This window comes from Polypterus senegalus, chromosome 14, assembly GCF_016835505.1.
Source record: "Polypterus senegalus isolate Bchr_013 chromosome 14, ASM1683550v1, whole genome shotgun sequence".
In the NCBI taxonomy this organism is placed as follows: domain Eukaryota; kingdom Metazoa; phylum Chordata; class Cladistia; order Polypteriformes; family Polypteridae; genus Polypterus; species Polypterus senegalus.
In genome coordinates, this window is record NC_053167.1 from 63,326,160 (window position 1) to 63,614,517 (window position 288,358).

A 288,358-nucleotide genomic window follows, 5' to 3' on the forward strand; every position below is an offset into this window, starting at 1 on the left:
ACCCACCAAGTCAATACACAACTTTGGGTTGGTGATCAATGACCAGCTGTCCTTCAGGGAATCTGTTGCTACAGTCTCTTAGTCTTGCAGATTCACTCTGTACAATATCTACAAGATCAGATCTTATCTGACGGAGTACGCAGCACAACTCCTGGTCCAGGTTTTGGCGTTATCACATCTGGACTACAACATCACCTTCTGCAATGCTTTGCTGGTAGGTATAACTGCATGTGTCACCAAGTTGGTGCAGAGGATTCAAAACACACTGGCACATCTGGTGTTCAACTCACCGAGACAGACAGGAGTTACTCTCCTCTTCAGATCACTATGCAGACCTCCTGCAGCGGCACGGGTTTCGATCAAATCCTTGGTGCTTGCCTATAAAGCAGTCAATGGGCTAGCGATTGTAGTAACTGAGTTTGTACCCTCGTCCTGTAACCCTTGTTCCCAAGACTGATGTTTACTCAATTATATTGACCACTTTTGTATGTTGCTTTGGATAAATGCATCTGCTAAGCAAATAAATGTAAATGTGACCTACCATGGCGCTTAATCTCATTTGATGGTGAATTGCCCCGGTAAGGTTGTTCTCTTGTTAACATCAGATTAATAGTTTTACAATACCAATTCTTCAAAGATGATGTCCCATGTTGTGTGGAGCTGTTACTTTGTTGCTACTCCGGGTTGAAATGGGGGATTCTCCTTTGGTTGGAGTACACGCTTTCTTTTTGCTGTGTGATCCTCTGCTTGTGGTGTGCAGTGCTGATGCTTCCTCAGCTTGCTTTCTTTTCACAGGAAAAAGCATAACTCTTTCTGGCACAAGAGTTTAGATGATTAAGTTCCCTTCCGGAAGTAATGGTCGTTTCTCTACCTTTTCAGCCCACTGGCCCACAGCTTGGCTTGGCGCAGAGATGGTGAATTTCTCATCCACAAAGAGAAAGAGGTCGTCCGTTTTCTGCTCCCCAAACAGAGAACAGCTAATCAGCTTGCAGTTTTAAAGAGCAGGTATTCAGGGGTTTTCAGTCATTTTGGAGAGCACCCCCCATCCTCCCTACCAGGGAGAATCCCCTGGGAGTTCAGAGAGTGTCCAGAGAATATCCCAGTTGGGATGAGTGCAACTAGTTTTAAGGGACTGTAGAAGTTTTGCTGATTGGATTAAAGTCACTTCCAGGTACAAAATCATTGTGCCCTCATAGGTAAGTTCTTCTGTCCATTTTAGTTATCATCCCTTGAATTATAGATCTATGTCCTTGCCCGAGTCCATTTCACACCCTCTGGCACAAGAAGTCTGCAGAGGGGCCTCTGGAGGTTTTCAGTTGAACTCCGATTTACACCTTAGTTATCAGATGAAGTACAGGTAGGCAGTCACCTGGTATAAGGTGAAGTTCAGTCACTTAGTCTGGAATGCAAGTGGGGCACATCTATTAAATCTGCAGCTTTAATAGGCCTGGTGTGCCACTAAAGCCTAGCAGAATGGGCAATGCCCACTATGCCCTACAACTCCCTTTGAGACAAAACACAACAGATGACAAATTGTGAGCCAAATGCACACAGCGTGAAGTACGAGCCACTTGCATTGTTCTTCTCCAAGGGACCAACTATTCAGGAGCCGACCCCCTCAAGAGTTTCTAACTAGGAGTTTAAGACCGCTAGTGTCACTGTCAGTTGACACTTCTTGCTTTATTTTCTAGCTGGCACTTTACCCTCTCAGCGTTTAGAAATCTTAGACATATTTCTTCTTATATTTCATTTTATAATTTTTTCAATCGTTGCTTCCACTTTTTGAAGGGCTCCATTAATGTTGTAATGATAAGCAGTTCAATTTAAATTGAGTAACACTAAAAGCCTGGGTTATAGCCCCCCAGACGTTCGATCTGGGCTAATTCAATCATTTCTGTGGTGACGCATGTTATCTTCTTGTAGGATGAGGTTGACTGTTGTTCTTTATTATTTGCTGTAACAATCTTGAAATACAGGAGCAAATTACTGTTCAAAATGTGGACCTGTGTGGAGATATAACTAGAGCGTTTTAGCTAAACACCTTAAAAAGAATGTAGGACAATAGGCGATTAATTAAATGTAGTGCCATTTTACAAACTGAAAAGTCATGGAATGAAGTACAAGATAAACTTTAAGGGCATGTGTGGTAGTGGAGACCCCAGCAGAATTCAACTTCACCAAGGTCAGGTGTGCCAATTGTTCTGTCAAAAGGCTAATAACCTGAACCAAAGAACAATGGCCGTGCTATTAGATCAACGATCAAGTGACACAGCAAATAAAGCTGTCCAAGGTTTCAGTAACCAGTAATCCTCATGAGAAAAGCGGACATGAAACTACTGTTTAGCACAGGACTCCAGTAAAACGGTTTTGTGGATAACAAATCACACTTGATCAAAAGGACAAACACTTCATATATTGACAAAATTATCTCCAGAAACTGACACCATCAAGAATGCAAGTCCCACTAAATGAAGACTCCAGACCTGAAGACCAAGATAGCTGCAGCAAAGTGTGATGAAAGCCTCAAATTTAAAGCAATACAAATTCTTGGCAGCATTGCTTGCAAAGATATAGAAACGTATGGAAGAAATGGTGTGAATCTGAACATGCTTTGCAGCACTGCTGCTGACCATTCCTCAAAATAAGAGGGTCCGTTAGGTAAAACCTACTGGGATTCTTCTGAAAAGCTGTGAAAATTAGATACTGAGAGGCAGTAGACTGAAGAATAGATCTCTATATGAACAAAGCCACCTGGGGTTAGTGAAACTGCTGGTGTCTCATCACGTAATGCGACGGACAGACAGGAGAACCAAGACATCCAAATGACGCAGAGTGTGGATAAAAAAAAAAAAACAAGAAAATCTGCTAGGACCCTGCATGCTTTTTATACACATTCACCAGTCTAGGTTTTTAGAATCACCCATCTATCCATCCATTATCACATCAGTTCAGCGGTGCAGAAAAGAGAACTTTCAAGCGGCTTCAGGAACAAGGCAGGAACCAAATCTGGAGAGGCATCAGTCCAACATGGAGCCCAGGTGCCTTCACACCCATAGTTACTAATTCAGAATTGCTGATGGATTGAACACACAAGTATCTGAGACGTGGGAGGGAGAGAGACTCACACAGCAGACATGAAAACCTCATCCAGGCAGTGAGCAAAGATGAGAGACAGAGCAATGACTGCCGGCCCACCATGCCAGTTTAGAAACTGGGATCATGGAATCACTTGCTTTGGTGAATGTGCAGGAATATGCTTCAGCTTGATTGGATGAGGGTTTTCATATTTATTTTATTTCAGCTGTGCCCTGTAATCTGTGGTTCCCCAAAAACAGCTTGTCTGGCTTTTGCTAACTGCCTTGTCCTTCCACAGAGAACAGCAGTAAAGGGCAAAGTACGCCCTTTGATAAGCAGTTCAATTTAAATTGAGTAACACTAAAAGCCTGGGTTATAGCCCCCCAGACATTCGATCTGGGCTAATTCAATCATTTCTGTGGTGACGCATGTTATCTTCTTGTAGGACGAGGTTGACTGTTTTCATATTTATTTTATTTCAGCTGTGCCCTGTAATCTGTGGTTCCCCAAAAACAGCTTGTCTGGCTTTTGCTAACTGCCTTGTCCTTCCACAGAGAACAGCAGTAAAGAGCAAAGTACGCGGGTTTAGCCCGGCACTGGCATGTTTCAGCCAGACTTAGGTTTATTTGCCTTTTTTGTGTCTCCTTTGTTCATTGTAAACTATTATTTTGTTTACATTTATGAATTTTCATTACTACTGATCACAAATTAGCAATACGCAATTTTCTTTGAAAGAAGCATAATCAGAGTCAGAAAACCATAAGGTCAACCTCACGATGTCAAATCACGGGTAAGAGTCGAAACCAAAAAAGAAACAAAGAAGAGAAAATCGCAATCTCAAAATTGAGCATCTACAAGAGTTTTGGAATGCATAAACTCAGATAGGGAAATGATCTTATGGGAGACGTTTTAAACGCGTCGCGTCACTGATGCAGTTCACAACCTCGGAGACCACATGGTAGCTGTCCCAAAAAACGGAAATACAAAATAGTGGCAGAAATGGTACCAAGTAATTCATTACAAAAAATGTAAGTCTTTAACGGAAGATTTAGAATCGAAGAAATAAGAAACCCTCAAAACAAGTGTTCAACCTCATAAATTTGAGCAGAGAAATGCAGAAAATAATTAATAATGAATCCATTCCTAACACTACAATTCTGTTTATTTATTTATTTACTATCCATATATGCCATGCTCTGCTGTGCTTTGTGGGTGGAACCCCAAGGCGCGGGGTCACTCAGACTCACAGATGAAGGACGGTACCATCCTAGACACCTTGGGTCCTCAATCACAGCTCTGGGGGGCCGCAGTGGTTGCAGGTTTTTGTTCTTAATCAGAAAGCAGCTCTTGACAGTAATTTATGCTTTAACTCTGCTATGTCAGGTAATTCTCATATCCTAGATTTTTACCCCCTTTCCAAGGATATCATCCAAATGATTTGAAGGCTATAATGGATGAGTACTTCTCAGTCCTTCACTTTTTTCTTTTCACTTTCCTTCCAAGTATTTAATTTAACCCAATAGTGCACGATAAATACACAGAGGTGTAAATTGTAACAAGCTAAATGGGGAAATGCTGGTTTCTTTTGTCATTTGCATCTTATTACTAATAAGGATCAATTAAAAACCAAGAATACAGCTGTTTAAGACTAAAATAAGCAATAAGGGTTCAAAATCTTAATGAGCGAGACAACTAAAGTGAAGCAGAAGTGCTACTTGAGCAATAATTGGGTTGGAGCAAAAAACCTGCAGCCACTGCGGCCCTCGCGGACCGTGATCGAGGACCCCTGCTATAGATGGCGAGCCTGAGGGACAGGCCTTCAGTAGTGTGTTGTTGTGTATGACTGCAGAATCTTGAAGAGTCGAATCTCTCAATTCTGGATATTTTCCTTCTGTTTCTGCTTGTGGATTGCATTGTTATACATGTACTTTATCGCTTTTAATTATCTTTTCATTTTTTGTTCTCCTTTCTTTATTATAAATAGCTTTCTTTATACAGATCCTGTTTTTAGACTAATCATTCAAGAGTCTGTCTCCCCTAAATTCCTCTCCCTCAAAGGGAATTTTGATACATTTTAGACATGCAAGATATTTTTGAACAATAAAAGTCTGTTTCTCATTTTTGTGGCCTGCCAGTAGATTTTGCAATCATCTCTGCTCTGGGGTGAGGCCTACTCCTGGGCTGGCCAGGGAATGTCCTGGCCTGGTTTAGAAGTCTTTTCAGAGGCCTACCTAACATCACCACCCAGGGGGATTGAGAAGGAGCTCATCTAGATAATGTACAGTATGTACTGTAATTCCACCTATGCAAGGATATTAAGTATGGCCAGACATTCCAGATTATTCTGAACAGCCATCATACATCATCTTCACCGTAGGGGTCTCGACTTGTTCTTAAAAAGTCCTTATTCCCATATTTCAGGTGGAATTGGTATCTTATACCAGTAGCTTATGTTGATACCACACTGTGTATGTTGTTGCTTGCAGCTCTTACTTTCAACATTTAATCATCAATGAAGTCCATTCGATTCAAAACGGACACAATCTGACAATTTAGTTGGCCTGTGAATGTCAACATGCACCCTCTGACATGGCCTGTTTTCGCCATTTACAATATGCCCTATGAGAAAGACTGCTTAGTGTGAAAAACGTGGGACCCAAAGACAAAATCCTGTTTAAAGGACGTTCTAAAAAAATTGGAACTATTAATGACGTGGACTGATTTTGATATGAAACGTTAGTAGTTTGCATCCAGTGAGATGGTCCGTTTCTCCTCATCACTGTCATGGAGTCTGACGTGCGTATCGCCTCGCCTAGAGGGCACCGATGCGTCCTGTATGAGAAGCTGTGTTTCTCTGGAGTTGTTGTACAACACTATAGTGAAAGATCCAGGGGTGTGTGTTTAAGTACCGCTGTTATGGGAATGAATTAGAAAACATTTTACAAGCATGAATCATTATAAGTCATCTAAGTGGGCAAGACTTGCACTGAAGCCCCCCAATTGACCCAACACAACCACAATCTCCAACCTGCCTACTTTTTTCAATCCATTATGTTTCAGCACTGTCCCTGAGCTGCTTTTTCATTGCCTCCTCATGGAGAGACGATGGTCTTGATAAACTAACCTTCTTCAAGTGGGTTATTTGCTACCCGCATTTTGCCCCCAGCTCCTTCTCTCATCATGGCTCAGCACCACTCTCTCTCTGTCACTGCAGATTACAAACTGAAAATTACCTCCTTGAATGAATCAACACTTTTCTTCACTGACCCAAGTCTGGTCACTTCTCTCTTTCCCACACAATCTTTGGACTGGACTACTGCATCTTTCTGCTGGCAGAGCCTTATAATTCATTTGCTCCGGTGCTTGCCCGATGTTCTATTCTGCTTCTTGCACCAAGCTAAGCTGCTATCCTGACATACTGGTCTCCCTGTGGCTCCTCTCTGTACTCGCTCCCGTCCCTTAATATTATTTTCTACTTAAACGTTTTGGCTCTGCTTTGCTCTACCTAATTTTAGCACTTCTCTCCAGATAGATAAGAAATGCTTCTTTCTTCTCAGTTCTTGTTCATAAACTATGAAAAGGAATTCTACTGACCATCCACACGGCTGACATTTTTATGGCATTCTGGTGCCTCTTAGAGAAATTTAAAAACAATGCAAGAGAATATTGAGAAGGGACATCACATACCACAGTGACACTGGCTGGCCCTCCTTAGCAGGCAGCTACACTGCAGCCTTGACCCAAGTAGCTAAGAAAAGCTTTGGCAGAATACAGGCTCCAGCGAGAATTTAAATGTTTTGAACAACACTTTTCATAATGTGAACAAAGCAGAAGAAATAATATCATACAACCCATTATTTCCACACATTACATTTTTAAGCTTCATACAGATTTACATTATTCTTAACTGTACACACTCTGGTCAAGATTAATTTTCAGTATTCGGTGAATAAACGTCACATGACAAATGTGTACCATACTGCCTAATCCTCAGCAGTGAACGGGAAATTGTGGCTTGACAACTGAACAATCTTGCTGTACCAACCTGTTTACTTTGAGGTCTTTAAACAAAATGGACGATGGTGTGAAAAGTGAAAACTAAAACAGTTGCCACGATGGGTGTGTATAATCGTCTGCTCGATATTCACAGAGCTCAAGTCATCTCTCCTTCCAGGTAGTCACCCTTTTATAGCCCAGGGACCGGGAGGGGTACAGTCAGGTGCCCTCACTGGGTGGGTTTCTCAGGGCTGTGGAGGAAGTAAAACACAAGAACATTAGTGGCAGCACCCCCTCTTGGCCTGGGGTGGCATCACATAGCTGGAGGCTGATCCTCAGACGTACATGCGTGACCCACTTCTATCCCCCCCATTTCAAGATGACAGTTTATTATGATATAGTTTGCAGAGGCAGCTCAACCCAGTGCAAAAAAATAAATAAATAAAACTGCAAGTTGATTAAAAACTAGGGGACAGCTTCTAGCATGTAGCATCGTGGTCTGTGACTCCACCTGAAATGTGTTGTATGTTTTTCAGACATGTAAGAATCTCACTGTACCTACCATACATGACAATACTACTGCTACAAATTAAATCTTTTTGTTTCCAAATTAGCATTTTATTAAAATCAAACAACATTCCATACAAGCAAGTCAAGTTTAACAAAACTAAGTTTGAAAACAAATCAAAATCATTTAAATTTTAATATTTTATGGTATTGTCATTGCTTTCTAGATTTCCTCATTTTCATCACGCTTTCCTATTGTAGTAATCCTGTCCTGCATGTGGCCATTGTGAAGCTGCATTTGCGCTCTTATTTAAAGGAGAATTTTATGTAAGTAATTAAATTAAAGGAATGGCTCACATTCAGGGCCTGTAGAATTTCAGGTTGCCCACTTTTGCCCTTTAGTGAGTTCTTGAAGAACATTGACATGAGCGAGTGAGCCCTGCCTGTATTTTGGGTTTCCATTCCTGATTAACCCTCTGCCCCTCATGCATTTTAACTGATGGCGCTCATTGAAGGATGTGCTTGGTGGTCACACTGGTAGGCATAAACAATAAGTGTGCATTAGGGTACTGCCTATCTTTATATGACGGCATGATGGCACAGTGGCAGCCTACTGTGTCACAGTAACACGACCAGGGTTTGCGTCCCGTGTGGAGTTTGCATGTTCTCCCCTTGTCTGCATGGGTTTTCTCTGGGTGCCTTGGTTTCCTCTCACGGTCCAAAAATATGCAACTTAGGTGGATTGGCGCGAGTGTGTGTTTGGCCTGAGATGGACTGCCACCCCGTCCAGGTTTTGATAGATAGATAGATAGATAGATAGATAGATAGATAGATAGATAGATAGATAGATAGATAGATAGATAGATAGATAGATAGATAGATAGATAGATAGATAGATAGATAGATACTTTATTAATCCCAAGGGGAAATTCACAAACTTTTGTTCCTGCCTTGTGCCCTATGCTAGCTGGGATAGGCTCCAGCAGACCCCAGCGACCCCGTTCAGCCCTAAGTGGGTTAGAAACTGACTGACGCAGCTCTATAAGGAAAAAAACAAAAAGCTAACGGTTATTGTAAAGCAGAAAAGGTGATTAGAGGCCTGAGAGTTTAGAGGGCCAGCTTTCATCAGGTTATAACAGACTAGCACCCGTTGGTCTTTAAGCCGCCACAAACACATAAAGGACGACAGGATGATTGTAAGAATGTCTAAAAAATGTTCCTGCTACTGTTTTAAATTCTCTTCTCCCTCTGACTGCCATCATAAATGCTCTTTCTTTATAGGATTGGCAATGCTAGCAGTCCATATCGGTTTATATTTCCATACAGGAAAAAAACAGCCAGGCAGCCTCAGACCTTGGGGGTTTAAGCAAAGTGAGAGACCACTAGTATGCCATACGAGAACAGTGAAAAGAAATTCAAGAAGTGTTTTACAAAAGAGGTAGTGCCTGTGTAAGAGCAGGAAAACCCAGTATTCTTGTGGCTGAACATGAGACACAAAAAGGGAATCTGGCAGCTCTCGTGTTGCGTGCCACTGGGATGTTTGTGTACAATGGGGATGGTTACTTGTGCCGGTTACAGGGGGACCCCGAATGAGGCAGTGAGGTAGGAATAACCGGGCTGAGCACTTAAATCACGGCCTACAGCAGCGTTTAAGGCCAACCACCAGCTCCCTGTGCGACCCTGAGCAAGTTACTTGGCTTTCCAGAGCTGCAATTGTCATTTGAAAATGTATTCTGGAGAGCATGTAGGAAGTTCATTTAAAAAATCCAATTTGTCTGTGCTTCACTGAGCAGAACTGGGAGACGCTCGCCTATCCCGTCTCAGGAGGTCCCTGAGTGAGGCAGCGCTGATTTGATTATTTTTTTTGTGCTTGACCATTAACTACACATCTCCAGGAGGCAAAAGCGCCAAGTGCACTCCTCCTGCTCTTCAGGGTGCTTTGGTGCCGTGAACTTTATCCTGTTTAAATAGTTTATCAGCTCCAGACTAGGAGGGTCTTAAATACACTACATAATATTGTTATGGAGGAGGAGGAGAAACTCGCTAGCATGTGCACAAAAGATAAAGAGAAGGTTTAAGATGATTCCATTCTAATCAGCAACAAGAGCGAGCCCAGCACACAAACATCTCACATTACGGCACAAGGTGCACTAAGAGCAGCAACACAACTCAATCTTGTATACAACTTTATACGTATTTTTAGGGTTACATTAAGAAAGTCCAGGGTTTGCATTCTGGGCCCTTCCTGAGTGGAGTTTGCATGTTCTCCCCGTGTTTGCGTGGATAGACATGCTAATTAGGTGAACTGGCGACGCTAATTAGGCTCTGGTGGGTGTGTGTGTTCAGCCTGCGATGGACTGGCGCCTTGTCCAGGGTTTGTTCCTAAATTAGCTCAGGATTGAAGTGGGTTAGAAAATGTCATTTTAAGAAGGCAAAAGCAGCAACACATTTGTGACTGCTCCTCCAGCCTTCTCAAACTTGGTTTTCGGGTGAAGGTGCTCCAATCGTTATGTACCACAATGAGCAGCTGTCGAGGGTTCAGAATTCTTGGGGTGGGTTTACATTTTTAAATTTTACAGGAAGGAAGAGGACCGGCTGCTACTCCTTCTGATTGAGAGGAACCTTTCTGATTTCCCATGGAAATCTGCTCCGATATTTTCAGGATAAAGGAGATCCTGAATAACAGAAAGGTGACCCTTGTCAACCAGCATAAGAGAATCTGGCAGTCATCACAAATTTCAGGGGATTTGTAACAAATTTGGTATTAAAACATCACAGGATGTTTTTGTTTAATAATAACAACACTTTACATTTATATAGCACTTTTCTCACTACTCAAAGCACTTTTCATAGTGAGTGGGGAGTAACTTCAACCACCTCTAATGTGCAGGATCCACCTGGATGATGATGGCGGCCATTTTGCGCCAGTATGCTCACCACACACATTATTAGGTGAACCACAAGGGTGAGCGCCGGCCACAGACTCCGAAGGTCTCACCAACACCTTCCAATAGCAACCCCAGCTTCTTCTAGATGTTCTCCCATCGAGGTACTGGCCAGGCCCAAATAAGCTTAGCTTTAGGTGGATGACCCCTTTCTGAAGTGCATATGGTATGGCTGCTTTCTCTTGCTGTTTATTATTAGATGCCGCTTATTGTCCATTCACTCAGTCGCCATTTATGGATGTGAATGCTGGCCAATGAATGTGAAACACGAGCAGCTCTTCCATGCCATGGAAATGAAGATGCTCCAATGGTTGCTAGAGTTCACCCAACTAGACCATGTTATGAGAACCTCCAACAGATGATGGGTGTTGCGCCCATTGCTGGGAAGATTCCGTGAAGCCAGGCTCCGATGGTATGGCCATGTCATCCGTAGCAGGAACGACTCAGTAGCTCAAACTGCGCTCCATCTCAGCCCACGCAGTCAGCGACCGAATCGAATTAAGGACGATATGAAGCATATCGACGTACACTGCGAGGACGCTCTTGACTGGGCCAAGTTGAAACGTGCATGGCAGACATCAGACCCTGTGCCAACACAGGATAGGGGCTAAGATGAAGAAGAAAAAGAGGAGGAGGTGCTTCTTATCATTCAGTATATAAAAAAGAGCATCTAGTGTCAATACTTATCTATAATTTTAAAACATTAATTTTAATTAAAATATTCACCTTTTCTCCGTTTTCTTAATTTGCTGATTTCAGGTTGCAGAGGGCACAAATTTCAAAATGTGATGCACATCTGAACCTTCAGCTCACAATACAGCTTTGTTGTTGTAATAAAAAAGAAAACCAAGGCATTGGTGCCGAGGACTTCAGTTGCTCACTCCAATCTCTATTTCTGATCACTTTACCACCAGGCCTTATTTGGTTTCTACCCAGTGCTGCTTGCAGTTATAAGAAGAAAAAAAGGAAGGGATATGGGGGGCGGTGGGTATGGATTAGAGTTTGCTGGATGTTGAGCAAATGTACACAGGAATAAACAAACATGAGATACAAAAGGACACCACTCAGTCCATTAGGCTCATAGGTTTAGCTAACAGCTAATGGCCTTCTTCCTCCCTGAGGTCATGCACATTAAAATTATTCCATCACCTCCACTGAATTATCGGGACAAACTGAGAGGAGGTGAAGCAGGGCAGAAACTCCATCTCATCTCACACACATTATACTTGGGTGCTGTGGCTAAATTTCAGAGGAAAGCAAGGTCCACAGAATAACCGGACACAGACGAGCAGCGTCCTGCCCTCCACACGTACGACTAAAAGCAAGCGCACTAGCAAGTCAAGCCTAGGGGACTGCCTTCTTTCACTCACTCTAGATGTGCTTGTCGTGTAACAGACTCTCTTTACTTGAGCTCTGTGACCTGCGCAATGAAACTCAACACAACACCACCAACTAATGCCGCCTAAGGGTGGGCATCCTCGTGTCTGAAGTAATTTCAGGCAGTTCAGTGAACAGATCAGACAAGTGACTTGCTCATTTGTTTTTATCCCAGTCCAACCACCAACCTTAAAATTAAAGTGGAATCAGCGAAGCTTCTACTTTAAAACGAAAACTGCATGTGACAGATCAGATATTTAAAGTGCAAGATAGCAAAGATAAATATGATTGCACATTGCTATCTCTCTGAACAGCATATACGCATTGTGATAAGAAGCTACTTGAGTCTTCAGTTACAATTTGTTGGGAGCAGCATATTTACCATCTCATTCAGTTCACCATTAATACTACTTCTTGTATTTTGAATAGTCAACCACAGCTGAATAAAAACATTTATTTATGTTGCTAAATTCTTGGTGCAATTAGATTTCCTGCATTTCATAATACATATAATGGACAGGCTAAAATGGTGGCTCTCAAGTTCAGTGCTGGGGGCTTCCAATGGCTGTACATTTTCATTGTTGACATCATATACTTCATTAATCTGTTAAAGGATTTATGCTTTGGTGTCAATCCAAAAATAATAAAACTGGGTTTAATAAGGTTTGGTCAAACTAAGCAGTTGTCATTAATGCATGTTAAGACAGCATGTGCAAAGAAAAGAAAAAGGGTCAAATATCTTATGATTTTGAAAAGAGAATTAGCAAGACGGTCAGCCTTCTTTAGCTGCATCTGTCAATTAATCAACATATGTTGCATGGAGATAATTTAGTGTTTTTACCTTGGGTTTCAAGATTTTAATCATCACTCTTTTTATTCTTCTTTTTCAGGCATTCCGGTCACTTGAGTTACTTAAGCTGCTGTCACACATGACTTCTAGACAGAGGGGATGTTCCCTGGGCAAATAAAATAGCATCTTAGCATTAAATATTCCAGGTCTGGACAGCATATCTTGTTGATTACTGTTGTATTAGTGCAGCAAGCATCACTACTCCCCCCTCCTGTTTTCCTACTGGAATCGGACGTTCTATTGGCACGATAGAGCGTGTGGCCTAATAGATCACTGCAACATACAGTATGCTGGGATTCGGCTACATCTCTGAAAAAAATTAGAAGGCAGCAGTCCTTTGCAATTTTATGTGTGGCAATGTCTAGTGGGAGCTCGTCCATTTTGTTGGTGAGTGATCTAGTACTTGCAATAAGAGCACTAGGGAGAGGGGCTTCATACAGAACAGCTCTTTGCCTGGCTATCGGGCCTGCTCATTTATCCCTGTTCTGCCTCCTGTCCCAGCACTGTCTGCAGCGTCTCCCTCCAGGGGCAGATGTCAACGACAGTCTTGGTGATCTGAGAAGCTGCTGCAGTATTGCTTCCAAGTTATAATAAAGATCTGTGCAGTTCGAACCAATCCATAAAAGCTTCTGGCAATTGTGGTAAATGCTCACACTCATTTGTAACACCATAACTGTATTTAAAAAAAAAAAAAGTTATTCACACGCAAAAGCAAAAAAAAAAAAAAAAAGCACAAAGACACAGCACCTGTGCATGCTGCTATTGTTAGTTTCTTTGCTTGGTTTGACAAAGCCAATAACCAGCCTCCAGTCAGCTTTAAACTGTCAGAAGACTCACAGCCCTCTTGTTCCACTCACACACAAGATACAATGGGCACCCAATAACATTAACATAGGGAAAGCAGCAAGTCCTGAAGTTGTGCAAGGATATGTGCTCCAAGCCTGCGCTGACCAACTAGCGGAGGGATTCACACACATATTCAACCTCACAGTCTCCTTATGTACTGTATAGTCCCCTCATGCCTGAAATTATAGAAGTCAAGTTGGGGAGCATTCACTGGTATAGTGTGTTGCAACTCAGGATCCCGGTTTGCAACCCCTCAGGCAGACACGCGGTCCAGTCCCACTCTCCGGAAATGACCCTCTATCTGCCGCAACCAGGTGTTAAGTGGGCGACCCCTTGGCCTGGTCCAGCCACTCGGGTCCCAACAATGAGGATCTTACGAGCTGGATCACCCTCAGGGAAATGCGCCACATGGCCGTAACTGACGTTCCCTCACAATGCAGGTAATGTGCCTCATTCGGGACTCCATGAGCAACCGCTCATTTGACACAAAGCCAAACCAACGGTACCCAAGGATTTTACGGAGAGACACAGAACCAAAGGAGTCCAGTCTTCATCTCAAGTCACTGGATAGCGTCCATGTCTCGCAACCATATAGCATACAGGAAGCACCAGGATTCTAAAGACTTGGACCTTCGTCCTTTTGCATAGATATCGGGAGCACCACACACCCCTTTTCCAGGGACCTCATGACCCCATACCCCCCACCCCCACCATGCTCTCCCAATCTGTCTACTGACGTCATAGGAAGAGTCACCAGGGACATGAATGTCACTGCCAAGGTAAGTAAACCTCTTAACAAGGTCAACACTTTCTCTGCAGACAGACACACTGCTGATGGCTGTGCCCAAGAGGTCACTAAAGGACTGGATCTTGGGTTTTTATCCAGGACACTCGCAAGCCCAGATACTCAGACTCCTCGCTCAGTCTCTTGAAAGCCCCAATCAGAGCCTCCATTGACTCAGTGAAGATCACAGTATCATCAGCAAAGTCAAGATCAGTGAATCTTCACCAAAAGATGCCCCACAGCCGCTGGACCCCACAACCTTGCCCAACACACAGTCCATACAAGCATTGAACAGAGTAGGAGCAAGAACACACCCCTGATGAACCCCAGAATCAACTGGGAAAAACGCAGAGGTTCTGCCTCCACTCTGCACAGCACTCACAGTACCAGTGTACAAGTCGGCCATGATATCCAGCAACCTCAAGGGGATCCCGCGAACCCTCAGGATGTTTAACAGGGCAGCTTCGATCAACTGAGTCGAACGCTTTACAAAAATTGACAAAGGCTACAAAGAAATTCTGCCATTAGTAGTGTTTGCGCTCCATGAGAACCCTCAGTGCCAGGATGTGGTCGATGGTAGACATTTAGGCGTAAAACCAGACTGTTCTGGTCACTGGTAGGTGAGCAAGTGATCACGGATCCTACTGAGGATGACCCTAGCAAGAACCTTACCCGGCACAGAGAGCAGTGTTATCCCCCTGTAGTTGCTGCAATCCAGGCGATCACCCTTCCTTTCCAGATAGGGACATCAGTCAGTTGGGATGATGCCAGTCTCCCAAATGGAAGCAAAGATTAACTGCAATGCCAGGACGACAGCCTTACCACCAGCCTGGAGAAGTTCACCCCGGATGCCACAGATCCCTGCAGCGTTTCCTCCCCTCAGCTGGTTCACCATCTGTGCAATCTCAGTGAGACTGGGTGGTTAACAGCTAACTGGAGGATCAGCCTCAAGAACCATGGACCCAGAGATAGCCAAAGTCCTAACCGGAGGATCAGCTTTGAACAACTGCTCAAAGTAGCCAGCCCTTACGGATGACACTGAAATCATACCTGTTCCAAGAAAAGCCCATGATAACCTGTCTTAATGACTAATGACCAGTTGCTCCCACCCGTTATCACAAAGTGTTTTGAACGACTGGTAATCAGTCACATTAAAGCTTTTGTCCTAGCTGATCCAGACAAACACCAGTTGGCCTAGTGGGCAAACAGATCGACTGTGGACACCACCTGTGTGGCTCTGCATGCTGCCCACTCACACCCTGAAAAGCCAACACCTACATTAAGATGCTCTTCGTGGACTACAGCTTGGCGTTTAACACCATCATACAAAATCAGCTGATGAACCACCAACAACTTGGTCTTAAATACCAAAAAGACCAAACAAGTCATTGTGGACTTTAGGATCACTAGAAAGCCCCCTTACAGTCCAGTAACTATTAAAGCAGAGGCTGTGGAAAAAGCCACCATCAGAGAGGACCTCTCCTGGGCTCACACCACTTCAGTGGTAGTGGGCAAAGCACAACAACAGCTCTACTTTCTGAAAAGGCTAAGGAGAGCAAACATTCCCCAGAAGCTTTTAGAGATCCACCACAGAGAGCATTCTGACTAACTGCATGACAGCTTGGTACAACAGCTGCACCAAAGCTGCCAAAAAAGCCCTGCAGTGGGTCATAAAAAAACAACACAGGACATCATTGGCACTGAACTGCCACTACTTGAACATCTACACAAGAAGAGCTAAATCATCATCAAGGACATCTCTCATCCTGGACAGAAGTTGCTTATGCACTGTTCTGTCAGGCAGGCATTTAATCCGGATTAATCCGTACATGGAGAAACTGACAAAAAAACAGCTTCTTCCCAACTGCGACAAACTTGTTGAACTCTGATATCTCCTTAGTCTCAAATAATTTTTCATTGAACATGTACAAAAAATAAAGTTACGTAGGTAATGTGTAATATACTGTTTACTAATGTGCAAAAATCTATGGTGCTGTACATTTATGAAATGATAATCCATCCTGGTTACTTGGTGACTTTTAACATTGTATAAGGCATTTTGCTAATATTTTGGACATAATTTATATGATTACTCTGTTTTTAGTTCTTTTTATTGTGTTGTTATCTATTTAAACTCTTTGTCTTTTGGATTTTAAATGCACCTTGGGGTTGTCACAAAAGTAATTTATGCAATGACAATAAAGTGCTTGAACTTGAACGGCTGTCAGACTCGACAGCTTTGCCCAAGGATGTCCGATTACACGAATGCTTATCAAATTAGAAGATTATGTTTCTAGCATAGTGCCACCTTCCAAAGTATTACAAGCTCTCCACTTTTTTGACAGCCAATTAAAGGCTGCATGACGGAGTTAGTGCCCGTGTGAAAGCTTTACAGGTTCGGCGAGATCAGTCTTAATCTTTGACCTTTATTTTTCTATTCTGTTGTGGTACATAAATCATTAGACTGACAAGCTTCTCTTCTATTTGTCAGGTCCAACACGCTAGGGTTGCATATATCTGGCTGAGCACACAAGCACTCACACAGTGCCACCCCATATCACTTGGAACAAACCAAACCTGTCTGACATATTCGGGGCGTGACACAAACTCACTGGACCGAGTTGCTGGAGATCTTGTTAGGATTATGTCAATGAATTGCTGGAAAAGTCACATAATGTGATGAGGCTTTTACTAATAAACATGCTGGTGGGTCAGACACAGAAGTAATTGCAGGCGTTCACCATCCATTGCTTTCCTTGGTATCTACCCTTCTTGTTTTTAATTGTCATTATTAGGATACAATTAAGGGGGCAGAAAAAAGCAAATGGGAAAATGGCAAAAGAGATTTAGGTATTTAAAGCAGAATGCAAATTTCTAAATTTATTATGAATACACTTCTCCCACAACTGCACTTCACTGAAGGTAAAAACCGACAAAATTAAACAATATCAATAAAAGAAAAAGACAAGTTAATGAAAAAATGAGATCATTTAGAGGGTAAACAACTGACTGGTTGTGAGACTAAAAACGAAAAGAGCACACGAGTGGCCACCCAGAAGCGAACTAAAGACAGCCTACGTGAGCAGTGCTTTTAGCCGTAACAAAACACGACTCTAAAGTGCACTGCACACGGTGAAGGTGCCGATTAGCCCAAAGATCGCGAGAGCTGGTAGGACCAGTAAAGCTCTCAATAAAGACACAAAACTGTCAGTTTCACCAAAATGGGAACATTTCAATGTACATCAAAATAAAAAAACCTTTTACAACACAGTCAGTCACCTGTTACTCGTCCAAAAAAAAAAAAAAAGGGCACACAGCAGGAAAAAAGCAATTAGTAACACAATTACAGTAATGAGTTAACTCAACATCATCTTGTTACACAGAAGACTCAGGATATGCACCTCTGGAACAGACCAATAAATGTGTTATGATTAACTGATATGATATTTAGTGCATTTCAAATTCTAAAATGCTTTGACATTTCACATGTGTGGCCTTTAATGTTCCACTTAACAAATCTTTGTCTTTTCTGCTTTAGTTCTTTCAAACACTTACTGACTGCTCTGTAGGCAAGATGGAATGCAACAAATGCAGCCTTCAGCTGACCACATACTCAGTTCCACGTTTCAGACCAGACTTTGAAGTATTTGGCCCATTTCTCTGCTCCCACCAGTTTGCCATATTACAGATTTGGACAACTCTTGAGGAGCATCACACAATTGAACTAAAAACAACACACAGAAGGCTAAAAATATCATGACAATACAAGTTTAGAAGATCCACAATATTCATTCTGCATCATTCTGAATAAAAGCTTGGGTGCCGAGTTCTGCTGAAGAGATTTTGTTCACTGATTTCTTTTGCTAATTTAAGCTGTTACCTACTAACAAGTCCAAAGTGGAACGGCAGTAACATGATGCCCACTCTTTAGTGTGCACTGTCACAATTCTGCTATTGTGCTCGCCAAGTATTACTATTTAGATTAAATCAAGGGAGCAAACACAGTAAAGAAAAAAGTTAACTGAAAAAGAAACTAAAAGAAAACACCCTTGAGTATTACAAGCAATGAGGAAATGCCAATCCTATAAAAGTAAACCACACACTGCATTATATCACAGACTACATAATGAGAGCAGAAAAAGGCTTCTAATCATCAAGCAGTTCCGCTAAAAGCAAAAACAAGACACAGAGGATCAAAACTTGTAATCTGGTTCAGGACTGAGGGTTCCCACATAACTTTAAAAAAATCTGAATTTGTGGAAATTACTAATGTGCAAATTTCCCATACATACAGTATTTGGTAAGCAAACTTTCACAGTTATTGCAGGAAAACTCGAGGTCTTTTTGAAATTACGGTTTCTTACTTAGGCACTAACTGATGTTTATCAGTACTTACGTTTTATTAAGCTTGCTTGCCCAGGATGTCATCTTCGTGCTGCAGTTGCTCTTCACCATGCAGAATACACCACTGTGATTTTCTGCAATTGGCTGCTCAGTGGCGTTGAACAAGTGGCTGCTGCTCAATGCTCTTTGTTTAAACTGTACTGTAAGAAACTAAACTTAAAGTGAAGACTAAAACAAGCTGAAGCATATTCTTGTACTCAAATCAATACAAAACTTAAGGAAACTAAACATGAATTCACTAAACAATACAAGTCATTTTCACTCATTTTTATTTGGTGAACTGACCATTGCCAATCTGTGGCTCTACTGTGATATCTAAAGATGTTCATAATAGTAATTTCTTTAAAATGTTTAATTTAAAGTAAAACCAGACACACACACATATAAAAAAATGCTCAAGGATAATGTACAAGAAAGCTGGCTATAGATATACTCATGACTAAAGCTGCCAGCTGAAATGAGGTAGGACGCCTTCTCCAGAGTGATCACCATGCACCTTTACATTCTGCTCTGGGCTTTTATAAATGCCCATTGGTTCTGGCAACAGTTTGCGGTAATCTTAAAGCAAATATGTTTATTCACAGTCTAGCCATTCTTAAAATGGACTACTTTAATTCAAAGGAGCACACAGCAAGAGTGTGTCTGTGCAAGAAAAGGTGGGCACAGTGCAGGAAAAGGGCCTGGGCAGGGTACCAGTCCACTGCAGGGTCCGCTCAATTACCCACGGAGGCCATTTAACCAAACCTGCACCATCTTGAGAACTCAGGAGAAAAACTGAAGAACCCAGAAAAAACCCACAAGACACTGGGAGAACATGGAAACTCCACACAGATTATTGCATACTGTCACTGTAAAGTTGAATTACTAATCAGTGTGCCCTACTGTGCCAAGTTAACAATATGTTAAATATATTTTAACAGCATTAAGTTCATCAAAATTATTCTCAGTCACACTTACAGACTTGTGCTGACAACTCAATTGTCATTAAGCTGCAAAAAATTACACTCTGGCAAGCAAAACGGTTAAGTATGGATGAAAACGTAAAAAATACTTATTTTACTCAGCATATTTTACATTCTCTGGATATTTTTGTATTACTCTAACAATGCAAGCTTTCTTTGAAAAGTCTGGCTTTGTGGCCTAATATGAGTGCAAATCTTTACATGAAAGAAAACATTTAAAGTTAAATTAGTAGAAAAGTAAAAAAAAAAAAAAAATTTGAAAGAATAGCAGGTAACTTTATTGACTCAAAATTTCATAAACTATTGCAAACATCAGAAAGAATAAGTTGTGACATTAAAACTTATCTGAAATATTAATAACAAACTTGGGGGTTTAACAACCCCACCCAACACACTTTCAGCTTAAATTTCAAAAATTAATTTTAAACCCTGGATAATGAAATTAGCTTGAGAAAAGAAAAAAAGAAAAAAAAAAAAAATCCTGACATTCCCAATGATCCCATAGGACAGAGCAAAACTAGCAATGATGAACAGGGCCTTCAAGGTGAAAGAGCAGCAGCCCAATGCGGAGACCGAGCAGTTGAACACCAAATATCAAGTGTCTTTACTCGCAAGGAAATCGGAGAACGGAGAATTGGACTTTGAGGAGTTTATTGCAGATCCTTTCCTTACACATTTTGACATGTGAATGTACGAGTTGGGTGCTGGCGAGCAAGGCAGATTTCTGCACACTTTAATACTTTAAAGAATGCCAACCTTTATTCACAATGTTTACACATTAGTCTGTGTTAACACACACAGACAATGGAATCTGAAATCACCCATCAGAAAAAATTATATTTGGTACTCTTCTGTATATGACGACCACACTTAATAACAATACAATAAAAATACAAGCTTCATTGTTCACATTTCCTTATGGGTATTGTGATCTCTAACAATAACTGAAAATTGAGAAACACATTAAAGCAAAATATACACTGGCCAGAATGAAGGGTTTATATATACTATACATTTAATGAGAATGCAAACTTGAGCTCTCGATTATAATAGACAATGACTTTGCTGCAGTGTGTTTCAATACTTTACAATAATAATACACAATGATTGAAGAAAGTGAGAAGAGCATGCAAAAAAGTTCACAAAATGGCTCATATACCGTATTATACAAAACATGTACACCTGTAAAATAAAGTTTTACTAAAAAGTGTTAAAGTGAATAATATTCATACACAAAAAAAAAAAAAAAACACGCGCCTTCCCTGCTACTACATTTGATACAGTGCATTTCTAAGAATACCATTAAAAGTTGCAGTGGTTTCCAGTACATGCTTTGTATGTGACATCCACAATAACACTTGCACAGAGGTAATGAGAATGAGCATCATAGTGGCAATGAACTTGTCTGCTAACCACACAGGAGTCCAATGACACATTTCTATTATTATATACACTGAACTGGTCTTCATAAAAGCCTCACTGATTGCCTTGAGGGCACAGCAGACTTAAAATCCATTTTTTTACACAGCAATAAACAATGTATAGACTTAAAGAGCATTGCCTTTTAGCATACTGGATATGATCACGTTTTTAAGCATTAAAATGTTCATCACTTTGGCAGATTTTAAAGCACACTCCATGTGATAAGTCTCTATTATTAGCAGATACCTGTTGGGGGAGGTCTGTCACTTAGCTATGCTTTAAGACCCTCACGGAACGAGGCCTGGCTTTCATCATTGTATCTGCTTCCATTGTCAATGCTGGAACTCAAGGCTCTTAAGTTTGCCCTTGATACCATTGCATCATTTTTCCTACAAAAAATATACCTAAGTATGTTCTTAAAGGTATTCCACATTTCTTCATCCTTGTAAGAGTAGATAATTGGATTCATGGCAGAATTCAGCAAGGCTAGCAACAAAAACCACCGTTTGACACTACACAGCTTGCAGTGGGTACAGTGTAGTCCATCCAGAAGAAGCAGAACAAGTCCAGGGGTCCAACAGATTACAAATGCGCCTAGGAAGACAAAGAAATATGGAGAAGTTAAATCTGTAATAGTTAATCAGCAAGAAATAAAACTGTGTATCACTACTTCTGATCAAAAGCATTCAGCTACTCAAAGGCATAGCTGGAAAAGGCCAACGACTCTGCTTTCATCTCATAAACTTTTACATGTGAGAACATTATACTCAACCAGGATTCCTCATTGCCCCCATAAAGCACTCCACAGCTCCATTACAAGAGTTTCTATGCTCATTTTGGTTGTTTCCACCTTTCTGTCCTAATATTCTCACAATTAGGAAGAAAACTCTTAGTTAAAACCAGTCACCCTTTGTACATATCTCAACCTGCTTTATGCTAAATGCTTGTCTGACATCAAGGAGTCATTTGTTGGCAGGAGGTGGCCCAGCATTTTGTTAGCTCCTCAAAAAACACTCTTGTTGAGAGCGTTTATTACATGCGCACACAAAACTGGGATAAGACAGAAATGTCATTTGTTATAAAGCCAGTTTACATGTGTAACCTCACTAACGTAGTTCTCCTTTCTCGATGTCATAAAAATGCGCAAAAAAAAATTAAACTTCATTAATGCCCATCATGAATCTGAAAAACAGGTATGGTGCCATGTTGTAGAGTTTAGCACTGTATGTTCAGCTTATCAACATCAGTTTAGATTTTTCTTAAATACAGACAGATTACTTGAACTAGGAGATGGAATAATGCGACTGCCTTAGCAATTGCCCCAGGAAATTTAATTTTATGGATGCTTCCATTGTTTTCTACCCGCGATTGTTGGATGTGAGGGCAAAGCAAAGATGCACAGGCTACAAAATCTTTAACTGTAACCTAGATAAGGGTTTACTATGCATGCAGACCTGGGGCCTCATGTATAAAGGTGCATATGCACAAAAATGTTGCGTACGAACGTTTCCACGTTCAAATCACAATGTATAAAACCTAAACTTGCTGTAAAGCCACACACATTTTCACGGTATCTCCAACCTTAGCGTACACAAGTTCTCCACTCGGTTTTGCAAACTGGCAGCACTCAGCGTCAAAGCAGTGCTACTGTTCCTGTGTGTTTACCCTGTCTTTTTTAGATCCACATCCCTGACACGGCTTTATCATATACACTGAAACTAACTGCATATTGTTTATTAGATTAAGGCATCTGATTGTAATTAACCTGTAGCAATATAATGGTCCAGGGAATAGCCGAAGTATTCTAAATACCATAGCTGTTTAGCGTTGTTCCTCTTACTGCACCTTCTTCTACTTTCAGCTGCTCCCGTTAGGGGTTGCAATAGCAGATTATCTTTTTCCATATTACTCTCACTGCACCACTCGGAGTATTTATATCATTATATCCGAGTGGGGAATCACAGCTCAGCAGCTGACTGGAAAGAGAATTATCGATATACAGCATCAAGCACACGCTGCCTCAGCCATGCTGTCTATTGAACTGCTCTCAAACGGCAAACGCTTCAAAGTCTTTTCTGTACGGACCTCGCGGTTCAGAAACAGTTTCATCCCAAGAGCTCTAAATGCACTCAATCAGTCTATCAAGTGCTCCTTGTAGAACGCTTTGTACTTCTAAGTACAATCACCTCACTGCAAACTTGCAATAGTTATAATATTGCACAACCTGAGCCACTTTATAAAGCGTGCATTTACATATGATGACGATATCATTTTTAAGATGAAATGCAGCAAAATATGTTTATATTACATTACACAGATAAAACTAACTTGATTTCAGTAGTCTGTATTGTTAATAATTAAACATGTGAGGACACGGTGCCGCAGCGCTAGCGAGGAGCTGGCGCTCCATTCACAGATTGTTCCTGCCTTGTGCTGTATTCTTGCTGGTGCTGACGTGATACTGGAAGGATAGATGGATAGAATAAACAAACATGTATTACGAAGATATTTCAAAGTTTCTCAAAAGTTTTGAAGAATCTGTGTTCTAAGCTTACAGATGGCTTAACGTCTATTACAGAGCTGATTGTGTGGCAATTGGGTATTTGGAGAAAGAAAAGGAAGGAAAGGAATTGGAGGTTAGTACGTTTGAAACAGACAGTATTGCTGCAATAAATTATTTAATTGAAGGTCGCTCACGGCACAATAAGCATCTTGGGTGAGGCAGGAACAATCACTGCGCCACTGTGTTCCCATATTTAATAACATGCTTTAACTCCTATCATCATGAAAATGATATCAAGTATACATCTCAGTATTTTAATTATTCAAAGAGCTGTAATATTACGAATGTAATGGATTCTGTGTCCTGTCAGAGGAAGAGAAAGCCTGGAAGTACAGTACGTAGTGATTCACACACAGAGCACACAGAAGATCAAATACAAAACAAAGCATTTAACATTCTACTTTAGTTATGATGGGATTTGAGAAACTAGTAAATTAAACGATTTTAAAGATGAAGTTTACAATGTTCTACTTTACTGACAAAATAAACTACGTGATTAAACTGCAAATTTAGAGATTAAAGTTGACATTTCCTGCTTTTTTCCCCACTCTGTGCCTATTTTTTTTCTCTGTACCCTAATAAGCTTTCATATGACACTCAGACGGTGGGCTACGACTCACCTTTTCACGGTGACTTTGATATCTGACAACTTCTTTTTAATTTCGGGCACTGTGCGACTTTGTAAACTTGAGCTTTCGAGTTTCTCCGACACTCTATGTCACTCGATCAACTTCCTTTTGTTGTTTATCCCACTATTTAAACCAACAAATGGTACGTTTTTCTTTGCCTCCACTTGGTATTTGCTGAAATTCTTATATTTTTCCCCCCATGCTTTTGCCATTGCCTTTTCACAGAACGCTGAGCTTAAGGGCTATTTATATTGATTTGCATATTCAAAGAGGCATAATTCTGGGAGGAGTATGGGGAGTGGCAGCAGGCACATGCACGTGAGTTACTTTTCACGCTGGCCAGGATTTTTGGAGTGGAAGTTGGCATTCGCACAAATTTATGCATCTGGATTTTTTTGTGCGTACGAACATTTCCGCTTTGTGCATACGCCATGTTATAGTGTGAATTCTTTGCACGGCGTTATGCATGAGGCCCCTGGTCTTTCAGAGACCAATAACCCAGTTTGTCTAATTGGAATAAAGGTGTACATGGCATTTTACAAACTATGTTTCTGAGAATAAGCAGGTTTTTAAAGCACACGTAAGCACCTGCCATGCAGTCAGATATCTAACAGAGGCTAATTTTGAAAAAAGTCTCATATATAGCTGCCTTCCACAAAAGTTAATTTAATTCATATCAGCAGTGACATTTGTCCATGTATTGGACATGAACACTGGAACATTTTAAAGTTTATCAATATCTCTAAATCAAAATATTTTAACTGTCACAGGAGAATAAATGAATTTTATACTTGTAAATTCTGGAAATATAACGTGGAAATCTACTAAAAGATCAATTAAGAAAAAATAAAAAACAATTTCAAGTTTACAAATTATAGGAATCCATGCTTCTGAAGAAAAACATTTGGTTGGCAAGATGACTAAATTATTCCTTATTACTTTCCTCTTCAATGACTAATGTATCCAGCTTTGGTAAATTTGGAACCTGACACTAGAAAACTCGTGCAAAAAAACTTCTTACTGCAATATTTACCTGCTTGTACACATGAATGCATGCCAAAATCAACATAGTGAACATATTCATACAGCTTCCAATAACTAAGAAATAGGTAAATAGTTGTTGGGATAAATGTGGTGCAATTAAAAATGAGTAATGGGACATGATGGGCAGTATGATTACAGTGCACTGGTCTTTTATTCATTCACAGTGCGAAGATCACCACATACCATCGAGACCAATGTCTAAAAACCTTAGGTAGTTGCCCTGCCACACTGCAAAAATTGTTCAGGAATGGCTTGAGGAACATGACAAACAGTTTAAGGTATTGACTAGGCCTTCAAATTCTCCAGTCTGTTTGATTGAGCATCTGTGGGACGTGCTGGAAAAAACATATCCAATCCATGAAGGCTCCACCTCGCAACTTATGAACTTAAAGGATCTACTTTAAACATCTTGGTGCATGATAGCACAGGACACCTTCAGAGGGCTTACAAAGTCCATGCCTCGATGGGCCAGAGCTATTCTTGCAGCACGATGGGGACCTACACCATATTAGGCAGGTGGTCTTAATGTTGCGGCTGATCAGTGTATATATGCATACACTATATATATATTTATACACACATACATACACACACACACACACAACACATACAGTGCAGGCTTTACGTATAAACTGCACAAGCTATAGCTTAGGGCCCCCGCCTTCTTGGGGGGCCCCAAAACAAATCATATTTGGCACTTACATAGAATATCTGGACTTATAAAGGGCCCCATGTCTCAAATAGCTTAGGGCCTTATCAAGTCTAAATCCGGCCCTGAACATATATACTGTACATATACAGTACACATATAAATATATGATTGATTGTAATGGAAATTATTTTTTTTCTTTATTCAGATAACTATATAAGCTTTTTGAAAAAGCAATAAACAAGAAAGTAACTGTATCAGGGTTTGAACAGCAGACATCTCAAATCCAAAAAATAATTTTGGATTTCATTTTCAGAGCACCTTAAAAGCATGTGGAATTCTGCAGATAATTTAAAAAAATATTTTTCATTTAGGGCGGCACGGTAGTAGCGCTGCTGCCTCGCAGTTAGGAGACCCGGGTTCTCCCTGCGTGGAGTTTGCATGTTCTCCCCGTGTCTGCGTGGGTTTCCTCTGGGCACTCCGGTTTCCTCCCACAGTCCAAAGACATGCAGGCTAGGTGGATGGGCGATTCTAAATTGGCCCTAGTGTGTGCTTGGTGTGTGGGTGTGTTTGTGTGTGTGCTGCGGTGGATTGGCACCCAGGATTGGCTCCTGCCTTGTGCCCTGTGTTGGCTGGGATTGGATCCAGCAGACCCCCGTGACCCTGTATTCGGATTCAGCGGGTTGGAAATTGGATAGATGGATGGATTTTCATTTATTCTACACTGTGCCTTTCTCAAAACACAAACCTTACTTTTCTTATGCAAATCTTTCATGTGAATTTTCCATCCTAAACATAGGCTAAATGTGCCATGTGCCAATAATGGTAATCACAGAATTCTCAATCAGTAAGTTACAAAAAATGCCAAACTTTTTCATTTCAAATAACATCTCATGTTGCTGAACACAGAATGTGATTCTCCATGACCAAAAGACTACCTGGTACTCAAGAATAACACTGTTACATCCCTACAAGGTGGCAAACTCAAAGTCAGCTGGGTGTCTGCTGAATATTTACCACTGAAGCAGCAACTGAGATGCTGCCCTCTCACAATCACATTCCTGATGGATCAGATGCACCCCTCACATTAAACCAGTGTCTTACTGGAGGCTATGTTGGGTGCATGTTTGACGAAAAAAATTGGATCAAAGTGATTTGTGACAAGAGTGAAGTGCAGACATCCTGATATGTTTCATATATCCAAACTATCCTGCACAGTCTTTCCATTGGCCACCAAGTGACGATCTTTGTTGGGTGCCATTACAGTGAGTTATTGTACTGTTTAGTGTACCTACAACAGTCATTGGGTGGCAGTACCATCATGATCTCAAAGACAAAGATACCCTACATTCTACACTTTGATTGAAACAGAAATAAAATAGGTCACATTCCAGCTGATGCAATACCAAGATGTTAACATTTCGTTACAACTAGTGTTGTATTTAATGATACATCAAGTGGCTGTTCTTCATGTGTGGTATTAATGTGCCTTTGGTGGTTTATTTTTTTCATTAATCCTATACCCAAGTTAGTGATGAAGAACATGATGATTATCACTATTGACAAATGGTGAATTTAGCCCATGTTTAGAATGGAAAATAAAACTGAAAGATGCACATAAGTAAGGCTTGTTTTAGAGAAAATAATTTTAAAAATGTCTGAAAATTAGACCCAAAATGAGATTTTCACATTTTAGAGGTCTGCTGGTCAAACCCTGATGCAGTTTCTTGTTTGTTTATAACCTTCTGAAAATCCCTGTGTAGGTATCTAAATTTTGATAAAAAGGCTGCAGTTAGAAGAATGCTTATTGAAGAAACAAAAAAAGACAAAGTATTTTTTCCATTTATGAAGGTCTGCTCCTACCAAGTAGTGTCATCTGGACCAAACATTTTGATCTTGTTATGTATTATACCTCTAAAGGTACCAGTATGCACAAATTGAACTAGGTGGTTTAATTCTAGATGTGGTCCTGTGAAATTGATGAAAAAATAAATGTGTCAAATTTGACACCCCTCTCCCTCACAAAAGTGGCTTTATCGTGTAAAGTACTGATCATACATCAAAATAATTTTACAGAGTATCTCTTGGATAACATGGGTATTCGAGATTATGCACAAGATTTCTGGAAAATTATGCTGATTTGAAATGGAATAACAATGTTTTGATTTTCCATAGTCTTTCACCTATTTTGAATGTTAAATTGATGGTGGTGGAATAAAAAAAATAAACACTGCAAAAGGGAATGAAAGATTAAATATACAGCAAAAGGAAACAGAAAATAAATTCAACAGATAGAAATTTATAATGGAAAAACAAAAACCTATTTAATATATTTTTTGGGGGAAGACCCATTGAGAATCATCTGTTCAACAGATTACCAAGGTGCAACATACTGTACCTGTAGAGTGTAACCACATTTTTAAAATGCTATAGCACAATACATACTGTATGGCTAAGGGTTAGAAGATCAGAATGACTTGAATATCGGTAAATGGAGGTATCAGGTCTATCGAATCAACCATATCCTAGATTCAAGTCTTTTACTATGATCAGACTGTACTTTAATGATAATGCTTGAAAGTATCATATAGATTCTTCCTATAAATAATTAGTGTTTGATAAAAGTTGTAATAATGAATAACACTTTGGGGAGAGACAAATTAAGTCTGCTTAGATTATTTGTTTCAACCAATCAGACCAGTGAAGGTGAAATCACAATAAATATCAGAAAGGAGCACAATTGAAGTTTGCCTCTAAATAAAATGCAATAAAAAGAAGGCCAAAAGCATCAAAGTGAAGCATAAAGAGGATATGAAAGAGAAAACAAAATGAACGGGGGTTGGGGAGTTGAACACTGCAACCATTCTTGTTCTTCTTAGTCAGTTGAGTTGTTTCAATTTTTTTGACAAATTCCAACAAGTTCCATCAAGACATGTCATTCTGCAAGTCTCACACATTCTTTCATCAGCTTCTTTCTTCCACCAGCATCTGCTTCATCTGCTCCCCTTTTCTCATTTCTATCCAAGCCCTGGAACTACTTTGGGCATCCTGATTGCCAAAACAGAAGTCAGACTACCAGCTGTTAGTACAACACTACTGAGCATTCAGTTGTACGTATATGCCCAGCTCTGCAATGCAGTCTTACACCTCACCACTTCAGAACGGAGGTAACACATTCCTCCAGACCAATTAAATGGGAAGCAGCCACCTCCTTCCAGTGCTTCTTAAGTTTACTCTAAATCTAGGTCCAGCTTCTCCAGATAGTGGCCAGCTATTATGCAAGACAGCTTATAATCCTTGATTCAGGACTAGTACCTTGACCTTCTAGAGCATCCAGTTACATATACTGTACAAGTTGGCTTGCCTTTGAGTAGTCCATATGTCCCCACCCTGACAGGAACAAGACCACTCCTACATGTAGTTCACTCTCACTTTGCCTTTCCCATCCCAGTCACGTTCTTGTTGCTGGCACTCTTTGACCCTAGTACTATTGTCTTTCACAATAAAGCTATTTTTTAACCATGAATATATAAGCAAAGTGCACCCTTCCAAGGTCCAATGCAAGAGCAAGTAAATAAAGAATAGACTTAATTACATGCTCAAAGCAGCCGCAGATTATCAGACTGGGCACAATGTAAACTGGCAGCTTGACTAGTGCATATGGTAAATCAGTTTACTGTGTGGGTTGATAAAACTTTCATCAGGTTCAACTCGTATATTTTACTTACAGGCTATAATGTGCAGTATACCGTTACCTCTAAAACTATTCTAGAACACACACCACCACACTGACTGAGAACTACATATCATAAACAGGCAAAATCCACAAAAGCACTTATAATATGCCAATATGTTCAGAACTAAGCAGGTAGTCATTTTCTCTATTCTCCACAATTCATATTGTTATAAAAATGGATCACACCATATGCACCGAGAAGCAGGATTTCCGAACCAGCGTACTGTGTTTTGCAATCCTGGCTCCACACCTGCTCACAGTTTCTATTTGATTGAAGGTTTCCTTAGGATTCATTTAAGTGCTGCCTTGTTCCACTATGAAAGCAAACTTTGATCTGTGAGGTATTTATTAGGTTTACACTTCATCTCACTGGTTAAATTTAACATGTCTGCAAATTAGTCAGCAGTCAGTCAGAGATATCAGAATATTAGCAAGATTTAGAGGAGAACATACCATTCAGCCCAACAAGGCTCACCAGTCCTATCCACTGAATTTCCCCAAAATAACACAGTCAAGTTTTAAATGTCTCTGCTGCCTACCACATTACTTGGCAAGTTATTCCATGTGTCTATGGTTCCCTGTGTGAAGATGGAAACTGAAGGGAGAATTCTGATGAACTCTTTTTGAAGTAACAGTTTCAATCCACTGTACTAATTTCCTATGTAATTTTAAATACTTCAATCATGTCATCACTTAATCTCCTTTTGCTTATACTGAAGGAGATCAGCCTTTTCCTCATAATTCGTCTCCTGTAGTCCTGGAATCAGCCTAGTCACTCTTCTCTAGACTTTTTCTAGCAGTTATACATTTTTTTTGTAGCCGGTAGACCAAAACTGCACACAGTAGACCAGGTTAGGTATCACCAGTACATTATATAGCTTCAACATAATGTCTTTTGACTGTATATGCACAAACACAAAGTATATGTGTATTCCTATAAAAAAAAAAAAAAAATAAACAAAACTAGAATATAGGAGGGGAATCTCTTGAGTCATTTCTGCACATATCAAATAATGCAAAGCAGGCCAAAAACAACAACAATACACATAAGAAAGAATCCAAATTTACAGAGTAAAGAGACGCAGCACTAACTCCTACTGACCTCAACGCTAACCCTAAAGGTGTTAAACATGTGTCTACACGGTGGGATGGCTCGCTCACTCACTCCTTTTACTTTCTCTCTTTTAACTATGGCTTCTTCTTCACACCAGTGAGCCTTGGCAACTATATTCTCCTCCCACCTCTAGAAACAACCCACTATCGGTCATTAAGTGGGGTTATTTCCGCCCAACCCAGGAATGCTTTCCATAGGTTAATGTAAACTACAGTAAAACTTCCTCTATGGACTCTATTGTCACCACACTACTGAATATTTAGTAAAATTTAAAAGTTTGGTTCCCTCAGGCAACTTTACTGTAAACTGCAAGACTGAGAACACTTCTGGCCATATCTCCAACTGTGTGTGTGTAGCTGAGCAAGTCATGTAGCCTGCCTGTGCACCAATTAAAACCAACTTAGAAAATGTATGCAAGGTTTACCATTCAGGTACGTTCAAGGACTGTGCAAACGCTATGGCTCTCAATGGACAGAGTTCATTCAGTAGGTTTATTCTGGAACTTTCTCGATCCATTTCAGGCTTGTGGGGGCCAGAGGCTATCCCACCAGATCAGGGACTGAAAACCGGCTCAGACTGGATTCTAGTTCATCACAGGGACTTCTCTCACACTCACACATAAACACACCCACCCCATATTCACACAACAATCTTCAAGTGCCAATTAACATGACCTAAATAAATACTGTAAAATCCTTTTGTATTTCATTCTGTGAATGCGTACATCTAGCAATAGTAATTTTCATGAAATGGGCCTGGCAAAGCTGTTTTGTTGTGACAAAATTCACTTGGAGGACTGAGGTGCTAATGTATTGATTTTCTTCTGTTTGTGCTCAAACCACTGGAAAGAATTTACAAAGCAGAAACAAACTTTCTGATGTTTAGGTTTCCCCACGAGTGTCCTTCTTGACTTGCGGATGGATGATTTCTGTCCCATGCAAGCAAGCAACCAGTAACAGAGACCTTCTACCAATGCACATTGTCTGCAGCTATTAGAGGTGAAAATGAGGAAAATATATAAGTTGGTGCAACTGCTATCAACATAAAAAACTGGAACATTAAACTAATTCATAGTAAAAAAAAAAAAAACAAACATTCTAAGTGAGTTCCAGATAGACAAGCTCTGAAATTTGGCGTTCAAGATATCTCGACGAAAACTGAACTGTCTTGACTAATATCCTACAAGTGTGCCACATTTCAACAAAGCTGGTGCATGGAGAGCAACACTGTTTCATGCAGACAAACGGGGGAGATCACAACATGTGAAGAAAAAAAAATTGATGAATACAAATGTATTGTAGCATTGCCCTGTAACAAAGGGGTCAGCCATATACACTAAAAGAATCTATATATACTGTATAATTCACTAAGGCAAGACACCCATGGAAAGCACGCTGGAAGGGGCGTGGATTCACTAAGCCGCCGACAAGTAAGACACCTATGGCGTACGCACAAGGAGCCACGCCCACCAACTCCAAGACCATTGGATACGATGACAACTTGCAGAGCCACGGCCACCAACTCGGACGCAACGATACAGAAAAAACGGTGTCATTTATATTCGTCTGTCGTAGAGGCCACATGCACCTCCGAGCCACGTTGACTGTTCATAGAGGCACGTTTCTCGCAAAGGTGAATCGCCATATGCAGCGTGTAAAACGGTTTGCGAGGGGTATCCCATGGGATCCTTAAAACAATCCTTTACAACTGAGGTTAAAACACAATGAAGTAAGCAGTCTTTAAAAACTGAGTTTTCGGTTACGACTCACGACTGCATGCACCATAGCAAACTATTTTACACGCTACATACAGCAATTCACATCCGCGACAAACATGACATCCCTTTTAGACAACGTCTTTCCTTCACTGACGGACAATTATATGTTGCTCTCTCCAGAGTTCCATCTTTTCATTCACTTACTGTTGTATTCTCACACCAACCCGTTTTAGACAACCATGTCTTTCCAGAAGTATTTAGCATTGAATAAATAATTATGCATGAGATTGAGCGTGTCTACCCGGCGCAGAGAGGTGTGGGTAAGCCGTTGAACCCCATTGGGGCTGCAAACCGTGGAATTCCCACTAAGTGCGACTCATATGCTCCCACTGGTTACGTCCCTACCCTTTGTACACACCCCCCTCCCACCTCGCTACTACCGTGGTCGGGTGTCTTGGTGGATTATATATAGAAAAGCAGCCAAAATCGCACAGAGCAATGAAAAGTCTATGCGAGTCACAGGTGCATCTGGACTGTGCAAAGACGACAACAAGTGACGAGTTGGAGGTGGGCACATGAGCAGGCAGTGCATACTGAACGAGAAATCAGCAGACTAGCATGACGGACGGAGCTGAATGGACGTCCTTCTCCTCTCCTCCCGTTCCACCCTCCGTGTCTGAGCACCGTCCACCCCATCCCCCCATCTGGCAGGAGAAGGTGCGATGGCGGTCCGCCAGTTTTCAGTCAAGGACGATTGTGTGTTGGTTCGTTCCGTGCACTGTTACAATGTTGCTTTTCTTGCTGATTTATTACATTCCCGATTTTTCAAATGTTAATTTTCTCCCTGTGCTTAAAAATCATTAAAAAACCGGCCTGATTATGCGGCGTATGGTACGTCGTGGGTTGGCTAGTAATGATAAAAAGTGACAAAATCTAAAGGAACCATCTCTACTGCAACATTGGACAGGGGTGAAATGAAATCAGCCTCTTGAGTTACTTTGAGAAGCGGTGCATCTGCCATAGTAGGCAGTGTGGGACTTCAAATCTTTAAACTTGTTGGGCTGCCGGTCTACACCTCTTAGGGAAAGCCTCAAGTAATTTAACCTACGCCAACTGAGGAGGAGGAAAAAAAAATATGTGAATAATCGCAGTGCATATCTGTGATTGTGATTTACCTTTACATTGTGGTTCACTGAAAAAATGTGTAATTTAAAATAAAGACTGCTGGGAAGAGGAAGAGAACAAACAACGAAACAACTTGCCATAACCCTTCAGCAAATTCTAGGAATCGAATAAGCCAAAAACAGCATTTGCAGAAACGGGCATACAAAATTAGATGAAAACACCCACCCCTACTTAAAAGCTCACTTTGGTCAAGAAAATCTCTCTTCGAAAGTGCGTGTCTCTTCTTCTGCTGTAACTGTGTGTTTGACATTTTTTTTTATTTTGACTTTCAGGTGAGATAGGTATAAACAGCAGCTCTCCCCAAAATGGAGCCCACGCCTTCCTCCTTCCTGTGCCAACAACTCTGCCCTTTGGCACAGAAGTTAGCTATCTACAACACAATAATTTTTAGAAGTTCTTATCAATCCCATATAAATGGCCACATTGGTGTATACTGAAGCTATACTACTAGTGATTTAATAATGGAGAACATTATTCATGTGCATTAAAACCAAATATCCTTTTATAAAAGTGTAAATGGCAGTACTATAGTATTAATGGCGAGGGGGTTGGGGGTCAGCACAGTGGTGTTATGGATAGTGCTGCTACCTCTTGGGTTTGAATTTTAGCCTGGACATGGCCTGCATGGCGCTCACAGAATGTACCCATCTTTGTTCTGCATGGTATTTTCCTCCTGATATTCAAGTTTTCCCTTCATGTCTTTGAAATGAGAGGTTATCATCCACTCAAAATTGAGGTGGTGTTATGTATGAGAATGTGAACGTAGCATTAAATGATGCAGAGATGGGCTTTGGCTCCCTGAAATGCCAAAAACTGGATTACATGCATTCAGTAAATTTGCAGATGCATTGACTTTTTTTGTTTCCATAAATAGCCATAGCAATCTTTTTATGCGTGTTCAGTCATCTAGTGGTGGAATGAGACTTACACACTAAAGGGTGACCACTTAACAAGTGATCTCTCAAATGCAACATGCTATAATCACAGCCTTAATATGTTGGCCATAAGAGCAAATATGATTAGTTTGTTTAAATAGAGAGTGGAGTTATAGCAAACAATGACAACCAATACATGACGGGAAAAAAACGCACCCAAGAAAGTCTGGGAGGCGTGTTATTGTAGCAGAGGTCAGCATTTGTTCAAATGTTTAAGCAAATAAACGGAGATAGTAGCAGTTAGAACCATCCCCTTTGTTTAGTGTTTCTTCAGATTCTTTGGTAAATGCCATGGGCAAGTTACAGCATGAATAAAACCTTCAGGCATCTGTTCCTAAAAAAGCGTGGGCTAAAATCTAAAGCAGTGTTAGCAACATGTCCAGGTTTGGGAACACTCCTTTTATAACATACAGTAAACTGACACTTTTTCATAACAATGTTTAAGGAAACCTGCTTTTTGGACTGTTTAACCCTGAAAAGAATATTGCAACATCAACCAAACAACCTCTAAGGTTAAGTAAAACAAAACAGCACATTTCACTCTTGTTTAAACAGATACAGTGAAAACGATGAAGACGTTCCATATTGTACATACTCTGGTGGTTTATCTGTCGGTTGAAATTTAGGCTTGTTGAGTATTACATGCTCAGTTTGCACCACATGTGCTAACCAACTTTTTACTTTCGTAACCTTACATTTTGTGTCATTTAAAATGTAAAGCAAGCCAGATCACACAGGAATGCATGCCCAAAATAAAACATAAGAGGAGAAACTGCTCCTCTAGAGCTAGGGTTTGTGGCTACGTGCCACACCCAAGCTAGGGCTGCTGCTGTTGTAGATTGCAGCTTGAACAGCTTCCTAAATATAACCCCAGGTCCATCTTGTCAGCCCGTCTGTGACAGAGGTTAAAAGCAACTTTCGCCTTCTCCAAGTCAAGTTATTCCAGTTTTAGTTGAGAGGCTTATCATTTCTCTTTTATAATAGTTCATGTTAAATAGCAATTAGTCTATTGTCAAGGTGATTTTAATTATATATACAATTTATTACATTAATAATTTAATTAAAAACACACCCTGGCAGTTAGTCTACTGAATACTGACCAGACTAAATGTCAAAAACTTTCATATTTATGTTAGAATAATTTTACATCTACAAACCGCCCTTGTTATTTTTTCTTAATTCACTTGCACGTTTAATATTTACACATGTTACAATTAAACATTAGGCAAAAATAAAATTACCATGATTAAACAGTCAATCTTGTGTTTTCTGAAACCACTTATTCCATTTTAGGGAACCTCAGCCAATCCTAGCAGCATAGGGTAAGAACCAATTCTAAGCTAAGAACGTCCACTAAAAACTCAATACCTAAACAAACTAATCTTTTCAAGAAAAATATAAAAAAAAAAATCTTGTCAATAGCAGACTGAATATCTAGCTGTGTTTAATCTTACATGCATAAATGATAAATTATATCTAAACCTTCACAGTCTCCTTTTCTTTTAACTAACTGGCTTCTATAAAAGTCACATATCCTTTACAGGTTTTTACATTACATATAAACCCTCAAAGTCTCCTTTTCTTTTAACTATGCGGTTTCTATAAACGTCACGTATTCTTTACAGGTTTTCTCAGAAGCTGTCAAACCTATGCTTTGTGACACAGCACAACAGTATGTATGACTTCTGATTTTGACCTTAAAGAGGATTAGACTCGAGTCTGGTGACAGTGTAACATCGAATACAGTACATGTTAAATTGTACATTCACAAAGTGGACTGCAGTGAATTAATCATTACTAGGTTTTCATTTTTACTGATGTAATTTCAACGTATCTACGTGTTAGTACACATTCACAGATTAATAGAAGAGAAAAAAAAAAGAATACATCTTTGTGTATATGCTCATTAAATGCCAACATTTCCAAGAAACAGCAGATGAAGTCAAGACAGTAAAGCCATGAATATGTCAAGGTATTATTCTATTGTATCATGTGGTACTGAAGTACTGTAGAATTTGAAAATCATTTAGGAACTTCTTTGTAAAGTTATTGAGTTGTGACCATGTTAAAGTCTATCGAAATACATACAATTCTTTAAACACACAAATGGACAGAATGTAGTTATTTCTGAAGGTTTAAAATACCATTAGTATTTTCAAAACATTTTTCCATCTTTTCAATGCAATGACAATTTAGGTTTCCATTTTCTAGAAACAGCATAAAACAAACTATGGGTAGATAAGCTGAGATTGCCAAGAAGTCAATAGTTTTCATCAAAGCAATCAAAAGTTACCTGGGGCAGTTGAGGATTGGAGTCCTCAAAATCCACACTAACATCTTTGAATATTCACGACTGACCAACAAAAAAGCAAGCCACTATATTGCTGTACTTATCAGTGTAACACTTTAAACACCACAATCTTTCAGAGATTAATCAAATTCAACCTAAACCAATGGTTTGCAGGTTCAATCCCAATTGCTATGTTTTTGTGTCATTCCAAAACTGGGTTTGTTGTATTTTAATTGGTATTTAACAAGCATTAATATAAGCTAGATTGGAATAATTGCTGTTTCTATCTTGGATTCACATAATTTTATTCCACTTTTCCAGATTTCTAGTTATTTAAGCTGTTATTGACTAATTTACTCATAACGTAAGTAACTGTAGCCTTTCAGCAGTCATTAATGTTCATCAGGGTGTCTGCGCTCTTCCTTGTTAATTGTCATTATCAGGATATAATTAAGAAGGTAAACCACACAGAAAAATGTACTGCCAGAACAAGAAAGGCACCAATTGTTTTAGAAAACAACTGGGAGATTAGAAGTGAACCGAGAGACAGACAAGATTTATATCCAGGAAGGCAGCAACACCATCATCAGAATCAAAACAAAGGTCTAAAGCCAATGTCACCTTGTGCAAGCTCTAGTCATAAGGAATTTCAAACTTGCCAGACCCAGCCATTGATCTCACCAGACCATGTCCATTTACATTATGAAAGGACGGCAAGTATGTTACATTTCCACAAAATGGTGGTACTCTTGATAAACAAAATAACATTGCAGAAAAGATGGTAAAATCAACTTTTAAATACCACTTTCTAAATGTAAACTATAGTCACAAATGCCGAGTCCTTGGATTACACAAAAACACTCAAGACTGCATAAATATTTTCAGGAAACACCCAAGAAAAAACAAAAATAAAAAACACTTATGAGAAATACAAATCATAAAAAGAAAATTTAAATTAATAGGAAAACAACAAGAGAGACTGAAGAATTTAAAGTTAAGGCAAAAAAAAAAAAAAAAAAAGCACCCTTAATCCATCATGAATGTAAATCTGACAGTAATCTTTTATTCTCATTCCAACCAACATCCATGTGCAGAAGCAAAATTCATTACAAAAGGTCCCAGTAATTAAATAGCGCCCATGATAATCCCATAAACAAAAAAACAAAACACTGCATATTAAAAAGTATATCCCTTAGCCCCATAGACTTTGTGATAAAGGTATCACAGATAAATGATAAATAGAACAAAATAACATTAAGACATATACAGCAAGATAACTATGGCTAATATCATTGCAGTATGCCTTGTAATTAGCATCAAAAAACATAGTAGCAATGGTTTAGCACATGAGACTACTGAAACAAAAATGCCAAGTGCAGTATACGTCACACAGAGTGTACAGTCCCACTTAGTGATGTTGTATTTGTTAGTCTAATAGCATCCAAAAAGAAGATGTTCCTCAACCTGGTAGAGCCAGCCCATAAGACACACAATCTCCTGCCTGATGGGAGGGGGCCTAACAGTCCAAATGCAGATGAGTGTCATTTTCCATAATGGAAGGGGCGATACTTTTGCAACCACTGGTGTAAATGTCCTTGATACTGGGTAGGCTTCTGTCGATGATCCGTTGTGCAGCCAAGCACCTGCTGTACCACACTGTAATACAGGAGATAAGGATGCTCTGTACCACACACTTGTAAAAATAAATGTGTTTCTTTAAAAAAGTGAAAGAATGAAAAGCCAGCAATAGATTATACACAATACAACGAAAGGATTATAAGCAGACTGCAACTAGCAAACTGGAAAGTTTAGTTTCAAGTTAGACGCAAACCACAAGATGACATTTTATGCAATGCAGGAAACACCACATAGTCAGCTTACTTCAAGGAAAGATCTTGTGCATCGTTTTTAAACAAATGAAATTTCAGATGTTCTGGAATGAACTGTTTGCATATATATGTACGTATGTAGTCTGTTCTTTCTAATCCTGGCTTATCAGCACAAATTTTATGACAGGAAGTGTCTTTATAAGCACAACTGAAAAGATAGATATACAAGGTTTTACATTAATTGGCAATCTTAACTGAAGCCGCAAAGATGGAGTTTGGGGCAGGAATAAATTGACATACTATGTAATCCATGCAGTTTAAACAGCTATTACAGCAAAAGGTCAAATAAACTTTAAAGTAAAAGTTTAAGCAAACCCTACGAAATACTTAATTGTTTTAATCAGCTGAAACATGAATATGCAAAAAGAATTTGTGGCTGTTGATCTCCCAACCTACCCTCTAATCTTTTATATAATGTACCGATTTCATTAGTTCTATGTAATCACAGAAGGGCAGACTGCTCTGAGGCTAGGGATCTGCACTGGTAATCTGAAGGTTGCCGGTTCAAATCCCGTAAACACCATAAGTGACTCTTCTCCATTGGGCCCTTGAGCAAAGCCCTTAACCTGCAATTGCTCCATCCTGGGTATGATGTTAACCTGCAAGTAGGTCCTTCAACTTTAAGGGAAAAATCTGGGGGTTGGTGCCAGGATTAGCACTCTGTTCTAGTGTGCTGCTGAGGTGTTACCCGCTGCACTCGGGTCCCAATCCAGGTAGTTTGTCATGTGGTGGGTGCAGCAATCCACGGTCAAGTGCATACTCCCAACTTATGTCATCATGATTTAAACAGAACAGAAAAATTTTCACAGCACTATCAAAATCAAGTTGTTCATGCAAGGTTGTGTATCTTAAATACCAATAATATATGTAGTTCTATTTTGGTTAATTTCATCAGTAATTATGAAGCGAGCTTCCCAGTTGACAACTTTCTGAACCATAAAGTCCTGGTTACTTTATCATTCCAAACGTGCCATTAACAGGAAATGTGTTTCAGCGCGCAATGGCAGTTATAGATGCAGTATTATATTTGTCAGTGTCTGAAATGTGGCATCAGGAATTACAACCATGAGATGGTAACAAAGCTGTATCACCAGACATACATGCTCTTTAAATATGATCTCCTAGGATAACGACTAATAGTCATTCAAGAAATAAAAATAAATGGATGTACAACCTTTATTTTGTGTGCATATCTCAGACTACATCAAATGTCATCTGCTACTCTATATAGCTTACCAAATGTATAATCTGATACATTGGCACAGATAATCTTTAATAACAAACCATTTACTTAAAGCACGATTTTAAAAAAAAATATTAACTTTGTTTTTCAGTTCTTAAAAATAATGTGTAGATTGACTTTTTTTTTAAACCCAATCTGTTTTAAAATGGACTTATAATGCTATTCATCTGTCCTAAACAGTTACCTCTCACCTATATGACTAAATGTTTCCATGTAATTCAGCAAAAAAAGAAGTGTACCAATCCATACGCACAAGCAACACAGATAGTTTTCACAATACATTTGCGTCTGCAGTTACTGAACAATTGGTACACATGAATTTTTTGGCGAGCATATGACATGCGTCATATTTGCAGAATGGGTTCTCAATGCAAACAAATCCACATGTACACAAAAATTTGTGCACAGACAGTTCTCTACAAAAGGGTGGCTGCTCTAATTGAAGTACAAATGTTTCCATTTTGCATGGTATATGGAGATTTCTTTACCTGTATTATAGGCAATATTTCTTCTTTCTTCAGTGGTTCACTTATATTCTAAAACTAGCAAAATACTCGCGCTTTACAGCGGAGAAGTAGTGTGTTAAAGTTATGAAAAAGAAAAGGAAACATTTTAAAAATAACGTAACATGATTGTCAATGTAATTGTTTTGTGACTGTTATGAGTGCTGCTGTCATCAAGGATTTGATTATCATTATTTGTTTCAATCAGGTTCGTATTTGGAGGATGTGTTGTGTTCAAGTTACATTTCGTGTTTGTCTAGTCTATCCCTGACCATCTCATCTTCGTTGTCAACTGTTGTAAAGATGACAGGCTTCATTCATCGAAGTGATCACTACCGAACTCGGTACTCGTGAATTTAAGAAGTTTAACAGGCATTCCTGGTATTAAGTTCTGGATTTGCCTGCGAATATTTAGCAGCAGCGTGTCTATGAATGTAATTTAAAACTTAAGCTTTACACCTTGCTTTCCTTTTGATATGTCCTCAAAGGCTTGTTCAGCTTCAGAGGGTTGTTCCTCTCTTACTGCATCAATAAACAGCTTGTCTTCCTCTTTATCTGAGGCATCACACACTGCACGCATGGGTTTACCTTTCCCAGTCCTGCAAACTATAGCGAAGTGGTTCAATTTACCACATTTTTTATATTGTCTTCCTTTAGCTGGACATTGACTTTTTCCACCGTGTGCTTTCTTTCCGCAGTAGCTGCACTTATGAATATGCTTGTATCCGTCACTCGCTTCATATTCTTTTGCTGCCGTCTCAATTGCGTAATGCGTTTTTTGTTCAGTGCTCTTTGGAGCTCTTGCCTGTTGTCTGCGTACTGCGTTCACAGTCAGTTCACGTGAGCTGCTCAGAGTACATGCATCAAAGGTTCTCAGCTGTGCTTGTGCTATCTTGTGCAATCTTGCGATGTCCATGGCTTTATTTAATGTTAGCTCAGACCCGGCACTTAAAAGTTTCTCTCGCACTTTTGCTGAGTTTATGCCAAACACTAGTCTATCCCTGACCATCTCATCTTCGTTTGCATATGCAGAGTCCTTCACCAGCAATTTTAACTCCGTTACAAAGTGATCAAAAGTCTCGTTTATACCCTGCGTCTTCTCATTAAACTTGTATCTCGCGAATATCGTATTCGTCGTAGGCATGACAAACGCCAGCGGTAGCGTGTCTATGAACTTAATTTAAACTTAATGTTTACACCGTGCTTCGTTTCCACAGTAGCTGCAGTTATGAATATGCTTGTATGCGTCATTCACTTCATATTCTTTTGCTGCCTTCTCAATTGTGTAATGCATTTTTTGTTCAGCGCTCTTTGGAGCTCTTGCTTGTTCTTTGTGTACTGCGTTCACAGTCAGTTCACGTGAGCCGCTCGGAGTACATGCATTGAAGGTTCTCAGCTGTGCTTGTGCTATGTCGTGCGATCTTGTGATGTCCACGGCTTTATTTAATGTTATCTAAGACCTGGCACTTAAAAGTTTCTCTCACACTTTCGCTGAGTTTGTGCCAAACACTAGTCTATCCCTGACCATCTCATCTTCGTTTGCATTAGCACAGTCCTTCACCCGCGAATATTTAGCGGCAGCGTGTCTATTGGATTGCTGCTGACGGACGGCCTTATATGGGCAGGCACTCAATTACGTGGGAGGCGTGATGATGGGGGACGCAACTCCGCCTCACACGGCAACTGAGCTGCAGGCTATGGCCGTATATATGTACGTAAGTAGGTTCCAGTTATGACCGTTACGCGCACAATTTCAAAATGAAACCTGCTTAACTTTTGTAAGTAAGCTGTAAGGAATGGGCCTGCCAAATTTCAGCCTTCTACCTACACGGGAAGATGGAGAGTGAGTGAGTGAGTCAGTCAGTCAGTGAGGGCTTTGCTTTGCCTTTTATTAGTATAGATTAACAACCTATTTCTGCATTCACAACAGAAGTCCTGCCATTATGATGCTACTGTTATCTCTGACCACAGTCCTCTCATTCTGGAGCTTAACATTTCAAGCAGCACTGTTCCAGCTTGCAAAGGGTAACTCAACCTTTCTCAATAACATATGAATATCAATTATGAAATTTCACTAGATATAAATTAATTTTTTTCTTAAAACTGGTGTTTCTCCATATATATCAACCAAAACACTTTAGAAAACACTTAAATAATATGTTCCATGAGTAACTTAAAGGATAAGTTTAGAATTTATCAGGTCAAACATATTTTTCAATATCGTGGTCTATTTTGACAAAAGAACTTTTTGCTAAATTAAAGGATTTTTCAAATACATTTTCAAAAATACTGCGAGTTTCTGTGTTTGTAGTTTGAGATACTGTCCAAAGGGCAACAGCTGAAAAGTAAAACAAAAGCCTTAACATTTTCCAAATGCATGAACTTTGGGGCAGCAAAAATTGATTTCAGAAAACATGTCTTCTGTTTTACTGAGGGAGGTTTATGGCAACGAAAGGCTACTGGAAATAATATGCAGTTGTGGTCATAAGTTTACGTACCTTGGCAGAATTTGTAAGATGTGTACCACACTTTAAAGAAAAGATGACTGATCAGGCAAAAGACATTTCATTTACTTTTAATGGAATCCAAATTAAACTCTAAGGGCTGATTTATACTTCACGCTTAGAACGTGTACGCACCCACATCATGGCTGCCACGTGTTCCCAGCGTTCATTTCACGCGTCCTCTGAGCAGGTCCTCAGAAATTAACGCGACGCATGTGCGAGTTGCAGTACCAGCAAAAAGTCGGGGGGCACAGTGTGCTAAAAGTCGGAACATGACGTCAGAGTCTCTGTTTACTATCTACATGTGACAGCAAGCCTTTATGGAGATCCTTCGGGGATCAATGTGCACGCTTTGCTGTTTAATGAATGGTTCAAAGTGGTGAAGCAAAATGCCGACATACAGATGCATTCGTGGCGCTTATGTATTCAAGCGTCGCATATTCCCGATCGTAATGACACGATACATTTTAAAAGTCTCACATACCATCTTTTGTGCCGTCTATTTTTTATTTTTTTACTTTACCTGCTGTCAGGTCCAAGAATCTCATAGCGATTAAAAACTGGGATGACGTTTACGATGGTCTGCTTTAATAATAAAGTAAACTACGAGGTTAAAGTGGACATTTCGAGATTAAAGCCGAAATTTTCACTTTAAATCACAAAATACACGTTTTCACAATGTCTTTTATTTTTTTCTCAGTGGCTCAAATACAGCGCTATACATTATGTTGCCGATGTGAAGTTGCAAAAAATAGACGGCACAAAAGATGGTATGTGAGACTTAAGATTTTTGGTGTTATTACGATCGGGAATATGCGACGCTTGAATATAAAAGCACCACGAATGCATCTGTATGTCGGCATTTTGCTTCTCCAATTCGAAGCATTCATCCCGTAGGATTTGCATAGAGGCTTTTTGTCACATGTAGATAGTTCCCGAACGTAATGACACGATACATTTTAAAAGTCTCACATACCATCTTTTGTGTCATCTTTTTTATTTTTGCAACTTAACAACAGCAACATAATGTATAGCGTTATATTTGAGCCACTGAGAAAAAAATAAAGGACATAGTGAAAACGTGTATTTTGTGATTAAAGTGGAAATTTCGGCTTAAATCTCGAAATGTCCACTTTAACCTCGTAGTTTACTTTATCATTAAAGCAGACCGTCGTCATCCCAGTTTTTAATCGCTACGAGCTTCTTGGACCTGACAGCAGCGGAAAACAGCAATAGATCGCCACATAGAACAAATTAAATGTATGATATTCCAACTCTCTGCACATTTAGAATCTTGAGATTTATACTTGATATCACTTTCATGATGAAATGCATTAAAGTGTGTATGTTACATTTTACATATAATTTCGTTTAAATAATGAATACTGTTAATTACACACATGGGGGTGTCACGGTGGTGGAGCGATAGCACTGCTGTCTCGCATGGAGTTATGTTGCTGGTATATCCTGCTTGTATTCCACACTGTGCTCTGGTTTCCTTCCAAAGATATGCAGATTTGGGGATTTGGTGCCGCTAAAATGATGCTAGTGTATGTGTGTGCTTGTATTCACCTTGCGATGAGCTGAGGCCTCGTCAAAGGACTGTTACTCACTTGTGCCCAGTGCTTGCTGGAATGGACACATCCCTGGATTGATGAATTTAACCAATAAACATCCTTTTCAGAGATATTGCGGTAAGGTGTCATCAGAATTTAATAGGTGTTCTAGGCAATTCACAACACAGAGAAGCCGAACATGTTCTCACCGTGATAATATTTCGCACTGCCACCTGGTGGATTCCTCCAGATTTACGTAAAGTATGCGCGCAAGTATGAACACTACAACGCTTGCGTAGCAGGAGCGTCCGCTACAGCATGCGCTGCGTGAAGTATAACTCCAGCCTAAGGCATCAGAGAACAGCACAACCATTAAATAAAACATAGTAATTAGAAGAACATGCCAGGCCACCAAGCGAGGCTCTACATAGGAAAAGGCAGGCTCTGCATTCAGAAATAAACCTCTTGATAACTAAAGAATGAACAACTAATTTATAAATCCAGACTTCATTACTATGTACATGGACAGAAAGCTAATAAGCTTTTTAGCTCAACAAATTCACAAGCAAGAAGCTTGCAACGCAGTCCCAGTAATCACCAACACGAACGGAGACAAAATCATCGACCACAAAAATATAATGCACACATTTAGAGACTACTATAAATCCTTATATTCTACTGACAATCAAACTCTTCCTCAAACTTTTCGCCAAGCATTAATCACCATTTTTCCTAAACAAAATAAAGACTTATTACAATGTGCATCATACAGACCAATTTCGCTTTTGAATAATGATGTTAAAATACTCTCAAAAATCATAGCTAGAAGGATGGAGAAAGTGCTCCTTTCTGTAATATCACAAGATCAAACTGGATTTATCAAGGGTCGACACTTCTCTTCAAATCTTCGACGCCTGTTTAATGTAATATACTCACCAACTAAGTCAAACACCCCAGAAATATCATTATCATTGGATGCAGAAAAAGAATTGAATGAAAACACCTTTTTACTACATTGGAGACATTTGGGTTTGGCCCGAACATTTGTGCATGGATCAAACTACTGTATACCAATCTAGAAGCTTCAATTTGTATCAACAACACTTGTTCAGACTACGTTAAACTAGAACGTGGTACCAGACAAGGATGCCCCTTGTCACCTCTGCTGTTTGCAATCGCCATTGAACCACTGGCAATACACTGTCGAAATGCTGATCAGATAAAGGGGATTATTAGAGAAGGACTGGAACAGAAAATTTCTCTGTATGCAGATGATATGGTACTGTATATATCAGACCCACAAAATTCTGTGACTGCAGTCTTAAGAGCACTCACAGAATTTCAAAAGATCTCTGGTCTCAGAATTAATCTGAATAAAAGTGTACTCTTTCTAGTGAATTCTCTAGCATATAATTTTAGATTAGACACCCTACCTTTAATCATTGCAGAACAGTTTAAAATACCTAGGGGTAAATATCACAAGTAAACAAAGCTCTTTATCAAAAAAATTTTGCCGTCTGCATGGAAGATTTTTGGCAAGACTTGCATAGATGGTCAACCCTTCATCTCACTCTAGCTGGAAGAATTAAACACTGTTAAGATGAATATTCTTCCTAAGCTCCTTTTTTATTTCAAAAAATTCCAATATACATCAATAAATCATTTTTAAGCAATTAGATTCAACAATAACCTCATTTAATTTGGAACTCAAAACATCCATGCATCCAAAGAGCGACCCTACAAAGACAAAAGCCAGAAGGAGGCATGGTTCTACCTAACTTCCAGTTTCATTACTGGGCAGCAAACATACAAGCTATAAAAACCTGGACACAAATAGATGAACATAAACAGGCCTGGTCCGCAATAGAACTAAAATCCTGCAGTATTTCTTTACATTCCCTGCTCTGTGCCCCAATAAATGCAAGTTATCGGCAATATACTATTAACCCAATTGTGCTTCACTCACTCAGAATATGGAACCAATGTAGAAAGCATTTTAAGACGGAGAAGCTTTTATCTGTGGCATCTCTGCAAGAGAACCACCTCTTTCAATCTTTGCAAGCAATATTCAAAAGAAAAATGAATAACATATGTAGAATTCATTTCATTTTCCCCCCAAACTATTATGTGCATAGGATATATCTTATATTGTGTTGCTTTTATTGCAGGATTCTGACACTTGCTGCACAAACAAAATATATACCACGGATAATGACGTGAAAGAGTATGACATACATCTGGGCCAGATCACCTCTGCACACAGTAAAATATTTTATGCTGTGTAAGTTTTCCTTCATGTTCTACCTGCTTGGATGTTATCAACTCTTATTGATCAAGTTATTAAACAGCCCTACTCAAACACACACCCAGTAAGCCGATAAAGAAACTCACCCTTTACAAATTCGGGAAACATTTTGTAATTAAAGGGATCAAAAGTATAAAACTGCTATTTTTCTACATGCAATGCATGTTATGGACCAAATTGAGCTATGTTATAAAAAGCATCCTGTGACATTCACAAAAACAGGATTCACGCATTCACAGTCTTTGAACCTCCCTGCAGATCTTTCTATTATATTTAATAAAAAGGCTTACTAACTTCTCACCTAAATTAAGAGTGAAGCTCATTAAGGGTCTGATCAAATGTTCTAATAGAGTGTTCCACACTGGCTTGATCGAATATCATCACTTTTTCCTCCTGCTTTAATCATGCACTGCAGTTTAACTAACGAGCATATTTCTGAAACCTTAAACAGGTCAAATAAAAGATTTGTAAAATAGTTGAAATGTGGCAGCTAACAGCTATTAATTCAGTCTAGAATAGCCTTTGTTGAAAGTAGTGAACAAATGAGTAAAGAAGCAAACAATGCAACTGAGAAAACACAAATACCACATACAGACAACTGCATGCATAACACACGCACCCCCCTACCTTTTACTCAACTTTCAGGATATTGTCTCACTTGCAGAAACCAGCATTCATGAATGCTAACCCTCAATCTAGTAAGTGTGAAGGTGCAAATCTGACCGAATTACTGGAAATATTTAGTGTTCTCTGTCTGAAATAATCATTAAAATAATCTGTTAAAAACACATACTTTTCAGAGCCTCCCAATCCTTTCCTGTAATTCTAATTTAAAAATTCAACCACTTTTCTGGACTTATAATTTATACGCAGCAGAAGAACAAGAAATAAAATTCTTCAGATTTTTTGGTAGCAATGGTACCTTCTAAATATGAATTTCATTTCTCATGGAGGAAGCAGAAAAGAAAGACTGACATTTCTTAGTTTTGTTCACTATAATATACAAGAAATATGCAGTTCCACTCTACAGTAAATAAAAATTCATACATTTACCTATTCAGTTTAAGTTTATTTTATAAAGATTTTCCTTGAAGGAAACTAACCAATCTGTAAGATGACTCCAATATCATAAATGACTTTGCATTTTATTTTAAAGATTAGTCACTTTGAAAGCAGTCTAGAAAAATGCAAGAGGCTTGTTAGTTTTAAAAAAAATCAACTAACAATTTCAAAGATGTTCATGGAAATATGTAATAGCACATTTGAAAATATTGTCCATTATATTTTTATAATAGTTTGAACAGTATAACTCAGTAGAGTCCATAGTATGACATTACACTGGTACAGTACATTAGATTGCAGAAGACTGATGTTAGAGAGTTGTAACACACTAAATTGCGATGACAATAGCAATCCAACTACTAATGAGACACTACCATAATATCATAAACAGAGATCAAACATGGAACAACCTACACAGCAAGCGTAAATGGCTTAGCACAAAAAAAAAAAAAAATCAACATATTAATAGTTAAAATAAATATTTGATGAGAGAAAGACGGATAAAAGATAATGAACTTCAAACATGACGTGTACTGAGTGATTCATGGATAAACCATTTCAAGTCTTCAACAAACCTTAGAGGGTTAATAATCACAAAACACATAAGACCAGGAATGTTTAAGTGAATGTTACTTCACATTACAGTTATAACTCATAGGATTATTATGGACTCACCTAGAACTGTCATTACTGTCTTCATGAGCTTGATTGGGGTTCGTCTGCGACTTATCGAACCATTGGTGTGCGAGGACAGAACAATTGTTTTCTTCTTCACATACAAGTAAATCCTCAGGTAAATAACCAGCATTATTAGAAACACTACAAGGTTCGACACAGACCAGAAAATTAAATAGCTTCGACTGTACACCGGGGCCAGCACAGAACAGACATCAAGGCTGCAGATGCAATTCCAGCCCAAACTTGGTACTGCCCCCATCAAGATGGACACAGCCCAGACAAGAACAATGAGAAAAATCACACGTCGTTTGGTGAGGTTACTGTGCACCTTCATCCTCATTACTGAGATATAGCGTTCCAAAGCTATGACAAGCAGGTTTGCAAGTGATGCAGACAAGCTGGTGTCCAAAAGGCCTTGGCGCACAAACCACCAATGTACAGTAAGAGTTGCTGAAACGGGCCCGGTGTTAAACATTAGGTAAACATATGCTATACCTGCAAAAAAATCTGCTGCTGCCAAGTTAGCAAGCAAGTAATAAAAAGGAAAATGGAATCGTTTGTTGATAATCACTGCTGCTATTACCATTACATTAGACAGGAAGATGAAGAGACAGAAAAATGATCCAAAACATAAGACAATTATGAGAGGTGTCCCAGACCAGTCAGGTGCAGCAGTGCATTCTTGATTTTGATTATGACTGTTGTTATAAAAAAAATCCATAGTCTTCTCAAAGTAACACCTATTCATCGTGGCTCACTTTTGTGTCTCTCTGCAAGATAAAAAGAAATGTGTAAGTGTGCTTAATTTTCATTCATGTTTTAGATTATAATTTAAATTCAATTAATAACCACTCACACACTTACAGTATACTTGTATACATTCAGTGCCATGAAAAGTATTTGTATTTTTTATTTTGAATTGCTGCATATTTTTCATTATTACATTCTCAACCAAAACTTAACATTAGTTAAATGAACTTAAAGAAGTTTACTTCATGCCCAATACCCAGAGTTTAAAGGTAACTGCACCAAACTAGCTACACCATCTTTAGCAATGACAACTGCAGTAAGAAGTTTCCCTTAGTGCTTGATCAGCGTTTCTCAGTATTGCAGAAGAATGTTGCCCACAATTCCCAGCAGAAATGTTTCAGGTCTCTAACAGTGTAGATTTCTGAACTTCAAATGTTTGCAGCTTCTTTAAATTAATATAAAAAAGCCACAACATTAATCGCTACAAATGTAAACATTTGGGCTTTAACAGGCTAGGGTGCTAAAAAGCAGCCCGATGATGAACACTACTGAATAATGAAAGGCTGCAAATACTAACAAGTAAAAATTGGATTCATAAACCAGAACCCCTAGAAAATCAGAGAGAAAAGCAGGATGAAAATATTGTTAAAAAGTACAAACAAAAAATTACATTACCCCCATATAATTGCTTAGTACATTTCAATTAAAACTTTACTAAACTTTGTTTTGTAATTTCTACATGACTCCAAAACACAAACTGAGAAATAACAGCTCTCTTAATTAAGCTAAGCGTCCAACTTAAAAACAGAAGTTGGTTGAAACAAAAACCACTATCCTACTACCACAGCGGGGTAACAGGAATGAATCTGGGAACCAGTGCACTAGACCAATTTGGGGGGTATGGAGTCAATGTGACGTCTTTAAACCAATTGGAGAAAGAAATCATATGTGCTAGTTGCAAGTAGCAAAATATTCGAATGAACATTTACTGTTTTATATAAGTCAATGTTTTATTTTCAGTTTATTACAAGATTAATTGGAATTACCAGTACTATGGATTTTGATTGCAAATATTTATTGTAAGCCACTCAACATGTATCAGAGCAGGTTGCAGACAGTCTATTCGTTTGAAAATAATTGGGACCATTTCCTGATTGTTGAGGTGTGAAAAGGTGTCAATGTAATGCCTACAGAGAGAGAGAAAAATTCAGAATTATGGGTAGCAGATTTTAAACTAATAACATAAAATGGAATCTTGCATACATCATCTGGTATTATTTCATTGCAGAAAGAAAGAGGATTGTGTTTACAAATATTCCGACCACCTTCATCCTACTATATAATCCACACACCCTCCCCATTTACTACAAAAAAAATTATAACCCGCAGGTTAAATTTGGGAAAAGACAGGTCTTAATATTTGTTAGGTTATAAAATCAGGCTGAACTTAAGTACTAAAATGGCAAACCCTAATTAATTCCTTTAACTGAATAAAGTTCTCTGAAGGAGCAATACTTTCTTCATGCTTGAAAGCAGCATGGTTAATTACTTTGTACAGAAAGCACTCGACTTCGGCTGTCTATTCTATATAGTACTGTAACCGATGAACAACCTGAGTAAATTCATTGAGAAAAATGCAATAATGCAAAACTGTAAATTGAGCAAATTCATGCAAATGCACATATACATTTTTAAAAAATAATTAAAAACAAAAAAAAAAAAACAGCACCTTCATTTAACAATACATAATACCATACATCACAGCGCCAGGCTGTCTACTTGTGTGCATTTAACTGCCAGTTGGCATACCACAAATTGCATTTTAGTGAAGCAGTGTTACTAATTTTTAACTCCAGAGCTCTTCAAATTTAATAATGGTTACAACACTACTGCCAGTCAGTGACTGGACCAACCCTAAGGGTTACAATTGCTTAAATGGCAATACATCATCAGGGCCAATTTAAATTACATCATGCTATAAAACACTTCTACAGCCTGAAGAAATCAGATACCTTCTCATTGTAACAGTTTTTTTCAAAGAGAACTAACATTGTAAGTTACTATAGGAACTTAAAAGTATGGCTTTAAACAAAACATATGTTTACTATGTGTCAATGGACTAAAATTCAGCACTAAAATGCAATTTTAAAAAAATGAATACATTTAAAGAGACATTTTACATCATGAACACTCACTGGAAAATAGCAATTGTATATTTATAGTGTTGCACTTTGAGACAGGCCACCAGGTAATTTGCAAAAACATTATTTTAGTTATGTCAGACTTCTGAGTCTGAGAAAATGCCAGCACAACATGATTATCCTTGTGGTACATCTTGAAAAAACGAAAAAGAAAAGAAAGAGGAGGAAAAAAAGTAAACACATATTGCGTTTTTAAAATGAGGTTCACAAACGGCCAAAGCAAATATTGCTTTACTCTCTATATTACATATTAAGAATTTAGAAATGTTATCCTTTATTTGGAATATAATAAAGAATGGATCTAATTATATTAACTGTCCTACTTCATATATATTGGATTAAGTTTCAAAAGAAGGAAAAATGTAATTTATAGAGTTCTTTCGAGAGAAAAAAAAAAAAACAATTGAACTAGTACATTGACACACAAATACAGTTTTCATTTGAGTTAACTCTATGCTAAGTTAATTAAAGCTACAAAAAATGACTAAAGCATAAAAATGACTTCATCTCCTTGCCCTCCAAAAAAGCACTGTAATTGCATTTGCAGTCAAACTAAAGTGCTAATATTGTTAAATGCAGTGTATGCACTCAAAAATAGAACAGTTTTAAGTAATACTAACATAGCGGAAATCCTAAAATAGGCAAAGAGTAACAAATACAAATGAAAGAAAACAGGCCACGTACGAATAGACTTCGATTTTAAGGAAACAAATTCCATTTTCAAAATATTACATTTAAAAAACAATTTTTTCACCTATCACCCATGGTTTAATACAGGCCATGTGCAACTGTAGTGATAGTATGTGGTAATTATGGCTTTGTCTCACCTTTACATGTGAATTCACAGTTACGTATGTTCTATATAAATCATTTACTCATATAGCCACCTATTGCTTAAACTTTATTCCGCTACAGAGCTACTAAGGATCACAGCACACATTGGCAGTGTCTGACTAGAATAGAACTTAAGTTTTGTTAATTTAAGAAACTGCTCCTCCTAACACCTGTTTTTTGAGTTTAAACTAATTTTCTACTAGCCTGTAAAGCATACTCTGTTTCCACTGTAGTTTGATGACTAGACACCATGAGGCATCTTTGGAAAAGCTTTGAGACGAATAGCAAAAGCATCTTCTATTATAATTAAACATTTACAAGAGAGCTTTGCTGTATTAGTAACTATCCAATCTAAACCATCCACTCTGTCCTTCTCTGTTAGCAAACACTTTCTGGATATTTGTTTCTCTGTATTCTCAAAGCTATCCTGTATAATTGTTTGCATCTTTCATTTTCCAAAACTGATTATTCCATTACTTCCTTCCAACACTTTAGCTGTAATGCACTTTAAGCAGCCTGTCCTATAGATACCAGGTTGGTATGATCCATTGCACAGTACATAATGAGATCATGCCTGCTAGTTTCAGCATTTACTGTTATTTTTTTTTCTTCTTTTCTCCCTGGTATGCAGTGATTTCTCAGAAATACAATCCATAATACAAGTAGCACTTTGCCCTCAATCTCCAAATCAAGTACTACCAATATGCTAGTGACCCTCTTACTGGTGAAAACTGAAGAATAATATGAACAAAGACGATTAGCTTTTTCCTTTATTTGTACATTTTATTTCACCCTTGCTGTTCCTAATGCATTTCACCTCCTCCTTAAGTGTTTTCTTTAATCAATCAATAAAATGTTGAAAGAAGCTCCAAGGGCTATCTTTTGCCTAATTAACAATAGTTTTTCCAACTGTCTTTTGGCACTACTAAGTTCCGTTTTTAAAAAAATCCAGTATACATTTGCCATTGGCCTAAGGTTAACACTGGTCCTATTTTACTTTTTTTTGTGATTTGTCTTCACTCCTTACATACGCTGTAATGTGTCTGAATTGAATTTACTACCAGTTTACAATAAACCAATGAAACATTTTCTCATACATGCAAAAAATATTTTAAATATTTTATTTCACTGTCCAGTTAAAATCAGGGATCTTTACTTTGTACATAAATTACTTTGATTCCCAATGGGACACTTTATAGTTTACAACTGTTTCCATTATGCATGCAAACTAATTTGTGCTTACATATGGGCCTTCTCAAACTGCAGACATTTGGAAACTTTAAACTGATCAGGCAAATTGTTTACCCCTCTTGATATATTTAAAAATAAAGTTAATCACTTGAAGAATTACACAACTAAGTGGTATAAGAGCATTATATTAAAAAGTAATTTAATGTCTTTGCAGACAAGTTGTACAGAGCATGCTTCATTTATGCAAATATATGTAAGAATGGAACAAGAAAATAATTTAGATGACTGTTTTAATAAACAGATGAAATACTGTACTACTTTCAGCATACCAAGTGAATTATAACGAATGATTTCGTTTCAAAATACTATATACAAACATATTTAAAGTTCATAAATAAATATTATTCTCTACAGCTTTGTTTTGGAAAGAAATTCAGCATTATGACTGGTTAGTTACGTACAACACAATGTTAATTCATCTTTTCTGAAAACAGTCAGCTTTGAGTTTAAGGGAGTGAATAACAGCTGCCCAAGACATTACAATCACCTGAAATAGATTTTCCTTCAGTGGTGCCACACAGACCTACACAGTGTACAGGCAGCATACATAATACAGTATATTGTGTACATGAGGTCATATGTATATCGATGTTCTAGCCTTTAATAGAGTCTAGCTGACTCAGCTTCTTTTAAAGTCTACATCGTCCATCAATGGCTTACCATGTCCCTTCTGATATCCATTCCTTTCTTCTGCTTTTCTGTCTATATCCTATCCACTCCTCACTGCTCTTAGTGTACAGTGAGGCCAGACTCTTTCACTTCTAATTAATGCTTTCTTCATTATTCTCACTCTCCATATTTTGTAATGCCTGGTATCTGTTTTTGATTTGAACAATAGCTTTCTTGGCTTCAATGTTCTTTAGCAGGTCCACAATGAAACGTTTCTTTGAGTTGGTCTTCTGCCCTGTGCTCCTTAATTTGAATCTCACAGTGGCTGTTGCTAGATGGTGATCACTTCCAATGTTTGCTCCTCTCCTCACTTTCACATCAGGCAGCGAATGCCTCCAAGTGTCATTGATCAGCAAGAGGTTGATCTGGTTCTTGTCTCTGAGGTTGGGCAGCATGTGAACTTATGTATATCCTGGGGTGAGAACATGATGCCTCCAAGAACTAAGCTGTTCAATAAGGTTTCGTCCATTCTTATTCCTGACTCCACATCCATGATACCTGATGACTCATTATGTGTGTTATCCATTCCACCTATGCATTCATGTCTCCCATGATAATGACAACATCATGATGTGATGTCTTCTCTACTTCCACCTGGAGTTGGTCATAAAATGAGTCTTTCCTCATTTTCATTGGTCGCTGCATAACATTGTATGATGGACATGCAGACCTGTTTCGCTTTCAGCCTTGTGAAGATCAGTCTATTGTTGACTGCTCTCCAGCGTATCAGTATTTTCTCTACCCCTTCCTCAGAACGTTATCATTTCTCCCTGACTAGAGGACTGTTTCTTATTAGACATTTTGTCAAATGAAACCTACTCAGCTTGCCCAATTACCTGTAAATATCCATCATACCCTTCCTGCTCCATCTTCACTGGCTCCCTGTGTCTTACATAATCGAATATAAAATCCTACTAATAACCTCGCTCCAAACTACATCAGTGACCTTCTCCATCACTATGTGCCTGCCCGCCCACTAAGGTCCTCTGATTCAGGCAATCTTGTTGTGCCTTACACTAATCTACACTCCATGGGTGACAGGGCCTTCAGCTGTATAGCGCCCTACCGAAATTAATCAGATCAGCTGACTCCATGAATTCTTTTAAAAAAACAACTCAAAACTCATCTGTTCTGGAAGGCTTTTAGCTCTACCTGACTTTATTACCCTTCTCTCAGTTTACCTCTCTGTCAAGATGCTCATGTAACCTGGATGTGTGTGCTAGACAATAAACTATGTTACCTGTTATGCTTTTTTTCTTTCTCTGAATTCACTGCCGTAATTTTTTTTATTTATTTGGTTTGTACAATCCTATATTCTGTATACCCTGCCATTCTTTATTATATTCTGTAAGTACCTTGAGCATGGGAAAGGTGTTATATAAATAAAAATGTATTATTGTGTTAAACTATACCTACTACTATAGTAATGAACAACACATAGGCTGCTACTATTTTGTGGAGATCCTCCAAAATTATTGTACATTCACAAAAAAGACAGAATTTAGAGATAGCCCAAATTCTAGGGGGGAAAAACGTGATAAGTACAGTGGTTCCCAAACTCTGTCCTTGGGACCCAAAGTGGCTTCAGCTTTTATAAAAGCCTCTCTCTTCATTATATTTTAGAAACTATACGTAAAATCCTTTCTCACTAGTAATGATTAATACATAGGCAGTAGAACTGTAAATAACACATACCGATCTGAAATGAATATATATGAAGTCTATCCAAGACATGCAAAATGACTGAGGACATAAAGCGCATCTCTAACTGGGTTGTTTACTCTGAGAATGCTTCACTCTTGTACTGTTTTGAAAAAATACCTATTTTTCAGGTAGGATGGGATTCCTCCTAATCCTTTAATAAGCACTATCTGGAGAAACATCAGATGCAATAAAAAATAATGTGATATCCTGAAGTATGTTATTTAAATGTCTATTTATGTTACTTAACTAGTAGAATTCGAATCCACATCCACCCCATAACTAAATTATTTGAAACTAGGAGGTAATAGTCACAAATATTCTCTACAAGAAATAATCCAAAGACATTTCAAAATCTGGCAAGAATTCATTAATGATCTTCTAAAATAAAAAAGTTGGGCCTATGTTTAACCTCTCCAGTGTTTTAACAGAAATGATTAACATCATCATATTGGGTACTCTATTTGCTTTATTCTTGGAGTCAGGTAGGGAAGGGGTGTTAATTTTGACTTAATTTAAACATAAATGTTTGGAATGCAGTGTTCACTGTATTTTTGACTGACCTTTTTTTTTTTTTATATAATCACAATATGACTTATAGGCTCAATAAAAAAACAATCCAACTGCAGCACTTTCTGGCTTTCTAAGCACAAAAGGCAAAAGTCACTTTGACCTCTATTATTTAAGAAAACCAAGTTACTCCTGGCATATAAAAGTTTTAACTTTATTATTCAGAAGAGAAGCTTAAAAAAATAAGCTAATTCTACTAGTCCATTTTTAGAACAGAAATATGAAATACTGATATAAAATTCTGTACAGCTTTATGTTAATTAGAATTTAATATAGATAATGCAAATAAAACTCACTATTTAGAAAATCTTTTATTAAATTAAGTTTAATAAAATTATCCTTTTTTTTTACTAAAATATATTTGCTGGCTATTAAGTATATTCCTTAGTGTGGAACTTGCTACAAACAAACCTGGACTTGTTAAAATTAGGGAACTATATAAACATGCTAAATTTAGAAAAAAAAAAATTGTATACAAAAAAAAACATTTCAATTACTTTCATTTTATTACTCAGTAATGAGATAAAACCTATCTGCATTGCATCATCTATATATATATATATCTATATATCTATATATATATCTATTATATATATATCTATATATATATATATAAATAAAGGAGAGTTGGGATCTGAGAGACTGTGTTTGTGGAGGGATGGAGAGTTAAGGTGGGTGGGGGAGTCACGTGATCATCTCCCCTCCCATTCACCTCATTTCATTCACTACAATTCACTCCGAGCTGAGCTCCGCAGCTGACGCGGTCCTGCCATTCTTTTCCTTAGTGTTTAGTCCTTTCCCCTTTACTGATTTACTGTTTAGTGCACGCGGTACTTACACAGTCACTCATAAAAGGGGAGATGACTCGGTGCAGGAAATGGGTATTAAAACTACCTTGGAAGACATGCAACCAACGAGGCGATTAAACGCATCTCAAGAGAGGTCTTCTAGGTTGAAAAAAAAAAATGGTTGGCTGCCAAAATCAGGCGGTTAAACAAATCTAAAGAAGACAGGATTTCTAGATTGGAAAAAGCAAGTACAGCTGCCCAAACCAGGCGGTTAAATGAATCTCAAGAGGAAATAACTTCTAGATTGGGAAAAGGACGATTGGGTGCCGAAACCAGGTGGTTAAAGGAATCTGAAAAAGACAGGACGTCTAGATTAGAAAAAGCACGATTGGCTACAAAAACTAGGCGGTTAAACGAATCTCAAGAACAAAGAACTACTAGGTTGGAAAAAAAATGATTGGCTGCCAAAACCAAGCGATTCAACAAATCCCAAGAACAAAGGACTTCTACGTTGTCAAAACAAGTCCGATGTAGGTACATAATTATTCCAACTACAATGACTGCAGTGAAGCACACGAGGTCTGCTAGTAGGTAATATGGTACATTGTACAATAAAGTGATTGAAAATACATTTAATCAGTTATAAGTCATTACTCATTGTCTATCTTTACTGTCCTTTTTAGGTTTTAACACTTTAACATTAAAACCTTACAATGTTGATGAAATATGCAAACACAAGTTAACAGATAGGCCACAAGAACTCCATTAGAGCAGTGAACACACAACTTTTTGGATCTTGAAGCAGATGGATTTGACAAACTACAGGAATCCATGTATTCATCCTGCCTTGGGTCAATGATACAGGATGGTAGTGACAGAGTAATAATGCATGGAATGTTTTTGGAACACATTAGGCTTCCTAATACTTACTCTGTGTTACTTGAACGCCAAAGCATACCTAAGCATTGTCACAGATCATATGCATCCCTTTATGGTCAAAGTCTAACCTTCTCAAATGGATCATTTTACCAGAATAATGATTTATACAACTCCCTATTGATGGAATCTAGGATCCAGAATATGATTTAGGAGATCATGCAATACCACCAGGAACAGAACAAGAAGCTACCTTTTGATTTGATCATTTATTATTGTATCAAGTATTTCAGCACCTTAAATTCAGACCTGTATATTATTTACCTCAAGCAATAATTCCAATAGCAAAGGTTATATCTAAACCACAACAACAGATGATTCTACATTGCCTCACTAAGATGAACTCTGATCAGGTGTAGCCTACAGTGGGCTTAGAGATCATACAGGGTTCTCTTTTGTCTTGCAACACAAATTGCTCAGAAATGTTCCAGCTCATCACAGCCATTATTCAAACAACTGGATTCTGCACAGGAACAGATAACATTTTAACCATTTTCTTACATTATTGAATATATCTCTCTCTCATTATATATACATATATATCTCACTCTCTCTCTATCAAGCTTAGAGGAAAAGAAAATAATGGTATGTGGTAACAGAAGTTACCAGGAAGCCAGAAGTAAAATCCAGTGTTTGAGGCTCAATGTTGTACTTCAGTTTTCAAACTATAAAGTTTTGCATTCTTTATTGGAAACATAAAATAGATGAGTTACACTGATGAATAATGTATTTTTTCCACCTCCACTTTAATTGTGTTTAGCATATATGCTTGTCACATTACTCTGTTCTAACTTACCATGTGAAATGGCTGGCATCTATATATTGACACCTGAATAGATCACTTGTGGTGGTATTAGAATAGCTGTCACTCTCAGCACTTGAAACTGTAGTTAATAGGCATGTTGATCTATGCCATTGAAATATGCCAAGTACAGTACATTACATAATGTAAAGGTTAATGAGATGCTTAATCTATGCCCATTATGCAAATAGAAAATCTACCAACTAGTTGTTTTTACACAGTAGGTGTATGCATATCAGGTCCCTTAGGCCATTTAGTCTGTCTTCACAAAACCTTTTTGATCCTTACAGAAACAAAAACAGGCCATGCCAGGCCAGTCTAGTGCACTAGCCAGCTACTGCCAATACATTAAGACCATCATTATACAAGTTAACATTTCCCAGAAAACAGATCTTTTAAAAGAAGATCTTTTAAAGGAAGTAATCTAATGTTTTTTCTGTGTTAATATGTAATGCACCTGAAAAGGTATTGGTATGTATTTCTGATTAAAATTATAAATTGAAAAGTCAGTTATTTCATTCTTGTGCATGTTCCAAACAGGATTCTTTTCAGGCCAATAATAAACACAAAATATTAAATGATAAGTATATCAAGTCATGCGCGAGTGTATGAGTTTGTGTTACTGTAATCTATTTTCAATCATTTTCTCAATGAGGTTTTCAATTCAAAGCTGTTCATAGCGTTCTAGTAACACTGGGAATGAAAACATTTTTTTCAGCTTACTAATATTTTTTCATGCCTCCATTACTTCTTAGCTGCTCTGCCACAACTCTTTTTTTTACAGCTGCCTTACAACAATCCTGCATCCATTTCTGCTCAAATGTAAAAACCATATTGCTGACACATACAATTCTGGTATGGAATCTACTTACCAATAACACCTGCACACTATAAACCTGGATGATAGATGAAGTATTCAAAGAATGACATTGCAACTCTCAGTACACAATGGCGTTGCTCATTTAGCATTTTGTGGTTAAGATCATCACTTTGCTCCAATACTCCCCAGACGTAAACTGAACATTATCGAATGCCTAAACTATTAGGGATTGATTTTAAAATGCTTTTACTTGTACAGTACATCAGGCTCTAAACAATCTAAGACCTTCATATGTTTTGGATGGTTTCTGCCCTTCATTTCTAATTGTAATTTTAGATCATCAGATACTGACCTGCTTAGTATTTTTGCACTAAAAATCTTGAATACTTTGCCATTAGACACATATCACACCAATAGAGTTGAATACGTTTGGAAACTACTAAAACCTCACCTTTTTAATATAGATTGCTCTTGATTTCTTAAGAAAATATTAGCATCACTAGGATTCCCTCATACTGAAAGACGACAAAAACAGATTAGAAACATAAAAAGCAATTTTACTGTATTTAATCTTTTATACACTGGATATGAATCGCTACTTTGGTGTGTTTTCTCTTTTTCTAATACCTGGTGGTCCTACTATGTGTAAGTATGAAAACCTGCAGCCACACCAGATGCTAGAAAGATGAATAAGGCCCTACAATAGTATCCTCATGATGGTGTCACATTTATTTACTACATACAATGCATCCGTAAAGTATTAACAGCGCATCACTTTTTCCACATTTTGTTATGTTACAGCCTTATTCCAAAATGGATTAAATTCATTTTTTCCCCAAAATTCTACACACATCCCCCATAATGACAACGTGAAAAAAGTTCGAGGTTTTTGCAAATTTATTAAAAATTTTAAAAAATTGAGAAATCACATGTACATAAGTATTCACAGCCTTTGCTCAATACTTTATCGATGCACCTTTGGCAGCAATTACAGCCTCGAGTCTTTTTGAATATGATGCCACAAGCTTGGCACACCTATCCTTGGCCAGTTTCGCCCATTCCTCTTTGCAGCACCTCTCAGGCTCCATCAGGTTGGATGGGAAGTGTCGGTGCACAGCCATTTTAAGATCTCTTCAGAGATGTTCAATCGGATTCAAGTCTGGGCTCTGGCTGGGCCACTCAAGGACATTCACAGAGTTGTCCTGAAGCCACTCCTTTGATATCTTGGCTGTGTGCTTAGGGTCGTTGTCCTGCTGAAAGATGAACCGTCAGCCCAGTCTGAGGTCAAGAGCGCTCTGGAGCATGTTTTCATCCAGGATGTCTTGGTACATTGCTGCAGTCATCTTACCCTTTATCCTGACTAGTCTTGCAGTTCCTGCCGCTGAAAAAGATCCCCACAGCATGATGATGATCAGGGGAAACAGGATGCACCTGAACTCAATTTTGAGCTTCATGGCAAAGGCTGTGAACACTTATGTACATGTGCCTTCTCAATTTTTTTATTTTTAATAAATTTGCAAAAATCTCAAGTAAACTTTTTTCATGTTGTCATTATGGGGTGTTGTGTGTAGAATTCTGAGGAAAAAAATAATTTAATCCATTTTGGAATAAGGCTGTAACATAACAAAATGTGGAAAAAGTGATGCGTTGTGAATTCTTTCCGGATGCACTGTAAATTCCCAGAGGGGTCTGGGTGGTCTTTTTGCCTCAGAAAACCTGTACGTTTATTTTTCCCAGCATCCTCTTTGGCCAACTAACCAGAGCTTGTTATTAGACATTTTGATTCTTATTGTTACAAGTGCTGTCATTTCCTTTTGTATTTCTGTCAAGCCATTATTAATGTAAAGAATCTTGAGGTGCTTGCATATATGAAAATTTGCTGTTTAAACAATTGGTGTTGTTAAAGCAAACAGCATGTGTATTTCCCTTTTGCACTGAACATGTGTCAATTTAAATTTTTAAATGTAACCAGTTGTATTTACCTAGACTACATCGCCATTCCTAGTTGCTTCATTTTACCATCTCTATATTTATTGTGTTTCAGAGAGTAACATGTCTGTTGACATTTCAGCATGGGCATCTTTGTACTGGGTGGGGGGCCTTGAAGCCTGGAATGAAAGGGATGTGTGACAGACATACATGTATGAAGAGGAAGGAGCCCACAGAGACTACTTATGTATAGAGCCCAAATTTCTGTGCTACACCCCTGATACATTTATTGTGTATGTGATGTTTTCCATGTTTCTGAAAAATATTTGTAGATTATAAAATCCAAAGACTGAAATGTGTAGTAATAAAAGAAACTAGAGCTCTAAAAAGGTATAATTGATCAAGAAGAAAGGTGTGCTACGGTGTATTTTCATTTATTGACAATTTATAATCTGCCACTGGTTTTCTTGAAAACTTGAACAGGGTCAAAATAAAACATACACTAGGCATTGTATGCCATATGTGAACATGCCAAATACGAGCTATGCATAACTACTACTCACTGCTGTGCTCCCACCATACCCAGGAACACCAGTTGTAAATCCACTGATCGTATAATGGGCACGGTCATTACACTGGCCCCTAAGGTCAAGTTTCAAGGGATCACAACGAACTGCTCCTAATCTGGCAGACCACCCACCCACATCTCTCAGAAACTAAAAATAATAAAATTTACATCAAAGTATTTTTCAGTGCAAATGCACCAGTCTGTCACCCTAAAGAAATACATTTTTAGGTAATAAAAAAAGAAGGCATTTATAGATTACACTCGAAAGCATACGCTGCAAAAACAACTCCAACGACATTAGAAGATCTGACATTTCAGAAACAGTGAATAAATTCAATAATTCGAGTCTTTGGGAATGAAGCATGATCAGCATAGCAGACTATAATAAAGGATACTTTTTAAGAGTACTTGGTTCACGGATATGCAGTATGTAAAACAGGACGTATTCTACGCATCTTTAATGTACAGTTCAGCAAAGGCACGACTGCGACCATATAACGAGCATAGTGCAGTGTTAACTTCCACCATTCAAATTAATAGACACCGATATCTGTTGAGTTATACGGGATATATTCGTGGTTTTGGCATCTTGCGATGACCAACCCATTGAATCACAGTGTAAAACATGTCATCTTGTCCCAATCGCCTCCCCCATTTAGAGCCAGGCTATGTCTCTGATTACAGACTGCGCTCCATTCCTTTCATACAATGTAACCCTTAAGAAATAAAAGAATCCCGCATGCTAGGACAGCCGATGGGAGTATGCTGGACGGGTGTAATGCTTGGACTTCTTCGGAAACGACCAACTTCCTTCCCTGAGCCAGTAATTAAAACAGACTCCTTACCCCCCCAATCCCAGCACACACTTCCAATTAAGCCGAAACAGATGTGACAGAAAACCTTAAAAACTTACTGTATTTATAAAGTGCGAGCACAGACTCCAGGCGCCAGACACGGGACGAGGATATAAAGTCGACTGTTTTTAATCAGCAAAAACGTAATTTCTTCACTTCAACCTGAGACGCAACCCCGGCTCATGTGCACAACTCCTCGTCGATTTCCTTCACGAACTTAATTGCCCATCTGCTGTGCGCCGTCCAATAGTGCCCTGTAATTTCATGTCCCCCTGCTTCGAGATCCCAAGAGGAGGACACGCACTCGCCGCCTCACTGCCGACAGACAAGACTAAATGAGAGAAACTTTGGCAGCAGAAACGTCTTGACGCGGAGGCGTGGGTGCAGCCGCACGATTGTCACGCCTTTACATAGTGTTAGCTGCCCTCTCTGTTCGGAGTTACTTGTCTGAACTTTTTTTTTTTTAACATCGTCATTTAAGAGGACCCTGCGATCGGGAAAAATAAAAAAAGGTACAGCCAAGTATCTGTATTAGTAGGAGCTGATATCAAGATTGGTTATGAAATAAACTTTTGGTGGCGGGATTAAACGTAATGAAAACTCGTTAAGCAAGTCTTTTCGCCCTTTGATCCATCTACGCGCGATGTCACGGGGACTGTAAAGGATATATAAAAAAAAAAAAATTACAAATCAAACCCACCCAACAGAAACCGGCATGCCCGCAATTCATATTTCTGCTTACGATTACGTTAAACATTCTCTAATTCACGCTTTCTTCACTTCAGGGAAAATATGGGAGTCAAGATCCACGCACCCAAGTAACCAGGTTGTTTTTAGATTTATCAAAAGGCTCCGTAATGAAGGCTACGCTCCAAAGTGTACGAGATCACTTGAGCCTTCAACAAGGAAGCATTGCAATGAAGTGTCTAAAGTACTAATGCAATTAATTGACCATACACAAGAAAGTTACCTTCTATATATTTGACAGACGCCGAGCAACACACTTCACCTGCTCCTGTTCCAGATGTTAAAAGATATGCAAAAGCAAGTGTAATATTAAAAAAAAAAATCTTTCAAATCACCTAGGATAAGGGCGTCAGCTAAACATTTCCAGTGAACAGGAAAATGTATTACACAGTCGGGAATGACAGGCAGTTCAGTGTTCAAAGGGTACATGTCATGAAGTCCTTGTTTTCGGATTCTTTTATTCGAGGCGTGGTTGCCGATGAACTCTGAGAAGCACCTGGTGCAATTCATAAGCTTCATATTCTTTAATCCACTTGATAGTGGCTTCTTCTGCAGAGTTAAATCAAAGCTGTACCGGTGATATGGGCGGCCCGTAGGCAGTCACCATCAGAGATCCCACGTTTGTTAGTTGACTGCATGCATGTGTGTCCGTGACCGGGCTCTTTTGTTGCGCTTTACTCTCATGTTTGAGAATACTGTATTACATCTGTTAACTTTTGTTACTTCTCTTTCTGTGGTATTTGAGAAAATCTGACGGAGTAAATACAGGTTCAGATAATTAACGACAAAGCGCCTAAATTAACCAGAAATAGGAAACGTAACTGACAACTGCTAAGATATAAACTTGAAAGAACGATAGAGGATCTGTGCAAAACTTTTTCAAAACCTGGCAGGATCTAATCAATAACATTTTAGAATAAGCTTTTAAAGCAGTGAGGAAGCAGATTTTCTCCCCATTTCTTTTTCTTCTCCATTTATCTTTATTCACTTATTAATTAATCTATTTACTTATTTTTACTAGCTTTAAGTTTTACTCTGCTGGCCATGCTCTCTCTCAGGGGTGGGGATTGATTTGTTTTCGATCCTATTTTGTAAAAATTGATCTATTTGTATGGAATGTTGTGTGATTTCAATAAAATCAATAAAATTATATAAAAAAGAAATAGGAAACTTGACAACTGTTAAGATATAAACTTGAAAGAACAACAGGGATAACTGCGTTTTAGTTTCTCCTTAAACTGCATTTATATTAAGACTGTGTGATTGAGCTCCTACTAGTATCAAACTATTTCCAGTACATGGCCATTTATATGTAACCAGTACACTAATATTGTTAGTAGCTTTTCTTCTCTCAATATCCAACACCACCATTTAATCTTGCAAGTGGAGCTTAGAGGGTCCTGCAGCTTGATAACCACATGTTATTGCTAAATTGGGTTACACCTTGTAGTGGCGCCCCCAATTGTACAAGTTATTTTTATGCAACGTTTTCCTAACATTATAAATACTTTGTACAATCATTTACATAAAGCCTGGTCTATATAAACATTTCTGAAAACATGCAGTTAAAAATACACTATTTCTTTATTGTTCAAATTTTCCTCAATGTGGATACAATGAAGATTTCTACTATTTGTGCTACCTGCAATTAACATAGACCATAGCATTAACATTTGCAGTACAGTGTGTCCATCTGGTTGCTAGGTCTCTGTTACATACCATTTGGTACAGGATTCATAAAAGCAGTGCTAATGTTTATGATGTGCCTTCTGGTGGATGGCAGAGACATAGCAACTGGACATACACAGAGAGACAGACAAACACTTGTCCTTCTATGAAGGTTGATGTAAAAATTCTACCTCAGACTCTTTTCCTAGCATTAATTACCGTCTTTCCTAAAAAAAAATAAGGACTTATTACAATATGCATTATACAGACCAATCTCACTTCTGAATGACAATGTTAAGATACTTTCAAGAGATCTAGCCAGAATGACTGAGAAGGTGCTTCCTCTGGTAATGCCAGAAGATGTAATCAGATTTATTAAAGGCAGACACTTAGCTTCTAATCTTCAACACCATTTTAATGTAATATATTCAACCAAAAAGTCTTAACACTCCAGAGATCTTATGTTTGGATGCAGAAAAAGTATTTGATATGGTTGAATAGGATTACCTGTTCACCACATTGTACAAATTTGGGTTTGGCCCAAACATATGTGAATGGATCAAACTATTGTATACCAGTCCAGAAGCTTCATTTTGTTATTTCAGACTACTTCAAACTAGAATGTGGTACTAGACAAGGATGACCCCTGTCACCACTGCTATTGGCAATTACCATTGAGCCATTGGCTGTTCACTTTAGAAATGCATCTGAGATAAAGGGGATTATCAGAGAAGGCCTTGAACAGAAAATACCACTATACTGTATGCAGATCATAAAGTATTGTATATATCAGACCCACAAAATTTTGTGCCTGTGGCCAAAAGCAGACCACTAGCAGAATTTCAAAAGATATCTGGACTCAAAACTTATTTGAATAAAAGTGTGCTTTTACCAGTGTAATTCTCTAGCACACAACATTAGATTGGAAACCTTCCCTGTTATCGCAGATCAGTTTAAATACCTTGAGGTAAACATCAAAAAGAAAAATAAAGCTTATTTTCAACAAAATTTTGTTGTCTGCATGGAGATGCAAATAGATGGTCTACCCTCCATCTCACTTTAGCAGGTTAAATGAATACTGTCAAGATTAATATCCTTCATAAGCTTCTTTTTCAAAACATCCCCATATGCACTGAATCCAATTTCTTAAAAAATTATTTTTTTTTTTAATCACCACCTCATTTATTTGGAATTCGAAATATCCACGCATCGAAAGGGTACTCTACAACAACCTAAAGCAGAAGGTGGCACGGCTCTAGCTAACTTTCAGTTTTATTACTGGGTGTCAAATATACAAGCTATAAAAACCTGGACATTGACACAAAAAGATAAACACACACACAAGCTTGGTCAGCAATAGTAATAAACTCCTTTTTATATTCCTTGCTTTGTACCCCAGTAAATACAAGTTACCATCAATATACAAAGAACTCAACTGTCTTTCATTCACTCAGATTATGGAACCAATGTAGGAAGCCCTTCAAGACAGAGAAGGTTTTATCTGTGGCACCTACACATGATAACCACCTTTTTCCACCCTCTCAAACCTATACTGTTTTTAACTTTTAGAAAACATCTGCGATTAAATCATTTAGAGATTTGTATAAACATCCCACAAACAATTAACACTCCAAATTTAGCTTCCTTTTAACACAATTTTTCCTCTACTTCCAAATTAGAAACTCTGCTAAACAAAATCTGCACAATTTTCCTCACCTCCCACTTATTTCTATTCCAGAAGAAATACTGATCAGTCTTTAAGACTCAGACGGCATTTTCATAATATATCAAAAAAAAAATTTGAAAAAAAATTCTCATATAGAAGATCTGTTCAAAACTTGGCAGGATCTAATCAGTAACATTTTAGAATAAGCATTTTTATTGGGGAAAAGGTTTCTTTTCCTTCTTTTCTACTCTTAAAAGTTTTACTCTGGTTGTTGGCCTTCCTCGGTTTGTCGTTTGGGGTCAAACTGAATTTAGTTTTGCCAAGTTTGACTTTATTGTATGGAATGTTACTTGCTTGTAATAATTTCAATTAAAAAGAGTGCACATTACTGCCTGTAATGCAGATATGAAGCCCAGAGAATAATCACCCAGATTTGCTTAAACAAGCTAAATGTACTCATTTTTTTCCACAGCCAAGTAACTTTTTGCTCCATTTAACCATGTTATATATAAAGCAAGGCACCGTGACTCAACTGAATAAGACGATGCCTGTATTTGTGTCTCCAAAATGAAGTAAATGAATATACTAAAAGTTGCATTATAATGATGTGAACATGGTTAGTCCTAATTATATAAATGTTTATTTGGAAGACTTTTCCAAAGCAACTTAAATTTTGTACTTTTTTATACATTTACATAAAGTTTTACAAACAATATTATACAAAGAAAATTTAAAATTTATAATACAAATACATTAAAGTACAATAAAGTAAAAGAAAAAAAAAAAACTAAAAGACATCAATAATAATACTCTCATAAGGGTAGAAATTTTGCAGTAACAGATCATAAAGCTTTAACCAGCCTAAAAGCTTTGTAGCTCTTAAACTCAAAAGACTTCACATATAACAAACATCCAGCAAGGAAAAGGTTAAATAAGGAACTACATCTCATTCATTTCACTTCTGAATTAACAATTTCACAAATATTAAAAAAAAAATAATAATCAGAAATAAAGTGGCATAATTAATAGAATTATTCTCAGAAAATACACTTAATTAAAAAAATCTAAGCAATCCATGTAGACTTTTCTTTCCATAGATTTATGGAGACCGGCCATTTAGAAAAAGAAAAAAAAAAGGTGTTGAACATCTTATTGTCAATGACAAAATGAACAATATCTATGTCTGCAAACACTTAACAGTACATTTTATGAAAAATTTTACATCGGTTTTCACAACCTTTTGTTAACAGAGGGTAATTCTTAGCAATTAAATCTTTCTGCCATTAATTGTATCTCTAATAATGGCAATAAAATAATAGCAATTAACTCTACAATCTTGGATGAATCTAGTTAAATAAAGACATATGAATCCTAATAGATGTACTTCTACATTTTTGCTCTAAAACATTTAAAGTGCCAAAAAGTAGGTATGGAAGACATGGGACAATAGTATGATAATCATACATAAATATAGCAAGTTCACCAGAATAGTATTTAAAACTAAGTTAAATTCAGGAAAAGGAGTAGAAAAAACGTAAGGTAATCTAAAATACTGTTAACACCACCAAATAAATCCAAAATTTAAAATAACATTGTTATCTATCCAAACATCTAAAAACAGATATAAAGTTGTATAAAAGTAAGTCTATTACTCCATATAGTCAATTTATTTGGTGAAAATAAGTTCTGGTGCCATTAGTGTTTCAGCATAAAAATCTGACAAAGGACCTGGGAGATTCTTAAATTTAAAGCCACACCAAAGAATAAAATAAAACTCACCATATTGTTTAAAGTTTACTCTTGGAATATACAGTGCATCCGGAAAGTATTCACAGCGCATCACTTTTTTTTGTTATGTTACAGCCTTATTCCAAAATGGATTAAATTCATTTTTTTCCTCAGAATTCTACACACAACACCCCATAATGACAACATGAAAAAAGTTTGAGATTTTTGCAAATTTATTAAAAATAAAAAAATTGAGAAAGCACATGTACATAAGTATTCACAGCCTTTGCCATGAAGCTCAAAATTGAGTTCAGGTGCATCCTGTTTCTCCTGATCATCCTTGAGATGTTTCTGCAGCTTAACTGGAGTCCACCTGTGGTAAATTCAGTTGATTGGACATGATTTGGAAAGGCACACACCTGTCTATATAAGGTCCCACAGTTGACAGTTCATGTCAGAGCACAAACCAAGCATGAAGTCAAAGGAATTGTCTGTAGACCTCCGAGACAGGATTGTCTCGAGGCACAAATCTGGGGAAGGTTACAGAAAAATTTCTGTTGCTCTGAAGGTCCCAATGAGCACAGTGGCCTCCGTCATCCGTAAGTGGAAGAAGTTCGAAACCACCAGGACTCTTCCTAGAGTTGGCTGGCCATCTAAACTGAGTGATTGGGGGAGAAGGGCCTTAGTCAGGGAGGTGACCAAGAACCTGATGGTCACTCTGTCAGAGCTCCAGAGGTCCTCTGTAGAGAGAGGAGAACCTTCCAGAAGGACAACCATCTCTGCAGAGATCCACCAATCAGGCCTGTATGGTAGAGTGGCCAGACGGAAGCCACTCCTTAGTAAAAGGCACATGGTAGCCCGCCTGGAGTTTGCCAAAAGGCACCTGAAGGACTCTCAGACCATGAAAAACAAAATTCTCTGGTCTGATAAGACAAAGATTGAACTCTTTGGTGTGAATGACAGGGCGTCAGGTTTGGAGGAAACCAGGCACCGCTCATCACCAGGCCAATACCATCCCTACAGTGAAGCATGGTGGTGGCAGCATCATGTTGTGGGGATGTTTTTCAGCGGCAGGAACTGGGAGACTAGTCAGGATAAAGGGAAAGATGACTGCAGCAATGTATAGAGACATCCTGGATAAAAACCTGCTCCAGAGTGCTCTTGACCTCAGACTGGGGCGACGGTTCATCTTTCAGCAGGACAACGACCCTAAGCACACAGCCAAGATATCAAAGGAGTGGCTTCAGGACAACTCTGTGAATGTCCTTGAGTGGCCCAGCCAGAGCCCAGACTTGAATCCGATTGAACATCTCTGGAGAGATCTTAAAATGGCTGTGCACCGACGTTTCCCATCCAACCTGATGGAGCTTGAGAGGTGCTGCAAAGAGGAATGGGCGAAACTGGCCAAGGATAGGTGTGCCAAGCTTGTGGCATCATATTCGAAAAGACTTGAGGCTGTAATTGCTGCCAAAGGTGTATCGACAAAGTATTGAGCAAAGGCTATAAATACTTATGTACAAGTGATTTCTTAGTTTTTTTATTTTTAATAAATTTGCAAAAACCTCAAACTTTTTTCACGTTGTCATTATGGGGTGTTGTGTGTAGAATTCTGAGGAAAAAAAATAATTCAATCCATTTTGGAATAAGGCTGTAACATAACAAAATGTGGAAAAAGTGATGCGCTGTGAATACTTTCCGGATGCACTGTATGCATGTCCAAATTGACTCATTATGTAAGAAAATCTACTTGATCCATTTAATTTGAAGTTAACTCTCAAAACTACTAAAATATGTAGCTTAAACTCTGCAAAGTGAGTGTTTAGCAGATGTCTAGTATTAAAATCATTAATAACTAACATGTGTTGTTTTCTATTTACTGCGATACAGCACGTTACTTGTGGATTAGTTGATGAGCACATACATGCACAGCTTATTTAATTTGGACGTTTTTGATCTTTTGGTTGTTGGGTTACATTGAACGATCCTGTAACCTGGATCATTAGCACATCGTATGGAGAATGGACCAACATTAAAATGACATTTCCTTAGGAAAAACTGAGTGACCAACTCTCACCCTCACTTTACTCATTCAAGCTTTTCTTGCCTCTCTTTTTTAGAATTTGGCTTCAATGTTTCAATCTGAGCAAAAACAACACCACATGCAACGTTGGCTAACAGCATGTCCACGGATTTTACTACTCTATAATTCAGGAGGACCGGTCTGAACCATTCTGGCTGAAAGAGAGGGTGGAAATGCAACAGAGAGACGTCCTGGATTGCTGCTTTTCTCAAAAAAAGAAAAATCATGACCTTTTAAAATTGTAAAAAAAAAAATTATTTTAAATGCAACTTCAATAACTGGCTAATAGTTTTATCAGTTTACACAATAAGATTTTTTTATCTATGTTCTAGTTTTTTGAAGGCCCCTCCAAAAATTCTGACACCCCAAATTATGGCACCCTGGATGAACATATGAAGAAGTGGCAGTGTTCTGCACGTGACAGGAGACACTAACATGTTTGGCATGTAGAGCGAAATGTGAAATGGAAGGAAAGCTCAAGAAAGACATGAAGCTCAATGGGTAGCAAGCATACTATAAAGCTCCAGTGAGGGAGAAAGGTGTAGAGCAGAAGTGGCGAGACAAGTTTCTACCAATGCAGTGGCATTCAGACAGGTGTTGGAGCTACAAAGTCTCAAGCTCCTTGTCTTTATGTATGCAATACAGCCCCTGATCAACATTACACCTTTTTCTGAACATGCACAAAATTTCAAGCAGACTCCACCACCACCTCTGTTCTAAAATTTTATATACATGTAAGACCATACACAACAGGGGTTAAAAATGCGATACTTGCAAATTCCAGAAACGCTTCTGGACAGATGGCATCAGTTTAAACTTAACAGGTACTCCATGGCCTTATTCATTGTAATATACAGTGTTATATACAGACTTTGAAAGGAGACCCCCACCCTGACCTCTGAAATGGTTTACATTTACATGCGAGTCTGCTTACTTTATCCAGGGCCACCAGCTATACAATATTGTTAACATATACATTTACATCTGCAGACTTTAAAGGGGAACTACATACAATTGATGAAACCCATGAAAAATACTTGAGTGAATGCCACAAAGAAATGAAAAATCAAACATCTAATAATGATAATACTATATATTCAAATTTCACATTATTATTGCTTATTTGACTGACACCTTTATCCATGCCAGCTTACATTTAATTTAAAATTGGTTTCATTTTTGTTTTTCGAGTTGGAACACAGGCAGATGAGGTGACTTGCTTATGGTCAGTGTCAGTAGGCAGGACTTGAACCTGCAACCACGAGTCCTAGGTCCAAATCCATAACCACTACATCACACTGCCTACCAATAAAATTGGCCATTGGTAAAATTCTACAAATACCATATACAGAAAAGTATTAGTTACACAATACCTCCAATACACCCAATTAACTAATGACAGTATAATTGAAACCTACCATCTTAAAAGATTTACCAGGTGAAGCTGGGTAACACAGCTAGTCATAGTATAAGACAGACTAGTTTACTGCTTATGATCTGTTGCTTTGTTGTCTCCTTATGTTTAATATATTTTAAAAACTAATCACACAAAATAATTTCCAAGTACCTTAAAAACACAAATGCATTACTTTTTCCACAGTACAACCCCACTCTTTGTAGTTTCTTGATGCCGTGTTATATGTAGGTATCTGCATTCATTAAATGAGATCTGAAAGCAAGTCTTACTATCTAGAATACAGATATTTAGATAGTAAGTATGTTTGTACATTATCTTTTTCACATTATGTTGTGTGCTGCATGCCTGACTGCTTTTAAAACTATAGGTGTGCTGCAATCACAATGCAGCAGGCCAGCAGGGTCAAGATGTTATGCAGTGAATCCTGCTGCAAAATTAGGACCATTCCCCTCTTTAAAGCAGAGAACAAGGAGGCAGTTAAGAACTGAGGAAAAGCCTATGGACTCCATTTAGTCAAGCACAAAGAAATAGGTCAGAAAAAAAAAAAATAATAATAATAATCCAGCAAATTACATACCCAACCAATCTACCACAAACAGAAGACCTAACCAATGACAAATCCATTACATTTTTATTCCTAAAAGTCACATTAATAAAAGAAATCGAGGAATTCTGATTCTGACCAAAATACCAAAACAGCTTTTACTGCAATCACATTTTTACATATTGTTGTCACTTTTTGTCTGGTACAGTTGTATATTTATATCTGATATGCACTTTTAATTTGAAACAATTCTAGTTTTAACTTGGTTAAAACCAGAAAATTATGATACATAAAATATCTTGGCTTAGGAGTCAGAACTTGTTTAAATCCCACAGCCTAACAAAACTATAATCAAATCTGTAAAAACGTGCGTTATTTTGTCATTGTTATTGTATATTCTTTATTACTATACAATACATACAAAAAAAAATCCTAAAAACTAACTTTTTTTTTTGTGTTTTTTTTTTAAAATCAAAATGCTCAGTGTGCTCACCATGAACATTTTAAAATTATATGAAAATTAATGCAGTACAATCAGTGTAACGTTCTCTAACCTTGTGATAATCAAACCTTTTGAAACAGCCATGCAGTATGCAACACTGTATTGAACCAAGATTTTTTTTGGTCAGGTAACAACTTAATGACTAGAAACTCAGCACTCATTGCAAAACACCAGAATCACAGGTATCTTTTTTTTTTTTTTGAGTATTTGTTTTCCTTCAAGTGATCAATCACTCATTCACAAAACACCAGTTTTCCAAACTTGTGAGTCATTTTCCAACTGTAAAGTTACAGTGGATATATTTTATACTTTTTTTCCCCAGTAGTGTGGTTTTTTATTTACTTATTTCATTGACTGATGGCAGATACATGGCCTAGTCTTTGTTAAATTGTCCCTTAATCACAGCTACTTAAAAACAACTTGAAATATAATAGACATTATATTGTACTTTATTGTGATAAAGCATGGATCTTTCAGTGTTTTTATGTTAATAAATAGTACGTTCAGAGTATTTCACAAACACTTTTTTTTTTTAATAAATCTCTCCGCTCAACACATTTCCCTCCCCTATTATACAGGACAGAATGTTTATTCCTCTATTAGATATCATATAACCATAGTAACTGAAAAGGGTCATTACATTCTGTTAAAAGAAAGAACATAGTTTGAGTACTTAACATAGTTTTACTCATTAACTGATACAGAATATTTATGTGAAAGCAGAATACAGGATGTTACATAAAAGCAACAGAACAGAAGGTCTTGAGTAATGCGAGAACAATGATTTTTCTTAACACATAAAATTAATACTAAAAAAGTGGACTTTCAAACATTTTCAATCCATTTACAGCATTTTTTTCATCAATTTCATTTTTATTTTAAAATGTGCCTTTTAAGGAGGACACTTATGAAAAGCACTCAAGATCACTATTCAAAGCAAGTGGCTTAAAACAAAATGATTTAAATGCATAACAATGTACTTGGCTATAAACTCTAAACAGTCCAGAGGTTTTTAAAAAAAAAAAAAAAAACAGCTGATAATATATAGCCACAGGCTAAAAATATGGATTGTTAAACTACAGTATATACTGGATTTAGTATTGGAAAAGTAGCAAATGTGACAGAGTGAATACCTTCCCATGAAAAAGTACATACACTCTGCTTCAGTTGTATAGTCACACATAATCCTAAAATTAAGGATGTCTAACCTCAGGGGTCAACCAACACATAATAGATTCTACTGTACTTTGTTATTTTTTTATTCAGTGAAATACCGTATAAGCCAACAGGCAGATGCCATTTATAAAAAAAAAACTGTTAAACTGAGCGTCTGTAGTGGGTATTGGTCAACACTTCAAATACCAGGTCTATATGTTTGTTATTTGCTGCTGTAGTTTAGTATGACAGTGTTGTTAAGACAAGAAATAGAAGCAGAAATTAATAAAGCATGACCAAAAAATATTATTGACACTAAACTACCACCACTTTTTTCTAAGGTTGAGTGGGTCATTGTAACACAGATGTCATTTTTTCAGCTACTTTAAGACTTCAACCCAAATGTTACTATTAATTTTAAAAAGACTAATTTCAAATAGATTTTTCCTCACATTTTACAATATTAAAATCTCACAAGTTTTTAAAAGAATAAAAAAAAAGTGTTATTTTAAAGAAATATCCAGGCCTTTATGAAAAATGCCAGTTTGACATTTCATCCCATGGAACAGAAATGTCATTATTTGAGCTTGAAATGATAGTCTTATCCTCTAAACACAGATACATTTATTATAATTTAAAAGTATCATGGCAGTGACATCTTCCAACACTACTGATAATGCCATTCTACTACACCAGGGGTTCTCAACGTCGGTTCTGGGGACCCCCTGTCACTGCAGGTTTTTGTTCCAGCCAGCTTCTGTTTTTAATTTAACTCCTGGGCTAATTAAGTGAACTGATATTTCCCAAGTTGTGTGTCTAGGGAACAATATATTAATTAAAAAACTAAGTTTGCTAAAAAAAAAAAATATATATTAAAATGTACCAAGCAGTTATATAGGAATAATGTATTTTTTTCCCTTTTAACAGTATTTTCATCTTGATTTTCATTCTACTTTTCAAGGTGTTCTAATTGTTTAATGAATCCATTATTTACTAATTAGTGGGTCTGACGCTTAAGTAGTTGATAATTCAGTGTTGTTTCCCTGGGTGTCTGCTCTGCTCGTTTTAAGTTGTTATTATTAAGATACAATGAAGGGGGAAAATTGCACAGAGAAAGGGCAAAGTATAACGAAATCAACAAAAAAGAGTTAAGCATTTAAATCTATAGCAAAAGAAGAAATATTTATAAATGTCTTATAAATGTAAATATCATGCTCCTTTGCTTTTCTGAATGTTGAATAAAAGAAAAAAAAATACCAGCTAATTAAATGAGATCAGTGCTATCAGGTGTTGTCACTGATTAAGAATCTGGTTGGAACAAAAACCTGCAGCCACAGGGGACCACCAGGACCGAGTTTGAGAAACACTGCACTACACAGACTTGATAACGTAGCTGGAATGTCAAACACTGTTCTTAGTTGGTTGACTTGATATTTATTAAATCATTTTTAATATGTACAAACATTTGAAAACTGCACTCCCTTAATCCTGTTATAATAAACAGCTTACACTATAAGAATAGGTTCTGATATTATAAAATATCATGAGTCAAAAAGGGTGGACTTGCCAGAAGAACAAAAGTCTTGCAGCTAGAGCAAGATAATGTGGTTATGCTGAAGAGACTTTAAGTGTCTAGTATGGTAGCCAGGCTTGTGGAGATCCAAACAGCTCAAACCCCTTTAAAACCTCAAAAAAAATTCTAAAACCAGCTGACGCAGCAAAGCCTGGTTAAGCAGCGCATGCTTGGTTTCGATTATCCATCTTCAAATTTGCCATGGTTGTTCAGCCTTCTGAACATTTTACTATTTAAAAAAGAACTGTATAAACAACACTCAAATTGTGTACTAACATGGGTGTGACAAATACAAATATTATTAATTAAACTATTTTAAACCTAAAATATCTAGAGCAACTTATGGCGACATCCTGTAACTGTACATCTAATTGCATATCACTCCCCCAGTCATACATTATCACACCTGCCTAAACTAATTTATTGTTATTAGGGAGCACTGCCGAACAATGGCAATAATAGTTCAAAATCAAGATCCAACTGTGGACAGAGCAGCAGTATACTGCAATATACACTCATGCAAACACCCACATTTACTTATGTACAATTAACTTGTACATATTTGAGATGAAGGAGAAAAAAAAAAACAAACAGTGCAACCAAAGAAATATCTGCGAAGATGCAAGAACATTTGATATTCAAAATGATAATGACCAGGCCAGAATCAGAACTCAGTTTCCTGGAGATGTAAGACAGCATAGGTAACCACTGTTCAACTAGAACTTCAAAATTAAACACTGTCCATACATAACCTTTTCCCCATGATAGGAAAACATACCTTAAAATAAAGCTGTCTCTATTTTGAGAATAAAAAAAATCACCAAGAATTGATAACATATTACTTAAGCTGATTCAAAACATTTATCTTAAAGTATAATACGGATTTCTATTTAAATAAGCTACGCTTTGAGTTTCTGAGTGCATATGATGGGGGTGGGGACTGCCTCTTAAATATATCTGACATAATCTAGTGAAGATTAACACATAGAAAAAAATGATTGTTTGTAAAATATCAGACACATGAAATGTAATTATAAACACTGGTATAGGACTAAAATAATGTATGTCAATGCAATCAAGATATTTAATTCACATTTAAAATGATTTAAACATAACCTTCATTAAGTTTCCCTTTTGTCCCCATGGTGCTTTGCTTCTAATCAAGTACTCTCAAGCTTCACAAAACTCTGGTCTTATTGTGTACTTCTCTAGGAGTGGGAAAAAAAAAAACTTTGCAAACATGCACTTAAAATGTTTAATGTAGTTATGAAAATAAAGTACTGAATCTCCTTTCAACACAAATTACCATTAGCTGCCTTCCTGAATTATTAGCAGAGTGCATATTTTACAAAAGGTTAATGGTAGATACATCATAAAAGGCTGACCCATTTATTCACTTAGTCAGTCTCTGTCCATTTATTGAAGCCAGTTATTTTAAAAGCAACAGAAACAAAAAATAAGTCCAATTATCAAATTCTCTTTTATAAAAACTATGGAAATTAACTTACTGGGATTCATAAACCAGTGCAGTCCTCTGTAATGGAAGAAGGGGTTGGGGACCAGCAAGTATAACATTTGCCTCATTTTACAAAAACAAAAAAATGTATTCTTAAAAAAAAAAAAAACACACACACCTTGAAAGTGTCAAAGAAAAAACAAAAGATATATAAAAAAAAAAACCTAGCTGTCATTTTGGCCAAGCTAATCACAGACTTTGTTTGCTTAACTCCTAAGTACCATCAAAAACACTCATATTCATCTTTTATTACCCAACCTTTTTACTACATCCATCAAATGCCACTAGCATGAAGAGAATTTATACCTCTCAAGCTTACTTTCAGCAATGTCCTAGAATTTATTTTCAGGGTCAGCAGCAACTTTTCAAGCACTTGATCTTGGGTCCTTTTGCTAGAAATCCTTGACCTAACTTTCTCTCCCTAAAGAAACGATCAACCACCTAGAAAGTCTGTTGGGTTGCCTACATTCAATTTTTTTTGGTCTAGGACGGACAACAGAAAATACTTCCAAATATTCTCTTGGTCTGCCCCTGCCTTACTGCACAAGCACATCAACTCGGTAACTGCCACATCAAGACTTCAGATTCAGGCTCTGACTGGGCCATTCCCATTTCTAAATTTCTAATTTTTCTAGCCATTCTGATGTGGACTATGTTGAGTTACAATTTTGTAAAATACATTTTCCCTTTGTAAGATCCATCTTCAGTTTAGTTTTATAGTTTTTGACACATTTCATAATATGATAAAGTAAACTATGGAAAGCATGATTTACTCAAACATGTCAAATTTGCCATTCTCTCAAGTTATGTATTTGCATAAACCATAACACTTCATCAAGAGGTTCTCCTAATAGGAAGTGCCTTCTGGCTTTCCCCAAACAAGACCTATTTCATAGTGGTAAAATGACTCCAACTTTGACACATCTACGAAGTACACATTTTCTTTAAGTCCGAAATAAACCTTATGATGGTTAATTGAGCTGGCAACAACAGTTTTATAACTATTACATTTCTGAAAGGCAAATGGCTTGGATTTTACACATAGAAACTCTGTTTAATTTCCTTATTACTCTTCCCCCCTACTTCTTTATCACATCTTAGAATATATTTCTTCAGTTGCTTAGTCTTCTGTTTATTATTGTGTACCATACTTTACAAGACAAAATGCACTTCATTAATTTACAAATGAATAAAAATAAGTTTAAGAATTTTAAAATAAGTATTAAAGTTCTAATATTGTTAGATTTTTAAGTGTAGATATGTTCAGCTGTGGCAAACAAGCAGTGCAAGAGTGAATACATTTCTAGTCTTTACACAATCCAGGTAAAGATTCTAGGTCTTGGTTATTCTTTTCAGACTTTGTAAAGAACCTACCTAGCCTCTTTCTGTGCCATCTACCAATTTCTGTACTTAAACAGCAAATTTAAGCATCAGAACCTTCCATCTCTATTTTACTAAATCACACAACATAAAAACAATTTGCCACAGGGACTAAATAAAAAAATCAGTTGATAATCTTGACAAAAAGATATAAAAAAAATTATTAAATTATGAATGAGTATTTCTAGACTTGTATACTTAACCTAAAATATAGTGGGTTATGATTAATTTATCATTCACTCTCTGGAAGGATAATTTTAAGGTAATATAGCATTCATCTTAAAGAAATAGCATAAAGGTTTAATAAATGTCGAAAACCAGATAAAGGTCAAGTAAACAACAAAATGTACTGAAAGATGACTAAGAAATCAGCAGATGTCCAATAAACAAAAAGAATGGACAGTTGTTATATGCACAGAAATGTCAAGGGTGGTGGCTCAACTCAAGGGTATAAAGAACCAGAACAGACTTATTTTATATAAGTCATTGGGTGTAAACCAACATGCCAACAAGAGTAAAATGTATGCATTGACTGACACTATGTAAAATTCAACAGTTTATAAAATTAACTTCTATTCTTTGTTTCTCTAATCATTCTGGCCATGCTGTAACAGGTTGCTTTTGAAGAATGCTCCCTCCAAGGTATTTTGCTGAGAAGTAATTAAAAGATGCAATGAACAGCTTTTCACCTGTCGGATTACTGATTTGTCCTGTTACAGGATGTTTCTTTTAATAATAAAAGATGTTAAATTTCCACCACAACTCAAATACAGAATCTTGATTTCGAATTTAATGACCTGTTTATATCTATATGGACTATTCTATGGAAGCCATGGCTTTATTCCACCATCCTAGAGACATTCATACCAGCTTAACCAGGCATGCTCCATTGGTCCCAGTGTATGTGTGTGTGGATGCTGAACAAATACTGCAACTAACAGACTTGTATATTTTGGCTATTATTATTCATAACTTGCACTATGAAAACAGTTAAAATGACTAAACACAAAAAATTACTTTCATACTTTTCAAATTCACATGAGCATTGTTATATATCACCAGGTATTTTAAGCTGCATTTACTACATATAATCACCTTTGTAACTCCTTCATTCAACTTTCTAATAATGCATGCAGTTTATATATATTAATATATATAAATAAAAGAATTTTGATTAAGACAAAAGCACAAACTTTCTACAAAATAAATCATGTATTTACTTTGTGCTGAGGAAATCCCATAAATGCTGAACCTATTTTCTTTATACATTAAAATATACATTATATTCTTCAAGGAAAGAGACATAAATGAGTTATGTAATAAAAGGCACAAAAAGTTAATAAGAAGGCAAACTTTAAGGCAACATACAGTATGTAGAAGAAACACTTGATATACTACCCGCACAAAATTTCATGTAAATATTCAAGACAAACAAAAGCTAACATCTACAGCTAGAAAGATTCAGCTATGTTGTATTTGTTAAGCATGAGTAGAAATGTCTTGGTTTGCAACACACTGCAGTTTACAATATTAACTACAATATTTTAACCAATATTATGACTAAGAAATATATAGCAAATTGCAACACCGTGGCACCTGATATTACAGAGAAACTGCATAATGTACTTCTATAAAATTTAGTAAATAAAGACATCTCAACCTTGCATCACAGATACAGTCCAAAAGAATGCCATTATCTAGGAAAAAAATAAAGATCATAAACCACTTCTCCATCCCAGAACTGGAGGCACAGTCACTCTTTCATTAAATAAAAATCAGTCAGATTTCTACATCACTCTTTATAAAGATCTTCCTTGAATGACATTACATGCATATTACAAAGGACCAAAACCCAATACCATCAGATTCCTTGTTTGAACACCGCTAAACTAGCTTTCTTTTAGCATCTTTTGTCAATTATAGCAGTATTAGCAATTACCTGTCCAATTCCAGCATGAAATACAAAATGCAACAAACTTTGATAAGCTTACATGCTCAAATCATAGGTGCAGCTTGGTTTCAAAATACAGATTGTTTTTATTAGTTAAAATTGAGTAACCATTAAAACCTTCACTTGTAAATTACAAACCACAAGTAGTGCAGCAAGAACTGACAAGAGTTAAAAAATGTTTCATTCAGATTCCTTATACTCGGCTTTCACTGTAATCAGTTCTTTCAAAAATATTCTTTTTGAAATGTGCATTACATAGACACTGGGTAGTTTGTTTCACACACATACAGAATAATGTTACAAATAGTTTGAATAACAGTTTTAGATTATCATGTATCACCTGTGTAAACAACATTACTTGAGCTCTCTTGAACTTGCTTGTATTTTTCCATTAAGTGCTATCCTACTTTAGAACTACTAAAAATACCATAGATTTTCTTAAAAGTCAGTCCTTGTGTTTTGTTCCAAGAAATCACTTGCATGTTTGGTACTTTAAGCATTGAATGACCAGAGTGTAAAGCATTTAATGAGAAACAGTAGGATTATCAATTGTGAATCGACAAGAATGTGAAAGATGCTGTAAAGATGAAGTTACAGATGCTAGCTCTGCCCTGAGTTACAAATAGAAAGCAGTTATGAGGGGGGAAAAATCATTTCATTTAACAAACCTAAACTGTTTGCATAAAAAAGCTTAATTCCATGATCCATTTAGGCCTTTTTTTTAGTTTAAACAATGACTGCATTATGTGTGTCCATGTGCATCTTGTCCTAAGTGAAGATTTTATTTCTACAAATTATTTTTTTTTTTAATACCCTTGGTGCATTTCCTTGAAAGAACAAAACTGTTTTGTTCCTCATGTACCAATTCCAAGATGCAGAGTGAGAAAGGTAGACAACAGATACATATATTTAAAAGACAGTTATAAATCCCAAACCCATAGTATACCCATTATGTTGCCTATTTCATATAAACCTTTAATATAACTCAAGGTAACAAGTTGGCCTTCTCACTATTCTTAAGTTTTGCTACACAGCACTTGGCATGCCATTTCACCTTTGCAGCTTGTACAGTAAGGGACACACTTCCTAGTTTAAATTCATTAGGCACCATTGGTCATAATATTCACATTGTGCCCAAGAACTGCCATCTAAAAATCTGTTTGCTTTCTTTTTTCCATTTTAAATATACCAGAATAATGCTAAATCTTCTAGGTAATTTTAAGATTCAGAAGTTCATTCCGATTTTATGCCTTGAAATTTTAAGACTCAATTCAGAGATTTAATATTCCTTGTAAATTGTATGGGGCGGCATGGTGGCGCAGTGGTCGCACTGCTGCCTCACAGTTAAGAGACCCGGGTTCGCTTCCCAGGTCCTCCCTGCGTGTAGTTTGCATGTTCTCCCAGTGTCTGCAGGGGTTTCCTCCAGGTGCTCTGGTTTCCTCCGACAGTCCAAAGACATGCAGGTAAGGCGAATCCTAAATTGTCCCTAGTGTGTGTGCACTTGATGCGTGGGTGGGGGTGTGTGTGTGTGTGCCCTATGGTGGGCTGGCGCCCTGCCTGGGGTTTATTTCCTGCCTTTCACCCTGTGTTGGCTGGGACTGGCTCCAGCACACCCCTGTGAGCCTGTACTGTAGTTAGGAGGGCAGCACGGTGGCAGCGCTGCTGCCTCTCAGTAAAGAGACCTGGGTTCGCTTCTTGTGTGCTCCCTGTGCGTAAGTTTGCATGTTCTCTCAGTGTCTGCGTGGGTTTCCTCTGGGTGCTCCGGCTTCCTCCCACAGTCCAAAGACATGCAGGTTAGGTGCACTGCCGATCCTAAATTGTCCCTAGTGTGTGCTTGGTGTGTGGGTGTCCTATGGTGGGCTGGCGCCCTCCGCGGGGGTTTGTTTCCTGCCTTGCATCCTGTGTTGGCTGGGATTGGCTCCTGCAGACCCCCCCCCCGTGACCCTGTAGTTCTGATATACCGGGTTGGATAATGGACAGATGCATGCAATTGGTACTACACTTCTATTACTCTGTAATGTATAAACATATGTGATCCACATCTATTGTATTAGGGTAGGGTTTTCAAAATGCCTAGCTGCAACATTCACAATGAGAGGTACTTTGTAAATCTGGTATTATTATTTATTTAATTTTTTTTTTTTTTTTAATTACACATCACATTACTACAAAAACAGAGAATTACTAGGTTTTAAAATTTTGTTTTTAACTTCATGGTAAACAAATCAGTTATTGGTTTTAATTAAGACACTACCATTCTTGCAGAGTTCTTCAGTAAAAGTGAAGCAACATTACAAAGACTTCAGCTGGACAGGCTATAGTTATATACAACTCACAACAGCAGGTAGGGATTTTCTAAAAGGTAGTTTGATAATAAAAGGCCTATATTACGAATGACAAGACTACAAAGCTACTACAAATGTATTTAATTTAATTGCCAGTACTCATTAGCGTTGTCACTTTTGAAGTTAGCAGAAAAATCTGGTAATCCTATTACTTTTCTTCTGGTAAAATATCACATTACTCAAACGAGTGCTTCATTTTAAAAGAAAGTTTTGAAAGACATAATGCACTTGGCTGAAGTGAAAAGTATTAGGTTAACAATACAAAGGTCTTTTTAATTTTCAAACAATCATTAACCCAATCAGGTAGACCATACAGAGTAGAGATTATTCTTTTACAAAGAAGACTCAACTAATCTGTATGGACAATTTTGTTTATGCAATATTTAGAGAACTCCAAACATACAGTGGTGTGAAAAACAATTTGCCCCCTTCATGATTTCTTATTCTGATCATCAAACACATTTAACCATTAGTCAAACATAACACAAGTAAACACAAAATGCAGTTTTTAAATGATGGTTTTCATTATTTAGGGAGAAAAAAAAAATCCAAACCTACATGGCCCTGTGTGAAAAAGTAATTGCCCCCTGAACCTAATAACTGGTTGGGCCACCCTTAGCAGCAATAACTGCAATCAAGCGATTGCGATAACTTGCACTCTGGAGGAATTTTGGCCCACTCATCTTTGCAGAATTGTTGCAATTCAGCTTTATTTGAGGGTTTTCTAGCATGAACCGCCTTTTTAAGGTCATGCCATAGCATCTCAATTGGATTCAGGTCAGGACTTTGACTAGGCCACTCCAAAGTCTTCATTTTGTTTTTCTTCAGCCATTCAGAGGTGGATTTGCTGGTGTGTTTTGGGTCATTGTCCTGTTGCAGCACCCAAGATCGCTTCAGCTTGAGTTGACGAACAGATGGCCGGACATTCTCCTTCAGGATTTTTTGGTAGACAATAGAATTCATGGTTCCATCTATCACAGCAAGCCTTCCAGGTCCTGAAGCAGCAAAACAACCCCAGACCATCACACTACCACCACCATATTTTACTGTTGGTATGATGTTCTTTTTCTGAAATGCTGTGTTCCTTTTACGCCAGATGTAACGGGTCATTTGCCTTCCAAAAAGTTCAACTTTTGTCTCATCAGTCGACAAGGTATTTTCCCAAAAGTCTTGGCAATCATTGAAATGTTTCTTAGAAAAATTGAGACGAGCCCTAATGTTCTTTGTGCTTAACAGTGGTTTGCGTCTTGGAAATCTGCCATGCAGGCCGTTTTTGCCCAGTCTCTTTATGGTGGAGTCGTGAACACTGACCTTAATTGAGGCAAGTGAGGCCTGCAGTTCTTTAGACATTGTCCTGGGGTCTTTTGTGACCTCTCGGATGAGTCGTCTCTGCGCTCTTGAGGTAATTTTGATCGTTTGGCCTCTCCTGGGAAGTTTCACCACTGTTCCATGTTTTTGCCATTTGTGATAATGGCTCTCACTGTGGTTCGCTGGAGTCCCAAAGCTTTAGAAATGGCTTTATAACCTTTGCCAGACTAATAGATCTCAATTACTTCATTTGTTCCTGAATTTCTTTGGATCTTGGCATGATGTCTAGCTTTTGAGGTGCTTTTGGTCTACTTCTCTGTGTCAGGCAGCTCCTATTTAAGTGATTTCTTGATTGAAACAGGTGTGGCAGTAATCAGGCCTGGGGGTGGCTACGGAAATTGAACTTAGGTGTAATACACCACAGTTAGGTTATTTTTTTAACAAGGGGGCAATTACTTTTTCACACAAGGCCATGTAGGTTTGGATTTTTTTTCTCCCTAAATAATAAAAACCATCATTTAAAAACTGCATTTTGTGTTTACTTGTGTTATATTTGACTAATGGTTAAATGTGTTTGATGATCAGAAACATTTTGTGTGACAAACATGCAAAAGAATAAGAAATCAGGAAGGGGGCTAAGTTTTTCACACCACTGTACATAAACAATCATAATTTAAATACATATTATAAACAGGTTATCTAACCCAGATAAATCCAGCAATAGTAGTTGCCAAAAATGAAAAGTAATCTCAAGCATAGGATGTTGATCTGCATCCAGCCCCGCAAGCAGGTCCTCCAACTTAAAATGAAAACTTGGGTGTTGGTGGCAGGATTGGCTCTCCAGCCACTGGAAAAAAAACACCACACCTCACACTATTTCAGGGTGGTGCTGAGGTGTCACCCGTTGCACGGCAGCACACGGGTCCTACGGGTGGGTTCGTTGTGTGGTGGGTGCAGCAGCATGCTGTAAAATCAGTGCATGCGGTCAACATCTCAAGGTGGTTTATTTTGTGGCCTTTCATTAAAAGAAAAGAAAAAAAAAAAGTATACAGCAAATACTTTCACACATGCTAAAATTTTAAAAACCTATTACATCAACCCTCACCTTTTACACAGGTCACCTTACATATCTGACTTTCGCCAAACTTAACATCTTGATGGGCATCTGCACTCTTTGGAGAACATTACACTTTTACCTAGGACATAGCATCATATATCCGATGATCATACCTTCTCCATTGCTGCTTTCTCGTATATTGAGCTTGCTGTACCACATTTGTTTTTTGTTTAATGCTTGTACTACATCTTTTTTACTTTCATTGTTACATGTGTTTTGAATTTTATTTCATATCCTTATCAAGGAGCATACTTCTGTCGGAATAGTGTGTGCCACCTTGGGTTCAAAACTGTACATATAGGTGCTAGATCTACTTTTAAAATGTTCTTTCAGCGACCATGAGTTCTAAATACTACATAAATATATTCGGAATCAAATGAAAAAAAAAATACAGGAAATTGGTCATTTCAAGAAATAAATTCTCAGATGAAAGAAGGTTTTCTAAAATCCCAAATAAACAATGTTGCTGAACTTCAAAAAGGCAAAAATATCCAAATCTCTGGGTATAACATCATTGCACATTTATTGGTCCAGCTCTTCAACAGGTTTGCCTCATTCTGGTCTGTCCTGTCCCTGCACTACTATAGCCTGTGTGTGTAAGTTGTGGAGACTCCAGAATCCCAACTACCATCTGCATAACATTCCCCTTACAAGAACATCACACCTATGGCCTCCAGCCCACTTCAACTTCCTGGACTGTGTCTATGCTGATCCAGGTAGGAGAGAGATGAAGAAACACTGCACAAACAAGGCAACTTGGCCAGAATGCTAAAAACATGCAACAGACTGCTCAGTAGGGTCCTTCATCTTGCCTGAAGGAGCCCTAGTTACCTTGAAAGCTTGCAAACTGTAATCTTTTTAGTTAGCCAATAAAAGGTGTCATTTTGCTCGACTTCTCACTACATCCATAATGGTTAACACAGTACAACACCCTAGTACCATAAAGAGGCAGAAAACACATATTCAAGGGCTTTTTGCAGTATGATGTTATTTAATCCACTACATGGCAGCAAAATACCATCCCAAGAGTTATTCAGGCTTAACACTATACAGTGTATCATTACACATCTCCCAGAACATTAACTTGGGTTTAACTGAACTTGCATAGAATTACTAGCACCAATCGGGTTATCACCAAGGAGGTTAAAATTTACCAAAGACACCTTTATATAAAAAAAAAATACACAAATAAATAAAAAAGCCATTAAGGAAGCAGCATTCAAATTGCAATGCATATTTACTCATATTTATATATGCTTGTGAAAAGCTGCAAGTATCATCTAATTCCAGTCACTGTGGTTCATGCCTATAGTCTGCATGTGTATATACCTTATAACAGGTGCCCAGGGTACCTATACTGCACTTGAAAAGAAGCAATACTTGTGATTTTTTTTTTTTTTAACTCCCATAATTCCCACTCTAGTGTTATTTCTCTGTTTTGTAAAAAAAAAAAAAAAAAAAAAAAAAAAGTACAATATTTCTCTTCAGCATTTTTGAGATCACAGCTATTGACACTGCAACCAGAAATTTACTTCTTTAGCAGTAAATACACACTTGCAGTCCCTACATTGAATCGGCACCTTAATGTGGCAGAGCGGTTTGTGTGGTTCAATGATCCCCTGAGCGATGCCGTCAGGAGTCATGTACTCCTGGTAGGTCACCCATGGTGGCAAGGTCAGAGGTGAGGTCTTGACTTGACTAAGACTCACTCAACCACCCATACCCCATCCCACAAAAGGTACATCCAAATGGTTGCAACTTCCTGCCAGACCTCATCATCGTACACCTGGTTTGCTGCGTGGATTCCCAACATGAAGTGATGTGGTGTGATTGAGAACTGTGCACCCTCATTACCACCGATATCTGCATAAAAGTCCTATGGCAATGGGCAACAGACGAAGAGAACTACCATTGGGTAATGGTGTATGTTCTTAGATGCACACCTGGTACAAGTGCCTCGTCAGTGTCCTGCCGGCGTGACTAGGCAGCCTTTTTCCAAGGACAGCACTAAATACCCCAGATGGGGAGGGGGAAATAAAAGGTGTCCTAAACAAACTTTATCTCATTTGTACTCTGACAGGAAACTGCACCTTGTGAGTTACCCCTCTACACACGATCAAAAAACTACAAAAGCTCTTATCTTAGCTTTTCGGAATGTCCACACATTCATGAATTCAACCACTACAAACGGACCACCTTGGAGAACAGCCCTCATAGCCTCAAAGCCCCAATGCTACATGCCACAAATCTGTGACTTCAGTGAGACTTGTCTTGTTGTTGAAGGATCCATCACTGAAACCACGGCCAGATGTACATTCTTCTGGAAAGGCCAAGTCAGAGATGCAGATCCATGGAATCTGCCTTGCTGTCAAGAAAAAACTCCTCCTGAAAATCCTGTGTTCCCTGTTGGCATCAGCTCAATCTTAAGGACCCTGCACGTTCCACTGACAAAAGGTTCCCATATGACAATCATTAGCAAATGTGCTCCTACGCTGGATCCAACAGAGGAAGAAAAGGACAACTGCTATGTTTCCTTTGACAAAGCAGTGCAGAGTGTTCCTGCTTTAGACAAGATTGTCATACTTGGAGACTTTAATGCACGAGTTGAAAGAAGCTTTGACGTTTGGAATAATATGATCAGGAAACATGTAACTGAACACATGAATGCTAAGTCTCTTAGCCTTCTGTGCGGAGCACCAACTGTCCATTACCAACACAATGTTTCAGCTCCCCAACACACACAAGACAACATGGATGCATCCTCAATCAAAGAACTGGCACCTTCTGGACTATATGATTGCCCATTGGAGTGATTTCCAGGATGTCTTGATCACACAAGTGATGCGAGGAGCAGAATGCTGGACAGACCATAGACTTGTGCGTCCATCCTCCGCACTGTATTTAGACCAACTATCAGAAGACAATCCCCCAAGCCATGCTTCAATGTTGTATCCCTCACAACCATTGATACCAGAAATGTACTGACAAGTCATCGTCACAAGTAGCTTGAACACATCCAAATACCAACCATGGTGGGGACATCATGACTACCAATTCCTGATGTTGATGAACTGTGGACCTCACAGCCCTGCAGTCCACTTCCAAGAAAGCCCTTGGAATCGCCAAGAGGAAAAGTCCAGACTGGTTGGAGGAGTCCGCAGACAAGATTCTCCTCTTCCTGAAATCAAGAATGCACCATACCAAGCTCATCTTGCAAATCTGTTATTCATTTCCCTCTTGCATCAATTACACAATGCAGGTTCTATGAAACTCAGAAGAACTGGTGGGTTAACAAGGCCACTGAAATCAATTGTTACACAGATGAAAACATCACCTACGAGTTTAACAATGCCATCAAAGGATTTTATGGTCCTTCTCAACATAATGTGGCTCCAATCTGGACTGCAGATGGTGCAACGCTCAAAGACAAGCAACAGATCTTGGATCGTTAGGCAAAGCACTTTTGAGAATTGCTGAACCAAATGAGCCAAGCGAATCCTTCAGTCCTCAAGATGATCCCCACACTTCTCCAGGTTCCTGAACTAGATGAGTGTCCAATTCTACACAAAGTCCAAACTGCCATCCAAGCCCTTAAGAACAAGAAAGTTGCTGGTGAAGACACTATACATGCCGATATATGAAAATATGAGGGACTTAATCCTTTTGTCAAATTGACTGATTTCTTCACATTTATGAAAAGGAGTTCAAAGGATTTACTGCACATCAAAGACTATACACATATTACCATATTGAATTTATTTCTAATAATGTAGAACAATTTTTATCTACACATACACTTATCAAAACACAGTATAACAAGCACCCTGGCACTAAATGAAATGCTTCAGTGAGCAATGCTTTTTAAAACCTCAGTAGCTCTTATAAGCTCTGTATCCTCATTGTACAGTAATCCCTCGCTATATTGCACTTCGACTTTCGCGGCTTCACTCTATCGCGGATTTTATATGCAAGCATAACTAAATACTGTATATAACGCGGACTTTTCGCTGCTTCGCAGGTTCTGCGGACAATGTGTCTTTTTACTTCCTGTACATGCTTCCTCGGTTGGTTTGCCCAGTTGGATTTCATACAAGGGATGCTATTGGCAGATGACTGAGAAACTAACAAATTAGAGCACTCAGTTAAATTCTCCTGACTGAGAAACTAACAAATTAGAGCACTCAGTTAAGTTCCTGTGTGCTGAATGCAGTGTTAACCAGGAAGTCTCGTCTCGCTCATTCAGCATCAACTTTTGTGTTTATCTTTGTGCATAGTCAAGCCCTTCATTATGGCTCCAAAACGATCTGCTCCTGCTGCTGCTTCAGGGGCCTTGCCCAAGCGCCAACGGAAGATGTTAACGATTGCCGAAAAGGTAAACGTTTTGGATATGCTGAAGGATGGGAAAAGCTACACCGCTGTAGGACGCCATTACGTCATCAATGAGGCTACGATTCTTTTTATTTAAAAAGTAGGAAAGGAATAGAAGATCTACAGCCGCAGTGTCCTTTTAACCAGGGTGCAAAACGAGTTGTAAGTGGATGTAATAAGGCAGTAGTCTGGATGGAATCTGCTTTAGGGATTTGGATTGAAGACTGCCACAAGAAGAAAACAACGGCAGTGCTACACAATCGCCTGAAGTGGCTCCTTTAGAAGAGCTGTAACGCTCTCCTTTGTTGTGCAGTAAAATTAAACTCATTGTTATCGGACAAGTCATCGTGTCATTGTTGGTGAGTAACCATAATTAATTTTCTACTTACAGTACTTAGTACATGTACGTACGTTTAGTGTCACTGTACACACATTTACTGTATACTATTTTTCTTGCATTGTACGTATTTATTGCTGGTGGCCTGTCTATCGTAATGGCTGTAACATATGATATCAGAGACACTCGATATCTTTAAAATAATATTTAGGTGTTACTGTATATAAACAGTGTGTTTACATATATAATTTAAATGAATCTTACCTAATATCTAAGAGAATACAAAGGGATTATGCTGTACTAGCAGAATACCCGCGCTTCGCAGCGGAGAAGTAGTGTATTAAAGAAGTTATGAAAAAGAAAAGGAAAAATTTAAAAAATAACGTAACATGATTGACAATGTAATTGTTTTGTCATTGATATGAGTGTTGTTGTCATATCTATCTATATATATATATATATATAGCAAAATACCCACACTTGGCAGCAGAGAAGTAAAAAGAAAAGGAAACATTTTAATAATAACGTAACATGATTGACAATGTAATTGTTTTGTCATTGTCATGAGTGTTGCTATATATATATATATATATATATATATATATATATATATATATATATATATATATATATATATATATATATATATATATACACACACACACAACCGGATTCCAAAAAAGTTGGGACACTATACAAATTGTGAATAAAAACTGAATGCAATGATGTGGAGGTGCCAACTTCTAATATTTTATTCAGAATAGAACATAAATCACGGAACAAAAGTTTAAACTGAGAAAATGTATCATTTTAAGGGAAAAATATGTTGATTCAGAATTTCATGGTGTCAACAAATCCCAAAAAGTTGGGACAAGGCCATTTTCACCACTGTGTGGCATCTCCCTTCTTCTTACAACACTCAACAGACGTCTGGGGACCGAGGAGACCAGTTTCTCAAGTTTAGAAATAGGAATGCTCTCCCATTCTTGTCTAATACAGGCCTCTAACTGTTCAATCGTCTTGGGCCTTCTTTGTCGCACCTTCCTCTTTATGATGCGCCAAATGTTCTCTATAGGTGAAAGATCTGGACTGCAGACTGGCCATTTCAGTACCCGGATCCTTCTCCTACGCAGCCATGATGTTGTGATTGATGCAGAATGTGGTCTGGCATTATCTTGTTGAAAAATGCAGGGTCTTCCCTGAAAGAGATGACGTCTGGATGGGAGCATATGTTGTTCTAGAACCTGAATATATTTTTCTGCATTGATGGTGCCTTTCCAGACATGCAAGCTGCCCATGCCACATGCACTCATGCAACCCCATACCATCAGAGATGCAGGCTTCTGAACTGGCGTTGATAACAACTTGGGTTGTCCTTGTCCTCTTTGGTCCGGATGACATGGCGTCCCAGATTTCCAAAAGAACTTGAATCGTGACTGTCTGACCACAGAACAGTCTTCCATTTTGCCACACTCCATTTTAAATGATCCCTGGCCCAGTGACAACGCCTGAGCTTGTGGATCTTGCTTAGAAATGGCTTCTTCTTTGCACTGTAGAGTTTCAGCTGGCAACGGCGGATGGCATGGTGGATTGTGTTCACTGACAATGGTTTCTGGAAGTATTCCTGAGCCCATTCTGTGATTTCCTTTACAGTAGCATTCCTGTTTGTGGTGCAGTACGGGCATCCAGTATGGTTTTTACGGCCTTGACCCTTACGCACAGAGATTGTTCCAGATTCTCTGAATCTTCGGATGATGTTATGCACAGTTGATGATGATAGATGCAAAGTCTTTGCAATTTTCGCTGGGTAACACCTTTCTGATATTGCTCCACTATCTTTCTGCAACATTGTGGGAATTGGTGATCCTCTACCCATCTTGGCTTCTGAGAGACACTGCCACTCTGAGAAGCTCTTTTTATACCCAATCATGTTGCCAATTGACCTAATTAGTGTTTATTGGTCTTCCAGCTCTTCGTTATGCTCAAATTTACTTTTTCCAGCCTCTTATTGCTACTTGTCCCAACTTTTTTGGGATTTGTTGACACCGTGAAATTTTGAATCAACATATTTTTCCTTTAAAATGATACATTTACTCGGATTAAACGTTTGATCTGTCATCTACATTCTATTACAAATAAAATATTGACATTTGCCATCTCCACATCATTGCATTCAGTTTTTATTCACAATTTGTTTAGTGTCCCAACTTTTTTGGAATCTGGTTTGTTTGTGTGTGTATATATATATATATATACACACATATACATACATGTGTACATACAGTATATACACACACACACACACATATACTATGGAGTGCCAAACAGGCAAATACATTGATTTTGTGAATATATAAAGTCAGCGTCAGAATATATAAAGTCATTCCCGAATATATAAAGTCAAAACTTGAATATATAAAGTCAGCGTCGGAATATATAAAGTCAGCGCTGGAATTTATAAAGTCATTCCTGATTATATAAAGTCAACATCGGAGTATATAAACTCACTCCTGAATATATAAAGTGAAAGTCAAAATCTACTGATTGAAACAACTCTGAACTGAACTAAATGAACAAAAATGTATTCAGAAAAATAAATTAAAAAAACACTGTTCGGTTAATGTTTTGAAAATGATGCATGTGCCCTGCCCAGGATTGGTTCCTGCCTTGCGCCCAGTGTTGGCTGGGATTGGCTCCAGCAGACCCCCCCGTGACCCTGTGGTCGGATTCATCGGGTTGGGAAATGGATGGATATTCCAGCGCTGACTTTATATATTCCGAAATATTCCAACGCCGTCTCTTTATATACTCAGGTTTTGACTTTATATATTTGGGAATGACTTTATATATTCAGAAACAAGTTTTGACTTTATATATACCGACGCTGACTTCATAAATTCAAGTTTTGACTTTATTTATTCCGACAGTGACTTTATATAATCAAGTTTTGACTTTATATATTCGGGAATGACTTTATATATACAAGTTTTGACTTTATATAGTTAAATTTAGTCATCATTGCATAACTTTTTCTTTACCATAGAAATTTAAAGACTAAATTCAACTTCCATTCCTAACAAAGATATTTCTGGCGACTAAATAGAACCTACTTATATACAAATTCGAGCTATTGAGCTGTTGCCTGCCTGCCTGAATAAGTCACCCTCGCGTCGCTCTTACTTTTTTACCGTTCATTTAATCATAATTATAAAATGGAAGGAGGATTACGCCGAGTATGGCTTTACCAAAACAATTATTGATGGCGAATCGATTATTCATAAAGCTTCAATTGGTGATCTGTTTTTCTGTGTTAACCTCATATTTTTTCATACTTCTCAAACCAAGGGGGTGCGAGGGTAAAATGAATCAAGAAGTGCTGATCAATGTAATCGGTGTACCAGGAAATCATGCATTGACAGAAGTTCCCCTTTGCTTGTGATTAAATGCGTGATTTTTTAACGCGTTATGGAGCACATGTATCGAAGCTTCTCAGCTGTGCTTGTGCTAAGAAAAGGAAACATTTTAAAAATAACGTAACACGATTGTCAATGTAACCTTTTGTAATTAGTGCCTGGAGGATTCAGTGTGGAGAAACTGTAGAGACAGCGTGTGTATTAACTTGTGGATTTTTCTGTGAGTATTTGGTGGCAGCGTCACAAAGTCGCTTCCATAACACTGCGTTAGCTGCGGAGCTCAGCTCAGAGCGAAATGAGGGGAGATGATGACGTGACTCCCCCACCCGCCTTAACTGTTAATCCCCCACAAACACAGTCTCTCGGAATTTGCATAAGCACAGCCTTTCACCTGCAATTTTAACTTAGTTACAAAGTTATCAAAACTTTCGTTTATATCCTGCGTCCTCTCATTAAACTTGTATCCCGCATTACCCGTGGGCATGACAAACGCCAGCAGCAGCCTGTCTATGAACTTAATTTAAACTTTAGGTTTACACCGTGCTTTGTTTCCGAAGTAGCAGCACTCATGAATATGGTTGTATATGTCACTTATTGTTTCACTGCCTTCTCAATTATACTTCGCGGATTTTCACCTATCACAGGGGGGTCTGGAACGCAACCCCTGCGATTAAGGAGGGATTACTGTACATATAAATGAGCAACACCTTTTACAGAACTTGATATACAGTATACAGACTGAAGAATCAACAACTCCTAAGAGGAGTATGCGGACAGTATAGTAGATGGCTTTACAGGCACTTAGATTCTGTTATGTTGTATAATCCTTTCTGATTAAGAAAAATAACATACTGATAGGACCAGTTCATATTTCATTTTGTTTCCTTTTATATTTAAGTATACATGTTAATGAGGATCTGGTTGCTGTTTAAGGCACACTATGTAAATCTACAGTGTAGATTTCATATAGCTTTATTTCGGACACTCAAAAGGTATCAAGCAGAAACAATATTAATATGTTACAAGAAAAAAGAAATAAAATGTTCATTTACAAGTCTATATACATCTTTGATATAAAGCAATATCTACTTTAAAAAGAGATATGATGTGAAATAGCAAACATTACCTGGGTTAGGTACATAAGTCACAGCAGATTTATTAGCCAGAGTCAGGTATCATCTCTGAAATGCATCAGAATCTTTGTGACATGCCCTAAATGTTGCAATTCATTCAAACAAACTTAATTTTAGTTGCAATTCTAAATGCATACTTTTCAACTGCACAGAGCAGGGCAACCTCCAATACAGCATTAAGGGTGGCTCCACTCACAACAGTGATCTTTACAGTGGCTTTGCACACTGCATATCCCCAATTAGCTTTATTTCCAGGTAATGTAAACTGGATTTTTCATTAGCCACAACAAACAGTCCAACCATAAAATTTCAAAACATGACAGGGATATCCTTGGTTTGAAGATGCACTTCTACAAACAAAATCACCACCACCCCCCTTCCCCCCCCTTCCCAGTGTAACTGTGCTTAACAAACAACCAGGCAATGAGCATAAACACTGAAACTCAGCCAGACTCCTGATTATCTTAGGGAGGGAAGTGACTTTAACAGATATTGATGCATTTCAAAAAAAAGCAGTCAAAACATAGTTTTACGATTTTGTAAAGTTTATTCTACAAAGGCAGTTACTCTTTGTTGGTCATTAATTGAACCAAGGGATCCCCAAATGTATTTACTTGAAAACATCATATTATAAAGGTCTTTTGAAGTAGGAAAAAAAAATCCAAAGTTGGGTTAACTTCACCTTCCTTTTTGTTAATTAGTATATAACTGTGAATATAACAAAAGTAACTGACGAGTCCAACATCACATTTGCAGAGACAGAACTTTGTTCTGAAAGCACAGTTAACGGACATCTAATATTTTCAAAAGAACAATACCACTTTGTGGCAAGATGGTGATATGTAATTGAGCATTTGCACCAAATAAAATAAAGACTGGTTGTGTAGATTTGCCATTGGTGGGAAGGTCTTATCTCCTGCAGTGGCCTTGTTGTCTTCCACAATGGTGTTCACATTATTGTTAAATGCAGGGGATGTTGCAGAATCAGACTGCACTTTACTGTTAGAAGTGGGGATATTAGCCATTTCCTGACCAGACTATCTGTAAGGTCGATCTCATTAGTCTAGACTGTCTTATAGCTTGTTCAAAGTGTTTGTTAAAATCATTTTGATTTACTTTTTGAAAATGTAAGGGATAGTTTTCACCAAAACAGCATTTTGCTGCAGCATTGCTTCAAATTTTCTTTTTTTTTTTATTGCACCACTGGTATCTCATTTTAAACGACCATCTATTTGAACTTGTGGCACAGAAAACAAATACACAACCTATAAAAGTGACTTATTAGACACCTGCTCAAATTATGTCCCATATACTGTAAACCCATCCAGGACTCTACTTTTAAAAGGCTTTTTTTATTTGATTGGTTTATAAACTCAAGGATCAAAGTGGGATAGGGGTGTGCTGAATAGTAGATTGCTGTGAATGCCTATGAAATCAGTAAACACATGATCAATTCTCTAATATAAAATAAGAACTTTTTTAGTTTGGAATAAGTTTATATATTTAAAAAAACCCAAACCACTGGCACAATAAAACCCAAAACACATTATGTGCAAATTAAGGTTTTTATTGAGACTCAACATCATCTTCACAATAATGACAAAAAACCACACCAAGCACAATTCTCCTTCCGACTCCAACAGCATAGCCCACTGCCACCTGACTTTGACTCAAACCGAGACAGCAGGCTTTCTTTTAAAAATTGACCTGGGCACTGCTTCCAGTCTCCTTTCTAAGTCATACAGAGTACTTCCGGGTTATGTGGAAATCAGGGCAGTCCTCCCCTAGTGGTGACCAAAGATCCAGACAGGGCTGCATTTAAGGACACCATTTCCCATGCAACCCTGCAGGTATCCTAATTAGGTTAAGTCCTGCAGAACACTGACACCTGCCGTGTGGGAGAAAGCTCCTGGTAAGCCCATGCTCCCGGTCCTTCCATTATGGCATCCTGGTCAGGTATGAAACTTTACATTATGCCTGTCTTTTCTTCTGGGAACGCACATTTTCATATTCATTTATAAAAAAAGTATTGGGTCACCCCTCCAAATCATTGAATTCAGGTGTTCCAATCACTTCCATGGCCACAGTTGTATAAAATCAAGCACCTAGGCATGCAGACTGCTTCTACAAACATTTGTGAAAGAATGGGTCACTCTCTGGAGCTCAGTGAATTTAAGCATGTTACAGTGATGGGATGCCACTCGTGCAATAAGTCCATTCGTGAAATTTCCTCACTACTAAATATTCCATTGTCAACTGTTAGTGGTATTATAACAATGTGCAAGCAACTTGAAACTACAGCAATGAAGTGTTAAGCCACATACAATCACAGAGTGGGGACAGCGCATGCTGAGACGCACCGTGTGCAGAAGTCACCAACTTTCTGTCAAGTCGATAGCTACAGACCTCCAAAAGCTCAAGAACAGTGCATAGAGAGCTTCATGGAATGGGTTTCCATGGTTGAGCAGCTGCATCCAAGCCTTTACATCACCAAGTGCAATGCAAAGTGTTGGATGCAGTGGTTTAAAAGCGCATTATCACTGGACTCTAAAGCAGTGGAGACATTTCCTCTGGAGTGACTAATCACGCTTTTCTGTCTGGCAATCCAATGGACAAGTCTGGGTTTGGCAGTTGCCAGGAGAACAGTACTTGCCCCGACTGCACTGTGCCAAGTTTAATGTTTTTTCGGAGAGATTATGGTGCGAGTTTGTTTTTCTGAGGTTGGACTTGGCTCATTAGTTCCAGTGAAAGGAACACAATGTTTTAGCATACAAAACCATTTTGGACAATTTGATTCTCCCAACTTTGTGGGAAGTTTGGGGATGGCCCTTTCCTGTTCCAACATAACTGTGCACCAGTGCACAAAGCAAGGTCTACAAAGAAATGGATGAGCGAGTTTGATGTGGAGGAATTTGACTGGGTTGCACAGAGCCCTGACCTTAACCCGACAGAACATCTTTGGGATGAATTAGAGTAGAGACTGCGAGCCAGGGCTTCTCGTCCAACATCAGTGCCTGACCTCACAAATGCTCTCCTAGAAGAATGGTCAAAAATTCCCATAAACACAGTCCTAATCCTTGTGGAAAGCCTTCCCAGAAGGGCTGAAGCTGTTATAGCTGCAAAGAGTGGGCCAACTCCATATTAAAGCCTATGAATTAAGAATGGGATGTCATTAAAGTTTGTGTGTGTTTAAAAGGTAGGTGTCCCAGAACTTCATGTATTTTAGACACACACACACTGAACTAAAATTATTACATTGCCATTACAGTATGTCTAAAAGCTCTTGACTTAATCAATGTATTACATTTAAAGTTTCACAAAAACGTGTATAGTTGGGAATGTAGGACAGAATATAACCATTACGTAGTGGAGTGCATTAGGTCTAAAAGTGACCAAACTAAATAGTCTTAAAAGGATGGAATCAATTTAAAGTGCATGAAGAGATTTTTTTTTAAAATAAGAAATCAATTTGCAAACAATATGGCACTTACTTAATACACAATTATTTCCTGTTAGGATACTTGGCCTTTCTCTAAAATTATGCCCCTTTTCTTTAAAAGCATTCCAGTGGTCAGGCTGCCTTTCTACTACACTGGTGTAACAAGTCATACAGGGTAAGCCTGCAAATATATTGTTTTTAATTCACACACATATACACACAAATTTTCATTTACCTGTAATTAACCAACAATGCTCTTGGCTCCTAAGTGTCAATGCAAGTGGGCCTAGGTTTCTACTATAGACCTTCCTTGGGACTTTTGCAGGCAGAAATAGCACATTTGTGTTTACTGGCCATAAATAAAAGGACGTAAATGTAAGGCCATTCAAGTTGAAGAAAAAAAAATACATTAGGTTTGAGCTTTACTGAATATATATACATAATTAAACTATGCATATATTTAAAAAAAATTATTTGCAGTTTAAATTTAACCTCCGCATAATATTACAATCGCACTCTCAAATTCTCATCACCCCCACTACTACTATTGGAAATGGAATAGTCAATCCAGGTTTACATCACAACTTTCTTCACACTTTTGCATGTACTATTTTTTCCACAGATTCTAATTTTCTGAAACATTCATTCTCATTTTAGTTCATATTTTTCCATTTGTTAGATTTTTTTTCTTTCAAAACAACTTATTATCCTTAACAGACTTTTTTTTACAGTCTGCTTTCACATCAGTTAGTCTAGAAACAGCACTAACCCACAATACTTTAATATCATTTGATGAAGGAAAGTCCACAGTACTGGTAGATTTAAAGCACAGCCTTTGACAAAATTGACCACAGTGTTACACATGCTGGAATATTACATTGGGCTCTCATACACTTTCCTTGCATGGTTTAGTTCATATTTACCTTATTGATTTTACTTTGTACAGAAATATCCTAACCTTTGTCATATAATTCAGAAGTAAATAAGGTGTCCACAGGTTTCAATGCTTGAACCTTTACTGTTTTCACTTTATAGTACATGCTTCCTTTAGGTACTAGTTTTTAGAAAACATAGCATTATTTTTGCTTCCACGCAGATGACACCCAATTATACCTTTTAAGCTAAATGTTTCTCCAATACTGTCCTTTAAACATGGTGTGAGTGTGGATGGGTGATGTCTCCTTGTCTCTTATTACACAAAAAATAGAATCCTGTTGCACTCGACATCATTTGCCCCAACAAAATGCATTTCTGTCACTTTAACTCAACTAGACTAACCATTAGTTTTAATGAATCAGTATTTTAAAAACACACACTATAAAACCTTTTAATTTTTTTTTTAATTTTGGAAAATTAAGACTACAGTATACAGAGAAATGAATTAATGGATTTATTTCTAATAGGACTGACTACTACAGTGGGTTATTTACCAGCCATTTAAACCCTACTATATGAAGTTTTAAGTTAACTCAAGATTCTGCCACAAAAACATTACTAAAACTAGAAAGTACTACCACAACTCCAGTTTAAGTCTTTACACTGGCTTCTAGTTAAGCTTGGGCCGGACTTCAAAATCCTCCTTCTTTCACATAAAACCTTAAACGGCCAAGATCCTACTTACCTATCTATATACATAACTTCAAACTGGAATGTGCTTTAAGATCTCAAGATACAGACTTAAAGATTTCAAGGATTAACAGAAAAGTGGAAAGTCAAGCTTTAAAGTGCAATCCATTTTCTGATACAAGAGATGTATGACCCTTTGCTCTTTGCTTTTAAAAAAAGGCCGAAGACTCACTGCTTTAACCAAGCATACTCTGGTTAGTGCGGTTGATTACATCTCTGTTATTCATGTGTGTAAACAGATAAGTAATACAATAATTATAAGCTATTAACCCTTCTCTATTCAATTTCTTTTCTCAGGATCTTGCTACAGCACTTGGTGCCACTGCTCTACTCCCACGTGGTTTTTCCTGTCTTGGCCAATGCCGCTTGAACGATTTTCAAGCTAAGTAGCGAGTTCAGTCTCCGACATGTACCCACTCCAAACAGTTGATTCCAGTAATGCCACTCCAGCCAAGTCACTCTTAAATTTAAAGTTATAGAGAGAAAAGGTAAGTTATAAGTTTATAAACAAAGAATAAACTAGCAAATTAAACAGTGTAAAGATAATTAATCATGATTATCTTTTTGCAATGCAGGGTAAGTCAGAACATTCATTACTTTGAATCGTCTGATATTAACAGGATACCACCAAGTAACTCCCTCCCACCCCACTGCCCCAAAAATAAACAAAATAAAAGTTTGTTTATAAATTTATACACAATGGCAATAGATAAAAATGTTACTCGAATATAAACAACTGAACTTCAAAGTATTTGGCTATGTACTTAAGAGGATTGCCACTGTAAACAGTAAATGTGGTTACATGTGCTTTAATAACCTGGTTGTTCACAGAAGCCCAGATTGAAAAATGCCATGTATAACCTTATTCCAGTTAGAGAAATTGTAATATTGGTCACTGAGAAACTGGGTTAACACATGCCGATTTCTTTGAGAGTAACCTGACTATTTGGCCATGTAAACACTTAACTGGGTTACAGTTAATTATTTCATAGTCTGCATATGACTGTTGCACTCTGTTAGCCTGCATATGTTCACAAAGATACGTTTCTTGAAGCAACTGCTTGGCCAATAGTATTATTCATTCTCCTAACTGAAATATTTTGTCTTTATTTCTGAAACTGGTAAATTTATGCTGATGGGCTGAATATTCAGTGCTAAGCTCAGCAGCACAATCTCGGGAGCAGTGTTTTTTATGGGGATTGGGAGGGTTGATTGGGAGATGGTTACACGTTAAAATTAACATGCACTTCTTTGAAAAGTAAACCGGACTAAGTAAATAGTAACAAAGCAATACTTAGGCCGAGTTTACACATAACACAAAGAGATGTCTGTAGACGCTACTTCTATGCAAGCATTGTAATTAACTGACACGTGCACTAGTTGCAGTACCAACAAAAAGTCGAGGGGCACAGTGTGATCAAGTTGGAACGTGACGTCATAGTCTCTATTTACTATCTACATGTGAGAGAAAGGTGCTTTGCAGGTCCTACATGATCTATGTGCGTGCTTCGATGTTTGATGAATGGTTCAATCTGGTGAAGCAAAATGCTTATATACAAATGCATTCTACGTGCTTTAATATACAAGCGTCGGATATTCCCCAACGTAATGACATGATACGTTTTAAAAGTCTCATATAACACCTTCTGTGCCATCTTTTTTTGCACCTTCACAACAGTATCAGAATGTTACGGCAGAGTATTTGTGCCACAGAGAAAAAAAAAATTAATCACAAAATAGACCTTTTCACCGTGTCCTTAAAGTGGAAATTTTGGCTTTAATCTCGAAATGTCCACTGTAACCTCGTAGTTTACTTTATGGTTAAAGTAGACCGTCATAAATGTCATCTTAAAACCGACTCAGTTGTTAATCGCTACATGATTCTGGGGCTTCCTCCTGAACTGACAGCAGCAATCGCCACACAGAACACATAAAATTTGTCATTTCAGCTCTCTGCACATTCAGAATCCTGAAATTTATACTTGATATCACTTTCATGATGAAATGCATTAAACTATGTATATTACATTTTACAGATAAGTTGTTAACTTCATTTAAATAATAAATACTAATAATAATTACACATGTGAGGGTGGCATGGTGGCAGAGCAGTAGCACTGCCGCCTTACTGGAAGCCACGTCCCTGGTGTTCCCTGCCTAGAGTTTGCATGTTTTCCTGGTGGGTTTCCATAGTATGGTCCAATTTCCTTCCAAAGACATGAAGGTTTGGGGATTTGGTGACACTAAAATGATGCTAGTGAATGTGTATGCTTGTGTTCACCTTGCAATGGGCTGAGGCCTTGTCCAGGGATTGTTTGTTTCACGTCCAATGCTTGCTGGAATTGGCACATCCCTGGACTGATGGATTTAATCATTAAACACCCTTTTCAGATATATTGTGGCAAGGTGTTCTTGGAATTTTAAGCATGTTTCAGGAAATTCACAATACAGCGAAGCCAAACATTTTATCGCCGTGATGACATCTCGCACTGCCATCTGGTGGAATCTTCCAGATTTACGTAAAGTACATGAGCAAGTATAAATAGTACGCTTGTGTAGCAGTAGCGCCCGCTGGAATATGTGTTGCGCCGTGTAAAGTATAAACCCAGCCTTACTTTCCTGAAGTAAAAATACCTACATTATCCAGGCAGCATTTAATGTAAGGCAGGAAGCAAACAAACCTTCACATCACTCTTCTGTACAGCACAATCACACACCCAACCAGAAAAGAGTGTGCTGTGTGCAGTTCGGTAACAGAAACCTATTAACAAATTGTCAGTTTAGCTTTCATCTAGCCATTTGCTGTAAATTTGTTGAAGTGGTGTGACCTGCTGATACAGAGGCAAGTGTTCATACCAGGAATCGTTCAGGGCTCAGGTCAAGGAAGTTAAAAAGGGATGGAGGGTATTTACTTCAAAGCTTTGTCACATTTGGCTGCATTTCTAATCAGTTTCATGAAGATTTGTATATTGGCATAGGATTTAATAACAAATGCTGACCAGAAGAAAAAGTAAAACACAGTATATTACTTTTGCATAACTATATAAAATTTTAAGTTACTTTCCGTAAGTAATGAGCACTTTGGCATGGAGCTGCACCATAAGTGGACTCTCACAGAGGTTTTTAGTGAAATAATTTTAGTGCAATACAGCAAATATTCTTTAGCGTCTCAGGTATGCTAATACTGTAATTGTAAACGTGCTTTCATTTATCATAATCATTACAGACAACTCAGTTGAACAGACTTAGTCTAAATTTGTTTCAATATACAGTATAGGTACCATTCAATAACAACATGGGAGTTATGAATTTTTTTCCCTTTATTTAGTACATACCTGTTCTTCAGGACGAACAATAAGGCATCAAAATCCAAGTACTGTCGTCTCATAAATGCTTCTAAAATAAAGAGCAAATATAGTTCATTCACACTTTAAAGTATTTTAGCCCTCTTGTTAAATTTTAAATGGAAATGAAAAATAGTTATTCACTGAAAATGAAGTGATGAAATGTGTAAGCTTATTATAAACTGTAATAAGAGCTAAAGGATCATGTTACCATAGACCAAAATATGCAGTTCTTTTAAATTTAAAAGAAAATGTGTGTAGTTATAATTACTATTCCCTTCCGTTTTTATTTGGTGTAAGAGGGCTTCAGCACACTATAGTCTGTTAACACTGGTACATAGCTAATGCCAGGTAAAATAATTTGTCTTGATATTAGAACTATCGTAAGGTTCAGATGTCAAATCCTATTAGCCAGATACATAGTTAACTTTTCACAAATTAAAAAAATTTTTTTTTTGTTCTAAGCATGTATGGATTTCTGCAGGAAAGATCTCAGCAAAATGCCTGAAGACTTACAACCTAATTTTGGAAAATTCAAAGTACAGAAAAATGAATGAAAAGATTTAAACATGACTAGCCAATTTATAACTAAGGGAAAACCATGCACAGTGGCAGAGCACAGCATTTAATTCAACTGTTTTCTTCAATTGGGTTAAATGAGGGAGGAAAAAACGGGAAGATTATATTTGGTGCTCTACAGAATTCTCTTTAATATCTTGGCTATATACAGTTGTATTCATGTGGCTAGGTTAATGTTATTATATTGGTAATAGGGATAAGACACTAAAGGGTGAACAGATGTGGGTTAATACAATGGAGTACAGCAGAAATACAAATCATAACATGCTTCAATGAAGCTTTTGGCTACTAGAACATACTGAAGACATATTATGCAATGTCATGCTCTTGTAAAGTATTTTTCTGACCTTTATGGAAATCCAGTGACTGTTATATAAAGGCTGGCTTGACCAGCAGATCGGAATTTAGAAAGCAGCACTGCATTTTGTAAACAGATAGCAAGCTGTATGTAAATATATGCATACACACAATCGCACGCATACTGTATAAACCCACACAAAACTATACAGACAAAAAGACATGGGACTGATGGAAGAAAAGAATGCAGTGACAGTGGGGGCTTAGCTTTTACAGCATTTCAGGGCTAACATATAGGTGGCTAGATAGTTTTTAATCAATAAAAGTTTATAATACATTTTTTAAACTATAAACATGGGCAACTACAGTACAAAGTAAAAAAAAAAAAAAAAAAGTTTGTAAATTATCTATTACCACAATACAAAATGCACAGTTCTGTATGCTTTATTAAACAAAAATGTTTATATTTTACTTTTTTTTTTAAATAGTGGTCAAGCAGTTAAAAAGCAATATAAAAACAGTTACTGCTGTATAAGGAACACAGCTTCATTCCCACTTGTCAAGTAAACAAAGGTCATTGCAGTCATCACAGAACTGGAAGTTAAGACTTTTCCCAGTGATGTGAGAGACATTTCCCTATAATCAGCAGATTGCAGGGTGTGTCCATTTTCTTATGTCCTCTAATTCTATTTTGTGAACTGCAAGCAGCTTAAGCCACACAAAGGAAAAAATATAATTTGCACTTGATGGCAACAATTATACCTTTTACAGCAAAGAAAGGAAACATTGGACTCCTCTTCCTTCTCCAAATGAGGAAAATCTTCACATTCTTTAAGAAATCTTTCTAGGTCTGTAACTGGAAAACCTTCTGCTTGGTACTTCTTTAAATACAAGAAAGAGCATTCAAATAGACAATAACAGACTGCAAAAATATTTACAAAACTGGAAGGAACTTAGTCTGAAAGTAGCTGGAAAGCAAACCACAACATAGCCTATAATGACATAGCAAAGTCCTCTATAAATACAAGTGCATTATGGAGACCGAAAAAGAAAACAAAAATAAATAAATAAAATAACCCACATGCACACAACATAAAATTAAGACTCATGTTGCACTTTTTCATCCTATATATGAAACTGCAACATGCTGAACTCGTAAGTGGACTTCACAAATTGAAAGCAAGTGAAGAAATGTAAAGCTGTACCTGCACACCTATAGTCACAGATGAGCACCTCAAATCCTGGAAAAAGTTCTGGGAATTTTTCCAAAGAAGGCACCATATGAGGAGTTTATAGCTCTCTCAGGTCTTAGTCTCATGAAGTAGAGTAATAAGCAAAAAAATGGTGAGAGGTGTGGTACTACTGTAGACAAGTGAAGAAAACTGAAATATAAAACAATGTGATCTGTTTTTTGTTTTAAAAAAATTGTTTTATTCCTATGTAGAAGAATTTCTATCCAAATCTCACATGTATAGGTAGTATTTCAGATGAGTAGACACAACCTATATGGCACTCATTAATGCCCAGCAGTAAAGGCATAGTCAAAGATGAGCTTAAGTGTATTCCTATCAAGTATAACTGTAGTAAAATAAAGATTTCAAAAGTCTACACATCCATACTGAGATTGTAGATTTTGCTGATCTGAAGACTAAATCAAGACATAACTGGTCATACGTTTTTCACTTTTATCAATATTTAAGTACAAAGCCTAATTTAAAAAGAGAAAAAAAAAACCACTTAGTTCTTTGGCTTAAACACCTATATCAACAACAAATTTAAAAACATGAGTCTGTCAATATTTGATGTCTGTCGTACAAGAACAGAAATGGCAAGTACACATAATTCATGTTTTTTTCTGATAGGTTTTCTGGAAGAATGCCCAGAGTTGTTATATGTACAAAACTTTTAGTTTCACTTTTCAATAATTCCCATATATGGGGCAAAATGCTCAACCTGAAGATTAGAAAAACCAACAGTATATTACATAAAAAGGTCATCGGCTTGACCCTTTTAAGCACAGTGATCTTAACGTTTATAACAAGCATATTACATAGAAGTCTTCATGAAAGAAAAAGGCCACAATATACAACACCTATCCAGTGCAGTGATATGACAAGACAGCCAAAGGAGGAAATGTGTAAAAAAGCATGATCAATTGATGAGCATAGTTTATTAAGATGTAACTAAAGCAATCAATCACATGCAATATTATTTAGAACGTGCAATATTATATACATTGATTATCAAAGAGCCTGAAAATGTCATGAGAAGCTAGACTTGAAACTAACAATGTACCTTTTCCATTGCTAATCAGGAATCTTCATCAATGTGTTTGTCTGAAGACTCCTAAAATAATCCAAAAGACCGACACGGTTTCTGATCTGTGCTTGCAACCTGTGCCAGCCTGGAAATACTACAATGAGATTGTGGTAACTTTGTAGCTACTTGGTAAACTAATCTGTACCCCAAACACTATTTTTTTCCTTTTCCTCTAATTGTTTGAGTTTGTTTTATTCTCTGCAACACTTGATTTTTATTTAGCAAGAAACAACCAATAGGTTGAAATGCAAATGAAGTGCAACATGTTTTGACACTGTTGAATGTAATTTATAAGCTTCAATCTGCAACATAAGGAATTAAAATAAACCAAACAAGTTGACAAAAGCAGGCATCCCACACGTCAACAAACAGTGTCACCAACAAAAACCCAAGGTTAAAGACTCCAAAAGGGTAGATAGACAGGCCAGGTCAGAACCACTAAATTCAACCAATAATCAAAGTGGATAAGCAGGATTCATGAAGTCTTAACAGACATAATTCACAACCAGAAAACAGAGCCTAAAAAACCCAAACAAAAGTGCTCAAGAACCTTGACTTCTGGCACCAATCTGTCTTTTCCTTTTATAAACAGTGCAGAACACCAGGTAAATGTGTCTTGGTCTGATAGGGCAGACTTAATGTGACATACTGTGAACATCCTCTGAATGAAAACATGCATGCCCAAATGTGCCATAACATGCAGTATTGTAAACCAAACACCTAGGCGGTGCTGACACAGTGTCACAACTGTAAACAATATTACTTTTCCCCTAACAGTGTGTATGCCTCAGTAAACTGTCATCTAGTTTGTGTGTGAATTCAGTTTTAAGCTCAGTGTTCTCAAGAAAGGCAACCTTGGAGCAAATGCTCAGGATATATTACAGAAAACAGAAAGATCAACTTGGGTATCTTTAACCATATTCATAACTGATCTTAATGGTATTTCCAAGGTAATAAAAAGCAATGATTGAAAAAAGAAAAAAAGTTAAATAAGGCATATTTAAATCATCAAGTAATATTTCATTTTTTTAACCCCACCTAAAAAAACAGCCTCTAAGTTTTACTTTGAAATCTAAATATTAAAACTTGAAAACAGAATTGTATACGTTTCATAATACAGCTATACTTAACATTTCTAAAAACAAAAATTTGGAGGCAATTAAAAAAAAAAAAAAAGGCTCAAAACTTACAATCAATTGTAATAAAACTACACTCAATTTGAATATAAAAAAACTAACAAGAAAACATTACCTTAATTGTTTCATAGGAATCTGTGATAAGTGCAATGAAGAGGCTGAGGACCATGTAGATGAAAAGAGCAATGAAGGTGTATAAATACACACGACTGAATAGCCAAACTAAGATGCTCTTCTGTTGGATCTGTGCAAAGGTGGCAAACATGTCGTCTCCATTAACCAGTGAAAAGAGGCATTCTGCCACGGTGCTCAAAGTTTCAAACTTGCAAGAAAAATTAAATGACAGAGTTTGTATTTTAGAGAATACTATTAAATTCAATATACTGTATGCTGTTCACTTTATTACCTCAGGCATAAAATTACTAAAAAGTTTGTTATTGTATATATTTGTGCAATACAAACTATACATTATTTGAGTCACCATATTTTCTTGCAGAACTATAATCCAATAGTCATGGATTAATTAATTTTGTTCAGGTTATTGTAGTAATGAACTATGCACTTTAAAAAGATACCTACCCAAAGAAGAACATGTGCAAAAACAGCAAATGAATAATGATACAATTTACAAGAGAGGCATACTTGAAATTATTACAAATTAGTAGTGTTTATTTCAAACAAATGTTAGCTTTAATAAACACAGTTGTTACAATATTGCCCCCTGGTGGAACTTTGTCAATAAGCAGGAATTATATTTTGATACCTCAAACCATAAAATATCTGCAGCACAGCTGTTTGAAAATTTGCATTTTTCTTTCAAAGGTATCTTTCCAGGTCACTGAAAAGCAGCATTAGGATCTTTTGAATGATGCCCATGAGGTTCATTTTCAGAGCCACAGTGAAAACTGTGTATTTAAAATTCATTACATTCCATATTTTACAAAAGCAACTGATATAAGAACTGTTGCTTGTGCTATAATTAAATTGTGTTTCATAGTACTTTATTAAGGGAAAAAATAGCAATTACCAAAGTAGAAAATTAAAGAAACAACTTTTTGAACAATATATAAATACTGCAAAATAAATACCTTTTTATGATATGGTCCAAGAACAATCCACCCACAAAACATATAGCCAAGATAAAGCATTCCTGCACAACAACAGAAACGAAGGACTTTTGCCAAGGCTGCATTCATGGTTAGAATGAGAACCTGCAAATAGAAACACACTAGAGATTAAAATGAAATAAAAATCACTATATTTCTTTAAATTCACTATTATCTTTAAATACGATCTTTAGTGTACTTACATTATATTTCTGAAAGTAGCCGAGATATCTTATTACCCCAACCCATACCATTAATGTGGAAGTGCCAAGAAGAATGCTGCAACAGTCATAGCTTGCAAGATTCTAAAAATAAATGAATGAAATTCTGAAGATTGCCCGAGGTCAATTGAAAGAAATTCAGACTGATACCATGTACCATATACAGTACTAGTATATACTATGCCATAACTATATGAAAACAGTGAATGTCTTAATTACTAGTAACACTCAACAAGTGCCAAGATTATTTAGAATTACCTTACCTCAAACCCTTTTTCCAGAAAAATCTCAGAACAATTGGCATAACCTTACAGCATAACAAAAAATGTATCTCAAACTCTGATGAAGTTCAAAAAGTTGACCACAATAGTAATTGTTTAATGCAGATGTATAAAAAAAAGCCAAATGGTTACATTCCTAAAATCCTACAATGCCAACTCAACTATAAGCAAACCAGGTTCACATCACTGAAAAGAAATGAGAGTATGTCAAAGTCACAGTTTATATACAGTATGTGGTTACCTGTACAGTGCTTGTCCCATATAATCTTTTAACACAAATGCATTTAGAAGAGAGTAAAATGGTCATTACATTTTCAATTAACAAATGGCCAACACACTTTGGACTCGGAAAATTCTGGAAAAAATTACCTGCTGAGCCCATGTTAGTCAGGAGACACTCTGTGAATTTTGTTTGATGCAGGATCAATACCTTCCAAGATACAGCCAGTTTACCTCAGGGTTTGGGCATTTTATTAATCAAATTTCACAAGTCCATAACTCAAGAACTAAACCACCAAATGGGCTCAGACTTTGGATGCTGGTACATTGTTTGGTGTAGTATGTGATGACATTAAAACATTTGGTCCAGATGACCCTACATGGTCAAAGAAATTGAACAAAATTTAATGAGTTTTTGGCTTGGCTATATTTAGGCCTCAGAAACACATATTTGTAGCCAACACATACTTTTGTTTTTTCCCTTATTCAGATAACTATATATGCTTTCTGAAAAAGCAATAAACAGAAAAGTAACTGTATCAGGGTTTGAACAACACACCTTTCAAATCCAAAAAATCATTTTGGATTTTATTTTCAGAACACCCTAATGGTATGTGGGACTGTGCATATATATATATATTTTTTTAATTTTTCATTTATTCTACGTTGTGACTTGTTTTAAAATAAACGTTATGTTCCTTATGCAAATTTTTCATTTACTTTCCATCCTAAACATAGACAGAATGAGCCATGTGTCAGTAAAGGTAATCCTTGAGTTTTCAATCAGTAATATGTCAAAAAAAGTCAATCTTTTTTACATCTGAAATGACAAAATCCTATGTCATGTTCCTGAACAGAGAATGTGATTCTCCATGGCCAAGAGAGTACCGGTTATTTGAGAAAACCACTGTTAAATCCCTACAAGGTGGCAAACTCAAAGTCAGCCAAGTATCTTGTGAAGACAGTCAACTGACAGTCCGAATACTCACCACTGAAGCAGTGGCCAAGATCCTGCCCTCTCACAATCACATTCATGATGAATCACATGCCCCTCTCACATTAGACAATTATCCTATTTGAGGCTATGTTTTGAGAAAGAAAGGACTATGCATGATACAGGAAAAAATAATTTTAAAAATGTCTGGACATTCCTACAATGCATTAAGCTGGTCTGGAAATTATACCCAAAATGATTTTTTCACATTTGAGAGGTCTGCTGTTCAAGCCCTGATGTAGTTTCTTGTTGGTTTATAACCTTCTGAAAAGCCTTGTGTAGGTATCTAAACATGGAAAAAAATTTCAGCAGGTGGTATTAGTTAGAAGTATGCTTTCTGAAAGCCTAAACAAAATGGCAAAGCCAAAGACAAACTATTTTTCTTTCCATTTTTGAATGTCTGCTCTTACCAAATGGTGTTGTTATCTGGACCAAACATTTTGATTTCTCTACATACTATACCTATAAAAGGTACCAGTAAGCAAAATTTGCTTAACCTGCTAGGTAGTTTAGGTTTTAATATTTTGTCTTGTGAAAGCGATGTCAAAATAAAGCTGTGTCAAATTTGACACCCCTTTCCCCTCATAAAATTGGCTGTATCTTGGAAAGTATTGATCATGAATCAAAAACAAATTTTATAGGGTGCCTCCTGGATAATCTGGGTACACCTGGTTATTTTTTTTTCTGAATTTTTTGAGACAGAAGTGCATGGGATTTCTGGATAAGTTGGTTGATTTGACATGGAATGACCCAAAAGCAAATCAAGCAAATGTGTCTTCTTATAAATATCAGTTTCTGCATCACAAAACAAAGGACTTTATAGAATGTGTATAGTACATGGTATAAATATTGTAATTACACCTTTATTATTGTCACAAGTGTTTGATATATACCTTTGTTTGTATTTCCATCTTCAAAACTAGACCAATTATTGCCATTAGATCACTGATGATGATCAATATGTACCACATATTTATAAACTCATTTTTATCCGATTCACATACTGTGCGTTCATAGTGATCTTGGAAGAACTTGACAAATCTCTGAAAGAAAAAAATGTTCTGCTTAAAAAAAAAAAAGACATATCTTTTATCTTATATATTACACACACACACACACACACACATGCTCAGCACATTAAAACCATCCACACGTTATGCTATTGATAGAAATGTATACTTATTTATCAATGTATCATTAAACGGATTTCAAAATAGAGTCATTAATAATGTTGCAGGTTCCTATTACTTTTTGAAATTACTGATTTATATTATTCACATATGACTGCAAAGCCCCATTTCTGCAGACACTACTCAAGCTTTCTAATGAATTCTCTCAGCTCATCCTTAATTAGTCCTGTTTAAAGACTAACTGATTATTAGAGATACCGCAATCACGGCCAAGAAATTCTCGGCTTTTTGAAGACAACCAAAGGAAAAAACGTTTTCACTATTGGATCAATCTCATGGCCATGAAGACCAAAAAACTTCAAAAGGAAAGAAAAATCAATATCAGGAATGTACTGAACACAAGACGTTGTGCTACTCACTTAGAGATGAGTGGCATCTTGCTCTTCACCAAGCTTTAAGGACCACCACCCGATAGACCTAAATTTAAAAAACTCTCCAATGAAGTTTAATATGTGATCCTTCCACTTCACAGAGGGCAACTCAGTAGTCGGACATAACCGTTCGAAAAAAAGAGCAAAGTCTGCCAACCTCAAGCTGTGCAGCAAACACCTGGCTACATGGTGGTTAGCTCTGCTGCTTGGCAGTTCAAGAGACTGGTGCACTGTTTGCAGTCTGTGCATTGTTTCTGTGTTATTGCAGTTTGTCCTCCAATTCCTGTAGTTAATCCTTTTTCATTTTAAATTTAGGCACTTCATAGCTAATACATTTTCCAGGCCATTGGTTGGTAGAGAGACTCTCAGTTCACAAAGCTTTAAAATCTACATTGATGTATTTTTTTCAGATGCTGACTATGTCAGAGGGCATCGGAATGATCTATAACCAATCAAGACAGACCAGGCAGCAGCTTGCAATCATTTGGTTTTCAATGATGTGAACATAGGCAAGTTAAAAGTAACTTTACTAAAGTCTGCAAACAAAAGAAACTTCGAGCATGCAAAATGAAAGAGAATGTAAATACTCTCCTGATAAGGAAACATTGTACAAGTTACTGTCTAACACATAAGCACAAGGAAAAATGCTCCAACAATTAGTAAAAACAGAAAAAAAATCAGTTAATATTTCTCTTACTAGCCCTGCCTTGCGCATATTATTTAAAGCTGCATATAAAATAAAAAACTTATGCCATTCAGGTCATTTTTAATTCATATTCAGAAGATTCATTTCCTCTTTTTTTGCAACAGAGGTAATTGCTAATGGAGCAAGTCAAATCTGTAAACAAACAAAATTAGCTGATCTTATTTTCACATTAAGTATTTTAGTGAAATCTGTAGTAACAATGTTAAAGCCTTTGTGCCCATTTATTGGATTCATAACTCTAACACCATGAATTTTTCCATGAATTCTCAGAATATACATTTGGGTTATCTTTTGTAAAATGTTCTCAATTTGTATTCTTGAGGAACTTTAAATCTCTTATAGCATTTAAGACGCACCGTAAGCTTAGGTCAAATTCCAGCCCAACACAAAGCTGCATCAGGTTGCTTTCCTTTCTCTTTAGAGTGTTTATGAGGATAAGACAGGATAACACAATGGAGAGAGAGACTCCCATTTTAACCACCAAATGACCACTGGAAGCATATCTTATGTTAAGGAAATGTTAAGTGTTGCAATGTGATGTGCTTGCTTATTATATATGCCAATATTAAACATGCAGTTTGTAAAACTGAATCCTTACCTGTAGGAGTCGCCTTGCAAGAATTATAGATCTGATGCACAACACCGCTGAGATGAAACAGACCAAAATTACAAAGGAATCAAAAACCAGCAGAAAATATTTACTGTTTGGCCCTGAAATATAATTTTGGTTTGAGAGAAAATGTACAGAAATTTGTATCAGAAATAAAATGGAAATATCAACAGCATACCTGCATACATTTAATCAGTGCAACCAAAAATATTAATATCAAATCACTGAACTATGTAATAAAGGCAACAATCATCACTACGATGGCAGTACATACAATGTTAAACATTACCTCTAGTTCTAGAATACAGTCTTCCCCCTCTTTACAAGCATGATGTGCTCCTAAAAACCCTCTCAATTCAAAAAACACGAAAATCGATGGAAAAAAAAAAATCTCAGCTCATATAAATTTTAGACTTACTATCACAAAAAGGACCACTAACTCAGCCACTGTAAGGGGTAACTGTGACTGGATTGAGAGCCTGCTTTATGTGAGAATTTCTCTGGTCTGTCTAATTCAAATATTATGAGCTCCCATCCTCCGTGGTACACACACTGCTACCATTGCTCTTGCTGTTGGTATTACGCTATTACCAATTCATTATTTGCACAGTATTTGTCCTAAAATTTAAATGTTAACAGTAACTGTACAATAAAGGCAAAATAAAAGCCACAAATATCATGCTAATCAAACATGTAAACCGGTATAAGTCCAGACAAGAATGGTGCTGTTTTGCTCCTTAAACAGAATCAAGCAGAGTGAAAATTCATGATCCTCACTGCAAAGAAAGGGGGAATTAAATGTAAACCCTTGTTTTATAAAAAAAAAAAAAAAACTAGAACCCTCATATCTCAGGAATACCGGTAGCATACTGCAGTTGTATAAAATAGTAATAAACAAGTAATTCAATATTGAGTTATTTTACTCAATATATTTATGCGAACACTGAACTTGCTTTAAAGGTTCATTAAATTTACAGAAGGAGCAACTTACAAGAGGCAGATATGTTCCAGTTGTTGCATTCACTAATAACGGCATCATTATTTAAAAATACTTTCAGTAGCCCACTATGACCTTGATTGTCAAATGTTATCTGTAGAGATATTAAAATTGCAGTTCAATGTATTTTTTAATACTATTAAAGATTTAAAAAAAAAATCAGTTTTTAAAACTTCTAAACAAATGTGTATTGAATAAAATATTGCAACATTTAATATGCAATTCTTACCCCCAAAAAAAGAAGCTTAATTAAAATAATGAAAAGTATACTCCACTTACTGTTACATAGAAATCATAGCAGTCTGGAATTTCAAGTGAACGTATTGCTTGCAGGTTGATGCCTTTAAGTTTAAAGGTTATTATTACATCAATAAGTCTGTTGTAAGAAAAGTAAAGATAATTGAATGTTTTCATTACATTCAAAAATAAAAAAACAACAAATGTAATCATTTTTACCTATAAAAGTCCAGGCCGAGTAAAGATTCATTGACAAGTTTCCAGTCATTATTCTTATCTGAAGAATTTACTTTCAAACAGTCTAAAATAAAAGGAACACAGTACTGACATATACTGTATTGATAAAGATCTTAAAAATCAAGATGTAAATACACTTAATTACTAAAAAAAAATTTACATACGTTTATTTTACACTAACCCTTGGCTCCATGTAAAATGAATCTGAAGTATACTACAAAGCATACATTTTATATTCTAGTAATTTGTATATGTGATTATGAATAGATTGAATGCCACAAATATCCTTAAAAATCAACTTGCAGTACTGATTTATTACACTTTTTATATAAATGTACTATTCTTACTTGTTTCCATTTCCGGGTTAATATGAAATATATCAGTAGAGGTAACTTCCTTGTACTGTGTTCTGCACATTTCCAGGCCTTCAAATTCACTTGTATCTTGGCTGTAACTTATAGCACCCACAGATAGATTCTTAAACTGCATGTACTACAAAATAAAAAAATATTCCTTATTTTAACCCAGATCACACAGTAACTGACAGTGATACTGTGGAAGCTTAAATATTATAGTCAACTTCATGAAAATGAGATACTAGCATTGTAGTAGTTACGGCACAAGGAAACCATATATAAAATGACTGGTTTAAATATTAACAAAATGTAAATTCCCACAACTTTTATCTTGGTAATTAAAGTTTAAAGCTTTGAACAGTGTATATTCAAACATTCCTTATTAAAGGCTGAAGCGCTCTGAATATTGCTTAACACTACCATTATGTTAATATTGTGTAAAAATTTTTTTAAATTAAAACCCATGACTATGTTTTTTCTTTCCTAATATATTTCTAAAAGTAGAGGGTGTTAGTACATCCCTGTTGGTCATTTCTTGTCTTTTCCATTATTATACAGTATCCAGAATACAGAGACACTGTCAACTTATAAAGGACAATTTGTGTGTCTAATTAGCTACAGTGGCGTGAAAAACTATTTGCCCCCTTCCTGATTTCTTATTCTTTTGCATGTTTGTCACACAAAATGTTTCTGATCATCAAACACATTTAATCATTAGTCAAATATAACACAAGTAAACACAAAATGCAGTTTTTAAATGATGGTTTTATTATTTAGGGAGAAAAAATCCAAACCTACATGGCCCTGTGTGAAAAAGTAATTGCCCCCTGAACCTAATAACTGGTTGGGCCACCCTTAGCAGCAATAACTGCAATCAAGCGTTTGCGATAACTTGCAATGAGTCTTTTACAGCGCTCTGGAGGAATTTTGGCCCACTCATCTTTTCAGAATTGTTGTAATTCAGCTTTATTTGAGGGTTTTTTAGCATGAACCGCCTTTTTAAGGTCATGCCATAGCATCTCAATTGGATTCAGGTCAGGACTTTGACTAGGCCACTCCAAAGTCTTCATTTTGTTTTTCTTCAGCCATTCAGAGGTGGATTTGCTGGTGTGTTTTGGGTCATTGTCCTGTTGCAGTAACCAAGATCGCTTCAGCTTGAGTTGACGAACAGATGGCCGGACATTCTCCTTCAAGATTTTTGGTAGACAGTAGAATTCATGGTTCCATCTATCACAGCAAGCCTTCCAGGTCCTGAAGCAGCAAAACAACCCCAGACCATCACACTACCACCACCATATTTCACTGCTGGTATGATGTTCTTTTTCTGAAAGGCTGTGTTCCTTTTACGCCAGATGTAACGGGACATTTGCCTTCCAAAAAGTTTAACTTTTGTCTCATCAGTCCACAAGGTATTTTCCCAAAAGTCTTGGCAATCATTGAGATGTTTCTTAGCAAAATTGAGACGAGCCCTAATGTTCTTTTTGCTTAACAGTGGTTTGCATCTTGGAAATCTGCCATGCAGACCGTTTTTGCCCAGTCTCTTTCTTATGGTGGAGTCGTGAACACTGACCTTAATTGAGGCAAGTGAGGCCTGCAGTTCTTTAGACGTTGTCCTGGGGTCTTTTGTGACCTCTCGGATGAGTCGTCTCTGAGCCCTTGGGGTAATTTTGGTCGGCTGGCCACTCCTGGGAAGGTTCACCACTGTTCCATGTTTTTGCCATTTGTGGATAATCAGGCCAGGGGGTGGCTACTGAAATTGAACTCAGGTGTGATACACCACAGTTAGGTTATTTTTTAACAAGGGGGCAATTACTTTTTTCACACAGGTTTGGATTTTCTTTCTCCCTAAATAATAAAAACCATCATTTAAAAACTGCATTTTGTGTTTACTTGTGTTATATTTGACTAATGTTTAAATGTGTTTGATGATCAGAAACATTTTGTGTGACAAACATGCAAAAGAATAAGAAATCAGGAAGGGGGCAAATAGTTTTTCACACCACTGTATGTGTGGTTTTCTGGACAATAAACAACCAGAAGACTCCCTAGCAGTTTAACTATACTGGTAAATTTGCAGAGGCATCAGCTAAGTGGGCCAGGAAGGTAGTATCTTGTCTGAGACAGATGTGTAGTTTAGGGCAGCTGTTGCACAATTTGAGCAGGACAGGCTGGAACCTGCCTCAAGCAAACATATGGTAGCTTGTTGTCTGAACATACAATGAGAATGTACCACAAAGCCGAGTTTCTTTGCTTGTGCTAAATGAGAAGTTAGGTGCATGCAAGCATCATCTCACCAAGTGCAAGTCACACCTGAATAAGCTTGGACATCTTCCATAGAATTCACATCAACTCTTGTGGCTGTGCAGAAGTAGAGCGGACTGCTCCATACGTAACACACATACACACGCCTTTCATAGTGAGAACTGAGGTGCATACAAGCGCAGAAAAAAAAGTTATAAGTGCATGCATGCACCATCTAGTGGTTGTGATTAAGCATGAGCAGAGTGGACTGCGCCCCTCCCCCCACACACACGTCTTTTGTTTATACATGTCTAATGTGTTCTCATAGTTATATCTCCGAAGAAAAAAACGTTTTTGATGCTTATGGTTCTAGAGTATGGCTTAGTCACTGCTGAAAGAGAACATTTACGCTATCCAAAAAACATTAAGACACCAAAATCAACTACTGTACCATCAGCCACTGAGGTTTAAAGTCAAATTAAACATTGTGCAATTTTTAAGTTGTAATGAATTCTGGTTATTTTACTTCCATAAATATGTAAGCATCCAACATCTATAAATAACACTTACCTGATGAACTACAAAATTCATGCTATCATAAACGTCTTTCTGAGTGTATATCGAGTGGCTTTTTTCATCTTCGCTGCTGCCTGTATAAGATTTTATGAAGAGTTGCTTGAATGTTATAGTAGTCTCCTCTTTATAAGAAACGACAGTCTGATTCCGCAAGCCAAACAAAACAAGCTGCAAAATAAAAATCCAGGCTGTCATGTTATGCTTCAGTAACTTAACAGTATGTTATTTGTAGTATACACTTTCATTAAACACTTTCTTATTAAAAAAAAAAAAATGTGCACTGCAATGGTAAGACACGAACATATTGTAATTTTAGCAGTCATACAAATACAAAGATAAATGAAGTTTAAATAAGGCATTTGAGTGTTGAATATATTTGTACTCTATTTTCTTAAACTGTGTAACTCCTCATTCATGACCAAAGTCCATATCTCTCCAACAGAACAAAAACCAATGATACCAATGAGACAAATTAAACTATAAAACATGTTTCAGCTTCAATAAAAGTAGGGTATTTGTTTTTACAATAGTTATAGAAACATAAAGCAAAGTTTACCGGATGTTCATTTTTTTGTATGTGCTGCTAAATTATCATCAAGTATGAATCTGAAACCTTGACAAGATTAGGGGACATTCCAATTGTTTCCATACCCATTTTATAATGAAGCCCAGGCAGGTTAGTGACTTGTTCAGAGTGCTACAGTAAGTGATGGGCAAGCACATAACTGACAAAATGAGACAAAATGGTCTTAACTTTAATGGTTTGGGCTACTAAGATGATCATTTTTACTTTTTTTAGTTCATCTAATCCCTGGGATGCACATGACAAAGGGGTCATTTACCATTCAGCCTAAAGGTCTCAATTTTAAAACACCAAATTTCACTACATTTTTAAAAAGCTTCTTTCACAGTCCACACAGTTCATACAGTAGTCCTGCCTTTCACCTACTGCAGCCCATACAGGTAAGTTTAAAAATGGGTGTATGGATAAGTTCTCACTGTTGGTCAACACAGAGCAGAGAAACACCTAAATTAAAATACATTACTCTTAACCTTAATATAGCTGTCTACACAAAATACACACCAAGGATACAGTCATTAGTCACTTTATTACTTCTTGCACTTTCTGCAATAACAGTATCAATATTATCAATCAAAAAAAATATATAATTTTGAAACCCAGTTTATCAATCCTTACTTTCTCTTAATTTTTAAAATTAGCACAGGTCATCTTTAAAACTTACAAATATTTTCCATCAATCTCCCAATAGTTACCTGAAGTGTAATAATAATAATTTTCAAAATCTGTACTCCTAGTTTCCATGGTATCTGTTTCCTCGCGTTGTATTTTTCACAAGGACTCATAAAGTAAAATTTCAGATCATCCCTCAAAATAGCAGCTTCTTCGGCTCTATCTATCTTACTATTTGTAACCCTATAAAAAAAAAAAAAAAATACACAAACAAATTAGAATGATCAAAACCATTATTATTCAAATACTGGAGGGATCCATGTTCTTTTCAAAATTGCCAAGTGTGTACATTGTTGATTATGCACAGAGGAGATTTTGATATATATTCCAAAATGGATTAAATTCATTTTTTCCCTCACAATTCTACACACAACACCCCATAATGACAACTTGAAAAAAAGTTTACTTGAGGTTTTTGCAAATTTTTTAAAACAAAAAAAAGGCTGCAAAGATTACGTACTTTTAAAATGTGACTGCAGGGGTATATTGTACTCAATGTACTAGTTGAACTACCCAAAACTTAACTACTTTAATATACGTAGCAATGATCAACACTTGACTGAGAGACGGTTCAAAACAAGTCAGTGCCACTACCATCAGACATCCTACATTCCAGCAGATGAACATCTAAATCAATACACCTTTGACTTGGAAGTCAAATTAGGGGTAAACAACAAACAGCAAACAAATACAACAAGAATATAAAATGCATTAAATGTTTTAAATATCATAAGGGATGCTGTAAGCATAATATAAAAACATATTAAGAAAAAATTATATTAATCAAATGCTATATGCTATAATAATGACAACACAAAACCTAAATTGAGCATCACCACAAACAAAACACGTACATACAGTATAAGCATTATGAACATCAAGGCAGACATTGGGATGGTCACACATAATGCAAAGCGGAGACACAACAATGACATCTCATTGCGCCCAACGTGCGAGTTCAGTAAAACTTGTTTAGGAGAGTATGGGCCCAAAAATCTTATAGTGTGAGCAAACCATGTAATTGTAATTTAGCTTGTACTCTCTGTTGCTGCAAATATTAATGCAAGCCCAACCACTAATTAGCTGAATCCTGCCTATATTCTACAAACCGGATTCTAAAAAAGTTGGGACACTAAAATAAAAACTGAAAAAAAACTGAATGCAATGATGTGGAGGTGCCAACTTCTAATATTTTATTCAGAATAGAACACAAATCACGGAACAAAAGTTTAAACTGAGAAAATGTATCATTTTAAGGGAAAAATATGTTGATTCAGAATTTCATGGTGTCAACAAATCCCAAAAAAGTTGGGACAAGGCCATTTTCACCACTGTGTGGCATCTCCCCTTCTTCTTACAACACTCAACAGACGTCTGGGGACCGAGGAGACCAGTTTCTCAAGTTTAGAAATAGGAATGCTCTCCCATTCTTGTCTAATACAGGCCTCTAACTGTTCAATCGTCTTAGGCCTTCTTTGTCGCACCTTCCTCTTTATGATGCGCCAAATGTTCTCTATAGGTGAAAGATCTGGACTGCAGACTGGCCATTTCAGTACCCGGATCCTTTTCCTACGCAGCCATGATGTTGTGATTGATGCAGAATGTGGTCTGAAAGAAATGACGTCTGGATGGGAGCATATGTTGTTCTAGAACCTGAATATATTTTTCTGCATTGATGGTGCCTTTCCAGACATGCAAGCTGCCCATGCCACACGCACTCATGCAACCCCATACCATCAGAGATGCAGGCTTCTGAACTGAGCGTTGATAACAACTTGGGTTGTCCTTGTCCTCTTTGGTCCGGATGACATGGCGCCCCAGATTTCCAAAAAGAACTTCGAATCGTGACTCGTCTGACCACAGAACAGTCTTCCATTTTGCCACACTCCATTTTAAATGATCCCTGGCCCAGTGACAACGCCTGAGCTTGTGGATCTTGCTTAGAAATGGATTCTTCTTTGCACTGTAGAGTTTCAGCTGGCAACGGCCGATGGCACGATGGATTATGTTCACTGACAATGGTTTCTGGAAGTATTCCTGAGCCCATTCTGTGATTTCCTTTACAGTAGCATTCCTGTTTGTGGTGCAGTGTCGTTTAAGGGCCCGGAGATCACGGGCATCCAGTATGGTTTTACGGCCTTGACCCTTACGCACAGAGATTGTTCCAGATTCTCTGAATCTTCGGATGATGTTATGCACAGTTGATGATGATAGATGCAAAGTCTTTGCAATTTTTCGCTGGGTAACACCTTTCTGATATTGCTCCACTATCTTTCTGCACAACATTGTGGGAATTGGTGATCCTCTACCCATCTTGGCTTCTGAGAGACACTGCCACTCTGAGAAGCTCTTTTTATACCCAATCATGTTGCCAATTGACCTAATTAGTGTTTATTGGTCTTCCAGCTCAAATTTACTTTTTCCAGCCTCTTATTGCTACTTGTCCCAGCTTTTTTGGGACTTGTTGACACCGTGAAATTTTGAATCAACATATATTTTTCCTTTGAAATGATACATTTACACGGATTAAACGTTTGATCTGTCATCTACGTTCTATTACAAATAAAATATTGACATTTGCCATCTCCACATCATTGTATTCAGTTTTTAGTCACAATTTGTTTAGTGTCCCAACTTTTTTGGAATCTGGTTTGTACAATAATCAATTGGGAGGCAGAGTCTTTTCCAATAATGAAAGTTGCAGGAGTGATTTGATGCAGCTTCTAATATTCTTGCTGTCATTTTTGAAAAACGATGCTCTCTGCTGTCTTTGTAGTTTATCGACATTAAATTTCTCAAGTGGGTATTTGCCCTGCGATAGACTGGTGATAAGCTGCAACACGCCCACAACCCTTCTATGGATGAAGTGGGTGTAGACCATGGATGAAGGGAAGGATGGATTGACTATGCGCACACACACACACACACAAGCACTCGGTTAACATAGTGCTAAGTCACCACCAGCCCTGAAAAAGGCATTGCTAAAAAGGCATCTTTCAATCCGACAAAAGCAAAGGTGTTAAATTCTCTGTGGGTTCACAATTACATCTTTATATAGTTTTAACATTATTTAAATTCACTCAAAAAATCAGGCATGATTCATAGCTCCCCAAGGCCGTACATCCAGAACAGCATGTCTGTTCCTTTTTAAGGATAGGAGATAAACAAGAAAGTGTTGCTTAGAGCATAATGGATTTATGGTAATTATTGCATTAGGTATGACCTTTAAAAGATTTTCAGGAAAAAAAAAAAAACACACCTTGAGATTTATTTTAATATCACAGTAAACCCATTAGTGTGGGCCAGGAACACCCCACCTCCTATCCCTTTAACTCAACTTACAGATATGTAGCTGGTGTGAGACTGCATTCTACCACACTGAACAGAATGTTAAAGTAGCCTGGACACCTATAGCATACATGCTACTCTGACATGCTGTTGAGTATGTGATTCTGACTGCACTCTCAACCTTTGCTTATGCAAGACAGCAGTAACCCTTACCTCTTTGTGTTTGAGGTTTGATTAAGAGTTCCTAAAACCCATACTTTACTTGACAAAACACATTTTGTGCAGTACAGGGAATTTTTCATTCACTGATAGCAAAAATAGGCCAATAATTTTTGTCTTCTTCAACATGGTTTAAAGAAGGCATGGTTGTGGCAGAATCGCTTGTGAATTGTCCCATCTTAATTGTGATACTGCACATAGGAAAACTGAACTTTAATTATTATAATACAAACCCTAAGTAACTACAGCTTAAATTAATTAAGCTTAAAGCATGCAAAGCAAGCTGGACACCTCAAATCTCAGGACTACTTCAGCAAGGAACACATTTACGGGACAGGTATATTTTAGTTGACCGACAGCATAAAGCATTTTGTGTATCTGCAAGCCATTTTCTTTTCTGGTTTAATATTGCAGTGAAATATGTTTAACAGTTTTAGATAAGAATAAAAAGTAGCTATCCAAATTTGAAAATTCATTAAAATAAAAATGAAAGTAGACAGCCGTCTGAGTAGTGCACACTGTTAGTGTAATAGGCCAAGGTGAGTGTTGGCAACAAGTTTTTAATAACTATCAAATGAAAAACAATGAAACAAATAGCACAGCTGCCTAATCTTTGATTTCTAAATGGTAATTATAGTGCATGTCTAAAAATAAAAATGTTGACTTGTTTCCAGAAATTGAAATTTCATTCTAGGGAGGGAGGGAGGCACTTCACTGTTGATGAAGAGTCCTGTATGCTGGAACTGCACAATGATAATTACAGTTTGAATCCAACAAAGCTTCTGAACTGTTGTTTAATTTTCAAACCAAAATCTAAATAGGATTTACTTATATTGAAATCCAGTACAAAGCTGTAAACAAAAATGACACTGGATCTGGATCCTTCTGTCTTATAACAATGTTTGGGATTGTGGCATTTAATCAGTTTTAATGTTTAATAGAATATATGACAGTAGCAGTTTTGCATTTACAGTTTAACTAGTTCATTAAAAAAATTATATATATTGTCAGTAACAATCTAAGAAACCCACATAACAGCACTCTGGAATTTATAATTTAATTATTATTACTTAGCATTGAAAAAGTGATTGGTTTTCAAAAAGTTAAATCTCATCCCAGTGAAGAGGAGCACAACACGCTTTGCAACTGATGATGGGCTCATTTTGTTCATAATGTACAAAATTTCAATTTGAAATCAATAAGGTTGCTGTGCAGTTTCTTTAGATTTTGATAGAAATGTTTTTTTATTTATTTCAAAGATCTGGTTATGCTAAATCTGTTTGGTAAGTATAACCTATTTCATTGCATTTATTCATATAAAATATTCCAAAGCATAGCACTGCTATTTGAGGATATTTGCTAATCTCTCTATTTTAAAAAAAAAAAAAAAAAACAAATCTTGGGAGATGACGTAGACGAGACGTGATCTTCTCGGAAGACACGGACATCCCATGAGACAAGGCAGCGAAACAAAAGGACAGCTGCTGTACAGGTTTTTAAATGATCGACGCACAGTGCAAACAGCAGAACAACAAGCTGATCCAACCGCATCTACATTGGTGTGTTCAGCAACAACACGAGCAGCGTTATACGTCCGGCGAGAAAGACTTAACCATGCCCGGGGCCTGAAACAAAAGACAAAGAGTAGATGACAAAGTACAACATCGTAAAGAATTCAAAAATGTTGGCGCGGTACACATGCACAGCAGGTTAGAGATAATGGAAGTATGAAAATTCCAAGTCTCAAAAAGAGGATAGAAAGATCGCATTAGCACAAACAGAAATTATTACTCTGTGAAATAACAGGAGAGCGAAACAGATCAAATATATTGTTCAGATTTAAACTTTAAGTCTGAGACTTCAAGATCATCTAATTTGTAGTGCCAGCGAGAATTAAAAGATTCCAAAAACATTGTTGCAGTATGAAGTCCCATGAGACGGAGACTTAACATGAGATTCTTTCAAGTCACGCCATATTTACAACTTTTTTCAAACAAGACCAGGGTCATCTAATCTCAGTAGTGTGAATGCTTTTGGCAGGCACACTTCCTGCACACTCAACTCTTATAAATTTTATCAGGACAATAATTTTATACATTCTAGAGGACATGTCAACGACTAAGCGAAGAAGAAAGAGCATGGACAAACATTCGAGAAAGTCATTTTATTTATTAGAGGGAAACAAACGATATTCACTCATAGGCAGTTATACGTTGCATTGTCACGATGCAAGTCCAAACACGGAACCCAAATTCAATGCTATCTTGAAGAAAAGTTCATTCCAAATATTGTTTTAACAAAAGTTTTAAAGTAAAAGTGAAAATAATGCAAATGCAACAATTCCCATGAAAATAATCTCTTTAAAGTGTATATCCGGTAAACCAAACCCGGGGGTGGACGTGCGAAGCAAGCAGGGGTCATAGCCCCCTAGTTAGTTAAAAATGACTTCTTTGAAGTAACTAAATTGGGCTATTAATTGGATATTTTTTGCCCTAGTAGCCTGCTTTTATATTTTTAAAATATGTACATTTTTCTCTTCATAATAACACATCAACTAGATTTTTTTTTTTTTTTAGTACTTTTTGCACCCTTAACACACAGACAGATCTATAACCAAAAATGGGTTTCAGCTTCTTTCTTACCTCTAACCAATGCAGCTTTAGAAAAGGCTTCAGTCAACCCTTATACATATACCATACTGAGCCAATCCAAGGTTACTAATTACCATTGATCACATGCACTTCACTGAATATTCTAAATGGAGTACTCCTAAATATTTTACAGGTATAAAATATATTATATCTTTGCATTTGAATAGTTCATAAAATTCAGATGGAATGGAACAGTGTGAGGTTTTTTTTTTTATGGTGGCTGGAGTGCCAATTCTGCCTCCAACCCCCAAGTTTTTCCCTGCAGGTTGGAGGGCAGACATGCAGGGCTGATAGTCTACCTTAATTAAGATTACAAATGAAAACTAAAACAGATTTTAAAAATTTTAATGACAATTATTCTCAGATTTCATCAAGGCTTTGCTACCATGTCTAATGTTGATTACTAGTACATATGGATTAAATCTGCACTCCACAGTGCAGGGAGAAAAAAGAAAAGAAAAAAAAAAACTTGAAATTGCACCTGGAAGTAACCGGAAGAAATAGACACATGTAGATCAAGAATTTATTTATGTTAATTTGCCATATACTGACTCAAATCCCAATTCTGTTCAAAACAGTCAACTCCAGAGTTATTGTCCCTCATGAAAATGAGTTGCAAATTAATGTACAACATACAATATGAACCTTGCATGCAATGAGTGATATTTTGGGCTTAAATAAAATGTACAAGATTTACCTTTAAACTTTTTTTTTGTTGATCACAAACAAAAACGTTTTAGTAACATGCACTTTTATTTGAAAACATAACCTTTTCAACACTCTCACAATTACAATTTAGTGAATCCTGCCCTGGCAAAAACAGTAGTACTGAGCTGCTTTTTGTAAAGCAGGTTGGAGGACACTTGTAGAAGGATCTTGGACCACTTCTCTTTGCAGAACATCTCAAGTTCAATATTCTTGAAGATGGCAGTCCACAAGTGAAAAAACTCATATATGGAAACTGAGATGGCCATTGTAAATTTTAATTTCTTTGTTGGTTGTGATTTGGGTTTGCGGAAACTACCTTGTTGAAAGGTTTGTCCACAACCACATTTCAACCATCTGGGAGAGGGAGACAGGCTTCGTAGTATGTATCACTCAGTGTTGCCCCAATAAAATATAAAAACAACAATGATTGAGTGTACGGGAGGGTAAACAGTGACCTCTGTCAATAAATGGCATAAAGAATGGTTCCTGCTTTGGGGCTCTGCACCTACAGCTTTAGATGTTTATTTGGAATACCTAAGCTATAATATGACTAAACGTTTGATGATGGATATCAAGAAGAGGAAGAGAGTGCTGACAGAGCCAAGGATCAGATGGTGGAAGCTGAAAAACAAAGACTGTAAAGTGGAGTTCAGAAAGAAGGTAAGACAGGCACTGGCTGGCAGCGAGGAGTTACCAGATAGCTGGACAAATACAGCTGAAGTAGTAAGGGTGCCAGCTAGAAGGGTGCTTGGTGAGACATCTGGAAAGAGAAAGGAGGAAAAGGTAACCTGGTGGTGGAATTGGGAAGAACAGAAGAGTATACAGAGGAAGAGATAGTCGAAGAAGTGGGATAGTCAGAGAGATATAGAAAGTAGACAGGAGTACAAGGAGATATGATGTCAGGAGAAGAGAGAGGTGGCAAAGGCAAAAGGCGTATGAGGAGTTGTATCAGAGGTTGGACACTGAGGGAGAAATGGATCTGTACCAATTGGTTAGACAGAGGGACCGAGCTAGGAAAGAGGTGCAGTAGTTTAGGGCGATAAAGAATAAAGATGGATACTTACTTACAAACAATGAGAGTGTGTTGAACAGATGGAAAGATTACTTTGAGAGGCTGATAAATGGAGAGAGAGAGAGAGAGAGAGACAGACAGACAGACACAAGGTTGAATAATGTGGAGATAGTAAATCAGGAAGTGCAAAAGATTAGCAAGGAGGAAGTAAGGATAGCTATGAAGAGGATGAAGAATGGAAAGGCTGTTGTTCAAAATAATATACCTGTGGAAGCATGGAGGTGTTTAGGAGAGATGGTAGTGAAGTATTTAAACCAGATTGTTAAATTCAATCTTGGAGACTGAGAAAATGCCTGAGGAGTGGAGAAGAAGTGTACTGGTGCAAATTTTTAAGAATAAGCGAGATGTGCAGAGCTGCAGTAAGTAGAGAGGGATAAAATTAATGAACCACAGCCTGAAGTTATGGGAAAGAGTAGTGGAAGCTAGGTTAAGAAGGGAGGTGATGATTAGTGAGCAGCAGTATGGTTTCATGCCAGGAAAGAGCACCACAGATGCGATGTTTGTTCAGAGGGTGTTGATGGAGAAGTACAGCAAAGCCAATAAGGAGTTGCATTGGGTCTTTGTGAACTTAAGAGAAAGAATATGACAAGGTGCCTATAGAGGAGTTATGGTACTGTATAAAGAAGAAGTATGTAAGAATGGTACAGGATATGTACAAGGGAAGTGTAACAGTGGTGAGGTCTGTGGAAGGAGTGACCCATGCATTCACAACAGAGTTAGGATTACATCACAGATCAACTCTGAGCCCTTATTTGCAATGGTGATGGACAGGTTGACAGGCAATATTAGACAAGGGTCCATTGGACTATGCTGCTTGCGCATTACATTGTGATCTGTAGCGAGAGTATGGAGCAGGTCGAGGAGACCCTAAAAAGGAGAAGATATGCTCTACAGAGGAGAGGAATGAAGGTCGGTAGGAGCAACACAAAACATGTGTGAATGAGAGGGATGTCAAATGAATATTGAGGATTTAGGGAGTAGAGTTTAAGAAGGTGGGCAAGTTTAAATACTTGGGATCAACATTACATATTAACGTGGGAGTGTGGAAGAGAGGTGAAAAAGAGAATGCAGACAGGGTGCAGAAGAGTGTAAGGAGGGATTTGTAACAGACAGGTACCAGCAAGAGTGAAAGGGAAGGTCTACAAGATGGTAGTTAGACCAGCTATGTTATACAGTATGGGCTGGAGACAATGCCATTGACCAAAAAAACAGGAGAAACAGCTTGAGGTGGCAGAGTTAAAAGATATTAAGATTTGCATTGGGTGTGAAGAGGATGGACAGGATTAGAGGGTTAGTTCAAGTCTGATGGTTGGGAGACAAAGTCAGAGGGATAATAATGCGTTGGTTTGGACATGTGCAGAGGAGTTAGATTGACTGTACGTATAGGGCTGTGACAACTACCTCTTCCAGAATGTCGACAAAACAAAGGAGATCACGGTCTACTTCAGGAAGGACAAAGGCAAGCACTCTTCACTCCACATCAACAGCTTTGCCGTACAGGCAGTTAGAGGCATCAGGTTCCTAAGTGTACAGATCGGACTGCCTTTTGTGTCAACACCAACTACATCTTCAAAAATGATCAGCAAACTCTTTTCTTCCAAAAGTGGCTAAAGAGCTATCCTTCTACAGTTACACTACTGAAAGTATCCTGACCAGATGCATCACGGTGTAGTTTGGTAATCTGACTTGCCAGGAATGCATGCTCCTTCAAAGGACTGTCCACACTGACACTAAAATTAGGGCCAACATTCTACAACTTCACATTATCTAGTCCACCTGAGGTCTAAGGAGGGTTGAATCCATCATATTCGATACCAGTCACACTGCTCATTCTTCATTTTCACTTGTCCTTTCCAGTAAATTCTACCACACACTGCCTCACCACACATTCCACCCAGGAACAACTTCTAACACTAAGCCAGAAGACCAATGAACTCTCCGTAACATGACCTTACCAGTCACGTACCCACCTGTCGGTTTATTTCTAATTCTATTGCCTAATATATGTGTACTGCCAACTGTAGCTCCCTCCCACCCACCTACTGTTTAATACAATTTGTATGTCTGTACAGTTCTGTTTTGCACTATGTATATTAGGCAATTCTTCTGATACTCTTATGTATTGTATAATTTTATTGCCCAATTCCCTGCACACCACAAAATCAAGACACAACAGTTTCACGATGCTCTCACAGGACAATAAAGATCTAGTCCCTCCTAATAATGCCACTACAGGTAGTCGTCAACTTATGACCAGGTTTGGTTCCAAGAGACCATTCGTAATTAGATCTTTACGGAAGGAGGGCCAGTATATATATTCAAATCTGACCGCATGCATGGCACTGTATGGTAAGTCTCTTAAGTCATATTGCTTGTTTTATATCCTTTATCATCATCATTCTAAGAACATTGCATAGATTCTATTTTTTTTAATACATTATTTTCTATCTTGTTTCATTATTACTGTTGCTCGGCATGGGTGCCGAACCTTTAACAGCTGCACAAATTCTCTCTTTGTGTTATATTACATCAGTGTTTGCCTCTCCCAATATTTGTTGTGTTAACTGTGAGAGAAGGAATTGTACCAGCAGAGTTTGAGTGTTCATGTTCTCTGTTTTAACATTTCAGCCTGTTAATAATAAACATTAACAGATAAAGGAGTTCATTGTGGTTGCATTATCCCTTTGTGGCAGATGGTACAAAGCAGCACATAACCTTATGTTCTTGAAAAAAATTAATTCATGTGCCACAACACCTAAAGTTTAACCCAACAACTACTTCTTCATCTCTTCCCACTTCTATGTTGGATCAGTGTGCTTGATAAACCTTCTCAGTATAACTTGGTCTTCCACCTCTTCCTCAGTTAAACTCTTTACCTGCAGATGTTTCTCTTTATTCATCCACCTCTGCTTTGACCTGCCTCACTTTCTCTTCCCCTATACTTCGATTCCCATCACTCTTTCAACTACATATTAACTGCCCCCTGTCATCACAGGTCCATACATCTTCAACTTACTTTTATTTACTTTGTTACAGCTCTCTCCCACTATGCTGCATCTCTAAATGCCTCATTTCCTATTCTGTCCTTTTCATAACTCTATACATCCATCGACATTCTCATTTCTGCCTCATCTCCGGAGATCCCTTTACTGCCCTTGTGTCAGCTCAATACATCATTGGTGGTCTTACCAATGACTTAAAAACATTAGCTTTAACCGTTGCTTTAATTCTACTGTCACACAATACTCCTGATGCCTTCTTCCAATTATTCCAGTCACACTGCACTCTATGGGATGTCTACAGTATGCATCTAATTTTCTATCTTGGACTACCATTGGTCAAAGATACTTAAATGTATCCACTCTTGTCAACAGATCTTCCTACAGGCTAACTTCTGAATCCTGATCATCATTAAACCTCAGATATTCTGTTGTTTTTTTTTCCTATTTATCATTAACCCTCCATCTTCCAAAGCCCTTTTAAATCCTTCCAACTTCCTCTCCACTACGTCTTTTCTGGTGCTACACAGCTCAAACTCATCGACAAAAAATCCTGCAACTGGGGATTAGTCTTAATGCCATGATCAAATCATCCATAACCAGATCAAAGAAATAAGGACTTATGGGACAGCTCTGGTGCAGATCTACGCTAACTAGGATTCTCTTCTGTTACCCCAAGACTGCTTTAAAACGGAGTCCTCAATCCTTCATAAATATAATGGACAATCTTCACATTCTTTGTACTCCATTCTCTCTCATAATGACCGCTTGATGTGGCACTATATCATAAGCCTCCAAATCAATAAAACCCATATGCAAACCTTTGTTTTTCTCAATGCTTTTACATGAGCCATCTTAAAACAAATACTACATTAGTTGTTCTTCTCCCTGGAATAAAACTGCTCCTCTTTCAAGGTGGTCTGTTAAGCTCACAAGAACATTGGATTACTTTTAGTACTGTATGTTCAGACCCAGATGTAAACCTGGCCACAATGCAAATATTTTATGAAAGCTGTAGCACTTCCAGCACCCTGTATGAAATGAAAATATTTAATATAAGCTTTTAGGACTGACGAAATATTGCAGGTAATAAGACGTTATTTTTGCATTGTTATTAGCCATTTAGACACCTTTGGCTGTCATCATACAGCCAGAGAGATATCCATAATACAGCATATGCAACAAGAGTAAACATCTATGGTACATGAAAAGGCACATCAGTATTGTTTTTCCTCACTAAATGATTTCATTCCCTCGTGAGAATTCATCTGATCAACTGCATACCTACAAGACATACAGAGTCTAGCAAGTTACAGTTGGATTTGCTCCATGTTGTAGATATCAGTTGTGTTTCAACAAGTATATGGTATGGTGATTATCTAGTGTCTGTTTTACTAGACTAGCATCATGTGTATTCATGTACAAGTAAGGGTACCCTGTGCTGCCCAGCTTAAAGTGGAGATGTGGAAAATACATTGAGAATCCCAAGGGGAAAGTTTTGGAATGAAACACAGCCTATGGTCTATGGGGAATCTGTGCAATATTTGACACATAAGTTCAGTGGTGAGGATTTGCGCACAGAACAAATACACATTCAGCTTTATATTGAATAGCCATAGTTCCCAACATTGCCGGGTATATTTGGGTAATAGGATAAGTGAAGAAAGCAAAAATGGGTTTTTGAAAATGTTGAACCTTTGTTCACTGCTGCCTGAACAGGAAGGGTCCCATCTACACTACCTCCCTGGTAACTTCTCTGCTCTCACTAATCGAAAATTTGCTCCTTTTGTGTACAATTGGATTCCATTATTGTTCTAACTGCTTTCTGGGTTGGAACCATAAGTACTACTTTTTTGTATATCGTAGTTTACTGGGGTTTCACAAATGGACATTTACTCCCATAACAGTAAACTCGATGAATTGTTGAATAAATTAATCACTGATAAGGCACGTAAGCTGGACAAATCTACAGATTTTTGTGTTTTTCCTTCTACTGAACTCATATTCATGATGAAACTTTTGACATTCCTTAGATTATTTATGGCGAGCTTAGTTAATTGCATTCATTATACAGTTGTTTTGGAGTAAAGCATGTTTTTTGTGGTTTTGACCCTCCCATTACAAGATTCTTAAAACTCCATGAAGCCTATTTTAAATTGTACAAACTATAAAAACATGTCCTTCGATGGACTGGCGTCCTGTCCAGGGTTTGTTCCTGCCTTGCGCCCTATGCTAGCTGGTACAGCCAACCCCCACAACCCTGTTTAGGACTAAGCAGGTTAGAAAATGACTGACCAGCAATAACAAATACAAACATTCTTAAAAGTAGATAGGGTTCTTTTTTTTTTCTTCTTTAAAGCTCAATTTTTGTGTTGGTCTCCATTACACCACAACCAACACACCATTGCTGATTCTACTAAATTATCGATGTGGCATGTAACTATCACTCTAAGTAGGGTCAGACCTAAAAATACAAATCGACTGAACGGCTTTAACAGAACACGACGTTTTTGGTTTTACATTCCCACATCAAGTACAACACCGACTCTTATTGAAATGTTTGAATGGCTTTAAAGTTCACATTTTAAGTGCATGGACAACTTCATTAGTTCAGATATCTGACAGTGATGCATTTTTTGCTCCCTTTCACCATGCCAACAACTACCACTCCAAATGAAATTACTGAAGCACTAGGGTGTTACCGTACCGTGTTAGCCACTATGGATGTAGTGAGAAGTCAAACAAAATGACACATTTTATTAGTGAACTAAAAAGATTACAATATGCAAGCTTTCGAGGCAACTCGGGGCCCTTCTTCAGGCAAGATGCCTCAAAAGCTTGAATGAAATTACTGGACTTTATGTTGATTCAGTTTTGCAGTTTTTGGGGTGCCCTCCCCAATTCAATTTTCTAAAACACTGTATAGCCTATTATATTAATTTGGAAAAAACAACAACTGCTAACTAAAATTTTGTGAAGATCAGTTTAGCCATTTTTGCATGGGTGGAGAACAGACAGACAGGCAGGCAGGCAAACAGAAGAGATGCAACCTGAGGGTTGAAATGAGGTCCTTAGTATGCAAAACACATAAATAACATCAACTAAAAATTCAAAAGACAAAGTACTGCAATTTAAATCGATAGATTTTAACCTCTCATTTATTTTCAGCAATAAAATCTTTGCTAACAAGCTATCCAATTATAAGAATACATCAAATATTTACAATCCTAGCATGCATTTGGATCATATTAGATTTTCAAGTGCATTATTAAGTATAAAAAGCTACTTTAAACATAAAAGCTGAGAAAGGACACAAGCATAAGGCAGGTGAGAGACTACCATAAAACCAAAAGATATAAACTGAGCAGGTCTCAAGAAGAGGGAACAATAAGACATTTGGTCAGAACCAAAGATAACAAAAACTGAGAGTAAGACAGACAGTGACATCCTGTGGGTTCAGACATAAAACCAAATGCAAATTTGTCAGGACTGACAGCATCAGGCTTCCAAAGATAATAATGCTTGACATCAGCAGTCAACAAGATATGGAGAAAAGTAAATAACAATGGTGGATCTTATTGATTTTTTTTTAGGGTAGGATCAGAGCAAAGGCCTTGAAGAATCTAAAATGCAGGGCAGTGGAGTCGGTAGATAAATGCTCCGACTCCTCAGTTTCTAAATCTTCCGACTCCAACTCCTCTGTATGTATATACTACGCTAATGTATTTTCTACATCCATTGAAGGAAAGGAAGGCAACATACATGTCATTTCACCACAGAACTACTGGCTAGGAAGCCAACACTCTACTATAATGCCAGATTAAAGACAAACAATTGATTGGCGGCCGCAGATTGCGGGTGTCCACATGGACGGGCAGCTCCAGCTTGCCGAAAATCTCGACCACCGCCCCCATCCAAAGTAATGTGATGCCTCCGTCTGCTGCAGAGGCTGTCTCCTCTGTCAGCCAGCCGGAAGTTTAGTGCATTGTGTCACTCACCGGCCAGCTGATCAGCAGAACGAGCCTCTGCTGGAGACAGGTAGGGAGATCTGTGTTCTCGGCTCCTTCGGCCCCCTTCACTAGCGCATAGCGAAGGGGAGCCGACGGAGCTGAGAACACACCAGATGATTTTTCAGGCGTTTGACACGTGATGACTCGTTGAACGGCCGGAAAATCGGCAGTGCATCTGTAAATGTATGGGGGGCTTTAGGCTAGGTTCACAGTTCCCTGTAACAGTGGAACACGACACAATGGAAAGCGGTGCCGCACCTTACCTGTGCATTACATCCCATATAGTGACGCATACAGTCAATGAAAAGCATGCTTCATGGTTACTTGACATGTTCGTTTTGTGGTAACATTATGCACTGCATGCATTGGGCTTTATTCTTACAGCAGAGAAGTAGTTCATTATGACTGTTTGTGAATTGGGACATTTCAACTTACTTTTTTAATTCCCATTTAAATTTAGTAGGCGTCGGAGTCGGTTAACTTTTTGCCGACTCCGACTCCAAGTACCCAAAATTGTCTCCGACTCTGACTCCACAGCCCTGCTAAAATGAACAGAAGGGTGACTTAGTCCAAGGAGGCCTGCAAGTCTTGTAAAATAAGGCAAGCCTTTAACAGCATTCACACCAGGCTCCTAATGCAGCTTTCTCTTTCCAGAAAAACCTCTACACGGAGTTGCTGTAAGAAAAATGGTATATGGTGCTGTATATGGTGAAAAGCAACCAAATACAGAAATACCAGTAAGGAGGGCAACATGCTACAGAATTCAAAATAAAGGCCTGCTTTTTTTTTTTTGGTCCTAGAGTACAACAGGTTTTTCTTCTTTTGCTTAACAGTTATTTGCTAATTTACCACTTCCTGCCAACAAAACCGTATGTACTTCACCAGTTTGCTAAAATCTGAGAAACATACTAGTTTTTTTTTTTAACTCTCTCTCTTTTACTCAAACCACTTAAGGTCATGAGAAGTCTAAGCCTATCCAGGCAACATGAAGTACAAGAGAAGGATAAATCCCAGATGACATTCCAGCCAGCTGAATTGCAGAGAGATTCAAAACACGTGTCCTGTGACAGGCAGCCCATTGTGTATGTACACAAGCACATTTACTCCTTTTGTGTGAATTTGCTGTGGTAGAGTGAATAATGGTGCCAGGTTTGCCAGACTAGCTAACATACAGTATCTTTGCAGTTTCTTCACTCCCCACATACCAAGTTGAAATTTGTTTAACGTAACCTCAATCACTTGGCACCTGTCTCTTAATAAAAGCCTCTTAAGCATGGAGGCTGTGGATGGCAAGAAATAGGTTATGTCTCTCCAATTACGTTGCAAACTTGTGATTGTACGGAGAGAAATTGAAGGCTGGGGGTGCGGGGCCTTCACATCATGCTACTAATTACCCAGTATTCTGGGGTCAGTCAGGCTTCCCTCTTCGGCCTTAAGCTGGTACAGAACACTCCAGCATCTCTCTTAAAAGACACTAAGAAGCGTGACCATAGCACCCCAATACTCACATCCCTCCACTGGCATCCAGTACAGTTTAGGATACATTAGAATATTCCCATCTTTACTTTTAAAGCTTTGCACATGTGCAGGGGAGAGATGCAGAGTATATTGGGAGAAGGATGCAAAGATAAAGCCTAAAAGAAGGTTTATGGATGTGGAGATGCAGGTGATGGTGTAACAGAGCAAGATGCAGAAGACAGAAAGATAACGGGAGCAGCGGAAAGAAGATCTTTACTTTTAAAGCTATAAAAGGCACGGCCCCCACCTACCTTGACGACCGGATTATTCAGTACACCCCAGCAATGTCTCTCAGGTCTGCTGATCTGTTTTTATTGACTGGTCGGAAGGCTGAGATAGAGAGACCACCAGGCTTTCACTGTTCTGGCTCCAAATCTGTGGAACGGTTTAACCCTGAATGTTAGGATGGCCCACTGTATTTAAATCACATCTTAAAACTATTTCTGTTCCCTGGTTTTTAACTCAGTTTGAGAGTTGTTTGCTTACCCTTTGTCCTGATTTGAAAATTGTTTGTCATTTGTTGTTTTAATTCTTACTTTTTGTGTTACCTGGTGTATGGTTTGTACAGCACTGTGTGTTCGACACCGAAAGAAACAATGAAAGAAACTGGTCAGTGCTAGTTGTACACCAACGGTTCTTTAAAAAATAATTTTAAAAAATTCCAGTTTAAACAGAAATTTTTCAAAAGTTCCAGAATATTCAGTACCTGACCACAGAGATGTGAGAATTGAATCAACTATAACGAAACTGATGAAGAATAAAAATGGTCAGCCAACCGCAACCTGTGGTGGAGAAGGCCAAGCAGCTGAATGGTTCTAGAAGTACTTGGGTACATTAAGAACAATTACGCTTTCAGTTCCTTTAATCAAAGACAATTAAAGATGTCAGAGCAGATTCTCAATTTATAAAAGATGCCGTGCACGGTAATACCCTTATATTGGTCAAAGGGAAATTTGGGTTTAGTGAATTTGAAAAATGACCGAACGTTTGTGCACATTTTAAATGCCAATATGCACTTCAGCAGACGTACACACCATTAGTGTTTTGTCAATATCAAATAAACGGAAAGAGTCGACTTTTATCAAAAGCAGGAAACGGCCACGAGGCTCGTAGTGTGCAACGTGAAAGCCCAAAGTACCGCCGAGGGCAACACTTCACTCAACGGCACTCGCGAATGAATTCTCAACTAAACAGGCGATGATGAAATGTTCTCTCCGAAACACCCAGCGAGTCCCGTCAAGCGTACACCCGGAAAAGAGCGCGCAGCTCACCTACAGCCAGCTTTAATTTCTCCTCTTGATGAAGTCGGACTTTACCTGACTGACCCGTCGACTCCCGACGAGCGCGACACCACCGACAGCTCCATGAAACGCCACGCCAAACCTCGATGGGGCGCCGCCACCGCTGCAGTCTCCGCCCGTCCCAGTTTCACTTTTTATCTTCGTTGCCTGCGAAATCGAATGGCAGGAAATTCAAAGTAACCGCAACGGCATCCCCTCTCCACTCCGAGGCCGCCACGCTTTCTTAAACCGATCGCATTGTAGCAAGTGCTACATCGACGGACATTAGGGAGCCCTGAGCGCGCGGACTCCGCTGTGGACGGCTACTCCAACTTCCGGCACCGTGCGTTGACCCTCTGCGCCCGCACTGTCCTGTTCAGGGTCGCCAGGTGATCGCCGAGACCACCCATGCGCGGTATTGCGGGCCTAATTTACACCCCACAATTCAACTAAACAAGCGTGTCGTTGGGATTTTGGAGGTAAGGAGTTAATATTCCACACGGAAAGTGATCTGTGCAAACCACTGCGCCGCCGTGCTACCGTTAAACACTAGAAAGTATGGCTGAAGTTGAGAGCCTTCAAAATATTACAAGGGGCACTGAGAATACAACGCAAATAATAAGTGATCCGTAAAGGCTAGACTATGCCTTACCAAAATACATTATTTAACTGCGCTAAGTCGATGAGAATTACTTGTGAACGCTTTGAAATCATCGGCTCTTCCTGACTCGCTGATACGAGACACCCCCATGATACACCATTCGCTTCGTCTGGATATGAAGTTATGCGAGCCCTCGAGGTTTTTGGGGTTCCCCACTATTTTTGGGTCGCTAGACCCGATTATTACACCGTTATGAAGAAGGAGCAAACCAATTGGTGTCTTCAGTAAAAATGATCAGAAGGACTTGAAGTTGAGCAAGAAACATCAACAGTCCCAAGGGCTTCCCACCCTAACGAGTTACAAGGGGTCAAAGTTCCTCCTTTTTATAAAACTTCGAAACAATGGGGATCAGTCAGTAATATGGAGGAGAGGCTGAAGATGGCTCCTTATTCGCTGCTGCGGAATGTTGTTTTTGTTGCTTTAAGGTTGCTGATCAAGAACAGGATATTTTTGATTCTTGTGCTGATCCACACCTTTTAAGTGCCTCTCCCAGAATGGTAAAAATTACAAATTACAGACATTAGTATGAAGTATGAGCGTCTGCAGAAAATATGGCGCTAACATGTTCTGCAAACCTCGAAAAGTAATGAATGTTCATAGAGACCAAAAATAAGAAATAGACGTCAATAGTATATTTGGTTGAAATTAAGCAACATATTTGTAAAATCACCCTAAATGACATCTAATTTGTAGGATTTTAAAGGCCTTTTTTACAATAAGCATTTCACAGTGATTTTTATATCGCTATAACGTGGCTGAATATATGAATATAATAAAAAAAACAGTGTACTGTTCTACGCTGTAGTCGCCTGGGGAAGCAACTTGAGCTCCAAAGAAGCACAATCATTGAATAAACTTATAAGGAAAGCCTGCGCTGTCACAGGACGATCCATAGAAACTGGATGCTGTTGTGTAAAACAGGATGGAGGCAAAATTGGAGGCCATCATGAAAAGTCCACTCAAGGGGGCGCTCTGTTTTAGCCACAGGTTTATTGCACCACGATGTGCTAAGAAGCGCCTCTGGGGGTCTTTCCTGCCTACAGCTATTAGGCATTTCAAGGTTTCCTCCCGGTCATACCATTTTGAAATATCTGAACAATATCTATCTTATTTATTAATACATATCGATTGATTGATTCACTGTATTATTTGTCCTGCGAGTCTGTATCCTTGTTTGTATGTTTCTGTTACTGTATGCATGTGAATTTCCCCATGGGATTTAATTAATCAAGTTTATTTAATCTAATCTATATTTCAATAAACAGATCAAGTCTAATGTGAGGTTGAATAGAGAAGCCTATAATATGCATGGCCGGACTTACCATCAGTAGGACTAGGGTGTGCCCCCTGGGGCTCTGCTCACAAAGGAGACTTGGCATAGGCGCGAGAAGCGATGTCCGATAACAGGTAGCATCCACGTTTCCGTCTCCAGTACAGGTGCTCACAGATATCAACTACCCAGCACCCACTCCTGCTCCACTTCGATCCTCGCGATTAAAAATCTATCTAATCACACACAAATAAAAAGCATTTATAAAACAAAAAATTGTCCCTAATGTGTGCTTGGTGTGTGTGTGTGTATCCATGCCCGGGATTTGTTCCTTTCTTGCGCCCTGTGTTGGCTGGGATTGGCTACAGCAGACCCCGTGACACTGTGTTAGGGTATAGCGGGCTGGACGATGACTGACTACCTGACTAGGAGTCCAATAGCTGGTTGAGTTGAGTGGGTCGGGATCAGAGAAGGTGTCTCCTAGGTCTCTCTTACGAGATCGTATGTGTTACGGAACTGCAAAGGAGTGCCATTTAAACAATAACCCAGCGGTGCAGCGAAAAAAAAGGCAAACGACCCCGTTGTGCTGAAAAATAAATTTAAAATGAACAAAGTGATGAAGGGTTCGGAAGAAGCCACAAATACAACAGTTTCGACTAATGAGATTAACCTGACAGCTCGTCAAGAGAGGCTGGTATCGCTGCTTCTGACAGCTTTAACTTCGGTGTGCCGTCCCGTTCGGGGACAGTGTGGCAACTGCAGCAGAAAAGACATATGAAACAAAGCCAAACTCAATAGAAGGACCCTTTTCAGTCTCTCATTTTATGTGACCCCCATTCCCTCCGTTACACCGTTTAACCACAAACAGTCATAAGCCGTTAAAAAAGTTACATCTATGTTCGGTAACTGCGATATCGGAACGCAAACTGAATTCAGGCAGCAGCAGCGATGTTGCACTCTTCGCGTTCACTGTAATACACAAACAGAAAATATAGGCGAAGTTGGGCCGATATAAAGTTTGGAACATGTTTTCCTTTAATTCCTTAATTATTATTTTCATATGTAATGTTCTTCACATGTGGGTAGACGTGTTTTCAGCTCGGGGTGTATTCGGTAGACGTACTGAGGTTTAGTCTTCATCCCATCTTGATTATATGACAGCTCAATCCACGTTGCTTGATCAGATGTAGTAAGCACTTTACTTTGTCCAAATTTATTAAAACGTTAACAGCTTAATCTAATGGCGGCGAATACTAGTTAGGACTGCTAAGGCTCATCGAATACCAAGAAAAATCGTGTGGAAATCCACCCTAGTCTTCTCAAGCCTAAAAAAAATTGTGATGGAATGGATTAAGGTCTAGATGAAGCAATGGTATAGTGGTTAGCAGTGCTTCTTCACGGCTTCAGGTTCTGGGCTAAGAAATCCTGGTCCAGGCACTGCCTTGTGTGCAACAGTGCAGATTCTCACGGCGTCAGTGTGGGTTGTTCTGCTCATGCGCCAGGCTTCACTCCACATTCCAAGACACGTGCATTAAAATAAGCAGGTTAAAAAAGTGATGGATGGATGACCTTTTCATTTTAATGTAGCACTAAAAGAAGCATTACGGGACACCCAAGATTGTGATAGAGGGCCAAGCGTGCTCCACTGATCTTTAGAGTTGTACGGTCAGTTGCAGTGTACTGAGATAGTCCCATCCTCACTATGGATTAAGACCAAACTATGTAGTGCGTTACTAAAATGAGACAATCCTCAGGTCTAAGTGCTGTTGAACAGCAGAACAAGAGCAGTGCCAAGTCTAACAAATTCACAGCTAGTCTCGTTTTTTGTTTTGTGTTTCCCTTTGGTTTACTCAGTTACCTGTCTGATTGGCTGTTAATGGCAATGAGCCGGGAATTAATGTCTTATCCTCTCTCCAGTGACGACTTGCAGCTACACATTCTCTTGACTTAAAAAGATGGAGCATAGGGAAAAAGTTCATCCTCATGTAAACCTAATACAAATAATTGCAATTGGAAAGCTGCATTAGAGCGAAATGAGTGTCGCTGTCACTGTTGTGAATGATTTCACTTCAAATGTATGAAAAGACCCTGAACTCCTTAAACAGAAAGGGTAAACATTAGCAAAATCATATATGAAGCATAATCGTCTCTCTGTAACTCAACCATAAGCATGACTTGAGTGCATGCCCTGGAGCATTGGCACATGCAAGAAAAAGTAATGCTGGCAACTTTCTGTTTCATGCTCTTCCCCACAAGACAGGCACACAGTTACTTGTACACTACAATATATAGCAGCCTTTTGATTAAATGTATGACTTAAAAAAAAAAAAAAATGTATGACTTACATCGCCCTTAACTCTCCAAAGGCTAGGACCACATCCCAGGCTCAAGGTGTGTAAATGACAGTCTGGGGCCTGTGTGGGTCTTAATCTGGTCTGGTTGTAACTCATTTCCCAATGAAGTAGATAAAACAGGAGAGTTGATATTTTCATTTAATATGCTCTCTTCTTTTACCAATAACTGAATTAACAGTCTCCCAAGAATATAAAATACCTAGTCAGATGTGGGACAATCTCTCTATTATAATAAAAAAAATCCTGGGACGAGACGTGACTTTTTCAGAGAGACACTTTCACGTCCTGGGAGACGAGACTTTGTGCCAAAAGATTTAACCATGCCCGGGGCCGAAAATAAAAGACAAAGAGAAGATGACAAAGCAGAACGTCGTAAAGAATTCAAAAACGTTGGCACAACACAGATGCAGAGCAAGTTAGAGGTAACGAAAGTACTAAAATTCAAAAGTCTCTAAAAATGATAGTAATGATCGCATTAGCGCAAACAAACAGATATTATTACTCGGTGAAATAACAGAACAGCGAAAAGAGATCAAATATATTGCTCGGATTTAAACTTTAAGTCAGAGACTTGTAGATTGTCCAATTCATGTTGCCATCAGGGAAAAGTAGCGTTTCTTCCCAATGAAGAGGTGTATCCACAAGAATTAAAAGATTTGTTGTTTGGATGAAAGTGAAATCCACATACGCGAGCAGCAGAGACACCGGGGGGAGGGGGCAAAGCCCCCTAGTATTCTTCAAGAATGTCTCACCACAGCACAGACTTCACAGTAGAGCAGAGGCACTATATAATACAAATTGTGTGAGATCTTGTATCCGATCTGGAGGACACCTGCTAAGATGCCTCAACGCCACTCTGAAGAAAAACCGCGTAACTTCCTGAATTGGCAATTTTTAAATTAGTTGCACAGACGGTCTTTGCTCTGAAGTATAATGGGTAAATATATACTCATCAGTATGTCTATATTTCTTGTAGTATGCAATATAAACTATACTGCTGAAAAAAATTAAAGGAACACTTTTTAATGAGAGTACAGCATCAAGTCAATGAAATTTCTGGGATACTGATCTGGTCAGTTAAGTAGCAGAGGAGGTTGTTAATCAGTTTCAGCTGCTGTGGTGTTATTGAAATTAACAACAGATGCACTAGAGGGGCAACAATGAGATGGACCCACAAAACAGGAATAGTTTAACAGGTGGAGGCCACTGACATTTTTCCCTCCTTATCTTTTCTGACTGTTTTTCATTAGTTTCACATTTGGCTACGGTCAGTGTCACTACTGGTACCATGAGGCGATACCTGGACCCTACAGAGGTTGCATAGGTAGTCCAACTTCTCCAGGATGGCACATCAATATGTACCAATGCCAGAAGGTTTGCTGTGTCTCCCTACACAGTCTCAAGGGCATGGAGGAGATTCTAGGAGACAAGCAGTTACTCTAGGAGAGCTGGAGAGGGCCATAGAAGGTTCTTAACCCATTAGCAGGACTGGTATCTGCTCCTTTGGGAAAAGCAGAACAGGATGAGCACTGCCAGAGCCCTACAAAATGACCTCCAACAGGCCACTGGTGTGAATGTCTCTGACCAAACAACCAGAAAGACTTCATGAGGGTGACCCAAGGGCCCCATGTCCTCTAATGGGCCCTGAGCTCACTGCCCAGCAGCATGCAGCTCGATTGGCATTCGCCATAGAATACCAGAATTGGCAGATGCACCACTGGTGCCCTGTGCTTTTTACAGATGAGGGCAGGTTCACCCTGAGCACGTGACAGAAGTGAAAGGGTCTGGAGAAGCCATGGAGAACATTATGCTGCCTGTAACATCATTCAGCATGAGCACTTTGGTGGTGGGTTAATGATTGTCTGGGGAGGCATATCCATGGAGGGTCACACAGACCGCTACAGGCTTGACAAAGGCACCTTGGCTGCCATTAGTTATCAGGATGAAATCCTTGGACCCATTGTCAGACCCCATGCTGGTACAGTGGCTCCTGGTGCACGACAATTCCTGGCCTCATGTGGTGAGAGTATGCAGGCAGTTCCTGGAGGATGAAGGAATTAATACCATTGACTGGCCACCACACTTTCCTGACCTAAATCCAATAGAACACCTCTGGGACATTATGTTTTGGTCCATCCAATGCCACCAGGTTGCACCTCAGACTGTCCAGGAGCATTAGAAGCATGCACCGATGTTGTCAGGCATGTATACAAGAACACAGGGGCCATACAAAGTGCTGCATACAATTTTGAGTTGCTGCAATTAAATTTTGGCAAAATGAACTAGCCTGCCACATAATTTTTTCACTTTGATTTTTGGGGCGTCTTTGAATTCAGGGCTCTGTAGGTTGATCATTTTCATTTCCATCAAATGATGTGGCATCCTTTCGTTCCTAACACATTACCCAGTCTATATCAGTATAGATATCCAGGAGGATTTCTTTTTCCCATTGAGATCTGATGTGTTTTCAAAGTGTTCCTTTAATTTTTTTGAGCAGTTTATATACATGCATCACTCTTCTTTTTCTGTGGCATTGAATTAAATATATTTGATTCCATATAATGCTATACCTCAGCACAAATATAAAATAAAGCTTACATATTTTTATGGAATATTTGTTCTTTTTTCATGTCTGTAACAGTCTGACTGACGCATGCGGAATTCATTTTATAGCAATATCCACTGTACTAAATCTGTTAAATCTGCTCATGAGATGGTGCAAGTTAGTAAGCAACTCTGATCCCCCATCTCCACGAATCACAATGCAACTGCACGTAGTCTTGGTCTGAGGCTAGTAGGCTTCCCTGCGGCACTCTGCAACAGCCCTAATCCCCAAAGTTAGTAACATGACTAATACTGAAGCAGCATGGGATCACCCAAGTACACCACAACTGACCTAGACTGTTTAGAGCAGCTCCACCCCTTGGGGTCCACCACAGTGGACCATGGGTTTTTATTCTAACCAATTTCTCACTTAGTGCATGATTCTAACTTCTAATTGATTCAAATTTTTTGGCCAGCAGACATCTTTAAGAAATTTGTAAACATTTGTATTATTTTTCAAAACTGTAAAGGTCTACTTTTAATGCTTTCTTTTTAATTCACACTTTCCCAAAGACATTTGTCTTAATTGGATCAGAATTCTAATGATCAGTACGGAGTTTTGATTGTTAGTAGTAACTTCACTGCCATTTTCACTTGTCTTCGCATTAAGAATATGGCACTGAAGTAACTGCTTTCCTTTAGCAATAGGTTTTCACAGCATTTCAATACAATCAAAGGGGCAAACTCACTAAGAGGAGGTGAAATAAAAGGAAAATGGCAAACGAAACGCTTTTAAGCATTTTGTAAAAATAAGAATAGTTCAAAATTTCTTAGATTATGAGAATATAAAAGGAAAGCTCACAAAGCAATGAGAGCATTTCAAAGTAAGAACGAGGCACAGATTATGAAATTGGCTCGAATAAAAATCTGCAGCCATAGGGGGTCCCTGAGAAAGCTAAAAACACTGGTCTAGAGCTAGGGTCTACAAAGTCCATTCTGGGGGGATGCAGAAGCTGAAGGTTTTTGTTCCAACGCGATTATTAATTAGAAGCCATTTTTTTCCAATAACAGAGGTTATTTAATTTTATGAGTCGCTGGAGTTTTTATTCTGCCATGTCAGGTCAATCTCGTATCATAGAATCTTTTCCTTTCCAATGATATCATCCACATGATTTATAGCCGGAAGCAACCAGTTCTCAGTCCTTTACTTTTTTTTCTCTTCAGTTTCATTCCAAATAATTTATTAAACCAGACAGTTCGCAATAAGTACACACAGGTGTACATGGAAATGGATGACCGTCCATGTTTGGGAGATATCAGAATGTACCAGATATGCAAATTGAGACTGGTTCTTAGTAAGTGACAGGAAAGGAGCCAGATGGTGTACGGGTGTTGTCTTTGGAATCCTTCCTCTAGATCAAAGATGGTAGTTCTTCCTTGTGCAGACCTTTGGTAGGCAAGATGATGATTTACATAAGCGCTCAGGGGGTTCTAAACAGTTAAGATGTGTTTGAATGCATCCTTGAGGTACAGAAGAAATTCTTTTGAGTGGTGGAATGTATGTAACAAAGCCTTTTTGAAATTTTATCTGGTAGATCCCAGCACCCCTTTATTTGTATTGCAAACAATCTGTAAAGTTTTAAAGGGAACAGCAATCTTTTTAAAATAGGAGCCCATCATAAAAATACTTACCAGGCCATGCAATGAACTGATGCTAACCTTATGAAAAGTTTGGCTTTTTGAGTGGTAACATAAAATGAAACCATCTTTTTTTCTTTTTCAGTTCTCTGAGTAGATAGTTTAGGAGACATATGGCATGTTTTGAGTAAGATATAGTATTGTAAAGCTTACTACCATGGAATCTATTTCTTGTAATATAATCCTTAAGGAATAAATTATACAGAAAAGAACACAGGCCTTTGGTTTGAACTAAGTGACTGCCGCTAATGAGAAATTTTCCCTGAGTGACACCCCCTTCCTTGCTGTTCGTCCCCTCTGAGCAGCTGCATGACTCCAACTTCGGGCCTTTGGATTAAAGAGCACTCTTTCAGTCAATAAAGCAAAAAGAGAACTTCAATGGCTTGGGTCCACTGACCAATCACACTTCCACCTGCAAAAGTAATTTTTATCTCTCTTTCTCTCAACCTTGATCCATCCATTACAAAGGCTTTTCCTCCCAAATCCTGCAGATGAAGCATGTTGAGTTTATGGGGACTAATAATTGTCACAGAGTGAGTGATTGAAGTTGTGTACTTGAACATGACCTGAATAGACACAGGCGCACACACACTGACGCCAACCCATGATCAGGTCTTGTTTTATTTATAGCCAACTCTGCCAGGACAAGCTTCAACCCTATCTAATCAAGAACTGAATGGGGGGTTATCAGAGGTGATGAGAGATGTTTCTGCATTTAACATGCAACTCAAAAACCATGGAGAATGTTTTACTTTTGAATGAAAGTGAATTTTTTTTTCTCATTAGATAAGATTTACTAATCCCAAGGAGAAATTCCGACATATAAACATGAAGACTTTTGTCTCCTTTCTTTCACATTACTAAACCCGAGTCTACCTTTTGAATACAGAACTAAATTAGCAGTCTCCATTTTGTCTATGCGTTGTTACTGCATGCTATGTATCTGTCATTCATAAACAGTGATTGCATAAACTGGAAAATTGAAACAGTATAAGCTCAGGCCTGTATAATACATTTGTTTTCTGTGCATCACCTTTGTGAGGGGTTGGCGTCTTATAATTTTAATTCCTGCCTCACAAAAGGCTGGTCTCTCATACAGCATCAGTTCTAACTCGAGGTAGTACAATGATGCCAGGATAGGCACTGGAGCCTTAATGATCCTGTAATGGAAGAAAGTAGATTCAGAAAAAGGAGAGCTGAATTAAGAGATCAAAAAAATAGAAATTCACATTAAATCTATCAATGAAGTAAATACAGGGATGGGCCTGGGCATGATTAATAAAAAAAAAAATACATAAATAAACCGTGTGTAGCCATCTTTTAGTTCTTGTATGGTAAACAGACATTTTAAATTATTTTAAATAATAAAACTGATGTTACAGTAAATTCCACAAGGCATAGTCTTTTTTAGAAACAAAGTACAGATCAGGTATCACTGATCCTGCTGCAGGTTTTTATAGCTACCAGTTTACTGAACTCATGTAATCTTGTGTATTTTTCTACAAATCAAATAATTGTCAAATGCTGGTGCCATGGCCAGAACTACTTTTGGCTGGGGGTCAATTTCTATACAACCAGAACAAAGCAGATATAGGAAGTGAATTGTGTGTACAATGTTGTAAGAAGACATTAAAGAGGAACAAGGGTTCCTGTAAGAAAGATAACTGAATTATTACGGTAATATGGAAAACTCAAGCTGATCTCGTAAAGACGATGACATGGGGCTGCAACATTTTTGGTTGTGTCAGACTAACTGCCCCCATCCTAATTTTTGGATCAGACTAAATGACTGGGCCAGGAACTGAATTTGAACACCCAGAGCTGTAAGGCGACAATGTTAACAATAGTATCTTACCATCCAATGGCTTAACCACATATTTGACTGTAAATAACAACAAAATGAAAATATATCACAAGCAACATAGAGAGAGCCTACTTCTTGCATGGCCTGCCTTTCAACAATAAAAGGTGTCATTTTGCTTGGCGTTTCTCAACAAATAGAAAAGTATTTAATCGGCAGAAAAGGCATTAGTTTGTTTTTTTTTTCAAAAAAAAAAAAAAGAAAAGCCTACAGTCAAGTATGATCATTCATCGCAATCACATTAGCCAGCCCTGGCAATACCCATGCATACAGTGTGGCATACATGGAGACAGAAATCAATATGGACAAAGTAGTCTGAAGTTAAGGCAACAACGGATTACCTTTACAAAGGAAAAGCATTTTTACTTTCTCGTATACAAAAGTATAAGGAAAGTATTGCAATCCTCCAAAACTTCCATTTGGAGATTTTGATGAATATTGACGTTTTTGACTATGAAAATACCATTTTTGGAATGATGTCTGTTTGTATGTAAACAGGATAACTTGAGAACACTTTCACTTAGGTCAACCAAATTTTGCATACAAGTATTAGGTACAAAACAGATTTAGATCAACTTTTGGGCTATTTCCGCTAACCGGAAGTGGTACTTTACCCTTTATTCATGCAGTTGCAGAGTCCAATTTATTCAGCTTTACTGTTATAATAATTGTTCAATATATTAACTTGATTTAACATTATTGATGGATCTTTAATGTACATAATATAAAAAATATAATCATTGGCTTGTGGCTTACTCCTCAAATATTCATCCCCATATCAGAGTATACGAGAAAGTCTAGGGGACACCACTCCTGATTTTTTGCCACCTAACTATCTGGAGACATGTAACCAGCATTTTATGTTCCTTTTCAAGATGTTACATGGAGAAAACTGCTCCAACAACTATACATTATGGTAATCAATGCATATGTGGTCTTAGTGAGCGATATGGAGCAACTTGTTGGGTTCACTACTGGTACAAGTGGCAACTAATGGCAAGCACGACAGTAATGGAACACGTGACTGATTTTCAGATGTCTTCCAGCCTTAACAACTGACATTCTACAATTTTTATAAGTTAATAAATTGAAAAAAAAATTAAGTTTGCTAAAAATCTTTTGGGTATCAAAGTGCAATTGGCAAGATCACAAAGCTTAACCTAATAAATATTTACTCAACATTGCACAGTATACAGGCAAAGTTCAAACGTATTAGGTCACTAAATGAAAGCTAAAGAGCCTATCAGAGTACACAAATGGAAAACTGTCAGGAGAAGATTCTCAGCATTCCATTTCTTACCATTTTACAAATAACGCAGTTTATGCTGTATGCCTCAAATTAGTTGCCCTATTTTGCATACAAAACGTCTGAAAGCACAGCCTAATTGCAGGGGTTCTCAATGTCGGTCCTGGAGACCCCCTGTCGCTGCAGGTTTTTGTTCCAACCAGCTTCTGTTTTTAATTGAACTCCTAGGCTAATTAAGTGAACTGAACTGATATTTCCCAAGTTCTGTGTTTAGGGAACAATATATTAATTAGAAAACTAAGTTTGCTAAAATATATATATATATATTTTAAAATGTACCAAGAAGTTATATGGGAATAATGTATTTTTTTTTTTTTAACATTCATTCTTCTTTTCAAGGTGTTCTAATTGTTTAATTAATCCATTATTTACTAATTAGTGGGTCTGACGCTACAGTAGTTGCAGCCTTTGATTATTCAGTGTTGTTTGCCAGGGTGTCTGATCTGCTCGTTTTAAGTTGTCATTATTAAGATACAATGAAGGGGGAAAAACTGCACAGAGAAAGGGCAAAGCATAATGACATCAACAAAAGAAAGTTAAGCATTTAAATCTATAGCAAAAGCAGAAATATTTATAAATGTCTTATAAATGTAAAAATCATGTTGCTACGCTTTTCTGAATGTTGAATAAAAAAAATACCAGCTAATTAAATGAGCTCGGTGTTATCAAGTGTTGTAACTGATTAGGAATCTGGTTGGAACAAAAACCTGCAGCCACAGGGGGTCCCCAGGACCGAGTTTGAGAAACACTGGCCTAATGGAAGGATGAATGAACTCTTGCACAGGAGAAATGCAATACTATGGAGACATCATGGCAAAAGGCTCTGCCAGCTGCAGTGTTACTCAGACTGTGGCCATCATCAGCTTGTGGTTCTTTTTTACTCCCCCCATTTAATTTTGTTACCAAGTTTCCTTTTAACGGATATTTCTTCAGATTTCAGGAAACTACAGGTTACAAACTGTCAAAAAACAAATTCAGCATAATGACAACCACTTAAACTGAAATGATATTTAAATGCTTATTGACTAATAAAAAACAGATGTTTTCATACATTTTTGTCTTCCAGGAAGGCTAACATTATTATGGCCACATTTCAGAAACTTGTTCCAAAAAACATCTACTCCCTAAAGGGAATTTTAATTTCTGCTGCAGAACAGTAGTCTTTTTAAACAGTTATACTGGTAGCAGAAATGATTAGCTACCATCCATACATGCATACCATACAACTAAAGATCCAGAAAGGGAAAAAATGAGCCACATATCTGAAGATAGTTTTTTATTCCTAAGCTTTCGACAGACAGTTTGCCAGGTGGTGAAGGGTAGGGATGAAGGGGTGGGGTTCAGAAGGTATTGGTCATAAAGTCCTTTTTATTATTTAAATTTAGTTCTTTTTAAGCCTGCATATGCTGGGTTCAAGTCCAAGTGTCTGTTAATGACATTTTTACCTTAGAGAGCCACGATTCAGCCAGCTCTCTGGCACTCATAGCACTGGCCCAGTATCCCGACCCCTCACCACGTATTTTGCCCTTGTTTCCTGCATGTCTAATGATTTTCCACTAACGACACTTGGTAGGTTATCAAAAGCTTAGGAATAAAAAATTAATTTTAAGATGCATGACTTCTCCCTTTGTGGATCTCTAGCTACAAATATGCAAACTGTATCACAGTTTCACTTCCAAAATATAATAATAATAATAAAAAAAAAACAGAAGAAATTTGATAGAAGCATACCACTGGATTGACAGAAATTCTGTAACACTGCTATCATTCAAAATGTATGAGAGGGCTTTAAATTATAGTACAATGAACTATATATATTTAATAATCCTCTCCATTATTACATTCTATGTGGGCAAAAAAAAAAAAAAAAAGCACACAAACACTGAATGTACTGTATTTTCAGAGGGCAATGGGGACATCCTTTGATTCAAAAGGTGAGAGGAACCCACTAAACACTATAGTAAATGGACACTCGTGTATAGTATATAGTTATAATTTACTAAATGGTGTACATAGTGCAAACAGTTCAGTACAGCTGAGAGCTCCAACAGGTATCCTGTAAATTTAATTGCAAAACACAAAGTGCATTTTTCCAGACAATTAAAATGTAAATATAGTGCATAACAATAACTTAAGACAAAAAATAGCCAGCATTTGTAGTTTAAATTATACAATTTCTAGAATAGTTAATAAAAAAAATCAATTTGTTAAAATCTGTTGTGAATCGTCAGACCTGCGGAAAAAAAAACAAACAAAAAGAAATATAATCTAGAACCAGTTAAGTCATTAATATAATTATCTAAACATCAATTAGAATATTTAAAAATGTTTACACTCTGATCTAACAAGTTCATATTCATAACATTCTCAAGCCTGCTTAATCCATTTTCGTTTCCCCCAAGAGAGTGTCAGTGTTTGCAACATCTGGCATAAGGTTGGCACCAACCATGAACAGGGTACCAATCCATTGAAGGCCTACACCTGTTCAAGGTAAGCTTAGAATTTCCGACTAATTGAACATGCATGTCTCTGGAACATTTTCTTCAGCTTCAGTTTTTAGTTCACTCTAAGATTTTAAAGCATCAAATACTTAACACAATATCCAATTATCTAGGGGAGGTGAAAAAAAAAGTCTTCTCTATTACGGATATTTATTCAAATGCATATTAGATATAGAAATGCCTATTCTCGTGCGTTAACTTTTCTAAATACAGTACAGCTGACAGTCTTGGGTTCATCTCCTTGCCTAACACAAATCTATATAGTTATTATACATTCTTGTTAGTCTTCCTTGATTTCTTTAATACTCCAGTTTCCTCCCACATACTAAAGGCATCCACATTTGGTTATTTGACGTATAAGCCCCATCATTTACTGATATACTAATTTCTTTCTACATTTTACCTGTTGGGGTTGACCCTGGTTCCCCAGAACTCTGTATTCAAATTAAGTTCAGAAAACGAATGAATGCCTGAAGGTGGTAAAGTAAGCCATGGTGTACTAGCTTTTTTCCCACCACTAGGTGGCAGTCCTTTTATGCAGGTTTATTTTTCTGTGTATCAAATTTAAATCTACATTAATCTGAAATAAATTAAAGATTACAAGTGTCTGCTTACCAATAAAGGTAACTTGTAAGGAGCAGAATTTAAGTGGATAATAGGACTTTCAGAGAGGACCTGAAGAGATATTTAGTATATTTTACTTGATGTGTATTTTTTTTTTTTAAATAAATAAATACCTTTAAATTTTTATACTGCAATGTAACATTCATAATCCAGGCAATAAACCTTGCACCTTGACCCATAAGATCAATAAGAACGTTAGTAGAATATTTTCATTGTAGCTCATAAGCAGTCTGGCTGGTAATCTGCCAATCTCTGAGAAAATAAGACTGTGCAAAGTATGTGAAGGTCATATACGATTGTAAACTATAAAGCAGGATAATTAAACCTCATGTTGAATCTTTTCAATGACTTTATTATTTTAAAAATGATAATGAAAACAGATGGATCAAGTCAAGAATGAAGCCGGCCAAAGAAAACACTCTAAATCTATGAGCATCACAAAAACCTTTCCATTAATAGTTGTCATTTTCTTGTCCTCATGTTGAACAATGGCAACTACTGACTCCAAAGGGTAAAAGCAAGCCCAGATCTCTTTTACACACACGGATGAAAGCCTTGAAACACACCTGAACAATCAAAACCTTGTGACATCAACATTCCCAAACACTGAAGACTTGAAATGAGAGGACCATGTATAAAAAGTGTAAGATCTACATGATGTGACCAAAATGTATGCAAATAACATTAAAGTCTGCATTGTGCACTTTAATCACGTCTGAATTATTTGACTTGTAATTTTTACTGTGGACCAAAAAGGGGGACATGAAGGAAAAATGTGACTGTCTCAAATATTCATGTGGGAGGGCTGTTTGAATAGAAGAATACAATTCCCCAGCCACTCATTTCAGAATTTCTATATGGCAGACATATTTTGTATGTTTCACTATGCTGGATTACGGTCCAACGTCTGGGTCATCAGGCCATTTTAGTGGACTATCACAATAGAGCAGGGGGTTTCAGTCTTGTTCCTGGGGACCCACTATGGCTGCAGGTTTTTGTTCCTGCCAGATTTTATAATCAGTGACAACAACCTAAAAACACTGACCTCACTAAATTACCTGAGGTTTTTTTTCTGTTCTCTTATTATACATTCAGAAAAGTACAGCAGCATTATTTTTAAATTTTAAGACATTTAGAAATATTTCTGCTTTTGCTATAGATTTAAATGCTTAACTCTCTTTTGTTGATTTCATTATATTTTGCCCTTTCTCTTGGCATTTTGCTCCCTTCTTTGCATCATAATAATAATTGAAAACTAGCAGAGCAGACATGCTGGCAAACAATAATAATGAAAGGCTACAACTACTTTAGCATCAGACCCACTAATTAGTAAATAATAGATTAGGACACATTGGAAAAGTAGAATGAAAATCAAGATGAAAATATTGTTAAAAAGAAAAAAAAATACATTATTCCCATATAACTGCTTAAAAAAATGTATTAAAATCTTTTAACAAACTTAGGTTTCTAATTTCTACATTGTTCCAAAAAACACAGAATCTCGGAAATAACACTTCAATTAATTAGCCTGGGAGTCCAATTAAAAACAGAAGCTGATTGAAACAAAAACCTGCAGCCACAGTGGGTCCCCCAGGACCGAGTTTGAAAACCCCTGCAATAGATCACCTATGATAAATTTTACGAGTTCTGAATTGCTCAAAATAGATCTGAGTAAGTGATTGGCTCCTTAAAAAATGTATGGCGAAACATCTGCTGGATATTAAGCTAAGATTAATATGAACATACATGATCACCAAGCTCAGTATCTATCTATCCTCTTTACCTCTTTGAGGGCTGAATATTTCCTCCAAAAAACATAGTTTCTGAAAAGCAATGGTTTCACATAGAAATCAACATGAAACATATGTTGCTGCATGCTGTGGCTGCCAGTTTGCCAAGAATGTGTGGCAGGCTTGCTGCCAGGCTGTCTTTGTGCGGCTAGGACAGCAGCAGAGGTCACAGTGCATTATAATCTGGTTTCTACCTCTTATCATTAAGTGGCAGTCCTCCCTGGCAAACATTGTCAGTACCAAGATTAGCCAGGGACCAATCAGCTGAAGCTGGAACCTCACATTCGTTTTCGATCACTTGTATGAAAATCTGAGTCCAACAAGTCATACTCTAGTTCAAAGATAACAGGCAAAACCGTCCACTGAGTATTTTGCTTTACACGTCCACTTTGGTCTCTCGCCAGATGTCAATGAAGCTATTCTATCTAGCTATGCTAACTTTCCTTCTAGCAATGAGAGTCCAACTAAAACATAACGCTTGGTTTTGTCACCGTTTACAGTTGATTACCATCGTCAACTCCTTTTGACAAAAGTCAACATCAGCCCTGAAAGAGTTAATAAAACCCTTGTGTGCATCCAGTGTCCGTGTGTGTGTGTGTCTTATGGTAAAGTGCGCATGCGCGGGGCCACACAGCACGTGTTCAGTCTCTTCCTGTGCATTCCCTGTGCAGAGAGATGCACACACAGGCGCGCGAGTCACGCTCGCGCACACACAAACACAGGCGCGCAGTCAGTCACGTGTGTGTCTGTGTCTCTTCTGGAGAAGTGCGCATGCGCGGGGCCACACACTGCATTCCCTGTGCAGATAGAGACAGACAAACACACAGGCGCACGCGAGTCTCACATATACACATATACACACGCACGACAAACAGGCACGACAAACAGGCACGACAAACAGGCACGACAAACAGGCACGACAAACAGGCACACACACACACACACACACACGGACACAGAGGCGTGCGCTTAAGACACTCACACGCGAGAGACACGCACAAAGGCGCGCAAGAGAGAGACGCACACACACAGGCACGTGCGTGCATTGTTGCAATGTTACTTTTCTTGGTTGTTTATTAAATTACAGATTTTTCAAATGTTCATTTTTTCCCCTGTGCTTAAATCTCATAAGGCTATAGCGCAAATTCTTGCAGTGTTAGTGTTCTCTGTTGTTCAAGGTTTTCTTAGTGTTAGTCAATGTTTTTACATTTAGTTTACTATTACGCTGTGCTTTCTATGGTATAGTTAACTATATTTGTGCTTAAAAACTTAAAAAATATATATATATTTACATACAGTTCATACGGTCTGGAACGGATTATGGTCGTGAACCGAGGTTCCACTGTATTACTGTCAGACAAAATTACAGGCATTTCACGGAAATACAAACCAGTATTACTGAGAGAGAAAATTAAAGGCACACAATACAGTGACACATATTACAGCCACATTCAAGGTCCCTTGCCATTTAATATAGACTGTTCATACAAATGTTTATGCACTACTGTTCTAGCGCCCGTTATTTTAACGGGCTTAATGTCTAGTATATATATAATTCACTAAGGCAAGACACCCATGGAAAGCACGCCGGAAGGGGCATGGATTCACTAAGCCACTGACAAGCAAGACACCTATGGCGCACGCAGGGAGGAGCCACGCCCACCAACTCCTAGACCATTGGATACGACGACAACTCACAGAGCCAAGCCCACCAACTCGGGCGCGACAACACAGAAAGAACGCCGTCATTTATATTCATCTGTCGTAGAGGCCTCATGTACCTCCGAGCCACCTTGACTGTTCATAGAGGCATGTTTCTCGCGGAGGTGAATCGCCATATGCTGCGTGTAAAAAAGTTTGCGAGGGGTATCCAATCGGATCCTTAAAACAATCCTTTACAACTGAGGTTAAAACACAATGAAGTAAGCAGTCTTTAAAAACTGAGTTTTCGGTTATGATGCACAACCGTGTGCACCATAGGAAACTGTTTTACACGCTACATACAGCAATTTGCATCCGCGACAAACATGCATCTTCTTCACTCACGGACAATTATATGTTGCTCTCTCCAGAGTTCCATCTTTTCATTCACTTTCTGTTGTATCCTCAAACCATCCCTTTTTAGACAACTGTGTCTTTCCAGAAGTGTTCAACCATTAATAAATAATTATGCGGCGTTTGTTATGCCACGGCTTCACTATTGTGTTGTATTTTGCTCTCTCCAGAGTTCCATCTTTTGATTCACTTACTGTTGTATTCTCACACCAACCCGTTTTAGACAACCGTATCTTTCTAGAAATGTTTAGCATTCAATTAATAATTATGCATGAGATTGAGCGTGTGTCTACCCGGCGCAGAGAGGCGTGGGTAAGCCGTTGAACCCCATTCGGGCTGCAAACCATGGAATTCCCAGTAAGTGCGACTCATACGCTCCCACTGGTTGCATCCCTACCCTTTGTGCACACCCCCCCTCCCACCTCGCTACTACCGTGGTCGGGTGTCTTAGTGGATTATATATAGAAAAGCAGCCAAAACTGCACAGAGCAATGAAACGTCTATGTGAGTCACATGTGCATCTGGACTGTGTAAAGACGATGACGACTCCAGTGACAAGTTGGTGGTGGGCACATGCAGTGCATACTGAACAAGAAAATCAGCAGACTAGCATGATGGAGGGAGCCGAGTGGACGTCCTTCTCTTCTCCAGCCGTTCGACACGCGCCTGACCACATGTGACTGGCAGAACAAGGCACGATGGCGGTCCACCAGTTTTCAGTCACTGATGATTGTGTGTTGGTTCGTTCTGTGCATTGTTACAATGTTGCTTTTCTTGCCGATTTATTACATTCCCGATTTTTCAAATGTTAAATTTTCTCCCTGTGCTTAAAAATCATTAAAAAAATTCGGCCTGATTATGCGTATGGTACGCGGGTTGGCTAGTTAAGTATATTGTAATTAAAGTGTGTTAAACTCAATTGGCAGTTTTTGTACATGAAGTGTCTCATGTATGATAAAATACCACTCAAGATTTTAACTAATTGGTATTGAAAATAAAAGCATATCATTTATACTACACAAGGTCTGCAGGTGTGCCAAATCCAATTTCCATACCACCTAGTAATTTATTTTAGCTTATTTCTCTATTAATGGGATCATACAGGAGCCATTTGTCATCATAGATATTATATTATGGTGATATATTTTGTATGACTGTTATTTACTCCCAATTGTATAGCTAATTTAAATAGGCGTGTAGTTATTTCAGTCTTAACCTTTACTGCGTACGATTTTGTTCCATTGTTTAAAAATATATAGGTTAAGGGCATTTTGAGCCAAAGATCACAAAAAAATTGGTTTGATACTGAACTAGCTGCTGTCCCTACTCACAAGTGTTTGCCCCAGTGTCTGCTTTGTTTCTGCTGCCACAACTACAGCACAATTATTTATATACATATAGATATAGATCAAGGTTTTTATTTATTTTAAATTTTAGGAGAAAGGTGATGTTTCAATTGTTAATTATCATTGAATTAAAAAAAAAAAAAGACCCCAGTTTAAATAAGAAAGAACACTGAAAAGAAACAGCCACTTCAATGTAATTTACACTATTGTTATCATAAACAAGCTTGGTGGAATTTTTGGATTAACATACAATATGTAGTAACAGCATATTTAACTGAAATAAACGTCCAATAAGACCGAAACATATTTTAGACTATGGGGAACAATCCGAAATCCCTTAAAATACATCTAGAGATTTAAACCATCAACCAAGGACGGCAATTGTGGAACAGCTTCTAAATAAATGTGCAGAAGATACAAAAAATTGTATTAGATCACATATACATACCGGTTACAACAACAGAAAGCAGCTACTGGAGACTCTCCTTCTATTCTGTACCTCCCAGAACTTGGTAGATCTTTACATTCTGCCATAAATAAATGTAGTTCAGTTTGTGGAAATCCCTCCCTTTGGTATTGCTAGAAAAAAAAAATAAAAAAGGAAAACATTGTTGATAAAAAGGTTTGGCATCACAAGACTGAATAGTACAAACAGACAATGAATATACATTAATGATAACACACCTAGTGGTGAAAGATTGCAGGGGAAGAAAGTGAAAAGCTTTCATTCACTTTGAGAAGCCAGAGAGGCCTTTAAAATTGCATTGAGCCTTGCCTACTTTGCCTGTAAAACAACTGAAGAACATTCAACTTCCTTTCAGAACTTTGTCTTAGCTGAAACAAAAGCTCCAATTTAATAAATGAGGTTAAAGTTTGATTGTATCTGTTCATATTTAGCAAATACAGTAAAATAGGCAGTATGGAAGCATAGTGGTTAGTACTACTGCCTCTTGTAACTTGTATCCTATGTTCAAGTTCTGTGTCTGGTCACCCTGTGGAATTTGCACAGTCTCCCCAGTCCTCTATTCCCCAACCCACCGGGTATTCTGCTTTGGCTATGGTATTAAACTGAGGTAGTGTGTCAGGGCTTCAAGATCGTCTGGCACTTGAAACAGAATTAGTCACTATCTGGTAATTCAGCTCCTCTCCACCTTGAGCTGGATTAAGCAAGTTTCAAAATATTATATACAATTTTACAACATAGAGGTGGACAGAGGAAGTATGCTGTATGGCTGTGCATTTCGGTGGTTCATAAAAATGTACAGTACTCCTCTAAATAAACTTGAAACCAAATACCAAAAGCTTTATTTATACTTAGTGGCGATAGTTCTGAAAATAAAAGATGCCTGTAGGACATCTTCACATGGGTTCCCACCAACAGCATAAATTTGGTTTATTACATTTTCTCAGCATATAACATTGAAAATGTGCAGAATCCATGAATAAAAAATAAATTAAAAAAAAGAATTATCACAAAATATGAACAAGTTTTCCAACATTCACAGTAGGCTTTTACAACTCGGGGTTAGAAATTTGAGTTTAGCACACCAAAGTTTTTGTTTGTACTCCGCAACTTGATTTGTGACACTGAAACAAAAAGCAAAGCAAAAGTGGATAATTTACAGAATTAACAAGTAATACACATAGTAGAGAAAGAAAAAAAAAGCAAAAAACTACCACACACAAAGGCATGTGCAATTTTAGAATTACAAGAACAAAGTGAAGACACGGCTGTTAGAGATGGACAGGAGAAAAAAAAAAAAAAAGAAGATTTAAAAATATAATCAACTACATCACCACTATTCTAAACCACCTATCAGTTTTCATAAAAATTAATATACATATGGTTATTGCATGGTAAAGTTAAACTAAAGACACTAAATAGGCTAATGGCAGCATTGTAGGTCCGGCAGACAGGACTGTCACCTCACAGATGTAGTTTATTGGGTTTGAATCCTATGCCCGATTTTCTGCGTGGAGTTTGCCCGTTCTCCCCATGTCTGAGACAGCGTTTCTCCCAAATTCCAAAAGACATCCATGTTAGGTAATTGATAAATTCCAAACTGGCCCCTTTAAGAGTAAATGGGTGTTGTATGCACATCTGTCCAAGGCTATTTAATGCCTTGCACCCCGGTACTACTTAGACAGACATCTGCTCCAGTGCAACAATGAATTAAGCAGGTAGGACAATGTTACATTAGATTACATAAATAGGTCCATTGTGATTAAACATGGCTGGCTGTATGCAGGAAAATGTGACTGGTGCCCCATCCAAAGCTGGTTCCTGCCTTTCATCCAATGCTTCATGGATTAGCACTGGCTTCCGTGTGAACCAAAAATGTATGCACAGAAGTTGAAAATTGGGTTTAGGAATTTAACAAAATTTTCAAAAGCACCATTATTTCTGAATTTTTACCATTTATTTTTCTTAAATCTATTATAAGGCAGAGTTGCACAAGGTAGGAAGTAACTTTCAAATTCATTGCAGGTAGCATTCACTCATTGCATACAGTTTTGAATTTTCCAAACTGAACTTCCCAGCTTTAAGACAATAAAATTTCAGAAATCTGAGCACTTCATGTTAAATTTAAAAGCCCATGAACTACTATACACAAGCAAACTGAGCTCAGAGGTGTGCAAAAGGAGTTTGCTTAAATTAAATGCCACTATTAAGTTTAAAAAATTGATTTTTAGCACTATTAACAAATTCACACCACTCTCTGCTATGAGAGAATAATTCAATCAGTACATCCAACTTGACTCCCTCAACTCAGAATTGAAAGCCAGTAAAAATCAAGTATACAAAAGGAAACACCACATGAGCATGAGCTACGGGCAGAAGAAATGCTGGATTCTCCAAATGACATTTTTTAAAATTCATTATGTACATTTACACTACAAAGATTTTAATAAAGAAATCAAACTGCTTTTGGATTTAAGAAAAATGAGTGTAACATATGCATTGCTTCAGGACAAAATGTGCAATAATACTTTAAAGACTGAATGTAGCTAGCATTACAAAAATGGTACAAAGCTGAATGCAATGCTTAAAAATATGCTCATACAAGTTTTGATAAAGAAGGTAATAAAATGCCTTACCTTAATTGTTTCATAGGTATCTGTGATAAGAGCAATGAACAGGCTTAGCACCATGTAGATAAAAAGACTGATGAAAGAATACAGGTAGACTCTGCTGAAAAGCCATACCAGGTGACTCTTCTGCTGCATTTCCTTGAACGTGGGAAACATGTCATCTCCATTGACCAAAGAGAACAGACACTCTGTAACTGTATTTAGAGTACGAAACTAAAAAGAAGCATACAAAAAGGTCAAAAGATGAATGAATTTTTGCTAAATAATATTTTAAGAGTTGAAATGTGTCAATACAACATTTAATGTAATAAAACTACTCGCTAGGCAAAAGGTAGTCTGTCAAATACATTTGTATTTCAAAATCTCGTTCTGTATGACACAAGGGTGCATCACTCTTTTGTACATCTTAGGCACGTTTTCATATTGCAATGGAAAACACAGGTGGGACAGGGACACAAGTAGGAAAGGGTGTAGAAAACCCTAAAATGCCCTGAAGAAAGAAACACAAATTAAATTAATGAATATATACAAAGCACTTGCATGTAAATGGTGGGGGAGGTGGAGTTGTAATAAATTAGGAGCTTCAGAAGATTTTACTATATAGCATCCTGTACAAGAGTGCATGACTAGATAATTGGCACCTTTATGGCAAATCAAAAATTAAACCCAACAAGCAGCAGATCTAGAAGTCAAAATTTTGCTCAAGCTGTCATGCAATTCCTTCTTTATCTGGACAACATTTGGTAAATAACATCATAAACAAAACATTGCCCACCCAACATGATTACGTACATTTTCTTGTAAATGATTAAAACATTAATAAAACTATTAAAAGCTAGTGTTCAGATTGGAGAGGCAGGCAGAAAAACTTTTTCAGTGAACAATGGGGACTGCTAAAATTGGCGCACCAAATGTAAATGTACCTCCGACAAAAGCAATTGTTAAGAATGTTATGAGCAGGGATTGTGTTTTTCAACGAGCTCATTCTCCAAAACATTGCAGTTGAATTTCTGGAAAAATTCAGTGATTTTGCTTTGATTTAAAAGTATTAAGACATACACACAATTTAGGCCCTTTGACACAGAGCATTTAATCAAATTTGAATAACAGAGTACAGATACATTATCAATAGACCACATATAACCTAACAGATAGGAAAACATATCAGAAGTGGTCCTCATGAAAGAGTTGTGACCAAAAAGCCATTCCTCCAAGGTGGAAATAAAGACAAATGATTCACCTATAAATAAAATACAAGGACTGTGGTACAAAAAAATAAATAAATGGCAGCAGATGTTCTGGACTGATGAGTCAACTTTTTTGGCTTTAACAGAAGGCAGTTTGTCCTGGGAAGGTCTAGAGAATGGTATGTGGATAAATGTGTGCAAGCAAAGCATGGTGGAGGTTCCCTGCAGGTTTGAGGCTCTATTTCCACAGAGTTAGTGATTTGATCACAATTGACAGCCCCCACTCTGCTGAGAAGTTCAGGCAGATTCTTATCAGATGCCACCCTTATGGTATTACATGATGGATCAGTCTATCTTCATTCAGCAGCATGGTGATTACCCCTAATACACTGCTAAAATATTAAACTACACTACCAATCAAACATTTTAGTACACCACAGTTTTTCCAGTTTTTTTCTTTCAAATTTAATCTGTTGACAGACTTCAAGGAAGTGATAACAAATTAAAAACAATTAACAGGAAGAAAAGCCACAGCTAAAAAAAAAAGGCAAAGGGGGGAAAAAAGCTGTAGCACTAATTTTGAAATCCACGGCCATGACTTTGTTAACTTCTACTTTATTTCTTGCAAAAGCAAAAATGAGATGCTTTAATTCCTCTAATTTCTAAAGTATGAATCATGCGTGAGACATACCCTTGTTTAATCATTGTTTTCCAGTAATTTTTAAAATAGAAACATATAGGAATAGGCTTGTAGTGGTTTATGTATTTTATACATTCATATATACTGTATAGAATTTACAACCCAAAGCAGACATTTCAGAAAAAGTATACAGATAATGAACAGCTCTTACTTTAACATGATAGGGTCCAAGCACAATCCATCCACAAAAGCAATATCCAAAATAAATCATTGCAGCACAGCAGCAGAAACGAATCACATTGGGAAATGCAGCCCTTAAAGTTAAGATGAGGAGCTGCATTAAGGAGAGAGCACATTAGGAAACACACACAAGAAAATAAATCAGTTTAAAACATCTTTTAAAGGAAAGCTACTGAAAAGGCACAGTCCTTACGTTATATTTTTGGAAGAAACCAAGGTAGCGAATAACTCCAATCCAGACCAGCATTGTTGAAGTTCCAAGCAAGATACTGCAGACATCATAGTTTGTCAGATTCTAAGAATGAAAATAAAGCTTTCTTCGTGAAATGTTCTACAGCTGTCTTATCCAATGCAGGTGGGTACAGTACTGCATACACTATTTTTAAATAAAAAAAACAGCATACCAAATAATGTATTTTATCTTAATACAACCAATGACAATGAAAATAGAGTATAAATTGAGAAAGGCTAATAATTCTATTCATTTATGTTCTACTGAAAATCATATTACTCAAAGACATATAGATGACATGTAGAAAACTGGTAACAACAATCTTACTGTTACTCCCCTATTAGCAAAAGCTCCTTGAAATTATAGGATTTCAATTTCAACAAACTCAGATTTAGGGCTTGTTTTTTTCCCCACATTATTCACATGGATGTTATTTCAATACAAACTTAATATCGAGATATATATATATATATATATATATATATATATATATATATATATATATATATATATATATATATATATATATATATATATATATATATATATATATATATATATATATATATATATATATATATATTGCTGCTTTCAGATAATTAGATATCTTGTCATCACTCAGGTGAATTCATTTTACTGCTGGCGCTCTCTTATGACCTGCAGGATGGATGCCACTCTTATTCATCCTTGCAGTCCTCATTGTCCCAGGAATTACTCTGGGAATCAAACGTTACATTAAGCATGCAATCAACATTAACTAAATTTTGAGTGTCACTGGTATTGATTGCCCTCTAACAGAATTACAAATTCTGCAAAGAGACCGTGATCAAAACTGACACTCTCACCCAGCAATTAGTATTAACTGCATATCCAACAGATAATTAAAACCAGTGTCAGACTATTACAATCTTTGTTTTTAGGGACATATTCTGTACCCACCTGATGTTTTCACCCAACTAACAAAACTTTTTTTTTTTTTTTTTTAAATCAATAAACAGAAGCATGAGTGCTATATTTTTTCCACAGTCCATAATTTGTAATGGTCAGGACCTGGTTTATCAATTGTTCTACCATTTCAGGATGCCTAGGCTGCATTTGTGCTTGATACATGCAGTAGTATGAAGACTTTACAAACTGGGCTGCTTGCTTTTTAATGCTGGGCCCCCTGCTGATTTATAGTGTACAGTATTATATGAACAAGTTCAGGTTAGTTAAAAATCTCTTTACCAATAAGCAATTGAGTGCACATTTTCCCTTTGCCACAGAGTTTTATTTTTGGAATTTAGCTTGGGTGGGGTATGTCAAAAACTTCTATTCAGTGTCAAAAAGCATTTTGTATAGAACCTCTCACAGATAAAACCAGGGGTCTCATTTGTAAAACACTGTGTGGATTCAAGTATGAATGTAGGTGTATGCCAAAAACAGGAAAATGCTTAAGTCAAAAAAAAAAACCAAATTTAAAACCTAGCATACAATTATAATCACAATTTACTGTTTATTTTCCCACAATCATCTTATAAAATGTGCATATGTGAAAATGCTTTGAACTGCACCTGCTTGCCACCCTGAAACAACTACACATGGACTAGGCTATTCAACCTTGCACATATGCAATCACACTGCTACAGACCTTCATTGGCTGGTAGAAAAGCCTCCCATTGAGGCCTCCCTGATGCATCAAGACACCGGCACCTGCATTTGAGGAGTTCTATTCTGCACTCCACAACTAAGCATGCATGGCATTACACCACCGCTCCCCTGAATTTGTGGGGTGTTGGAGAAGGTGCAAAGTACCAGCATCTGACTAGGTAGCCACTATCACCAAGCACATGTAATGATATAATTGCTGTTACAATGAATAGTATACAACATATTAAAAACTGAAAGTCTACTACCTTACTAACAAGCAAGTCAACACGTATAGCACCATTACCATATCATTTGCCAATGTTAGTTTGCCTCATAATAAATGAATAATGGGTTGACAATGGCCACCGAGCTTTGACTGTGTGACCATGACAAAGTCACTTGACCTGCCTGTGTTCCAGTTGAAAAAACAAAAAAGAAACATAACCAATTATATCATAAATGTTGTTAAATTGCCTTGGATAAGGGTGTGAGCCAAATAAGTAAATGTAAACATAAGGTGTTAAAACCTGTATAAGAACAGCTGAAGCCAAATTTCAAGCAGTGTCTTTCTAATGCCAGGCCCAATACAGCAAATTTCTTGGAACTAAGCACATTATAATAATGGCTCAGTGATATGCATTATCATGTGCAACAGTTGTCATTTGGTTGACTTGGCTGCACACCACTCCCATCCCACTTGTCAAGGTTGTCATTTCATACTTTCTCCAAAATGTTGCATACAGAATTGTCAGAGTTGCCCATAACTATACATGTTCTTCAGTCAAGATTTATACACACCAACCTTTGTGTAGAATGTTGCATATGCACATTTTGGCTTTTTTTTTCTTTTTTTTAATAAAAACGTAGACAAGTTTTATTAATATGACCCAGGTCTCTTTATGCCCAGATTGGATGAGAGCAAACTGGTGCGGTGGTATTTAAGAAACATTATCTGGAAATCTGTTATGAAATTTGAATTTCACGATTAAAAAAAAAAAAAAGTCTTGATTAAAACAGTTAATTTTTATTGTCGAATGCTGTTTTAAAACAGCATATTTGGAACATGTATCTTATTCACATATGGGAGCAATACCACCACTATAAAAACAAAATCAATCAAGTATAAAATTCACCTCAAAATAACTCAAGTAAAAATTTACATCAAGAAGTAAGAGAGATTCCCTACCTTTGTTTGAATTTCAATTTTCAGAATAGATCCAATAATGGTCAGAATATCACTAATTATAATCAAAATGTACCATCCATTTACAAATTCCATTCGATCGGAAAATGGCACTGTCTTGTTATAGCGAGTCAAATAAAAAGTTATGTATTCCTAGGTTAGAGAGAAACACATTAAATTTGTACATTCACAAAATCAAAAATTGATTATTATAATTAGCCACATGCTTTAGAATATTACAATTATCCACTATAATCATAAGGATATGTGTCTGTGTCCATCAGGTTGCAAAAAGATGTCACAAATATTTTTAGTAATAAAATACATTGCGCATTTGCCATTCTAATACATGGCACATCACAAACATTAATGCTGTTTTTACAAATTCCATACTAAATGGCATATAACAGATATCCATACACTGAAATCTGTGTTGATACTTAGATTTCAACAAAGCTAGTTTAGGATATATTTTACTACTACACAGAAAAAAAGGAAGTAAAACACTGTTTTTGTTTTTTTTTTTTTTTACATACAGATTAACACACAGACTCTGCTCTAACCACTGTTATAAACAGTAGTAATACAGTATTCTCATTCCAAATGGATAATGCAGGTTTAAAATCATCTGTAAAGACATTTCCTCCAGTTTAGATTAAATTTGCATCAGTTGGATATTAGCTTCAGGACAGCTAACTGGAGATATGAAATGTACTTTTTGTCCAGCTTCCTCAGTTCTAGAAGAATAGACCCTGTTATACATGTTCTCTCTGTTCTGTGATTAACATTTTCACAAAATCTAATTAAAAATGCAGTAGGAAGCTCAATGCAGGTTTTACCTGAACTAAAAGATCCTTTAACTTTTACAACAGTTTACGTGACATTTTTTTTTCTTTAAAAAAATAAATAGATAAAAAAAAAAGGTGGTAGACTCATTTGTAGGTTAGCACATGAACGCTTCATGGAAGGGAAATATGCATGGGCTGTTACTGTACATTAGAGCTGTCAGTCAAACGGCAAAGACTTAAGTATCTTATGTGCTCATTGGGCCCACTCTGCAGCTATTGCATAGAATGAGTGTGTTCTTGCTATACTATACCACAGCCCAATATTCAATTTTGTAACAGAGAGATGTATTTGGAATTTTTGATGCACCTGAAATTCCAGGTGTCAGACAGTTGAAGACCAAGGTTTTCCAGATGGCCCTGAACATTTGGTGTAGTCAGTGAAGCAATCAAGTAATCTTACATCAACTAAGAATCTCCTTTTTTTGTAGCTTCTACCTGTGGTGGAATAAGATATAAAATATAAATGACACTGGGATCAATCCAAGAAAACAGTTACCCTCCAATACATTCACTCTGTCTGCGAAAAGAATGATTTGGGGATGGGGACTGGAAAAAAAAAAGTGATCAGATCTTTGGGTTTACTAGTCTTGCTCAGTGAAGTGAGTTTTTCACAGTTAATATGCTGTATTCGTTGGTGACCTTGTTAGTCTAATACTTTCCGGTAAATTTCTCTTGCTGATGGCCCAGACCAATATTTTTTCACAAGCCCAGAATACTTTGAAAGGCAGTGTGACTTCACAGAGCTGTAGCAGCCATGCACTAAACTTTCATGCTTTTTTTCTGCAAGACTATTGCCAAGCTCTTTCAGGCATGTGTGGTATCACAACTCAATACTATAGCTTTCCACTCTGCATGCATGTTTGTTTGTTTGTTTTTTTTAATAAATAATATAAATAAATAAAAACTCATCATATTAACAAAAACATTTCTACTTACATATTGCAACTGGAGGCCATTTATTACTGACCGCACACAAAGAATCAATGACCCCAAGCAGGCTAAAATGATGAAAGTATCAAATAATACAAGATATGGGGTGTTTCTTTGTACTAAAAAGGTAAAAGAAAACATAATTTAGATATGCAAAAAATGACATATAGTATTTTAAAAATGCTATTTAAAAACAATTCTACAGAAAAAAAAAGTTTTAACAATGGCCATTTTGTATTACTACTACCTTATAAGCAACTTTAAAGCATATAATACTTACTGGATCCAGACACTTTTAATTCTTTACATTCATTTATGCCAACATCCTGGTCAAGCATCACTTGAATTCTTCCACTGTATGCATTATTGATAAATCTGATCTAAAAAAAAAAAAAAAATCTTGTTTCAAATTTCAGTTTGCTATAGGAAATGCATTTACATATAAACTACTTGGTAAACTACATTATTTGACCCAGTAAAAGATTTAAGGAAAGGTTTGTTGACACAGCCAGAATTAAACTACTACAGTAAAGCTTAAACAAAAAGCTGTATTTTTAAAATAAACATTTTTTAAAAGACAGAATAACAAAAAAATGGTCTCAAGACAGGCGGCCAATCCACATGTAGGTTCATTGCTAATTTATAATAGACACACATACAGTATCGTATGCAGCCATTCTAATGTTTAAACTTGTGTTATCTAGTCCATAGTTTATAAGGCCCAAAAATGTACAAGCTGCTACATCAATAAGCACTTCTATTGTTGTAATTACATGTGGCTGCATCACAGGGGAAAGAGAGATGAGAGAAGTGATGGAGTGCCTTCTTTACAAAGCAGTGGAAATCTGCTCTGCATACATTACCTGTTTAAATGTAGATGTAGAATAAAGTGGCTGAGTCATCATTTACCAAATAATTTTGCCTGTTAAAATTTGCATATTAGAAAATTTGGCAATAAGACAAAGGCTTACTTAAGCTTATGTAAAATTGTGTGAATGTGTCAAACAGCAAAAAAAAAAAGTTTTTAAAAATTAGGAGCGTTCTGTTGTCTACTGATCACAACCTGGTGGTAAGTTGGGCCAGATGGTGGAGAAAGCACCTGGACAGACCTGGAAAGCCAAAGCAAGTAGTGAAGGTGGACTGAGGAAGCCTCTGTTCAGAAGACTTTTTCACCTCCAATCTTGGAAAACAGCTTTTCCCACATTGCGGGGAGACTTGGGACATAGAAGGAGAATGGGCCTTGTTCAAAGCCTCCATTGTGGACATGGCTGCAAAGAGCTGTGGCCTGAAGACCATAGATGCCTCTCAAGGTAGCAACCCATGGGACCCAGTGTTGGACACCAGAGGTGATGGATGCCATCAGGTTGAAAAAGGAAACTTGCAATGTAGGGTTAGCACAGGAGACTCCTGAAGCAGCAGAGAGATACCAACAGGCCACAGGGGCTGCAGCCTTGTGTTAGGGAAGCAAAAACCCAGGTGCGAGGAGTTCAGAGAAACCATGGAAAGTGACTATCGATCGGGTCAAAGTCTCTGGCAAACCATAAGGGGTCTCATAAATGGAAGACAGGGATTTACCCAGGCTGTTCTCAGAAAGGGTGAAGTAGTGCCAACTCTGATTGAGGATGTTATCTGGCAGTGGAAGGAACAGTTTGAGGAGCTCCTGAACACGATGGACACACCCTCTGTGGAGGTAGAGCCAGAAGCTGATGGGAGATCAATGGCAATTTCCCCGAGGTACAGCAGTTAAACAACTCCACATTGGCAAGGCCCCAGGGGTGGATGAAATCACTTTTCAATGTTGTGTGGTCATCGGGAGCTGAACCTCTGGTGTGGCATACTGGGGTGGTGGTCTCCATTTTTAAAAATGGGGACAAGTAGGGTGCGATTCAACTTTTGGGGGATCACACCTCTCAGCCTCATTTGAAAAGCTTATGCCAGGGTTCTAGAAAGGAAATTCCATACAGTCATGGATTCTCAGATCCAGGAGGAGCAATGTGGATTCTGTCCAGGCCATGGTAAGCAGGATCAGCTCTTTACCCACATGAGTAACCTGGTTAGGAGAACGGGAGTACTCCCAATCAGACGACATGCATTTTGTGGACTTAGAGAAGGCGTGTGACAGTGTTCCTTGAGGGATTTTGTGGGGAGTGCTGGGGTAGTAGGGGATTCCAGTGCAGGGTGAGTGGGTTCTGCAGCACAGACATCTGAGAAAGACTCCAAGTGCAGCCGCTGACCCTCTGCATCGAGAGGAGCCAATTGAGAGTTCAGGCATCTGACACAGGTGCCTATTGGATGCTTCCCTGGGCACAGCGAGTTGGCAAGAGACATTAGGGAAGACCCAGGGCTCAGGAAGGATTAAATGTCCCAGGTGGCCTAGAAACATACTGGGATCCCATAGTATGAGTTAGCAAGTGTAGTTTGGGTTTGGACGTGTGACTTCAGGCAAGTGGTGAATAATTAATGAATGAGTGAATTAATATTATGGTGCAAGCCCCAAATACCCATTAAAATGGACCCTATTACTGACATTCAAAATCTACAAGTAGCATAGTAAATTTTATTCAGGCAGTAGAATAGTAGACCAACATTTGGTCCTTGTATGGATATTTAAGTGGTCATGGGAGTTGGCAACTCTACATATACATGTTTGGTGTATTTCAAGAAGGCTAATGGTCATGCCGATAGCCTTATCTTGGACTCTTGCTGCATACCATGTAGAATTCAAGGAAAAGGCCCAGCTAGAATTCAGAGAATAGGCCCAACTAACAGACAAATATTTTAGATGTAACAGGAGCAAACACACAGCAACGTAAAATTAAAGCAATACAACCCATGTATAGTAAATTAAGAGCCACAAAATCTCAATTCCAAAAAAGCTTCACAAACTGCTTAACATGGATTGGCAATACATCACACATATTTTAGCATTAAGTCATCATTTTGTACTCCAATAATTATTTAACAGAGAAGTAGCACAGGAACAATAGCACTAGAAATGCAAAATTTTGGTTGATTAAAGATTCTCTGCTCTACAGAAATATTGTTAATAAATTGGGGAAAAAAACTCTTCCTTCTTAATCTAAACTGGCACTTGTAAAATTTCCACAGGGCATTAAATGAAGGGAAAAAAAGTCAGATAAAGAATTTAAAAAAAAAAATTTACATTTATTTTGATCTAGTATTTTAATGGGAGTCTTTTGTAATTAGCCCAGGCAATCATATTAGGCATTGCTAGAGCACATTAAAAATTATACATAAAAAGAAAAATTCCTTAAAACAAACTTACTGTAATGTTAAAATCATAACAATCTGGAAGTTCATTGTTTCGGATAGCTTGCAAATTCACCGCCTTTAGGGTAAAATAAATATTTACAGACAATAGTCTGAGGAAGGAAAAGAAAAAAAAAAACTTTAAACTACTAAATTATCAATCTTGTATACATTAAAAACAGCTATTACACTTACCTTTGAAAGTCCACGCTATAATTGAACTTGTCATTTCTTAACATTTCATTCTCTGTTGGTACATCAGGCTTAATATTAAGACAGTCTTAAAAAAATAAATAAAAATATTCAAGTAAATTGTGATACCTTAAGGGTTTATAAATTTAAACAGGTCATATTAAATAAATTAGACTACACACACACACACACTATTGGAATAAGGGGAAAAAGCAACAAGAATGGACAAATTTCATTGAGACATGAAAGGACTGCAAAAAAAAAAAAGTTAACTGAACTCTTTCACTACCACTTTCAAAAATTAAATAGACAAGGAATGGCAAGGAAGAAAGAAGTAAGCAGTAGGGATGAACAAAATGTTACAAACTGCGAAATAGTAAATGCTCTAAAACTCACATTTTAACTTTCTATGTGTTAGGTTCAAAACTTTCCAACAGTGGAAAATTAAAAGTAAGGAGGTGCTTCGTAATTTTGAAATTGTAGAAGAAAATGTGCTACTTAGATTAAATAGGCTGAAACAGAGCAAACTGCCAGGACCAGACAAAATTTAACTTCAAGTGCTTAAGGAGGTTAGTGAGTACAGTACATATACAGTAAAAACCACTGACTACTAGTTTTTGAAAGAGAATCTCCATAAAGGGGGCAAATCACCAAGAACTGCAAGCTAGCAAATATATCATTACATACTGTGTAAAAAAAAAAAAAAAATTAATCAGGCGGATTCAAGTAACTGTAAGTAAGCTTAACATGCATCATGGGTAAAATGATGGAAACAATTATTAAACAAAGACTGGCTATGACATGGCAACATCAGGCATATTGGTAAACAACATGGGTTCAAATAGGGGAGATTATTTCTCATTAATAACTTTTGTTATTTCCTCACTATATTTCAGCACATGACCAGAGAGGAGCATTATACATTTATCTGGATTTATCTGAAAGTTTGAGACATTAGTGATTAGACTAGTAGAATATTGAAATTAAGCCACAGTTTGTAGATTGGTGCAAATTGGCTTTCAGACTCGTTTTGGTGTCAGCATCTTTTTCAGAATTAGGTGATGTTAAAAAGAGTTTTCCCCAACAGATAAGTACTGGGGTCACTGCTCTTGTTATTATTGGCTTTTTGAAGGCTAAGTTTTCAGAGGACACCAAACTTGATGAAATATACGGGAGTTATTACAGAGGGACATAAACAGAATATAGGCTTGGGCAGATTGGATGACCTATGAATTTTGATCTAAGCGTGACCCTGTGTTTGGATTTAGCGGGTTAGAAAATGGATAGATGGATGGAATTACACATTGGAAGTCAAAATTTTAGATTTGAATACGTGAAGTTAAAACTTGAAAATATAAAATTTCTAGAGAGTGATGAATTTACTACAGCCATTATGGAAGCAAACAGTAGATTACATTATGTTTGTGTAGAGTGTAAGTCAAGGGAAATTATGTTTATATAAAAACACCAATGAGGACTCATCTGAAGTGCCGTGCATGTTTAGGTCTCCATATTACAAAAAGAAAGACATAGCAATGCTAGAGAAAGTGCAGAGAAGGACTGTTGTCATATGCCTAATTATGGCTCCATTCAGCTGCATGCCAAATTGGTCATATGCAAGTCAAAAAGTGTACAGGTCATAGCAATTAAGGCTCTCTGGGCCTGGTGTGGGTCACTGATGTGCATACTTTAACTGCCGGTGTGGGGTAGCACAAATAAACAGATATTCAAGTCGCAGTGGAATTTTTTCAGGATGCTGTGCAACACTTTTGAACTGCCACTCAACAATTATCAAGCCACTTACTCTCCCTCTCACACAGCAGTATGGAAGTGCCGCACAGTTATACTCCCGAAACTCCACTGGGAAACTGCTCGTCATGCACGCGTCAGTGCTTCATGGTGTTTGTTACATCACCAGGAAAAATCATCATTCATTCATTTGTTGGTTCTTCAAAATGAATTATCAGTATTTCACAGGGGAAAGCTCATATAGTCTACAAGGGACTGAAGTAGCCAGTTGTAAAAGGAAAGTTCTAACTCAATTATTCACATCTGCTCATCATTTTAAGAAGAAAAAAAAAAAAATTACAGGAGACATTGGCTGCATGTATAGGTGGCCTCGACTTGGTTTGCCATAAATCACTGCTTGACTGTATTCCGATTCCACGACTTAAAAAGTTGAGCTATGAAGACATGTTTAGGAAGTAGAACATTTGAGATAAATTAGTAAAATTAAAACTTTCATAATTTTAAAAAACTTCACGTAAGTGGATCCATATTGTTACTTAAAAAGGGATCTTCAACAAGAAAACAGAAAAACAAAATTGGTTCTCCAGAATCAACCTACTTAAAATGATAGTTTATGGTGCCCTCCCTATTTTAAAGGATGTAAATGCTCATTAACCTTTAAAAGGATCATTCTGAACATTAAAGCTCCACAACGCTAATATATTCCAACCAGTAACGGCACACTGCACGAATACACTTGACTTGAGCATTCATAGTTTTCATCCTCTTGCTCTGTACATTTAGCATTCACTTGCTCAGAGGTTGATGTACTTGTTGCTTTCTGAGCAGCTCTTGTTTTCTCAAACCTAGCGGCCCGCTTCTTCTCTTCTTTCGTCAGCAAATCTTCCCGTTAAAACTGATTTAAGTCAATGTTTGTGTTGCAATTAGCACATCTTAGTACATCTTCTTTAATTTTTCACTTAAGCTGGCACTTAAGTCTTCAATCTGCCTCAAGAATGATTTAAGATATGAAGAGGAAGTGACAGCGAAGGTGGTAGGGAATGAGAACGGCCCCCGTAGGCATGCGCCACATGACCGCCCTGCTGGCCACTGCTGAAAGTTGATTCTACAATAAAAGAACAGAGCAATAACCTTTGAGGTCAATCATCACCCCGAAAGCAGATAGTAGATGTCACGTAGTATATGTGTACCACATTTCAGGTCAATAGTTCAAATGGTTTGCAAGCTACAGGGGATTTAATATCCTGGACAGAAACGAACAGCCGTGGTAGTGTATTATATAAGTACTACTCATCTACCACTTCTGTGTTGCATTTTAAACTGTTCTTTCTTCATGTAATCTTTAACACTTCATTTTAACCTTGTATCCTTCGGTTATGCTACACTGTGATCACTGTCATACTTTATTTACATTACTTGTAGCCTCCTTAGCATTGTACCCTTGGAAAAACCAACTGAAAAATGTTGAATAGGTTTCAACAAGAAAATGTGCAACTGAAACATCCATCCATTATCCAACCTTTACAGGGTCACGGTGTAAATATCAAAAGGTCAACATAAATACAGCAGGAAACCTATGTATAGTGTCTACTGATACAGATTTAGCATGTGTAGCAGAAGGTTTAGTATATAGATTTGAAGCAGTGAAGTGACTGCAGATGGAGTATATGAATTTCCCCTTGGGGATTAATAAAGTATCTATCTAGATTTAGAATGTCCTCTGTGTGCCATGTTTTTTAACAGTTACCAAAGTACAGCTCAGTATTGCAATTGAGAAGTACAATTGTGTTTCTTTGCACACTTTTCTTAGAGTATTTTTTCTGTTGCTTGGAGCATGACAGGGCAGAATTTCACTGCCTGAAATGCACAATCAACACACCACTTGTATTATTGTAGGCTACCACAGTGCAAGGTTTAGTGATTTCCACATTTCCCATGTCACAAATAACAGTTGCTGCATTGTGAAGAGTGCTTAGGAGGGGACAAACATCTTTTTTTGTCCTTCTACTTGATTGGCTACATTTTGCCTTTTGGCCATGCAGCTACTTGCACCAAAGTGAACCTTCAGGCAACCAAAATCACCAGGCATATCATGGTGGTTTGTTCATGCAGTGCTGTATACATCAGGGCCCTTTTTTCAATAGTCATTCCCCTGGTTTTGGTTTTTTTTTCCCCCCCCCCCTCTGCTTGTGTTACAAACACACTACACATCCCTTATGAGATGTCTGCTCAGCATGCAAACATCTCTCTTATCCTTGCACTTCAATACCATCAACTTATTTCTGAATGCAGCGACATATTTTCCAGATTTCAATCCCGATTTTTGTCATCACTGATTATTGCAGGTCCTTTCTGTTTGATCTTATTTTTCCTACCATGTCAGGTTCCATCGAATTCAAAAATTCATACAGCTTGCGACTACTGTAGTAATTGTCTAGTCCTATCAGACAACCCTGATTTAGCAGCTTTTAGCACAATCCGTGACGGTTTTGTAAAATTATGCACATCAAGCACTCGCACATCATTTACAAGTTCTGTATCTTTTCCCCGTGTACATCATCATATTCCACATATATCCACTTTTTGCCTCATAAAGCTAATAGGATTCCATCCCAAAACATGATATTTTTTTCGGAATGTACACCTTCCACCCTAAGCGAGCTTTCCATAAGCAGTGAACTTTCATTAATCAAAAGATCTCCCTATGGAATGTAACGTCCAGAAAATTTTCAAATGCAGTGGTCAAAGAATGGCTTGATTTTATACATCTTTGGAGAAACTGGTCCAGCGTTACTATATACTTCATTACCAAATAATGGGTAACATATGTTTAACTGCTACACAGAAGAAACAAATCTCAAGAAACGTATACGTTTACTTATAAGTCCTTTACTTATAAGTAAAGGATGTCTGTACCTCTGCCACTATGACCACCAAATTTAATAAAAAAAAAAAAATCTTTATTAAGCACGTCTATAGACGCTCTCCCCGATTCAGTGCCCCATTAAAGGGGTTAATATTGAGGAGTTACTTTAGCAAAATGCAGAGAAATATTCTTGCATGTTTTGCAGCACAATGCTTTATTTTAGACACAAGATGGCAACAGAACACTGTCCCAAGAGTTATTCAGGTTTAACCCCATTATATGGATCATAACACATCACCCAGAGTTTGACTCGGGCTTAACTGTAATTACATAGCATTCCAAGCCAGAGTCATGTTCAGGGTCCTCATCAAGGAGGTTAATTCTCGATCAACATTTAGTGCATGAAATAAAAAACAAAATTATAAAAGTTGATCAGATCAGCCTCACCCCGACACTACTTACTGAAAAAAGTCAAAACTATGCCAGAATACCAGCTTTTTAAATCCATAACAGCTCTTAGGGGTCCAAAGACATTTGATTGATTGAGTACTTAAGGATTTACTGAAAGTCTTACCGATGAGCGTTGTAATACCATTTTCCTTTAACACCCTCTCTCTCAGATAAACCCTTCACTGGTCTTCAATTTAACACGGCTTGTTTTTGGGACAAGTTCAGCCACTCATTGTAAATAGCACAGATTCAAGGTTGAGCATTTGTGGCATTTATCAACTATCCTGTGAAATGTCTATCTATCCCTGCTGGTGAGCTTAAAGTTACTCTCATGGTTTCACATTGCCAATGCACTGTACTCATGTTTGCCTTATACTGTGATTATTTTTGAACATTCCTCTTTATACACAGTTTGCAGTTTTTTTTATGACCAATGCACCTACAATTCAGGCATCCAGTACTTAGCTCTGCTTAGATGCCATCTCTTGCTTTGAAAACTTGCATATGAAAGTGCTACATTTTCAGACCTCTTTTATTCCTGCTACTTGGCAATCAAATTAATATGATATACTTTTGCAGTCACAAGTGAAATTATGAGTTAAATCAAACTCCTTTTCATGTGGGGTTTGTTCTACTGTCCATATCCTGTGGTTGTGGATCTTACAGAAAATTACATTCTACTCTACCTTTGGCTGTAAATTCCAACAATCAGAGGGAAAAAAAACACTTCAGAGAATGAGGAAAAAATATTAAACCCTATTAAACATAAAAAATCTCAAAGTCCATTCTGGTTTCATTTTATAGAAACAATGAAAATATCACTGCATTCTTCATAGCACATGTTTAAGGCCTTGTTCACACGGGCGTTAAGTTTTTGGACAAACGAACTTGCTCTGAACGTCCTAGACGTTTATGTTGCATTTTGTGGTGGCGATCGATTGACTTCTACGCCGGCGTTCGTTTGTCTCTGTCTACCGCCAGCCTGCAGCCCAGATTGTAGTTTGTGTGTTAACCTGTGGAGGCAGTGTCGGGAACTGGATATGAAAGCCCTTGTCGTTTTATTTGTGGTGCCTCCTTTCAATATGGACCATTTTGCTATGTTAGATATTAATCTTCTTGTTTTAAAAATACTCGTAATACGGCGACGTAGGGAGAGAAAAAAATCGCCGTCGCTACTGGGTTCATCCTCTGACTGCACAACGTCGGGTTAAAGGAAGTTTTTTTGTGCTTTATGAAGAAATGCGAAAATTTCCGCGCAAGTTTTTTAATTACTGTCGGATGTCGGTTTCCACTTTTGATTGTCTGCTGCAGCTGGTGCAATGCCACACTGCACGCCGATCAACCAATATGCGACTTGGTGTTAGCCCGAAAGAGACTACTTGTCACTTTGAGGTAAGGAAACAGTAGTCGAGTGTGCGCTTACACCGGTGTTATGCACCGAAATGCCCCCGCCATGGATTGCCCCCCCTACATAATCGTTATCAAATATTATATTAGAACATAAATTAATAGGTTCATGGTTTACAAATTACGAGACAATAAAATAAGCAATATGAAAATATATATGTTGTATATGAAAACATAAAAATATTAATATTTTTTCATATACAACATGTAAACTTTTATATTGTTTATTTTATAATAAAATTACTTTCGTCGAATTTTTCATCATAAACAATATTTATTTTTATTATATATAAATATTTATTTGCATATTCATGACAAAACCCCAAAAAATAAATGTCCCACAAAATAAACATTATACAAGAATTTGTATTAATGGTCTTGACGGCTGTCACGTGCCGAGCCTTCATTATAATTGTAATATCATATTTGATAATAAATCTATGGTCCTCCGAAGCGTACAATAAAAGCGCAGAAAACGAACTAAAAGCGATTTCCTTGCGTTCGTTGGGTTTTGAACGCCAGGAAAAAGCTGCATGCAACGTTTTTTTGATGCCGTATGAACGCGCTGCAGGACAAACGCACGTCACCAAAGCCCGTGTGAACACTCTCATTGACTCCTACGTGTAGAAAACACTCGGCGCTTGATCCGCGCTCACCGGATGCTACGAACGCAAAAAAACGCTCGATTTTAACGCCCGTGTGAACAAGGCGTAATATTACTTCTGTACACTCAACACAAACATCATATTTGTAAACTTGAAAAGACCTGTAGGAGTGAAGCCACATACTGTGTATGTACTTTACTGGTTACTTATTATATTGTTACCTGTGTTGAATACAACCGAGGTGATGTTAACTACATTGTTTAAGTTACGATCTAGTCTTGTATTTTAATATTACAGCCAAAATATAAGAGCATTTCTAGCAACAATGCTATATGGCAAAAAAAAGCTTCAATTCGATTTTGTAATCGAAGTATTACAACAAACTTACACTAACAACACAAAAAAACATTATTAGTAACTCAATCATTTTATGATGCCACCTTATCCATCACTGGGCACCAAGACACTTTAACACTGGGTACATCTAGAAAATAAGCCCTAGACAGAACAGTTGTCCAAATAATGCAAATGTGTTTATGCTAAATAAACTAGGTCAGGTGAGAGTCATTTACCCTGGATTGGATGTGGGAAGAATAAAAAAAATAAATATAGGTGGAGATGACTGGGGTGGCGACCCAGCAGGGATGCCCAGGAGGACTGGAAGAGGGCTTACATCCACCTCAGACCACGTGGGAGCAACCACCCTGGTTCCTTTCGGGGCCACGGGTACAGAGCTTTGAAGCTCTACCCTGTAGGGGCCCGTGGTCACTGCCAGGGGGCATCCCTGTGCCTAGAGAGCCCTGAACCTCAGCAGTGCTGGGGTTGGGGGAAGAGAGAGAGAGAGAGAGAGAAAATCGGGGATACCAGGAGTGCTTCCGGGTACAGAGCCGGCACCTGCCACACAGGAGCGTGTCAGTGGAAAGTCACTGGAGGACACCTCTAGCACATCCAGGTGCATATAAAAGGGGCCACCTCCCTTCAGACAATGGCTGGAGTCGGGAGGAGAAAGACAAGGTCTTGGAGGAGTCGAGGTGGCCTGAAGGAGGAGAGAAGGCACGGTGTTGTGGCTAGGACTTTGGGGACTTTTGGGGTTTGTGGCACCTTTGTAAATAATGGCACTTGTAAATAAAACGTGTGTTGGGTGACATTAACGTGTCCGCCTGTCTGTGTCCAGGCTGGCTTCCACAATATATACACACACCTACTACTGACAGACAGTAACAAGCAAATCCAGCTGCCTGGACCTTCTTATTTATATTAAAGTGACTTGTAAAATATGGTTAAAGTACATGCCTAGGAGATGTTGAACAGTAAAGTTCACTATATTACCACTTTAGCAGAATAAATATCCTCTGTTCCAAGACCCAACCTATTCTTATAAAAAGTTTAGTAAAATACCTTACCTGTTTCAATTTTAGTGTCAATATCAAAAGTCTCATTTCCAGGATAGATTGAACTATTCATATACAGCTCCTGGCAGATAATCAAGCCAGGATATTCCTCACCATTCCATTCATAAGCATGATTTCCAACAGATACATTTGGGAGGTGCAAGTACTGCAGAAATAAAACATCAATTAAGTCCCCTACCTAAAAAAAAGAATTATGATGTCAACATCAATTTTCAGGCATCTATCAATAGTAAGAGAAAAAAACCCACTCAAATAAATGGTATACATCAAGACGGAAGTCATTAAGTAGGAATGCCCTAACTATTGTTCACTCCAACTCCTGTTAATTTCCCCTAACAGAAAGACTACCTCCTGTCAGCAATCCAGTAAGCCGCTCCATTAACCACCGCCAATTTGGGCCATAATCTTGCCACCAGGATACTTGCACAACTATAATGCATTCCTGGAATGCCTTCTAGTCTGACATGATATATTGTGGCCTAAGTGCAGATGGGGTCACCCACATTTTGGTTTGTGCAATACTGGACACATTGGTCAACAGACTCGGCTTCATCATAACATGTGGTGACCAGTGTTCATATTAAAAATGTGCTTTCTGCACACTTGTGTCTGTATAGAAACATTTTTTAAAAAGTTTGGATTGTAATATGCATCTCAATTGCTCTGAATTTAGTATCAGTAACATTTAAGAAAATAAGGATATTTGTACCATGACAGTACCCATATACTTCCTTTTTTATATAAAAAGAATTGCTAGTGATTGTACTTTTAGTCACTACTGTTAATTATGTTTATGGAAAATACAAGAAATTCCTTCCTCAAACTTTCCAAAATCTTTACTTAAGTCTGAAATAAGAAATTCAACCAACTACTCTATGATAAGCATTAAATTAATTATACATTAAAAAAGAAAAAAAAAATACTCCTACCATAGCCAATAGAGTAGAGAAGTAAAAAATAGGCAAGAGGAATACAGTATGTAGCATTAATAATGCATTTGCTGGGTAGTTCCCGTTTTATGTTAAGCCCATATCAAGACCTATTAACTGAAGTTAAATTCACAATTCAAACGTAGTGCTCGGAAACAAATTGGTTGGTCATTAAAATGTATATCACATTTGCTAACTTACATATAGCATTTTCCTGTTACTGCAAAATGCTAGATCTGTTTGTTTAACTTCGATTACAAAAAACCGAGTTTATTCAAACAAAGACTAAAGCATTTTCTATTAGTATCAGTAGACATGTACTATTCAGTGTCCGAGCAAAACGCAATAGGGATATCCCAAGGATGCATTTACAGAACCTTGCGTCTATACTTTAAATTCTATTTAATATCCCATCTTGGCAACAATATTGGCTTACAAGCTAGCATTAAATTAGGATTAGACTACAAAAGGACCTTAAAGTTGCATGATACAATATTATTGCAATATTGATAAATAGGCATTCAGGTTTCTTTACTACTCTATCTTGAGGGAAGATCACTTTTCAATACAGGTTTTGTAATTTAAAATATGTTTGACACATTATTTCATTGGTAATATTTGATCTTACTTCTATGTTACTAGTATGGAATTAAAGGAGTAATTTTCCCTGATGCTTTTTAATTTTATCCAAAAAAACTTTTTTTCTTTATCCTGCCTAAAAGAACACAGTGTTTCGCGTACCCATTTCTTCAACGGTAACCTTCAACATACTGTAAGAGCTAGAACATTCAGTCCAGTTCATCAAGCTCAACTGACTAGCTAATAGAAGTTAAATATGTGTCGCAATATCTTGTCCACATAAGATGTGAAGGTTACCACTTTAACCATAGGACTTGGTACTTAGTCATAGATTCCCGTGTTTAAATAATTTCCTCCTTGTTTCAGTCTCAAATGCACTTTTCTTTTTACCTTGAACATGTGATTCAATATATAATTTGAAAAGACGACAAAAAAACTTCATCTATATCTATGAGAATTTAGAACAGTTGCATTAGGTCCCCCACATAGCCTATTCTGCTCATTTAGCCACACTATGCATTTACCTGCTCTCGTTTCTACAGCTTCTCTAATATAATTTTGTAGCATGGTGACCACAACTGCACATAGTAATACAAACAAGTTCACACTAGAACCTTGTCTCATCCCATAGCTCCTTCCTTTATTCACACACAATTAGAGGTTGCAATAGAATGCCATTATTGAGCAATACATTTCAATGTTTCAACAGCAAAGACTTAAACATACTGAAAATGTTACACACAATTAGGACAAGTACCTTAAAGGACACTATATAGACTAGATTTTGCACCATTTCTTCCAGGCTCACCCTCAAGATTACTGTGCCTGTTAGTATTCCTACAAATTGAATTCTTAGGAAAACAATTCTAATTCCAGCTAGCTCTTCAAAAGCTACAAACCGGACATTCAGGCGTAATATTCAATGCATCACATCAGACAATCTTTACGCTAATAAAATAGATTAAAATAAAGTTAAAAACAAACAATTATACATACAAACAAAACAAAACACATTTAATGGAATACTGGTTGTTAAGAAATTTACTTGCCTGATATACTGCATAAGAGATTGATTCAAAAAAATCTTTTTTAGTGTATACTGCAAAGTTATCTTCCAGTTTATACGTATAGCCTCTGAGGAAAAGATGTTTAAAGGCATTCAGGTTGTCTTCTTTAAAAGCAACCACCATCTGATTACTCAAACCAAAGGATACCAGCTACAAAATGTAGAGAAAAAGAAAAAAAAAATTGTAAATATAATTTTCATAACCAAGACTTCCCTCTCCAGTTCATACAATTGAAGCAGACCACAGATGGGCCCTCTTGAGATTTACACATTCCTCTTTAATCCACAAGCTCTGATCATCAGAAAGAATATGAAAGTAAAATAACATTGTGGGCCACAGGGGACATTCTAGAGAAAGGGTAAATACTTGTACAGACAGATCCGAGTGGGAAGCTCGTGGAACAATTCAAAATCTTTGAAAGAATTCGATAACCATGAATGTTAGAAGTATTTTTCAGCAGTAATACAGTGAAATTTTCTAATATCCATTTCCTAATAGAATTAAATCTGAAAGTTTATTCTTTTGCACAGTTCTCATGTAGACTTTACATTGGGAAAACATTACATCCAAAGCAAGTAGTATTCAGGACTATGGAGAGGTTTCCCCAAGGACCTCACCCCCAATTTTGTTCTAGCCAAAATTTAACACTGCCCTTCCTTTCATTTATGAATCTGCTCAATCCAATTTAGGGGTTTATGGGAGAACATCAGGCACAAAGCAAACTCACCACTCTAATAAAATATGACTTTCTATTTTCAAAATGTACTGCAAAAGATAGGATTCTGTTCTATAAAATATAAATGTAGTAACAGCTAAATTTATATTTTACATAAAATAAAAAGGTAATTTCATTTGTTACAAGTGTACTACTGCAAGTTACCCATTTTAGGATTAAAAAAAGAACATACAACTACCGCTGCATTAATAAAATACCTACCTGGGCTGTTATAATAATAATCTTAAGAATTTGTAGTCCTAATTTCCAAGGCTTTCTTCCACGGGCTTTGAATTTATCACAAGGATTCATAAAATAGAATTTCAATTTTCTTCGAAAATTATCCTCAGCATCTTGGTCCTCAAGCTCATATTTTTTAGAATTGTAGGCATAACTGTTGCTTTCACAAGTACTGTTGTAATTCTTAAAAATCATCTCAGGTTTCTCCATATCTACCAATTCAAACAATAAAATAGTAATAAACACTATTACATACAGTATAAACTGTATCAGCTTATAAAAATACACAGGAAATGAGATTTCACAGATTAATAGTGATAGCTTTCATAGGGAAAGGCAGTGATAGACCCATAAACACCTTACGCATAAACTACTGGAATTCTAAGGCAGAAACTTAAACCCACAAACTACAAAGCAATTGAAGGCACAGAAGTGTCTGCAAAATAGATGTAGAAAGCCTGTCTTAATTTCATTGTATGTAATAACTAGTTGTGCTACCCATTTAAGACCGGATGAAATCAAAGTAATCAATGTTTTACTCAGCATATTCACGGTTAACATTTGCAGTGCACCATTAACTGGAATGTATTTTGTAAAGCATATAGTAATAACGTGGATTGCATTTTTTATACTAACAGACGTTGTATCACAAACATTAGCATTTCTTTACAAATCTCATACCAAATGGGATATGACAGAGACACAACTGGACAAGCAAACAGACTTTTTTTTTTTTTTTGAATGTCGGATGAATACAAAAACCTCATAAAATAATTTTAACTCAGGCCCACAGAGGGACAACAGTTTAATGTGGGAAAGGTGTGGTATTTCTGTTTTGCCCTCTCAGGGACACCAAATAAAATGTAGCAAATGGAGTATGGAAAAAAAAAAAGATTTGATTGATGCAGTTCTGCCTTTGGCAAAATCAGTAATTAAATAATTAGATAAGGCTCCAACCTTGTTTTCCTTAGGTTCTAGTAGTTAGATTCATACCAAGGTAACTGAAGCACACTTTACATAAAACAAGAATAACACAATTTATTGATAAAACACAAAGGATTATAGAGATATGATAACTCCATATATATTGACATAGAAGACAGGACACAAGACATACAAACAAGTAACACAGAAGAGACTGACTTTTTGCTGGCTATTTAGAGATCTAATTTATCTTGGACCAGTTTTACAATACCAAGTCTTTAAGGAGAATGTCCAGTGCTTTGTGCAGTTAACTTTTGTTTCTTCAGGTTCAATTGACACAGAATTCTCCCTGAGACCAAAAGTCCTTACTTCGTAGTGTGTTGTGAGGCTGCCTTTCTTAGCTTACTGTTAGAATCTTTGCTGTGCACTCTGCAGCTTCATACGGAAAAGCAATACTTTTTCTTGTACAAGAGTGTAGGTGCTGATCATGCCTTCTTGAAGTAATACTGCTTCTCAGACTGGGCTCAGTCCATGTCACAGAGCTTGGCTTGGCTTTTTTCTCCACAGAGGCTTCTTACCTCAAAGAGAGTGGCTCATCAGCTTTCAGTTCCCCCAAAGACGGAGCAGCTCATCAGTTTTCAGGTCCCCAAAAGAGATGGATGCAGCTAACTTTGAAAGAAGGTGCAACCTTCAACGACTGAATCAAGGTAACTTCTAGTTACTGATCCAGTGCCTCCTTATAGGAGCATTATTTTGTCCACATCCAATCAGGGTTCGGTTTGCAGGCACATGGCCAAAATGAATATCCATTTGGCCATCTTTTTGTCTGAAAGCACCTCTACAGAGGTGTCAGCTCAACTCCAATGTACGCTTTTATTAACAGATGAAGCACAGGGCTGACAAAAGGTGTATGTATATATGCTGCAGTTTAGACATTCACTCATGCAATTTTTTTTTCATTTCTTTGGCAAAAGCTACTATTTAAATTTAGAAATGGCCTATGTAGGAGATGTGACAATACCTTGAACACTTCTAAAAAAATAAGGTGTTTGAATAGCAGTGAGGCAAATTCACAAAAATGTTTTACAGAAAACCTTCACTTTTTGTTACAAAAAGCAACAGTGAAAAATCAAATTTAAGAAAGTTTGACCAGGATATATACAACATAAGAAAACATCAATAATTTATTATTTCGGATCTCACAAAATTACAACATGAACAGTATAAGAACACCGCCTTAAAATGGCACCACCATATGTAAATTGTTGTGCTATGATTTTTCTGAACCGCTATGGAAATATTATATCTCCATACTACAGTTTGAATGTGCAGTCTAAAATAATTTTTCAAGGACTGTATCTAAAATACACCAAATTTTCACATACAGTTAGGTCCATAAATTTTTGGACAGAGATAACATTTTTCTAATTTTGGTTCTGTACATTACCACAATGAATTTTAAATGAAACAACTCAGATGCAGTTGAAGTGTAGACTTTCAGCTTTAATTCAGTGGGTTGAACAAAACGATTGCATAAAAAGGTGAGGCAACTAAAGCATTTTTTATATATATATAAAAAACACAATCCCTTCATTTCAGGGGCTCAAAAGTAATGGGACAAATTAAATAACTGGAAATAAAATGTTCATTTCTAATACTTGGTTGAAAACCCTTTGCTGGCAAGGAGAGCCTGAAGTCTTGAACTCATGGACATCACCAGATGCTGGGTTTCCTCCTTTTTAATGCTCTGCCAGGCCTTTACTGCAATGGCTTTCAGTTGCTGTTTGTTTGTGGGCCTTTCTGTCCGAAGTTTAGTCTTCAACAAGTGAAATGCATGCTCAATTGGGTTAAGATCAGGTGACTGACTTGGCCATTCAAGAATTTTCCACTTCTTTGCTTTAATAAACTCCCGAGTTGCTTTGGCTATGTGTTTTGGGTCATTGTCCATCTGTATCATGAAATATCGCCTAATCAATTTGACTGCATTTAGCTGGATTTGAGCAGACAGTATGTCTCTGAACACCTCAGAATTCATTCGGCTGCTTCTGTCCTGTGTCACATCATCAATACACACTAGTGTCCCAATGCCACTGGCAGCCATGCACGCCCAAGCCATCACACTGCCTCCACCGTGTTTTACAGATGATGTGGTATGCTTTGGATGATGTGCTGTTCCACGCCTTCTCCATACTTTTTTCTTGCCATCATTCTGGTAGAGGTTGATCTTGGTTTCATCTGTCCAAAGAATGTTTTTCCAGAACTGTGCTGGCTTTTTTAGATGTTCTTTAGCAAAGTCCAATCTAGCCTTTCAGTGCACCCTCTGTATTTACTTTCATGCAGTCTTCTCTTTATGGTAGACTTGGATATCGATACTATGTTGTGAAGGGGTTTCTCTTCACCATGGAAATGATTCTGCGATCATCCACCACTGTTATCTCCTGTGGACGTCCAGGTCTTTTTGCATTGCTGAGTTCACCCGTGTTTGCGTTCTTTCTCAGGATGTACCAAACTGTAGATTTTGCTACTTGTAATATTGTAGCAATTTCTCGGATGGGTTTTTACTGTTTTTGCAGCTTAAGGATGGCTTCTTTCACCTGCATGGAGAGCTCCTTTGACCACATGTTGTCTGTTCACAGCAAAAACTTCCACATGCAAGCACCACACCTCAAATCAACTCCAGGCCTTTTATCTGCTTAATTTATAATGACATAACGGACTTGCCCACACCTGCCCATGAAATAGCCTTTGAGTCAATTGTCCAATTACTTTTGAGCCCCTGAAATGAAGGGATTGTGTTAAAAAATACTTTAGTTGCCTCACATTTTTATGCAATCTTTTTGTTCACCCCACTGAATTAAAGCGGAAAGTCTGCACTTCAACTGCATCTGAGCGGTTTCATTTAAAATTCATTGTGGTAATGTACAGAACCAAAATTAGAAAAACGTCTCTGTCCAAATATTTATGGACCTAACTGTATATGATTTCAGCAGATTGATTGTGCATTTGCACCTTTAAAACTGCATCCATACAAAATGTGAAGGTGCTGAAGCAAGCAGCAAAATAACAGCCTGCATGGCCCAACTAGATTCTCATTTAGGTGACATTAAACACTTTAAAGTCATAAACATTGTTAAGTAATTGGAACAAAGTAAACTTAACTATAAAAATACCTCCCAAGATAATTTGACTCAGACCATAACTTCTTTCTCCTTTACAAACAATGAAATAAATATTCCAAAAACCTAAAAACAGACACACAAAAGCAATAACAAACAAAAGTTCAGAGTTAACTGTAAAACCAAAAACAAAATGAGCCTTTCTTTACTGAAATACATCAGCTGAAAAACAGACATCAGGTTACTGGATGAAATAAGAACATCTGAAGAATATGAAAACTGTGCAAAATGTAACAGGCCAGAAATCAGACTTGGGTCCCTGAATATTTGGTAGACAGCACTAACAACTGCACTACCATATTTACCCTGGTGTGATAGAGTATATACAGATAGATGGATATACTTTATTTGTCCTAAAAATGAAACTAAAACTTTACAGAAACTCTGGAAAAAATGTTTTCATTCCAGATACACTCATCTGATCTGCAATGAACTAGCATTATTGGATTCCTGCTTTGCATCTAACACTTTCAAGAATGGCTCAGATTCCTGCAACCCTTAAATAGGCTAAACTGGTTGCAAATCAAAACCTAAAGATCTTTTCACATAAAGGGTCATTAAAATTTGAAATAAAATGCAGAGTTAAAATGTGTAAGCAGTTACCTTGACAAATTTTAAAATTACCAGAATAACACAGATGCAACTTATCCTGAATCACAGAAACGTTTTACTTGTCAAATGTTTTCAGTCATTCACAGTAAACTAACCTGACAAGTTGCTTAGTGATATGAACGTATCATGTGAATCATAAAGATTTAGTTGATGATGTTCAACTATGAATAATACAAATTGTGCAAGTTAAAACCATTTGCTTTTACAGAATATAAAGATTTTGCTGTGTCGACTGGCCGTTCTTACATGAGGCTATTAAAGTGGCTGTCTACGGAGGTTTTATGGAGGTTTTATGACCACGTCCACCTCTTAAATTCTCTACAGCCACATTCCATTCAGAGGTTCTGTAAAAACCGTAAATTTTTATTTATTAAACGCTAAATATGACTACCCGATGCGCTCAATAGTGACGCACAGGCTCTCCCATTCGAAAGGCGGCCCTCGCTCCTATGTGATCTATATACCGTATATCGAATAGAATTTTGATCAATAGTCAGTCAACTGAGCCGCTCACTTCCAAGGGGAATGACGCCTCCCTTTCTCCCAAGGATATTAGATCGATCGGCAGCGAATCGAAACAAAAAAAGTTTTATTTTTAAAACGGCTTATGGCTTGCTTACCTACTTGTTTATAGAACCCCTTTGCAATGTCTAGATTCGATATTCGTGAGCGTTTATCGGTTATCCAGCTGGAATGGGACGCAAGTGCGCCCAATATACATAGTCACTTAACTGGTGCATAACGTGAGCATTAGAATCAGATCATGCACATAGCACGAGCAACAATCGTAATTTCGACTTAAGTCTTTAAAATTAAATTTCAAATATAAGTGTGTGCTCTATTTAAAATCGACTGCTAACATCTGGTTAATAACTATGCATTTTTATAGCACAAAAACTACTTTTCCCAAGTCCTTCCCATTTTACAGACATCTCTTGTCTACCATTTCCAGAAGTTTCTTTAATACACATCCATCTGCCCGTCCATGTTCAAACCTACATTAATAATCGAATTAAACTGATTATTATGTATTCACGCCACATTCAAAATCAGCCCTCATTTGAACAGAAAAAGGCATCAGTGCTTCTTTCCATTCTTTATCTGCTTTAGCACTCAACAACCTGACACTATTATTCTAATGATAATAAAAGCTACATATTCTGTGCTGTTGCATAACACAACATCTGTTGGATAGCAAGGGGTAAATAAAAAAGGCAGACTTAGTGACTGACACTTTTACCTTATTATACCTAATAATACTTACAAACAAACTACAGTTCGCAGTTTTGTCGTCTGCCTGCATCGTCCATATTGACGGCATTGCCAATCGCGGACAGGAAAAAAAATCCTGTTAACTTAAAAGCGACTTTTCAATCAAAGAATTACTAAACAGGTGAGCAAGTGACTGATAACCGCTCACCTGACGCCCCTAATAGGGACGGAAAAAATACTCACCGCTTTGTGACAGGATAATAATATCACTGCTCACGAACTACTGTAATACTCTCAACGAGAAATAAACTCCAGATTGAGTTAATCTATTGACGGCAATAGCAATGAGAAGGTATTCCCATGACACAAAGTCGTCGTCGTCGTCATCATCATCATCATGTGACCAGGGAGACAAACAAGCAGCCTTTTCGCCCAAAAACGATGAACAAGCACGGTGCAGATTAACCTTACTCTGCTTCTCATCAATAGATAACTACAGCTTTCTCTGTCCCGTTATACTGAATGGCGTATTAAGGTGGCAAGTGTATATACCTACCGAACAAATAAAGTATTAAAGTAATGGCGCTAACCTGTTAAGTGCACAGCATCATTGTAGCCATTACTACATCATGTGCTTCTAATACTGTACACGGTTATACAACTTTTTGTACGTCTCTCCATTCAGTTTCTTGCATGAAAAAGGATGTGGAGAGTCAGTGCGAATCCAGGAAACAGGTGCAACCATCTCTGAATGTGGTGCCAGTGTGTAATTCTTCCTGTTGAATCCGATTGAAAATTATATAAATTAAACATACGAAATTACCCCAGGTAGACGGGGGCATCCTACTGACCAAGTGCACCCTTACACATACGGTTGCTTTAATAGCGGGTACCCAATTGGTGCAGTAGAATTTCGAAGAAGTATGGCTGTGCTCGCAAGCTTACCCTGCTGTCTCCAATTCGTTTCCAATCCAGCTAGCACTGACTGTAGCCCCCGGTGTTTGTACCGATGGATGGATCCACGCGAACACATAAAATCTAACATTTGACATAATATAACATTTTTAACTAGGCATAATCCAAGTCGGGAAGGTCTGGAGGAGTGGGGTTTCGGATAGAAATCAGAAAACTGCACTGGACGGTGCGCTGGTCCGCTGCGAGGGTCATCTCATTCATTGTACAACTTACACACCCACGGGGAGAATGTACTAATTCCAAAGAGTCAGTGACCAGACCTTGATGTAAATAGTACACATGTCCTTTACCCACACTGTTGTGCCTTTTACATAACGGAAGTAGCAAAAAAGCCCAAATCAGAACGAATATTTGAAATGTACTTGTAAGATTTGTGAGATCTTTGTATCTATCCATCCATTATCCAACCCGCTATATCCTAACTACAGGGTCACGGGGTCTGCTGGGGTCAATTCTCTTTGTATTGTTTAAATTTACCAAAAGTATTTTGTTATTCCAATAGTAATCTAGGAAATAAAGAATATTGGTTGTCAAATTTAAATTTAAATAACCCGCTCATGCAGGGCAGGGCCGCAAAGCAGTTAAAGCTTGTCCCAGCAATTAGCTGGCTAAGGATACGAACAATACCTTGACAGGACGTTAGTCTATCGCATGGTGAATACACACAATTTGGCATCGTCAATCCACTTGTCCTGCAGGTCTGGAGACTGGGAGAAAATCTCGAGGAAACACGCGGCAACATGGGGAGGCCTAGCAAACTCCAAGCCGTGTCCTTATTACAAGGCAACAGCGCTGCCACTGCGCCACCGAACTACAGAACCCAAAGGCTTAAATTTGTTTATCGTTCGTTTAAATACTAAATAAATATCACTCTGTCGCTTACGTCATGTTATCACGATGTAACAAACTCTCTAAGCCGTACTCGTTGGGATCACCTGGAACGTTCATAGAAAAGAAAACACAGTTAAAGATTATTCTTACCTATTGAATGTTTGCATACACTATTATGTACGCTGTTAGTGATACCACTTTGCCTACGGGCTAAGATATGTTTAACTGACAGCTTAACATTGTTATAATTTTAATATCCGAAAAAAAAAATAGCAACACAAAGCTAAAATGGTTTGCCATAAAAAGTGAAGAGTTACATGCTACTTCAAACTGTACGGCTCGGTATAACAGTGGAAAGTGGCGCTTTAAATATGGGCGGGACGTCCGGTCTAAGAAGACGCAACCGATAGGCTTTCAGGTTGGGCTCGATACCGGAACGTGTGGCATCCATGGAAACGCAAGAGACTCGGGAAGACTTGCAAGAGTTTGCGCTCCTCGGGATTATTGAACTATACATATTTTTAAAAGGAAGCCGAAGGTTGGTTTTTTTTTTTTTGGATTATTATAAACATTAACCTACGTGATACTCGTTATTAGTCTTCTTTAAAAATTTCTAAGTACCGATAAATATAAACATTACGTGATACTCGTTATTAGTCTTTTTAAAAATGTTGAACTATCAGTTTTTGTACATGACACTCGTTATTTGTCTTTTTAAAGATGTTGTTGTACACGCCGATGAAAATAAGACAGGTTTATCAATTGCAGACCTTCACTTTTCTTGAAAGGTCTTGCTTACATTATTGTTCCCTTGCAATTAAATGTAAATGGATTTTTTACTAAAGCAATATATGACTTGAGTTCAACGTCTAGTGCTTGTTCTATTTAAGTTTGTTTAATTCTTAACTTAATATATACACCGTTAGTATGCTAATAATATATTGTACATATAATATAATACATGTGCACTGATTTTTCAGTTTGATGGGTACAACAACCTAAGAGAACCTGACAGCTGGACAGAGTGTGTTAATTTGAGCAATGAAATCCGTATTATGTACACAACATGCCAGAAGTTAATGTCGACTCCATTTTGGTGGATCTGTTTTCTGAATAGCTCATTCCATTTTATCTCACTAGTCCAGATATGTCCAACCAAATTTCAGTTTCCCACAATCCAAAGACATGCAGGTTAGGTGGATTGGCAATTCTAAATTGGCCCTAGTGTGTGCTTGGTGTTTGTGTGTGTCCTGTGGTGGGTTGGCACCCTGTCCAGGATTGGTCCCTGCCTTGTGCCCTGTGTTGGCTGGGATTGGCTCCAGCAGACCCCCGTGACCCTGTGTTCGGATTCAGCGGGTTGGATAATGGATGGATGGATGGATGGATGTCTACTCATATAATACTATCAATGACTGGGGCAGAGACGTATGTAAGATGGATAGAGATAGGGTACCTAATAACGTGGGCATTCAGTGTACACTATAACTCAAAATGATTTGTTGTATTTAACAACATATCAAGTATAGTTAAATAAATGTAAATGAAAGCAATATAAATCTAAATTTAAATTAAGGTTAGAAACTATACGAGTAACTGGTGGATATTTTTAAACCTGATGTAACTCCTGTTGACACTGAAAAACGGTAGTAGGCAACTATGGAAAACCTCACTTTAGAAAGAATTAAAAAAAAATACAAGATAAATTGGTAATAGTATAACACATTTAATATTTGTTCTTAAAACCACTTAATTCAATACAGGGTTATTGCAAGTAACTATTCTTTGATGACTTCAGATGCTACTCTACAGTACTGAAGGAACTGCCAGTGACAGACTCTCTTTCCATTTCCATAAAGAAAGTCATTAGATTATACTGGCACTTTGTTCTCTGCAGTCATCATCACATAGTAAATTGTCTTAAGTCTTTAAGATTTCCCCATATACCCTCTATAGAGCTTTGTGTTAACACAGCAAAAGCCTGACATCTAGGGTGTACCAAGTGAAATTTTTATTTCTACAGCTCCTTTCTACATAAGATTGGTGTAAAGGAGAAGGTTAGCAGGATAGTCACTGAAAAGGGAAAAAGTAAAGGTAAGAAATAACTAAAGTGATCAAGAGACAGTCAACCACTAACAGCAAAAAATGCTAGCTGATAGATGTACAAGGTTATTTTTGTGATAACAAGAAGGTGTAAATTAGAAGACCTTACTGTATGTGTCTTACAGGGTTGTATATTATATATATATATATATAATGTAAATATACATTCTGGAATTTTGACTTCAAGACTTTGTATGAATCCTGACGTAATGGGTAAAGCTGGCAACCGAGGTATTTGTTGTTGGTGTGAGCTTGCTTATATTCTAGTTATGCTAAATCTAGGATATGTTAAATACATGGGCTATTAATTTTCATCATACTCAATATTGTAAAACCAAAACTGCAAGATATTGAAGAAGTCACCTGCCTAAAAAAGTGTTTGTAGAATAAAAGAGAAAATGTTGATAATTGTGAATTTGTGGGGCCTGCCACAGGGCCTCGGATGAATTACTCCTCATAGTTAGCTAGTTGCAACACAGATTTTTTAACAGGCTTTCTTTTGCTGTATATCTCAAGTTTGATTACACTGTAATTCCTACTTTTTTCTTTCTTCCCCATGCTAAGAAATAAATACAAAAAACGTAAATGTTGCCAGTTGCCTGTTTGTTCAGTGCCTGGCTTAATAATTCACACATATTGCAGCTAATTTGCAACTGATATTTGAATTAAGTATCATATTACTGCTTTCTGTGTCTTTTGATTAGCATTAAAGTATCACAAAGAACGAACATTTCCTGACTACAGAAAGCTCAGTGATAGCCAGTGCAACTCGGGTTAATCAGAAGAGACTTACACAGTTAGGCGGCAAATGACCAAAGAGTCAGCAGCTAAATGTGCAGAGTGTACAAAACATTATACTGTATTCATAAATAGTACTTACCCACTATGTTTGTGTTGTTTTTTTTTTTTACTTGCAAATTGTAATTGAGGCTGCAGCTTTTAAAGAAGGGGCCAAGAAGCATATTCGTTTTCTTTTTAATTATTGATCTGTAAGGAAAACAAATCAGACAGTATTACATTATTGACTTAATGGATTGTTAAATAAAAAGGCCTGTTTCTTCTGCCAATTAGGTTTCTTTGCATGCTTATTCTGTTCAAAGTATTTATATTTTAACGCCTTTTTTTAATAGACAATGTTAATAGAAAGATGTTCCTTTTATCAAAATTCTCTATTCATGATTTTAAAATTTATTTGTTTTTCAGAATAAAAGACAATGTTATAGCCATTATGGTATTTCTGAATGATTTCCTTTTAAGTGTAAAATTGAAAATCACATTTAATATAAACAAGAAAGTGCAGAGAAAGTACTGCATCCAGTAATTTCCATAGTGTAGTCCATTCTCTCACTGACTGTCAGACTCACAAGGATTTTTGCCCAAGAGGTACTATTACCCAATGAACACTCTAACAATAACACTATATTCACAATTTATTTCTGACTTATTAAAATGTATAATAAAATTGTGTGCAAACAGAAGTCTTTGCAGTACTTATCATTCCCAGTAAGATCATTTTTATGTTGTTTGCATCTTTGTAAGGTAAAAACATAAGTTTAGTATCAATAAAAAAAAAGTCAGCTGATTAGCTGTGTTAAAACAGAGAATATCTGAATTAAATTGTTGCATATTTACAGTATGTTTTATGAATTTTCAGATGACAGGTAAAGGAAGTCCAAAAGCTGGTGCCAAGGGTTCTGCCAGTAGGCCAAAAAGCTCAAGCAGTGCTGGAAGTGCAAAATCAAGCAAAAGTGCTAAAGGAAAGCCAAAACCTTCTGCAGGTATAATTATTTAATTTGATTTATCTTCTTAGTCACATTTCAACATATGTGTGAAGCATGTTATGTATTATTACAAACATATCCATCCATTTTGTTAGTGTGCTTATCCAATTCAAAGGCAAGAAGACCAGGGAATAGTGAGACAACTGTAGTCATTTTGCAGTAATACTATTCAGATGCTTAAGCTCCAGGAACTGACCAAAGTGGAACAGTACCAAAGTTGGGGTATAGCTTTTGCATGTGTAGAGTTTATAGGTTGCTCCTGTATTCATCTGGATTTTTATGGCACTTCAGTAACCTCCCATATTTCAATATTATGAATGTCTAAGTAAATGGTGACTTTAAATTGCCCCGTGTAAGTAAACATTTGTGTATTTGAAGGTTTTCTGCAGTGTACTGTCTTCCCATCTATGATTACTTCTTGACTTGTTCACAGGGCTTCAGTGATTAGACCAGCCACCCACTCTGTATTAGATAAGGCAAATCAGACAAGTGAATGGACAAACAGATGACTGAACAAGTTGTTAAATATGTAGTATGCTCAGTCCGCTGCATCTGAACTCTTGTTACAGCTCTAAGCTGGGATACTATCTCTGTGGAATTTGCATCTTGTCCCTGTCTTGTTTGCTTAGGAGATCCCACCTTCCTTTCATTTTCAGAAGACTGAGAAGGAATACAGTTATGTCATTTAACACTGTAAATGTACTTAAATTAATGTGAAAGTTTGTATGACTATGTTGAAATGACACCCCAGCCATGGTGAGCTCTTCTTTTGTACTCGCTATTTCCACATTCTTTTTTATTCTAGAGCATTTTTATTTTTGATTTTTTTAGGCTTAGGATCAAATGTCATTTTGTTTTTGGGTCAGTTATAATTCTTCCTTTGATTTTAAACTAAGTTTCCAAACATCAGTTCAGGTAATTTAAATGTCAATACAGTAGTTTGATATCTGAGAAGCATTACAGGTGATACCTGATAAATGATTAATGTGATACAGGATAAGTAGTGTGGGTATTACCTAATTTAAAAATCAAATGAAAGCAGACAGCTGATCCTAAAAGTGAAACAAGTAGGCTGAAGAAATAAGGTGATGATTGACATCTGACAAACGGTAATAATTAGGACTGATTGATTTCACATTACTTTTTGAAACCTGCATAATCCAGTTTAGGTATGTAGGGGACATTTTTGGTGCAAAATAGAATAAACCAGTATGCCCCACCCACACATTGGAGCAATTTGCAAAAATTAATGAATTTACCTAGAGAAAAATTCATACATGTAAACTACACACTGACAATGACCAAGTTAAGTATTCAAACCCAGAATGTCAGCACTGCAAACCACAGTGCTACTTTATTATTAATCCTAAAAATATGTTAGATTGCACATAATAAGCACATTTTTATTTTTTGTCTCCTATCGGTTAAATACAGTAAACATTAATTTAATCACATCTTCTGTTACTGTTGAGATTACCTCCTGTGGTCTGCAGTGTGTACAGATTGTCATTTCAGTTTCCTCTTGCAAGAAAAGAAGCTCTTTACGCCTTTTAATAAAGGTATTTAATAAAATATGAAGTGTTTTCATGAATCATGGTTCCCTGTCTAGTGCTGTTTCTTGTCCTGCTCCCAATGCTGCTCAAAATGGTTCCCACCCTGCTACCTTTACTGGATTAGGTGGGTTTGAGAATTTTATGCCAGGTTTTGTTCATATTCCTAGTCTACTTTTGATTAAGATAGACTGATGCGGGCACAAAAAGCAGGTGCACATACAAACAATATTAAATCAGCTGCAGTTAGGCAGAAGGCCTTGCTGTGAATAGACAATCGAGCACATGGAAGAAAGAATCAGTTCTGTGTGAAGAAGTCAATACAAATTAAATAGCTGTTAGATCAGCAAACTCCTTAAGATGTGTTTATAGGTTTATGGAATCAATATTGTCACAATCAAATACCCAAATTGAGAAAAAAAACTTGCGGTTAATCAAGTTCTTTGGTAGGAGGGAGGAATTATCATTTAATTAAATGTTGATTTGGAACAAAAATCAGAAGACCATGTAGTTTTATAGGAAGTAGGTTTGATAAACCTACTTTATACTTTGCATAATATTAAGTTTAGTTGTTAAAATCAATAGATTTATTTTGATGATCTTTTCAAGACTAAGTTAAAAGTAGGATTTGGTTGAATATTTCTTATCTTGCACTTGTGTGAAACAAGTTGTCTGCTGTCATAAAATGCCTAATCTGTTTTGCCACTCATCTAGCTGTGGTTTATTTACAGCGACATAATGAAAGGTCTCACGGTTGCTTTTCTCAGAACTCAGTTTGGTCATTGTACAGCTGAACTTTGTACGAAGACAGTGGTGTTCTGAAATATTTCCACCTTGACTGTATTACCAGCCACTACAAGTAGATGTTATTGAGATCCAAAGCATATTCTGTTAGATGGCAGCAGAAACTGCTTTATTATGCCAGTTCTTTATTATGCTGATTTTTCTGCTGTGTTGTATAGCCTCACTACATTTAGAATCTGGACTTGATTACCATGTTAGTCACTTTTTAATTTGAAGTTTGCACATTCCCCTGATGTTGATAGGGGTTTTCTCCAGGTACACTGTCCAGGTTAGATTGATTGACAACTCTAAGTTAGCCCTGTTTTAGTGACTGTGGATGCTTGCATGAGTGTGCTGTCTAGTGGATTGGCATTCTTAAGACCTGGACCTTTTCTAGTGGTAGGCTTGAGCTTCCTGTGGCCATATAATTGAAAAAGTGAGTTCATAAAGTAATGCAACAAAGAATTTTTACTTTATGCTTTTTGGGAAATAACTTGATTTTCAGTAATTAATACTTATTATATAACTGACATTAATGAGAATAATGATAATTACAAATAAATGGTTAACCTCCTCTTCTTAGTTTTTATTAACTTAATAATGTACTAATATTTGTAAACCTTGTAGGTAAAAAAGAAGAAGCTGCACCACCTGCTTCTGAATGTGGTAAGATAAATATATCTACAGTAATTTCCTTAAAGGTTACTCCACTACTATTCTTTGTCCCACATGGAACCAATAAATGTTGGAGACTACATCCTATTTTTTGAAAAATGATTATGTTCCTTGGATTAAGTAGGTATAGAAGTTTGTTATATAAATACACTTTAGTCTTTATTTCCAAAGTTCTTTAAACAGATAATATGTTTTGCCTTTGTGCTTATCCTTTAGCTGATTTACAGTGTTTGTGATATATCTTATATTTAAACTATTATAGAAATTTGGGGTCTCTTTTTCAATCTAGCTATCTAATACTCTTTACAGAATATTCTGTACTAGTTGTGCTGCTCATCTAAGATGGGTTGAAGGCTGGGTAATGAATATAGACATAATATTTTTTATTCAATACATGGGTTGTTCATTTGGGCTGGTATAATATAATACGCATCCAATCCCTTTTCCTCACTGCAACCTATTCCTATTTGGACTGAGCTGCCCGTTTTCATCGCTTTGTCTCAGCACCACTTACTGAACTGACCACTCTTACACTCAAAGTGTATTGCTGGGAAAATGTGGCTGTGGCTGTGGCTGCTACTTTAATGGCCTCATCTATCCTAGTTGTGTTGGGGCTTTGGTGTCTCGACATGTGCGTTGATTTATTATTATTTGAAGCCATCCATTGCCCAGCATGAGAAGTTATCAGTCATTAGTATTATAGCTATAAACCTAGTTCACATTGCCCGAGTGGGTGCATGAAAGTTGCTATCACTTCTGTTGTCAGTGTATATCTTTGGACAATAGAACAACCCGACAAGACCAAATTTCTTGGAGCATGTCCCTCCCCATATATTCATGCACTTTCTTCCACATGTATGATATTTGGTTAATGGATACCTCTAAGTTAATCTTGAAACCAACCAATTCCTGTTGTGGAAAATGTGGGATTAAAAAATTGATGCATACAGTAGAGGATAGATTCAGCATATTAAATACTTTATTTTTATGAATCGTTTTTAGCTCCTTTTCAGAAACCTGAATGCAACAATGCATGACAAAATCCTCCAAGAACATTAATACAGCTTTCCAAACTAAGACTGAATTCACCCTACAGATGTGTTTGTTTTTGAAGTCCAAACACATTTTTATCAAATTATGACAGGTTATAATTTATACTGTAGATTAACAACTGAGACATTTCATTTTATGCATGAATTATTATTAACCAGAATGTTTTTGCGACTTGCAGTATACTAGTATATGCCAAAATATAAAATGGTATCAATGCTTTTAAAAATAAGATATCAAATATTAAAATTTAAAATAAACCTGAGTAACCTTTAATGAATATGAAAAATATAAGTATTTACCATTTTTGGATTCCAACACAAATGACAGAAATGCTGTAATGGGTTTTCCTTAATATGTAAAAATACTAGGATATATAAAAATAATATCAGGTTATATTAACATATGCATCCAATGTAGAAGTCTTACTTAATCATAAATTAACATGTGTAAAAGGCGCTATATTGCGCCCGACCCGGCACAGACCACGCAAAGGCACGTGTACAACAACACACAGGCTTTACTTTTTCTTCAGCTGTGTGACACGTCTTCCCCGTGCCACACAGCCCAAACACAGTCCCAAAGCACAAAACAAACCACAATTCTCCACCTCGCTCCACCACTCCTCCCAGACAAGCTTCGTCTCCTTCCTCCCAACTCTGGCTCTCCGAGTGGTGGTGGCTGGGCCCTTTTATAGCCCACCCGGAAGCCTTCCAGATGATTAACCACCTGGTCCTAATTGCACTTCCGGGTGGGGCTGCAGGCTCGTCCAGCCGGGCTGTGGGAAGCAGGCAGCCCCCCTAGCGGCCACGCCGGGCCCCAACCAAGCTGTGGAGGACTCCATCTCCCATGGAGCCCTGCGGGTGGTTGGGAAAACACCGTCGGCCAGGGAGGCTGCCACCAAGCGTTCCGGGGGAGGTACTGGACTGTCCATGGAGGCTCCCCCGGAACATAAGCAGCAGGGGCGTCCCTACCGGGCATGGGACCTGGCTGTCCTTCACACATGATATATGTACCTTGCACAGAAAACTGACATGTTATACAGGGTGGTCCAGATCTAATTTTGCAGATTCAGATCGTCTGGATGACTTTGATATATGCAGGAACGATTTCAGTTCGGCGCAAAGACAATCCTTCATGTCGTTAGTTTGCACACTTCTTGATGGTTTGGGATTTTTGGGTGATTTTCTATGTAATAAACTTAATAAGTTATAGCGTAATGAAAATTGTATAATTAGATCTGGACCACCCTATAGATGTGCCTTTCTTGTTAAAAGAAAACTAAAAAATAGGCTTATGCAATAATACCAATGTAATACCAATTACCAATGCCAATGCCAAACACCAGTATAATGCAGAAGAATTCCTTTATGTTGTGTCTTTAGCAGTGATAAAAACATTTGTTTTTTATCATGGTCATTTCTAACTTTAAGTAATTGCTGTCTAACAAATGTAACTTATTTTAATTAATTTTGTAATTGCTCTTTTTCATCATGCCTAGCTCCACCAGAGGATATATTTCCCCTGGTGCTAACATCAAAAACTCAGGAGCTTTTTCAATGTCGAGCTGATGAGGATCTTACACAAGAAAATCCCTATAAATTGCTTAGAAAAGAAGACATTCTCTTGGATATAAAGACCAGAGGGGTTGTGTCTGATTTTCAGCCATTTAAACAGCTGGTTCTTGTACGTATTGATTTACTCTTTGATGGATTTAAACCAAATTAAACATTTACTGTACCAAAGGGATATCTTATTAATCTAAATTTTCTTCTCTTATCAAGCTGCTTGATTAGTTAAACTTCTTACCTCCTTTTTCATGTTTCTTTTATGTACTTGTAATGGATCTGAAGTAGACAGCAGTTTGTTTAACTTTTATTACAAATGGTCTTACCACTCACTCGCAGGCACATTATATTTCATTCAGTGCTTGTAAGCCTTTGTACAAGAACGATAAAATCCTGAAAGTTTGTGCTAAAAATCAGCTTAATTCAGTTCTTTGTTTTTTCCCATCTATTCAGCCATTTTCCCACATTTTAACTGGACTTTTTATATTTCTGTCACATCACATATCACTCGTTTAATGGGCTGAAGTATTAATGGAGCAATAACTAAAATGTACCTTAGTGTTAGTTAATAACATTGTCTCACAAATCATTTTCGAACAGTTTTTGGTGTTTCTTTCTGAACCACAAAAGAAGACTATTAATTTCTTTTTAATTATCTTTTTATTTCTCTCTTATCCAGGACTATCCAGAGGAAGAAATTTTATTGGTGTATGACAGAGACTTTAAATATGGAAATAATTTTTACCTTGTTGGCTCAGAAGAAAAGAAAGAACAAATTTTACATGTAATGAAATAGTTTGAATTGTTTTGTTCCTAAATTAAAAACTAATCTTTATATATGTTGATTTTAAAGTGATATTATACTTAATCTTGACATTTATTCTTTTTTTAAACTGTATTTGGTGCATTTGAATGTGTGTGTGTGTGTGTGTGTGTGTCTGTGTCTGTACATGAGCACTGCAATTGCCTGGTGACCTATCAAGCTAGAATTTTACATTATGTTATAGAAATATAAGTTAGGTCTTAATTCCAAAGTTCTTAAAGTAGATGATACATCTTGCTTTTGTGGCTATTATTTATCTGATGTACAGTGTGTGTGATAGAGATAAAATTTAAACTATTGTAGACAAGTATGGTCCCTTTTTCCAATTTAGCTGTATAATGTGGTTTATCAAACATTTTATGTTCACTGGGAAAGTTGCACAGCTCACTGTAGGCTGCTTTTCAATATAATATATGATGGATTTAGAATTGGTGGCTGTTGAAGTACACAACTTAAGATGGAATCGAAAGTCTGTAATATGGTTTGCATATTTGTAGCTGGAAATCCACAAAGGAAGAAAATGAACCACATATCTTAAAATAGTTTTAATCTCCAAATTCTTCAACTCCTATCAGATGTCATCAACAAACAACAGTGATTCTAATTACAGGAACCCAAGGCAATATATAACAAATAAGGAGGGGAAGATAAGTGGATGTGGGGGGATGAATTGATGAGGTGGGTTTCAGAGGGTGTTGGTCATTAAAGTCTTATTTATTATTTGCATGTTCTACTTTTAAAGCCTGTATATGCTGGGTTCATGTCCAAATGTCTGTTAATGGCGTTTTCATTTGATAGCTACGAATCAGCCTGTACTCTGGCACTTTTAGTATTATACAAATTAATGGTTCTTTTAAAGAAATGAATGAAGTGGACAATAATTTGGAATGAGTAAAACAAATAAGCACATTTAATGAAAAAATACTACTTTCCTGCATAGATTTATAAAAAAAACGGACTGAATAATAAGCGGGAACAAATTAGGAGTTTGAAAAAAATATAAATGTCTTTTCATTTGAAGATTAAAATTCTATTTATAATTGTTTTTTACTTTGATAAATATTAAATAGTTCAAATGGCCGTTCTATGAACAGTAGAAAAAGATTCAGATCTAATATGGAATTTTTGCATTCATCTGTCATTTTATCTAGTTGTTTATTTAATTGTTTCAACTTCTATGTCCTGTCATTGTATAGTCATTATTTATATTTATTAAGCGAGTTTCCCCAAATGGTTCAGATATATGTATAAAATGTTACTATTCTAAAAGTAGGTACTATAAAGTTAATACCTTTTGTCATACAGTAAGCTAATTGTGATGTTAATACTACTGTAGCCCCCAGAAGCATCAACACAAGAAGAAGAAGAGGAAGCACAGGAGGCTCCATACAAACCACCAGAGTCTAAAATCTGGATATCCCTTGGAAGTGAAGTTGAGATTGAAGATGAGTCTGTAAAAGATCACAGACAAAAGGTGCCAGACAGCATTATGATAAACACTCATAGACTAACTTGAGAGGCGCTTATATTAACAATTTACTTTGAATAACAAGAGGAAATCTTCTACAAATGTCATTAACAATGAACTGATGCATACTGCTTATACTGTATGCTTTTAAAATGTTATTGAAATGATTCTTAATAATTAGCTGCTATCCCGATTCAATGTAATTTGAATTCCCCAGGTTCATCATCTGACAAACAAAACACATATTCAAGTGACGTATTTATTTAAAAGCCGGGTACATAAATGTTTAAAGTATATGATGCTTTATAGTACATAATTATCAGGACAGTGCAGTTGTTTTTGTAACTTATGAAATGATTTTGGATAGATAGATTCTGCATATAGCCTTCATTATGTGTTTTTAAACATTATATAGCTTTTTTACGTAATCACAATGTCTTTTTCAGATTTGTTTTAAGATTTCTAGAATCCGAAGAGAATTTGGAGCTCCAGTGAAGTTCTCTGATCATAGTGCTGTGAAAGAGAAAGAGAATTATGCAGAATGCCCTTCATACCCAGATAAAACATTCAATATTAAACAAATGGAGAAGAATGCAGGCATACAAGCAATTCCAATGCTAGTAGAGGCTAGTACACAAACTAAATGGTAGGAGTTCCAAAGTAAATGAAGTAATTTAAATTTTTATCATGATGCTCATGCTTAATAAATTAATCTTGAAATCAATTTAACTTTTTTCATATCAAAAGATCACAGTGTTCAATAGCACTTTTGATTTTATTAAGTGTGTTTTCCAACCAAATTTGTTTTTATATGCACTTTGATATGTTTTCTTATTATACTATGACATTTCATAGGAAGTATCCTAAAAACGCCTGTACGCAATATTCAGCCCAAGAGTTCTCAGATGAAGAAAAACAGAAGTTATTCACTTCAAAGAGCCTAAAAGACTTCATAAACTCTGTGTCCATTAGGTAATTTATTATGTCTGTTATAATTTCTCAAAATAAATGCATAGAAACTTGTAATGACATGCTTAGTCCTGAATAGGGTCACACGGGTCTGCTGGAGCTTATCCCAGCTAGCATAAGGCACAAGGCAGGAACAAACCCTGGATGGGGCACCACACCCAACAATACACTAGGGCAAATATAGGATCACCAATTCATCTAATCTGCAGGACTTTGGACTGTGGGAGGAAACTGGAGCACCTACAGGAAACCCATGCAGACTCCTTGCAGTGAGGACCTGAGACGTGAACCTAGGTCTCCTTACTACGAAGCAGCAGCGATGCCACTCTCTTACATGAAATAATGTTGTTTTTTTTTTAATTCCTTTTACTTTGCCATACATGTTTTGTTGACTGATGCTTTCCTCTCAGTTTCCTGTTGCATTATATACTACATAGCTACTACCAGAGTATACTCAATTCCTTTATAACAGACTTTTTTGTAGGATTTTTAGTCACACTGAAATTTTCTGATATTCTGTTCCTGACTGGTCGATCCAAAGGTTTTATTCTGAATTTGCTGTAAATGTTGCTTTTTGTAATCATATAGGTTTTTGTAAAGACCTTTACTAACCACCCTTGTATTTCACAATGTTACAAAGTGAGTGACAAGACCACCCAACAGTGCTACTTCTATAGAAAACTTACCATACCAGAGCTTGGTTAGGCTTATTGCATTATGGCAATAAGGGTGACTATTTAAAGGATTAATCATCTTATGTGAAGTATTTATGATTCATTTTAAAAAGACTGTGTAGATGTATTATCAGTTTAACATTGAATTTTTGTGTTGCTCAGTGGCAGCAAGGCCCAGTTAAACATTTTACTGGTACAGTTTGCAAAAAATATGAAAAACTCCACAGAGGGATATGTTTTCTGGGTATTGAATTGTAGACAAACCATTTGTCTTTTCCTTTGTACAACAGATTTGAAATAGCTTTACAACAAAATGAAATTATGAATGCATTTATTGATGACTGGAAAGTTCTTGGAGAAGAAGAAAGTTCTTTTGGTGGGAAGTCAGATACTCATCTTAAAGAATATCAATCTTTTACTGATCTGCACTTCAGCAAAAATAAAGCTGTCAGCTTTGTCAACTGGCATCCATCCATCCCAGGTATTTTGACAACAGATCATACAATATATTTTATGATACAAATTGTATACAAGAAATATTTTTGCTTTTATATTGTTTGCTATTGTATTCCAAAACCTTCTCCACAACAATTTTAAATGTTCAGTACAAATTCCATTATTTCCTAGTACATATTAATTTGGAATCTTAAAACAGCATTACCAGCAGCAGACCCTGAGCAGGGGCCAGCCAATTGCATGCTGAAAACAAACACATACACACTCTTATCAAGGGCCCATTTAACATCACCAATCCACCTACCCTGCGTGACTTTAAATTGTGGGAGGAAACTCACGAGGAGGGCATGCAAACTCCACACAGGGAGGACCCAGGATGTAGTGCTAACACTGCATCACCCTACTGCCATAAAAATGTACTAATATTCATTTTTTTCAAAATGCTTAATGTATCAGATTGATCATTAAAACTTGAAGTATCAAAACTTAAGTGTACACATTTTTTTCCAAATTCACTTTACTACAAGAACTTTCAATCTTATGCTAAACTGTTTTCCAGAGTTAAATAATATTTTCAAATACTCTCATAAAATGTGTATTTTTTTTTTTTACTGTGTATTCATATATACAACACAGACATATGATTACCATTTATGCTTTAGCATCATTGCGTTTATGATGTGTGCTTTTCTGTTTTGCTTCAATTTATTATTGTACTGTTTATCTCTCTTCTTATATGCCTGTAATTTATTTCTTCAGGAATAATAGCTGTTGCTGTTACAGAAAAATATTCATTTGAAGAAAGAATTAATTTCAGTGCAAAACTGCTTCTGACCCATGCATTGATACTTATATGGAGCTTTTCTGATCCCATACACCCACAGGTTTGACATACTGTTATGTATAATACTTTGTTTTAATACGTGGTATTTTAGCAAAGCAAAGGATAAACATACTAAAATTTATTACCCTAGCATATCTCATTCTTTCACCTACAGATTTAGGAAATAGTCTCTATTACCTGTAAAATTTACTACTGAATGTTCTTTTTTGCATTGACTCTTTTTTTTTTTTAAATTTGTTTCTCTGACAATCCTTTAATATACAGAAGAATGAATTCCAAGATGTATAGTAAATTACAAAAATATGAATTCAATTTTTATTGATTCACAAATTGATCATTAAAATTATTACATTATTCAGACTGAGCATTCTAATCTAATCATAACACCTCAAATGGTTTAGTACTAGCTTTATTTTCAGTTATAATAGGTATATATATTTTGCTGATTTCAGACTTATTTATTGCATTACAGTTTTCAGTATACATTTCAGTTTGGAATAAAGATGGTTAATGTAAAAATGGCATGCATCATTCCTCATTAAGCACAAGTAGGGATTCATAATTTTTCAATATATTTTAACAAATGTTGTTCAACATTCTTACCTTATTTACAAAGCATAGAGCACAATAAAGGTAAAGTCTGGATAACTAACATGTGGTATATATTTATTTTGTGTTTATTTTGTACAGATTTACCATTTAATACTGTTGTAATTTAAGAGCTGCCTTCTGTTCTATTGTACAGTAAGGCAGCCACAATATATTCTTTGTCAGGGATTAGGAAAAAGGTGTTTATTTATGCTCCTGCTTTTGTGTTGCTGAAATTCAAATCTCTGGACAGCTACTAGACTAGCTGTTTTCAGAACCCAAGCTCAGAACTGAACTTGTAAATGTATTCATTTTACAATCAACACAACCAGAGAAAAAAGCTCAAAATATATAATTTAAATTGTAGTCCATTGTCAATAATAACATAGGGTGACATAATTCATTTGTTAGATTTGAAGGTAGGTCTTGATGGTTAATCAGATTGTCCTAATCATATTGACCATTTTTTAAAATTCTTGTTGTATTAATTAGCCTAACATGAAAATCTGTCTTTATGTCATGAAACATTTGAACTTAAATCATTCCACTATTTGGACCATTTATAATACTTGACACTTGCTGCAATATGACTGTATATTAGCATATGTATACCTTGTAGGTAGTCTATTTCTTTATGTGTTTTAATATGTGATGATCTGGCATTCATTGATTTGTTCACTTTACAAAATAGAAACAAAATATATAAATGTTTTCTTTCAGAATGAGTATTCAAATGCAATTCTAGAACAAAAACAGCAAAATGTATACATTTTCTTTGACTGCTCATCACATGGTATTCAAAAGTAATGTTTAAATCTTTATTGTTTAAAACAGACACTTGTTATCTAGTTATATCATGAATATTATCTCCCATTTTCCTTATCAATCTGTCATCTCAGTCTTTTCTAAAGCCAGTATTTTGGAACACATCTCATGAGGGTTTATCACCCAGACCATAATGTTTCTAAAAATATTATAGTTGTTATTTGTTTAGTCATTAAATAACATTCTACTGTAGTGTTAAAAACATTAAATCTTTATAAGAATTATTTACTGCGTAAAATAATAAAATTTAATTTATGAATTGTATGGTTAATTTCCATCTTGTTTTTTATGTAGCTGTTGCTGGAATGTCCAGATGATGTATACTGTTTTGAATTCTGTCCATCTGATCCCAGTATCATTGTTGGTGGCTGTATGAATGGACAGGTACTACTCTAGCTTAAAATATGTTAAAATATGTTATTTTGCATTTTGTTAAGATAAAAGATGAATAAAAAAATCTGCAATAGCAAAAAAAAACGAGATGTCTATAACCTAGGTCACGGTAATATTAGTTTGTTTTTTTTTTTTTAATAAATACTTCTTGTATATTTTGGAGTTTATTTTTCTTTTACAAGATTTCTTTTATATCATCTTGGCCTCAATTTTCAGTGCCCCATAAAAATAAAGGAAATATTTACATATGATTTTGTTTTCCTTATCAATATATTGGTTATTTATTCATTCACAGATTGCACTCTGGGACATTTCTCCACACATGGAAAGGCTGCAAAGCACCAGGACTGGAGGGGGAAAGCATGCTCCTGCTAAAGCAACCTCATTAGTATGTACCTTATAATAAATCTGACTTCTAAGGAAAAGTAAATACTAGGAAAAAAAGAATGCAGATGTTATATACAGTATATACATGGAGAGCATCTGTCACACATGGGAAGAACATCTGAACAAACAGTGGGTGGAGCAGAATGCTAAATGTTAGCTGAATCTTCTGTATTTGAAGAAAGCTAATATCATGTTTCTCTGAGGTTAAGTATGTTTATTGTTTGTTTATTTATCCATCAGTCCATCCGTTTTCTAAACTACTTTTTCCAATTCAGTATTGCAGTAAACTTGGATCAAATTCCAGTGCATCATACTTGCACACCCACACACCCTCACATACCCACACATACTAGACAAATCTAAAGTGATCTTTTGCAGGATTTTCTGTATGTGGGCACAAAGATTCTAACTTGTACAGAGGAAACATTATGTTATGAAAAGATTATATTTGAAGCATAATTGTTCAAATAATATATTTTAATTGTCTATGCAGAGGTCTCTAAACATCCAGATACCAAGTGACATTTTGATTAAATACAAAGCAGGTTAAAGAAATTTGGAATATACGATTATTGTTTATTTGCCTTAAAATATATTCTCTGATAGAAATATTTATTATGAACTAAAGAGTTTGCAAGCACACAAGTCCCCCCCCAAAAAAATAAAAATGCCCACTAGATGGGATAAGACCTTCAAACTCTGGCTAGTTAAAGAAACGACAATGAATGAATCTTTATAAATAAAAAGATTTATGTTAACAAAGTTTAACTAAAATAAGCTCTAATGAGCACAATGGCACAGAAGGCAGTGTCTTCAGAAGTAGGCAATTTCAAAATTAAAAAAGTCCTGATACGAAAATCAAAGAATGGTTGATAGGCAGATGAAAAAGTCACAAAATCCCATAAATCACAATTATCATAAAAAGAACAAAAGACAAAGGAGAACTCTCCACCAGCTCAAGTGCATTCAATAAACCACAAGGACAGCTGGTTTTCGAGTGTAATCTCTATAGACACTGAAGGACATGTTGCCTTGCCTCTTGGGGAGCACTCACAAAACACAAGGCACATGAGAAAAGATTCTAAGACATAATGAAACTAAATAATCAACAATGCTAACATACAAAAACAGGTATAAAAGAGACATTTGAACCCTGGCCAGGAAAGGAGCCCTGGCTGAAACCAGAAAGTATGTTTTGAATGAATGATGTTGTAGTAGTAAATTGTTGATAGTAAACAATGACTGTGGCACAGAGCAAACCATACAGAGAAGAGTTTGGACAAGATTACCTCTCCATGACAAAGCAGGTGCAGATTTGTTGCCTCCTACTTTTGCCAAAAGACTCGATGAGTATATTCTACATACATTGCACAAACTGGAAATTTGGTATTGCAGTGGAACCATCCGTCTTAGATCTTTGGAGGGTCTGCTTTTCAATATGTAGCATTGTGTTCCAAATATACAAAATTACAATTTTGTCCAACTTTTTTGTACATGGGATATGTTGATATGAATAGAGATATTTTAATTAAAGATGCTTAGAAGTTTACTTATTTTTACGATATGAATTCTTCAACAGCTAATGTGAGATGAAGAGATTACCATCTATAAACATCTTGAACTAACATTTCACAAGGCAACATTCAGCCACCAGAGTCAACAGGCAACCATATCTGCTAGTCTTTATGAAGCTCAAGAAAATCAGAATGCTAAAATAAATCTGTACTTTAAGCAGAAATTGAACCTAGAGTTTAAGGGGTTGTGAAACAGCAGATCTTTCACATGTGATGAATTACAATTCATTCTTTTACAAGAAGAACATCCATTCCCATTTAATGTTTGCATTATCAAGCAAGCCTACACCACCAGATTTACTTGTACATTTCTCCATCCTCCATCAATTTCTTGAATCTTCTTTTACAAGTATATAGCAGCAATAGACACAAAGTAAGGACCAGCTCTGAATAATCTTCCATTTACCCCCATACCTACACTTGCACATCAGCCATTCCTACAAGAACATGTCCAGAGCCATAAAGTTAACAGCCACAAACATTGGGAGAATATTTAAATTCCACACAGAAAGCCATCAAACTTATAGTTGTCTGGATTGTGCAAATATAGCTCCGTTTTATTTGTATTATTCATTTTTTTGGTGACTTTTTTTTGTAGGTCTTTTGTGTTTTGAGCCTCCCCACCCTCCACTCAAACCCTAAGCCACCCACTCCATCCCTCTTGTTGCCATTTTGGACCCTTAGATCACTGGAATGCTGCATGTTGTTAAGCAGGTGATGTCCATGATCTGCAACACGTGGCATCATCTCGGTCGACTCATAATAAGGAATAATAAAGGAAAGATCTCACAAGGAAACATCATTTTCAAACATTCAACTAGTTTAGAAAATTCTGGGTTTAACTTGCAATTGAGAGCTTGATGCTTCATCAGTTGATATTAGACTGGTTTAAAATAGTAAATGTTGCTTACAACACAAACCAATTATGATAACTGAACACTAATGCAAACACACCTCAACATAGCAAATGATATATTGTTTTCATTTTCAAAACATTGTTTAGTTATCTAATCAGTATCTCATATAATATCTGCAAGTAGTACAATAACAAGATAATGCATACATTAAGATGAATAAAGTTGTCTTTCCAGTAAAAAGCCTGAACAACACTGATTTGCACCTGTTGCTTGTTTCTGTCTGGTTTAATTTTTTGCCACCTAGTGCATATCTCTTTTTGGTAGTTTGATAGGATTGTACTGTATGTTCTGGTGTTTCCACAGATGTCAAGTAGCACTTGCAATCATGTGTTACATATCAGTTGATTAGCACATCCACAATTACAATATCAGTTTGAAAGTGCAGGTTAATTATTATCCATTATTTTAGATCAACCTCAGGCCTATGTAAAAATGTAAGGCAGTTAAGACAAGATGACAAGATAAAGCTTTTGAGTAGCAGGGGTAACCTCCTTTAATAGCCTGCAGGCTGAGTTGAAAAATATGCTGTTTATAACAACAGCAAAGAAGACAGTTCTGGGGTCTCTTGTGCCTTTTATGCTGTCTGGTCAACACTGTTGATATTGTCGTACTGTTTTGGCCTTTTTTATGGTGAAGTGCCAGAGGAGGTGAGAGTAGAGATTGAGTCGAGAGTTATCTTTCAGTTCCAGCTCTTCCATACTAAGGTAGAAAAAGAAAATGGATAACTGACAACCCAATGCTAAACAGCCCTCCCTTATTTCAGAATTACTAATTTAAATATTAGACAATAAAGGAGCACTTGTTTGTGAAATGTATTATGGAAATTTATGAATTGCATGTTTCTGTTTTAATTCACCAGCCTGGATTCGAAGATCCACATGCCAATGACACTCCAGTTATGCGTTACTGTGCCGTATCATCCATTGAAGGTGGTCATAAAGCACCTGTCACAGATGTTCAATGGCTGCCAGACTATTATGAGGTAAGAACATACACGTATTTTCTGTTGTTTTAGCTTTTCTCTGATCTTGGCAAAAGAGATCTGGCATCAATTGTAGACAACAACAAAACAGTACTTTAATCATTGAATGTTAAGAGGGACTTTAAATTATTAATAGGGTCATTATTTAGAGGTCTATTGCATTGTTATTGTCACGTGTACAAAGTACAGTGAAATGTTTACTTACATATGCTAATCAACATACAACATGTCACCCCTCCATGGTGCTGTGATTAATGAGTATACAGTAACAACCTCATAACCTCTCAGAACACATTTGCCATTAGCCGTTACCACTGCAAGTTAAACCCAACAAAATATCAGATTATCTATATAAAATACATCTTAGGACAGAGATATTAGCTGGGAGCCTGAAACAATCACTTCAGTTCAAAAGTATGTCATTAGTATTCTATACTGTATATTTCTCTCTTTCTATATGTACTGTGGTGACATAAATTATATGCTGTCAATGTTTAATAATTATTCAAATATTTAAAATGAATGCAAAAAAATATATTTTAAACTAAAAATGTAGAGTAACAAAATGTATACATGGCCAACATTTCAACATTAGAACAATTCTGAAGCGAACACAGTCCATTCATCCCAACAAAGCTAATTTCTCCAATATGACATCAAATGAAGTTTTAAAAGTCTCCAAACTTTTACTATCCACTACACCAAATTTCTGTTTTTGTCACTTTTTCCACAAAAAATTCAGTATAGTTGTAAAACAATAAAAAATATACAGTAAATATGTACGTGTATTAAAGATTTGTTTTTTAATTAACAATTTTACTTTTTGTGATTAAAAGTCTTCCATACTGCTTGTACATATGTATGCTTCAGAAAGTATCAGTTTTGATTTCTAGTTTAATATTCAGTCTACTTTGAATTTATTAAAACCCAGTCTAACCAAATGAAACAGAAAGTAAAAGGAATATTTCACTCTGGCCACTAGGTGTAGCTAAACAATTGTTAAACAGAAATTACAGACTTGTTGAAAACCACTTTGGTTAAGGCTGTTTTAATATATGTAAAGTACTTTATATTTGAAGTATTTAACATATTATGTAATGATTGTTTTTATCAGTATTCCTAACTCTTGTAAACAAATGAGCAATCTAAAGTATGATGTTTCTTTGTCCTCATAATGTGGTACTTTTTGTTTTAAATGTTTGTTGCATTATTCAATCTTTACTGTGCTTACCTGGGATTTTTTTGTACTGCATTTATCCAAATGAAAAACACATAATTTTGAAGTGAAAACAAAACTACACAGTTTCTCCTAAATTACTTATATGTAAGAAAGGGGAATAACTGAGGCATTAAGTATACATTGTTCCTAGAAACTCTTTTTGGCAAAAATTAAAGCAAATTCCAGCCTCTTCAAGCATTACATACCTAATCATTTTAATGGTTGACCGATTTTCTTTGCAGAATTGCTTAAGTATTCTTAAGCTGCATAGTAACTATTAGTGAAAAGCAATTTTCAACTTCTGAAATACATTTCACTCTATCATTAGATTATTTTAGTTTTCATCAATTGTAAAAAAGAGTCAGGGAAATTAGATTTTTGGTATTGTGGTCAGTGCCTTAGTGTTGTTTTATCCATCATATATTTGACAATTACTGGCACTCAAACTAGGGATGTGTCTTCATTTGTCCCCAGTGCTACTCTGATAGGCACTGGCTTCCCATTCCCATTAACTGAACTGGCAAATTAAAAAATCGGTGGATGAGTATTCTTACCAATTATACAGGTGCTGGTCATAAAATTAGAATATCATGACAAAGTTGATTTATTTCAGTAATTCCATTCAAAAAGTGAAACTTGTATATCAGATTCATTCATTACACACAGACTGATGTATTTCAAATGTTTATTTCTTTTAATTTTGATGATTATAACTGACAACTAATGAAAGTCCCAAATTCAGTATCTCAGAAAATTAGAATATTGTGAAAAGGTTCAATATTGAAGACACCTGGTGCCACACTCTAATCCGCTAATTATCTCAAAACACCTGCAAAAGCCTTTAAATGGCCTCTCAGTCTAGTTCTGTAGGCTACACAATCATGGGGACGACTGCTGACTTGACAGTTGTCCAAAAGACGACCATTGACACCTTGCACAAGGAGGGCAAGACACAAAAGGTCATTGCTAAAGAGGCTGGCTGTTCACAGAGCTCTGTGTCCAAGCACATTAATAGAGAGGAGAAGGAAGGACAAGATGTCGTAGAAAAAAGTGTACAAGCAATAGGGATAACCACACCCTGGAGAGGACTGTGAAACAAAACTCATTCAAAACTGTGGGGGAGATTCACAAAGAGTGGACTGCAGCTGGAGTCAGTGCTTCAAGAACCGCCAGGCACAGACGTATGCAAGACATGGGTTTCAGCTGTCGCATTCTTTGTGTCAGGCCACTGTTGAACAAGAGACAGCATCAGACGCGTCTCGACTGGGCTAAAGACAAAACTACTGCTGAGTGGTCCAAAGTTATGTCCTCTGATGAAAGTAAATTTTGCATTTCCTTTGGAAATCAAGGTCCCAGAGTCTGGAGGAAGAGAGGAGAGGCACAGAATCCACATTGCTTGAGGTCCAGTGTAAAGTTTCCACAGTCAGTGATGGTTTGGGGTGCCATGTCATCTGCTGGTGTTGGTCCATATTGTTTTCTGAGGTCCAAGGTCAACGCAGCCGCCTACCAGGAAGTTTTAGAGCACTTCATGCTTCCTGCTGCTGACGAACTTTATGGAGATGCAGATTTCATTTTCCAACAGGACCTGGCACCTGCACAAAGTGCCAAAACTACCAGTACCTGGTTTAAGAACCATGGTATCCCTGTTCTTGATTGGCCAGCAAACTAGCCTGACCTTAACCCCATAGAAAATCTATGAGGTATTGTGAAGAGGAAGATGCAATATGCCAGACCCAACAATTCAGAAGAGCTGAAGGCCACTATCAGAGCAACATGGGCTCTCATAACACCTGAGCAGTGCCACAGACTGATCGACTCCATGCCACGCCACATTGCTGCAGTAATCCAGGCCAAAGGAGCCCCAACTAAATATTGAGTGCTGTACATGCTGATACTTTTTATGTTCATACCTTTCAGCTGGCCAACATTTCTAAAAATCCTTTTTTTGCATTGGTCTTAATTGATATTCTAATTTTCCGAGATACTGAATTTGGGACATTCATTAGTTGTCAGTTATAATCATCAAAATTAAAAGAAATAAACATTTGAAATACATCAGTCTGTGTGTAATGAATGAATCTAATATACAAGTTTCACTTTTTGAATGGAATTACTGAAATAAATCAACTTTGTCATGATATTCTAATTTTATGACCGGCACCTGTATAGCAAAATTGGAATAATCAATAAAAGTGCTTTAGTTGTCATTTCACTTTTAGAACAAGATGTGATCTTTATTAAATTTGTTTAAAATTAGTATCTCAGTGTCATTTTTTAAAAGTGTTTATTTTTTACAGTATGTTTTACATTAAGCGATCAACTACTTAGTTGAATTTAACAGCAGATGTGATGCTGACATTTTAATGTTTCTGGTGTAAATCATTAAGACATTATATTTAAATTATCCAAATATTTTCATTCCACTGTTTATTTAGTATTATACTGTAGAATTCAATGAAGTCTTATATTGTGACACATTTGCAATGAATCTACATCAGTTTAGTCCCATGGCGACACACTGAGCCATAAGGTCACCCTTAAATTCTGCCCTCCTTTATAACTTTTCTGTGACACCAGCATATTGACCTAAAGAGAGTAGTGAGTAGGTAATTGAAGGTGCCCCAGAACAGTAAGTTTCTTGTCCACTGATGATGTACAGTAGTAGCTATTGCATGATGCAGTGTTGTGAAAGTAGTAATGCACTGTTCAACTATTTATAGTGGTAATAAAAGAAACTGGTTGATCTCTTTTTACAATATAAATATCTTTGTAGGTTTCAAGATTGGGAACCCCTGTAGAAAACAGTAGTGGAATGTGCTTGCAGATTATGACATGTTCCCCTGACTGGTGAGCTCTCTTACTGTATAAATGAATTTGAATAGATTGTGATTACAATGGGTTTTAAACATATCATGTTATACCAATCAGCTACAACATTAAAACCATCTGCCAAATATTGCTTCCAGAATTGCTCTGAGCTGTTAAAGCATGGACTCCACAAGACCTCTGAAGGTCTCCTGTGGTACCTGGTACCGAGATCATTAGCAGTTAGCAGCAGGTCCTTTATGTTCTGTAAGTTGTGAGGTGAGGCCTCCATTGCTCAAACTTTTTTTTCCCCACACATACCACCATTGCTCAAGGGAATTGAGATCTGGGGAATTAAAGAGGCAGAGTCAACACTTTGAACTCTTTGTGATGTTCCTCAAACAATTTCTGACTAATTTTTGCAGAGTGGCAGAGCTCATTATCATGCTGAAAGAGGCTGCTGCAATCAGAGAATACCATTGCAATGAAAGGGTGCAAGTGGTCTGCAACAATCTTTAGGTAGGTGGTACATGTCGAAGTAACATCCAAAAGAATGCTAGGACCCAAGGTTTCCCAGCAGAACTTGACCAGAGCATTATACTGCCTTCGCAAGCTTGCCAACTTACCATAGTGCATCCTGCTGCCATGTCTTCCCCAGGTAAACCACACACACTATCTATCCATCCACATGATCTAAAAGAAAACCTAATTCATCAGACGAGGTCACCTTCTTCTATTGCTCCATAGTTCAGTTCTGATGTTCATGTGCCTATTGTAGACGATTTTGGTGGTAGACAGGGGTCAAAATGGGCACTGTAACTGGTCTGCAGCTATGCAGCCCCATACACAGTAAGCTGAGATACACTGTGTGTTCTGACACCTTTCTGTCTTGGCCAGCATTATGTTCTCACCAACTCATGCTACACTAGCTCTTCTGTGTGATTGGACCAGATGGACTAACATTTGCTCCCGATATGTATCAGTGAGCCTTGGGCACCCATATCCCTGTCGCCTGCTCACAGGTTATCTTTCCTTGGACCACTTTTGATTGGTACTAGCCACTGCATACTGAGAACACCCCTCAAGATCTGCTATTTTGGAGATCCTCTAACCCAGTTATATAGTCATCACAATTTGGCCCTTGTCAAAGTCGTTCAGATCCTTACGCTTGCCCATCAAGAACTGACTGTTCATTTGCTGACCTAATATATCCTACCGCTTGACAGATACCATTGTAATGAGATAATCAATATTGTTAATCTCACCGACAGTGTTTTTAATGTTGTGGCTGATTGGTGCATACATAACTTTAGTTAACTTAAAAGATATCTTAAAGTATTCTCTGCATATCTTTAAATCATTGCAAGATATCTCAAATTAACTTTCAGTAATTTTAAATAATAATAAAAAGTGTATTATTTTATTATTTATGCTGTCATTATTATTATAATTTTTTTTTTTTACATTTTGAACAAATTTTTTGAATATGTGATTAACAAAATGCTACATAATAACTTCAATAAATGACACATAAAATTGTTATTGGGCAGTCCTGGGAGTGTAGTTGCTAGGAATCCAGGCCATCTCATGTAGCTTCTCTCAGACTCAAAAAGCATATGCTTTACTCTAAGGTCCTCACAGTAATCACGCTTCTCAGCATATCATGGCATGTGAACTCCACATCCCTACTGAAGAAACTTAGTTCATCTACTTATGCCTACATTATTTTCTTTATGTTCTGCTCATTGCTTATGATCTTAGGTGAAGACAAAGATATAGATTAACCGGACTTAACTTGTGAATTACCACCAGCATCTTGTACAACACTTATAGCACTTGTAAACAACACCCGGAGGTAATTCCAATTCTGAATGTGTAATACCAGTTCACTCCCGAGTACAGTCAAATGAGGCTGCAATACTATTTAGAAAATGCTGAGTCATAACCTTCAGGTCTCCAAATATAATTATTTTGGGTTCTCAACTGCAGTTTGTGTCTGAATGATGTCCCATCTACGCTTTCTTAAGCCATTTGGTTCAGTTTTTTGCAAACATAATATCAATGTTTTGAATAGTGCCTATTTAGACACCATGTTTGTAATTTGTTCAGGTGCCAGAATAGTCTATCAGAAGGTGGAAGCATAAGTTGTCTTGAGCAAAGGACCTGACGATATATTTCCAGGGCACCATTGCTACCTGTCTAGTGTTGCCCTGGCTAGCTTGAGTCAGCTCACTACAAAGTGGTAATAAGCCTCACGTTTTTGTTTTTTTTTTCCCAACTTTAGAATTTAGAGCATATGGCCAAGGATCAGATAACAACTAAAATTCAGTCATTGACTTAGGACCTAAAGGTACTATTGTGAAATGCATGTTTATCAGCTACTTTGTGCTTGGCCATGGTATTCATTATGAAGAATCTGTGAAAAGCGTAAACACTCCTCAGACTCAGATTAGGTAGGCTGTTTCTGTCTTGAGCTGATGAAAAGCTTGTCCAAAATGGACTTGTAAAATGATATGCAGACCAACAAATGAAAGTATCTACCAGGGCAAGCTAAAAAATAATCAGAAAAGCAGGCAGAGGATCAGCATTAAGATATCAAACAAATGATCACCAAAACATTAACTAAAACCTCAAAACTTAAGTGAAATTCTCAATAGCTAAAGTTTCTTTTTCTAAATCAATAAGTCATTCACAAGAGCTTTTTTAATCCAAAAACTTGGTCACCAAACAATACATGCCACCATCTTAAATCATTTCCATGATTTCAACATCCCACAAAACAGCATCATTAATGAAATGACTGAGAGTGTACTAATTGTTAACAGTGTTGCACACAGAGTGAACACAAATGGCACTGTAATGATATCACCCAAAAGACTATAAATAATAGTCTTCCTTAAAGCAAAAAAATAAGAATCACAACACTTCCTTCCATTAATACCCTTCCACCAGTGGTAACACTGAACTCTCCAGGTAACTTTTTAAAGACTGCATCCGCCACCTCTAACTACTCCAAACAACTTCCACCACATCTAACTATTCTCTAACTACTCTAAACAGTTAGTTTTTAGAAGCATACAAATAACAGTCAAAGCTTTCCTCTTTCTAACTCAGAATAACAATAAAGGCTCCCTGTCATTAATTTGTACAAATCTAAATGGTCAACTCTCAGCTTATGGTCTTGTGAGTCCCTTCTTGCTTGCACAGAGCTTCACTTATCAGGCAATTGCAGAGTAAGAGAAGTGAGTCTGATAATATCTATCAGCAGCTTTCAAATGTCTGAAAAAGTCTTTGCTTCATTACTACAAGTGAAATACCATTTAACATCCCAAGATTCAGTTTACTTTGCCACCATCCAATCTTTATGGATATGTCCTCCACATACCCATCATCTGAGGAACACTGTATCAGACTCCCACTCTACACCTTGTGGGTGGTAAGCCTATACAGTGTTTCATGCAGCTTCTTAGGACTGAGTCAGCAAAGCACATGAATGCCACTCTCCATGAGTGTGTTTGCCTAAAATCAAGAGAGCCTCATGCAGTACATGGATACTCAAGCCAAAATTGATTTCAGTTTGATAACACAAACTTTGAAATGCTCGTCCCATTAGGCCTGTTTCCTAGAGGTAGTTCTACCACAAGCCCAAAACTCTAGAAAACTTTGGTCAAAGGCTCCATGGGCAATTCAGTGCAATACACCTACTTATAGTCATAGTCCTAAAAGGGTTGATATGAATTTTTAATTTAATAAAGTAAGCATTTTTAACTAATTAAAATAATACAGGTTAAGGTGTGAGTTGTATGCAACAAATATTGTTCAGTATAATAAGGAAAATAGTTCCAAGTATACTAGTTATATTATTTAGTTTGGTTTTTTTTTTTGTAGTACTGTCTTTATATGGGATGTTCGCACACCAAAGGCCCCGTTAACCCAAATGACAGACAGAAAAAAGGCTGAAGAAAAGCGTCTTGACATTCTTCATGAAATTCCAGATACCTTCAAACACCTTGATCTGACATGGAAACCTTTAATCAAGGTAATGAGTTTATACATTTGTTTAGTAGAAAAGAGTTTTGTAATTAGTAATACAAAATGAAAATTAAGTGCCATAGATTGACTCTGAGTTGGCGGTGTCTAAATAAGCGTGCCTCGTTCGGAGCGGACGTTGAGCCCATGACTGGTTTTGTACCAGTGATGCTGGTGTTCACTCAGGCTGTCAAAGATCATGAATTGTAATAAACAGGTTTGAAAAATGAATAAAAGAATAAATTAATGTACTGTAAAACTATACGAAAATGCACAAACTTGTTTTATTTGTTGTAATTCAAAAGGCATTTTTTAACAATATGAGGTTTATTTAAATTACAGTTCTGATTTTTTGTAAATATGTTGTCTGCACTCTGTAGTAAAGAGGTCATGAAGAAGTAAAGCTTTACTTTAAAAAAAAAAGACGCAAGTGCTAAAGTTTATATACTGTATGCACTATTTGAGTAGCTGTAAGAAAATATGATTATGAAAAGGACTTCAACTACAATATTAATAAAAAGAAATTAAAATGTTGTAATTGTCTGTTTCATCTATTGTTAGTTAAGGTTTACATTGGCATTCCACAGGGAAGTTATTTTGCCTAAATATATTAAAATGTAAACAAGGCACACTAGGCATTTGAAACCTCATATAACAAGACAGGACTTTGGTGCAGCCAGTAGTGTGAGTACTTCACCACATATGGGCCCCAATGTGATTCCTGGCTAGGACACAGTTTTGGTTTGTCGTTTTTATTTTGTCTATGTTGTTTTTTATCTTGAATTTTGGCTACACCCTACTGTGTAAATTATTGATTCTAAATTTCCAAGGCATTTTGAATAGACTAGTCACGCACACATGTCCGACCTCTTTCCTTCCAGTGACCTTGTAATGGATACACTAGAGAGTCGTTGGATGATAAGACTGGATATTTGTTAAACATCCCATTTTTAATAAAGGATCCTCCCACCTTTCCATGTTATTAATAAAAAGCTGTTTGGGTGCAACCAGGTCATGCAAGTTTAAACAAATATAATTTTGTACAACATAACCCACAAAAGCTAATTGGAGAGTTAATTACTATACTTTACTGTTAACACTAGGTAGCTCTTCCTAAACTTGATGGAGGTGGAGAATATAGCCCCATGAAATTCAGTCTTGTAGACAGTCACCGTGACACCTGGATGCATGGCAGTGTTGGTGAGTACATTAGGACAAGTTTAACAAGTAAAAATCAGAAAAAAAATCAAAACAAAATGATTTTAATTAGGTAAGGTTTTTAGCCTCTTACTTTCATATTCCTTTTAAACTGATAAGAATAATACCATTACCTTTTAAGTTCTACTGCTGAGAGTAACTGCCTGTAATATAGACATGATCAATGGTAACAGAGATCAGCTGCTTAGATCTGCTAAACCCAACTGGCTGCCTCCATATCACTTTATCCAACAAAGCATGTCATGTCTTAGTTCTTAAATATACACCAGGCCCTGACTAGAATGACTTTTATAGGTGCCCTGGCCACAATTTGCACCAAATTAGCTACCTTTGGCCTGTTGTTGTTTTCTTACATTTTTGCTTATTCTCCTTAACTGCATACTCAAATCATTATTAAAATGGACAAGTTCTTTTGAACTAATTCCAAATTTTCAGAGCCCTGGCTGCTAAAATGTGTTAGTAAGTGGCAGTTAGTCAAGCTTTTTAGTCCCCCCTTACAACAACAACAGACTACCTAATGATATCTTCTTTCAGTGGCAGTAACACAGCTACAGCAAATATGGAAAGCTTGATACCCACATATAGTACCTTGAAAAAATATTCAGCCTTTTTCACATAAATAATTGTCACAACCTGGTATTTTGATTAATTTGACTGTGAATTGTATGTGTAAATCAAACAAAAAAAGAAAGAAAAATATAAACCATTAAAAATCGAATTCCAAAAACTGAAATGCCAACAATATAAAAGTATCACATTCATTCAGTACTTGCTTTAACCACCTTTCATAGTTTTTACAGTAAATAGATCTTTTTCACAGCTTGATGTAGTAAGATTTACCTGTTCCTCCTTTCAAAATTGTTCAAGCTGTGCCAGGCTAGTTGGGAAGCAACGGTGGACAGACATTTTAGGTCTTGCCACAGATGCTCAGTGGGTTTAAGGACTGGACCCTGACTGGGCCACTCAAGGACATCAGTTTTCGTTATTTTAAGCCACTCCATTGTTGATCTAACGGTATGCTGTAAGTCATTGTCCTGTTGAAAGACAGGAGCAGTTTTCCCCAGTTTATGCTTTATCGAAGAAGGGAGCAGGTTTTCCTCCAAGAAATGTCTGTATTGTGAGACATTCATGTTCCCATTAATTGTGACCAGGATACCAGTCACTGCTGCTAAAATGTATCCCTACAACAGGATGCTGCCATCATCACATTTTACAGTGAGGGTTATATTACATTTGCTGATGTGCAGTATTGGATATATGCCACAGATACTGCTCAATATTCAAGACAAAAAGGTCTACTGCAGTCTCATCAGACTACAAGACCTTCTGTTTAATCTTTGCCATATCTTCCAAGAGACATGTAGCAAATTGTTTATGGGCAAGGACATATCTTTTTTTTTTTAGCTAGGGCTTCTTCTTTGCCACTCTTCGCTAAAGATCTTTCTTGTGTAATACTTTGGAAAATTTTGAGCCATGAACATCTTCTCCAGTTGCAGTCACTGTTTTCTGCTACTCTGTCACAATGACAGTTGTTGTCATAGTAGTCTCTCTGACAAGTGCCATTCTTGTTCAGTTTAGAGAGATGGCCTGACTTAGTCAGTGTTGCTCTAGATGTATACCTTTTCAACTATCATTTGATGGACTCACTGAGCTCCACAGTATGTTCAGTGCCTTTGCAATGGTCTTGTACTCTTTCCCAGATCTGTGCTTCACTATAAATGTATCTTTCACTTATTATGAACATCCTTTTGTCTTCATTTTTTATTTTCTTTGTGCAAAATCTCAACCATACTGTTGGATCCAAACATCAGACAGGTATTTATCCTCATAAATTAATTGAGAACAGTTGATCCACCCATTTCCTACCTAGGTAGAGACCACCAGCAAATTGGTTGAGTTAATAAGGTAATGCATTGCACTTGGGGAATGATAGTCTTATATTTACAAAGGGTATGAAAACTCTGACAATTTGATTTTTTCTTTTTTAGCACATTGCTGAAAGGTTTTTAATTTGTTGCTTTTAATTTGGCATGAGGTGCACCGTTTTGTAAATCAGCTGAAAAAATCTTATTTACTATATTGAAGTTTAAAATCTGACAATATGATTTGAAAATTGTACAGATAAGTCAAATTTGTACTGTTCAGTTTGTAATCAGTAAACACTGAGGTTCACATTATAGCTTATTTAGCAGTTCACATACATTATTTGCCTACTTCTTTATATCCTCTTGCACATTTACTCCATTATTCCCAACAGCCCTTGATTCTTACCAATCAACAATGTGTACATTTTTTATTTGTGCCCTCTTGAAATTCATTTTTGGTAACACAACATAGCATAATATAAGATTTCCCAACCACTTAATCCAGTTCAGGGTCATAAGCAGTGAGAGCCTACTCCAGCAGCACTGGATATTACACAGAAACTAACCCTGGAGAGGACCCCAGGCTATCACAGGCCATAGCAGGACACAGTTTTAAAGCAATACGATTATGTTGTGGGAAAGGAAAAAAAATCAGTTACTAATGCATCTGTCTCTTATTTGAAAGGCATTCGGTTCAGCATAAAATGTTTGGTATATTAACACTAAATTGCTGATCCAATAAATAATGCTTTAGAATTCAGTGGCCCATTATTGCTGAATTAAACTTGAGTCTTCATTTCTGGCATTCCTTTCACACAGTTGCATATTTTTACTCCCTCAGTAGTAACTTATGGTTTTCCACATCAACAAATTGGATTAGAAAAGTCTCCATTCAGATTCCTGAAGTGCCTCTTTGTACCATTTAAATTAGACGGAGTGAAAGAGGCCTGATCAGGCCCTATTTCTGTTCTTGAATACCAGGCTTTGTCTGTATGATTTGGTTATTTTCTCCATTACCATGTTTGTTTCCCCCTGAAATCCATTGACATGCTGTCAGTTCAGCAAGTGACTCTAAATATCTTCTAACGTGATTGTATTTGTGTGTGTGTGTGTGTGTGTGTGTGTGTGTGTGTGTGTGTTGAAGGTGGGTTGGTGGTTGTGATGATGCTGGTGCCTGTTTTCTTTTTTTTGATGGATTTACATCTTATCCTATTGTGGATCCTTTACTTGCACCCAGTGTCGGCTAAAATATGAATGGTCCACAGTGTTAGTGTGTTCCTCCTGTGTTCAGATGAGTCTTCTCACTGTGTTCTAATTTCCTCCCACATTTCAGAAACATACTGGGTTAAATCGCCCAGTCTGAGTGTGTATGTTTTGCAGTTTCCAATAGACTTGGTTGTTTCTGCTTTGCAGCCAGTTCTGATAACATGGGATCCAAATTTAAATGATCATGTAATTAACAAAGTATGTTCAGAACATTATTTAATGGATGGCATAAATAAAGAAGAGTATATGGGAAATACAGTTCAAACCTGCATAACTCTATTAGGTATCTGCCTTAAAGGACAATTTTAGGCTTGACATAGCCATTTGAAAAAAAAATATTTTGTTTAGCAGGAAACATGTTTGTACTACTACCTGTATTTACATGCTACCAATTTCTAAATCGCAGTTATGAATAGGGAAGCTGATTAATATGTGTTACTTTGTAGTGAAATGCATACTCAGTGCAATATTTTTTACCCTAAATCTCTTGATGAAGTGATATAAGTTATGATTTAGCAGCTCATTGTGACTTGCTATCCAGTATCGTTCTTCATTATGTTCTGTTGTTCAGAAAAATGTATTCAGGTGCCTGAGGTAAGCAGAAACTCATAAGTTATGAAATAACTGATAAAACAAAATAATTGTAATCAATAAGTAAATTATATTTCTTTCTTATTTTTTGCAAGACAAATTCCATCCTAAGACTGAAAAGTTAGAAGGTGGCATTGATTATGCTACATTGAGGGTTCCTTCAGCTAAAAATCTTAAAGGACAGAGTGATGTCAGCACAAAATTTTCACTAGGCACTGAGGTATGAATTTTAATAAAATAACATATTGTAGTAGATGCATATTTATTACGTTAGCAATGGCTGGTATAAAGGTCTTGATATAGAAAGTAATATCAAAAATGTTTACTAATGAAAAATATAAATCAGCATTAGCAATTTCATGGCCATTTTCTAGGTTTACCCAAGTTAGACAATTTCCCCCAAAACTCTTTTCCATTGACTCTTCCCAGCACTAGGCATTCTTTGAGGTCAGACTCATACTTACATATATTATAACAATACTACCTCCAACTATGTCTCCTTGGGTTTCCCTCTGGGCCTCATCAGCTCCACCACCATCATTGTGCTCCTGTTTACCCAATCACCCACTGCCTTTCACTTCAATCGCCCGAACTACCTCCTCAACATGACACCATAGCCTCCACACCAAGTCTTTCTTTTAACTCATTGTTCATCTTCCCCTCACAGAAACTCCACACATCCATATGACAACTATCATCTTTATTCTTTCCAATTTATAAGAATATAAATAAGATTCTAATAAACAATGGCTATATGTGAGCTTTTGACTTGCACATTTAAGGATTCATTTTAATAACATGAAATTGCATTTTTTGATTTCAGTTGGATTCATAAAGATTATTATGTGTGGTTATATTTTTATTTTAGGATGGGGAACTGGTATATGCAGACTGGAAAATGGAAAAAGACAATGATACAGGCAAACTTTCAAGTAAGCCATTGCATTGTACAGTACTGTGTGAATAAAGTGTGTTTTTACTGTCTTTCAATGTGTCCTTCTAACCATACGTTTAGTCAATGCACAGGGCAAGTAGTTACTTAAATAAATACTGCTATTATAGCTCCCTTAATTTATATACATGTATAATGAACATGTCCATTTTGATTCTATCTAATAATATCACAATGACAGAACCAATTAATTCAGGTTATACTGTATTCAGTCAGTGTCAAAGTTATTTAACTGTATGATTATCTATTGTTCATTACAGTTATTTATTATGCTTTCATTTTTAGGTTCAAAACCCTCTAATTGTTTTGTAATTCATGATGGCTTATTAAATACTGTGCAAAGATCTCCATTTTTAAAAGATATAGTTCTGACAGTTGGAGGATGGACCTTCGCCATTTGGAAAGAAGATATTATGGTAACAACGCCTCCTCAAATTCATAGCTTTTTACTAAACCATTTATTTGTTTTTTTATTTCACTGTCATGCAGCCAATGAGCAACAGTCTTGAATGCATGTATTACTAGTTTCAGATTTGTAATTCCCACAACTATTAGAATCTTTTATATTAAATAATATTATTAAAACTATAATAGTAAAAAAGACTTTTCTAGACTGTATGGCTATCTCATTTACATATTGCAAATGGGCCTTTCAGTCCATGCTAGCCATGAGCCTATTCCATGAGCATGTCTATACTTTTTTTTTAAAGATTTAAAGTATAGTTGTGAAAACATGTAAAAACATTCATTTACATGTTTCTGTTAGTTACCAACATCATGGATTGTGTACAAGGTGCATGATGCTTCTTGGCTAGAGATAATGTTTAATTCTCCTGGCAATACCTTTCACGTTTGTGCTTAATCACATTTATTCACTGTTTCAATATTCTTATATACTTTAAAATAATTTTTTAGGATGTGAATATTTGGTAATGTTCATGCAAAAGGCTCACTGTCTCAGGAAAGAGCTGCCACAAGAGTAATATTTTCCCGATCCAATAAAGCCACTAAACAGTGACAGTGGTCCGGTTTTATTCGATATGTTTGTCAGCATATATCCTATTTGGGAAGATGTCTGTTAGGGCAAGAGGCTTCTGCAGTGTATGTGTAAAGAAATGCTAGGAAAAAGTACATTCAAGATATCATCCAAACCACATAAAAATAGGAATATTTTCTGTGGAATATTCATGCAATATTCATGCAATTTCATGTTAACATATTTATAAATATGTTAAATTTTATGTAATTTTTTTAAGATGATACCAATAAAGTGTAAAATAATATTAAGAATACAAGAACAATAACTTTATTTGTTTACTGATTACAAAGCATAAATAATATCATCCTTAATCTTCAATATGATGTGTTATGTACATATAAGTAAACATATTATACATGACAAATAAGGCTAAAACGATTCTTGTATTAGTTGATTTTTTTTGTTAAATTTAGCTAAACTATCCACAATATTTACTTAATGCATGTCTCCTAAATTATATTTACATTCTAGAGTGGACCCCTTCTTCAGTCATGTTGCTCTCAGAAGAGGTGCACTGTGGGACATTGGTCTATTTCAAGGCCTGGTGTTTTTTTTATTGGCAAAGAAGATGGAAGCATTGACATTTGGGATCTTCTAGAAAAAACCCACGAGCCATCACAAACACAAAACATCTGTACTGCACCAATCACGTGCATTAAACCCTGGATAATGTCATGTGTGTACAAAAACATCCTCTTATTAAAGTTTACCTTTATACTAGATATACATTATACTGAAAAAAAATTTAATAAGTTATTCTAGTTGGCCTTAGTTACATGCAGTTTCTATGAGATATTCTGAGCATTTAAACAGTTATACATGTGCTATACTATTTTGACTGGTTAAGAAATCTCTGAAGTTAAGATATAAAAATTGCATTCATAATGGTATTCATATTCATTTTTATTCATATGAAAATGGGCATTCATATTCATAATGGCCAGTATAGTGACTAGTAAGACTTAACCCATTCTTTAAATCTGACTTTTTTGATTTTAATGAGATTAATGTCATGATGATTCCTCAGCTAGCCAGGGAAAGCACTTCACTGTGTGGAATGATTAAACATTCACTTTCGTGCAATAGGTGTTGGCTAATTGTCAGTAGCCTTGGCCATTTTCTTTTCTGAAGTGTAGCAAAATGAAAAAAATTAGCATATGGGTTCAAAAATCTAAAGACAGGCCATCGATTCTAAAAATGATAAATTACTTTGTCTTGGTTAGCATGTAAAAAGCTGAACAATATGCTAGATTACCAGGTTGCTTATACAGGGAGTGCAGAAGTATTAGGCAAGTTGTATTTTTGAGGATTAATTTTAATATGGAACAAACACAGTGCTATCAGTCAATCCAAAATGTTAATAAACCTGAAACCTGAATGTTTCACAACGGAAATGTGAGTGTGAACATCATCAGGGGAATACATATGTGCGCACAATTATTAGGCAACTATTAGTGTGCAGATTTATTATGCAACTAAAGGAAAAATGAAAATTTTCCCATCTCACTTGTTTATTTTCATCTGTTATAGTGAGAATAATAAACAAACACCTCAAAATTTACAAATAAACATCTCTGACATTTCAAAAAAAATAAATCAATCAATCAATGACCAATATAGGCACCCTTCTTTCCAATAACAGTCATAAGCCTTTCCATTCATGGAGTCTGTCAGTTTCTTGATCTGTTGACGATCAGCTTTTTGTGGAGCAGTGACTACAGCCTCCCAGACACTCTTCAGAGAGGTGTATTGTTTTTCTCCCCCGTAAATCTAGCGTTTAAGAAGTGCCCACAAGTTCTCGATAGGGTTTAGGTCAGATGAGGAAGGGGGGCCATGTCATTATTCCTTCATCTTTAAGGCCTTTACTGGCTGGCCACACAGTGGAGAACTTCGATGCAAGTGATGGAGCATTGGCCTGCATAAAAATCATGGTCTTTTTCCTGTATCACTGTTTGAAGAAAGTGTCTTCGAAAAACTGGCAGTAGGTTTGGGAGTTGATTTTGAGTTCATCTTCAATGCAAAAGGTCCAACTAGCTCATCTTTAAAAATACCAGCTCATACCAGTACCCCACCTCCACGTTGGAGTGGAGCTCTGTGCCCATTACTGATCCACAGGTCCATCCATCTGGTCCATCAAGAGTCACTCTCATCTCATCGGTCCATAAAACCTTTGAAAAAAATCTGTCTTCAGATATTTCTTGGCCCAGTTTTGACGTTTCAACTTATGTTTCTTGTTCAGTGGTGGTTGGGTTTCAGCCCTCCTTACCTTGGCCATGTCTTTGAGCACTGAACACCTTGTACTTCTGGGCACTCCAGGTAGGTTGCAGCTCTGGAATATGAAAGTACTGGAGGATAATGGGTTCCTGGTAGCTTCACGTTTGATTCTTCTCAAATCTTTGGCAGCTAATTTGCGTCTTTTGTTCTCAACACGTTTCTTGCGACCCTGTTGACTATTTGCAACAAAATGTTTGATGGTTCTGTGATCACACACCAATATCTTAGCAATTCCAAAAGTGCTGCATCCCTCTGAAAGACTTTTTACAATTTTTGACTTTTCAGAGTCAGTTAAATCTCTTTTTTGGCCCATTTTGCCTGAGGAAAACTAGCTGCCTAATAATTCTGCACACCTTGATATAGGGTGTTGATCTCCTTAGGCCAAACCCTCCCTCATCACACAAATACACATCACCTGACGTGCTTAAATCCAATAAGCATTCAAGTTAATACAGCTTGGAGTTGGAATATACGCATTAAAAATAATGATATGGTCAAAATACTCACTTGCCTAATAATTGTGCACACAGTGTAGCACTGTAGTAGAACATTTTATGAAGTTTTTAATTCATTAATTTCAATTTTTACATTCAGAAATAGTTAGAAGTTTAGTTTTCCTCAGTTTTCAATATATCTACAGTACATTTTTTATTAGACAGTGCCTGTTTGTAGTCTTCCATACCCATTCACAATTGCGAGATTTTTTTTTTTAAATCAGAACTTATTTATCTATATTTCTGCATTGTTAAATAAACTCCTTAAGTGGAAAAAACATACAATAAAATATCTGAATAATATTTAAAATTGAAAACCTGGAAAATTGGAAAGAGAAGTGTACTTACTAATAATAACATAAGAAAATGAACTCTGATAAATCTCATTTTGCACTGTCAACCCTTGAATAATTCTGTTCATTTCAGAAAAATATTAGCTGCTCCAATGTGTTTGTTGTGCTGTGGAGGTTTAACTATGGATAATAATGAGATTTGAAAAGACAGGATACAGAAGAGGAATTGCCCAAAATTCAGTGTAAAAAATATCAAAAGTATAAAAAGATTTAAAATACTTTTAGTAATTTTTGAGCCCAGCCAAACTACTGTGTGTGGCACCACCAATACCTTACCTTCATCTAGTCTTTCTACTGAGCCACCAAAAATCTTGTTATAACTGAGGAAGAACTGACAGACTGTTAAGCGCAAAAAGACTTGTAATAACGTCAAAAGATTGGCCAAAGGCTGGTCTACACATGTAACTTGAAGCAATATCACTTCACAGTTCTGACTGCAATAGGAAAGTAACATGAAGAAAGGCACCATTCATTCAAACCCAGTTTGAATATTGAAAATAGCCAGTGTGCACAATGTTCTCAGGATTTCCTAAATGAAGGCAGAAATCATAGCCTAAAGAGAAAATAATCAAATTGAAAGAAAACCCAATACAGCACATAACTTGTGGACTACAAGTTCCATTTTAAAGCACAGTGGAGGCTGCATACTGATATGGGGTGTTTCCTTTTTGGAAAGTGACGTTTTTCAGGACAAGAGGGAAATTGGTTGGAACAAAACAAATAGAGTTTTTTGAAAGATACCTACTGTGTCTGAATACTGAAACTGAGAAGACGTTTACCTTTCAACATGGAAACAACCTTAAGCACTCAGCCAAAGCACTATAGTGAAGTGGCTAAACAAGTAAAAGTTAAATATCCTTGGGTAGCCAAGTTGGAGCTCAGACTTCTTTATTGGTTCTCTTTCAGTGTTACTGAGCTTGAACAGTTCTTTAAGAAAAAAAGAAAGAAAGAAAGAAATGCCCAGTCTTGTTGTGCGATGTTGGTATAGACATTTTAAATCTGAATTAAAACAACAATCTGGCAAACAAGCTTGGGTGTGTAAACATATTCAAATGTGTTGCTTTGTTTCTTATTTTAAGCTTTGTTCTTCGTTATCCATTTATGATGTTACCATATATAAATAATAGAAGTAATGTGTCTTAAATATATGATGTGAGGCCAATAGCTTGATAATACTGAAATGTGTATAGAGAAGTTATGTATATTTCTGAATGTTATTGTTTTTATATTTTAAGATGACTCTCCTTTTATATTTTTCCATTTAGCAAGACAACACCTTTTAGCTGTCTCAGATGAACAAGGAACAGTATATATTTTAGAGATTCCTTGGACAATACGTCATCCTTCAAACAATGAAGTAAGTAAAACAGGAAGATTTGTTCTTAGTTATGGGCGGGTTTTTAACTAAAAGTTCTTGAATTGAATAATGTATAATACTGTATACTCATTTCTCTTTACTGTCTTGAGCTGCCACTTCTGTGGAGGAAGAAGAAAGTGCTCAAGCAGCATAAAGGAAGAGAATTTAAGCTAGTGATGCTATATATTATGTTTTACACTTTACACTAAAATGCTTTCATTTTTGTGTGAAAGTATTAGGTACAATACACACAACATTATGATATTTTAATATCCTAGTGCACTGGAAACTGAATGTGTTGTTAGTTAATCTTCAACTATTTAATCACAATGTCTAATTTACTGGTATAAAGTTTACTGAAGTTTATTGTATACCTTTGCAATAAATATATATACACATTAAGCAAGTTTTTAACAAGTACAGCATAAATTACTCCTTCTCTGTAAGATAAATACTATATGCCTTAGCAGAAAAAGGTTCTTGTCTGGAAATGACATGGTTAGCATTTCAAATAAGCTAATGGCCAACAGTGTCTCCAAGTCACTTAACCCAATCAGGTTCAAATGGTGTACAGTACTTTAGATATTTCAAAGTTGGGTTGATGTGTAAATGTAGCATTATCTAAAGTACCATATAAAATAATTTTGTATATGTTTCGTTTCTAATATGCTCTATTTTCTCTCTTAATTGCTTTCTACAGAAGACAAGTGTCAGCAATTACTTTGAAAGAGAAGTTAAACACCTGGAATATTTTGAGGCACGGAAACTCTTTAGAGAGAAAGAAAAAAGAGAAATGGAGGCAGATGAGCAAAAACGAAAAACAGTATGTAATATGGCTGAAAATGATTAAATATTTCATTCCCATTTTAGACTGAGAATATTGGAAAAGTTAAGCTTATTGAAGGAAAAGTAGCAACAGTTAAATTGTGTATTTTATTGATTTAAACTACTTAATTATTCTGTTATGCCACTTTTCCATTAGCACCAAGAACCAGGTGGGCCCATGACAAGCCTGTTTTGTTTCCACTACATTTATTCTGAAGGTTCCTGGAACCACTCATGAAATTTCCCAGTTTGTTTTGTTCCTGATTTGTTTCTGGATCCATATCAATGAGAATATCTTCAACAAGGCTGTTTTGTTAACACAGTCACTGTTCCTTCTGCACTATTTTTAAACATTGTTTGTTTTCTTAAATTTTAATTATTTTATGCAAAATGGGGTCACAAGTGAAACTAGTATTGGCTCCTGGTGGTTCCTGATATTCATGCAAAAAACAATTTTATTTATTCCCGAGGATGACATACATAATCGTGCAAGTTTATTACAACTGGCAATTCTGAATAAATTAATTTTGTTCATAGACTAGATTGTGAAAACAAGGGGCAAGTAATGATTAGCCTTAACAAAACCTACTCCTTCAGCAATAAACGAGAGTACTTCACATTATGAGCAAAGGTTTTATAAGTCCTTAAATATGATTTATTGCTTTGTGCTTTATTGCATTATTCACATCTAATATTGCTTGTTTTCTTCACTTATGTTACACAAGAGCACAGAAAAAGGTTTTACATCGTGATAAAGCAATCAGGTTTGCACATCTTGAGATAACGATTAAGATACTGGTTTATGGTGGAATGAACAGGATAAAAGGAATGTGAAACTAATGTTGGGTAGTAACCACACATCAGATAAGTGGAATTCCTGGCACATTTTTCATTGACCTCATAAACTATTTTGTTGCCAGCTTTTACAGCAAAGTAGAAGTAGGCCTTGGCCACATTTTGACAGCTAATAAATTAGTTGTAGCATTACAGATACAAGGTATTGCCTCAAAGGTATAAGAATGTAATGACATCTTAGCCAACAACCCAATATACATTTGCCTGAAGAGGCACAGATTTATTTTGATTGTGGTCGAATACATTTTGTTTAACAATTTTGAAATCTCTCTCTCTCTCTCTCTCTCTCTCTCTCTCTCTCTCTCTCTCTCTCTCTCTCTCTCTCTCTCTCTCTCTCTCTCTCTCTCTCTCTCTCTCTCTCTCTCTCTCTCTCTCTCTCTCTCTCTCTCTCTCTCTCTCTCTCTCTCTCTCTGCTTTAAAAATCTGTTTCCCTGTAGTTGAGCAACCTGATGTATAATTTCATTTTTCCAGTGTTAACCCAAATCTGTTTTTATGAAACTCAACTAAATTAATCACATTATTGAAATTTTTGTAAGAAACATGTGAACTGAAGCTAAACAAATCATTTTTCTAAAGAGTAATCCATGATAACCTGTATCTTTACAAAGCCTTAAATATGTACTTGTAGTTTTTATGCAGAAATGCATATATACATTTTTTGAGCTTGCTTATTTATTAGCCACCATAAAAAATCTCACATTGTTCCACTCCACCTGAACTAGTGTGGTGCTGAGGTGTTACCCGTTGCATGGCTGCACTCAGGTCCTAATCTGGGATCCTGAGGTGGTTTGTCATGTGGTGGGTGCGGCAATGCGCTGTATTAGCATGTGCTCCTAACCTACCTACCTTATTCTGTTACAGGGCTATAAAGAGCTGTAGTCTGTCTCGTTACCATCAGGCACAAATCTGGTACCAACTCTGGATGATTATCACAAAGCATGTTTATACACACACACATACACACCAAGCCATTTTAGAGTCACTAGTCAAACTTCTTCTGGATTGTATATGAAAACAGCACACCTGCAAAAAACCCTCAAAGACATGAGCACAACATGCATTATACTGGCAGTATGAGGCATCATGCCATCCATCCATCCACTTTCTTAGCCCCCTTATCCACTTTATAATCATAGGAAGCCAAAGCTATTGCAGAACATAATCACTGACATACCCTTACTGAATCATGCCAGGCTAATTTACATCTGTCAATCTACATAACCTGCATTTGTTTGGGACGCAGGAAGAAAACCAAAATACCCTGAGAAAAACTTGCTGACGATGTACAAACTCCATAAAGACAGTGACAAAGGTGGTGTTCAAGGGTGGTTAGGGCTGGAACTGTCAGGCAGTAGTCCTAACCAGTGGGTCACTGTGCCATTCTACCCTAGTTTAAGATATATAATTTATTTTATTTTTTTGTAGCTAGAAATCCACAAAGGGAGAAAATGAATCACATATCTTAAAATAGTCTTTTATTCCTGCTCTCACAACAAGCTACCAGGTTTCATCATCAGAAGAAATTGATTAGACATACAGGAATCAAAGGCAATACATAGCAAATGGGGGGGGATGTCAGTGGTGGATGAAAAGGTGGGGTTCGTTGGGTGTTGGTCATAAAGTCTTTTTTTTATTATTTCGATGTTCTTCTTTTTAAGCCTGCATATGCTGGGTTCAAGTCCAAGTGTCTGTTAATGGCGGTTTTGTTTAAAGACATGATTCAGCCAGCTCTCTGGCACTCTTATTATTAGACCTGAATCTCACTTGCACTGTGTCTCAGTTAAACGTGTGTCTGGTTGAATTGGTATTTGCACATATGAGACCATGTGTCCTTCCTTCTGACAGTACTGTAATGTTCTTGTATACATGTTGCAAGCATTTTAGACATTTCTCCTACATATACAGCTGGGCATGCGCTACATCGTATGCATATGCAGGATACAAATATGCAAACCGTATCACAGACCTCTGCTTCCAATGATATATACTAGGGGGCTTTGCCCCCTGCTTGCTTCACTTGATACCCGGGGCACACTACGTGCCAGCCACTTTGCGTTTCTGATACTCACGTTGTGAAGGAGGGGCTGAACACATGCTAAGGAGATGCAGACTGATCAGCTGCTGGCTTGCTGCAGCCAAGCTGCGTGTTCTGCTTGTTGCACTGCGCGTTGATCATTTAAAAGCCTGTGCAGTGGCTGTCCTTTTGTCTCACTGCCTTGTCTCGTGGGGCGTTAAAGTGTCTCTCGCGGGACGTCAAGGTGTCTTCTGAGAAAATCACGTCTCGACCCAAGATTTTTTTTATTATAATAGAGATATATAATGGAAAGATGCAGGAAAACAGGTTGAAAAATTTGTGGAGCCAACCTGTTAATCTCTGTTTATGTAACAAAAATAATTATAAATAAATGGAAAAGCATTATAATAATAGATGGTACATCTATTTCTGTAATATGCAGGTACAAGTAGATTAAGTTGTAATTTTTATGTAATTTTTCTAAACTCTACTTAAATGATGTAGAGTTTAATAGAAATGTAAAGTACATAAAGTATGTAAGATCCTCATATTTTAATTAATTCATGTATTTCCTTGTGGTTAGGTAAATGACAATTGTGCAGAAGAACAGCAATCTGAACTAATAATACACCTACTGTACAGTGTATTCTCAAGCCCAGTTAACAGAGTGTGTACTCACTATATCTGGGGGCAGGATAAACCCACAAAATGTGTGACATCTAGGAAGTATTGGCAAATTTAAACCTTTAACTCCACCCATTCATATTATGACAGCTACAGCAAGGGATACCTGACTTAATCCAAAGGAGGATCCATCAGCATTAGCAGCAAGACACAAATGGTTCAGAGTGGGGTGTCAGTTCATCATACGATGTGTAAGAATCTCCAAGTAACCTAACATGCATATTTTCGGGATGTGAGAGGAAAAGTAGAGTACCAGGAAGATACCCAGGCAAACACGTATTTATAATGTGCAAACTTCATACAGACAGTGTATCCTTAATATATTAACCATCAAGCTACGGTCCTATGGGGCAAAACAAACAAAAAAAACTAAACAGAACACAAACGCTTTCACCTCAAGTCATGCAATCAACTCTACACTCGGTGCCTAGTTTCCCTGTGATTTATTGATCTTGTAATTTACCTTGTTATATTAATGTGAGGGTGCGTCTCACAATACTGCTTGCTATGGATGGTGAAGGGGGCTACAACAGTCACAATCCTTTGAATCTACATTTAACTTTTTGCCTAGTGACAACTCTGAATTTTGTACGTTCTTCCAATGGCTTTACCAGCTTTAACAGTTTACTCTGGTTTTCCTCCCACACATCAAACATTTGCAGCACAGGTTCACGGCAAACATTAAAAGGTCGTAATATAAATGAATGTGGCTAGATGCAAGCATGTGGGGACTGGTATTTTCTACAGACGTAGTGCCCTTCTTTGATCAGATCCCCTTGGGTAGGCTCCAGATACCTACAACCCTGTAATGGATAAATGGGTGAAAGACTGAATCTTATATTCTGTTGGTGAAAATGTTTAAAATCCATGTATGTTTTTTTGGAGTATTTGAAAATAAAGGAAGAATATTTAGTGAACATTTTATGTTTGTTCTTAATTAGCGATCTCAAGTTCAGTTATGAGGTCTCAACCCCCTCAATTCAGCAAGCTGTTAGTTCCCAGAAAAGACAAAATGGATATGCTAATTATTTCCATGAATGAAGCAAGAATTCATGTGTATTACTGTTCATTGTTAAGAATTCACTGTCTTTGATTTTTAACATTTTATTCTTTTTAATGTTCCGGTTATGGGGTAACTATAAAATTCTGTAGCTGCTCATTATCATTCTCTGTTGTTTGCACTGGTGTCTCCTCACATTGTCTCTTTAGCTGTCAATTGTTGATTACAATTAACAGAGAAAACTCAACAGAAAAAGTGAATCAAAATGAAAATGACTTCTATTAAAAGATATAGTAAAAATACCGAAAATTCTTAAAGATGTAAATCTCACACTACTGCACTAATCCAACAATGAGATTAACTGACAGTAACATAACTCGCTGATTGTGAAATTAGTTGGAACAAAAACCTGCAGCCATAGGAGGTTCCCAGGACTGAACTTGAGAATGACTGTTCTAAAGTGTTTACTCTAATCATGGTTAACGTATGGGTTTATATTTCTTTTATGCAGGAAGCAGTGCCTCCAGAGAAAACAACAGAACAACTGGAAATGGAGAGAAAAACTGAATATGAAGAGTATTTGGAAATGGAGAAAAAAATTCTGATACAAGTTGGTATTTTACAAGAAGCAGAGGAGCCGCTGCCTGCTGTTTAAAGTGCAATGGCAGAGTGGCTATTTGTATGTACAGTGTAAATTCAGACTTTACTGTAACGTTTTCCTACCCTATAAAAAAACTAAGAAACAATATGGTGAGTTGTATCTAAGGCTTCTTTTGCACAATATATAAGCAATATTTAGTTGCCTGTGTTTTGTTTTATTGCTGCCATTATATACTCTGTTTTTATCCTGAGAAAAATACACATATCCTTTGTCTGTTTTCAACTCCTCATACTCATTTAGAGCAGCATATAAGACTAGGGTTGTATATTTTATGAGCTTATGGGTAGGAGCTGAATACTTAAATAAAGACAGAATTCAGAATACCTGCACTGTTAACAGAATTGTACTCGTCAGAATTCAATGGTTTTATTGTTCATCTTAAACTGATGCTTATAAAAGCTTTTGGAATAATCCACTTAAATGAATGTTCTATCAATCAAGTGAGATTTGTGGAGGCTGCCTTAAGTACATTGAATCCTAGGTGTGTCATGTTTGTGGTCTCACAAAAATCCCAATGAGGCGATCAGAATCCTCAGATTTGAACAGGAAGGAATATTTGGGCCTATTAACGTAATACCTTTCAGAAAAAAAATCAAATGAGCACTACTCCTAAGCCTTGTTCCTTATCCTCATCCAACACCTGCTGGTGCCGAACTCCTTGTCACACCTAAAACAATTATAGTAACACATAACTCAATATTCTCATCTGCTAAAAATCAAATGTACTTTTTGAAACTCTTTAAAGGGATAGCTTTTAAAATCCATTTTTAATTGAATTCCCAGTGTGCGGGGCCTTCTGAACATTGGCATGGTCCTTGTGTACAGAGCTGTGTAATTGATTACTACGGAGCACTTGTCACATTTTTGTTAAGAGAACACTGTAAAAAAAGTAAGGGAATACATGAATTACTTACAGTATATTTTTACAGAATTTTTGAGATTTCTTTTACTCACGGATTTTCTGTCCTCACATGGCTTTACCTAGAAGCTATTATTGCATTTAAATCAATTAGGCCTATTACATTCCTTTACATTTTGTGTTTTATTAATGCTACAAAGAAAGTAAAAGGCCAAAACAAAAAATTATATTAAAAACATGTATTATGCATTAGAAGTCAATATTTCCTTTTGTGAAAGATACCAATGACTACAGTCTCAATTATAAATGTATATCCTAGTCAGTCTTGGTTCCACTTATTACAACATTAGAAGGTCCCTAAAAGTCTACTGTCTACTACGTTTCTTCATTAGGTATGGTTTTCTGTGTGAAGATAAACTTCCTAATGTTTGAAATTTACCCTAACCCTTCTCACTTAGCCTTCCAGCTATGTCTCCGTGTTCTTGTTGAACTCATTTTAAAGTAACAGTCTCGATCCACTGTAGCCATTCTGTTCATAATTTTAAACACTTCAGTCATTTCATGTCTATATCTCCTTGTGCTTAAACTGAAAAGATTTGACTGTTTTAACATATCTTCATAACTAATACCTGTCTGTCTTCAAATCAAGCTAGTCGTTCTTCTCTTGACTTTTTCTAGCATTGCTATCCTGGAGACCAAAGCTGCACAAAGTACTCCAAGATTGGCCTCACTACATCATTATAAAGCTTGAACATGAAAAGCTTTGGCTTGTAGTCTACACATAGTGCTGCATGGTCTAACATTCTATTAATCTTCTTATCGGCTTCTGAACACTGTCTGGACGGCGGTGATAGTGAGAAGTCCACTGCATCTCCTTGGTCTTTCTCATAAGCAGTGCTTTCTGATTTGATATATTTTAGACTATTTAATCCAAGCATTATTTCTCCCTCTACAAGTTCTAATTAAACCAGTACCTCCTTAGTAGTCCCTGTTACTAGTGGGAGGTTATACACATTCTCACATTTGAAAACTTCAGAAAAAAATGCAGATCTTAGAGTATATCATTTCTGAAATTGTTCAGGTAGGGAAGATAGAAATTTTAAGGTAAGACAGTTACTTTCACAAATCATGGCACAGAGTGTGGCAGTATATCGCATGCTGTTTATCTCTGTACATGTGGCAATATGGACCTTAAGTCTTTATAAACATATTCATCCATCCATCCATTTTCTAACCCGCTGAATCCGAATACAGGGTCACGGGGGTCTGCTGGAGCCAATCCCAGCCAACACAGGGCACAAGGCAGGAACCAATCCTGGGCAGGGTGCCAACCCACCGCAGTAAACATATTCATTTGTTTTGTTATTAAGTTTTGTACACATCAATGATTCATAACATTTTGTAAAACACTTCAACATCAACGGACTGGCACGATGCCCTAAGTTGCTTGCTTTCTTGCCGCCAGTAGTACCAGGATAGGCTCCAGGCCCCTATGGCTGTCCTTGGATTGAGCAGGTTTGAGAATGTTACATTATTTTGTAAAACAGTAATAACTCAAACCTGAAGCTTAACATGTTTTTGCTAGCTTTGCTGATACAGCTTTACCACACATTTCCACTTTCTCATGGTATTTCATTCACAGCCAATTTCTATTTGTCTAAATAAGCACAAACTATAAAAAGTACTCAAGATGCTATATCTAAGCAGAATTGTTTGGAGTATCAATGGGGTAGTTTTATTTTATTTCTTTACAAAATAATCATTAAGTTTCCTTATTGTGAGTGACATAATAATAAAAGCACAAATAGAAATAATCAATATCAGTTGGTATAAATCTCTGTAGAAGCTAATATCTGAAGTATTACATTGCAAAAATGATAAGTAACGACACTCAGAATTCTGGATTACCACAAGAAAATAATAAGCATGAATAAAATCCATGACTTCATACTTTAAATTACAAGTACTGTGTTTGTGGAAACCACAGGTACCTTAATGGGGAGCCATATAGCTGAATGGAGAGAGGCCATTTGAAAGTGCACAAGACGCCAAGTCCGCTGTTCATGTTTTTCTACCAACAAGAAAGTGGCAGCACCTGCCATGAGTACCTTGGAATGCCCCCCCCCCCTTTTTTCCCTTGTCAGCCTTAGCATGTTTATAACTCTATAAAGTGGTAACCCTTCAATTTATTGTCATTATCCTCTTCCTTGTGAATAATAACAACCTTGCATGACTATTCATTTCTACTAAGTATATTAAGCTCCTTTAGGATATTCTCCTTCCATTGCATCACTGGGGCATTTTGTGTTTTTTGTTATAATAATTTCAACATAATGGAATCACCTGCCGTGTATATTCTGTCACATAATTATGGAAATATTTAAATGGATTACACCTTTCATAGAGGATTATCAGAGGGCCCTGAAGGGTTTATGTATTTTAAACAGAAATATCATGATAATTTGTTAAGGGTAATAATCTCCATGGTGTAATACTGTATTAATAAGGTGTAGGTATAAAAATAGATGATAAGGACAGCGGTTTAGTTGCAAAATACTATCTGTGTGGCAATTTTTACAAAAAAATTCAAAGCAAAAGCACAAAATGTCAACATCCTGCAGATAAGATCAGTCAACATTAAAGCATTAAAAATAGTAAAAGAATGAGTCAGTATATTACTATAGCATGAGCAGCATTAACCAAGATCAAGCAAAAGGCAAGAAAGAAACTAGACGAGCATTGAGAAAGAGAAACACCACTGGGGTCATCAGAAATGAAGCAGGGCCATCCTCGCAAAAAGAATTTAAACAGTTTTGAGAAATCAAAATTATGATTGAAGATATAGTTTTACAATTACTCTGAAATGATACCAAGTGGAGTTTTTCCCAGTGTGCACTGCTAGTACATTAAGTGAAAGGGCCTAATTGGGGTTTGGTGCATTATTGACTAGGAGCAGGTATACACTGTGCAGCTTTTAGAAATAATGGCCAAGCAACTACTCACACTGCATGATAGTCGAGAGTCGCATGGAAGCACAAACGAGCATGTTTGGTCCAATTGACAGGCCACTTCAACTATACGTGTAAATGGCTCCAACAGACCGTTTCACCCAGTCAAGAGACAATATGGCCACGGGCTTCTCAAAATGTCAACAAACAAAAGAGCAGTAAGAGCTGGCTCTTACTGTACTGTGCTCAGAAACTACAAAGAAAAGAAAAAGACGTTAAGTGGACACATGGATGTTTGGGAAGGTACAGGATATACAGACAGAGAGAAATGGGGATATGTAATTTACCTGTGTGTGTGTATTTCAGGTTCTTCTAGTAAACGTGTAAACGGTTTGCTAAGTTACTTTTGTTATTGGCCATGTTGTTGTTCACGTACGGAACTTTTTGAAATCAAAAAGGTGAAAATGAGCATGGCAACAATGATACCAAATGTACAGTGTTCTGTGGTCGCTGCACAATGAATTTCAGGAAATTTGATGGTGACATCGGAAAATCCGTTCACGAGACTGCTCACAATACAAGAGGCTGGCGGAAATTTTGGAAATGACAGAAATGACAACCCAATTGTAAGACGTACTGTAATCGGGCATTGCAACCCCTCTCGTGAAACAATAGCCAATGAAGATGAAATTTAGACGGACTCAGAAAACTATTCAGCCAGAATCACACAATGTATGACCGTATAATTAGGCTAATCTTGCTTGCTCTGACAGGTTATGGAAACTCTGCTTTTTACTACAAAAAACATTTAAGAGTTCAAAATTTCTCCAAACATTTTCAGTTATTCATATTCTGAGCACACAGGTATAAAATTTGAGAAACTACATTAATAATGTAAGCCATGAAGAATTCCCATTGGGGAAGTGCAACACTCGAGACATGCGATAGCAGAGACCCTGCCATCTTCTGCACAGATGATTTAGTTATTATTAAAAACTGCAAAGGGTTTCAGGAGAATTAGAGGCAAACCAGTGGCAAAGGAAGGCCAAGATATTGGGAGAGAAATACACTCTGACGACAAGAGTTCAAGTGCCAGTGTGTGTTTCTTGGGACTACCAAGTGGGCATAAGAGTACAAGAGGTCTTGTGGGGAATGGGCAGGATACCATAAGAATTTTCCTAATCTAACAGAGGATAAGAGTGGACTCCTGGGAGGAACTGCAGGCCAGTCTCCTAATTTCTGTAGCCAGAAGCAGCCCTGGACGGATGGCTCATTTAATTAGGTTAGCACATAAGGGGTACAAGGCAGTCTGCGGCTGCTTAAGTATAATTTTCTGAATGGCCTCAGGACAGTGTAAAAGCATCACTGGGCTCAGGAGTGAAAGTTACGCTCCCTGGGAGTTGTAGACCTACTAAAACAAGTGGCCAGAACAGAGATACAACGACAAACAAAGTGAGTCCAATTAGATGGCAGTACATTAGGAAATCATATTCTGTACTCATCTGACAATCGAAACATAAGAAATGATATACTAATCTCTACTGATTATGAGCACGCCAGTGGCCAGGGTAACCTTTTGTGTAATTAGAGCCCCTTTCCTTCCTCCCACTCCACACCACCCTATTTCGACCAAAGCACATCAGACATTCAGTAGCTTACTGGGGACTTTCAAACTGCATTTTTTTAATATCCATACTTCTTTATTCCTTTATCTATCTTCAATTAACATACTTTTATTTCTGTAGCAAGATAAATATTTACATGCATATGTGTGTATAAAGAAAAGAAGATCTGCTCACAGACTTCAGTAACATGTTGAGTATTAATTATCTTTTACTTCTGACCACACAGGGGTTGACCCAGCATTGCCTCCATGGTGGGGCTTAAGCAGTGAGCCAAAGTGAGTGCGGAATCAGGAGGTGAGCTTGGATGAGGGCTCAGCTGGCACAAAGTGGAGGGTAGAAGGGAGAATTGGCCGGCGGTGCACGTTTTGAGGTAGGCAGGTGGGACAGAGATCCAGGGCAGGAGGGTATACCCTGGCTTTGGTTAGTGTTGCTCATGTGTGTATCCCTTTGAATGTCCAAGCCACTCGGTTTGCTTAATAAAATCCCTCTGTTTTTGATATAGTTTGACCTTGTAGCACTTTTTTTCCAAGTGGCACCCACCATCAGATTAAAATTTTTCAAACAACAATGTTTTAATGTTGTTTGTCATTTCTTTTTATCTTTCAATTTCAAGTAAAAAAAAAAAACAAAAGCCAGAAAATTTAGCCTTGACAAAACAACCTTGACTCAATGATGCACCTTGCTTGCATTTTAATGGATTTCTTAATAAAATAAATCTATTCTGATATTATATTGCAGTTTTACTTATGCTTATGCTTAATTAAAAAAAAGCTAACAACTATGATACACGATGAAATTCATCTAGTGAATACTTTACATGCTGCATAATGTATAAATCGATGAGGACATGTAAATAATATTTCACGGCATCAGCCTAAATTTCACCTTCCTCATCAATAATGCAGAGGTCTTGCTGTTGCCAAGTCTCATGTGTGGGTCAGATAGCCTGTAACTGAGCCGTGGCTGTCAAGGCGGGCGAGCTGCTAGACTAAACACTATACGGATGACTTCACTCCCTCGTTCCGTGACTTTCCAGTTAGGGTCAAAGATTCTGCTGAAACAAGTTCTCGTTTTGGTTGTACTTTAACTGACATTTTATCTTATATTTCATTTTGTCTTCTATAAGTATCTAAAGAACTGGTGAACTGAAGCAGAAGAAAAATGGCCCAGCACCAGGGGTCATATTTTCAGCCCTAAACTATATCTCTTTATTAATTAAGAAAAGAAAGAAATTATGTGAGGTCTAAGAGTTTTTGATAAGAAAAAGGTGAAAACATTAAAGCATATAATCTGCACATACATCCTAATTTCTATCTGTAATGTGCAACGGTCTTCACAACATGGCAGCACTACTGCAGCTACTGTACACCGAACTGCTGAATCTTTATAGAAAACGGAGCTCGTTGTGCAGCACTTTAGAAAGCTCCGCTCTATGAAGAGCACTTTCTGCCAGTCCAGAATATTTTAAAGTGATCATTTATAACACTGAGGCCTAGGGTGTCCTGGTGCCAAGTGCACATATGAACACCCCTATGCTTGAACATGGTGTTCGTTATGGACAATCCATGACAAGCACAGAAGTCCAATAACAAAACATCGGGTTCAGATCGGGTTCAGATCTTCCAGGTCACACTGTCATTGCCCACGTGAGCATTGAAGTCTCCCAGCAGAACGAGGGAGTCCCCAAAAGGTATGCCCTCTAGCACCTCCTCCAGGGACTCCAAAAAGGGTGGGTACTCCAAACTGCTGTTCGGCACATACGCACAAACAACAGTCAGGACCCGTCCCCCCACCCAAAGGCAGAGGGAGGCCACCCTCTCGTCCACCGGGGTAAACCCCAATGTACAGGCTCCAAGTTGGGGGGCAATAAGTATGCCCACACCTGCTCGGCGTCTCTCACTGGGGACAACTCCAGAATGCTAAAGAGTCTAGCCACTCTCAAGGAGATTGGTTCCAGAGTCCAAGCTGTGCGTCGAGGTGAGTCCGACTATATCTAGCCAGAACCTCTCGACCTCGCGCACTAGCTCAGGCTTCTTCCCCTTCAGAGAGGTGACATTCCACGTCCCAAGAGCCAGCTTCTGTAGCCAGCTTCTGTAGCCGCCTTTTGCCACCACCCAGCTCACACTGTACCTGACATCCTTGGCCCCTCCCATAGGTGGTGAGCCCATGAGAAGGGGGACCCACAATTTCTTTTCGGGCTGTGCCCGGCCGAGTCCCATGGGTGCAGGCCCGGCCACCAGACGCTCTCCATCAAGCCCCACCTCCAGGCCTGTCTCCAGAGGGGGGCCCCGGTGACCCGCGTCTGGGCGAGGGAAAACGTTGTCCAAATTTTTTATTTGTCATAGAAGGTCTATTGAACTGCTGATTGTCTCATCCCTCACCTAGGACCAGTTTGCCTTGGATGGCCCTACCAGGGCCATAAAGCCCTGTATAACAGAGCTTTGTAGTCGTGTTGTCGGACTTGCGGCCACATGTCTTGGACACTCAGGTGAAGAGAGGGGCGGAGCTGTCAACTGATCACCACCTGGTGGTGAGTTGGCTTCGATGGTGGGGGAGGATGCCGGTTAGGCCTGGTAGGCCCAAACGTGTTGTGAGGGTCTGTGAACATCTGGTAGAGTCCCCTGTCAGAAGTAGCTTTAACTCCCACCTCCGGCAGAACTTCGACCACGTCCCGAGAGAGGTGGGGGACATTGAGTCTGAATGGGCCATGTTCCGTGACTCTATTGTTGAGGCGGTTGACCAGAGCTGTGGCCATAAGGTGTCAGAGATTGGTCCGCATTGCCGGCAGTAAGTCGAGCTCGTTTCCAGTGAGAGTTGGACTCCGCCAGGGCTGCCCTTTGTCACCGATTTTGTTCATAACTTTTATGGATAGAATTTCTAGGCGTAGCCAGGGTATTGAGGGGGTCCGGTTTGGTGGACTCAGGTTTGGGTCACTGCTTTTTGCTGATGATGTTGTCCTGTTTGCTTCATCAGGCCGTGATCTTCAGCTCTCTCTGAATCGGTTCGCAGCTGAGTGTGAAGCGGCTGGGATGGGAATCAGCACCTCCAAATCCATGACCATGGTCCTCAGCCGGAAAAGGGTAGAGTGCCCTCTCAGGGTTGGGGGAGAGATCCTGCCCCAAGTGGAGGAGTTCAAGTATCTCGGGGTCTTGTTCACGAGTGAGGGAAGAATGGAGCGTGAGATCGACAGGCGGATCGGTGCGGCAGCCGCAGTGATGCGGGCTCTCCATCGGTCTGTCGTGGTGAAAAAGGAGTTAAGCCGTAAGGCAAAGCTCTCAATTTACCAGTCGATCTACACTCCTACCCTCACCTATGGTCATAAGCTATGGGTAGTGACCGAAAGAATGAGATTGCGAATACAAGCGGCTGAAATGAGTTTCCTCCGCAGGGTGTCTGGGCTTTCCCTTAAAGATAGGGTGAGAAGCTCAGTCATCTGGGAGGAGTCAGATGAGGTGGCTCGGGCATCTGATCAGGATGCCTCCTGGACGCCTCCCTGGTGAGGTGTTCTGGGCACGCCCAACCGTGAGGAGGCCCCGGGGAAGACCCAGGACATGCTGGAAGGACTATGTCTCCCGGCTGGCCTGTGAACACCTTGGGATTCTCCCGGAAGAGCTGGAAGAAGTGGCCGGGGAGAGGGAAGTCTGGGCCTCTCTGCTTAAGCTGCTGCCCCCGCGACCCGACCTCGGATAAGCGGAAGAGGATGGATGGATGGATGGATGGATGGATGGATGGATGGATTTAAAACACCAGCTACCATTCATGGCCTATGACAGTATAATGTACACATATAATATTGTAATCCACGGGCTTGCTTTGTTCAATTAATCCAGCACTGACGCAGAAGCAACAAGAATATTAAGGATTGGAGGCATTGTGTTTATAGATTAAGAGTAACATGGGAATTAATTAAAACAATGAAACACCTTAAGACCTTAATCAGGCTTTAATAGTGGGAGCAGGTATCCTGCCCAGCTTCAAGTCTTTTATTCTTCGTATTCTTTCTTTTCCAGCACTATCTGACCACTTCAATAATAATAACAACAACAACTTATTTCTTGCATAGTCCAAAATCACACAAGGAATGCCTCAATGAGCCTTAACAGGCTCTATTTTTTGACAGCCCCCCAGTCTTGACCCCCAAAGAAGATAAGAAAAAACTCTCAAAAAACTGGAAGAAACCTTAGGAAGGGCCATTCAGAGAGAGATAATCCTACCCTTCCTAGTAGGCTGGGTGTCACAAAATGGGGTAAATACAACGCACAAAACAGAACACAAGTAATCCTCTGCACAGAGCTAGATGACCAGCCTGCCATTGTCACCTCAGGAATCCAATACAGCAGTACAAACTGCTCTGTTCTTGCTCAGTAGTCCTCACAACATTCAGGCGCAGATCTCCGAGACGACTGTCAAGGCAAAATACAAGAATAGATGACTAAATACAGAACTATCACCTATGAGGATACACATTTGTTTAAACTTCTCATCACTAATTCTCCTTACCAGAAGGCCACTGCCTCCATTCTCCCAGCTCTAGGCTTATTTAGGTGACAATGTGACAATAAACACACTTGGTGTAGCTGTTCACCTACATTGGCCATGCATGCATCAGCAAACACCAAAGGAAATGTCCTCCATGTTAGACATTCACTTGCAGCTTGCATTTGCACACAGAGAACAGCAATGGCGAATACATAAAAAAACAAACTGATTTGTTTGGACTGGTGATGGAGGGGAATTGTAATTAAGAGCAACGAACCAGTTTAAGGCGAACAAAGCGGCTGAGAAAATGGAATGAGCAGGAACTAATCAGGAAAGTGCCCCGTCATAAGCATGAGCCAGTCAGATCACAATTAAAGTCAGGGTTTTCAAAATTCTCCATTTTCACCCATCCACACTGCAATGCTGAGCCACCATTTTCAGAGATATACGACTCTGGAGCCCGTTTTCAAAAGTTAAAATCTCTGAGGCAGTGTGGATGAAAGGTGAAAATGAAGACTAATACCTGCAGTTTTAAACGAAAATGTAGCAGCGTTAGAACCACCTTACTACAGATCCCTCCGACAGATTTTAGCAGACACTTGTGTAACACTAATTTCAAAAAAGACGCTGGGCTGATATTATAACCAAAGTTATACTGACCTCTCTTGTATGCCACTTTGGATAGAAGTATCTTCTAACTGGATAAATGTAAATGTGCACCCTGAGTTCTCATACAGTATATGAAGAGTCGAGCAATAAGTGATGCACCCCTACAGAAATACTGTAAGGACTTAATACCTAAACAGTGAGAATGCTTCATTTTGTAAATCTCATTTTCATGGTGAGGGCAGCACGGTGGCGCAGTGGGTAGCACTGCTGCCTCGCAGTAAGGAGACCAGGGTTCGCTTCTTGGGTCCTCCCTGGGTGGAGTTTGTATGCTCTCCCCGTGTCTGCATGACTTTCCTCCCACAGTCCAAAGACATGCAGGTTAGGTGCATTGGCGATCCTAAATTGCCCCTAGTGTGTGCCCTGCGGTGGGCTGGCACCCTGCCCGGGATTTGTTCCTACCTTGCGCTCTGTGTTGGCTGGGATTGGCTCCAGTAGTTAGCATATAGTGGGTTGGACAATGACTGACTGTCTGGCTGATTTTCATGGTGGGTAGCACAGGGCAACATTGGTTAGCGCTGCTGCCTCCTGGAGTCCTCCTGGGGTCCTGTGTTTGAATGTCACACTTTGTGGTTGTCTGAACATTCTACATTTGACTACGGTTGTGTGAGTGAGTGGGTCCTGCAATGCACTGGTCCGCAGTTGTTTCCTGCCATGCACCCACTGGACCGATTCCAGCTCCCCTTTGACTCAGAAGTGGATTAAGCAGGTTTAAGAATTATCTTTATGTTTTCCCCGAGCAAGAGGCATTTCTGAGTGAAGGCATTGCAAGGCCAGCTGAGACCCCGAATGATTTACAGACATCGGTGCCACTAGCTAAAGACGATGTTCAGGATAATCCGTCCCAAAGGCGTTCTACAAGAAAGATCTTTGTGTGTGGAAAAAAATGTACCTTTTTATTTCCAAAATGTTTGTGAAACGTTACTTACAAATTACAAATACAGTGGAAAGTAAATGAGAACATTTTGCTCTGAGTGCTTTGTAGGATGCATGGTACAAATGAAATATCGTGCACCAGTGAAGTCTCGCCATCCACATTCCAGAGTATACTGGTGGGTAGCATCATATTATGGGGATGCCTTTTAGTAACTTGGTCTGGCAGGTTTGTCAAAATAGACAGAAGGATGAATGAACACAAGAAATATTAGACAAGAATCACCCAGAAAACCAAATTACGGGACAGGGATCCAAAGCTCACTGTCGCTGGCACAATGTAGCTCCTTACAAAGAAAACAAACGCCTTTGAGAGGCTCAGTCATGGCCTTGACTTCAATTCCAAAGAAAGTCGGAGGCAAAGCCTCAGAAAAGCTGTTCAGCTAGCTTGGCTCAACTGAGGCAACAATAAAAAGAAGAATGCCCTCAGTTAATAGAGGCTACTTCAAAACAATCAGCGCCTTTTTATAGCTATAAAGTTATTATTGTCAGGTGTACACAGCACAGTGAAATTCTTACTTGCACGTGCTAATCAACACGCAGCACGCTGGCTCTCTCCAGCCCCATCATTTCTGTTGTAATCTCGTGAGATCTGGCTGATTTTAGTGGTGGAAAGTTCAACGGTGCCTAGGCTGGGAGCGTCAGTCCATTTAAAGCTGACATGTGACTCCTCAAAGGACGCTCCTTGTCACCACTTACATTTGTCACTGTCATGGAAAATGTAGCCGAGCCATTTAGATTATCTGATCTGCAGTCTGCACTTCACAGGCCACACTGTCCACTTGGCCTCTTTAGGCTGTCATCTCCAGCACGCTTGGGTGATGTGCAGTCAAGTGTGAATTTGGGCCTCGAAACCTCAGGTCGTAGTCCCATCAAGGCAAAGAGTGGCTTGTGCTCTGCGGGTTACAGGGGATCAGCTGCCTGGAGTGAGGGCTTTCAGATACTCTTGGGTCTTGTTCAGTGAAGAATGGAGGGGTGATCTGACTGATAGAGCGAAAGAGTGTGGTGAGGACGGTCCTGATGATGTTGTACCAGACCAAGGTGGAGATGTAGAAGTTAAGTCCTTGGGTGAAGCTTTTGATTTTCTTGTTAGTTTATATCTCCACCTTCACCAATGGTTATGAGATGAAGTAGCAGTGAAGAAGAGACAAGCTATATGAGGTAGTTGGGGATGTGGTAACGATGTGGTGTCCCAAACACAACAGCCGGGGGTAGGGTTTGTATCCGGAAAATAAAGTTTGTAAATGTCTTCATTTTTCTATCAGTATTCCATCCATCCATCCATTATCCAACCTGCTATATCCTAACTAGAGGGTCACGGGGGTCTGCTGGAGCCAATTCCAGCCCACACAGGGCGCAAGGCAGGAAACAAACCCCGGGCAGGGCGCCAGCCCACCACAGGGCTCTATCAGTATTCACAACAGGAAAAACAGTTGCATGATTGTGACTCCTTAAATCTTACATTCTTCTACTGGTCAAGCAATCTTGAATTTGCATTTTCCCCCAGTGTTCCCATTACGATAGTGGATAGTGGGGGGTGTACTTATTCACATCTGCCTTAATCCTTTGTTTTTGAGTCAGAGTCGGCCACCTTGTCTAATTCTGGAATTTGCTCAAGATGTGTTTCAAGTCTGGCCTCCTCTTGCACCCCATGATTAACTATTCACGCATTGACTGTCCATTTCAGAACATGGAGATCTTCTTGGAGTGTGAGGGGACAAGAATGCAAGAGGCGTTGCTTATAGATGTTGTGTGGTGGGCTTCAGGAAGGCACGAACGCCAATTTTCCACTTAAGCAGTGGTTGTCGTCAATCCAGCTACTTGGGAAGCGAATGCTAGAATTGAATTTCACTTTGCATTTGGCTGAAGTCTTGTGTGGACGGAGGGTGCAATTCCAGATTTCTCAAAGCTGTATATACTGTAGTTAGCCATTTGGTAATTCTAAATTGTCAGTGTGTACATGGTTGACCTTTGAATGGCTGTTACCCCATCCATGGTTGGTTAATGTTTTACACTTGATCTTAGAAGAATAGCCTTCAGTTCTGGGTAGCACTGAAATGGATTTGGTGGGTTCAGAAAATGGAGGGATGGGTGGTTTAATGAATGTTTAGGCAGGTCTACATTGAAATGCCACCGCGTGATGCATTTTGAATTAGGCAGAATATCTCCATATTAACAGATCCACAAGGCTCTTCACTTGTATTGGGATATAAGTGTTTCTGAGACGCAAGCAAATGACATTTCTTATAGCATCTGTTGTCAAGCAGGTGTCGTATAGACAGTATCACCAGATGTGGAGGCAAGCCACTGTTCAGCAGGCGGAGTGCTGGGAATGCAGTGCAGCAGATTGCTTATGAATGTAAGCATTCATATCAAAACAGGGTCAGCATACTTAATGCCAGTGCTTTAACAGCGGGTTTTCTGAACCTGTGAAGGCAAGTATGTGCCATCCTTAGATTGGATGTCAGCCTGTGGTGCAGTATATATGCAGACTCTGGTCCTAATTAGAATGACTATTTAATCTTAACACCACACATCTTATGATGGACGGCCGGCAGCTCATCCCGGCCGACACATCCAAGACGCTAGATGGCGTCTTCCCTGCAGCATGGAGGTGCCCCGGATTCCCGCAGGGCACCATGGGAGATGGAATTCAGCTTCACAGCCCTGCTGGGTGCCGTGGGTGCCATCGTGTGATGCTGCAGGGAGACACGGGGATTTTTATTTTTCCCGGTAGCCCGGAAGTACTCCCAAGTCACGAGGACAGAGAAACAGAAGTACTTCCGGGCTGAAGAAAAAAATACTGTAAGTCTTTATCTGACCCAGAAGTGCTATGGAGTCACACGAACAGAAGAACAGGAGCACTTCCGGGTCAAGGGCTATATAAAGGACAAAGCGAGACCCAGCAAGCTGAGCCAGAGTTGGATGGTAGAGTGACGGTGCTGCTGGGAGGACAGGAGGATTGATTTATTTGTATTGATTTATCGTTTATGATGGTGTTAGTGGTGTCTACTGTGGCACAATATCGAACAGAAGAAATTAAAATATTTCTAAGTGCTTTTACTTGGTGTCTTGGACGTTTGTCTGCGGGGTTCACGGGGAAACAGCGACCCCTAGTGTCACAATCTTCTGACATGTAGGAGGGAACCAAATTATGCTTTGAATGACTCAAAATTATCCGCTATTCTGAATCAGCAAATGCTGAAAATTGTCAGAGGTATGTTGCTGGTTTTTATCATTTGAACCATCTTAACAGTATATCTCAATAGGAGCCTACTAAAAGCAGTGGACAGTCCCCTGTAGCAGTTTCACATTTATTTACTACTAGCAGGAGTACCCGGCGTTGGCTGGGAATCTATAACCGGTGAATTTCCCAAATGAAAGAAACAGAACATAGAAATAGAACAAACAGTTTTGTGATTCACATTTTATTGTAAGTTGCTCCACTCTGGATTCTGTCTGCTGTGACGTTTCAGACACCCTTCAAATAGAGTTTCTTCTAGCATCTGAAGTGGACCTTCCAGTTCTACGTCTTTTTTTCGGTGGCATGGGTATAATAGCGAAAAGCAGAACAATTATAATGTGATACATGGTATTACGTGCGGAATAAGCACCACAGTGAGATGAATTTACATCACAGGGGTCCTCGGGTTACGACACAGTTCCACTCCTACAACAGTGATGTAACCCGAATTTTGGTGTAAGTCGAAACACACTCTAGCCTAAGTCACTTACCTATCTTAACACATTTGCAAAATCATAATCTAGAATATAAAAACACAAAATCTAAGCCTGAGAAAAAAGAAAAAGACATAAATATACTATACTGTACACTGTACTGTAGTAACAGAAAAAATGAGTGTAAAAAAATCCTTACCTTTATTCCTTCTCATGTCTCAATTTTTTTAAGTTTTTATGGGAGTGAGCATTGTAAACTCAAAACGTTGTAACCCGAGGACCACCTGTATTTACAATACATCGGAAAGCGAACAAATAGCACCAGTCAGTCAGAAAGAGCAACACTGAAATCGTACTGTGAGTCGGAAAGAGAGCAAATAGCACCACAAATACGGAAAGCCAGTGAGAAAGAATAGCACTGAAACCGTACTGGGAAAAATGGCAGGGAGGGGTGGTCTGTTTGTAAGGAGCGTCTGTGTTGAACTGTGATGTCATCTAATGGACGTTGGTGATGGTAACTACAGAGAGAAGTGACATACAACCAGTGCTGTGTTTGGGGAAAATGGTGGAGGAAGGATGCTATCTTTTTAAGGCAAGTCTCTGTTCAAACGTGCTGCCATATAACGGACGTTGGCGAATGAAATACAGCACTATCAGTGCGTTTGGGAGTGTTACCCGCGGAACCGCGGGTGTTTCAGCTGGTCACATGCACTGGGTTGTTCACGTTTTACATCCATACAGCAGTCCCCCTTCACCCGATCAAAGCAGTCAGCCTTCTCATACTTGGACACTTCCGCCATCTCTTGGCAATTTAAAGAAACATGGGTAAAGAGCAATGCACAGAGACCAAAGCTGCCGCTAGATGGCGCCACAATGAACGTCTGTTGCATCGTGCGGCCATTTTGTTGAGGATAAGTACGGGGACGTGTGCCGAACGTTGTGTCTGTGAAAAGGTGCCCTGCGCTTCACCACGAATATTTTTCCCAACCAAACACACCCCATGACCTCCTCCTGGTCACAAAGGAGCCCCATGCCCAGTTTGGTGGCGGTCAGACGCCCAGTGCAGATTTGTATGGCAGACAAACGAACATACACACACACATACATACATACATCGACTCTGCTTTATATATTAGATAAGAACACGAACTGAGATTTATTCACAACTACTTATGGTGCACAAATGGAGTCGATTAGGAGGAAAGTTGAGCCTTGTGATTATCGTCATTTCTGATTTATGCTGCTGTTACAAGTTCAAGCTGCAGAGATATCTGAGTGGAGGGAGAATGATGTTAGCAGTGATGGTGGTGGGAGTAATGGCACTGAGCTCTTGAGCACTTTTCACAATTTTGGAAATGTTCACAAAGCAAAAGGGAGAGCTGTGCTTGAAGAGCAGGAGAATTCATTTAAAAAATACAACAACCCTGGAAAAGCTGGGATGTGTACCCACACTGGCCGCTGGAGGCACACGTTCACCCCTCTCCTCCACTCCGGACACTCGGCAGCCTGAGCGAGGTCGTAGGTTATACTTACTACAGCAGGATTTGTTTTACTCCTGCACTTTTAGGTTTCTTCTTTGATGTGCTATTTCTTTTTCTTTTCTAGATGTACTGTAACTCTTGGAAATGATTTGAAATGAAACAGTGCCTAAGTGAATATGAATTCCACAGCAATGTGAAAACTGCAACTGTGCAACATTCTTTGAGGCGGCCACCTTTATATAACAGCTTACGCTCGTCTGCCTCGATGTTGATAGGCTGATCTCTGCAGCTGGAGAATGAAATAATAAGAATGGCCAAACGTTGCTTATTATGAGAGTCATTACAGATCAAAGGGCTGAGAAGCATGTGAACAGAAGCAGTAGTTCATCTTTCAGCAAACATTGTGGCTCATATCAGATTAAAAAATCAAAAAAGCGTTGGGAGCGTTCAAAGCACCCTGACGGCAGCTCATTCTCAAGGCTTCTTGATATTTTAGATGCTGGCTGCTGTGGTTGTGTTTCAGGTGAGCTTTTGGCTGCGTTTTGTGTATGAGAGGCTGTGATAGCAATCAGAAGACTGTTAAGTCATCATCGGCCGCCACGCAGTAATGTCACAGAGGACGTCTTTCATTCTTTTGTCAGTGGCTGGCTTCAGTTCATATCTTCAGTTCTCAGAAGCGTTGCCAATGGGAGCCCAAACTCAATGATGACCTTCAAAAGCCAGTGGTGTGTTTGAAGTAGAATAAAACCCTTCAGATTCTAATGCGAGCTTTACAAAAAATGGAAAGCTATAAGAAATATCTAGCTGATACATGGTGGGGTGCTGCTCTCACTTACTTTCTTGATGTTTTGTCTAAATGATTCTTTTTCTTTTTATTCTTCTTCTGTCTTTGTTTATCTCTGTGACCCCAGGTTTAGAATATATTGTAGTCACTATCCTGGCAGATAAACCAGTTTGGCGTCAGGAAGGGTCTCCAGCCATAAAAATGTCTGCTGCAATGCCGCCCGCCTTTGAATAGAGCTGCCATCCAACCTGGTGAACTTAGAAAATGACTGTCAAAGTGATTGAGAACGTCCGTAGTTAGTGGCATCCTGCATAGATTACTGCAGTTCCACGGCTTTGTATTTAATTCCAGAATAACGTGCAGTTATATTTAAAACTGTCTTGCCTTTGTGATGTGTAAATATGAGCCTGTCCTGCCAAGCCAGCATCATTTGCTCCAATGGTTTTATTTTTTTGCCTTCCCAGAGCTTTTAACTCTTCAGTGATTGCTCCAAAAACCTCAAGAGCCTGAGGTGGGCTGGCACCCTGCCCGCCCTGGGTTTGTTTCCTGCCTTGTGCCCTGTGTTGGCTGGGATTGGCTCCAGCAGACCCCCGTGACCCTGTAGTTAGGACATAACGGGTTGGATAATGGATGGATGGATGGACCTCAAGAGCTCAGCAACATACCCAAAGCCAGTTTCATACTGTATGATAGAGATGGTCCTCAAGCTATGTGAGTAAAGAGCACATCATATTCATATCACATAATGTATATGCCACTAGGTCCTCATTTTTTGATATTGAGTGGCAAAGGAGCCCTGTTACTGAATTTGAAATGGCAAGACAGATCAGTCATGCAGGGGTAAAACTAAATTAGTAGTCGAATAACCTGAAAATATTCCTAATTACTATTTTAGTATCAATTTATGGCTTTTATTGAATGAAGTTAAACATTTACAGTTGATGTCCATCCATTGCTCATTGCTGTTAAGTCACCAGTTGGCCTACGTGCAGTGACAATAATGCAACAAGAAAGCGTCATGAGGCAAATGCAGACAACATCATCAGGGATGTGACAAAAAAAGCCGTTAAAAATATGCAAAAATAAATTAAGAGGAATGTAAACGTGAAAAAAAAAATATTCCAAACATGCAAAGATATTTTTCCTGTCTGTACATCCTGACAAATTTACAGTTTTGCTACTTTTACTCTGCCTGATGTGTCAATGACTTTGCAATCTCAAAGCAATAAAATCTATATATATAATTCACTAAGGCAAAACACCCATGGAAAGCACGGCGGAAGGGGCGTGGACTCACTGAGCCGCCGACAAGTAAGACACCTATGGCGTACGCACAAGGAGCCACGCCCACCAACTCCAAGACCATTGGATACGACGACAACTCGCAGAGCCACGCCCACCAACTCCAAGACCATTGGATACGACGACAACTCGCAGAGCCACGCCCACCAACTCCAAGACCATTGGATACGAAGACAACTCGCAGAGCCACGCCCAACAACTCGGACACAACGACACAGAAATAATGGTGTCATTTATATTCGTCTGTTGTAGAGGCCACATGTACCTCCGAGCCACGTTGACTGTTCATAGAGGCATGTTTCTAGCGGAGGTGAATCGCCATATGCAGCGTGTAAAACGGTTTGCGAGGGGTATCCCATGGAATCCTTAAAACAATCCTTTACAACTGAGGTTAAGACACAATGAAGTGAGCAGTCTTTAAAAACCGAGTTTTCGGTTACAACGCACAACCGCGTGCACCATAGCAAACTGTTTTACACGCTACATACAGCAATTCGCATCTGCGACAAACATGCGTCGTGTCTTTCCAAAAGTGTTTAGCATTCAATAAATAATTATGCATGAGATTGAGCGTGTGTCTACCCAGCGCAGAGAGGTGTGGGTGAGCCATTATGTCCCTACACTTTGTGCACACCCCCCTCCCACCTCGCTACTACCCTAGTCGGGTGTCTTGGTGGATTATATATAAAAAAGCAGCCAAAACCGCACAGAGCAATGAAAGGTCTACGTGAGTCACAGGTGCATCTGGACTGTGCAAAGATGACAACGACTCGAGTGACGAGTTGGAGGTGGGCACATAAGCAGGCAGGGCGCGATGGCGGTCCGCTAGTTTTCAGTCACGAACGATTGTGTGTTGATTTGTTCCGTGCATTGTTACAATGTTGCTTTTCTTGCTGATTTATTACATTGCCGATTTTTCAAATGTTAATTTTCTCCCTGTGCTTAAAAATCATTACAAAACCGGCCTGATTGTGCAGCGTATGGTAGGCCGCGGGTTGGCTAGTAACTCATAATTTAATAAAGTTGTACATACGCATGGTACAAATAAACAATATACTGCGTATGTAGTGGCCATACTCTCAAGGGCAAGAACATTGATTTGAACGTAGTAATATTAGACATACGCCACCCCGCCATGGTCATAGAGGCCGACACACGGCCAGTGCGGCCTATCAACACCAGCTTCTAGGCAGAAAACAGGGGCCTTGCTTGGTGTGCGGATCGGGACAAGTTGACTTCAAAAGGGATGAGGTGAATGCATAAAAGCAGGCTGTTTAACAGCCAATCTGTAATGGTGAAAAGAAGCAAATGGACATTCTCAGATTAGACAAAATACTCTGGCTAAAGATCCTGAAAAGCAGACTTGAAAAACAAGAACCTAAAGCACTGAAACAGACTACATAACGCTACAACAACAACAACAACATTTATTTATATAGCACATTTTCATACAAACAGTAGCTCAAAGTGCTTTACATAATAAAGAATAGAAAAATAAAAGACACAATAAGAAAACAAAATAAATCAACATTAATTAACTTAGAATAAGAGTAAGGTCTGATGGCCAGGGGGGACAGAAAAAACTCCAGACGGCTGGAGAAAAAATAAAATCTGTAGGGATTCCAGACCATGAGACTGCCCAGTCCCCTCTAGACTAGAGCAGGAGCCCAAGCCCCCGACCCCAATAAAAGGTCCCCTTCTCATTTCCTGTAAGGCACTGAAGATCAATGACAGCAGGACTCCAAGTAGACCACACTATGAGAGGTCTGGGAAAGACGCCCAGCTGAGGTGATGAAAGGGGGATAAAGTGGTGGCGGTCAGACATTTGTGGGACAGTTAAAATGGTGAACCTGTAACAAGAGTGCAGAATTCTTGAAGAGCACTTGTGGAGCTTTCAGACGTATGGCGATGCTCCTTTGGCTCTTTATGCCAAGCTCCTCATTTCTGCACTTGGTGCAAAGGTTGATAAATGAGAAATTGTTGGTTGCAGTTCAGGAGGTGCTGACGAGCCACATCACTATCATAATTCGCACTAATAGTGGTATTTATGCAGGTTTTATTTTCATTTAATTTAGGGCCTGTTGATGTTATGCCACATGTATACACGTCTACTACTGTACGTTATTTATTACTTACCAGAATCCATCCATCCGTCCATTATCCAACCCGCTATATCCCAACTACAGGGTCATGGGGGTCTGCTGGACCCAATCCCAGTCAACAGAGGATGCAAGGCAGGAAACAAGCCCCTGGCAGGGCGCCTCCCCACCGCTGACTTACCAGAATATGATTGATAATTGATTTTAAGTATGTCTTGGTGTGTAGTAACCCTTCTGACAAAGTGGATTTCAGTCTTCTGACAATCAATTCTATATAAAATGACAAAACATCTGGCATCCCTGCCAACCTTCAAAAGAGGGCTGCAGTGTCCAATGAATAAAGGTAGTAATAAGAAGCACAAAGAAAGAGGGACGTAAGGGCCAGCATATCTGGTGAACAGATGTTCCTAAATGCACAACGTGATCAAAACAGACAGACTTCCCAATGTGGCCGCTTTCATTAATGGCCATTTTGCTGTGCTGGTAAAGTTCTGAATTGATCTGAGCCTGCGTCAGGCACACTGCTGGTCCCCATGAACTGAATTATCGGCTCTCATCATAAACAGTAAACCCAAAGACTCACAGGAGGGACTTTCTGAACTAAAGACACGTCTCTGGATCAGTGAATGACAGGGACAGGTGTGTCTTCAAGCCAAAACGCCTCTCCCAAGGGCCTTTGGGTTTACTGTTTATGAACACAGTGAGAATTATGGAAATACAGTAACTAAAATATTGTAGCAAATAAAACAATGTACTTTAAACGTTTTGAGCAAGTAGCTGGATAACAGACTGTGCAACATGAGTAACGTGAGATTATTCCTTCTTTTTTCACATCGTGTACAGCGCTGGTCACTGTTCACTTCTGTTATGTCATAAACATTTTTTTTCTCTCCTTTCTGCATGAAAACATGACATTAAAAATTATTTTCAGCCACCACTACGAAGTACTTTGGGTAAGTAACTTAAAAAAAATACGTCATGGGAGGAGTGTTCCCTTAAACATCAGAGGCCGGACTGCAGTTCAGGAGAGGACCTGTTTGATGTGTGGGCCTGTGGCGTCACTGAAGAGGAGTAACGGCTCTCAGCGTTGTTAATAAGTGTGAGCGATGAAGAGACGCCATTCCCATCTGCTGTAGCCTGACACTTCCTACAATGTACTACGTAAGTAAGTTGCTTTGTAATTAGTTGTTAACCGGGGTCCTTGCATCCACCCATTGTGCACGCTTGCTTTGTGGCAACACTGACTGCTAGACAGGAACTGGGCGCCATCACGAACACACTGATGCTCAATGACGCAGATACCTTTGTGACGGCACAGGAGTGATATAATGAGGAAAAGCAAAACCTAAATTCACGTGAACGTTTAAAAGAAACTTGCTGGCTAGTTCTATGAAAGTTTTTCGATCGAAGCTTCACCTCACTTCTGCACTTTATGTATTTCTCTGACGTTTCAAGGTGAAAGCCGGTAAAACTGAGCACAGGGAAGGACATAGATCAGTTTCCCCCAAAATCACAAATACAGTATAATCATCATCATCATCACCAGTTTAATGGTTGTTTTCCAGATTTACCAGTGTGAGCTAATTGTTCTCCAAAATCTTCTGTCTCCACTCTTCACTGTCTACCAAGATCCAGGCCTTTAATGACCTCTTGGGCACGGCCATCAGCAGTGTGTCTGTCTGTGGAGAGAGTGTCGACCTTGTCGAGAGGTTTACTTACCTTGGCAGTGACATTTATGTCTCTGGTGACTCTTCCTGTGAAGTCAGTAGACGGATTGGGAGGGCATGGGGGGATCATGAGGTCGCTGGAAAGAGGTGTGTGGCACTCCCGACATCTATGCAAAAGGACGAAGGTCCAAGTCTTTAGAGGCCTGGTGCTTCCTGTATGCTATATGGTTGCGAGACATGGACGCTATCCAGTGACTTGAGATGAAGACTGGACTCCTTTGGTTCTGTGTCTCTCCGGAAAATCCTTGGGTACTGCTGGTTTGTCTTTGTGTCGAATGAGCGGTTGCTCATGGAGTCCCGAATGAGGCACATTACCTGCATTGTGAGGGAGCGTCAGTTACGGCACTACGGCCATGGGGCACGTTTCCCCGAGGGTGGTCCAGCTCATAGGATCCTCATTGTTGGGACCCGAGTGGCTGGACCAGGCCATGGGGGTGCCCACACAACATCTGGCTGCGGCAGATAGAGGGTCATTTCCGCAGGGCTGGGCTGGACTGCGTGTCTGCCAACTGGGATCCTGAGCTGTTTCTTGGAGTGGTGGGACGGCAACACATTGTACCAGAGCATGCTCCCCAGTTGACTTGACTTTGACTTCTCTGTCTTGGGCATCCTGTCCTTCATATATTCCGATGCCACCTCGTGCCACATTTTCTTTAGCCTTCCTCGTGACCTCATCCCCTCCTCCTCTTTCATGGTGCACCTCTTCACAATTTCCCTCCACATGCCCAGACCTCCTCAGTCCTCAGCACAACATCTATTGCTGCACGCCAAGTCTGTCAATGAACTCGCAAACTGCCTTCCTCTCACTCCGTGACGCTCCACACATCCATGTGGTAAATCATGAAGTTAAGAAACGCTGCTCATGCTTTGCTGTCGACTGCCCAGGGACGCCAGGCACACAAACTTTAAGGCTGACAAAATGCGAAGTGGAAAAAATGTTTTGAAAAATCGATTAAAACCATAAAAGCAACACAAACGGAGTCACTTTTCAGTTTCCTACGTGCCACATGTAATAAGAGCCCTCTTTGAAGTTCAGCTCACGACCAGCTGACTTATTTCTTATAACTTAAAGCCTACAAAACAAAGTCGACTATGAAAATGTGTTGGTTTAAGTTTTCTTAATTATTTCTTTTGTTTTTCCATTTCTGTGGGAAGCGCTCACCTGTGCGCACAGCTGCTCCTCACAGCTCCTACCTCGTTCTCCGCAGGCCTGACTGACCACATGAAAGCCTAAGCCACCTGTTTCAGAGCGCGCCATATCAAAACTCTCATGAAGATGAAAGTGACTCATTAATGAGAATTTCCTGACGACTGGCACGTCGTTTAACTGCCCTGATCTGTTTGCTTGGCTTGTCAACACACGGAGGGTAGCGAAAGCCTACGTTAAACTTTAGAAATGAATATGCTGCCTTGGGGGACAAACATAATCAGTGCTGCTGTGCCAAAATGAATGCTCTCCAGCTTACAGGACATGACAGATTTATGGACTCGCACCTCAGAATCGACCAGAAGAAAATGAATTTGCCCTCAACCACTCTATTACAGAAGTGTGTTTTATAAAGTGTCACTCAGAAAGGGGCTTCGGTGTGAATGACACTCGGTGGCCACTTTATTAGGTAACAAATCAATCACTTGGCTACGCGTGGCATGCAGACGAGCTCAACGGGTTTAACTTTTGTGTGATCCAACTTGAGAATGGACAAGTGATTGATGAATGACATGAACAGTGGTATTAATACTTTCATACACTCCAGTCTCTATGATAAAAAAAAGAAAACATACCAGTAGTGGTAGGGTGCAGCAGACCTGGAAGTAGATGAGCTGTAGAAGTAGAAGTCCATGATGGATTCCTCTCTTGTCAGGTAAGAACAGAAGGACGAGTTTACAAATGGGCACATGATCACCAGAAACAATGGCCGATGACTGGAAAGATATTGCCTGGTCTGATGAATCGTTTTCCGTGCTGTGGTGTGCTGGGCTGGTAACATCACTTCAAGAGAGGCCCACCAGATCAACAAGTTAATTAAAAGGGCAGGCTCCATTAGGGGACACACTCTGTAGTAACAAAAGAGAGAATTAAAACAAAACTGAGTGCCACTATGAACAATGCTGCACGTCCTCTGTCTGACCCACTAACAGGAGTGTGTCAAGAAACACTATGGGGGCTCCTTTATACCATCTGCGTAACACCTCACTGGGACTGGGGCTGCCAGGTCTGAAGTTTTCTTCATTGTTCAGATCAACGTGTGTGTATATTAATTTATTTATTTACTTATCTACCTATTAATGTATGTATTTATTTAAAGAGCCTTTGTAAAAAGCCAAACTCCCCCCTGGGGACAAATCAAGTTCTGTCTATCTGGAGTTGTGCTGCTGGTGGTGGGGTCAGAATGGTGTAAACAGCACAAGTCCATGGAGCTTTCCTGCCTTGTGTCAACATGTGGCCTTGTGTTGGGTGGTGCACTGGTGAAGGGATGGCACACATTGATACCCACTGAGCACTAGTTCAATACCACATCAGTCATAATGCTATGTAAAATGTACACATTTCTTGACATCTCAAGAACTTTTTCTCATATTAAACTTAAGGCTTACTAGGCACTTCTTTACTATGGGATTCTGATTTTATGTTCATTTTTTTTAAAACGTTATATAATTAATCAATATGGTATTATTTGCTGTTTTGGAATGTCATCTGGGTGGTATGGTGGCGCACTGGGTAGCGCTGCTGCCTCGCAGTTAGGAGTTAGGTTCGCTTCCCAGGTCCTCCCTGCGTGGAGTTTGCATGTTCTCCCCGTGTCTGCGTGGGTTTCCTCCCACAGTCCAAAGACATGCAGGTTAGGTGCATTGGTGATCCTAAATTGTCCCTAGTGTGTGCTTGGTGTGTGTGTGTGCACGCCCTGTACGGTTTGTTTCCTGCCTTGCACCCTGTGTTGGCTGGGATTGGCTCCGGCAGACCCCCATGACCCTGTAGTTAGGCTATAGCAGGTTAGATAATGGATGGATGGATGGATGGATGGAGTGTCATCTCCTAGACAGGATGCTAGTGGGCATTTATTGGAAGTTATGCTGTTCTGAAGTCTCAAACCGTGAGGGCATTTAAACACCAACTGAAGCATCCGGAGGATCATCCAAATTTCTAAAAACAGAATTTTTTCAGTTTAGGACTTACGCTCCTTTGACTTATGTTGGTTGGTTCTTGTTTTGGTATTGGTGATTACAGTGCATCCGGAAAGTATTCACAGCGCATCACTTTTTCCACATTTTGTTATGTTACAGCCTTATTCTAAAATGGATTAAATTCATTTTTTCCTCAGAATTCTACACACAACACCCCATAATGACAACATGAAAAAAGTTTACTTGAGATTTTTGCAAATTAATTAAAAATAAAAAAACTGAGAAATCACATGTACATAAGTGTTCACAGCCTTTGCTCAATACTTTGTCAATGCATCTTTGGCAGCAATTACAGCCTCAAATCTTTTTGAATATGATGCCACAAGCTTGGCACACCTATCCTTGGCCAGTTTCGCCCATTCCTCTTTGCAGCACCTCTCAAGCTCCATCACGTTGGATGGGAAAGCGCCGGTGCACAGCCATTTAAGATCTCTCCAGAGATGTTCAATCGGATTCAAGTCTGGGCTCTGGCTGGGCCACTCAAGGGCATTCACAAAGTTGTCCTGAAGCCACCCCTTTGATATCTTGGCTGTGTGCTTAGGGTCGTTGTCCTGCTGAAAGATGAACCGTCGCCCCAGTCTGAGGTCAAGAGCGCTCTGGAGCAGGTTTTCATCCAGGATGTCTCTATACATTGCTGCAGTCATCTTTCCCTTTATCCTGACTAGTCTCCCAGTTTCTGCCGCTGAAAAACATCCCCACAGCATGATGATGCCACCACCATGCTTCACTGTAGGGATGGTATTGGCCTGGTGATGAGCGGTGCCTGGTTTCCTCCAAACATGACACCTAGCATTCACACCAAAGAGTTCAATCTTTGTCTCATCAGACCAGAGAATTTTGTTTCTCATGGTCTGAGAGTCCTTCAGGTGCCTTTTGGCAAACTCCAGGTGGGCTGCCATGTGCCTTTTACTAAGGAGTGGCTTCCATCTGGCCACTCCATACAGGCCTGATTGGTGGATTGCTGCAGAGATGGTTGTCCTTCTGGAAGGTTCTCCTCTCTCCACAGAGGACCTCTGGAGCTCTGACAGAGTGACCATCGGGTTCTTGGTCACCTCCCTGACTAAGGCCCTTCTCCCCCGATCGCTCAGTTTAGATGGCCGGCCAGCTCTAGGAGGAGTCCTGGTGGTTTTGAACTTCTTCCACTTATGGATGATGGAGGCCACTGTGCTCATTGGGACCTTCAAAGCAGCAGAATTTTTCTGTAACCTTCCCCAGATTTGTGCCTCGAGACAATCCTGTCTCGGAGGTCTACAGACAATTCCTTTGACTTCATGCTTGGTTTGTGCTTTGACATGAACTGTCAACTGTGGGACCTTATATAGACAGGTGTGTGCCTTTCCAAATCATGTCCAATCAACTGAATTTACCACAGGTGGACTCCAATTAAGCTGCAGAAACATATCAAGGATGATGAGGGGAAACAGGATGCACCTGAGCTCAATTATGAGCTTCATGGCAAAGGCAAACACAATATAATTAAGTACTCGCCCCCTTTAATATGACCCACCTACGTCATCACTGGTACAGCTACTTGGCTTTAGAAGTTGCAGAATGAGTTCAATGGAGATGCCTATCTATAGTCAAAGGGAGTTCAGCTGACTGTAGTATAAATGCACCTCACCTGGAAGGTTCATCTAACTAATGGTGAGTTTGTATCATGGCCTGACCTACACAGTGAAGCCAAAAGAACATTCCAGGTGACTCCTTGAAGAGGTGATTGAAATGCACAAGTCGGGGGACGGAGACAAGAAAATATCCCATTCACTGTACATCCCCTTGGAGTCCAGTTAGGTCCATCATTAAGAAATGGAAAGAGTGTGGCATAGCTGTAAATCTGCCCAGAGCAGGCCATCCACAAAAACTGTGCAAGAAGGAGACGAGAGAGGCCATCAAGAGTCCAGTGATAATTCTGATGGAGTTACAAACTACAGAGGCTAAGATTGGAGGCTGTGCAGACAACTTTTGCCCGAGTGCTTCATCAGTTGTAGTTTTATGGGACATTGGCAAAGAGAGAAGAAAAAAAAAAAACTGCCCAAATATTCGGGACATCTTGACTAGAATTTGCCACAAGGTACTTGGAAGTCTCTGAAGTCAGCTGGAAGAAGGTGCTATGGTATGAAGCAACCAAAACTGAGCTTTTTGAGCAAACCCTGACTATTATGAAAAACGCACCATCTCCGCTGTGGAGCCTGGTGTTGGCAGCACAATGCTGTGAGGCTGCTTCTCTGCAGCAGGCTCTGGAAGGCTTGTCAGGGTAGAGGAGATAATGAATGCAGCAATATACAAGAAAAGCCTAAGGTGGTCTGCAAGAAGCCTTTGATTTGGAGAAGATTAGTTTTCTAGCAAGACAACAGCACCAAGCATAAAGCCAAAGCTACACCAGAATGGATTAAAAATAACAATATTAATGTCCTGGAGTGGCATGAGTCCGAGACCAGATCTCTGTCAAATTAAGAAATTCTGGCTGGACCTGAAAAAGGCAGTTTACTCATGATCTCCATTCAGCCTGACTGAGCTTGAACAGTTCTGCAAAGATGAATGGGGAAACCTTGATGTCTAGATGTGCAAAGCTGATAGAGATTTGTTCACACAGACTAACAGCTGTCAGACCTGCTGACTGATTATACACAAGTTACTTGGACCTTCCAGGTGAGGTGCATTTATACTACAATCAGCTGAAGCCCCTTTAACTACATACAGGGGTCTCCGCTGAACTCATTCTGCAACTTCTAAAACCAATTGGCGGCACCAGTGATGATTTAGAGGTGTCATATTAAGGATACTTGTGCATTTGTGTTTTATATTTGTAATTAACTTGCAGCGATCTGTGCTCACTTTGACCCTTTTTTCTACTGATCGCATTAAGCCCACGATCATTCAATGTTTTTTAATATTAAAATGTGAAAACCTCCAAAGGTTGAGTACTTTTTATAGGCATACTTGGTAGGGTAAATCCATGGCAAGCCAGCCTAATTGTGTGTTCAGTTCATAGTGTCATCCATTAGGGTGAATCTGTTAGATGTTGGACATTCACAATGTAAAACTGCTTTTATGTGGTCACTCATGTGTCAACTTAATGTTGAAACTCCAGTGTGGGGGGCTAATCGTGTGCACTAATGCTTCTTCTCCCTCCTTACAGGAACACGTAAGCCCTACTCCACTTCCTGTTCCAGCTCCAGACCACGCCCTCCTATGACCTCACTGCCTGCTCCTCCTCCTCAGTTATAAAACCCACCAGTTCTGCACTGCAATTCAGTCCCGTTTTGTGACTCAGTCTTTTATGATTACTCGGCAGACTATTACGCATGTTTTCTCTTGAAGTGACCCTACAATACACGGGGTGGATCCCCCCAACCTTCATCCTTGTTCTTTGCTTTCTTTACAGTGTTTCACCACTCCATAATATAAAATCTTGATTTTTATATGTTTTTGTTTAACTAAAACGAGTTGAGGAGAAAACCACACCAAGTAAAAGTACAGGGTGGGCCATTTATATGGATACACCTTAATAAAATGGGAATGGTTGGTGATATTAACTTCCTGTTTGTGGCACATTAGTATATGTGAGGGGAAAAACTTTTCAAGATGGGTGGTGACCATGGTGGCCATTTTGAAGTCAGCCATTTTGGATCCAACTTTTGTTTTTTCAATAGAAAGAGGGTCATAAGACATCAAACTTATTGGGAATTTCACAAGAAAAACAATGGTGTGCTTGGTTTTAACGTAACTTTATTCTTTCATGAGTTATTTACAAGTTTCTCTTTGTTTACAGCCATTGACATGTCGCAGAGGTTAACACGTGAGGAGCGGATAGAAATTGTGTTGATGTCTGGTGAACGCAGTAACCGGGTCATTGCAGCAGATTTCAATGCAAGACACCCTACGAGACCACCCATCTCCCATGCTACAGTTAGCAAACTGCTTGCTAAGTTTCGTGAAACTGGTTCAGTGTTGGATTTGCCAAAATGTGGACGCATGAAAACTGTCACTAATGAAGAAACATCAGTGGCTGTCCTAGCTTCATTCAGCTTGCCGCATGTCACTGGAGAGTGGCATTAGTCGAACATCCCTTCGGCGGATATTAGCTACTCACAAATGGCACCCTTACAAACTCCAGCTACTGCAGCATCTCAACGAGGATGACCCAGATCGGCGCACTGAATTTGCAGAATGGGCAAAACTAAAATTGGAACAGGACCCTCAGTTTACACAGAAGATTTTGTTCAGTGATGAGGCAAACTTTTATGTGAATGGTGAAGTTAACAAACAAAACCACCGCTATTGGTCTGACACTAACCCACATTGGATAGATCCTCCAAGACTGTTGGAACAAAAAATTGATGGTATGGTGTGGTATATGGGGTACAAAGATAGTGGGGCCATTCTTCATCAATGGAAACCTCAAGGCCACTGGATATGCGAAATTGCTACATGATGATGTGTTTCCCTCTTTATGCACTGAAGCTGGCACGTTCCCCGAGTTTTTCCAGCAAGATGGTGCACCACCACATTATGGGTGTCAGGTCCGAGCATTCCTAGATGAACAGTTTCCTGGAAAGTGGATTGGTCGTCGTGGGCCAGTTGAATGGCCCCCACGGTCTCCCGATCTGACCCCCTTAGACTTTTATGTTTGGGGTCATCTGAAGGCAATTGTCTATGCTGTGAAGATACGAGATGTGCAGCACCTGAAACTACGGATACTGGAAGCCTGTGCTAGCATTTCTCCTGCGGTGTTGCTATCAGTGTGTGAAGAGTGGGAGAAGAGGGTTGCATTGACAATCCAACACAATGGGCAGCACATTGAACACATTTTATAAGTGGTCAGAAACTTGTAAATAACTCATGAAAGAATAAAGTTACGTTAAAACCAAGCACACCATTGTTTTTCTTGTGAAATTCCCAATAAGTTTGATGTGTCACATGACCCTCTTCCTATTGAAAAAACAAAAGTTGGATCCAAAATGGCCGACTTCAAAATGGCCACCATGGTCACCACCCATCTTGAAAAGTTTTTCCCTTCACATGTACTGATATGTCATAAACAGGAAGTTAATATCACCAACCATTCCCATTTTATTAAGGTGTATCCATATAAATGGCCCACCCTGTAGTTAAATGGAGCTGGCAAAGAAAATCAGACATTCATTAATCCAACTGTAAGCCACCAGCTGGCTATTAGGTTAAAGACAAATCTTCAGAGACACGGGCATGAAACCGAGTGGACAACAACGGCAGCTCGTTTAGTAAGCACCAAGGAGGAGGCTTCATAGCAACCTGCTTCAGGTGAGTCTGGCATCCTATCCCGAGATGGTCGCTTTAGCCCTAGGTGAAGAAAATGGATGGATGTTTTAAATCAGGGTTTACATTGAGCTTCTTGGCCTGCTAACTTTAATATTGACCCAAGTGTGTGAAGTTAGGAGAATAATTCATTACGAGCCGTACAAGGGGGGCCAGTTTTGCAGACATGTACAGCACCTTTTAACTGCTTACTTTGGGGGCCATATTGATATGCAATTCCATACATAATCTACTGTTGATGAAGCAAACCGTCTTCAAATGGTGCCAGCCCTGCTTGTCAGCCTTTTGTGGTATTGCGGGTCCACAGCTCATGCCAAAGGGCCATTTTTAAAATAAATAATCACCGCACTCGTGGCTTAGGGAGGGGACATGGTGATGTGTGGCTGAAGTGGTTCCTGGGGTGATTTGCGGTGCGGGCGAGTCTCACTGAAGTGCACAGGTGAGGAGTCGTCCGCATCCGTAACTGTTCTGGGGAGCCACTGATTGCCACAGGTGAATCACGTCCCCGTCATAAATAGAAGTATGAGGTGGCTAGGAGGAGGAGAAGAAAAAGGAAGGAAAAAGGAATACGGAGGTTGCAGGAGAGCAGGAAGTAACGTGGAGAGAGAGCTGGTGTGAGTGAGCGAAGGCTCGCAGGCAGGCAGCTGGACAGTTGAGCCCTAGCAGGGGTGTTTGGCCAACACCTAGGACAGTTGGAAGTGGTGACTGGCAGAAGGACAGCTGGCCGCTTAAGGCCAGGAAGGCAGTGGGACTCAGGAGGTTTGTAAGTAGAAGCCCCAACGTGAGCGTCCTGGCCGTTGGGTCTCGGTCTGGAGAGCGCAAACCGGAGCCAGGGATCGGGAAGCCTCCAGACCAGTTGAGTCGTGAGAAGGTCAGCTGCAGGAAGGGCGACTCCCCTGTTGAGAAGCCTGATGGGAGAAGCAGGGGAGCCGCCAGGTAAAAGACACTGACCGGGCTTTGGATTTTTAAAAGGGCTGCTTCCAGCGTTATTTTAACCTCGTTGTTTTAAAGGATTTTGTTTTTCGATTTATTGAATTTTTAACCTCCACTTCACAACTGTTTTAATGGATTATTTATTTATTTCTTGAAGATTTTTGAAAAGCACTGCACTGTATTTCATTTGGACGCTGTTTTGTTGTTGTTTTTAATAAAAGCACTTGACACTTTTTACACCATCCCCTTGCTCCATTTGTTGTGCCTCATCGGTAACATTACCGACAGTGACGGGTTCAAGAGTTCTCGGACGGACGATGGGAGCATGCAGCGAACCCGCATCATCACACATTTCATACTTTTTATATGAGCTTCTGCCTGCTGCCTTTCGCTTTATCATAAACTACAGCTGCATCTTCATGAAAATCAATACTGGTGTTTTATTACTCAGCAGGGAAGAATCTGAAGGTCAACACAATTAAGTGAGCTGGTAAAGCGACACCATCTGGCACCACAGCAGTCATAATATCTCAATGGCTCTTGTCTTATGCGAGTCTCACAAGAGCTGTAAGTGCAGTTTGCCATCTCACAGGCCATTAGCACTACTGATTCAGAACCGAACCTACCACTAGTCGACGGTGTGACCTCACAAGTCCGCACCTCACAGAATTAGGACGGTGAGCTGGCATCACCGAGAGTCACGTACCGAGATGGACAAGTGCAATGATGACTAAGGGCAAATGTGCATGGTCTTACTTATTTCAACAGATAAAGTAATCCAAAAATGCCAACAGCAAAACAGTCTGCACAAGTCTGGTGGATGGTCAGAACTTGCGGTAATGTTGGGCAAGTAAATGGCTTGTGCACGTTTCCAAGCATAAGCAAGTTTTATATGTGAGCCTCCTGGAGCCTACTGAGTACGATGGAGAAGCGGAACGAGTCCATCATAGGGTGCACCCATCCATGCCATCAGACAGTCCATCATCACCTGCATGTTTTTGGGATGTGGAAGGAAAAAAGACAACTTGGAGAAAGCACTCCGTCGTGACGCTCCCTGAACTAAACTGGAAGGTGAACTATTATACACCACAGCCCTTCTGGACTGCAGCAAAAACAACAGGAGAGTGGGCATCCAATACCTCACACACACTGACCACCAGTATAACAACGGAGAAAAGGCCACACAAAAACAGCCATGTATTAATAATAATGAAAACTACCAAAGCCACAGTCCTTTCACTGTACATGCTGCTTTTAATTGGTCCTTTCCCATTGCACACTCATATCAATGAAGTCTTTGAAGTTCAAGCAAGTGCTGTAGTTTTGTTAACTTATGACGCTACACTTAAAGATGATGTCAAAGTTAAAGGTACTTGTGACTGTTACAGCGTAAGAATAGGGGCTCATTCTGTAGGCTTGGCCTCTCCTGTCCTGCTGGAGAGATTCTGGCAACTAAAGCCAACACAACAAATCCACAGCCACAACCCCAAAAAGACATCTTGCTGTGCCAGACTGGAGGAGGAAGAAGGGTTCCTGGTTGTAGCTGCACTGCACAACACCTGCATCTCACCTATAATCCAAATCCTGAAGCAAAATGAAGCCACACTAATTGAGTATATTCTGCTTTTTTGATGGTTTTCATTTGTATTTCTCCGTTTATCATTTTACACTTTTTCAGATGCAGCCCATTCAAGTCAAAGGCTTGTGATTAGCCAGCATTTACTGTTTGTAGTATGAGACACCAGCCCATCATTCAGTGTAGGACCTTATAAGACAATGACCACCAGTAATTTATGCCAGCGGTCTCTGTGACCCCTGACGGCTGCTAATAGTCACAGCAATATGGTATCCACCAATGATTTGATGGGTCTATGCTTCCATATTGCAGTCTAATGCTCACAGCATCCTGCACATACTGTAGTGTACAAGGTGGTGACAGCTGGCTAAATGCCACCTAAGGGGAGCATATGTACTCCTCCATGACCATCCGTGATGCCTGCAGCCTGGCGCCGTACCTGACACATTGATAGTCCTGAACCGAGAATGGACTTGTGCAATGAGAACACTGCAAGATGGTGCAAAGTAAATTGTGCATTTATTATGAACAATCTATCGAAAACGCAGTCCAATGAAAAACAGTGCATGAAGAGAAAACCAAAAATATTTGTTGATTGGAACAAAAAACACAGGATTGTCTTCTCCCTTGCCTCTTCCCAAGTGCGTTCTCGCTCATCTACTCTGCTTAGCCTCCTAGGGTCTTAAAGCAGGGCTGGGACATGGGCAAATGTGGTCAACCCTCCATCTCCCTCAGTGTCCATTGGGACCTTCCATCTTTCAGCATCTGCAGGTGTACGTAAGCCCTGTTCGCACCCGCTCAACTCAGTAGGGTTTATTCCCTCCTGCAGCGCCATTTCCCTCGCTCCACCACAGCATGTCCCGATGGCCTGGCCTCCTTTCTTCAGCACTTGCTCTAGCCCGATCCTGCCATTACCTTTTTCCTCATTTTATCGTTTCATCTTTCTTTCTGTTTCTCACCCTTTCCAACTACTCAGACTCCTTTTTATCTCTGCAAGTGTTTGTCCTGCACTAATTGATTCAAAGAGCTGCATGACGGATGGGGGCAAAATCACTCAACTGCATTAGCGTTCCATGGCCACATGTCTATCCAGCACGATTTTAAATCAGACCCCCTGTACCTCCTCTGTCTTGTCATGGGCCCCTCACATGCCATACAACACCAGCATATCAGAAGTCAGAAGCACATATTTAATGTTTGTGTTCTACATTTACTTCTATACATTATTACTATTTATCATGTTTTGTTAACATTTTTATTATTACAGCACACAGCTCTTCCTGTTTCTGATTCCCACCTGTATTTTTGCCCTCAATTCAGCCCTCTCCTCTCCTGGTGCTTTTTTTCATTTTTATTAGTTAAGTGAAAGCTAGAAGGCACTTTCAAGAAAACTCTAGTGAGAAGGCTTTTCTGAATCGTCTTTAATCTCATTTTCTGGTCACTACTTCACCTCGACATCTTTAAAATCCTAACATCACCATTTTGCGTGTCTGGTGTGGTGAAAAGAAAGTGAAACTTCCTATCGTTCTTCTGCTTCACCATCACATCCTCAGGAAAGAACTAAACGCGCCCCTGTTCAGACTGTATATATGAGCTATGAAGGAAACAGTTACACAAGGCCTTCTCGGCTAAAAACAGACTTGACAAAGAAACAGAAATCCAGCTACTCTTGATCCTCTTCCACCTACATTTCAGACGGGCCAGTGAACTGAACACCTGAGCTGTTCTACAGCTCTACCACATCAGCCATCATTTGGTTAGCTTGCTCTCTGAACTTCATCTGATAACCAGAAACGTTAATCATAGATGAACCAAAATGTCTACAAACAAAAGGGTGCTTTTTAAAGACATTCATCTTAAGCTTGTAACTACAAGTTAACTTACTCTGAGAGAGGCTATGGTTTCCTTACAAACAAGGAAAGCTACTGTCTTTAGAGGTGGACACTTCGAAATCCACACAAATGTTCTTATTTTCATTGGGCTTGCACAAACAGCTGCAAAAAAAACAAACTTTGTCAACTTTTCTAAAGCAATACACTGAATAAAACATAAAATATATACTTTTAATGCAACAACAATACAAATTTACCTGAATCAGTATAAAGCAAAATTTTCATATTTAGTGATACTTCCATCACATTATTACGTTTCATGTAACAGACTGAAGGAAAAAGGTTGCAAAATGCTACAACTAAACAATTATATACAGTGGAACCTTGGGTCACGAACGTCTCGGACCATGTACAAATAGGGTTACGACCAAAACGTTTGCCAAACTATTGCATCTGTTCACGACCACACACACTTGGGTGATGAACAAGCCAGTTTCCCTTCTGGTTCGTACGCACCAATGATTTCCGCACGTGTTCAGTCTCTCCCTGTGCATTCCCTATGCAGCAAGCGAGAGAGAGAGAGCGAGAGAGAGAGAGAGCAAGTGAGAGGGAGAGCAAGTGAGGGAGAGAGAGAGAGAGAGAGAGCAAGTGAGAGGGGGAGGGAGAGGGAGAGCAAGTGAGAGGGAGAGAGAGAGAGAGAGAGAGAGAAGGCAGTTAAAGGCGGCTTGTTTATAAAGAGACTGCAAGGTTATTTTTCTCTGTTCAAGGTTTTCTCAGTGTTACTCAATGTTTTGCATTCTATGGTATAATTAACTATTTTTGTGCTTAAAAATCTTTAATAAAATATATTTAAATACAGTTCGTATGGTCCAGAACTGAATAACTGTATTTACACACAATACTATAGGGGGAAATTACTTTGGGTCACGACCAAATCGGGTTGCGACCAGAGTTTTGGAACGAATTACGGTCATGACCTGAGGTTCCACTATATATACACACACACACATACATTTATAGATATATTACATGGTATACACTTACACAATACAGAAGACCTTGAAATTTCATTTCAGACTGTGAGGAATGGCACCAAAACTAAATCTTTTCACATTATTAGAGGTAAGAAGGGAGATTTACACCACTCAGGACATTGTATGGTGAACAGACAGGTGCAGTGGGACTTTGTAGGATGTGAGCCTGTAATCACAATTAGGGATATAAGAGGCTGTGAAGTGGGCAGTCATGCATCTCATGGTGAGCTAAAAACTATTGCCACAATTAACGACAGGCATGAATGAACCACATATGGCATTTATGGGTGATCTTAGACATGGGACTGCACAAGGAGCGCTGACTACATTACATTTGTGCTTCTGCTGTACTGTATGGAGTTGGAGAGACAAGGACATGAGGTCATCTTAATACTTCAATGTATTAACTAGCAGTTCTATATAGTAAATATTTAACAGGCATATAATACAGTATACTGCATACAATACTAATTATATGTATGTATATATAATAGCTAATCTCTATTTATGCAGTTTAAACTTTTATAATAAGCATTTTCATAAAGCTCTTTACAAGAAGCTCAACAAGGTTATACTTCTGACAGAATCAAAATAATATTCTGAAATGCTTACAAAGAAAGAAAAAAAGGGCAGTCAAGAAAAAACAAAAGAAATTCAAACAATATGGCATAATGAGGTGGACACAGACAAACTTAGGAAAATATAAGAGAGTCAGAAAACCAGAACCCATAACATCCATCCATTCATCCATCTTCTGAACCTGCTTTTTCCTTTACGAAGTGGCATAAAGGAAATTCTTATTGTGACCAATTGATTTTTTCTTTTTTTCCCACACCGTGAATACTAATTGCCTCGTAATGATTTCATCACACTCATATCTACAGTCTAGAGTTGTTCAGTCATGCTAGGTTGACTTGTCTTCCCCACAGTCTTATTTATTTCAACATACAATTAATGATTTGTTTTCTTTTCTTAACAAGTCCACATGTTAGCACAAGACTTCTGTTTGGTGCTTTACTTCTTGCTTTATCTGCACATCAACAAAATATACAGGGTTAAAAAAATATCACTTTAACCTTTTCTCTCAAATAGGATCGTACACAAATCTTACTTAATAAGGTAGAGGAATGTACAAGTGACAGGATTTCTTTTTACTCAGACTTCAGGGATCTTCAAGAGTAGAAGAAATTCAATTATGTGACTAAACTCCGAGCATTATACTGTATATATCAGGCCTTTACAAAAATGGCCAATATATTCATTGTTTTTGTGATATGTGAGACAAAATTCGACTGGACATAATTTTCAGTGACCGTGCACGTTTACACTACACATACAACAAACATGCCATTGTAAAATGTATCGACTGTGACATTTTCAAATGGTATACATTTCAAGGTATTGCATGAGATGATTTTACATATGCGCAGCATTTTCTTGAAGAATTTAAACGTAACCTCATGTTAGCAAGCAGCAATTCAAACCCCAGTGACGAGGTTTCATTTTGAAAACGTAAAGTGGTTGAGGTGTTCTTTTCTTTACAAATATCTCAAATTAAACAGATAGATAATATCTTACTTTTTAAAAACAAAAAACTACCCCCAAAATCAGCTTCTTAAGTGCATTGATTTACATATTGAATGTATTTTAATACAAAGCTATGCCAAACAATTTAACCTTGGCTCAATTAAGGCATCTTAACACCCCTTGGGGTGAGTGAATTCTTCTAATAAGAAGAAAATTAACAAATATCACAGAATACCAAAGATTGTACAACAACCCACAACAGACAATGACAACTCCTTGCAGCCAGAAGTCTAAAGTCACTCTGAAACCATGCAATACCCAGAAGACACAAAGCTGTCATTAAAAAGGATTTTCTTGTTTTAGGCCACTGGATGCCTTAAAGCCTGCATTCAGTTTATTTTTATTGAGTTCTCGTTCCAAGTTTCCAATTAAAGTGTCAATACTTTCCTGGAGATCTCGCAAGTTGACCTGATGACACAAGGATGGGCTAATGTCCTGTATTTTCATGTATGCCTGATAGGTGTGTTCTTTGGATATTTGCTTTGGATTTGTATGAATGTGATTTTCAGGTCCTTGTGTCTTGGAGTGTCCTTCTACTTCTTCAAAAGGCATTTCCTCGTCACTTTCTGTATCTTCCGATGGGACATCATCGTAATCCGCCTCACCCCCTGAATTCATGGCCGTCGAGCTGAAGTAACTGTCACCACATGCACTCCAGTCTCCTGCGTAGCGGTTACTAGGACTGTCCAGCCTCCCCTGCCTTGGCCTAAGCACCCCAGCTATGTCCATGTTATTCAAATGGAGGACCTGTGGCCGTGACTGCTGTGGCTTTCTGCGCAGGTAGTTTGTGTTTCCCAGATGTTTCTCATTGTCATCATTCAGCTTTAATTCTTTGGTATGAGAACCCATCACTGCAACAAAAGAATCACAGTAATGTTTTAAGCACTTGAAAGATGGGGTACAAAAAAAGTACACAGAAATGTATGTGTGCTTACAAGCAGTTAAAAACAAGTTTCATTTCAAAAAACAGTTATTTGTACACACCAGTCATGCATAACACACCATTTCAGACACATGGTCATAACCAATTTTAAATTCCACACAACAATAACAGCAACCAAAGGGAAAGATTCATGCCTTCAAAAGCCAACTGTTTGGCAATGTGTGTTTTTATGTATGTGGTCTTTCTCCATATGCAGGCTTAGCAAAGGCTCTGTGTACAGGCAGAGCAATGGCTGTGTGTAGAAACAGTGCATGGGTGTCTGAACAGAGAGTGCCCTGCCTCTGGCAAGGAGTAGTCATTCTCCAGAGTTCGCCAGCTCTTTTAGTAAAAGAATGCGTTACTTGGCTGCACATTTGCTTTCCGAAACACTCAGACACATTACCTGGACTCTTCCTCATAATCTGGTCTCCTGTGTTAGTTGCTTCCTATGGTAAATAGTACAAAGAATCCTGATTGAAGTTCAGTTTCCAGTGAAGAAGCACAACAAAATTTGTTCTCAGTAGTGCATCCTGTTTGTTGACACTACAAGTTTCATGGTAAGGCAAATCAACAGTAGTGTGACGGAAAAAAATGTCAGCATATCGCTGTAGGTAAAGAATGTGGTACTCTGTTACATTGAATGTACCACACACACACACTGATGTTACGTTTGGATAATGTAAATATATATACAGCTCTAATAACCACTGTATTCCCTCTGTGCTAACGGTATTATATTTGTAGTTAGACATTGTATTGCTCTCCTGTCATTTCCTTTTGTATTTCATGCTGTTCTGCTTAGTTTTAAGGAAGGCTACAAAAATGCTTTCATTTGTTCTCTTTGTTTAGAGAAAGTGATGTAGTAACAAGCCCTTTATGTCAAGTGTTTCACAAACAGCACGAGCAGTTTCCTTCACGATAAAGAGTAAAAAATAAAAGTTACTTAAAAAAAAGAATTCCAATTAGCTGAAATTACACTGCACATATTATTACGAATGGACTCGTGGGGCCTGGGGCGTGAGCACATAAAACCCAAAGGGGCTGCAGAACTATGCAAGCACAATGAGTGAATACACAGCTAAAAGTTTTTGGTTTTTTTAAATACATGCATGTCTGTAGCACTGCAGACATCTTCATTACTTTGCTTTTTTCTGTAAATCTTTTTGTACTGTAATACAATAGTAAAAAGTCAGAACATACAAGAGTAGGAAGGTTTGAGGCTTTTAATTACACTTGCAGGTAGCACAGATCAAATTAGTCCCCATGTTAAGTAGACAGATTATTAAAAAATGTATAGTGATCCAAAAATCAACTGTTTACTCTTCATGGAGCTGCAGGAAATGCAGTGCCAAGCATGGATTTGAGAACAATTCATTCTTAAGTACTCATAGCAAGCCCAGGGTTTTCAGGCCTCCATTAAAATAGTAAGACGTCTGTAAAAGTAAAACCAAAATAATAATTATGTGTCAAATGAGGATAACAGACACATTACTTTTATATGAATACTGTGTGTGTGTGTGTATATATATATATATATATATATATATATATATATATATATATATATATATATATATATATATATATATATATATATATATATATAAGAGTAGCTGAGCAAAAAGTGGGCTTGTTTTTTGTTTCTGCCTTGCTTTGGGAAAGCTAATTATTTACTTGCTAAGATAAATCGTGTTATGTTACATTAATCATTAATTATATTTTCCGAGTTTGTTTTGGTGTTCTCAAGGTTGAAAGAATTAAACTGCTAATGTGTTACTTCCTTGGCTTCCAAAACATTCCCACAGTCGCTCAGGAGGCCCCTTTTTCTCAGCATGAAAGGTAAAACAGGACAGATTCAATGCAAATATAACTTGCTGTATTTTAAAAGATATTTACTTTATACTTGCATGGGAGAGAGGGTTTCCATAATCTGAAATGCTAAATTATGCTGGCAGTGGAAGTGAATGCCAGGCTTGGTTGGCCTATGTGGCAGTTGGGTCTTGTAGATTTGTATCTATGCAAGAAATGAGCTGTACATACAAAGTGCTATGGGATAGTCTTAACTGTAAAAAGTGATAGGAAATTTACTTTTCATTTAGAACATAAAACTTCATGAAAATTAAATACAACAGTAAATAAATATCAATAATGAAAAAATTAGTCCTTGCCACAGATGTAAAAGTTGAAACAAGAAGGCACAATACATAATTATAGGGTGGTAAGCAAAAGGTAACTCTTACTTGTGCAATTTTATTTACTTGTACATTTTAGCCTATAACGTATAACCAACAATGAAAGGAAAGACAGATGAAGTAAAACAGTCATGTTAATTGGCTGAACAAGACTTTAAAAGTAACCTTCAACCGTCACTTACAGCACATACAAGAACTGCTGTCTTTTCACATAAAGACACTAGCAGAAGAAATCACACAGTGCTTATTGAACCCTGCTCTCCATAGTATGTTCAATGAAATAACATCTCTCAAGGTTTGTAAAAGTGAAATGTGGCACATGAACTCTACTAAGTAAATTGTCAAAAAGCTCAATACACTCAACTTTTGCATCTGATGCAGTGGACGTGAATGCCAGCCTTGGTTGGTCTTTGTGTCAGCTGTGTCTTGTAGATTTATATCTATGCAAAAAATGAGCATCTTCTAGTTCAGCAAAGACTTCTGGTAATTCCATCTTCTTTGTTCATGTTTTGCTCCATTGTCGACAATGGTACCCTTTCTGCGAGTCTCTAAAATATTGTCAGCCACTGGCCATAACAACTGTATAACACGACTCTCAAGACTAAACTTCTTACCCCACCAGAGACATCGGTAAAACACACTTATGATACAATGGTGCACATGTTTGACAAGATACAGTGGATATAAAAATTCTACACACCCCTGCCAAAATCGCAGATTTTGTTCAATAAAAAATGAAACCAAGATAAATCCTGTCAGAACTCATTCCACCTTTATTGCAAAAGTGCAATCTGTACAAAGAAGGAGAAAACAAATCAGAAAATGTTTTGTGAAAAAGAAAAAAATCATACAAAAACCTGGTTGCATTAGTAAGTAACCAATTTAATAATCATGGAAGTGGCTGAATTCAGAATCAAACAACTACAATAAGTCTCATCTCAATTAGCAGTTATTATATGTCAGATTGAGCTCAGATAAAGTTTGGCTGTTCCTGTAGGTTTATTCTGATATCCTCTTATTTGCAACATACTCCAAAAACCATAGAGCTTTTAAAACATGAATGGGATATCATCACTAAAAGGTATCAGTCAGGACAGGGGTACAAAAAGCTATCCACAGCATTAAACATCGCATGGAGCACGGTGAAGACAGTCATAAACAAGTGGAGAAAATATGGTTCAACACTGAGTCTACCAGCAGGATCAGGACGTCCCTCCAAGATTAATGAAAAGACAAGGAAAAAACTGGTCAGGGAGACCATCATGAGGCCTACAGCAAACTTTAAAGAAGCTGCAGGATTTCCTGGCAAGTACTGGTTTGTTTCCTACATGTGACAACAATCAATCATATTCTTCATATGTTTGGGTTGTGAGGTAGGGGTAGCAAGATGAAAGCCTTTTCTTACAAAGAAAAACATCCAAGTTCTGCTAAACTTTGCAAAAAGGTATACCCAGTCTCTCACAATAATGTGGAAAAATGTATTATGGTCTGATGAGACCAAGGTTGAACTTTTTGGCCATAATTCCAAAAGGTAAGTTTGGCCAAAAATAAAATGGCACAGCATACCCACAGTAAAGCATGCTGACAGCTGTGCAAGGAGGAGTGGGGAAAAAAGTTGCCAAGTCCAGATGTGCCAAACAGTGCTACGCTAAAATCAAAAGGTGCTTCAACTAAGTATTAGTTTAGATGATGTGCACAGTAATGCAACCAGGTTTGGTACGATTTGTTTTTTCCCCTTTTTCACAACACAGTTTGATTTATTTTAACTTTCTTTGCATGGATTGCAATAAAGGTGGAATACGTTCTGACAAGATTTATCTTGTTTAATTTTTTATTACACAAAATCTGAACTTTTGGTAGAGGTGTGTAGACTTTTTATATCCACTGTATCTAATAAAAATGTATTAACTTTAAAAAATCTCTGCTCTCTATGCTTCCAGAGCGTGCAGAGTCAAATATTGCTTGGAATTAGAAATGCATTACTAACCTGTGTGGCCTCCAGGAAATAATTAATGAAAAGACAGATCTCTTGCTGTCTTTCCTACATTAACGGACACCAGTATCAAAATCCTCAATACTTGTGTGGATTTCAGAAAGCATGAAAAAACTGAATAGAGGTTACAAAATATACCACACAAAAAATTTAAATAGAAGTGACAATATACAACTCTAAAACAATGGCTATGACAAAGGCTAAAGTGGACAACACAGCAGCAAGTTTAGAATTATAAAGTGTTGCTACAGACTAGATGTTACATTGTGTCATGGTTCTCCACAACTGTACATAAGGATTTACACATGCTAAATGCTTCTATCCTGAAGAACTGGGTATAAAATAATAATACTTCTTTATATTTATGCAACACTTATAACTACTCAAAGCACAGTTGAAATCCACTTCAACCAGCACACTATGACGTGTAGCATCCATCGGGATGATGCAATGGCAGGCACTTTTGCACAAGTACGCTCACCAAACATGAGCTATTAGGTGGTGAAATGGTGAGATAGTTATCCTGTTAGAGACAGGGGATGATTAGGGGGCCAGAATGACTAGGCTGAGGTGGGCAACTTAGCCAGGATAGTGGGATACATCCTACTCTTTACGAAGGATGCCCAGGGATCTTTTACGACCACAGACAGCCAGAGAGTTACAGTACATCTCATCCAAAGAACAGCACCATTTTATCGCTCTGTGTCCCTGTCACTGCACTGGTATCCACATTCAGACCATAGGGTATGTGCCCACTGCTGGTTTCAACAACACCTTTTAAAGGAGCAATCTGAGCATTTCCTAGATGGTCTCCCATCCAAGAACTGTCCGGGCCCGAACATGTTTGGCTTTAAGTGGATGGCCTGTTCTGAAGTACATGTGGTATGGCCGCTGGCTCATGGTTAAGGATAAGCAGCTTAGGTATGCCTTCTGCCCATCAAACATTCTTTAACAGCTTGACCAAATGTCCAATACTCTACAATACAGTCATACATATCAGTTTGGCCATATGTCAGTCACAAAGTGTACAGGTCATTGCAATTGAGGCTTCATGGGTCTGGTGTGAGTCACCAGTAAACATACTTTAACTGCTGGTATATGTACGCACACGTAAAGGATGGTGCTACAGGCCAAATGCATAAGAATTAGGAAAGTGGAGTAGTGCTGATCAAAACAAACCTTAAAGTGTCCCCTGAGAGTGAGAAAACATATCAGAACCTGTGAAATAGTAACAACAACAACAACAATAATAATAATAATAACAAAAGACATATTACTATTTACAAGGCTTTTCTATTTTTTTGATGTAAAAAAAATATGTGAACCCTCACAGAAAGATCGAAATCATGTGAAATGCAAGATCAAAAGATAAAAGCTACATCAAAAGCAGCATCAATTCAGTGAAGGAAAACGGTCAAGAGATCAGTACAACAGCTCCATACAAGGAGGTTCATCTGCCCACACACAATGGACAGATTACTGCATAGAAGTTCAGCATTTCACATGTCTGTGGCATCACACCCCAGCGCAGTAATTAACATCTCTGCTGTGTCATTTGGCAGCATAGCACTGAACATCTTAGCTGTGCCACCTGACAACAAACCGCTCTAGGTCCCTGCTGTTGTGCCTCTGTTACTGACAGCACACCTACATCGGAAACACGTTTCAAAGAGCTTGTGTGCCATTGCAAGGATGAAGGGAGGGCTATGTAATGGTGCTGACAAGTTGCATCAGTTAGGGACGAAAAGTATGAGCTGGCATTTCATCATGTAAATAGCCAGCTTCAAGGGAGCCTATAAAAATAGCAAGGCTACTAAAACTGAAAAAGCATTTGAACACAGCGACAGCAAGCAACCATTTTAAGGATAGCGATGTACCTAAAAGAGCCACATAAAGAGCAAAGCATTCATTGGCACTTGAGAACCGCACCAATGAGACACCACACCATTAATTTCATTCAGACAAGCGCAAAAAAAGCTATGAACTGTTATGGCAAGTCAAATGTCGTACAGTAGAAAACAATGGAAGAATGACAGCCGACTGCCATGGCCAATGTACCTGAACCAAAATGTTTTACACCATGTTTTATGTACAGTACTGTATTATATTATTAAAATATACAAAAGCAAAGCAACAGTATCAAAAACATATCTGTTTTCCAAATTATGTTCATTACACAAGATGTACATATACAGTAACTTACATATATAGAGGATTATCATTTTATGGCTGCCAACTGTGCCGCCTCTACAGTATGTGATAAACTTGTGTACAGTTCCTATGACCATCGGCCGTTAAGTATAAATGGCCTCAACTTGGATGACTGTAAATCAGTGCAGGAAAGTATTAGGTTTTATTGTTTTTTTGTATGGTAGTGATATTAAACTACGAGATGAAATGGTGCATATGCTTACAGGACAGGCTATCCTTCATATATCTGTAATTCTCACAGTTAACCATAACACAATGAAACAAAATGACAGAGCAATAGGTGTTTCATTAAGTAAAGTTTTTATATGTTCCTTTATTATTTCTGTTTGGTGATAAAAAATGAGTATTAATAAAGGTGTTTGTTTTCAAATTCATAATGTATGCAAAGATTTTTATAAAAATGCAATGCAAAATTATTATAGAACATGTACTTCCTTTCAGCCTGCAATGGACTGGCACCCCTGTTCAGGACTGTTTCCTGCCTTGCACCCAGTGTTTCCACCATGGGATCAGTCTCATTCACAGATGACCTGGATCAGGCAGCATCAGATAATATACAGTAAACTAGTGAAAAAAAATCAATTTATGTAACAACAAGTGATTTTTAAAAAAGAACAGGTAACTATCATTTTAGTTGGTTTAAATTTTTCTTTGATCCATACAGATTTTTAATCAATTAGTAAACACTCATCTTTTTTCACGTCGATATCATACAAGCACAAACAGGTAAAAAATAAAATAAAGAGAATGGTGACAAATTTAATCATTTAATTATTAAAATCACATTTCTCCATTAGAGGGCTTTGAGGAGACAAAACCTACTTTGGGAATATATAATACAAGGCATTAAACAGTTAGGGATGCGATGATTCAAACTTCTCAGGACCCACTCGCTGACAATCAGATGATTTACGTATAGCTGCAGGTTTTTTGATGTGGGTGCAAATCTAGAGAAGCCTAATACAGACAAAGGGAGAATTTGTAAATTCTACAAGCTGAAAATCAAACTATGGCCTCTGGAGCCAAATGGAAATAAGTTAAGTGTGTACCTAAAGAATCACATTTACATCTAGTATATTCTTTACAGTATATACCTTTACAAATTTTATGAAATTAATTTTTCTTTCAAAGGTTTAACATTTTGTATTATGCCATTCACAACAATACACCACATGTCAATATGTAGCACTGGTGTTCATTTTCCTGATTTATACATATTGACATAGGTGCAGGAAGGAGTGTGAGGAAAGGGGGTGAGGAGAGGGAGATTATGGCAGTCCTGGTGCAACAGAGAAAAGTTGTGAAGGTAAAAATTCTGCTTTTGTTACTTTCTTGTATACATACAGTGGTATAGAGAAAGTATAGGTTTCGTAAAAAAAATTCTACTCAAGATTTTGATAAATCTTGATGTTTTAGACCTTCCTGAGTGCGAAAATACCATTTTATATATGAACATCAGGAGCACACTACCAATTTTTTTTTTCTTCATGGCATGTTTCTGTAAGAAGATCGAATCAATGTCATATTATGTAAGTGTTAAATACGTTATCTTTGAGTGACACTAAAACCAAAATAAGTCTCTAGAACCCCTGGATTTCTGCCAGGTAGCTTACAGTGCTGACTGCTCTAATATGATGACAAAATTCTACGAAATAGAAGTGTCATGATTATCTCTAACCAAGATTCAAGTTTGCAGCACAACCATCTGAGTAATGCATGGTGTCAGTTGTTAAGCAATATAGCAGCTACAGAGATCTTTTTTACTGTGTTAGAAGCAAAGATGTTGGGTAAAGCAGTGTTTTTCTGTGGTGAAACACTATCTGTAACCCAAAATATCCCATGATTTTACCAAACACAAAAGACTTAAATTTATACAAATGCTAAACTGTCCAAAGGGGTGGGACATGTGCTGGGTGCAAAAAAGCAGCTCAGAGATTGTTGTTCACTAACGCAGCACTTATTGAGTACTTTGGATGCATTTTCCAGCTGCTTCATCCCTTTGCCTGCTCATATAGATGGTCCTCTCTCTGCCTCACTTCACTTACCAGGGGTCAGAGGCAACTTGTATAGCCATTGTGCCTTGGCTCTGCGAGAGTTGTTGGTGAACACGCACCCAGGCAGATGGACCCCTGAACACATCTCCTGGCTGCTAAAGTGCTCTCTAAGTGCTGTGTCTGCAAAACGGCAATTACAAAGCTGCTTTTATGTCGGCTTCTCCAGATATTCTCATCCTGCTCAGACAGGTCTCAGCCACCTGAGAAGTGTATCTCTGTCAGGTAAGGACCCAGGGCACTACACTGTTATTTCTATGGTGCACCAGTTGAAAAACATTTATGTAGAGTATAATTAACAAGTCGTTGATGGTGATGAACAATTGAGGATAGCATTTGCAGAGTTTAACACAAGTTTTAATGTATGCCCATTTAAGAGATCCTTATTCTTTCATTTAAATCAGCAGTGCGTTCAAAGTCAATAGTCGTTTCGATTGTTTAATTTTTACTTTGACACATCTGTGTCTCATATGCTATGCCAATTCGATATAATTAAAACATTGGCTTTGTTTTCTTATTGCCTTCTTTTCAATTTGCCAAGTTGGAATGCATTCAAATCCAGGTTTTACTTGCTCAATTAGTATGTTGTTAAAAGTTCAGGTTTAATGTCATTGTTTAAGTTTAAACTATTCTATTAATTTTTTTTAATTCATTTGCGTTGATTCTACTTTAAATTTCAGTTGTATTTACTTAATGATTTATGTATTTGTTTTATAATTATATGTTTTAATGTCATGATTAATTACATACAATTTATGCGGTTAGTTAACTTTTTTAATCAGCCTAAACTAAGGCAGAACTTATGTGGCCAAAGATTATATATACTGTTAAGTACGAATAAATGGCCTTTCATACCATCCCAATACTCATCCCATTACAGTTTACAGAACTACACATTCTTTCAACTGTAACATGTCTGAATAAGTGACCTACTCAGAGACATAAAGGGTACTTGAAATAGAAAATAAAGGGACCTCCTCAAGCATGAGACCACAATGATGCTAAAACAACACAGGAAAAATGACAGGAGGATTATGTTTATAATAAAAAGCAGGTGAACATACTTTAAAATTGTAACTCTTTGTTTGAATGCAGGTAGTAAATAAAAGCATTTGCTACACTGGCCATCAGTGCAATCTGCATTGTATTTACTAGTCCCATAACAACAAAGCTTTTGTTTGTTTCACTGTACAGAAGTAAAGTCAGTCAGATATTATATACTGTATTATGCCCTTTATAGGATGTTGAACACTACATATTAGACAGCTGTTAGACATTTGCTTACTTGTTACCAAATTTTTTAGACTCTTATGGTGGATGTGTTTGTGTATGTAAATTTTACAGCAGTCTAGACGTGGAGCTTAAGGGTTAAGTGGTTCTCACATTCCGTAGGCCACACCTTTTCTTTTTTACTTTTCTGCTAGTATTTGGTTGCCAATTAATCTTTGGAAAATGGAACACCTCAAACAGATATGGTAAAAATCTAGGCCAGAACTGGAACTTAAGACTTTGATGGTGCAAGGCAAACCACTGTGCTGCCCTCTTCCATTTACTTGAGAGTAAGCATGAGAGTAGCTTGTAGTGAACAAACAAAATTATTATTTCAAAGCTTGTGCTACATATTGTAATTGCTTTTTTATCATTTGAAAACAGATTGTGAGTTCAAATTCTTCTCAATTACTCTAAAAATTAGAACAAACGTATTTAAAATTAATAAAAAGTGTAGTGCTCTTTAAAGTATAGTAAAACTAGACTATCATTTGGGCCATTGTATGCATCTTCAGTTTTTGTAATTCATAGTCATTTTTTACTGTAATGTAGCACTATAATTTAAAAGACTATACCCGCACTGTAATTAATGCTTGATAGAGGAGTTTTGTTCCTGGATCAGTCACAATATATGTATCGTTTGCTAACTCTTATGGTGCTTTCATGGGTTTCCCACCACCTTCCAATTTCATGCACGTTACATTAATTTCCATATGGTGTGTTTCTGAAGTCGGTTCTGCCCACTGCTGCCAAGCATTGGCTTATCTTTCAACAACCCACCAGTTAGTAATGCTTTAATAATGTGTTATTTATGCTTGATTGATGTCAGAATTCATTATTAATGTTATATTAAAATTTGATTTATATTTTCATCATTACTTTTATAATGGAATTTTGTCACATTTTTTCTGTGTTTGTCTTTCACGAATGCCGCTATTTTGTGATTCTGGATTATCTTGGGTTCCACCATTCTACCTGTCTGGTCACTATGTGTTGCACATAACCCATTGCATTATGACAGCCATACTATATAAGACAGCTGCTTGTCCCAGCTTGGGGAACACTTCATGAGTGGCCTCTGCTCAGGCATCAGATACGTTTAGGTTTAACTTCTGACTTTGACTTAGTTTGTTGCTTGACTGCAAGTTTAGTGTAGCCATTTCAATTTTGGTGAACAATCATTTTTGTGTGCTATTCTCTGCAACAACCAAACTATGCTTCTATTTACTCCCAAATAAAGATTTCTAGGTATCTTCCCCTCTTATTTAAAAATTGACTTGAGGAACTTCCATAGAAGGTTCTTGTCAAGTTACAATGCCTATAATGGGAAAAGTAGATTTAGAAAATAAATGGATAGGTGCACTATTGTATAAACAATATTACAGGGAAGCAGATTTCTCTAAAAACAGATAATACCTATAATATACTATAATAAAATGAACTTTTCCCATAGAGATCTTGTTAATTTCTGTCAATATCTATTACTGGGCTTTGATATACATATATACTTTATATCCTAAGTGTACCTGAAAAAAGTATTATGGATCAGTAAATATCCTCAATTCATGTCAACATTAACAGACATTATGTTTCTGATAAAATTATCTCCAAAACAGGTTAACTATGCCTTAATTGGGTTACCTGGCCACAGCTGGAGAAGGTAGTGAAGAACCTCTATGTGCTTCTTAAAATCGAGAGCACTGGCAAGCTCCTCAGAGTCAATGAAAACCCGGTGGCTGTGGCTGGAAGCCTCTTGTCGTTGACTGAGTAGAACAGGTCCAAAGCAAACTGCAAGATTCTGGCAAGTCATCTTGTTTACTTCATGATACGAAGCCACTAGTTTCAGATGGTTCAGAAGCATCTTCAGGGTAGCCTGCAGTAGAAACAACCACAATTGACTAACATACCTTTATTATTCAGTTCTGGACACAATACAGGAAGATGTACTTGGGTCTGACTTCACCTTGCACAGAAAAATGTGACACATGGCTACTATTTTGGGTGGGAAAGGTATTTTTGTCATGTAAAATTACAATGGAAATACTTGTTAACAACACAATTTTTCATGACAAAGAATGCAAGTATTCAAAGATTTTTTTTAAGTGCAGTGACAGGCAAATGAATGTTATGAAATAGATTTTTCCATTAATAAAAGGTAGACACTAGCGAAAAGCAAGAATAACTAAAACAGATGTATATAATGAAGACAATTTCACAAATTTTTCAGAATATATCTCTCCCATCTTTTGATAGCAGTGACCTTTGAGTCAAAGTCAACTGTGGTGATAATTGCTGCTATCTAAAGAATTTCATGGAATTTTCTAGATAAGAACTGAGAATGTCCTGTGACAAATCACGCTGCTGAAAAAAGCAAATGGGCATAGAAACCATTACAACCATTAGATGCAATGTGACAAGTGCTGGATCACATGCCAGAGGGTGGCCGTTTGTGTGTGCAGACACATTCTTAAAAACCAGTATGGCTGCATGAATCCCAATGTCTAAGATTAATTAGACAGTGCAAAATATCATTGGGGATCTAAAGCAGTCATTTTTGAGTAATTTAACTTGAGAGGAAATACCTACTTTAGTGTAACTATTAGCTGCACTGACCTGGGATGTTGCCAGTGAAGCTGAATAGATAGGTCACATTAATTTGCATGATAATGTTAGCATCTCCACAACACAGGATAGCTAACATTTATAATGTAACCCTTGCAGATTGCAAGAAAAAGCAGAAAGTGTAGAAGACTGGATTCTTTTGGTTTTTAATTTGTATCATTTCTTATGAGGTGATACTGCATATAATGGCCAATATAAGAACAGAAACCTATGAAGTAAGTGCAGCATATGATTTTCCAGAGTGAAGTGTAACAGTTGTACAATTTACAAAGGCTTGGTTGTCCATTCACATGAATCAGTTCCCATAGAAACCAAACTGTAGCTGAATCAGTGAAGTTTTATACTTGCAGAGCTTTCATGAGAAGACACACTGAAGACCTGTGAAAACAAAAGAAAGGGCACCATACAGAGGCCCATTCCCACACTGTCACTATGTGAATAGATATAGAAACCAAAGAAGGAAAAAAAGCAGGAAGCAGAGAAAAGAGAGAACAAT

General features: G+C 37.9%; 4 protein-coding genes across 6 annotated transcripts in view; 1 reads left to right on the top strand and 3 right to left on the bottom strand.

The window, feature by feature from the left end:
* Positions 1 to 20,986: 20,986 nt before the first annotated feature.
* lpar3 (lysophosphatidic acid receptor 3) lies at positions 20,987 to 105,461 on the bottom strand. Of its 3 annotated transcripts, XM_039734737.1 has the most exons (4): positions 105,439 to 105,461; positions 103,792 to 103,852; positions 48,768 to 49,540; positions 20,987 to 21,762 (listed from the first exon to the last, which is right to left on the bottom strand). In XM_039734737.1, the coding sequence occupies exons 3-4, from the start codon at positions 49,516 to 49,518 to the stop codon at positions 21,440 to 21,442; spliced, it is 1,074 nt and encodes a 357-aa protein (XP_039590671.1). In that variant the 5' UTR covers positions 49,519 to 49,540; positions 103,792 to 103,852; positions 105,439 to 105,461; the 3' UTR covers positions 20,987 to 21,439. The 3 variants fall into 3 exon arrangements, with proteins under 3 accessions (XP_039590671.1, XP_039590672.1, XP_039590670.1); XM_039734738.1 differs by lacking the exons at positions 103,792 to 103,852; positions 105,439 to 105,461 and adding an exon at positions 64,414 to 64,493; XM_039734736.1 differs by lacking the exons at positions 103,792 to 103,852; positions 105,439 to 105,461 and adding an exon at positions 63,503 to 64,037.
* LOC120514392 lies at positions 98,517 to 190,659 on the bottom strand. Its single transcript, XM_039734735.1, has 27 exons — positions 190,470 to 190,659; positions 182,926 to 183,155; positions 181,971 to 182,138; positions 179,405 to 179,558; positions 170,928 to 171,012; positions 170,749 to 170,845; positions 167,743 to 167,842; positions 167,469 to 167,581; positions 165,688 to 165,837; positions 162,834 to 162,935; positions 162,612 to 162,734; positions 160,580 to 160,786; positions 157,929 to 158,059; positions 119,749 to 119,908; positions 118,468 to 118,641; positions 115,648 to 115,792; positions 115,283 to 115,364; positions 115,106 to 115,202; positions 114,821 to 114,920; positions 113,818 to 113,930; positions 111,846 to 111,995; positions 109,441 to 109,542; positions 109,220 to 109,342; positions 108,247 to 108,453; positions 105,439 to 105,557; positions 103,792 to 103,852; positions 98,517 to 100,916 (listed from the first exon to the last, which is right to left on the bottom strand). Exons 1-26 carry the CDS (start codon positions 190,582 to 190,584, stop codon positions 103,819 to 103,821), a joined length of 3,381 nt encoding a protein of 1,126 aa, XP_039590669.1. The 5' UTR covers positions 190,585 to 190,659; the 3' UTR covers positions 98,517 to 100,916; positions 103,792 to 103,818.
* A 510-nt stretch (positions 190,660 to 191,169) lies between these two features.
* Positions 191,170 to 237,199, top strand: dnai3 (dynein axonemal intermediate chain 3). Its single transcript, XM_039735811.1, has 23 exons — positions 191,170 to 191,211; positions 194,428 to 194,551; positions 197,515 to 197,553; positions 200,114 to 200,298; positions 200,860 to 200,964; positions 202,340 to 202,477; positions 202,918 to 203,117; positions 203,327 to 203,443; positions 204,405 to 204,595; positions 205,330 to 205,454; positions 207,122 to 207,211; positions 207,516 to 207,608; positions 210,958 to 211,080; positions 215,073 to 215,146; positions 218,993 to 219,143; positions 220,237 to 220,333; positions 224,169 to 224,293; positions 224,942 to 225,005; positions 225,311 to 225,441; positions 226,536 to 226,740; positions 230,451 to 230,542; positions 231,243 to 231,365; positions 236,432 to 237,199. Exons 2-23 carry the CDS (start codon positions 194,428 to 194,430, stop codon positions 236,573 to 236,575), a joined length of 2,736 nt encoding a protein of 911 aa, XP_039591745.1. The 5' UTR covers positions 191,170 to 191,211; the 3' UTR covers positions 236,576 to 237,199.
* Positions 237,200 to 274,176: 36,977 nt separating this feature from the next.
* syde2 (synapse defective 1, Rho GTPase, homolog 2 (C. elegans)) overlaps positions 274,177 to 288,358 on the bottom strand; it is a 96,243-nt gene continuing 82,061 nt past the window's right edge. Inside the window, exons 6-7 of the mRNA XM_039734495.1 lie at positions 286,882 to 287,113; positions 274,177 to 275,453 (exon numbers count right to left, since the gene is read on the bottom strand). Of these exons, the coding sequence (XP_039590429.1) occupies positions 274,882 to 275,453; positions 286,882 to 287,113 (804 nt within the window). The 3' untranslated portion in view covers positions 274,177 to 274,881. The remainder of the gene's footprint in view (positions 275,454 to 286,881; positions 287,114 to 288,358) is intronic.

Bases quoted from the DNA above. Each gene is read 5' to 3' on its own strand.
- lpar3 (XM_039734737.1), bottom strand. From the start codon at position 49,518: ATGAATAGGTGTTACTTTGAGAAGACTATGGATTTTTTTTATAACAAC. The intron at 21,763-48,767 runs GTGAGTCCATAA...TTGTCTTCCTAG, and splicing joins GACAGTAATGACAGTTCTAG to GCGCATTTGTAATCTGTTGG.
- LOC120514392 (XM_039734735.1), bottom strand. From the start codon at position 190,584: ATGTTGCCGCGTGTTTCCTCGAGATTTTCTCCCAGTCTCCAGACCTGC. The intron at 109,343-109,440 runs GTAAGTACACTA...TTCTATTTGCAG, and splicing joins GCTACTTTCAGAAATATAAT to GTTCTCATTCTAACCATGAA. The intron at 108,454-109,219 runs GTATTTATTTTG...TTTTCTTGCAAG, and splicing joins TTGGACCATATCATAAAAAG to TTTGAAACTTTGAGCACCGT.
- dnai3 (XM_039735811.1), top strand. From the start codon at position 194,428: ATGACAGGTAAAGGAAGTCCAAAAGCTGGTGCCAAGGGTTCTGCCAGT. The intron at 194,552-197,514 runs GTATAATTATTT...TAAACCTTGTAG, and splicing joins AAAGCCAAAACCTTCTGCAG to GTAAAAAAGAAGAAGCTGCA. The intron at 204,596-205,329 runs GTATTTTGACAA...TTATTTCTTCAG, and splicing joins CTGGCATCCATCCATCCCAG to GAATAATAGCTGTTGCTGTT.